The sequence below is a fragment of the Vidua chalybeata genome, chromosome 6 (genome assembly GCF_026979565.1).
Source record: "Vidua chalybeata isolate OUT-0048 chromosome 6, bVidCha1 merged haplotype, whole genome shotgun sequence".
Classification (NCBI taxonomy): Eukaryota; Metazoa; Chordata; class Aves; order Passeriformes; family Viduidae; genus Vidua; species Vidua chalybeata.
In genome coordinates, this window is record NC_071535.1 from 22,691,121 (window position 1) to 22,970,630 (window position 279,510).

At 44.9% G+C, this 279,510-nt stretch overlaps 6 protein-coding genes and 1 long non-coding RNA gene across 19 annotated transcripts; 2 read left to right on the top strand and 5 right to left on the bottom strand.

Annotated features, from left to right (window-relative positions):
• Positions 1 to 1,229: 1,229 nt before the first annotated feature.
• On the bottom strand, positions 1,230 to 132,079 carry TTLL5 (tubulin tyrosine ligase like 5). Of its 8 annotated transcripts, XR_008431700.1 has the most exons (36): positions 131,976 to 132,078; positions 131,344 to 131,473; positions 127,457 to 127,566; positions 125,590 to 125,672; positions 124,716 to 124,822; positions 124,008 to 124,138; positions 123,370 to 123,452; positions 120,972 to 121,041; positions 120,593 to 120,677; positions 109,346 to 109,447; positions 109,133 to 109,224; positions 106,992 to 107,099; positions 99,153 to 99,234; positions 98,221 to 98,282; positions 97,437 to 97,528; positions 94,563 to 94,604; positions 91,654 to 91,767; positions 91,191 to 91,282; positions 90,519 to 90,581; positions 89,582 to 89,620; positions 88,501 to 88,646; positions 87,243 to 87,528; positions 83,238 to 83,358; positions 81,507 to 81,653; positions 79,281 to 79,378; positions 76,311 to 76,444; positions 75,601 to 75,714; positions 74,807 to 75,214; positions 73,228 to 73,412; positions 58,516 to 58,670; positions 32,817 to 32,991; positions 25,393 to 25,613; positions 18,327 to 18,412; positions 9,427 to 9,515; positions 8,483 to 8,630; positions 1,230 to 1,319 (listed from the first exon to the last, which is right to left on the bottom strand). XR_008431700.1 is itself a non-coding variant. In XM_053946965.1 (35 exons), the coding sequence occupies exons 2-34, from the start codon at positions 131,421 to 131,423 to the stop codon at positions 9,433 to 9,435; spliced, it is 3,996 nt and encodes a 1,331-aa protein (XP_053802940.1). In that variant the 5' UTR covers positions 131,424 to 131,473; positions 131,976 to 132,078; the 3' UTR covers positions 8,082 to 8,630; positions 9,427 to 9,432. The 8 variants fall into 8 exon arrangements, 7 of the variants coding, with proteins under 7 accessions (XP_053802940.1, XP_053802942.1, XP_053802943.1 ...); XM_053946965.1 differs by lacking the exon at positions 1,230 to 1,319 and having other exon boundaries at positions 8,082 to 8,630; XM_053946967.1 differs by lacking the exons at positions 1,230 to 1,319; positions 9,427 to 9,515 and having other exon boundaries at positions 8,082 to 8,630.
• A 198-nt stretch (positions 132,080 to 132,277) lies between these two features.
• On the top strand, positions 132,278 to 134,787 carry ERG28 (ergosterol biosynthesis 28 homolog). Its single transcript, XM_053945933.1, has 4 exons — positions 132,278 to 132,496; positions 132,667 to 132,757; positions 133,982 to 134,100; positions 134,261 to 134,787. Exons 1-4 carry the CDS (start codon positions 132,364 to 132,366, stop codon positions 134,338 to 134,340), a joined length of 423 nt encoding a protein of 140 aa, XP_053801908.1. The 5' UTR covers positions 132,278 to 132,363; the 3' UTR covers positions 134,341 to 134,787.
• A 511-nt stretch (positions 134,788 to 135,298) lies between these two features.
• Positions 135,299 to 170,096, bottom strand: FLVCR2 (FLVCR heme transporter 2). 5 transcript variants are annotated; one of them, XR_008431521.1, is made up of 12 exons: positions 169,449 to 170,096; positions 158,936 to 159,077; positions 157,575 to 157,715; positions 152,519 to 152,586; positions 151,701 to 151,804; positions 144,920 to 145,030; positions 144,394 to 144,499; positions 143,818 to 143,929; positions 142,807 to 142,862; positions 141,105 to 141,204; positions 137,887 to 137,983; positions 135,299 to 136,851 (listed from the first exon to the last, which is right to left on the bottom strand). XR_008431521.1 is itself a non-coding variant. In XM_053945930.1 (11 exons), the coding sequence occupies exons 1-10, from the start codon at positions 169,959 to 169,961 to the stop codon at positions 141,115 to 141,117; spliced, it is 1,443 nt and encodes a 480-aa protein (XP_053801905.1). In that variant the 5' UTR covers positions 169,962 to 170,096; the 3' UTR covers positions 135,299 to 136,851; positions 141,105 to 141,114. The 5 variants fall into 5 exon arrangements, 2 of the variants coding, with proteins under 2 accessions (XP_053801905.1, XP_053801906.1); XR_008431523.1 differs by lacking the exon at positions 141,105 to 141,204; XM_053945930.1 differs by lacking the exon at positions 137,887 to 137,983.
• Positions 170,097 to 179,622: 9,526 nt separating this feature from the next.
• BATF (basic leucine zipper ATF-like transcription factor) lies at positions 179,623 to 197,522 on the bottom strand. 2 transcript variants are annotated; one of them, XM_053946533.1, is made up of 5 exons: positions 197,440 to 197,522; positions 189,640 to 189,814; positions 184,571 to 184,921; positions 182,659 to 182,763; positions 179,623 to 180,228 (listed from the first exon to the last, which is right to left on the bottom strand). In XM_053946533.1, exons 3-5 carry the CDS (start codon positions 184,634 to 184,636, stop codon positions 180,022 to 180,024), a joined length of 378 nt encoding a protein of 125 aa, XP_053802508.1. In that variant the 5' UTR covers positions 184,637 to 184,921; positions 189,640 to 189,814; positions 197,440 to 197,522; the 3' UTR covers positions 179,623 to 180,021. The 2 variants fall into 2 exon arrangements, with proteins under 2 accessions (XP_053802508.1, XP_053802507.1); XM_053946532.1 differs by lacking the exon at positions 197,440 to 197,522 and adding an exon at positions 190,810 to 192,064.
• Positions 197,523 to 199,558: 2,036 nt separating this feature from the next.
• JDP2 (Jun dimerization protein 2) lies at positions 199,559 to 217,632 on the bottom strand. Its single transcript, XM_053946529.1, has 4 exons — positions 217,470 to 217,632; positions 206,100 to 206,323; positions 201,455 to 201,559; positions 199,559 to 200,610 (listed from the first exon to the last, which is right to left on the bottom strand). Exons 2-4 carry the CDS (start codon positions 206,298 to 206,300, stop codon positions 200,425 to 200,427), a joined length of 492 nt encoding a protein of 163 aa, XP_053802504.1. The 5' UTR covers positions 206,301 to 206,323; positions 217,470 to 217,632; the 3' UTR covers positions 199,559 to 200,424.
• A 40,432-nt stretch (positions 217,633 to 258,064) lies between these two features.
• On the bottom strand, positions 258,065 to 260,751 carry FOS (Fos proto-oncogene, AP-1 transcription factor subunit). The gene is made up of 4 exons (XM_053945390.1): positions 260,463 to 260,751; positions 259,809 to 260,054; positions 259,587 to 259,694; positions 258,065 to 259,466 (listed from the first exon to the last, which is right to left on the bottom strand). Exons 1-4 carry the CDS (start codon positions 260,601 to 260,603, stop codon positions 258,849 to 258,851), a joined length of 1,113 nt encoding a protein of 370 aa, XP_053801365.1. The 5' UTR covers positions 260,604 to 260,751; the 3' UTR covers positions 258,065 to 258,848.
• Positions 260,752 to 268,256: 7,505 nt separating this feature from the next.
• On the top strand, positions 268,257 to 269,124 carry LOC128789553 (uncharacterized). The gene is made up of 2 exons (XR_008431444.1): positions 268,257 to 268,515; positions 268,940 to 269,124. It is a non-coding gene; the product is annotated as an uncharacterized LOC128789553 (long non-coding RNA).
• Positions 269,125 to 279,510: the final 10,386 nt, after the last annotated feature.

The window sequence follows — 279,510 nt, forward strand, 5'->3', positions numbered from 1 at the left end:
CCTTCTTGTCCTGTCACTACATGATGTTATAACGTGTCTCTTTTTGTCTTGTAGGCTTCCTTCAGCTACTGGAAGGCCCCAGTTAGGTCACTCCTAAGCCATCTCTTTTTCCAGGCTGAACAAACCCAATTCTCTCACTCTGTCTTCACAGGAGAAGTGCTCTATCCCTCTGATCATCTTGGTTTCCCTCCTCTGCGCTCACCCCAACAGTTTCCTGCTCTTCCTGTTGGGGACCCAGAGCTGCAGGTGGGCTCTCACCAGAGCAGAGCAGAGGGGCAAAATCCCCTCCCTGGCCCTGCTGCCCACACTGCTTTGGATGCAGCCCAGGACACATGAGTTCTCTGAGCTGTGAGTGCCCATGGCTGGGTCATGCTCAGCCTCTCATCCAACCAGCACCCCCAAGTCCTTCTCAGCAGGGCTGCTCTGATCTGTTCATCCCCAGCCTGTGCTGATACCAGGGTTGCCCTGACCCAGGTACAGCACCTTGCACTTGACCCTGTTAAACCTCATGAAGTTCCCATGGCCCCACTTCTTGAGTTTGTCCAGCTCCCCCTAGATGGCAACCCATCCTTCAGGTGTGACAGAAGAAAAGGAAGAAGATACCTCATTGCTGTCCACATGAGGCCAATTAAAAAAAATTAACGTGTAGGCATTAGGTGTGTTGCAGAAAGCGAAGCGGATTTCCTTTTATTGGTCTGCCAACACACAGCCATTTCTCACTAGCTGTTTAGATATTCACTCACCAGATTCAGGAATGAAGCATTATAATAATGTATCATGGCCAGTCCATATACATCACTTGATGAAAGAAACCAGCTGGGTCATATCAAATGATATTTCCTGACATTTTTCAGGAAGGATTTATTTTTTCTCCTAAGTTATTATCCTCTTCAGGAAGCAGACAAAACAAAGATTTGCTGTGCAGCCAGGGGCAAATCTTACAGGATTTGTGCAATGCATATAGTGTAATGACTGGGGAATGTCATGGTAACCATATTCTGGCCCTTTCTTGAAACAAAATTTTGGCCTTTTGAAGTGCTGAGATCGTCTTGCAGGTTGACTAGATGCTTGGGAGAAATACACTGTTTTTAAGGATTTGTAAGCAACTCCACTTGCAGAGGAAAACAGTAGCAGACAGTCTGACTCAGCTATAGTCTCTGAAAGACATCCAGCTTGCAACAAGCTGCCTTGCATGACACAATTTGATGTCTGCCCTCTCAGAGGAGACTTGGTACAAAAATCTCTAAGTATGCTTCAGGATCTGAAGATCTCATTTAGATACTACCATCCTAAGTGCTCTGTCATGCTAATCTGAAGAACTGGAAAAAAACAAACAGAAAAGAGAAACAAAATAAAAGAGATGGCAATAAAATCTCAGGAAAGCATAGTGTGGCAGCAGTTACATTGTGCTGACTACACATTTTAAATTGTTTTCGTTTTTGTCAACTTTACCTGCCTTCATTCAAAAGACCTGGGCTACAATTTGGCAGAGGGAGCCATCAATCTTTATTCCTAAATAATTTCAAAAGGAAGTTTTACTACACATATGGAGACAGGAGTTTTGTAGGTCTGTGTATAAGGAAAAGAAAAATCCAGGCTGATATCACAGACAAAGTGGATTCCACATAGAATTTCTGGAATTAGAAATAGTGGAGAAAATACTTTCAGGAAGGAAGACAAGACCAGATTGAATGAGGGCAACATGCATCATGCAACTGGAAGCATTAGTAATGTAAGTACTGGCACCAATGGGATGCCTAAAACTTCCCAGCAGATTCACAGCTCTCCATCTGCACCTTGAAGAATGTATTAAGACATCCTAGGTTTATTAAATATATTATATTAAATACATCTGACACAGCACAACTTTTTCAGAAGATCATATAAATAAGGCAATACCACATGAAAAACATGAGGTAAATCCTATACAATAATTACTGGAAACAGTGTGGAAAAAATCCCTTGCCATTTTTCTTCCCTAGACTCAGAAAAAAACAGTTTTATAGTAGAATGAGGAAGTGATGACAGTCAAGCATTTTGACTTGTCAGTACAGAAACTTTTCAAAGACTCTCTCCTGATTTTTGACATGATAATACTCAAGATGTAGGGATCAGCTCAATAACCCCGAAGTATTTTTGGGGGAGATTTTATGACTTTAGAACATAACGTAACTTGTCTCCCCTCTTTGTCAGAGAAGGAGACTACCATTACTATAATTATGGTGAAATAAGATTCTATAAAATATTCTTGCAGGGGCACCACATTGAATTAATGTTCTGGAGTTGTCTTCTGTTGCCCATCCCAGAACAGCAGGAGGCAAAATGTCAAATACAGTGTTGAAATTGCTTTTAGAGATAACAGCACCTCTTTCACCTGCCCCAAACAAATGATAAAAATTTTGTTAATAAAAGACATATCTTTAACAGCCCCTAAATCCGTAACAACTGCATCCAATTTGGTCTTTTTAAGGCAAATTTGATTTGTCTGATAGGTCAGATAAAGAAGCCAACTTCTTTTCAAAGAACAGAAGATTTCTCAAGCTCACTGTCTGTGCTGTAGGCGTGGACTTGCAGAGAAGAGGCCTTGTTAAGTATAATCTTTTCCCTTGGGAACCACTATGATTCACTGAATACCACTGGCAAAGGCTTCATACCAGGGTCTCCACAGTGATCAGTGATTCTTTCCTTTTAATTCAAAACAGCAGTGAAAACTCCCTTTTCAACGAGGGCCAATAAAATCCTTTTTTGGTAAGTTAATAGAGCAGACTCCTCAGGGCAGACTTGGTGTTACTTGTCACCTTCAGTTCAGTGGAGTTGTCCTCTTGCATTACAGCTGCAGAGGAAGACTCAGAATCCAACAATTTTGAGATCAGTCTGCATTCCCTAACTACTCATCTAAGTCAGCAGGGAAACTTCATTCTTTGGAAAAGGACAGCAGTGTTCTAAAGTGGGAAGGAACAAGTTACCAGGTTCCTTAAGACATGTTGTGGTTGTGCACATTCACCTTGAAGGTGCTCTGCACTCAAACTCTTTGGAAAACAAAGCTGGCAGGTGAAATGTGAAATGAATAAGATAACTTAAAAGCTTCAGTTAGCGGAAAGGTTTTTTTTCCATATTTACACATTTAACCATTTACAAGGATCATATTATGGATGACTTCCATGTAGCAATCTACTTTCCTCCAAAATCCCAATTTGTCTAGAGGTGGATCTTGGTGTCCCTTATGTGCTTTTAAAACTTTCATCATTCTGAAAGCCTCTGCAATATATAGTGCCCAGCCAGGTGAAAGCATATACAAGTTGCATGTGACAACTTGGCATATGTCAGCAACAGACACTTTTCTTGAGAAAACTCAAGGACCACAGGATGAATTCTGGTGGAACATGCCATTGACATGAAAGTAGCTTTGTCCTGGCTGTTCTAGTAGTTTGTAGTGCAATTCTCAAAAAAACCATACCAAGTCAGACTGCAAGACAACCTAGCCTAGCTCTTGTGGGACAGAGGTCAGCAGCACATGCCTGATGCAAGTTTAAAACTGGAACAGCCCATTGTGAGACTTCCCTGGAATAGGAATTTGAAAAGTCTTAAAAACTTCCTGGTTTTCAGTTTTAATATTTAATATGCCCTATCAGATTACTTTTTCATGGATTTATCTACTTGTCTTTTCAAACCACATACTCTTTTTTGTATTCACATCTTGTACCAAGAAATTCCATAGGTCAAATACATACTGAGGGAAAAAAGTTGCTATCTCCCCCGACATTTTTATTTTTTCCTTTGAAACTTGTATCCGTTAGTTTCATTTGATACTCCTACTTTTAGTGGGCATGACTGTGAACTATTACTCCTTTTTCAACTTCTCCCTTACATACCCCTTGCTCATCTCTTTTCCAATTAACCACTTTCTGCATGAAGAAAACGATGAATGTTAAGCTGTTGGTATAAGCAATCTCAGTTCTATAAAGTTAAATAAGGCTCTTCCGATGTCTGGTGTAAACAAGGATGTCTCAGCTCTAGAAACATGAGGTTCTAGAAGAAAAAAAAGCCCAGCCCCAGATTTAAGTAAAGCTCAGAAGCTTCTTTTGGAAGAAACCTATGACAGAACTATGAGAATAATGTGTTCAGAAAGGAAATAATTTGAAGAGCATCAATCAGCCACTTACTGGAACCAAAAAAATCCAACTATTTATACACCAGCAAATAACCCATTCAGATTCAAACAGTGAGCCCAGGATTATCAGCAAATATGGAACTGACTGAGGTAAAATGTCTTTGGCAGTTTTATCAAGTAAATCTTAAAAAATAAAATGGGAGACAGACTACTTTTGTTTCCAGGAAATAATCCAAAATTACAGGAAGTGTTGTATTAGTACAAGGTACAGGCCTTAGAGAATGCATGCTGAGAATCCAAGTCTGTTCTGTAAAGCCATCTGTACATCACTGAGCTCCTCAGGTAAAGAATGGTCTAGCACTGCCAGCCATTCAACTCCATGCATATGGAGAGTATCTGTTATGAGGAAAAGGCACAGCACTGACATTCCTACTGGTAAACAAAGCTCTTGATACCAAAACTTCCTTCCACAATGTGGATCCAGTATCAGAGATACATCTGTTGACCTTGCAGGCATCATAGTGAGGAGCATTTCCAAGAAATCATGATTGTCCAAAAATATACTTAGTCTTGAGAATAGAAATGTCAGTATATCTTGTTGGCATCCAAGACTAAGTGGTTTGTCTAGGGTCACAACATGATCTCCCCATTGATGGCACTCACATGCCTTGTGAGGCTGTTTTAAAGGTCAAGATAAAACACGTGAAAAGGAAACTTGATACTTCATGTACTGAGCACAAGTCAGCTCTTCTGGAAAGGAGAGGATTTAATATCCCTGCCCTTAATTTTTATGTCGTGGCATGCTCATCACCTAAAACACAGCACAAAATGCTGTATGAACTCTTCATTAGCTCAGCCTCCAGGACTCTGATGTGCACATTACTGCTTTCAAGCTTAACAAGCCTGATTCTCTGTCACTAGAACAGGCTCTGTAATTTACAAGTGATACAAACATCACAGAAGAGGGGGATCCTTTGATTACATTATTCACTGTCACCACTGAGATAGATGCTGAATGATTGTTGGGGCTTTCTATTAATAACTGTCTTGCAGTGAGGAAGGACACTTCTGACAGAACTATTGATGAATACAGAGAAAAAATAACCACACTCACCTCCCCCATAGTCTGTATCTAAAAAAAACCCTAAAGCTTACTTGCTTGCTTACTAGCTTATTTACTTTCACTTTGCTCTCACTCCTACTTTTTACTTTTACCCTTACTTTTACTTTTGCTTATTAGTTAATTTAATTAAGCAGTCCAATTTTTTTCCTAAACTGTTTTTTCTTTCCCTTTCCTAAATACCATTCGACCATCCAGACTAAGACCTGAAAAACACCCCAAAACACTGAAAACCTACATTTTGTGATCTGCAGCAACCATCCCCAGCACCGGAGACCAATAACTGCACAACCACTCCCAGAAGAGACTTTCTAAATTTGTCATCCCTTCAAAACAATAAAAGAGTTTTTGTCATCTAGTGTTGTTCATTTTTTTGAGCTAAGAAGTGCTTTACCTGTTCAATAAACAGGTTTTTTCCACTACTCTCTAAAAAAATTCTTCCCAAACCAAGTAGAAAAAGAGCCGTAAGAGTTTACTTTCTAAGGGCTCCTTCTAGAGGTTTTCTCCCCAGATTTACCCAAAACCAAAACAACATATAACTGTACTCCCCTTGTGCAACTATTATATATCCAAAATGGTTTATTTTTCTACTTCCCTCCTTTGTAGTAGAAAACACTTCCTGTAAACTGCCTTCTCTCCCAAGACAGGTGGGAAACAGTCCTATGCTTCCCCACTGAATCTCTTAACTGCAGCACTAAGAGGCTTATGGAAAGGGACAGACATGGAGGCAGCAGAGCTGCAAAGAGAAAATACACGTTACCTTTCAGTATACATTACCCACCATGCACAAAGACATATAGACTCCAGGCTGAAGAATACAGGGGGGTGGAAGAAATAAGAGCCTGGAATCGCAATTTGTTCCAGAATTTGTTCCTGATTCTCTATTGCACATGTTCCCAGTGTATCAGCATTTGTGTTCAGAGATGAGATCAGCAGATGCTCAAGACAAAAAAATACTGCTATGTCATTTGATGCTCTGGCTGAGCACATCCTGAGAATAAATAGGAATTCAAGGTCTAGGTGTTTGGCTTCAGGTAAAGGACCAGTCTTGACACTCCTGGTTTGGTTTTTCTTATTTGTCAGAGGCAGAAGAAAAATTTTCTCAGGCAAAAGGATGCAAGTCCTCACTGCTCCTGACAAAATTCATCCCTTCAAAATAAGGGTCTTAGACTGCACTGTGCATTTTCCTGAATATTTTAAACATCTCAGAAGCAGGATATTTAATATACTGCTACTAAGTCATCACAGTTACAGATGTGGGGGTTGGCTATATCTAACATGCAATGCAAAGAAGTTCAGGAAAAATGTCTGTAACCAAGTTCAAATCATTATCCCAAAATGAGCGGGTGTGAGACTGGCAAAGCTGACAAAACAATTCACCCGTGTTCATAATAAGCCAGTACTAATTGGTAATTTTCTTGACAAAGATGTAAGAATGTTGCTTCTGACAATGATTCCTATAAGACAATCACCTTTCCTAAGCTAACTAAATCTTTATCCTACAAACCTCTCTACAGTTTTCAGCAGTGGCTGTGATAACCTGAACAAACAAGCTAGAGAACCAAAGCAGAGATGAGAGGTCCAAAGGATATACATCCTACAGCTACTCAATCCTGTACACAACATCCAGTGGAATAAGGATAACTCAGATCCTTTGGGAGGAAGAAAGGAATGGAATTGTTATTTACTGAAGCTCAATCTTACAAGGAAATAGCCCCTCTGACCGAGCTGGAGGTGATAACCAATACCATGCATAGCAGAGTAGGCTGTGAGAAGACAGACCTAAGGTCTTGAAATCCACAGCTGCTAAGAATGTGCACAAGTCTGAAGTAACAACTTCTGCAACTAAACTTTCACTAATCATGAGCCAACAAAAACGTGAAGAAAGCGAACGTGATCGTGACTGTCTAATGGAAATGAAAGATAAGCTAAGGAAGAGAACAGCTGTATCAGAGAGCTGCACTTCAGACAAGTGAAGTATTCAGTGTGTCACACGTGTGAGTGTACCAGAAATAGAAAAAAGCATGTTCTGTCCTATGAATTCATGCCTGAAGTGAGTGATGGGGAAACTAATAAGTACAAACATAATTATTTAACCTTCTCACAATTTGTCTGGAGTGACAGAAAATATGTGGAATTCAAGAGTGAACATGAACATAATCATTTCAAGAGAAAACACCTTCCCTCTCTGATGCAGTTTCTTTTGTCAGTCCTTTGAGTTGATCACTATCTACTTGTCAACATATTTGAATGATCTCTTAACACTGACTATACAAACTACAAAAGACAGGGGAAAGTGGAGTAAGAAAAGAGATCAAACAGGATGTTGAATCCAATCTCTGAAGACTCTCATACAAGCAATAGAACATTTTTTACCTTTGAAAATTATCAATCACACCCCTTGCTGTTGGACAAGGCAGAAGTTGCAAAATACTGAGTTTTCCTTTAACTTGGCACCAACAAAGAGCCAGAGCTGAAGCTGCTTCCTGTTCATTTTAAGGATGGATGGATCTTCTCTCCAATACAATTTCCAGCTGCTGACATTGTTTTCTAACACAAGCAAACTAATTTTTCATAACACTAGGCAAATTTTAACTGGAGTGCTTCACCAAGATACTATTGCAACTGATAAGAGCCACCTGGGCCTTAGGGTTCAAGCCTGGGTCTGAAAACATCAGCCAATTAAAAAAGTTTACAAAGTCTAAACAAACAGAAATCAAAATACAAAATAAGCCACACAGAATACCAGTATCCTACAGTGAAACAAGGACACATTTAAAATCCTGTCCAGTATAACAACAGCAAATATTTTGGGCGTGTCAATTAATAACTGAAATTATAACCAAAGCAAACAAATGAAATTACTTTATTTAAACTGTTAATTTCTATGGCTCTGTGCCAAAATTCAAGATGGCAACCAACATAGACATCTCCAGTCACATGTTCTAATATTTTTCTCTGCTGATGGTTGCCATGTGATAAAAGCATGGAATCTTGGCTATTACCAGACTAGAACAGATTGAAATGGCTGAGCAAGTCAAACCTGGACTTTAGGAACAACAGCTGCAGGAAAGATCTCTCATCTTACAGAAAGATCTCACAGTTAGTGATCAGGAAGAAATGGAAGGAAGGGACAAACATTCAGCAGCAGAAGCTCTCAGAAGCATTCCTTCACCTCAGCTTGCAGGTGTATCACCACAATCTGCTTTCACAGATGTTTAGATATTCTTTTCAGTGGGTTGTTCTCTCACCAAGGCCTCCTCTTCTCTCATTTTGCCTGATATGGGAATGTGATGGTGTGAAGTCACTGCTGCTGCTTCTTCCTTTGTCCCATACTTGAAGCAACTCTTGGGATTCTTCACCTGGAGTTCTGTGTTAATCCTTCTCTGCGACCAGAAGCTGGGAAAAAAAAAACCAAAGTTTTTTTACTCAAAGATTTCGAGTAATCATGGAGGACTGTTTTGTGGGGAAAATTGATGCACTGCTGTGCAAATCTCAGCCATCACCAGAAACCTGGGTGTCCCTATCACACAACCTCTGCCACAACAGATGAGATCACAGACCAGTATAACAAAAGCTAACTTAGTAAGCTACTGTGTGAAAAAGTACTCTTGGTATTCTTTTCAAGCACCAGAATACCTTCTTCACTCTTGTTTCTGACTCATGTGACTCATCTCTTCACATACACCCTTCTTCTAAATCTTTCCCCCATATCCTATCTCTTTCTTTGGGTCTTTTACTCATTTGCTTGCACTGGAGTCAACTTCCCCAGTCCAACACATGCTGAGGGCCTTTCTGCAGGAGAGCTAGGGGTGTGAAAGGCTGATCTTTAAAAAGAAGAAAATTGGGAATATGGAATTTTGCTCCCCACACCCTCCCACCAACAATTATTATAAAGATACAGTTTTGACTTCTACATACTGCAGCATTTTACTATTTAGGAACATTATGGGAAAATGTCAATGTCATCTTCACTTCTTTTACTTAAACATCCTTAGACAGCCCTCTAAAAAGAAAAAATGAAAACACTTAGAAATGTACCAAGTTTATTTTGGACAGCTTGCATTATACAGCTAATCTAGTAGGTAAAGCTTGTCCTGTGTATTTGGCACATCAGCTTGCTCCTAAACATGAGCGACATTTGTTGAGAGATGTTTCTTAAAAATATCGCTATATTTAAAGAAAATACACTCACTCTCCTTTAAAGTCCAGCATAGAGCCAAACATCACAGAGCACAGAGGATCTGGAAAGATGTTTAGAAAGTGGAATTGCCAGCTGTGTCACTGCACAGAAAATTTGAAAACTGAATTAGGAACCAAACTGTCAACCATGTGCATTAAGACAGGATACCAGTCCAGAAACGTATCCCTTGGCAATATACTGAAATTAAGGAAACAAAGGCACATGAGAGAAGGCAGCCAACTTCAACCTCATTTTCCTGTTTTGAAGATGTTTGAGCCTTCCTATTCCTACAGAAATGCATAGCACAGTTTGTCTTTTCTCACAAACTGAGTTAAAATCACTTTCCTTGAGTTCTTGTCTGGTTACCTTGAGGACTCAGCACAGAAAGGGGCATTCCTATGTCTCCAAGTAAATATGTAAATTCCTATCAAGAGTGCAGCTCGTTGCCAATTCAGTAATTTCATAAAAATTAATGTATATAATGCTCTGCAGTTTTATAATTCTAAAGCTACTGGTGAACATTCCACCTCCTCACGGCTGAGTAGATGGAGGTTATGGTTGAGTAGCAGGAACAGAAAAAGAGCCCATTGCTGACAGAAGCCAACATTAAGGGCTGATTCTCTCCAGTGATAAAGAGTCATTGCAGTGAATCACTACATACAACAGCATGAGCCTCCTTTATTCTCTGCCTGCCATGAGGTGTCGAAGTATCTGCCCATATGTCTGTCCACATGTTTACACACTACTATGTCATCCATGACTGTACCTCAAAAACTCAGAACAGTCACAGTGAGAAGAAAAGGATTATCTCCCTTTTATGGATATGATTCTGAGTCACAAGAAAATCAAAGGAGTTGCATGAAGTCATTTAAGAGAGATCTGCACACTAAAATTCATTGCCATATAGACTTTCCCAGCACAGATGTACATAGCCTTGCTCACAAACCAGCACCTAATCTACTGTGCTTTCAAGCTGCAGGAATAAGACAGAGACAAGCACAAGGCTAAGTGACAGTACTGGGTCAGGAGCTCATGCTAATATTTTTTTACAGCTAGTTTGGACTGTTTTATCTTACCTGCAGAAAATTTGTGGGAGAACTGAGCAGCTTTATTGAAGTCTCCTGAATCTAGTGCTGAAAGCAGGAACTTACTTTCTCCCTGAAAAGCTAAGATTATCCTAGAATTTTTTTTTTTTTATCCCAGAGTGAATTTCTGATCTTAGAGTGATGCCCAGCATTCTCTTGATAATATATAGTATAACTAAGAAAGACAATAAATAAATGGAGTTTATTTGTATCTATGGGTGACTGACACTAGCAAGCCAGGACAGCTGACAACAGAAAGCCAGCCTTCCCTCCCCCATATTTTGGGCACAATTTCAACCTGACTTGTTGAACCAGGAAGGGAAGGGAAAGCAGCAGCTCCAAGTCATGAAAATTTTCTTGGGGGATGGGGAGGTGTGGATGTCTGAGTGTGTGTGAGGAGTGGGACGTGTATGTCATGAACAGTATATACAACTGTATTCCAGACAAGTCTTCCTGCATAAAAAAGCAGTGAGCAGACTCACTGACAAGTAAAGAAATACCAGTGGAAGTCAGCATGAGCCTTCCTGCTCCCCATGTTAAAGACACTTACCACACACTCATCCCAACTGCGAATGCCCTTCTGTACTTGACAGCCTTCTTTCTGATTTCTCTTATTCACCTCTCTACTCCCGGGTTCACTGTGGCTCCCTCTTGTCTGGCTCTTCCCCACATTTAATTTCATAACTTCAGATACATGTTTTAGCCTATTCACACACATTTTGGCTTCTATTTTTGGCCTCAATAAAACAATGCCAGATTAAAACAAAATCCAATTTGGATGGGCAAAATCATCCCCCCTGTAGGTAGCTTAATGCCAAAGGACCAGATGTGAGACAGAAGCAGCCAAAATATTATATAACCTCTCCTGGGTCTTTGCACACCTGATATTGAAGGCCATTTCCAACGCAGCAAGGAACCACAGGCAGTTTGCCATCACCTCACTACTGAGAACAAGCAATGCCCAAGCCTCCCATCAGGCAAAACCACCAACTGCCTGCAGTCATCACTCATCCTGCTTCCGAGTTTGTCAGATGCAAAGGCTCCTAAAAGTCAAGCTGAGTTCTAGCTCTTAGACAGGGAAGCTGACTCTAAAGACTGTTCTTTCCATTTTCTCCTGCTTTCTCAGGAAGAGTCCTGAGATGTGGAATGTCCTTTCAGTGGCATGAGATCAGCAGCAACAGGAAAAAAGCTCCTTCCTTTCACAAGAGAAAGGCAAAAAGTTGAGTAAAGATGTGAAAGGCAGGTTGCTCTCACAAAGTTAAGGAATAAATGTCATTTCTGATGATTAGAAGTGAACACTGATCCTCAGTTCTATCTTAGAGGCGATGGCTGAGTTGGATAATATCCTCTGAGAAGGGCTTGGAATGCTGCTTCTGGCAGCACTTTACACTCTGCTGAGACTTAATGAGACTTACATACACTTTTCTCAGAACTGGGTAAGCTCAGAGTCATGTCCTGTTGGTAACTTGTATCTATTTTAAAGGTACTGATTCGAAACATCAATATTTGCTCATTGTTAATCATAAGATAATGGTTCCTGCCCCTCCAAAGAGTACTAAGAAATGGGGTAAAAATAAACTTCTTTACTCTTCTCCTTTCCCTTCAGGCCCATTTGGTACTACAGGCTTGTGTGTCATTATCTGACCTTGGGCTGATTGATCAACTAAAGCAGGGAGTGAAATTATTTTTACCCCCTTCCTGTGTGCTCTCTTTATAAAACTGTGGAAGTCAGAAGGGTAAGAGAGAAATTATTCAGGATGTTTTTGTGATGCATAATAAAACAATGGCTTTAGGAAGATAACGATAAAAACAAATGTGCAACTAAATATCCTCCATTGTAACTGATTCTTTGCCCTCCCAAAAAGGGAGGCACAATAGTAGGATTCAACTTAAGCCCAGCTTTCCAAAGTATGATAAAAAGGACTAATTCTGTTTCTCAATGATCCTTTCTCTGCATGGAGACAGCATTACAGAGAGATACTGACAGAACTGCTGTTAACAAAGGCTATATGCAGGGTGAAGAAGAGTTTGGTGCAAAGTGCTGGCTATCACACAGGAGCTCCCTCTTCAGTGATCCACCCAGAGCTTCTCAGCCAGACAGGTGGTTCTGAAAGGATTTATGTGGAAGAGCTCATCATGACTCCATTCCCAGACTAGGATAAGTAATGAGGTGACATCAAAAGTTGCTCTTTTGTGTCATAAGATACCTTGTGCCTGGGTCTTCAAAACAATCTGAGGTAGAGGTTACTTGAGGTGCCCATTTGAAGGTCATCTTTTGAAGTGAAGACCATTTGTGCAGTCAGTCACAGCAACAACACAGAGAACCAGGAGGGTGGCAAATGAAGACTGGAATTAACAGGATTACTGAGAAGGAGGAAGCTCACCAGCAATGTGCTGTGTAGAAACCTGAGTGATTTCTATTCCCAGCTGCTCCTGATGAAGGATTTGGACAGTGTGGTGAGACCAGCTGAAATCATAGTCAAGGTTCCTCCTGGGAATGTGGTAACAACATAAAAATAAACACATTGGTGTTCAACAATCTACTGCTTTCCAAGGCTGCAGGGAACCTGGCAGAAGCTGAGGAAGCCTGGACAAGGCTGGGCAGCTGGGAATTCCACCCCACTGTAACAAATAGCTGGAAGACTGACACAGGCCATGCACAGTGGTAACAGTACATATTACATCCCATCCCCACCCTTTATGCTCCAAGAGAGTTGAGACATTCTCACCGATAAAAAAATCTCCAAATTCCATACTTTTTTTTGTTTGTTTGTTTAGATCTGGCAAAATATATGAAGTAATTGTATGTATCTTGTTTCTATGCCTGCTGTGTTTACTTGCCTTTTTTTTTCCTGGACCAGGACAATTTAGGAGCTTGTACATTTGCATACCTGCTAAAGGAATCTAAAGAGGCTGCATTTCAAGAATAATGTTCAAGCAGTGGGTAGGCAACAGGCAGTGAAAAGTTAGCACCTCCAATGGTAACTCTAATTTCAGGTCTCCAATAACAAGACATATAACAACATGACCTTGTTTTGAAGGTCCATATAATAATCCTGGATATAAAAAACTTTGGGAATACACAGTCTACTTCTAGATGTTCTGTAAAATGAAAAAAATCTGGAGCATGCTAGATGGTGAGAAGAGTGAGTACAAAAGGGCTCATTACTGCCACTAGTTTACAAGCAGGCTCCATTCATTGCTCCATACTGGACCACTCTGCTTACACACCCATTGTATATGGATGGCATTTGGACACTGCTCTCCACCTGAGCCCAAAGAAGGATATCACTAAAAAATTAAGAATAGCAGCCTGTCTTCTACATGGATTAGATCCAAACCATTTTATTAATCCCCATATTCTTCAAGCCTCTTTGCAGTTCAGGGTGCAGTTTTAAGCCCTTACAGATGATAACACACTTTATTCCAAAGAGTTGCATAGTTTCTGGACTTGGCATTCATGCAGATACGGGGGCAGGTGAATGTCTAAAATAAACAGACAACTGTTCATCACCCTGCAACTAAGCACAGCTACAGAACTGAGAATCATGGGAAATAAAATCAAGTCTATACCAACTAGCTCAAGAAGTTTCATCCTAGTTTCAGACTGAGTTTTGACACTCACTTTCTGCATCAAGTATTCTCCAGAGAACTAAAATACAAATAAATTCATTTGAGGCTCATGTTTTCAACCAGACTAGGTAGAGATCCAAGACTTCGCATGAATTAGCAGTCTTCACTGTCAAACAGGAAATGCCTATTATTAATTTTAACCTCCTCTAATTCTTATGCTTTTTTTTTTCCTCTCAGCAAACACAGTGGACAAGTTATGTGGATACTAGTAATATAAATATCAGCACATTAAAACTGCATTACTGTTAATCAGTCTGATTATGGAAATATGAAGGTCCTGTCAATTTTGGAACCATCAGTCTTGCACAGTTTTAATGATTCATGTTTGTAATTATATAGTTTATTAGTACATTATGCTGTTGTCATAGCAAAAAGAACTCCAGAGGTGTTCTGTCTCCTGAAGCTTTTAAAATAAAAATGTCACAAACTCTCAAGAAGCTGGCAGCAAATGAAGGATAAAAGCCTAAAGAATACAGGTGTCATTCATACAGCAACTCAACAGTTGTTGTTAACCTTTGGATATCACACCAAACCAAATAAAATCAACTTGAGCATCTACTTTACAGCTGCACTGAGGGTTTAACTATACTTTCAGATTGTTCCTATCTCCAGACTCTTGCAGACAAGAGTCCAATTCAGAAACAGAGAAGATGCTTGGGACTATGCTGTTATATTTTCATAAAGTGCTCTTCATCCTCTGGTCTCCCCAAAACTTCCTTTGTGTTAGCATTTTCAAAAATGAAAAATAATCAATAGAAATAATTTCTAATTTTGAGATCGACACATAACTACAAAAATTCCTTGGTATTTCTTGCCAGCTTGTTCAAAAGTTAAATTCTGGTGGAAAAAATGACTTTTTTTTTTTTCCTAGACCTTCCTTTGTGGAGAAAACAAATTCATACACTATTTATCTAATGCCACTAGAAAGGAAAGGAAAATAAACCAGCAAAACATGGTAAAATGTCTCCATACACCTTATATTCTTAAAATATATAGTAAAACAAAAATGACCAGCCTGACCATCATCTGAACTCAAGCACAGCCTCCATTTACCAAGCACAGCCTCCTAAAGACAACTTGAACCTCAACAACCAACCCCAATACTTAGCTGTTGCTCAGCAAGCTATACTCTGAAGAAAACTTTGAAAAGAGAACTGGTTCCTTAATCCAAAAGCACCCTATTTCAATAATGCTAACTGAATTGCTGAATTCCACAAAACAATCAGTGTCATGCTGAGGGACCCTCCAAGTAACACAGAATAAAAAAAGCAATGTGATAATGGCTCTATTTTCAGAAACCCACTATTGGCTGGGTGTTCAGTGAAAACTCAGGTCACAAGCAATTTACATGTTCCCTAGAGGTAGTAATTCTTAGTATTTATTAGAATAAATCCTGCTAAACTTCCACAAATTTTGCTAAGAATCTGTCTCTTCAGACACTACAAATAACCCCCATTTGCTATCTTTCAAATTTAGATCCCTGTCTGTATAGAGTCATGAGGCTCTCTGCCTTCTCTCATTACACCAGTGACAGACAGCTCCCACAACTTCTGCCTCTCTGTGAAATGAGGATGGGGCTACTTTCATGGTAGCAGTGGTTTGTTTCAGAATCCTGAGCTACGTTGCAGAAATGTTGACTTTTATTTTCCCTTTTATTTCAAAGGATCTGTTCATGAGAGCCTGAGCCCACTGCACAACAGTGTCTACAACTGCTACTTTACAGTTGCAGCACTAACCACTAGTGAACTGTCTTCTGGACAGTCTAGTTAAAAGTTCCCATACTGCCTGACTCTCACTTCCACTGAGCAACATGATGGCTTGAGGTAAAATCACTCGTGACACCTTTACGCTTCTTCATAAAGCCCCATAACTATTCTCAGATAGGCTGTTAGAGGAGAAGGTCTATTCAAGCTTCTCAGACATTTTTGAACATCTGTGTGTATGTGTTTATACACAGGTCCTGCCTGGTTCCTCTTTTATATCTGCAGCTTTTCACAGCCTTCTATCTTTAAATGCTTGCAGTTTATTCTGTGATTTGCTTTATGACTTGTGTGTCCAACCTTTCCAGTTGGTATCTAAGATACTAAATACATGTGAAACAGTAAACCCAAGTAAACTGCTGCTGAGGAGAAATCAGGGCCCTAGTGTAAGCAATCAATGGAGAGAGTGAAGAAGAAAAACAGCTGTTCCTGCAGCAAGGACTACTACTGTGAGAGTAGTAGTTTCAGAGTAGTTTCTGAGACACAAACTGGGCACAACAGCCTCTGACACATACCAGTAGCTTGGTGCAAAGCTGAAGAAAATATCATTCCCCAGTTTCCAAGAACAAATATTTGGCTCCAGTTAGTTTAATCACAGCAATATTTAGCACTGTTCTTGGAGCCATGTACCTCTTTTAGCAGCAAGGAAGCTTTGAGTGGCCCATCCACCATGGTTCTACTAGCCTACCCCTAGCCAAACCTGGGCTTTACCTAAGCCCTGATCCTCTTAGTTAAATAGCAGGGTAACCTTTTGTTTCAGCTTCAGAGAGGGTAGTTTAGCACAATGCAGCTAGACCAGCTCTACAGAAGGAAACACGAGCTGAAGTTCTCAATTCTCACTGGATTACAAGTATTCACAGAGGAGTGACTATCCTGAACTTCACAGCTGTTACCTAGCCTCTATTACTCCTTCAGTTCTGGCTGTTGCATACCATCATTAATATTATCATCCACCTTCATGCATGCACTGCATAGGAATTCACAGAAATGGGGAAGGATAGCAAAATGCAACCTACAGTTATCATGGACACACATAACAACAGTATCCAGAGGAGATGGAGAGATTCTCTTGGAAAGGTTAAAATTACAGGGTGGCAACTGTAACAGTACTCTTGAAAATGTGAAAAAGAAGGCAGAATCCAGCACACAGACACCTTCATGTAAGTCCACTCAACAAACCAGTTTTGTCAATATAGTGAGAACTTCATTTTTACATTTACTTTTAAATTTATCTGTAACCTTGCTTTATATACTGTACTAAAAACTTAAATTGCACTATACAGTAGACCAAAACTTTTGATTCAGCTATACATCTAATACAGGGTTGACATAATTTTATTTGTTTGGATAATCCCATTAAATGCCAGAGTACACCATCATGTTCCAGTGTACCATAGGGTGTTTTATATTGACTGTGGCCATTCACCCTATAAAATTTCTGGTAGGATAACTGGAGTTTTTGGCAGGTGGTAAAGTGTGGGAGGCAGTTTGGAACTGTATGTTAAGTGCATTAGCTGAATGTTTGTGCTAGAGGATCAGCAAAATAATCACTGACATAAATAAAGGAAATGTCATATTTTAAGTTTCAGAGATAAATATTCAAGAGATGAACCCCTCCACAAACTTTTCTTTCAGTCTCTGAAAACACAGAGATCACTACATTAGTGACACTTAAGTCATGTTTTCACAGTTCCATTGCAAAACGGAAGATCAGAAACATAATTTTTCAAAGCATTCTGGAAGATAATGTGTCCACATATTCCATTACAGCACTATCACAAATTACTGTGAGCCATGGGTAGTATGGGTTTACAAGACTATGCTCTACCTGCCAATAAGTCTGCATAAATGACTGGGTCCTCATTTTCTGAGAACTTATCAGCAGATAAGCCTGTTTGAAATAATTAGCCACTAGAGAAAGATGAAGATTTGATTCTGTAACTCCCAGTGATTTTCTATCAGATACTTTCACGTCTACTACTTGACTTCAATATGTAGCTGATTCACAAGTCTCAGCTATGTCTTTCTGCACTAAGAGCTTTTCTGCAAGACCGAAGAAAAATGTAAAGAATGTCCTGGCCCTTTATTACAGGCCAAGCTTAAACAAGAGAGCATCTTGAGCCAAAGTCTAAAGCAAAAAGGAACCACTTGAGCCAAGGTAGTTTTTTTCCCTCCCCAGCCATATTTTAAGGGGGTCTTCCAACTCTAGGAAACTCAGCCTATGCTCCCTTCTGTTTAGTCTTTTTAATCCCGGGGGTATAAATTCCCTGCACAGCTGAACCCAGACTGTTACCTAGGAAGCACTACATGTAGAAGAGGCAGCTGTGTTTCTTCTTGCTGATAAGTTTTTTCCCTGCCAGTTCTTGAAAAAAGATGAAAGCATCCCAGCATACCCACCACCCCCACTTTCACGGTCTTTGGCACTGTCACTCACCTGTGGAATACGTCCCTGGCTCACAGGGTGCAGCACTGTGAAGGCTGTTCTGGAATCCATTCAGTTGCTTTTCAGTGGAGGTCAACCTAAGAGGTAAAACCATAAAATTAGACAGAAGTAAGTGATATAGCGAGGAAGAATAAAAGTCTCAAATAAAAAAATAAGTTTACATAATCTCAGTGGGACTGTAACCATGAAGCTGTGCCTGAATGTGGTACGAAAAAGGCAGTGACAGCAAATGACTCCAAAAAGCAGAGCAAGACAAATGAACAGTCAAGCCACCAGGGAAACTTCAATGTGACTAAAACACTTAATTGTCTCATACGCCTTGGAAGCTGATTCTGGAGTATAAAGATGATATTAAATTGTACTGGACCACCAACATACATTGCAACTAGTAATGCTATGGTCATCTTAGTCCAATGATTTGAATTAAAGTGATTAAGCAACTGTTGCACAGAAATGCACATGCTGTCAAAACATACTACATTCAAAGTTAAGTCTTTGCATCTTGCCTCAGCAGAGAGAGCTCATTTAGCCAAGATTTCTCACTTATCTTGCAAACTGAGACACATGGGATGCATCTAATTTTCAGTAATCCAGTGCCATTGTCAAGCAGATACCTTATGCAAATCCTTCTGCATTGATCTCAGCACTTGAGTTACAGCAAAACTACACTGAAGACTACAAGCGCACTTTGACTCGGAAAGATCTATTACCAAACTGAGACCATGTTCTCCTATAGAAAAATTGGTTCTACTCACAAGAGAAGGGCAAGCATCTATTCTGTCCTTAAAAATCTATACAATTATCCTTTTACTCCTGGCTTGTCTCTCCTCCCTTATTCTTCCTTCTGGCCCAACTCATTTCCGATCACTACAGACTTTTTTGCGTGCACACTCATCTCTGCCTGAGTCATCCTTCACTCTTTCAGTTCTGCAGTGTTACAGTTGCTCTTCCCCTGAAGAGCATCATGATCTCCAATCCCCATGGGATGCCCTGGCAACTAATTGACTGTTATTCACTGTTTAAACACGTCTATGGTTTTATCTGAAACCTTTTGCTTCCAGATTTCAAGGTCAGCAAGGTGCCAGAAACCCCAGTGTTTCTGACAGCTAAAAGGTCTGTGAGGGACTCCTGCATTTTATTTCAGCTGGAATTCAGTGGAATGAATTGGAGTCCATACATGAAGGGAGAGGGATGCAGATATATTTGCATACCACAACCCCTTACTTCAGTCAGTCTTAACTGGGAATGCTATTGTCAAATGAGGTACCTGTTTCTGTGTTTATTGTCTCTTGGAGAGAATTTTGGATCTGTATCTATGCGGTTTTTTTTTTTTTGGCTGATACTGCATGGTCCTTCTGGAAGCTGAGAATCCAGATGGAGCTTTATGCTTCTTACATAGAGGTTCTATGCTCATAATTAGCTTGCCCACTTTTTTAACACAGCACAACTGACAGCCAAATTCAGCTCACCCTTCTGTAAGCAGAATGCAAGACTAGTAGTTGAAAAAGTAATCAAGAATGCCAGCAAGTACAACAACAATAAACAAGCAAAACAGGGAACAGTCACTCTTCTACCTTATTGTTCAGAGAATTTCTTTATCTCCACAGACTTGCCCTCCTTCTCTGCCTACCGACAACATTGGGTACCTTGATTCTTGCAGTTTCAACAGTCACCTCATTCTGAGAGCTCATTCTCAGCTCAGCTCCTGGCATCTCCCACCATGCTAAGACACTTCCTCATACTCTCTGTGCTGTCCTGATGAAAGCTTCAGTGCCAGAACATACTCACTGTTTAAACTGAGGTAATCCCTTTCCACTTTCTTCCTCCTTGGATTGGCTGAAACCCTACTGTTTTTTCTCAGTTTCCTACTGTCAATGTCTCTGTCGTTTTTGCTTCCACTTCTCCAGTGCTATGTTCCACTTTTCCAGTCCATTGTTATGTTCACCACTTCTTACTCAATACTAACAAAAACAGTCCCAACTGTCCCCTCCATTTAAATATCTGTCATTGCTCTTTTCTATCTCCTATATGGCTAACTCCTCCTCAAAACTGATACTGGCTTCCTTAGTTTAGGTACAACACTAGCATTCAGCTGCCCAGCCTTGGACTGCAAATTCTGTTCCACAGGTGAAAGATAAATACTTTTTTGATTGAATTTTGAACACCTTTGTGTTAACAACATATTTCTGGGATGCTACAGATGCATCTAAAGGTCCAGTGGAACCAGACAGATCTGACACTAACATATTCACATCACAAAAGCCCAGGTTTGACAAGAGGACGGCAAAAGACGTAAAGACCCAGAGGCAGGGAAGCTTGCTCCTCTTTGTTGTTCTTGGATGGGGTACCCCTGCATGTGTATCTGTGTGCATGATCTGAGGCTAGCCAAGGGCTACGAACTACGGGTCTAGTGAGCCCAGCTGTGTCAGGGTGTTAAATCAAGGCATGTCTCTCAGATGCACTGCTTTTACTGCCAAAAATGTCTAAGGGTCAGGCAGCCTGAATAACCCAGATATTCAGGAGCTGAAAAAACAAGCGTGCTGCAGTACAGCAGTAGCAAAACAGTCAAAGGGGTTCCAGTAACTGTTAGATGTGTGTTCTGCTGCCTGTCCTCCTATCAGTGGGCACTCAGTTTCTGTCTGTGATGTACCTGGCTCACTAAAGACACTTCACACATGGGCAAGACAGGATACAAAACAGAGCCAGAGTGTTTTGCAGGGCCTTGCTTTGTGATCATCATCTGCTTTTGGCACATTTGCTAGGCTTGGCCAGTGGATCCTAGAAAAGCTGGCTACTTCTGTGTCCAACTGCAGTCAGAACTCCTCCCCACTCTGGGACAGATTTCCCGAACCCTAGAGAAATGGATCCCCTCTACCCTATTTCTGTACTAGTTACAATAGAGAAGAACTTTGGCTCTTCTACTGCTGGCACCATGTAAAACAAAAGAGAACACAGTAGAAAGATTTTTCTTCTGTAGTGGTGGGACTTGAAAGAAATATTTCTTTTGAAAGGCTTACCAAATAGAGTTGTTATGACATTTACAGAGATGCTCAGTACAAGAAATTATGCCATGCTGATCAATATCCCTAACAGTTTGTAATGTTCCAGTCTACTACTGGTAAATTTGGTGATCTTATCTCTTACTGATAACATCCTGAACAATAGGCTCCTTTTCCCTACCTAGCATTTCCTCTTCTTATATACAGTGGTCTAACATTGACAGATCAATTTTTCTGAGATGTTTTCTTTGACTGATGGTTCTGTTCACAGGTTGCTCAAAGCCTTACTCTTTTTGACACTGTCACAGAGAGAAGGTTTCTGAGAAGTTACTATGTGAATGATAGCACAGAAATGTGTATTTATTACGACTTAGGCATTCCTAAAGGCAGAAAGATTTTTCATCTACCACCAGTTCACTCTTGTGAACAGTTGAGCTAATGTATTTTTCTACTTTGCATGCTGTCATCTGTAATGTGAAGACTCTATACACCAAATACTGCTTCCAGGGAACATCTGCTTCATTCCATTGCTTATAAATACTGTGTCTGTGATCTCTATCTCAAAATATCAGCAGGTCCCTTCATGGTTCACAGACCTGTCAATAGTAGTGGCAACACGAGCAGTGGGAAAGACCCAGTCTGATTCTGAGAAAGAAAAAAGTGCTTGTTGTGTTAGATGTTCAAAAACTATCTATTAGTGATACAAGCACATTTGATCAAAACTACAGAGCCCTGTGAGACCATTTTATGGCACTATATTTCAGCATAGAGCTGCATACTAAACCATTTCTCCCAGTTAGTCTTTTTCCACACCTTAATATGGGCCCCAGTTTTCCACTCTGTTAGTTTAAGCAAGGAGTCTGCTTTGGACATAATCCATTATAAAGTCAACCTACCACCTTTTACAAAAACAAGAGAAGCCAGGAACTGAAAAGACAAGACTGAATTGTCTGGCTGTTCCATTACTTTTTTCCTTTATGTTTCAACCAGGAAAGTGTCCAAGTTACTAGACAGTTTTTGAATTAGTCAGTAAGTAATGTTCATCTTTAGCATCTCATTCTGTTTGTAGTTGAGTTTTCTACTTGTTTCTTCCTTTTCTGGAAGCCACGTGTGCTGGCTGGAGAGAATTGATAACGCATGCAAGGAGGAGATAGGTCAAAGAGACAAAGCTGATTTTAGTTTTGTCATCACAGTCCTGTCTCTGGAGAAATTCTAGAAACAACTTGAAAGAGATGATCTTTATTAAGATGTGAAACAAAAGCCAGGCAGTGAAAGAGCAAACAGAAATAAGGTCTGGCTTACTGAAATATATGGGGGGAGAAAGAGACATGAGAGCTTTAACAACAGAATGGGATTCGTTTCAGTGAGTCTTGTGTAAATAATACATAGCCCTGAGATCCCCTTTGAGGAAAGATATCAGAAAAACTGCCAAGAAGTATTAGAGAGTGCGAGAAGGCAGCAAATCAAAATGTGACCTGACAGACAAAAGAAGCAGCCAAAAGATGTTATGGAGAGGGATATTTGCCATGTCATAACCTAACGACACGGTAGTCTCACTAGAAAAGTACTGTTTTGGATGCCACACTCCAAGCACTCTGACAAACTGAAGAAAAAACAGTAAATTCAAGACAATTAAGGACTTGGCAGGTAGAATTACTATCTGAGGTTAACAAAATTTTGCTTAGACTTGTTGAAGTTAAGTTACTCCAAGAAGTAAAAGAATATTCAAAAGATGGAAAGTACATGAGAAAGTGTTTAGGGTTCAGGAAGGAGAAACAGGGTACAACAGGCTGAAACAAAAGAAAAATTCAGAAAATAATTCAAAAGAAAAATTCAGAAAAAGCAGCACATCAGGAGAAACCAGGTGATTAAAAGGTTATCTAGATTCTTAAATAGATTTTTATAGCACACAATAGAGCTTCTACCACTGGACTTTTCTGAAAGCAGACTACACAATGTGTCCGAAAATACTCTGTACAAATTATCAGGGACTGTAGAAAACAGGCTGAAGCATGCAAGACATCTTTTTCTCCTCTAGTCCATGTTCCTTTTACACAGAGGCTTTTCTCCATTCACTCTCCTCTGTAGATGTGTATCTGGTCTTTTCCTGACAACAATGAATGGATTAAATTAGTCTGAGACATAGCAGTTTTTAAACGCTCAGCTCTCAGTGTGCTGGAAATACAGCTAGGCACTGTTGTTTTCCATGTAAGTGAAAAAATGTTACTGCAAGATCCCATGAATGGCAAGAATGGGTTTGGAGCCTTGTGCTGGAGACTGAAAGGCAACTTGGAAAATATTTCCGGAGCGGCTCCTTGCAGCCTTCAATACTTGGATTAGTTTTCTGAAATTCTGAAGGAATCTTTTGCTTTTTTTCCCCCTTCTGTGCATTTTTGGTGCTGAACTTTTTCCGGTTTTCCCACACTCCTGCCTGTCACAGAGCAGAAACCACAAAAATGCAGCAAAGTAAAGTCTGTCCAAGGAGCTGCAATTCCATCTCACAAGGATAAACATTTCCCTTGCCAAGAAGTGAGCACAGCACACCGGCATCTTCAAATACACATCCCCGCTGCCCAGCAGAGAAACCCACTGACACAGCCTGTCACCTGTACTAACAAGAGCCACCCAACAGGAAAGAAATCAGATAGCAAAGCCACCAGAGCATACCTGCCAGACCTGGTGCTCACATCTGCATTTGCTGAGCTGACAAAATTTACTAACATCTTGTTTTCTTTTTAAATAGTTTTGGGGGATTAACTCTGTGTGCTATCTCTTAAGATAGCAAGAGTACAGGGAGCAAATACACAAACTTCCCTAAAGCAGTTCTGTCCAAGTTCCTTAAATATACCTTGCAGTTCCAGATTTGATTCACACACAGTGACTACATCTTCATGAGGCGTCTTTCATGAGTAATCTAAAGCTAAAACTTCTCTCTTTAAGCAGGAAGTGAAAACAGAATCAGGAAATCTCACAGGAGCTTGCTCTGAAAGCTTTACAACTCTTCTGGCTGTAGAGTAAGTACAAGGAAGGAAGTTATGAAATCAGTTTTTCAGGATGAAACAAGTCTGAGGATATATGAGGAAAAACCTGATGAAGGATTTAGACTAAAGCAGTTCTGCCATTTAAGAGGAGATAAACAGAGAGTTGAGGAAGCTGAAAACCCAGAAGTCTTGCTCACATTTTCTCATAATGCACAAAAGAGAAAACATACCAAGAAATGGAAAGGAAGAAAACTTATAATCAGTAAGCAAAATTTCATGATGAATATTTTTGTTTGTTTCTAAAGACAGCATTTGTTTTTAAAGATAACTGTCAAATCCATCCACTTACCTTAGAATAGCAAGCATTATTTAACTAAAAGCTTACTAAAAGTTAAAAGAAGGATTTCTACATTAAATGAGAAAAGCTATCATTACATCAGGCACAATATAAGCATTTCACATGAAATAAACACTTGTGCTTGAAGGCCTAAATCCAACATGGTGTGTTAAATTTATGGGAAAACTTGGCTCAGGGCAGATTATCTTGTTAAAGGTATTGAATTGCTTTGTTGCTTTGTTTTGGCACCCTCTTCTAGATTCTAGCTCCCATTAAAGATTAGACAGAGAGAGTGACTTAAGTGCCTAAAAATCGATTGGTGCTCTCAAGTTATTTGAGACATCTGCATGGCTCTGACAGATACAACACAAGATCTACAGAAGACCTGTACTCATCTGGAAGAGCAGCTGGAAGTCAGATAGAATAGCCCTGGGCATCCAAAATGCCCCTAACACCCAGTATTTACGTTACTGAATCCCACTCTGGAATCAATTTGACAGTTCCTATATCCTTACCTTTGTATGCTGCTACAGTTACCTTCCATATCCTTATGAAACACAACTGCAACACAGTGCAATGCTTATTTCAGTATGTACACCTCAGGTTATTCTGAGATTTATCCTGGACAGCACAGCCAAAAAGATCTGTCAGAGTCAGATGTAGACAGTTTCTTCTCCAATATTCATTTTCAGGGGAACCAATGCCAACTCACAATTGTGGATGGAAGAGATAAAACTTACTTGGATATCCTCTGGGCTGCAGCCTTTCTGATCCCTGCCTGTCTGTGGTTTGTTGGAGGTTTTGGAATCAGCTGAGGAGCTGTACTCTGGGATGGCATCACTTTGTCCAAACTGGCTGTCTTCTGGCTAGTAGAAGTGGCATTTGATGTCTTGCGGGCATCAGAGCCAGCTGGCACAGATATATGACTGGTGCTGGATTGTGAGCAGTTGGCAGAAACAGCCTGGGTAAAAAAGAAAAACATCCCATAGTAATTGGTGATTACCTCTGTGAACATTGCTGAGAATGCCGATGGAGGTGGGTGATTTTTGCGAGGGATAGCATCTGCCTGGTGAAGGCAACCCCAGGGCTCCAGGGAAAGTCCCACACATAAAGAGTTAAGTTGTTAAGACAGTGAATTTTATGCCCCTGGAAACCAGGACTAGCTTCTAGGAAGGCAGACAACCTCACTATGCCACAGAATTCTACTATTCCAGATTAAAAAACAAGAGGCCAAATCCTCAATTTAATCTTGAAGCGGGCTTCCATCCACAAAGAAGTGAAGATTTCATTACATTGACTTTCTGCATTATCTTGATAAATTATTCTTTATGTGGGTGTTAGGATTGAGACACAGTTCTAGGAAAGAGAAAGGTTATGGGGAAGATGATACAATGCTACTATTAGGTCTAACTGTGCAGGTCACTGGAATAACAGAAAAACTCTAGGGTACCTTCTTCTGAAAAAGGAACTTTAACTCTACCACTGACAAAAAGGAAATCCCCAGTAATATCAGGGAACAGAAAATATTTCTATTCCTATAGCATGTGGGAGAGTAAGCATGTTGGAGATGTGACACAGGGAACAAAAGGATCTGCATGTTATGAGACACTGGAGAACTGAGCAATGGTCTGGCAAAGCAGGAACTGGAGAATATTTCCTCTATGGGAGCTCTGCAGACTGCTAAACTCTCTTCAGAAAGGAGCAACCTGCTGAGAGTTCTGCTTTGTCTTTCCTCGAAGTCAGTCAGATTCCCAGGATAGAGGCAATACCATAACCTTGTAATTTGGCATCTAGAGGTCAGAGATAAGGGGAAGAGCTGAGCCCTCCATGTGACCCTGGGAGCAGTGCCCTTCACTGAGTTTGTCCTCAATTTTTCCTTGGGTGGAAAATACACAAAGCCACAGCAAATGGGCTCCAGGCTCCAGAGAAAACCACAGTCTGAGAGCTGGCTGAGTCTCAGCACACAGACAGGAAAAGCCCCTCTCCCCCGCAATTCTCTGGCAAATGGCAGAGCAGTGGTGTGTGGGAAGGCGTTTCTGACAGGCAGGGCTCTAGGGAGAGAAGGAAATGCAGGAGCCAAAACAGGCCTGTTTCCTAACTAGAGCTCACTGACAGGACACCCTTGGGCTCCCAATCCTTCTTAACCTCTCCCTTCCCTGAAGTTCTACCTTGATTGCAGCTTCCAGATTCTCAATAAGGAAGCTAGTACAAGTGCAGAAGTCTGGAAAATAGCAGCCACACCCCACATCTCCCCAGAAAAACAAACTACAATGGAACTTGGAACTTAGTCTCTTGCATCTCAGAGCCTGACACATTGTAGGGCTGGGATGGAGACTCTCAAATCCCTGCACCCACTTCTTATTCAGCAGTGACATTTCACTGTGAAATTCTATTATCCATCTTTCCTGTAAGTTCTTTTGATATTATGCACTTTTCCTGGAAGTTCTTTTTCTTGTCACCAAAATCACTCAGATCCTGGAGTTCACAACACATACAGTCATAACCCTTTGCCTGTGTTAATATGCACGGGCAAGGAGATCCATGACTCCGAATAAACAGCAAGCATGGATGCTCTAACAAAGCCTGATCAGCAAAAACTGTGTTGAAACCTGCCTAAAGAAAGGTCATGGATGTTTTTCTTGGGGGTTACAGACTTCTGAAAATGCCTTTGTCTCCACATTGTGCTGAGATTCTGGCTGTCTTCCAGGCAAGAATGGGGAGACTGGAAGCTGACAAGGACCACGGCTTCAGCTACAAAGTATACTGCCCTGCTGTGAACTCCATGGGGATAGGACAGGAAACCAGGAGAAGCTTCTGTGCAAATAAAGAGGACAGCTGGGGAGAGCAGAGCCTGACCACACAAAGGAAGGGCTGGGAAGCTTTCAGCACATCCAAAACATAGGAGACAGACCTTACCACTCATGATTCTGAAAACTAAGAGTCTAGAGAGAGCAGAAGCCCAGACAAACCCTGACAGATGCAGTCCTGAAGCAGGCAGCACCCTACAACCATTGCTGCTTCAAGTCAAAAACTTTCAATTACAGTTCCCAGTCTGGCAGATTTAACTTGATGTTGAGGAGACATGTGCTACCCTAACAAGTCTCTAGGGCTACAAATCTGAAAAATACTAAAAAAGCTATAAGACATTTTAGCTAAAATTTCTGTAAATTATTAGTGAGTTAATTCTTGCGCACAATTTTCTGGGGAGGGGGAACAGCATTGACCCTGTCCTGCCCATTAAGAAAGCACTGACACAGAAAATATTTTTTCCTATATCTGAAGGATAGGAAGACTGAAGCAGTATCTTCTTGTTTCAACGTCTACAATACCATACACAAAGTATTCCTTGTACAAAAAAAAAAGAAAATTTTAAATTAGAAAATCTCAATGTGTACACCTTGTCAGTAAGGACAATGAACATCTAACAGTATTAGTCAGTAGCAGCTAAGTTTGGGCTGTTAGTGACTAAAAGCAGAGGTAGTGTAGTACTCTGAAGAAAAGCAGATCTAGTAATGATTTTCAAAAACAGAAAGAATGTTCCTGGCACTTACCATCCCTGTATCTAACACCCATCCCTAGCACAGTAATGGAACAAATGTTGCAAGCAAAAACATGTTCACTGTGTGACCAGAGGAGGTAATGAAGCTCATTTCCTGTGAATCTGTCTTACAGTATCTAATATAAAGCATACCTTAAATTATGCCTCCCTTCATGGGTCTGGGCACTCTTGTGTTGGATTTTGTGCTGTCTAATTACGAGTGGTCTCATACTGAAGCCATTGCCTAAATGGGAACAGTAGTTGAACCCCCTTCCCAGATACATGTCTCTTGATTTTAATGTAATTTGTATGGAACATAGCTGTGAGATTTTTATCCCACAGTCATTCACATTCAATTGGATCAGCAAATCTGAAAAAGATGAGAGACTCAGCAGCAGTGTATGAGAACTGACAGATGCACACTCACATGTATTGCATAGAGAGCCGTGCAGCTAGTTCCAAATCCCTGACACTGCAAACTGAGATGTTTATAAGCAATAAACAATAAAGAGATTTTAAGTTAAAAAAAAAAAAGAAAAAAACAAACCCAACAAAACACAACCCACCACTTTTAGAAAAGCAGTTATGTTTCAGATAACATTGCAAAAATACAGAGAATTAATAGCCTTGGAAGACCTTTTCAGTCATATAAATTTTTTAGTGGAAATTATTTTGAACACATACTAATGAATTCAGTTAAATCAGTTTGGATACAACGATTGGTTGAATTGAAAATTCAGAAAGTGGCGATAAAGAGCAGGGTCAAAATGCACTATTAACTACCACAGTGTTAAACTGCACTAAGAAGAGTATCTTGGGGTCTTAAAGAAGAGCAAACTCATGGCATGCCCAGATTGTCCTGAACCATGTCCTCTGGCAAATTCTTCAGAGCAAGAAAAAAATATACTTTTTTCAGTTGACTTGGTGTCTTCTGTTTTATTTCTTTTGGTACTGGTAGCTCTCTGGGGCAAGGATTGAGCTGTATCATTGTATTGGAAAGATAGTTAAATACATCTGGGCATTACCATAATTCTAATAATAGTGACAGGATCAGAAACATGGGGACAAAATTTCAGCTGGTATAAATCAACTCAGACTACTGCTTTCAGAATAGTTGCTCTGTTTTACTTACACTGAGACTTTGACTCATCAGTATCACAAGACTCAAATAGGAAAAATGGCAGTTAGCACATTTAGTGGGAAAACAATCTGAGGGAGAAAGCTGCAAAACAAGAATGAACAAGAAACGGAAGGAAAAGAGATACTGCAAATCTGACAGCAGTTCAATATATAATAGTTTAGAAAACAGTTTAATGACGTTCAAGGCTGCATTCAAAGATGCCCTCAGGCAGCAATAATATAGTTCTAGGAATATTATTCACAGTATTCAGCACTTCCAGTCAGATCTAAATAAAAGGTAAGGATGCCAGAAGATAATCACAAATATTAAAAGACAAAAATTAGCTGAACTTCATAAAAGGAAGAATATTTCAGAGGACATACAATTTTTAAATGACTGAGAGGAGAATTATTTAAGATTAATTTAGCCTAATCTTCTACAGCATAAAATCTGCTTAAACTGGTGAATGAAGCTGTGATCATGTAACTGCCCACACAACTCATTATCATGATTCATGTCTTATTTAACATGAGCCTTTTTGATGTAAGCAGGACTGACAGGGATCATTCCACCATACAATTGTACTTTACTTGTTTTAATTTAGCCTTTTTCCCATGTGAAATGTTTGGCATAAAATTTTAAACCCAGTAGATGCTAGGCCAAGCAGACAGAACATAGCCACACAAAGAAGGAACCTTCCTAACAGCTAATGGCATCTTTCCAGTACAGGAAACAATTAGAGAATAAACAATGATGGTATATTAACTGTCTTGCCAACCGCAGAAGTGATAATAACATCTAGGTCATAACATGTCACATGAAGTCTCCTTTAAAAATACTGCCATAAGCATGTTTTTCTTGCCTTTTGGTTTAATTTTGTAATTCTTGTTCCTTGATTTTACTGATATCAGTTTTAAGCTTCTTGCCTCTACTTTCGAACTCTTCCCCTTCATATTTTTGTTCACTTTTCTCAAGGTCTGTACTGTGTCTGTTCCTGGTCTGTATAACTCCACCTATTTGTTTGTTAGATTCTCATCCAGCCAGTCTGGAGTTTTTCTTTTTGTCCAAGCAATCAAGTACCTATTCTGCAGTCAAAGGTCTATTCCTACCGTGCTACACTGTGTGAACTAGCTTCTGCATACAATGAGTGAAAACTGTTTGTTATAATTCCTCTTCCTCCACCCACACAGTATTTGATATTCCACAGACTGTTAAATGCCTGGAGAAATCATCACCATTCTTACGTGTCTGGAAAGTGTTCAACCAAGAGTGGGTGCTGCAACAAAGCACACAACAAGCCTTCATGTTAACACACATGGTAAGACAGAGCCAGTGCATGGTAAATGGAGGGATTCTTATGACACGAATACTTGACTAAAAAAGCCCATGCTTTCCAGTGCATCCATCTCATCTCCAACATACTGAGCTGGTTAATGTACAGGAGAAGCATTTGCTGTGTTATTATTCATGATGCTTCTGTTACTTGATCACATATATATAGTCACACATGTAACTAGTCCCTTTGCCAGAGACAGAAGGAAAGACTGGCACCTAGTCATCTTGCATGGTCACACCACACTCAGGGTGCAGCTCAAGATATATTAATCAATAGATGCACATCAGCTACTGACAAATGGCTAGTCTGCCTTCTAACCATAACAAGAACTTGAACAATCAGATGAAACAGTCTCAGGGATATCCTGCATGCATTCCCCAAAGTAGAGAGATGATGATACTCTTTCAAGTGATAGACAGGCCTTCAGTCTTGGGGGATGTATTTCTTCTGCTGAGGGAAGACTGACACATTTGAATGTAGCAGACAAGACAACAAAGGGTGAAGTAGATCTCAATAAATGTGAAGGAAGAGGAACAAAACAGCAGGCAATGGGAGATAGGTAGCATAGGTAACACTGACAAGGAAATGTGGTAAAGCTATGCAGGCTTGGATAAGCTACATGAACTCTAGCTAAAAGGGGAAGGGTGAAGGTCAGCCTAAATGAGGATCAAACATGAAAGGGTGGTGCAGAAGTCGAAGCAGTGTGAGTGGGAAGATGTAGGTCAGAGAATGCATAAACAACAGAAAAGATAAGGCAGTTCTTATAAAGGCCAAGTTAAAGAACTAAAGTCTGAGAAGCTAACTAGCAGAAGGAAGAAGTCAGTGACAGAAAGCTAGAGAGGGTACAGGGGAAGGCAAGGGTAATGTCATGACTGGCAGGGTGGGCATCAGAGGATTGATGCAACTGTTATTGGAAGAGGAGAAATGGCTGGCTCCATACAATGTCTTGGACAAGAAGTGTCCAAGAGACAATAATTTTATTAAGATGACATTTTATTCATGACAGAAAGTCTGAAGGCCCCCATGTTCAGCAAGTACTTTTCTTCAATAACATCAAATTCAGTGCAGCCCAAGTCCTGCAGCATGGCAATAGCCTCAACACAGCAACTCCAAAATGCTTGGCTCAGAAGGAGAAGGGAGGGAGAGAAAGGAGGGGGGACATTGTGGGGGTGAGAGGAGGTTTAACAAAGAATCATTTTAACAGAAACTCCTGAGTAATGGCTCTGCCCCAGGCCAAGAATAACATCAGCTCAATGTCAGCAGTTAGAAGAGGGCTCAGCCAGGCCCCATGGCCAGCTCCAGCCTCCTCACAGGCACAAGTCAGTTTATGGCCCTTTCCTGAGCTTGTGAGCAGCTACATCTGCCCACCCAGAGCCCAGTGGACAGAGATGAAAGGAAGACCTCCTGCACGGAGTAAGAGTGAGAAGACTGTAGGTGAGAGAAGTTGAGGATGGAAACTACATGGCTAAGTAAGGGCCTCGAAAAAAGGACAGCGAGGGCAAAAAGCAGAAGGGCCTCTCCTTCACAATACTCCCAGAAAAGGATGAGGGCAATTTGCCTATAACCTATTCTCAAGGGCCCTGACTAATGACTCATCTGCTTCACAGGAGGGAGAGTGGGTGTCCAGACCTCCATGTGTTAGGTCTGTTCATGGGGTCCAGTCATGCCAGACTGCCAACAAACAGCTCTGTGCTAATGGAGACCAAGTTGTTTTGAATGAAGGTTTGATCACCCAAAGGCTTCCTTCCTTTTAGCAGGCAAGCATTTTGGACATCACTCAGAATACATCTCTCTCTCTAAAAACAAAGTAAGGTAACAGGTGTATCAATTAAGTCATTATAACCTTGAAAGCTTCTCCCAGCAGAAGAAAAATGCTGTTCCACACAGAGTGCTCCACCTCTGGCATCTAGGAGTCATCCAGAACATCAATAATACCAGCCCTTTTTCATATTTCCTCCAGCTCTTTAGATGTCAACATAATGGAAGAAGCTATTGGGAACCACAGTATCAAAATGCTATCAAAATCACTGCAGGTAATACTGGTTCTGTTGCAACCTACTTTAAGAGCTACTTCCTTGACAAAATCTATCCTTACTGTCTCTGGATTTGTTTTCACATCTAAGACTCAGTCAGCACTGCTACATCCAGGCAGGATTTTTTCTTAAGTTACCTGTTGCTGTGCTTGGTTTTGTTCCAACAGCTGTCTTGACTGAAGTTTCTGCTGCTGGAGTTGCTGCACAGCAAACTGAAGCTGATAGCTGGGATGTGCCAGAGGACCTCGTATCACCTTGTGGACACTGTTCTCCATCTCTCCTTCCAAGGCAAAATTATGATTCTCTGGACCCCTGAGGAAAGAAGAGCCATCATGTTTTCACTGCTCTGCCTATAAGGCACCGCTGCTTCAAAAAGATCTCTTGATATTTAGACATCTATAAATTTGTATTAAGAGGCTTTAGCAAGCACAACACCTGCTGGAGGTGTCATGTGCCAACTGCTTCCTGCTAAGCACTTTCTTGAATATAGGCTGGGACTGTATTACTAAACATTCTCTTAAAGAGAAAAAAGGATAGGAGACTAAAAACTCTAAACGGGAATATTTCTGTGGCTGATTAGCATTGAAGACAGGCAGAATAGCAGCAGGAAAAAAAGCTGATTCCCATCACTAATGAGATAATTATTTATTTAGATTGGTAGAGGCCTTAATACAGTCACACAAGGCTTACACTAAGTACATACCTGCTGCAGTGACAATGGAATAGAAACAGACATGCAGTGCAACATCCAGAGAGGATAAAGGACTGGTTGGGTGAGGTTGGAACTAGGATATATACTGACTCCATACAGTTACAGTCCAAAAGGTTTGGGGGAAGCGAGACAGGCTCATTTCTTTCCTCCTCAGAGAAATGCAAGCTTTTCTTAGAGGATAAAAGGCCTCTACAAAGACACAGGAGCTCTTAGAGCCCAGGCTTACATGGTAGGAGTTCAGCTGTGGCCTGCAACATGATAAGTACCAACAGCAGCTCACTAGCTTGCTTTGAAGTTTGTAAGCCTTGGCGAGAAGGCAGCACCAACACACTTCTACACAAGGCTGAGGGGCTTTGCAGAGAGCAGGTGGCAGACTGACAGGACCACAAGGTGTCCTGAAGAGGCTACAATGGCCCAGCAATTCACATATTCTGTGCTCACACGACAGATGTTGTATGACCCACCGAATCCTGACACTCTGGCTAATATAACCTTCAAGCCTCAATGCCTGAACTTCCCAAGTGTCTGTTGATCTCTAACATGTTTCTCTTAGCCACTGCTTCCAAATATTTCCTTTGGATTCCCAGGGCAGGCTTCCCTTTTATTTCCCATCTACATCATACATCATACGTAACTGGGACATAAAAGATAACTGGTGTCTTTCATGCCACGATTTGGAATGTAGGTCATGGTTTTGGCAAGGGAGTTAGCTGCAATCTCTTTGCTTCAGGAACCTATCACAACTTACAGCCTAGATTCTTTAAATATATCTCAGCTTGCCTTGAATGTGTTGCTCCTTCCCCAAAAAGCTTTGTCATTGCAAACCCTTAAAACATTCAGAAATAAGAGAATTCACTCAAGCACTCTTTAAGATATTCATTCAAGTTGTATTATTAATTCTAGAACCTAATATCTGTTCCAACTCCTCCCATATCTACCTCCATCTCAGAACCTGCAATCCATAAAATTTACCCTTGGATCCAAAAGAATGTTTATGAAGCTCAGGACTGAGTGATTACTTCTAAAATGTAACAGTGAAGACAAAATGGAGGAGACAAAAGTGATATAAAACAACAACTCCACTAGAACTGGACCTGTCAATAGCCAGATTTTGTGCCACAGAGATAATGTGCAATGACTGCAGTCTGCAGTACTGTGTGGGCCACTATCTAAATGGCAACATTTTAGTAACATTTCCCTGAATTCTCATTTCTTCTGTTTTGAGGTATCTAGCAAAGGATTAACTTACAGAATTGCAAACACTTAAGTCTGACTTTTTAAAAATGCACCAAGATTGCTGCCTTTCTCCAACCTTTGTCCATCCAATTCAATGAACTCTCAGATTCTCTCACTGGGTTTCTAACTTGCTTTAATTCACTTTTTCAGTTTCAGCCAATATACTGGACATAGCATTGCTCAGGCAAACTTGGCTTACGCTGCTCAGGAAAGCACTGTTGAAACTACATTATTCAACCTTTAGGAAGAACTAAATTTAAAAACACCAAACAAAACCACGTAACTCTGGCTAAGATTTTCTTGCAGCACAATCTTGTACAGAACTCGCTGCAGTTACAATACCTTCTCTCCATGTGACACAACAAAACAACACTTACTTTTTTTCTAGACATTATATTGACACCACTGTTGCTTGCCTAAGCAGATTTTATCCTCCTAGCCTGCAGAATCCTTCTGGATTGAGTATGCTTCTGTTGACTTCTATGACTGTTGACTTTCTTATTTACAGACAGAAATCAAAGTAAATGCATTATTCTGCATTTACGCATTATGTTGCAAAACACAACTTCAACCTTCTATAATATAAACATACAGTACTTGACAACAGCAAGCCAGTGTATTTGCTGTCTCGGGATCACTTTCATAAAGAGATATTTCATCTTCAGTTTTTTTAAGTCCCCACATAACAAGTTATCAAGTGCTGATATTACATCTAAGGCTATGTTTGCCCTGGTACAGAACAGGCTTAGGATCTGAGACTCAATACCCTGCTTCCAGAGACGTGCTCCAGCTCTCAGTCTATTTACCATTCTCACAGGAATGCATCATAGAACATCTCCTATCTCAGTCTCAGCCTGTTGGATGATTTATTAAAGCATGACAACACTTCTGCACCCTGAAGCAGAAATTAGTTCTGCCTAAGGAATTACAACTGGTTCAGCACCATAATGAAGGCTGCAAAACAGCTGTAGAGAACCTCACACCTTAACGGATATTAAAGAGTTCACTTGTTAGGAAGACTGTATAAATACCCCAAACTGAATTAAAAGCTTTCTCAAAACTTACACTGTTTTAGGCAAAGCCAAAAATAACCAGAAAAAACCTCCACACCCCTAATGGAAATGAGGATGGTAGAGTCAGTACACATTGACCTGCGTGCTTTCAATTCAGGATTATTGCTTGAACACTAATGATTGAATATTCATTTCTTCACATGTACAGATAACAGATTTAGGCACAGAGGCACACACATGCAAATGGGAAATAGAAATTCCTGCCTGTGCCACCAGAAAAGATTTGGTTTCATTCTGTCAGCCAGGCTGGTTGTGAGCAATCTTCTCACAGCTTGCTCAGAATTCTTTATGAGTTGCTTAGTTTAGAGACCTGGCCAGGATTCAGGCCTTCACTATGCACAGGAAATCTCAGCCTTTGGCATTATGGCCCATCCTTTGTAAGCAAGATTCTGTCCTTCCAGCGGCTCTTCAGGCTACTCAGTGTTTTTGGCAAGAAACCTACTTTCAACTGTAGTTTTCATAAAGGCTGGGCCAGAATTCTCTCTTCCAAATCACTGACAGCATAAAACCTCTCTGCTGCAGTTTTTGGTACCACAAAAGATACAGGTTTGCTTGTGAGACCATTTTCAACAAATCACCACACAATTATGATAGGGATCCAGTCCAGAAGGGCTAAAACACCATACATTCATCTCCAGGTTTTCTGGTTCCAAACTCCCTTTCTGCTCTAGCTCCCTTTTCCAATCTGTTAGCCCTTTTCTGATATAAGCAACCTTTATGCAATCAACTACTTACCCCCATACTAGAAACAAATGTCAGTGTACTAAAATACTAAATACTAATAAAATGTTAATGCATTTTTTCATTGATTACAGGAAAAAAAAATCTCAACGAAATCCAGTCTCCATACAGAAGGGATGCGAGTATCGGCTCTTACAAGAAAGGAGAGAGCTGGCTTCTGTTTCCATTTCAAAAGAATTTGAAGGGAATTCCAAGGACTGAAGTTGTAGACAAGACCAGACCCCAGAACACCAGTCACTGAGGATCTCGTAGTTGTAAAGAACTATAGGACAAACAGCAAGCCTGTACTAAAAGAATGACACATCAGGCTTGCATTTATATTTCAACTGAAGCCTTCTTCCCATGGCACAGCTGGGCACTTGCTTGATACCAATTCCTGTGTGGCAGGCAACAATACCAATTCATGAAGTACACTGGTGTTCTCCATATATCACTCACTAAACAGGCACTTTTGAAATGCTTAAAAAGTGTCTATATCCCATTGAAAGGCTCAAATTATTGTGCAAATGAAGTTTCAGCATTCATGAAGAATATTCCTGTTTAACCCTGCTTAGTTTGTAAGAACTGATAGGATCACGGCAGAAATCTGTATGTCTGGAGGTCTAGCAAACTGAGAAAAAAATTACCTTTCTACTGAACAAGGAAACAAGCTGACACCTAAATTACTTTGCATCCTTTCCTGTAAAGACTGGAGCTAAGGAGGAACAAGAACCATTGCTGGCAACAAGGGAACCCAGTGCATTTATAAATCAGTTTTCCCACCTTGCCATAGAATGGAAGACAACCTTGGGCAACAGTTTCCTTCCCACAGGGCATTCAGATGGTATGACAAGTCTAGGAAGTTTTCAGTACAAATCCTTGGTGAGCACTAGCTGCTAGAAAGTAGTTGGCATAGTAACTAATGATTTTGTCTAGTGTGGCAGCTCCCAGCATCCTGCTGACTTATGTTCAGGCACTCAGAAAAACACAGAACATTTTCTTTGGCACATTATGTGCTTCTTCCATCCCTAACAATAGGTCCTAGATTGGGGCTGGCTACAGAGCAATGATAAACAGAGTGGGATGAAGCCCAGGACGCTGGGGTTCTGGCTGGGATGCAGAAGTTTTGGGCCCCTCACTTGCCTCAAGGCCTTTCTTTGTCTTTCTTCCTCTTTCCTTCCCCTCAGCTTCAAAACCAATAAATTAAAAACTGAAAAACAGAGCAACAAGTCTTTGAGAATGGTTTGCTCCTGGCCTCTGCTGTTATCAGGAGTGTCTATGAAAGAGTGACTTTGGTGCAGTTCAGTCAGCAAGAGTCCACATTTTAGCAAGGACTGTAGCTCTGTTTGCTGGAATGTGCAAGCCTGTAAAAACCTCCTGCTTTGTAACAGAGCATGAGCTGTGTTACAAAGGTAAAGAAAAACAGTTTCACAAAACACCAGGGGCAAACAAAGCATTTTGAATATTTCTGTAAGAGCTAAGCCTGGGATTTTGGAGCTCTGAGGCTCTGGGAGCTGTCCAGAACTTGCCATGGTACAGGTACTTGGAGACAGGGAAGGGGCAGGAAGCAGCTGGCCTGTATAAAATGAGGATGCCATCACCTGACCTGCAATCTACTTTTGTACTCTTCAGGAGAAGCTAAGGAAAAGCTTCTGAAGTTAATGAGAGGCTCGTTAAGGCTGCATTGGCACAAGAAACTTGCAGAACTGCATTTTGGGTTCAAATCCAGTTCAAAGTGAAAAGTACAGTCTCCCATAGTCGATGTGGTGCAGAGATGCAGGAGAGTTTGTCACAGACCATCAATCGAACTTTATTATTGATGAGGCATCATGAAATAGTTTCAGCCTTAGTTCTTCAGCTCCCCCTTTTCCCAGTAGCTCAAGCTGCTTTTACTTACAGAAAGTATATTTGTGTCATGAGAAAACAGAAGATGTATAATATCCATGTGCAAAACCTTAGGACTGCATTGGTTTAGGCAAAAAACATGAAAGGTTTTGTGCATTTAACTACAATTTCCAAATCCATTCACAGGTTAATTGTAAGAGCTACCAGAGGCACAATTCAAGCATTCCAGAACATTTTAATATGCACAGTATCTAGCAAATTGCTATTCTCGCAATTCCCCCTTTCAGCTGAGAGAACTGATATTGTTTAAAGAATTTTACTCAGAAACAAATATGTGAGCAATGGCATCCAGCTTATCTCCTTGTGGTGCAGGACCTACACATTTCAGTGGCTGTAGGAGTCCATGTGTCACACTCAGCTGCACAACTCCACAAGCAGGCATACATTCAGCGTCAAGAATTTCCCCCAACATTCCCAATTAAATTGTCACTTTTTTATTACATGATATTCCTCTTATTTCAGGACTAAGCCTTCACTACTAGAACTATGCCTCCTTTGAGCTCAGCCAGCCTCGGTACACTTAGCTCTCTTCTTTTTCCTCAACTCAGTCCCTTCGGGCCTTGACTGCACGTTGCTTTTCTGTGAACTTTTTCCACGTTATTATTCCAGATGTGCATGCACAATAGCTATACATGGAAAGCCCACTGCTTTCTTGTTCCTTCACTTTTTTCGACAACTACTATCAAAGTCCACAGGCTTCCTTCTTTTCTGGTGTATGTTGCTGGATAATTTATTTCCTGCTCTCTAGCTTCTGAAAATTATTCTTGCTGTTCCTCACCATTGATAAACCTGGGTTTTGGAACATCAGTATTTTCTTATAAACAAGGCAATGGAGATCAGGAATTAAGTGCCTTTTACATCCTAGACCTCCATATACAGGAAAGATCATGAGTGTTAAGTGACTAACCTGCTAGGTTAAAAATGAAGTGCATCAAAACAGCTTTCTGATAGTCTAGGAGGAGAAGGGCAGAATGATATTATGGAACACTGGAAAACCTCTTCAGGAAAGGTCTAACCTATCTCAGCTACTCCTGGATTTAGCAGGCATTATCAATCAGAAGCCCTAAACATGCCAGTCTCAGCAAATGAAATCAAATCTTTACCCTTCAGTGAAGACAATTTTTGTTGGGCCCCTAGTAGCATCCTTGGCTTTGTGCCTGTTACAAAATACTGTCAGTCTCTCTGATCTGGGGAATACTTGGCAGGTAAACAACACATTTGTTTCTTCTTCTCTTTACACACGGCAGCTCTGGAATCTACTAGCAGAAAGCCTGAATCAAGAAAGCCTGAATCAGCTGACTGCAAAGTTCAGTGTCTTCATCCTATTGTGGCTCGTCAGGTCACTGGAAAGGTAACAAAGGTAACTGAGCATACCTCCTCCAAGTGATAACAAAATCACAAGCCTTTCTACCCTCAAATAGTGCAACCACAGGGTTGAGCTTTACTGAGTGGAAGGCCCTTCTGGCTTCTCCACACCTGCAAACACAGAGCCTGCAAAAATATTTGAATAACAAGGCATATAAACAGTAAGACTAAAACAGAAACCTGGTATCACTTTGCTGTCACAAGGAAGTTTTGGGGAGGACTACCTGCTTAACTCCAACATGCAATTGCCTGAACTGTGTTGTGTGGTCCCACACACCCTACTCCCAGTTTTAAGGTATTAATTAATTAAGGAATTTCAAACAGAGCAGGGAGGATCCAATTAATTTACTTCACTGTACTCTCTGGATCTGCTTTTATTAAGGTAAGTCATTCAGGCTAAAAACACGTGTTAAGTGCCATCTTAAATTTGATCACTTATCCTAATCCAGGAAGAGTTACTGGTATGAATATACACACTTCACAGAATCCAAAGTACCAGAAAATTAGATGCAGTATTGCACCACTTAGAGATGGAAAAGGTACTCCTCACTGAGGAGGTTCCACTGTAAAAGGCTAGCATTAATTAAGTGCACCAACTTGATGAAGATGCATTGTAATGACATTCTTCTACTATTTCTCTTTCACTGTAGACAAGTTTATTGAAAACCAAACTGAAAAAGACTTACAGGCTCTATTTATTTGTAGACAGCCTTTTTTAGTGCTTTACGCAAGCAGATTTTGCATTTTACGGGTGGAGAGCAGAAGTAGCACACAAGGATGAAAACAATAAATGTTTTCTCTCTAGAGAGGCAGGGGTTAAGTCAGGACCACTAAACTAGCCCTGCACCCCATAATGCCTTTGAAAAGCCACTCAGAGTTTACAGGGAAAGAGTGAGACTGTTGCTGCTGACCCAGCCAACATTTGGTTCCTATTACAGCGAATAAATCTCCCCCTCCCCTCCTTTTCTTTTCTTACCCCCTTTTTATATTAAAAGTCCATCAAACACATTTTTTTCCCTTTCATATTTTCCATTAAGCTTCCTCCTGCGTAAGCTTTCCTGGAGTGCGGTGCTCTTTGCTATATGTGCTGCAAGATCCCAATAAGTAAGAAAAGGGGGAATGAAGAAAGCAGCTCAGACTCCTCTTTAAATCCCAAGAGGCAAGTGAAAAGTTACAACTGGGCTAAACTGGTGAAATCTAGAGCACTTGAGAAGAATAAACAAACAAACAAACAGGCTGCTGAGTTTCACAGGGTTAGGATTCATGAGATAGGGGAGAGTATTCAAAGCCCTGCCCAGAGCTAAATGCCCCTGCCACCATCAGTATCCCAAAAGACACAGCACAGAATGGTGTTACACTAGAGGGCCTTAAAGATTACTTACGGTTGTGCTGTCCAGGTATCAATCCACTTGAGGCCCAAACAAATTTTTAGTGCCATATGACCAAGTAGTAGAGACATCTTATGCACTTTACTTTGGCTATTTTGTTGTCTAAATATTAAATATCTAGTATACTGAAACCTTTAAAGAGCACATCAAGCCTCTAGATTTCACAAAATTTGCACTGCAATTAATTAAAACAACTAACTTGGCTTGACATCCAGTACAACTACCACCTTGTTATGTGGTAGATGAAGACACTTATGAGTGTCTCTTAGAGATGATTTGATTAATCTGGCAGCTTAGACGGTCTGTCTATGGGGACAACGCAGTTGAAGTATACAGTTGCCTGACATCATGACTGTACACTTCAAGAATTATAGCCAGATAAGAAAACTTCACAAAAGAAGCAATACCTCTACATTTATAATCTCCACACCTAAAGGGAAGGCTAGAATCTGTTCTGCATTTCCTGAGCAACATCTACAAATTCATCTAATCAGGGATTGTGGAAAGTGTCACCTGAAAGCCAGCTGGCTACAGTTATCTTAATATAAATATTCCAAGTAAAAGAGGTAGAGAATCAGCACAGCACCAGTAAGATGCATCTGCTGTGCTACCATTCAGTAACACAACTGAAGCTGTATAATATCTAGCTGCTGAAATAAAGTAAAAGAAGACAAAAGATACAAAAGGAGAACTAAAGGTCACTTCTCTGGGTACTTGCTGTGAAGCTGGAGGCTTGTGGTTAACAGTCTCTTGTTCCTGAGTAATTCCCCAAGCACTGATACAAGGGCAAAGTAAAGGTCCTAAAGAGACTTCTACCCTTAAACAACTGAATTTTATCAACCTATGTCCAGTGTAATGAAGCTGAGTTAGCTTCCCAATAAAAAGATAGACTTTTACAGTCCCCTAAGCTTGACAATACCCACATGCTGGCCAAAGTGGTGCCTCTAGCATTCTTATCTGCCCAGCGGTAGAAACTCAATTCCATATGTATACATAGTTTCTGCTTTCCTTATCCCTCAAGGGGATTTCTCTAAGGTAACAAGGTATAACACAAAATAGACTGTATCTGAGAGTGATACCACCTCTTAAACTGTTTTTTTTTTCCTCCTCAGGCTCATTTTGCAGTTAATTTACGCTGGAGCTAAGGGAGAATTCTTTTACTTCCACCTCCTGTACAAAGATCAACTCACCTGCCCTGGCTCCCTGAACACTTAACAATGGCCTAGAGGAGGAAGTGACTATGCTGTGACAGCACACACTTCCTAAAGCCTGTAACAAAGTTATGTAAAATATACTCAGGGATGTTGGTGGAATATACTCAAATATGCAGAGAGAATCTAGCATGGGTTGTTATCCATTGAAGAAGATGGCCCAATGACTGTACATGCTGCATAGGTGAGAGCATCCTATCCCACACATTGCAGGAAATTAAAAAATATAAGAAAAAAAGGCTACTTATACAGAGACCACAGATGGATACCATCATGATATAGACATTCAGCCATCCTAAGAGCAGCATGGCACACTGACACCAAAGCAACACCAGAGGTGTGATGCTAGCTGTTTTACAGTTTTTACATCACTGCAAGCCTCATTGATGGCCACAAAGCTCTGTATTTGTGTTGTAAAAAGTAAGTGCTATTTTTCCCCTCACTCCACCCAATTTCCTTAGAGGTAATGGAAGATACTTTATAAAAGTGCTTATTATTTCAAATAGCACAAATTCCTAGCAATAATTTTCTCAGGCTAAAAGTGACAGAAGTTTTCCAAGTCTGTATTGTTCCTTCTAAGAATCCTCAAGAGACACCTCACTGAAACTACTTTTCAGAAAAGATTAAATATGTTGTGTTTTGTTGATAGCTAAAATGCAGCCTAAGAAAAAACTTCAGAACAGAATGGCAGGTTCCATTTTGATTTAGGTGTTATTGATTTTTAATATGGGAAGAGAAAAAAATTTAGAAATTCTATAACCAGCACTAGAACAAAGATGAAAAACCATTCCTTCCCAAAAATTTCTATACATCTGTTCCCCTTTATTGCCTGGGTGATGACATACCAGAATTGTATTATAAAGAACTTCAAGAAAAGACTAGAAATGCTTGTATTTATTTATACAGCCTTACCTGGAAAAACTAGTATTGCAGAGCAAGAATCTCCCCATTTTTTTTGGACTTTGTCCTCCAGAGATAAATACCACAGAAGTGTATTGCCTTGCCAAAAGAGACCATTCCACTTTACCACAATTTGGGCCTCTTTGTTTTAAACTACACAGAATTCAGTAGTTCTGAATTCCACTCCTACTATTTGAATCTAGATGACTCTTCACCTGAACACAGAGCTCAGCCTTCAGCATTTCCAGTAAATCAATATTTCAACATGGAAAATCAGAGAGGAGTTCACACTACCACAAAGAAGTTCAAAATAGAATAAATTGAGTTACAGCATCTTACTTCTGGCAGTGAAGAGTTAAGTGAGTAAAGGGGAAATTCCCAGTGAACTGCCTTCAGCAGATATAACAGAGTGTTGTCTGTTCCTGCTTTAACAGAGACTTTTAGCCACCACATTTCTGTCTCCCTCAATCCTCATTGGAAAGATGATCCAGTGCCTCTAGACAAAGCCAGGAATTCTGGTGCACCATACATGTAAATCTCTGCCTATTTTATGTGGTCATTACAGAACAAAAGATTAAAATTACTGCCATTGTTTTAGAAGCAGACAAAACAGAAGAGGTGAGGAAGAAGCAATTAGAAACCGAAGAAGGCTGAAGTTAAATAAATTTTGTACTCTAACAGGCCCAATTAAGTCCAAGGTACTTCACTGGCACAAGACACAAGGCACTATAACTCAAAGTGTAAAATACAACAAAGCAACAACTGTTGGTAATGCCCATATTCTTGGTTCATTTTATTTTCTTCTCTCCATTCTGGCAGTGTAAAGGAGAATACAATGCCTGAAGGCTGGGGCCACAAGTGCTGCACAGGGCTGAGGCACTATATCTAGCAGCTGCTAAAACAGAACATCAAAGTCTCAGCTCCTTTTGAAAACCCATCAGGCAAGAACCGCTCCTCCCCTTCAGCTTCTTTAGGAGCTGGTACATGTAACCACTTCAGCGTGTTTGGCAATTCTACAACCACTTCCAAAACAGGTGGGGCAATGGAAAAATCATGGGAGAGCCCCAAATCATTCAGTTATCTCCTTTTCCCCAGCAGGCAGCAACACGCTTGCTGACCAGAAAACAATTAAGCATTGAGAACAGGAAATCTGTAATTACATCTCTGAAACTACAGAAAAGGCTCAGGTTTTTCTGTAGTAAACTGGGTCAACAAAATCTTTCTCCAGGAAACTGATACATCTGATGACAGACAAAGTCTGTCATTAGAGGAAGATGAGTAAAAGGATGTTAAGATAATCATATTGTATAGGACCAAGAGATGAGACAGCACATTTTATAACATAGTTCCCAGACTTGTCCAGTATTCATTGAAAGATCCCTCTCTGTCAGATCCTGTCTGCAGAAGAATGTTCAAGTTGTACAAAACTTACTCGATCACCCAACTGTCTGAAGTATTGTTCATTAGATTTGTGTCCCTATCTACAACTGTAAGATAGGAGGTACAGACTGTAAGCACTAGTTTTGTTCACAACATTTAGGAAAAAAGCTTTTAAATTATCTCCATTTGACCAGGCACCTGTGTTGGTTTCTCCTCCAGCATGGACAGAAAAGTCTATGATGCAGTTGTGCCAGCTCTGCTGGTCATCCCAACTGCATACTATATTCATCTTTTCCACTTGGGGTTTGAAAATAGGCATCTAGGAATGATGCCGTTTCCTTAGAGATGCAATTTTGCTGGATTCATTAATGACAGATTTTGGGTAAGCCTTTCAATTGATAAGGTCTTTTTGGACTGTATATGGGGCTTGAGTATTTCTACTGACTCTGAAAACCAAAAGGCAAGAGTAGGTATCTTCAGATGAAGTGCAATAGCTTTCATTTGTGGAATTCGTGGTTAAACATGAAAAAAGTTATGCAATCCTATATTCCATTCCAACCCGATCCCTTTTTCTAGAGCCAAAATGAAATTGTTTCCTACAAGTACAGAGAAAATTGTATAATTAGTCAGAAGCTCCCAGACTCAGAAACACAGATGGGAACCATGGAATCTCCACCCCAGGAATTCCACCAAGTGATTGCATGTAATTCTGAGCATGAACACAAAGATGCAGATGCTAATCCCTTAAAAGGGCAGACTAAAATACCCCAGCCACTTGTGGAATAATGTCCTTTCAAGACTTCCCTCCTACCACAGATAAGACATCAAGCAAGGCAAGTAACAGTGTCCATCAAGAAATCTCCATTATATGCTGCTTCTTTATACGTGATGCCTTTTTTGATGTTTCAGCAAGTGTTCTAAATACAGCAGACTCCAAGGCCACAACTGGTACATTTTGGAGAAAATTTATCTGCAGTACAGGCAAGTAAGAGTCCAAACATGGCCTCCAGAAGGCTTGAGGTGAACATCGAAACATTTGCAAAGAGGTTAAAACCCTAATGTTGTGTACTGTGTTTAAGGCTCTAGAGACTAGTTGGAGTATAAGACTGTAAGCAAGCCCTCACATAAAGGTAACAGCGTTAGTAAAAACCTGAAAATAAATGACAAGAGTAGTCAGTACCTGGTTTTGGTACCAAACAATATACACCATGAACACCAGAGTGAGATTTTGACCAACAATACACTAACAACTACACCTTGTATAGCAAGAAGCATAACAACTCACAATTCATAGTGTTACATGATTCCAGGAGTTAAGGTAATTTCAGAGTGAAACATGCAAACAAAATACCCAGCACCACAGTTCTTTTCCTTTCACAGAAATGCTTCTCAGTAATGTCTACGCTCATATTCAGGATCTGCAATGCTTTAGAGAACACAGAATGTTAACCTTTTTTTTCTATTTAGAAAATATCAGTAGAAAAAAAACCTCTGTGCTACATGAACCATGGTCTGTCCCCTATACCTCAAAACCACCTAGAAAACGATGTATAAATTTTGTTGTCTTTATAGTAGAGGATACTTTCATATTTAAATCATTCACTTCATTATCAGCAGCAGGAAAGTGGGATTTCAGAAACAAATGAAAACACAACTCTGACCTTTGAAAAAAGTAAAATCAGTTATGCAAACAATGTCCTGAACAGAAAAGCAAAATATTTAAATGACTAAAGATGGATTGGATCCAAGTTTCTTTAAATATACCAGAATAATCCAATTATTAAAACTGGGTTTTCAAAATTATTTTACCAGTATCTATTATTTACTTATTACTTTTAAATGTATTATTTGTGCTTACTTACAGAAACTAAAATAAAAAATTAAGATATTGGTGAACTTTGATAAGAGAGAAGTTATTATTCCCATTGATTTTTTAGTAAAACTAATTCCACATTCAAACACAGCTCCTCCTTGAGGTTTCCAGCTTTGAAGATAGATAAGCAAATTGTCAATATGCAAAACCAAAGCCTGTGAAAGACAGCTGTTCCAAAAAATCTTAATTGGCAGCCTTTGTTGGAATTGTTCCTAAGGGATATATCTAAACTTCCTTGATTTTCTGGTAAGGAATTTTGAAAACAGAAGGCTAGGGGGATCACTGATAGTAGAAACCTAAATCTCACTTTCCTGGAGAATATCCTGGAGATATTATACACAGTTCCTTACTGGAAAGGGATGTGCTCATCAAAGCACTAAATCTTAAGAACAGCAAAGTCGATGAAGAATCACTTTTGGGGCGGAGTTTTTGTGCCTGCGCTTAAGTCTCTCACATACGCTGCTCGAGTTACTGATTTCTTCACAAAAGATGAGATTCTGCTCTCTTTATCATGTTGACTGCCTGAATCAGAAAGTCTTTAATTCTTGCTCAAATTATGATCCATCCAAAGATATTTACAGAGAAGCCAGAATCTTTAGCATCATGAGACTGTCAAAGAATCACATCCAAGTGTCTAGTGGAGCTGAGATCAGAAATTTATTGAACAGAACATTCTTTCTAACACGTTATTTCACACTGTTTCTAACAGCACAGCTTGAGAAGTTTTAGGAAACTGTAATGGGAAGCATAAGTCACTCCACTAAGGAGTACATTGTCTTTAATATGTAACGAAAATTTCTCATTTGAAATTCAGAATTTGACTGTGAAAAGTTTTTCTGAGCTACATACCAGTACGAAGAAGCAAAATTCTTAAACTTATTAAATTTCACATCTCTGCATCTTCAACTTATCAAAATGCTAAATGAAAATAAGCTGATACCTCTTTACCCACCAGCATCTTTATCCCAATATCAAAAAAGAAACAGATGGTCCAGAATTGAGATTTCCTCCTCCTTTTTATATAGTCTCCCAAACATGAAAATTTTCTCAGCTGAATTTTGAGAAAACTCAAATTTCCAGCACTGAAAATATTCATGGCCTGAATTGGCTACATTCTTCACAGAGAAGATTCTATTTTTTTTTTTCCAGTGGCAAGCAAATAAAGAAATCTTTATGCATGCAAAAGGTTTGGACCAAGAAAGTCACAGCCCTTTTGCTTTAAAGGATGAATCTTGCCCAGGCAAAGCATCGCTAACAGACAGCTGCCAACAGCATGTGCAGCACTGCCAGATCTTCTTTGACTAACTTCTCAGTTAAGTCCCATGTGCCAGAGAGCAGAAAGATAGAAAGGGAGTGGAAGACATGCACTGAGCCAGATGCAATCTGAAATTCAAGCAAAGAAGCCAAGCAACACAGAATCATAGAATGTCCTGAGTTGGAAGGGACCCATGAGGATCATTGACATCCAACTCCTGGCTGTGCATGGGACACCCCAAGAGTAACACCGTGTGCCTAAGAGTTTTGTTCAAACACTCTGGCAGGCTCCCCACTTCCCTAGGGAGCCTGTTCACATGTCCAACCATCCAACAGAGCTCTCTTACTTTTAAATTCCTTTTACTAAAGGTTGTTGTCTCAGTGCCAGTTTTAAATAGATTTGAATCAGCCAGGCTAGCCTGGCATCCCCCCACCTGGTTTGCTGTGAACAGTTCTTGGATAAGAAATATTCATAAAAATGCCATGTGCGCAATACGAGAGTGTCTGGAAACTGGTATCTTTTAGCACTACCTAGCTTTTTTTTTTGCTCACTCTCCTCTGCCTTTTCTTTTTTTAAGAATATATCTTTCAACTACTGTTACAGAATGAAATCCTAGAAATAACTGCTTGTAATAAAGGATTCTTGACATTTCCATCCTGACACTGCACAGTCCAGCCCTAACAGAGCACTTAAAAATTCTCGTAACTGGCACTGGTTCTGGACAATCCAGTAACAAGCATTTTTGAGCGAGCTTTCTTGCTCACTACCAACCAAAGTTCTCGTGCCCAGAGCATTTTGGTCAAACTACTCAATGGCTGATAGTATCCAGTGTAAAAAAGTACTAGTAACCAAAAATGTTACTTATTATTATAAGCCACAATACTCCCTACTCAAAAAGTTGGTGCTCCACAATGGAGTTCTGGTTGCTGCATCTTCTTCAGATTATAAAACATACCTACCCCTAAGACATACTGAACAGGATCACCAAGCAAAGCTGTCATCAGATACAAAGGGGAACTGAAATAATCCTGACTTTTTTACATTTCTCCCTCCCTCTTTTTCAAAAGACATTCTTGTTAAATACTGGATTCCTGCATGGTTCACAAACAGCTGCTGGCTTGATACCTGCAGCTCAGAGAAACACTAGAGAATAACAGATTGACATAGAGCCAACAGCATGCAATTCGCAAACTCTGGTGTCAGCCACAAAACTTTACCAGTCACAAAGCTAGGGGAAATTAGGTGAAAGCAGAACCTTCACAGGAAAGGTCAACTAACACTTTCAGGGACAGGAAAGGGGTTTCTTCATGCTTTTGCAGGGATTTCCCATTTATATCACAGTACAAAACACCAAAAAGAAGACTGTTCATCCTGAGGAAGCCAAGCTAAAGCATGACCTTGGTCTGGATGGAAAATATGAATGTGCATTGCTGGTGGAAAGTTCACTGTACAATGGAAGATAGCTCCAAAACAAAGCCTAGTAGGAAGGAAAACCCTTTGGCCCTTTTGCTACCTCCTGCTCTGGCATATGTACTTGGTCACTGAAACTCTTAACTCAACTGAGCTTGATTCCAGGCCCTTTGGCTGCTGACTTTGTAGGGTTGTCCAGGGACTGGCCCACAGGAGGGCTGCCTTCTGGGAGCCTTTCTACATGAAACTCAGATCACACCCTACTCCCAGCAATGGACTGGCCTACTGAGATAGCAATATAACCCTAATTCAATTTCTCTTCCTCAGCTGTACAACAACAATGTCTTCAACACAGCTGTTCAAGACCTTTGCTCTCACAAATAACCAAAGTTCCCTTGTCACACTACCCACTACACCTCCATCTACTTAAAGGGAAAAGGTACAGGGCAGACTTGGAAATCTCCAAAATATTCACAGTGAGTTCAACTTCAGGGCAGCCCCGGGCAGTGTGAGGCAAATGAAGTCACTAACCCTATCTTGTCTTTCATAAGCCTGGCTTAAAAAGGGGATTTCCATTTCTACAGAGCAGCATTCTGTATTTCTGCTAGGGAGGATACAGAACATGCAGCCCCACGATTTCAGAGTGCCTCACTGTAACACACAGGAATAGCACAGTTCAAAGATGGGCCCAATCAATTCCTCTGTTCTTAGGCCAGATGGACCTGCCCTAAAATCAATGCCAGAAAGGACATTCTTCTGGGAAACTTCCCAATGCCCTTCTCAGCTGCACAACTGTGAACCAATTCCAGCAGCTATGGCATGGTAGCACAGCTTTCATTTATACTTCACTACGTGCAAGGCAAATCAATGGATAAAATTTGAGATCCTTGTGTGAGGAAGAGTCACAGATGGATAAAAATATTGTTAAAAGAATTAGGAAAGGGGGAAAAACCAGACATTCGTGGGATTCCCTGACAGCTCTGTGCAGAAGGAAGGGCTGGGCTGGAAAAAACAGGGCCTCAGGTTCCTGCCAAGCTGTCTGAGGCCAGTCTTTTCCAAATAGCTCAAAGAAACAGCCAAGGCTCCCTTGTAACCCTTTCAGAACTACTTTAGAGAGGAAGGCTGCCGTAGCCAGAGCCACTCCTACAGAGCACCAGAATATAGGGTCCACTCATTCCTATAAGAATGTAAGGAGCAAAGTAGATCCCCCCCATGAGAACTACAGGTACATTAACCCTCTGAAAACCACTCTGGAAAACAACTATTTCAATAGTGAATGGGAGGTTTAAATAAATGTAGAGGAAAGGAAGATGTGCTGGTCACTTTGCAACATGAAATATCTAGAACTGATACAGTGTATTTCAAAGACCTCTGAAATCAGGGATAACTGGGGAAACATTTTGGGTCAAATAGTGCAATAGAACAAGATTTCAACTTGTTCCATATTGAATTAGGTGTTTACTAGAACAGAAAAGATCCACCAATTTCCATCACAGCCAACAAAATCCACTGGTGCAGGAAAAGAAGAGTTACCTAGCAAGGAATGGGGAATGAAAAAAAAAAATCCCTGAAAAAATGATTACTTATACCTGTTGCTCATTCAACATTTACTGCAATAATCAAAGAAAAACAACTGCATATTAATAAAAAACTCAGTGTTTAGCATGCTCAGAAACCAACAAGATAGTCCTATATCTAAGCTAAGATAGAAATTAAAGATATCAGTTTCATGTAAATAACACTAGTGCATTTTACCCCTTCTTGATGTACTGTTTTCATTTCTTGTCATCTCTGTAAAGATAGCCAGACAATTATTAGAGGGCCAGGGAGATCTCTATTTAAAATTTGAAAAGAATGGAACTTTAGTTTAGGAGAGACACACAAGAAGGGAGATGATAAAAAGATAAAGAATAAATAGGGCAGAAAATAAATCAAGCATTTCTGTTTGCCTTCATGTGATCCTGTTACAGGTACACAGACTTTTGGCAAAAATCAGGAAAAAAATTTAAAAAGGAACTTTTGCATAATATGCACCACCTGTGGAACTCATTGCTACAATTCAACGGGACTACATTTTTTGCAGAAGGTAAAATACATGATTAATGATAATATCCACACTAGACTATGGAGAACAAAGTATTACAAGAACTACATGCCAGCTGTTAGCAGTTAGAGGGCAAAAATTGAGGCTTTTATCCACTACAGCCTCAAGCAGCTGGTAAGCCCAGCTAGAGCCGCCCTTTGCAGAGACCGTAGCTGCTGCGTGCACAGGCGCTCCAGGGCTATGGCGTTTGCCTCATCGCTCTTCCTCTCAGAAAGGGAATTTCCCTGCTGCCCATCAGAACATTTTTTGTACTGATGACAGTGGAGATAGTTGCTCTGAAGCAGAGGATGGGAGAACTGAAGAGATTAGCAGCCCAGTCCAGGATAGCAAATCCTGTGTTTACATCTGGGTAAGGTCAATTTGTGGAAGCAGCTGAAAAGAGGAAACCCAAAATCATTACGTAGTATTGGTTTGGGAGAAGGTAGGAGACCCCTGTCACTCTCTTCCACCTATCAACATAGGCTGCTTGCTCTCCATAGTTTGCTGTAGGGAATAGTAGGAAAGATCCTCTTATATCCTCTGGAAGTCACGTAGTCAAAAAGAAGCTTGTTCCCCCTCAAATTTGAGAGTTATTTGCAGAAAATGTAACTGTGCAAGGCCAGCAGACAAAGGTAGTGCAGTGGCAGTGGTCCCTGCTCAGCCAGGGCCCATCCAGGGGAGGCAGCAGGCTGCAGCTCCAGCAACGCTTCCCAAGGGCAGCTGAGTAGAGAGGCCGCACTTGCACAACTTCACTGGTGCCCTGCTCTGCGGCCTCAGTTTTCACCTCCAGCTCAACAGCACTGGTTCCTACGGTCTCCCTGCATGCAGCACAAACCTCCTTTGCCTCTGGAAAGGGTCCTGTGATTAATCTCACTTATTACCTTGGAAAAGTAACAGCGCGGCGGCTGCCAGCCAAGTCCGACTCAACAGCGTCTGGGGAGCGAGGCTGCAGGGCCAGGCCTCAGACTGTCTGGGCAAGTCACGAGCTTTCCGCCTTTCCTCTCCTGCAGGCTCCAGACACACAGAGCCAAGGCCTAGCTGTGGGAAGCAGGGATCCTTAAGGACTCTGCCAATCCATAGTGCTGAGGTCCAGAGCAATTTCCAAGCAGGATGGAGAGCAATTGGCCCTGACAACATGTTTCCTTAGTGTGACCAATATATATATATATATATATAAAAAAATATACAAGGTGAGCCATGTATTTCTCAAGTTTAAGTCAGCCAGTTCACTTCCACACTTAACAAGTTATCACTGGTGACCCTGGGAGACATGCATGGAGAAAAACTAACTAAAGGTAAGAGGTTGTTAAGGCAGGAATTTCAGGCACAAATATGCACAGATGCACAGGGAGAAGAACATGCACAAAGTGGAAACAGGGTGACTTGTAAAAATGTACAGCTACCCAGGTAGTAGTTCTATTTTTTACTTGCCCTCCTCAAACCTCCTCTGAGCAGGAAGTAATAAACCCTAAATTCAGGGCTCTCAGAAATGCTGCCTCTCAAAGACCACAGGTAGAATCAGCACAACAGCGCTGCTGAGGCAATGCAGACAGAGATCACAGAAAAATCACTGAACACACCCTCAATTATTTCTCCACCTCAAATAAAGAAATGGAACTAATTCAGGCATTAAGGTAAAGAGAAAAGAGAAGAGAGTAAGCACGGTGGGGAACAAGGAACAGACACGTGGCTATGCTAGCAGAGGGCTGGACTCAGTGCTGTTGGGCTGCTGCTGCTCTGGCACTTCTGTAGTGCTTAGCCAGGGAGGTGTTAAGGTCATTGCAGTTTGCTCAGACTGAACTGAGGACCTCTGTAACCCTCAGTGCTTGCTCTGCTTCCTCCCTTCATCTCCTCCAGAGGCATCAGCATAGGAGAGCCTCCAAATCACCTTACACCTAGATGCTGTGCAAACAAATAGGCTCTGAACACTTGGCAAAAGCAGCACTGGAGAGCAGTCAGGTAGCCTCCACTTTTCAAGAAATTGCAGGGAGCTTGAAACAACTATTTGGAAGAGAATAAAGTTACCATCAACCCAGAACTACAAGGCAACACATATGTAACACAGAGAAGATATTTATTCTTATAAAAACTTGGCATTAGCTGCCAACATCCCAGGAAATTCTCTAGTCCTTACTTCTACCTGCAAGCCCATACATAGTTAACTCTCTCCCACAGCCCCAAATGCAAGACCCATGCTGCTTCTGCCATGCTAAGCCCACCCTAGTCTAGCTCAAGAGTCTTGCAAAAAAGCAAGACTGTCCCATCATAAGAATCACCCTGCACATCTTTTGTCTATTTCAGTCTCCCTCTTCTCATTGCTCTTCAGAGCCTGTCTAGTCAGGGTCCAAGCATGATTTTTTATTTCATATTCTACAGCTCCAAAATTTAAAATAAAAACTGAGGAAACAACAAAACCACTTTCACCTTCCCTTCATGTTAAACACAGCCAGCTACCCCTTTGACACAAAGGATTGAGACCAGTGAACAATAATTAGCTGGTGATTGCTGTCTGGGATCTTTCTGGCAAAACTCAGATTCAGTGAAACTACAGAAGCCAAATACACCAGCTCAGAGAAAACCCTCAAAAGAGACCTGGGATTCTTCCTTGTAAGTCCAAAGAAAAGATACTTGGTGTGATCAGAGCATCTGAAACCTAGAAGACATAGTACATGCACCCCTAGTAGTAAAAGAAATTAGCATGAAGCAGCAGTAGGCACTAGGTGGGGAATCAGAATATAAAGTAGCCACTACCCAGCCAAGGCTAAGGAAGGCCAGCAATTAAAAGGAAGGTCCTGATTTGGGAGACTGTCAGGGGATGCAGCACAGCAATCTTAGTTTGTCAAATGGGGTGTGCAAGTGAGCAGAATGTACAATCCTTTTGCTGTAGAATTTTTGGGATATAAATTAATACATATTTTCTATTAGAGCAGGCACAGGAAGCTCTTTAAGTAGTACTGGATTTCCTGCACCTACATTGTTGATTTGTACATGAGCAGTAAATATATGCAATGTGACCCAGAAGCATCTGAGATAATAAATGTCTAGACAGCACCTTCTGGTTTTCCACCCTATTCTATACTTCTAGGCAGGGAAAAATAAAAATGAAAATACCCAAAGCAGAGATTGTTTGGGAACCTGAACATACAGCAGGTATGTGCACACAGCCTGTGAGGTCCCGAGAGCTGTTGCTATTATTATCACTGAGAGTGATACCAGAGTAAATTAAACTTAAAACAGATCAGAAAATTTAAAAAGCATGTGTTTATATAAATTTAAACCAGATTAGGCAAGTCTACCAAGAAAACAGTTCTTGATGAACCTGAGCACCTTGGCAGAAATTATGAGCTAAGGAGTATTTCAAACATGTCAAGCAAGGAAAAGAGGAGAATCCCTTTTCTCAAACTGCAGTAGCCCTTCACAGGCTCTCTAATATAAATTCGACTGCCATTCTACCCTCTGACTGATGACAAGGAAGCTTGCCTGCCTGCCCTTAACCAAATTAGATAAGCCTGTCAGAAAATCCAAGGAAAAAATATGCTGAGCAGTTCAGAAGTGCAAGGTCAGTCTTCGGGTTTGAGATAAATGTTATGAATGAGCAGGAAGCTAATGAAACAGATCTGAGAAAACACTGACCATTTCACTGCTGAATTCTTGCCAATTTACTGCCCCTATGAGATGAACATGAGCAAGGATAGCTGCTGCTGAATACAAGGTGGCCACAGAAAACACAAATCTGTACCAGATAGAAAGAAATCTTTCTTGCTGGTTTTGGTCCAGGTCTTAAGAGATTTAGTGACTTGTGGAACCCAAGTAATTCTTAGAGACAAAATCCACTGTCTTTTTCAAAAAAAAAAACAAGTGGTACAGCAGCTGCAAATTCCAGTGCCAGAAACATCTACTAACCTCCATCTACTGTCCTTACAACTAGGGATTACTCAGCTATTTGCTAACAGGTACTTCAAAGCTACTTTATGTTTTGAACCAACACGTTTCATTCTGTTAAACACCTGATTTTTTACCTTTATTATGAAACCAAGAATGCTTTCAGAAAAATGCTTTTTCAAGAGCAGCTCTAGTATGGTCTTGGCTTCAGTTGACTCATAGTTTCACTGGATAATGAGGAATCACATTCATGGTTGTGGTCCTTGGATTACATTACTAAAATTGTGATAAAAATTATACATGGTAATCTTTAATAACTCTACTACAAAACATGTAATCATATGTAATGCCTTTACAGCACAACATGAAAGAGTGACAATCCTGCCCAGTGGACTGAGTGAGAAGCTGAGACAGACCTGAGATACAGCACTAAGACAGGACTAGGATTAAAGAAGGAAAGAACAGATTTGGCACAATTTCATTGATATACAGAGGGCAACAAAGGCAGGTCTGCAGCAAATGTGGCAGAAGTTGACAGTCACGTCACCATAGTCAGAAGTAAGGCCACATACATCATGGAACATTTCACCTCTTGTGCAGCCCTGCAGGCTTCTTTGTCTGAGGTGCAGCAACAGGCTAGGCCATCATTTGAGTGGAAACAGTGTCAATGCTTATAGAAAGTGTCAAAAAAACCCTCAAAATGCACAGAAGTGTAGATTTATAAAATAACATTTTAACATAGAACCATCCTCTTTCTCTGTATTGCAAACACAAGACCTCCTTTGCCTTTTGGCAAGAAGACCACTAGTTAAGCACCTTATCTCATGCAAAGGAATTGACAAAAGAAAGGATAACTTCTTTTGAGATACATTTAGATAAGTCACTACTGAGAGTGGGAGAGTGGGAATTAAAGGGGAAGATGATTTGATTAAAAGAATAGCCTGAATCCTACAGCTTTGTGAGCATCAAACCAAAATTTTCTAACCAACTTCAGCAGCACAGAGCCATACAAAAACTGAGGATTGCACTTCAGAGACCGATGCTTGAACTGGAGCTAAGTGCAAGCCAGATAAGAGAGCCATTCACAGAACAATTCCATCCTTGCTGAATTCTGCAACTGACAGATGAGAATCTCAATCTCAAAACAGGAAGCTTTTCTTCAGTCATCCAGCACTGAGCACGGGCTGACACCCATCAGATGACCCTCTATGAATTGTTTGCTCCAATGTAACAAATCAAGTACCAAAAAAGGCATTTACAATACAAGACAGCCAACCCCATATACCATGACCTTGATATTCCGTTTGGAATTCTCTCATTAAGCAGAAGCTCACAGACCAAGTAATCCAGCACTGCCTCAAGAATTTTTTGTTTTCATTTCCAGATTTACACAGAACTCTTAACTTCCAGTATTTAAGCCATTCAATAAAAGGAGCCATGAAGATAAAATAATAGGGAGTCTTAAGGCATCTTTCTGACTCTTGTTCTGAGGATAGAAAACAGAGCAACTGAAGTAATGAAAGACTAAATGACTGATAAAAGTTTGAAGATGGAATCTTCTGGCTGGAAAATTCTGAAGTATTATCAGATTGCTATACAAAATAAAACACAAACTTTAAAGGCGTTAAACTATGCACATAATGCCAGATGAGGCACCACCCTGGAAGTCATTCGGAGTGGAGTTCTGGGCATTAGTGGTGGGGTTTGCAGCTCTGTCTGTGAGCCCATGCAAAGGTGCAAACTGAGCTGAAAAAGGGAATGGACGCGCTAGGACAGCCTGCATGCTGCTGCTCTCCCAAGCCATGTAGGAGGGGAAGGCAATTTACACCTGTTGGATAGGTTCTTTATTTGGACTTGGTAATAGCTTGCCTGGATGGGGTCCAAGAGCAGAATCACCACCACTTCTCTCAATAACTTTAAACCCCTGAGGCAAACTTTGTGCTGGAACAGAAACAGGCCAGGAATTCATTTCTCGCATTCCTCTTCTTGAGGCAGGATGAAAAGTAGTGACTGATGAAATAAGAACAATTTTACTTGAGCTTTCCAAATCCCATTACAATCTTTCTATTGAAGGACCCATTTGGGAAAGGATCACCACTCAGATCACATGCCTTCTGCACTGTTTCTGCCTCTCTCACTTCCCTCCATCTTCCAGTAGCATTCAGGCACTAGTGATAAAAATCAGTATTTTCATGTACATAGTGCTTTCCAGAGCTAAATTCATGTCTTGGAGAAGCTCTGCTTTATTATCCTGTTTTAGAAGACAAAAAAGAACATTTAGGCAAAGGACTCAGTATTATTTACTGGAGTGACAAAGGAAGAATTCAAAACTCCAGCAGTCTTGGGCTGTATTCCAGCCTGGTTACTGCAGCAAGTGTGCCTTATTCCTAGCTTCCAAGATTCAGACTCCTGCAAGTAAATCTTGCTGCTCTTTGAATCACAGGAAGAATGGTTTTACTGTAGAATCAGTCCTGATTCCCAGGAGTGTATAAGCCATAAGTATAAATTCCAATGCCCAAAATTAATATAGAGTATAAAGAAGACATCTGGAAAAGAAACTCTGATAAACACTGCTCTATCTTTGAACAATCTACACTTGATATTCAAGGAAAAAGCATAAAGATGAGGACTTAGTGGAGATTTTTGCAGCATCAGGTCTAAGTTTGCATTCTGCATATAAGTCTCAATGCCAACAAACTTAAACTTACAGATGCAAGGATGGGAAATGATCAAGGAAAAACAGACATTTCCTTCTCAGCCACCATGTTCATCTATGCCCTTATTTTACCATGAACCTGACAGCTCTGGGAACACAGCTGTTTTCAAAGGGCTAGTTTCTAGACCAGAGAGAAAACCATTACTAAGCCCTTAAAATCACAGAATTGTTTATGCTGGAAAAGAGTCTCCTTTTAAGATCCTCAAACCCAGCTCTTTTAAGATCCTCAAACCTTAGCACTACCAAGTCCACCAGTGAAACATGTCCCTAAGTACCACATCTACACATGTATTAAAAACCCTCAGGTGACTCCACCACCTCCCTAGGTGGCCTGCTTTAATACTTGACAAACCTTTTGGTGAATAAATTTTTCCTAATATCTAAACTAAACTTCCCCTGATGGAACTTGAGGTCATTTCCTCATGTCCTAGAGTTTGTTATTTGGGAGAAGAGATCAACACACACCTTGCTACAACTTCCTTGGAAGGAGTTGTACAGAGCAATATTGTGCCCCCCCACTCCCCAAGACTCCTTTTCTCCAGGATAAACAACCTCAGCTCCCTTAACTGCTTCACATAACACTTGTGCTCCAGACCCTTTCACCAGCTCTGTTGCCCTTCTCTGGACACGCTCCTGCATTTGAGCAAGAAGCCAAACACAAATTACAAATGAGCAATGAGTGCATTGCATTCTTCTTCAAAAAGCTAGATCAGGAATTTTAACTTACCTGACTGCTGAAGAGACAGATCTTTTGTCATCTCTATGAGTGTCTGACTGAACAGGCCACAGTGACCCTCTTTTGCTGAGTGGTGACCAGTAGCTCTGTGGGGCAGCTGCATTCCCCTTGCTTATAGCTCCACTTGCCAAGTCCAGGTTTGTTAACTAAAGAGAAAAAAAAAAAAAAAAAAAAAAAGGGAAACAAAACAAAAACAAACCCAAACAAACTATCAGAGACAATTAAAAGCTAAGAGAAGAGAAAAAGGTATCACTAAGTAAATGGGATAGCGTATGCACTAAGAGAAGTGAAATTGCTAGAATATGAAAATATTTAAATACAAAAGCACTGTGCTAGTTGCATAAAGCAGTGAGTGATGACACCAACATCCACTGTGCCTGAGATGAATTCAGGGGCCAGCATGAAAATTACAACCCTTCTATTCACAGAAGAACAGAAGAGGAAAAGGACAAATATGGGGCAAAAATCCCAAAGTAAAAAAGTTCCTGCCATGTGAAAATAAACTCCACATGCATTGATCAAAAGCTTAAATTACACTGAGCAAAGACCAGAGTATCTCTCCAGTCGTGGTGAGCTGTGTCAGTAAGCCAACCATACACACCTACCCTGTCTCTACCCCTCTCTATACAAACATACAGGCACAGCCCAAAAGCAGAAGTACCTTGGATATAAAATTCAAACCAAAACTCAACCAAACATTAAAGAAACTGCTCACAGAACCACTTACAAATATTGTGTTCACACAAATAAATGCACAAAGATCATGTTAGGTGCACATTTGCAACATCAAGCTCTAAAACCTGTAAGATTTTAAGCATATAACATGTATTCCATTGTTTCTTTCTCTGAGCATTCCTCCTGTATTGCTTATACTCTTGAAAGATCAAACTCTGTATGCAGACACAATCTGTTGATGTATTGAAGAAATACATAATGCAGTGGATCTACTACAGCAGTATAACAGTTTACATTTTGGGGAAAAAAAAAAACCAACAAAACAATAGAAAAGTTGAAAAGCCAACTTGGCAAAGGCCTCCCAGTCAGGCTCTGACATACAACTACCTTAAATCATATGAGCACATGCTACTTTTTAGGAACCAGCAGAAACATCAGGGTCTGCACAATGCTTAGGATCATATGGTGAAGCTGACTTACCTGTGTTGGCCCTCCTCCCTTCTGTAGCAATTGGAAAGCATGTGTCCAATGAAACATAGGACACAGAAAGAGGAGTCTAACAACTAGCCCTGCACCTGCTCCAGATCTCAAATAGGATGTTTATTAAGACACAAAGTGTGACTTAAGCATAGCTTAACAATGCTCTTGAACAGAATCTGTGTGCAATTACTCAAACAAGTACATATTCATTGCAATTCACTACACTCATACTTAAAATGGACTTGTTCAGGACTACAGACAGCCCACTCACTGAACTCTGCACCATAAACATTGCCATTGACAACACAGTAGGTTGTCCCTCCTGTGTTTTAGTAGTACAAGGCACCTAAGCATTTTCTAAGTTCAGAACTCCTACTTCAAGTTCTGGACAGGATTAAATTCTAGTGGTTATACACTAGGCTTCTACCCACTTCTCCAAAAGCAGACACTATTATCTCATCCCTTCTCAGGTCTATCTTTTCCCATTCTTGTTCCTCATCTGTGTGTCATTATTCTCACACAGTCTCAGCTTCTGCATTTCAGGTGTCATTCTCCTTGTTTTCCTCAGTACAGTTTCATTCTTACAGACTTCCAGCACTAGCTTCCCCAGTACATCTGGACCCTGACCCACATTATTTCAGGTCTGGAACTTTCCAGAGGAGTAATTACTTGATCTGTCTTTCCACACTTCCATTCTTGGGTTCTCACATGTCCTATATACTCATAGCTCTGGTTTTATTCTCCTCCCCATTCCACTCCTTTTGCCAACCTCTTTGTTCATCTAGTCCTTGAATGTGGGCTACTCACTGGACCACACTTACCACATTACCAATCCATCTACTTCTGTTCTTCTGTCTGATTGGTTCTTGGTGTCCTCTCCTAAATTACATCCAGATACAAATTTCACAGCTTCCATATCCTAGCTGTTCTCCACACCTGGCAGAACTCCTAATTCTGCAGTCAACTCAGACAGGACCCCAACCCAACATGGACCAGGTTACTGAAAACACAGGAGAACAGAAGCTCAAGCCAAAGTACATTAGAGGTGCAAATAGAGAGAAATTCAGTTTAGCATCCTCAGTGTGGAGGGAACCTTCAGGAAGCTGAGACTGTCTAGCAGGTCTTGCTCAGTATATTACACCTAAAGCTTTTTAAACAGTTACTCTGCAATCAAGATTCAACAAAATACAGAATTCCAAATTGCTATTTCAAAGTAAGAGAGATGAAGAGATTTAAAAGAAAAGTTCTGTAGGTATTAAAATGCACAAATTATTTTTTTAATCCAGACTTGGTTTTGGCTGGAATACTTTGCCTTGCCTTAAGTGTTCTGAAAACTGAACAATAAGCACAGAAAACATTAATTCAAATGAATAAAGTTTCAGAACACTATAAGCAATTTAAGACAAGATTTTACAGTGGGACGGACATTATCAGGCAAGCTTAGCAATGGGTAGTGTTACCCACCTTATATAGACAACAGTATTAGGTGACATTTTGGTGCCTCTACCTCACCCTTAATGTTGCTGTGTTGTGTAGAATTTAATTAAAATTTAAAGCCTCTTCATTGCAGTAACAGAAAGCTTCAAATTAGATTTAGTTCTGATTGTGCCAGGCACTATACAAATACCTAACAATGCCAGTTGCTGGTCACAAAGAATTTATTGTCTGAAAAGAAGGAAGAATGGTAAATGATGCAAACACAGAAGGCAACGTGGTAAATAAAATAGGTTATATACAATTCTTAGCTTGTCAGCAACAGTGATCACCATTTTGCTAACACATCCAATGTGTGAAATGAAGATTACTTCATCCAATTTTCTCTCCTCATTATCTTGATGCCAAGAACCATTTAGTCTGACAAATTACTACCTCAATCCTACTCTATGACTGTGACATGCTTTCCTCTTTAATTATCATTGTATCAATGTATCATTGCTTATTTGAAAGCTGTCTTTTTAAGCAGGTGAGCAAATGGCTTAGCATGGGTAATAGCGACATTTCACGCATTCCAGATAGACAGGTGTTTAAACTACACCAGGATTAAAAACAGGCAAAGGATTCAGAAAGAGAGAGAGCACCAGCAAGAATATAAGGTTTAGCTGCAGCCAGGCCACCCAGACAGGTGTTACTGCTTGTTACTGCGCCATGCTTTGAGACATTTCAGCTGCTATAATTAACTGGCCAGGATGTTTGGGAGGATTACTGAGGCACCCCCAACACATCTGTGCTCAGCACTGGCTTCATTTTCTAGTCTTCCTGTGCATCGGATGGAACTGCATTCTTCCCTTTACAGAGGCAAACACTTAGCAGCAAATCAGATGGTACTTTGGTGTAAAAGGTAATGCAGAGCACCTGGACCAAAATATCCATATAGAAGAGCTTGTAGCTTCAGGAACAGTACTAATACAGCAAAACCAAACAAATAAAAAAAAAAATCTCTCCAAAACCAAGGAAGGCTAGTAGGGCTCAATAGAGAAGATGGTTATTGGTGTGGACCTTTAAGAATTAAATTAGTTTTCAAATTGAGTTGCAACAAGATGGGTTCGAACTCTCCTGCTGCTTGGTAAGGTTCCTGTTTTTCATTAGCAGTGATGGACTTGAGAATATTTTTCCTGACACTGACAGTATGACAGGAGACCTGTGTGGCCTGCACTGCACACTTCAAACATCCCAGTCTTCAAACATCTCTTGTCACATCTACACATTCATTGTGGACCTTGTAAAAGGCAAGACAATACACAGCTAATATCTCATGATAGAAGGATTCATAAAGTTCTGCTACAATTTTTAAACTGATTGGAACAGCAAAGATGTCAGAAGGTGAAAGGAACAGGTTGACTGAAGAACACCATGATATAGTAAATCCCCAAAAGATCTCAAGGAAGGAAAAGAGCCCACTTGATGTACCTTCCATTTATGATACAACATGAAAAAATGAGAGAGGGGAGAAGAACATGTGGGTTGTCACAGCCATATCAATAGATACCTGTGTTAGAAACAGTACTTATATGTACTACTACATTTACTTCAATACAATGCTAATAAGCCAAAAGACAAACTATTGCATAATGCTGAAATACGTTTCTACATTTATTTTTAAATGTTACAAGGCAAGTTTACAACTGCAATACGCTTGTCTTGCCAGCAGAGACACATAAGCTTAGAAGAACTCATTTCTATGGTCATGCCTTATTCAGAGAAATTTATTTCTGAAAAAACTTTAAGACTAAAAGCAAGGCCACAACACAATGATACCCCAAAGTGCTGAATATAGGAGTTGAGGGGGTTTTGTTAATCTGCTTTAAAAATTCAATATGAAATATGAACTCTCCAAGTACAGATAGGAATAAAAACTTCAGGATAGAATTTGCTTCCAATTAATAGCAGTCTACAGACAAAGATCCATTGTATAGTATTTCTACGAAATCACAAGCAAGATTCAGAAAAAGAGCTTAATATCTTTCACTTTTCTGATTTACATTATACTAGTCCTTCAGGAGTTTCCCATTATCATATTCAATGATATTTTTTTCTACAATAAAGTCAGTATTTTCTTTTTTATCTTCTCTAATGGTTGAAATAAGCTAAAGCCATCAATTATAGTAATAAGAAAAAGAAAATAATAATAATAATGGGTGTTGCAGATCAGCCTCCATGAATTCAGGAAAAGCCTCCTGAAAGCCTGAATGCTTCTCTAGCTAGTTTGTAGGAGTCAACCAGGGTGAACAGGGACACATCACCACTAGAAGTTGTTACTCTGCCCCTCTTGGCAGGCAGTAAAAAGCAAGTTAAATTTTCATTACCAACATCCTGAACAGCAGATCCAAAGTTTCACTGGTCAACATGTTACAACAAGAAATACACTATAAATTGCCTACTTGATCCTCTCCAGCTGGCAGTTTTAGCACTTTTCTGGCAGAAGCCAGTCATATCTTGTTGCCTAAAAAGTGGTGGAGCTTGGGGATCTACAAAGTCTAAAGATCACTTCTCTTACTTGGAGCCACACTGCATCCTCTGCAGTTCACACATCTCACATTTCCAATTAAATCTTTCTGACTGGTGAGGAGGAGAAGTGGTCCAGAGCTCAAGATATATTTCATATATCAAGCCCAAAAGATATGCTAAAAGAATGTAGTAACCACAGGCCTACTTTGTGTCTTCCAAAAAAACTTTCAAAATGATAAAATTTTCAAGTCAGAAACAGGAGGAGACAATTTTCAGCACAACATACCCTATCAACAAAGGCATACATGAATAAACTGTTTACTGAGAAACCTTGTTGTTTAAAGAAGGATTGGACAAGGATCATGATAAGATACATGTAAGATCACTACTCCTCTGCCATAGGATCAGACCAGAATCCTTAAATTTTGATGAGTCACTGTATCACGAGCTTAAAGAGGGAACCATTCCACTTAAAAACTGAAAATGTGCAAAACGTTTCATCATTTGTAGTGTGTTCTCCTTTGCCTTTCAATCTATTTTTACCATATGCTCTGTAAGCATATGTATCCATAAGTTTATCCAGTTTGACTCCTTCAAGACCCTTCAGTGAATCCCTAATTCTCCATTTTATTACTTATTGTTCATCCAGCAATGTCAACATTATCCAACAGCTTGCAAATGAAATGTGCTTTTTCTTTCATTGCTTGGCTTTCATAGTCACAAGTATTTTCACTTGCCCAGCCTTCCTCAAACACAGATACCCCCCTAAGGCTTTCAAGATCCATGAAATCTTTAACAGAAGGGAAGAGCTAAGAACTTGCCATGTGGAGGGCAAAAAAAAAAATATTGTACTCTTTCAGTTATTTTTCTTCCTTCAGCCTTCAGAGATGACTGACTAGATGCTACAACAATATAAATACTCACTGCTAACCTGTCCCCACCCTAGAGTGTGTTGCCTTTTCCTTGCTTTACCACAGAGCTCCCAGGTACATCTGGGATCCAGGACAGGCTACCATGACGTGGTCTAACACAGCTTGCAGGTCTGCCAGTACTACTGGAATAGTCCAGCTGCCTTGCCTTCCTTAATGCATCAAGATACTGGAAAATCCATCAGACTATCCCAGTATGGTGGGGGGAAATCACACAATTTTAACCTGCCTCTTAAGAGACAAAGGAAACCCCAAATCACAAATAAAACATACACGAACACACAAGTACTGTGTGAGCAGTGCAACAAATGTACCACTCCAAATTCTGTGAGGAAATCAGGTAATAGAAACAGATTTTTCTAAAACCATCTTTCTGTTACCCAGAGGCCATCTTGCTGACTGCACTCCATACTAAAGCAGCTTCATTTTATGTACAGATTTGAATTTGCAGTAACAACTGGCCAGGAGGGAAGAACTGGGGCTAACAGGCTGGGAAAGTGTGAAATCTGTGTGTGTACCAAGGCTGATCTGGCCAAAGGCCTGTGACATTCCTTCTTTGCTCTCTGAGCTTACCAGCTTACAGGATATACATATGCATACAGAGCACAAGTGTTCCAGTCTCCAGAAAACGTTCCAGACAAAGACCTGCCAAAGACATTCCTGGGAAACCTGACAAACTTGCAAATTCCTTTGTAGTGTCTCCAGCATATGCATCCATTTAACAATGAAAAAAGAAAATTCAAGTTAGTGCTGCTGCAGTGGATGGTTGAACTCCCCCTCTTCCTTCTCCTAAAAAAGTCAGGCTTTCATTTAGACACTCTGCCTCAAAACTTCCAGTGGGAGTGATTTTTACAAGGCACAGTCCTGCCAAAAGTTTGATGATCAGGGTGTAATCTTTCCCATAACATGAGACCTAGCCGCTCAGCCTGGCCTGTTTGGTGACTATCTGCAGATGTTGCTGCATCATAACAAAACCCTCTGCTTCTATTCCCTGTGGAGCCTCAGAGCAGAAGAAGTTCAACATAAGCACTGCAGAAAGTACAGTGATATTTTCACTTCCTACAACCTCTGCTGAGACCAACTGGTTACATTACTAGTGCTGCTACAAATCAGTAGTAATAAAAGTAATTCCAGCTCCTGTGTGAACAGCTTGAGTGAGAAGATGGGGCCCTGCAGCAGTGCAGAGGTGTGAGAGAGGAAAGAAAAATGTCCCTCAGAGGTGATTGCCTGCTTCTTGCTTCTCTCACTAATTACAGTAAGATGCCTTTTTTCTTTACACTTCCCATTCTCTCCATCAGTGGGAGTGTAAAAACCAAAGAAATGGTCACAATAAGGAAACTAAAACTAAGACTCAGATAAAGTGGGTTGAGTCAAACCAAGAGATCATCACTGAAAAAACCCCAAAATTCCTCAGTGGGGAAAACAGCCTCACCAAATTTGTGTAAATATTTGCTGCACCCTAAAAGAAATGCTCTTGCTGTGCTGTTCAGGTGTAGACAGTAAAGAGCTGATGCCCACTGGGACCTGTACTGGGACTGTAAAATGCTCCATTCAATTCTTCCTCACTCCCTCTCCCTGGCCCTAAGGTTTAGCAAATTCACCTGCTTCTTGCTCATTTCTACCTTCTGTCTAAATGAAAAACATAGAATAAGACAAATGCCCCATCCTTCACTGGATCTGTTTGCAGGAATCCTGGCTGCTGGATCTTGGGCACTGACTGGCTGCATAGCACAGGAGGAGGCAGCTCTCTATAGCCCTTGCCTGGGTGGTCTGATGTTATCCCTGTGATTAAACTCCCCGGCTGCATGAATTGGAGCTATTCCTGATGATAGCTGGGACCTGAAATCTCTTACTCTCCCACACACACACACACAGAGTCAGAGCTCCCACCAGGTTTCCCCTCCTTCTCTTGGTCAAGCTGGCCAACTCAACACATTCTTCAGCTCCCTAGCATTAATAACTATGAAGTGCTACAGCCTGCTAGATATCAACTCCAGCTCCCCCCCACCACCAGGCAGTGATAGGGACCTCACACAGATACAGCATTGCAGAAGAATTTTTACCTTATAGCATGCTTCAGAAAGAAGTAGCATGCTATTTACAAAGAAAAATATTCATATGCATCCAGGATCCAGCCACCTGGCTCTGGATGTACACACATGCTGTGTATTTTCATGTCCTCCCTGCAGAAAGTCTTGCAATGCAAACACATGGAAATATTTTATGCTAAACACACATGAAATAAAGACTTCAGATTAAAGCCTGGAATAAAAGGAAAAGTAGTCTGGATAAGCCTTCATCCATCTGTCCATCAAGAAACACCAATGGCTTACACTAGGTACAGGTAAAATATCCCTCTTAGTTCAGCTCTCCAGAAGTCACAAAGTACTAAGAGCTCTACATCATAAAATCAAGGCAAGAAAGGCAATAAAACTCCTCTCCAATGAAATGGGCTTGCTGAACTCTATCTTCAGGCCTCATTCCCCAACTCACCACCAACATACCTGCCTTGTGTCCCCAACAGTACTGTCACCATCTTAGGTTCACGCGAGGCAATGGGCAAACTGAACAAGAACATTTTGGGAAACTGAAAAACTGTTTTACCATGCACCATTAACCGCTACACTGCACATATTAACAAAGACATCATCACTTTGTAAAAATAATTAGCAAGCATCCAATTGATATAACTAGGGAAATCACCAATTTCACATACTGAGCTCCTCACATACTGTCTCAGAAACCCACTTATAATGAAAAGATTGACTACAGTAAAGCAATGTTAACAAATAAAATCTCAAACATGGAAGCAGCAGCACAGCACATGTTCTTCAGTAGAAAAGGTCAGTTCAGATCAATGGCCCAGCAAACTCACTATCCTGTCTGACATCTCAGAAGGTGAAAAAAAATTTGGTTTCCATGCATATAACAAACATCTTATTGATAAGGCAAATGATTTTTTTATTTCTGTATGGTAAAACCTAGGGATCTATCATTTGCAAAATGCTCATTATTCTCTCTGATTAAACTATGGCCTACTAATTTTTCAGAAGTTTCAGAAAGGAAATAAATTCTGTGACAGTAACTATTCACTTTTACTATCATTTTTTACTCCAATATCTTCTTGCTAAACTGAATATTCTCTACTTATTATGAGAAACATGAATAAAATAAACTTTATTTACCTTGTCTTTCATTGCTCTATGTGATTCCTTCACACTTGTCTCCTCCCTCAAAAAACTTCATTTTTGCCATCTCATTAAAACTGCATTTGCAGTCAATAACTTTAAACAGTTATTTCTCCTAAATTCACTTTAGAAATACAGGTTGTGCAATTGATGCTTACACTAAAACATATATATCCAATCCTGTTCCTTAAACACACTAATCAGTTTTCTTTGCTGACTTTTCTGTTTAACTCAAGACAGGTATATGCACTGAGATTTCAATGAAATATTCTTTTTCTTCCCTAAAGAAATAAAGTTTAGATTAATCATTCAAGAGGCTAAAATTATTGCTTATCATGTAGTCAGTTAATTGTAAACACTGAATTTCATCTGCCAGTGTCTAGCCCAATTAAGACAGCTCTTAAACTTCTACTAGTTTTACTCATAACAATCAAAAAAAGAATGCAATCATAGTGACAAATTCCCAGGAGGCAGGCACAAGTTTAAGTTTACAGCACACACCTAACTTCATTGTAACTGAACATGGGACTCTTGCAGCCCACATTACACTGAAGGTAACAAGAAATTACCTCATGTAGTAAACATGAGCTGCACAAACACGGATGAACACTAGAGAATAGTTAATTTACTGTAAATTCACACCCTTTATTACTTGGCAATAACTTGCTTTCAAATTCATTCTTTAAGTAATAAAATGCCTTAATAATGTCCTTATGAACCTCCTCCTTTCAAACCTTTAATTCTACACTGGATCATGTACATTCTGTATTATGCATCTTCAGTCATCCCCTTGCTATACAGCAAATTGACTAGTTATTTTTTGTTTGCTTTTTGCCTTTTTTTGACCTGTAGTAAAACTTCCTTTATCACCCTACAGACACAGCACTTGCTGAAAGCTAATCAAAAACCTTTTTAGAAGTTTGAATATGAGCAAGTTAAACTGAGAGTTATTTTTCTCAGTTCAAAAAACTCTAATAGATAGGACATAATAGATTACTCACTTTCTTATGGCCATTGGAGATCAGATACCTCCTTATTAGCCCACTCAGCCACTGCTTTACCTGGTTCATGCTGGACCCTGAAAGGCACATTTACCATAGAGATCTCTGCTGCTCACTCCCAGACACATTGGGTAGCTAACAAGATGCACACTTTCCTATTTTTGGATGCTGTAGAGTACTATAGTTAGATTGCAAATACTGCAAAAATCAGGCTATGTCTGAAGCAGTATGGATAGAGGTACCTAACTCCTACTATTGTCATAATCTCAAAATGAGCTTTATTATTAGGAAAAAAAAATAGAAATAGTAGAAACACACAACTTAATGAAAGGCAAAATGTTCCTACACACTTTGTGCAACTGTCTGTGAGGACTGAAAACTATCACAGAACAAAACTGCACATCAGTAAGGCTTTACCTTCCTCATCTCTCATATGCTAAGAATTGTATATTTTATGAGTATCAGTGTGAAGTTCCTATCTTTCAGAAGTGAATGGAAAGGACTGACAAGACAGAAAGCCAAGGTAAACACAAAAATCTTGTTTTCTTAAGAGAATAGATCTTAAACATCGTTTTCAAAGTTCACCAGATACTTAGATTTTTCCCTCTGGACATTAGTATTTTAGTAATAAATAATAAAGTAGTATCAATAACATCAATAAAATTATGTCAATAGAAAATAACGTAATAATAAACTAATTTAATACAGAGGCTAGAAAACAAGAGTGTAAAAGAGGAAACACAAAACAGGTGCTTTGCACATGGGTAGAAAACAGTGAAGAACAGCAGGAATTGGAGAGGGACAGAGATGGATTCCCAATCAGAATGACAGCACCATTCCAAGCACAGCTGCTGAGGCTACATTCCTGGGAACCCCAGAGACCCACACTACTATATGGATACCAGAAGCAATTCTCACAAAAACAGGAATGGAAAATAAGCATCCCAGCTGCTCTTGGAAGGAGGTATGTATTCAGAGAAACCCAGCCTACAAGACACAGCTTGGTACAACACAGGGAACCAATGCATTCAACTCTCACATAGAAGTTCTTGCCCTCAAGGGGAAAAAAACCAAAACACACAAACCAAAATCCCCCACAAAAATACAGTCCACAGCAACACCAGTATTTTCAAGTCACTCTTTCATACACCCCGTCGAAATCAATGGTCCTAATCTTATCATGAAACATAATTAAATCCATATATCAAGTCCTTTTCATACCAGCCAGGTACTTTCCAACAAGGTAGACTAACTCCAAGTTTCTGGAATGGCTTTAAACAATTGTACTATTTTTATTATTAGGCAAGTAATGTTCTAATCTTCATGCCAATTTATTTAAGAATGTTTTTTAAAAAATACTATCATATTTCAAGTGGTTTAAACACAGTGAAAAGGGGGAAAACAACAATTCAGAGTTTCCTGTCTAGAAATGTACAGGAAAGTAGTGCCCTGTTTAATTAAGTGACCCTGATATGAGCCCTTTCTCTACCCTCCTCTCAGTTTTCCATCCTTTAATTCTCCTTTCCTAAAGCCATCAGAGTTTCATAACCCAGTACCCTCAAACACTCCCATCTCAAGCCTTTCCCCCTTTCATCTCATACCAGTAGTCTTTGACTTTCCAGTTCTCTCCAGGTGTTTACTAAATCCTCTCCCACATATTTCTCTGTCTCATCTGTCTCTGCCTTCCCTCTTCCTGGTTCAGGCCAAATCCTGGTCTACCCATATCTAAAACCATGCCAACACTCCTAGGTAGCTTCAACAGTACCTGTTCTTCTGCAAATCACTTTCCAAACTACCAGCCTACTCTGCAATTGCTGCACTTCTATTTATTCAATGCCCCTGCTTCCAATCCACATCCATGCTTAGCAGTTCAAAGTCCAATATCCTGGTTTCAGGTCCCTCAACAACAAGCCATGCCTTCCTACTATTATGTTTTATTGTATGCTGATACACCTCTTACTGCCCTTGTTGTCATGGCAGCCCTGTCTTCTCACAAAACCCCTGGGCCCTTCTTGCAAGACAGGATTTAAAATCCAGGCTGGATCAAAAAATAATTGAAATGACTGTTTAATGACAGACAGAAGAGTAGAATGTGTCCACGTGAAAAAACAAAAAAAAAACATAAGCAGTTACTGCATGCTTTAGTTATGATACACTGGGATTTGCAGCTACAGCTGAACCTTCCAAAACATCACTGTTTCAAGAGTGCTTAAAAATAATGGTCTCAGCTTAGAAATTGCTATGTGCTATAAATTCAGCACTGAGAAAACAGATTGCCTTAAAAATTGTTCTCAACTAAATCCAAATTTTCATACTAAGCAAATTTCAGATTTCATCTCTCCAAAGGCATTATTTAAAAAACATGGCCAGAAAAATCACAGTAGAGAGCAGATGTCTAGAACTGAATGGACACAGGCTCAGGAAGGAAACTCATTGTCAGATAGAACTCCAGCTCTAAACTTCTCATTGACTTGTGAATTCCTTTCTACACAGATCTTTTTCATGATGACAGATGACGACAAAGACATAACCCAACACGTTTCTATATTTCACTGCTGAAACAAAGCCTGTGCAAACACTCCATAGTTGAATACAAAATATAGCAGAGTCAGAAAATCAGCAGTCTGCTAGGAGCTGAGTATCTTTTGTTTGCTTGTTGCAAAGCAAATTAGCACCATCATTCTCCTACTATCCAATTCGCACCTCTTCTTTGGGAAAGCATCTTGGAAGAAGCGAGAAGCAAAAGCAATGCAGACACATTCACTGCAGCCAATACGTTTCCATGCACTTCACAGCCACTTTCACTCCCGAGTATACCTACACTGACTGACTGCTAGGTAAACAGGTTTCAGCTGCCAGAGTATGCTCCTTTGCTACCCAACACAGCTGTGCTCAGGAAACTGCACTGCCCTTCCCATGCAGATCTTTCTGAATTCCCCTCTTAACTTCCCCTTTTATACTTCCTAATTTATCTAGGAGTAATTAGCCATGGTAAGAATACAGGAGTTTAAAAATTATTGAATAGCTACACAAATGGCTGCAAGAAGACACACTGGGCTCTCTAGACAGACCTAACAAACCACAACAGTTGAAGCAGAATGGGTAATGAATGATTTTAGGGAAAAAAAAGTCTATGATCTTATTTTTCAAAGTTCTTCTCTGGGAAGACTGAAATGAAATAGATGTATTTCCAAATTTTTCCCAAGTATTCATTTAGATAGTAACTTTTATCCAAGGAGGCAGTTTCCATCATATATTTAGCTTCCAACAAATCAGCATTTCCTGAATGAAAATGTTTCACTATCAAAGTTTTTAAACAGTTTTACTGACAACATTTCACTTAAAACCAGCTGCAAACCAGACTGATAGCTCTGAGTATTACTAGACAAGCAAACAAGAACAAATTGTCTAAATAGGATCTGGCCTTACATAAGACCAGGCCTCAGCATCACTAGTATGGCCAGTGCTCACATTCTCTCCCAAGTCCATCAACAAGAAGGGACTTTATTTTTTGACATAGCCTTTAAAAACTGAAGACCTATCTGCAAAGAAAAATCTATTCAGCTTCCCAAAGTTAAATATGTACCCACATTTTGAAATACATTGCCAATAGCATAATCAGTTATTCAAAATCCAAACATATAAAAATAAAATTGGAAGAAGCAAAGAGAAGCAAATACCAGCAGCTGTTGCAACTATTAAACATGCCTCATAAAACTCAGCAAAACATAACCACTAAAACAGTAATTCCAAAATACAAGAATCAAACTAAGACACAAATCATTTGTCTCCAGCAAGTAAAGAGAAAAAAAAAAAATTACTGTCCAAGGCAAAGTGCCTATGCTAGAAAATCTGCAGTTGGCAGCTTAATTAACTGAGAAGTGCTCAACTTGAACACCTTTGATGTGTTCAACTATATCATATTATAAAGCAAAAAAATTGTCAGTGTGTAGCCATTTAGGATATAATTCAACATGAAATATGAAACTAAGTGCAAGTCTATCAGAACTCAATCATGTAACACCATGTTTGACAAAAGGATTATCATTCCCCATGCTAGTAAAGTACTGCAATGGGCCTTTACAGTGTTATTGGAATACAGAGTTTACATCAGAACCCATTCTGCAGACTTTCATGCCAGCACTGTGGTGACACACTGGAGGAAGAAGGAAGCAAATTCCATGGGAATACAAATCTGAGAAGACTTTGGTTTATTGTCTAGTAAGACAAAGCATGGATTCCATTTTTTTAACATATTTTCTAATCCTCTCTGCCTTTTCACCTATAAAATGGCTTCAAGACATTCTTGTCATCTCATAGAAAATCAAAATTTTGGTGACTGTAAACACTTTGAAACAACAGGACAGAGATGAATTTTCATGCGATTTACTGGTTGCAGCATCTCTCAGCCCAGCCCAGTGCTCACACAGAAGCCTGTAACAATCTTGTCCCTTGCACAGGGACTCTACCTCAGTGCTTACATACCTGCTGTGTAACGAGACTGACGTGGCTTGCTGGGGAATACTGGCAGGCTGCTTGCTTTTCTGCCAACTGCTGCAGTTCTGCTGCTGCCACACTGGGCCCGTGGCGTTTGCCCTGGGAAGGATGTTCTGCATCTTTGTGCATCCTGGCTGAGCCCACACACTGCCCACTTGAACTGCGCTGGAGACCTACCAAACAAACATTTCAATGTGCTTCATGAGCCATGTCAGACCCTCAGCCTGCTCATCAGACACACTAAAGTGGATGAGACACCAAGAAGAATACTGAATACACTATTCTGCATAGGTATTGCCCAAATGAACAATTAGCAATTCCAAACCTGTATTCTCTTTATTATAATGTATCTAATGGCATCCAATTCCAGAGACATTGGCAGCTGTTACCCAAGTTAAATCTGTAAAGTTTTTCCTTAAAAACAAATGGATCTCTTTAAGTAAGCTACTCAGTTGGGAAGCAAGATGTATTTTAATGCTTGAGGGGTTCAACCCTAGCAAACGTGTGCTGACCCTGACATACAACCTAGAACAAATAAATACTATCAAAGTACAAAAAAAAATTAGTATTATCAGGATCACAGCTGTTAGCCTGTATGTGGTTCCCCAAAGTTTCCAAATAGATTACAGCCTAAATGCAAATTGCTACAGTTTCTCCTACACTTCAGGTTCTTTACACTCTAAAGCTGCATTGCTTAACTAAATTCTACCACAGCATGATAGATGAGAGGTCTCTAAATCTTGTTTTTGGGATACCCTTGGATATGGCAGTGCTGAAACACCCTAGAGAACGAGATATTGTAATGATTCATTCAGGATCCTTCTTTTCTGGAGGTCTTGACACATCTTTAAGTATTCAACACTTATGAGGTTTCATTACAAGTTTTCTATGCTTGATAGACAACCAGAGAACTGAGAACAGCACACAGACTGAGATAGGACTTCTGCTTATGAGAGCAGCATTAAACCCACTAAAGATAGATGAGATCAGTAACATAATAAAGAAAATATACAATACTTAATTTCACAGCTCTTTTTGAAAAAATTCAAAGGCTGAGTTCCTTATCACTACAACTATCAGAAAAGAGTTTTTTGTGAGGCAGGGGTCAGCCTCCTCTCCGCAATAGCAAACAACAGGACAAAAGAAAGTGGCCTCAAGTTGTACCAGGGAAGGTTTAGACTGAATATTAGGAAAAATTTCTCCACCAAAAGGGTTGTCAAGCACTGGAACAGGCTGCAAGGAAGTGGTTGAGTCACAGACCATGAAGATTTTAAAAGACATGTAAATGCAGCTCTTCAGGACCTGGTTAATCCTGGACATGGTAGTGTTAATTGTTGGGCTTGGTGACCTGAAAGGTCTTTTTCAACCCAAATGATTTTATGATTGCCTGTTCATTTGGTCAGTAAAAGGGCATCTACCTAACAAGGGCCGCATCCTGTACTCCTGCTTTCTGTAAGAAATTTAGCACCATCCAACAAGACTCAATTCTGGAAATGTAAAATTTCTACCTATTCCACAGTCTCTGTACTGAACTAGCAGAGGTTATTATGAATCCCAGAACACTCACCTACTTTTGCAGAGGGTATTCGGGACAATCTTTGGCTGTAGATCTGAACAGCTCTCTGGAAAGATGAGAATGGGCCAGTGGTGTAGTTACCAGCACGACGATGTAACCCTGCAAGGCTACAAGTGTCAGTGGACACCGGGTGTGTGGGGACAGAAGAGCTGTCAGGTGCTGTGCTCTGCAAGGAGTGTAGTGGGGGTGAGGACTGAATCAGTCTGGGACCAGCTGGAGGAGCCAGCAGTGAAGGTTGACCAGACACCTTTGGATTTTCAGAGGCTGCAGGCTGAGCTGGCATCCAAGAGCTGGTACTTCTCTGCACCACGGCACCAGGAACAGAGGAAGAAGCACCAGGAGGGCTGCACTGAGGTAATTTCACTTCAGCTTTTAAGGAGAAGGTGAGTCCTTCTGGAACTATACAAAGATAATGAAGATACTATATGAGGAAAAAAAAATCTGCTTTTCAGGTCCTTTGATAGTATCAACACACCAAATGCCTGCTTTCAGACCCACTGAAACCAAAATGACCTCATCTACCAGCAGAGACAAGAAGAGGCTCCTCTTTCTTTGAAAGAAATACCTTCTTTCAAAGCCTGCCTTATCTAGATCAAGCCCCCCAGGGAGGGGCAGCTAACTCTTTCCCACTGCCTACTCCCCAGTATCTTCTCTTTTGTTTAAAAGTAAAAATTGGGCATTTGGATCTCTGTTTGAACCCAAAGGTTCCAACCTTTGTTTAAAACAGTATTAAAAACAGTATATGCATCCAATTTTTTTATGATTATTTAAGTCAGTTCACTTACAGCTTGATTTAGCTTCTTTGGGTTTGCAGCCTTTCAGTGCTCCTTCTGCAGACAAATCTGCAACTGAACTTTTGGGGTGATCACCATTTATTTTTTTCACCATCTCAGGATGCTCTATAACAAAACCAAGGAGTTAGGAAGTAGAACATTGCATATCACTAGAACAAGGCTGCAGAATTTACCCTTGTTGTAATTGACTTTCTTGCTAGTACTTCCTGTAGACTACACAACTTCAGTGATGACAATTATGCTGTCACATACAGTAGCAATGGACTACTAGATACATATGGCTGGCACACTCTTCCTTCCGTGGAATGCCTAATTAGGCTCAAATGTACAGTCTCTGCCCTTCAATGGATACACTCACTGCAGGCAGCAAAATTTAAGACCTTGATTTCATTTCAATTCTTGCTGCCTTCAGTTGGCACGTTCTCATTTCAGTCATGAACTACCATATCTGACTCCTTATAAATACCAGTCTAAGTTCAATCCATTTCACTTCAGGTAAAGAAAGCAAGAGTGAAGTTACTCTAGTCTTCACATAAGACTGCAAGTCTCATGAGTTAAAAAAGAAAAAAAAAAAAACCAAAAATATAAACAACCTCAGAAAACCTCAGTAACACTGTGGAGAGGTTATTCTCTTTTCATAGACTTAAGTTAAACTAGATTTGTCTGGGCAGCATCATCTCAGAACTGCCTGCAAAACTTACCACCTTGCAGCTGTTTCTCTAACTGGTGACTGCTGTTGCTGTGTTTTGTGCTTGTGGATTTTGTTCCTAGGAAGACACTTGCCGATTTGTTTTTGTGTGTGTAAAATGTCAGTACTTCCTCCAGGTCACTTTCACTGCAATAAGGAGAGAAGAATGGATGTAGAGTGAGGACACTAAGCTTTTCTGCGTTCAAGTAACAATCAAAGACAATAAACAATAAGGAAACTGAAGAGTGGAGTGAAGGAAAAAAAGGTGACACTAGACAAGCTAACGATTTGCTCAGTTCTACAGGGTAAGAGCAGAAGGAAGGCAATATGCCCTGGTTAAACCTGAGATTCCCACAAAAATACCATCTTCTTATGCAGTAGAAAATTCAAGGAATTCAGGAGCCTTCCCACGATAAATAAAGAGCAAGTGAATACTTCAAACACATCTGGAGACATTAGCTCAATGTGACAGATTCCATTCACAGCTAAATTTGTGAATCGTTTGCAGGTGCTCTTTAGAATGAGCAGCTATTTTCTCATAAAAGAACTCAGCTCAGCCTCTGTTTTATAGTCACCATTAGTAGTTTCTGTTCAGCAGTAGGGGGGGAGAGGAGGAAAGAAGGCAAAAGCTTGTTAATTAACCAAAACTGCAGGACAACCAGAACAGTCAATATTTTTTGTGAAACTCACAAAACTTGCATATGTTTCTCATTTTCCTTACAAGAACGAAGTGGGACAGCCCCAGCATCCTAAACACCTTTTGGTCCCAAACCAGTATCAGTTACTTGGCCATTCTTATTAGAACTTGTGCAAGCTGTAGTTCTGTTTGTTTGGTATCTAACATGATTTCCTTTTGCTTTATAGTGTTGCCTTAGCATCAGCGAGTGGCTGTATGGCACGGCAAACACCAAAGCGAGTAGTATAGTACCAGCAACACCACAAGAAAATGTAACACAGGAATATAAATTAGCAGACCAGCAGTTAGAATCTTTCAAAATATCCTCTTAATATCACAATTGTAACTAGTATTAGCTAGTCTAGGCTTTGGTAAAAGCCATGTCTAAAGCTAATACACTGAAGCTTGCAGCATGCCCTGAAGATCCAAACTTCACTTCTTCCAGAATAGAAGCGAAGAGGAAATATAAGAATGAGAAGCTGTGTGTGGAAAGGTGCTTTAAGTTTTTAAATGAATTTACCAGTATGTACATGCTTTTACAATGCACTGAAGATGTTTAGAATCAATGGTCATAGCATATATACACCTAGGCACAATGACACCCAGGTGATATCAAAGTTAGTCAATGAGACCATCTCAATTAAGAAGCAACATTTATTACCCATTTTCTCCACTGTAGCATTCACTGTACTGCAGAATGAACACTCAAAATGGAAATCTATCCCTTTTGCTTGGCTCCAAATGACTTGCTCACTGATTTAAGCTTGAAGCACAGTGCCAAGTAGTGTCAGATATCAGAATTTTCAAACACACCTCATACTTCCAGAAGAAGCAGAAAGATCATCGCTAGAAATTGTCTGATCATCAGCAAACTATTCTATATCACTCAGTCAGACAATCCAGCAAAAATCTCCAGCCCCAGCCTAGACTGTGCATCAGGCCATGATGACATGGTAGCCTTTAACATGAAAACAGAAGAATTTGCAGTTCTGTTCCATGCAGCTATCTCTTAACATTTCCGGCCAAAAGGAAAATTACCTGCCTAGGACACAACAGACAATTCAGTGGCCAGAATGTTCAGAGAACCAAAAGCATACCATGAGCCCACATAATATGCATTTCTAGCAAGAGCAGTAGATCCTATGGTGTATGGTAGTCAGGCATCTTTATCTGAAGATTTTTCTGCAATCCTGTAAATCTGTTGCAGTAATGACTCCATCAATTATATTAGCAAAAGGTAAAATACTTGTTTTCATAAGAATGTATCAAGACAGACTGTGAAACCACCTGAACTTACTTAGGATGCCTCAGCTACCACCCACTTCTAATCATTCACTATTAGTGCTATCCAAACAGAAAAAGAAAGAACATTTTAATAAGTAGTCATGCAAAAGAAGAAGTGACCATCAATCTTCACAGAAAAAAGAAGATGGGCATTGAAAAGGCAGATAAACTCTCTCCAGATATTGACAGGGGTTCTTGCCTATATAGGCATGTCATATATTGACCAAATAATGGAGTCAAGAGGAATTGCTTTTTGTCCTCGAGAATCAGAGATTTTGAAAACGTAGTTGTGGTTCACTGAATAATTTCAGACCTCTCCATAGTCAGATAGTTATAATACCATTGTTTTTCATACAATGCTAGAGGCCCTAAGGAATACTTAACTATTTTCAAAATATCTTTCTTACCAGACTTTCTTAAGTTTAAAGCAGATAAAGCGCAGTGATAGAAAATGCTGCTTTTCCTTTGTTAAAGTAACTGCTTGCACTGAACTGCCTTAGCAGGCCAAATCAGAGGCCTAACTCCCTTCCTTGCTCATCTCAGAAAATCCAGACCTGGAAAATTCCTGAAGAGAGGCAGCAAGCATGAGATTTGTTTCTGAGGGCAGAAATTTGAGTCAGAGCTGTAACAACTGTTCAGCCACAGCAGCTCAAGATCATCTGAGCAGCAGTTCTAGTTTCATTCTCCTTCCGAAGTACTGCCTTATTTGGTCCAGCAGCACAGGAGAGGAAACCATTAACTCGGCAGCAGTTTGAAATTTACACAGGCCAGGGCAACCACTGCTTTCCTTTGGGAAGTTACTTAATGGTCAAAACATTTTCTTCTCTATGCACCAGATGCTGATGTTACAAGTGTTTGGTTGCTGGAAGAGAGACATGAGAAGACAAGCTCCCAGTCCCTCAGCAGGAACAGGTCCTACAGTTAATAAAGGTATGGAGAGGCTTTAGATCAATCAAATCATCTTTAGAGCAATGCATCAAGGCTGAGAGATCATTTATTAAGGGGAATAAAATCTATTCCTACCTTGCTCTGGCAATGAAGTTCTGAAAATCTTTAGGATTCACTCCCTCCTCCTCTTCCTCTTTCTTTTTGGGTTGTTTCTGAACCATCAGCTCTGTTTCCTGTTAAGAAGTACTATCAGTGAGTGTTTCTATGTTCCATGACATAGCTACAGCTCCCAGAACACAAAAACCAATTCCATAGGATCTAAGAAAAAAAAGAACATTACTATGTGCAACAACATGAATAAATATGGAAAGCCCCAGAGACAGCATCCTGAGCATACAATAAAGTCCATTCCTCCACCTGACAATTGATTTGCTGAGAAAAGGTCAAGTCTTCAAAAATGCACGCTGTACCTTCAACTACACCCTTTGCCAGAACATAAGGAACTATGGAAGGGAAAAAAAATTAAAATCATTCTTTACAGATACGAGGTCCCCTCTCCACTTTGTTGTTTCTGCCACAGAGCTCCTCCAAACAGCTTATATTTGCATTTGTCCAAGAAGTAGACAGATAGAAGGAGGGAAAAAATGTAAAATTAATCTTAAAGAAACTGAAGGATGTCTGTAGAAAAATCAACATCTTTTCTACTATGAACTAGTAGTTCTCTTGAGTTAATTTCTTCTGTCAAGCAGCAAATTGCTGAGGGCTTATACACATAACAAAACTCCATTGATTTAGCAAAGACTAAGAAAGTAAAACAGTGCAGCAGATGGCAAATGTGCTTATACACTGAAATATACTGGAATAAATGGTAAACCTTTGCGGGTGAAAATGGGAGCAACTTTTCAGATACAAAGGGTTTATTTTATACCAGTAGAACTGGTTGGCACTAGAGATTGGATTGATACAAACATATCTGTTCATTAGAAAAACCTTCAGACCTGTCTGAAATAACAGTACCAGCTTAAAAACTTTCTGACCACACTTGACCTCCACTTCATTTGTTTCTGCTGTTACCCTGAGCATTCCCAGGAAAAAAAAAGGTCAGATACATCTTTTGAAACATAATTCAAGACAGGGAAGTAAAAGCCAGTTTGGGACATCTTTACCCTTTACTACTTAAGTAAATGTTTGGATTATATGTGATCTGTTTTACTTAATTTAGTGGAGCTGTATTCTTCTGTGTCATTATAGATGATATACAATGGCAAGTAGGAGTTCCTGTTAAATCTGAAGTTACAAGTCAATGAAAGAAGTCTGTATGTTGGAATCAGAAATCAAAAAACCTCACACCCTTGACAGTTTCTGAAGGGCTTAAACACATACACCCTGAAACCTCAAGTGATATGTTCTCACTTGTTTTAACTGAGAAAATATGTTTATGCACTGATTTACTACCAGTTACACAGCTTAAATCTGTGAATTTACTCAAGACTTAGCAGAAAATCCTGATGTTTGAATACAATGAGTGGAAATTATATCCAAAGCAGCTGCATTCTTCACTCACCACAGAGCCACCCAAGTGTTTTGTGGTTCCTCCTAACAGAGTACTTCAGTGAGCATTAGGCATACAAGGCACTCCCTGGAACAGATTTGGTTCAATACCAACCTTGATTAGACAGATCAAATTACCAGATGTCAGTTCTGACAAGGCAACAGAAGTGAACATCCTCTCCTAACGAGTAGAAGTTTGGAGGCTTCTGCACAGCAGCCTCTGAAAGCTGAATTTCAATTACCCTTCTAACACTGAAGAAATGCTAGGAGGCAAAGGGGAAGCTGTCCTTGCAGGATGAAGATTAGGTTGAAACCACTATGCTAAGAACACCACCTACATCTAAAGATATGAAAATTATTTAAATTAGGACCCATAACTCCTTTACACTGTGTGTGCGGAGTACATTACTATAGAAATGTAGCTTTCCCTCAGTATACCAATAGTAAAATACTTATTTCATGCTGTTCTGTATAAAACAAAATATATTTAAAGAAGCCCCAGAAAAAAAAAGAAGTGGCTAGAGGCATTACAAAGCATAAAAATCAAAGACAAGGCAAAGAAAAAGCACACTGCCAGTTAAATTCCACTTCATTTCAGCACTTCTTTTTATGCACAAAATTACTGGCCTGCACATATTATGTAATAATATTGTTGTCTATCTGACAATTTCAACAAAGTGCCATTGTTGGATGCACAGCTGCAAGCAGATCATGTAAATAACAGAAGAGTGCCTTTGAAACAGCCTGCACAAAACACTTTGTAAGAAGAAAAGAGAAACCAAAAAAATAATTTTAAAAATAGTAAGTCACCTTGTTATAGCAGACGATGAACTCGCCCAGCTGGCGAGCCAGGACACGACGCCGATCAGTTAGTCCCACGTGATGGCTGGGGAGCAGCAGCCTCAAAGACGGACGGAGGTTGCTGGCAGCTCGCTTCAGAAAGCGGATGATGAGGTCCTGCAAGCAAGAGAGATGGAGTTAACAATGTGCTATCTGCAAGGTGTGGGGAGAAGAGAATAGAAATACTACAGCAGCTAAGGACTGGCAGGAACTAAACACATTGTCCTAAGAAAATGAGCTGAAACTGGCAGGCAAAAGCATTGTGCAGTATGCACTTTTAATACTGCCCTATAAATCCAGTGTGGGGGAGAAAAACAATGGTGTATCTTGCCTGAAGTGGGTCAGAATTTTGAACACTTAGGAAGTGTTTGTCACAAAAGCATGGCAGATAAAGGAAAAAAATAAGCAGTCAGTAAAATGCGGTGACACACCTATAAAGTCCAGTATGTAAGGAGAATGTTTCCAAAAACTCACCAGCAATATGTTAAAGGCAGCCTGTGGAAAAGTGCACTGACATAAAACTCTCAGCAGTACCACAGGAAAGGGGATCTTGGTCAGGTATCTCCACTACAGTGAGTAGCCCCATTTCATCATTTTTCATCTATATACTATTGCCACATCATCTCCACAGCAATAGATGTCTACATCTACAGCCATGTAATTCCAGTCACTCACCATGTCTGTTTGACCTCTGGAGGAGGAAACATATGGCAAGGCAGATCCTAAGGCAAGATGCATCCTGTGGGTGTTTTGAATCCCTCCTATCTCGCTTCTGGATTTATTTTTGCTTAGGAGCTCTGCTAACGCATAAATGACCAGCCTCACAGCCAAACTATTGGATTTCACAGCTCGCCTCTCACTGCCATTACTCCAGGCTGGTTTGATCTGTTATTTTAAACATTATTCTTTACAGTACAGCAGACAAAGTGACTCTCAAAAAGCCCATTTTAATTTCCACTTGGAAAGAGCAGAGGTAACATTTTCCACTGAGTTGAGTGATTATTCTTGACACACAATTTTATCTCTGAACTACACTGGCTCTTTCCCTGCAACACGCACTCAGTGAGAATATATGCAGAAAGCTCAAGAGCCTACTGTACAAAGCTCTTTTAGGAAGGTTTGTGAAAGGATCTGGGATTGCTGCACTTTTTAAAATGCATGCATATCAAACACAGGACTTCAAAATACTGCTTAGAAAAGTCCATCACTTTTACTTTCTCTTCTCAGTGGCTTTTGCCTTAATTTCCTCTTATCTAGAATGCAAGTAAGATTCAGAAACACAGATGTCTGGATATATTACAACAGTACATAATAGAAAAAGCTTAACTGGGTACCTGTTCTATTTGAGTAGATGAATGCTTTGCTTAATGCAGCACAAACCAGATTCTGACAAGTACTCTTAAAGAATCTTCTAGAGAAGAATTCAAGAGCAGGTAAGCTCAGAAATCAGTGAAGGAAAACTAACATGAGATCTGAGCAGCCTGAATGTCAGAGTCCAGTCATTAAGAGCTGTCAATCATTGCTCTGAGGTCAGTTAGCAGTCCTACCTCATTGGTATATTAAAATTCAGCACTGGCAGCTAGACAAAGATGAACAACCATCATCTCAGTTGGACTTCTGTACTTGCAAGGATGGGAACTGACTTCAAAACTGTCAAGGTAGATTCCAACTTGGCTTCTCAGCCAACACAAAGCTTCTTACCATTTGCTCATCCTCTTTGGCAGCCCAGGCAGGATTCTGGATCTGTTCGCCAGCCTCCTTCGCCAGTCGGAGCTGAACATGCCGTAGATAGGCAGAGAAAGCTGTACGAGCTTGTACTTTGCTGTGGACAAAAAGAATCAATCTGTTATCTTCAGAATAGGAATGGGAAGAGTTACAGCAATCAGGCACAGCTTATGAACCAGAAGTACAGTCAGCAAGGACCTCCTAAGTGCACTAATGCTGAACCTCAAAGAAAGGAGGACCCCTTCACCCCATCAGCATTTTCAAGCAGACCTTCAGTTCGCCAAGACAGGGTGGTAGGTATTGCAGGAGGTACAAAAGACAGACACTCCCTAAGATAAATTCTAAAAATGGAATGTTCTTCCTGCCTTTTACAGCCATGGTTACTCTCCTCTAAAAGCCAGTAACATGGATATCAGCAAAACTGTATTTTTAAAACAAATTCAAGGCTCTACTGGGCCTCTGTTTTCACAAACATTTTGAACACCACAACAACAGACCATAAAATAAACAAAGGGCTTGGTACTGGTGCCAGAGTTATAACAAAGGCCCTGTAATTCCCTTTGGAAATGAAAGAATTAAATCTGTGAAAGTGAGTCCTTTCCCTGCTCGCTCAGGGATACAAGCCAAATTTCATTGAGCAAGGCACCACTGAGGAATGAAGGAACATCAGCAAAATCTGCTGTGCAGCTGGCTGAACATGTTGGGAAGCTGTAAGCATGAACTGAGGAGAGGACTGGGAGGGACACATAGCTTCTCATTCTCTCACAATAGTAGCCACTTTAGTATATGCATCTGCTGTGAGAGAAACTGCTGAAAACTCTGCCTAATTCTGCTCATTGTCCTCTTGGTCTAAACCTTATCCTCAAACATTCTGCTATCCCAGCCTCTGCTCTTCCTCATAGTTTTCCCCACAGATGTTAGAAGCTTTTCATAAGGATATAGCAGCAGATTGGCTTTAGCGTCAGCAACAGATTTCCCTATCAGAGGAAGTGTCCTAGTATGTTCTGTAGAATTTTAAGTTTCATCTTAAACTAGAATTTTGAACCCATTATTTTTCTGAAATATTATTCCAGAGCTTACTGTTCTAACAAACAGGAACCTCCTCTTACTACCCAGCCCAGCTTCACTTATGAGCAGCTTATAATTGTTTTTTCTTTCTCTAACATTGTCCTGTATCCTAAATATAATCTCTGATTGGTCTCCCACCTTGAATGTCTTTGTTAACAGAGTTACATCCTTTCATAGTTTTCATTTTATTAGTGTGAACTATCCACATCTGCCAGTGTCTTCTAACAAAGCACCCACAATGGTGACATGATGAGACCAGCAGCTCACCTCCACCTGTGTTCCACTCACAAGTTGCTTTCCATGAATATGGGTGATACAATACTCTACATGAAGTCTCAGAAGTATGCCAAGTGATAAACCCTGGAACACATTTGGTGTTTTCATGCATGCATGAGCTAGGACTTCACAAATTTCCTCTGATCAACCAGCATGCAAGATATTTTTCCTTATAATTAATTTCTAGTTGATGAACACCCAGCTGACAGAACTTCTGGTGTAAATTATTAGTTCTTATAAGCATCCCGTTGCTCTTCATGCTACTGAATTTCATCCTAGTTATATTATTTATATCCTCAAGGTCATCCAGTTTCTCATATGTAGTGCACTACTTTTTCCTCATGGTAATAACTCCCAAATATTTTCCATCAGCAAATTTCATCAGCACATTTGTACATTTTGTGTCATTCTTGAATTGATTATATAATCAGCCTCAGACCAGCTCCTGAGGAACCTCACCATATTTTTGTACTTGCATTCTGCTTCTTATGAATATTCTCAGGTACTTATACATGGTCCTTATGACTCCAGGTACACGAGTCCCTGAAATGCTATTAAAAACTCCGTGCAGCAATTAACTCCTGGTTTACAGATTTGAAAATTTCAGGAACATTATGTTAGCGTTACATAAAAATCATACCATAGCAACACTTAGAGAGATCAATGCATCCATTTAGGTAAGAATTGTAACATCCTCTGTTAATAGCTATACTGCAGCAACTAAAACATGATGAAAATACCTGGTTACAATTTCGGTCTTCCAGGAACTTCAGTGAACTCCAGAATGCACAGCAGGCCTTGTAACACCTCTGAGCTCTGAATGCTACTAGTCACTACATCTACCTTTTCTTTCTACATGTGTGGAACGTTGGGAGGACTCTCTGAATCCATGCTGAGAACTGATACTCTCTACATCAGGCCACCATGCATCAGAAAAGGCTCTCACCTCAGCTTTCTAGAGCTGTCAGGTTTGCTGTAGGTACAACTCAAACATCTCATGACTACTTCAAGATTTGTGCTTGATAAGGAGCCCCCATTATCAACATCAGCACAATAATACAGGTCTTGGCCTGCACCTGATACTTCTATGACTAAACACTAAAGAAGGTTTTTGGTTAACTCTGCCTCTCCTTTGGTGTGGGGGATATTGAAACCTGAGGCCTTAAATGCAGGAAAAAGTAACTTCCTTTTCATTTTACTTCCTTGCAAATGGCACGGTTGGGGCAATGAGTTTCCTTTGACTATCATTTCCTTACCAGTAACACCCAGTGTGTGGAAGGCAGATATTTCCTCATCAGGCTGACTAAAGGAGAGAAGAGTCCTACCACTTAAAAAAACTGACTAGAATGGGCCAGCTTTTTCTTGGATGAAAATTTTATTACTTCAACTCCTCTGCCTGTTGAGCCCATAAGCAAAGCTTACATCAAAGACATATCAGGCCAAGCCCAGCACAATCTCAGAACAAGAGGTCATCACAAGCCTTTTACCATTCTGTGGGGAATCCCAACAGTGCTGGGTGCTGAGCAAGATTCTGCCAGGAACATCAGACAGAGCTTATGTTCTTGGCAGGAGTCAGTTCTATATATACGTGGATATAGGCACAGCATTGCTATGTTTATCCTCAAAAGAGGTTTCAGAATCTTCCCTGTCACAGCAGCAAATGTCCTTGCCACAATTAGACACCAGAACAATCCCCAAAGCCATTGAATAATCCATAGTTTCTCCCAAAAATTAAACTAAGAAAGCAACAACAATAAACATTTTCTGTACCTTTGGACATTTTTCACAGAAAACATAATGCTGCTTCTTGTCTAGAAGATGTAAAGTCTTCCTACACAGATATATACAATCATCCTTTGTTTTTGTACTTTCTGTCCATCTGCAATTAGACGGTTTTGCTACCCACATTCAAGGGTAGGATCATATTTCAAACTATCTGGTTAAGACCTTGGTGTTCTATAGAATCTTCTCCAGCACATTTTTTTTTTCCCAAGGAAGAGTCATGCATCAGAACATACTCTATTCCACACTGCCTACTCAATAACATGCAATGAGATATTTCACTAATTTCACACTCTCAAATTACTTCCTAATCTTGCTCTCAGAAGGCAATGACCTTGAGCAAAGATTACTACCAGAGGTAAATATTCTATCATCAAAGATAAAAGTGCAAAATGAGAAAACTAATTTTATGGAGAGACAGCACTGAGATATTCCTATCCAACCCTTCCTGGATAATTTAACACATATTTAGAACCACTTCATGGCAAACGCAAAGAATGAGAAGAAAAAATTTAGAATTCAGTAGCAGGCATCCCACATTAAGGCAAAGAGGCATTTTACAAGCCTGAGCTGACAAAGAACAGCTTAGATCATCAGATTAAAGGACTGCAGTGGAAACTATAGGGTCATGCTTTACACTGATCCAACAGGTCAGGCATTCAGGTAAACTGTCAGACTTTGCAACGGTCTCCCTTCTCTGCCAACAAGATGTCAAGGCAGCCCAAGGTTAGACAAAAATACAAGCCCCTTTTCTAGGGTCTTTCTATCCCTTCACATTCATAACGTGCATCCTCCATATTTTAACTCGTATTAGCTTCAAGTCAAAACTAGAGGCAATATGCAGAAAACTCTCACCTCAAGTTTCCTTGATTTTGAAGAATCTGAAGCAAGTTAAACGGAGGTTTTGAGTCTGGTTTTTGTGGAAACAGCTTTTCTCCATCTCCAGTTTTCTTGTTATGGTTTTTTGGTAACCTCTCCTTACAAGTGGTTTTTGCTGAGTCAGAGAGCTTTGGCTTGTTTTTCACCTTGGTGTCCGAAAGAGAGCAAAGACTTCTATCTACCTCTTCATCTTCATCCATCTCCTCTTCCTCCTCACCTTCCGTGTCTGACTTGAGAGAAAGCTTTGCTGGTTCTGATGTGCCTGTAGGAGAGGAGAAATCACTTATGCTGGTTAAGAAAGAAAGTGGAGAGGACTATTCTACTACTTATACCCTTTGGTTTACTCTAAACTCTTTTCTGCTAGAAGGACAGAATGCTGCCATTTCAGAACAACATCTTAAGTATGACTACTCTATATTATTCTGTCTTTCTGCTTGTGCATCAAACAGTTGAGAAGCCCATTTTCCCAATATTACAGAATACAGAAGAATATCAAGACTCTTGTTTTAACCTTACAAATGAAAAAAGAATGCCCATAAAAAATCAAAGGGGCAATGACATTTTCTTATATTTTTATCCTGATTCTTACATACATACTGACATATCTACATCCATATCTGATATATATACACACAAATTTTGTATGTTGTGTGTCAAATAAACAAAGCTACAAAATCTAAACTTCCATATGTGCCAATAAAGATAATATACCTTAACATAGCAGCAAAAATAATCTTATAATATCCAGTCTCTCCTATAGTAGTCAGTATCACATAGCTATTAGAAAGAGTTTAGATAAAAGTAGGAACAGTCACTTGTGGGGATCATTCACTTCTGTACCCCTTTAAGTTTTTCTACCACCAGCTTGGAAAAAGATTTCTCTTCCCAACAGCTGAAGCATCACAGCTGTCTAGGAGAACCAATCTGAAAGGTCCCATCTTTCTCTGAAAAGCTGAAGAATTACAGAGGCACACATACTGTTGAATTCTTTATCCAAAATGCAATAACAAGCTCGTCTTCAAGTAAGCACTGATTACCTTTAATCATATACATGGGGGTGTAAAAAGGTGGGACTGAAATTCAAGACACTAAAACAAGAAGCTCAGAATTAGAATGAAGTGAAAATTATTAACATTTGAAACTGAACAACCCCATCCACACACATTTCAAATGTAAAAGTCCTTTGCCTGCTTTTTTTTACCAGCTGCTCATTTAAAACTCTAGCCATGCATACCTGATGCTCTTGTGTGTGCCGCTCCAACCTTGCCATGATACCGCCGCCGCTTCCGTAACTCCAGTGAAACAAGCTTCCTCTCATAAAAGAGAGCATGAGAGCCCACAGCTTCCATCCTCACATCTGGCCTTCCATGGAGACCTGCTCTGGGAAGCACAGTACAGAGATATCCCTCACTCTCCCTTTGTCTTTCTCTCCCTGATAATACAAGAGACCTAGTAGATCAAGCTTTTTCAAGAAACATTCTTGCTGATACACAGAAGAAATATTTACCATCAGTCTAATTCTGCTCTACTTAAGCCTGTAAATGTTTGAAGAGAGTCTTGCATGTACTTCACAGAACATCACCTCTCAAAGCCACAAGACACACTCACCTAGTGTCAACGCTTTCATGACTGAGCAGCATCTGCTCATCATGCAACAGCTCAGGGGACAATTAAGAGAGGAAACTGCAGGAGTACAAAACAACAAAGGGGAATGGAAAGAGAGCACATTGACACGAATCCAGTTGTCTGAACCGTTTATGTAGACAGCTTGTTCTTCTCTGATCAGAGATCAGAATTTTAACATAATAAAAGTAGATAGAACTTTTGGCATTTTCTAAGTCAAGGGACAAGGAGCCCTGTCAGATTCCAGAAGGGAAACATATAAAAGTAACAATTTTCTGCCAGTGCACAAAGATCCAGGAAAGTGCTCCCTATGATATAAGTGGAATAAGCACAGAAAATGCTTATTGTTTCATTTATCTTTTTAGCACTAACAAAGTGAACATGTGAGTATATGAAGTCCAAAAACCTTGTGCATTACAAGATCTTTTGAGAGAGCTCAATGATGAGGCTTATCAATATGGTAGGAATACCAAAGTGAGAAGCGTATGAGGAGAAATTTTAAGGTCCAATGAAAACATGAGTTCTCCATATGTGGGCATATTCTTTTCTCACTGTATTTATGTTTCTAAAATTATTTTCATGGATTTTAGGTAGAAAAGGTGTTGACTCACAACTTGAAGATGAAGCCAAAGACATCTAAATTTAGAATAAATCCTACAGAGCACAAATTATTTAATTAAGAAGATATTTACCGGGATCTCCCAGTGACGAATTCTCTTTTCATCTTGCTCCTACAAAGAGAGAAAGGTCAAAAATTACTCTCCATACTGGATCAGCCTTCATTCAAAAGCCTCACTAGTCTTTCACATGTACAATGGAAAGACCATATTTACAGAATTACTTGTGAGTTCTAGCTTAAAGAAAAAAAAAGGGCTCCAAAAGAGGAGCCCTGATGCTTGCATTTGTCTGGCTTAAGCTGGAGAAGGCATCGTTTAGAACTACTCTTCAGACACATCCCTGAACGTACACAGAGAAAAAAGAACTGTACAGCACTGATGCAGGAAGAGTTTCTGTAAATATTGTCTCCTTTCTCAGTCACCTTGTCTTTACTAGGTAGTTACTTCATAATGATCTCAAATTTGCACAAGAAGAATTGTTGAGAAGGAAGAGCATTAAAGGCACAGTGAAAGACACTGCATACAACTCTCAGTGGAAGCTCAGCTAGTGGCATGAACTGTCCCAACCACAAGCAAGAAAAAGAATCATCAAATCATGATTGCACAGGTCGAGACACAGGGATACTAAAATGCTGGACAAGTCAATTTCAGGGCTTACTGTACATGAAGACAAGCTTTAATGTGATTTGAAATTTGAAAAAGGTAACCCAGGACCACCTATAATCCCTTCATAGAGAAACCTAAGAGCTTGAACTTTTTTTATGTCTGTAGTAATATTAGTACTCCAATGATTTCCATGCCTTTAGAGTATTATCCTTTTTGCCCCTGGTTTCAGAAGAGCAACACACAAATATATGGCCAACAGTCATTGGCACACTAGAGAAGAGATGCACAATTATCACCACTCCTATAAATCCCAGACTTGAGTTTATAACTGTGGATAACTGAGGAATAAATCCTTTTTGTACTGTTTGTGCCCTTTACCTCTCTCCCAAACAGAGAAGCTTTCTACCTGTCCTTAAACAGACGTGTAGCCAGCATGTAGTTCATTGATGTCTTGTGCTCTAGAAAAGATCTAGGAAAAGAAAAATAAACGGGATTATCAAGACAGAACTCAACTCCCTGAAAGGCAGCCCAATGCACAAATACAGCATAAATAAATGACCTCTAAAAAACATCCCAGAAGTAGATTCAGACAACACGCTGCACCACAACAGAAAAGACAAAAGGAGGAGAGCTATCATTTCTCAGCTGAAGCTCCTGGTGATGCAAGAGACGGAGGAAACATTACAGACCGGAAAAATAAACGTAGAAAACTGTAACACAGTATAACTTTCAGAATGAGTGACTCCTATATGGTGTTTATGGCCTAATGACAAGGGTACACAGTATGCAGCTTGAGGATGTAAAAGTAGATAGCAAAAATCAGAGAAAGACACTTTTAATCTAACAGAAAAGCAATACCAGAAATAATATCCAACAGCTTCCCATGGGGTGCAGTTATGCAAAGCAGCAGCTGATAAAAACAAGGGATCAGAAAAAGAATGTTCAACACTAAAATAAACTTTGCCAAAATTTTCAATATATCTTTTTAAATGCCAAGATAGCTGATCTACACATATCTAACACAGAATATCCCTCAACAGGGAGCATCAGTGCTATCCTATCAGATTTTTATTCTTACCCATAAAGGTCCCATGTTAATGGAGTAGGGAATATCCGGATGAAGCCTCCTCTCCGTTCGTTTTCCTCTCTCACTTGCCGAAGAACTTTGATCTGATTAAAAAGAAAAATAGAGAATAGCCAGCAAAATAGGTAACAATGAAAATTAAACCTTCCAAAAATCTCAGAATTTCAGAAAACAAGACTATTCAGTCCTGCAAATGGATGGGGTAGATAATGACATCCTTAACGAATTTTACCTTGCATTTAAATTCTGAAGGAGTCTATCACTGCTTCAAGCACATCTCTGCTTGGCATGATTGAGGGCAAGGGCAATATTAGCAGTAAAATTCAAATTCTGTTTCAAAAATTATACTACTTCTGTCGCATTTTTCATTTACATGCACTTGCTATTTGTTGAGCAAATAACCCCACATACTGCATGAAAGCCAAGGTAAATAAAAGCTACTGAATAGCTTCCTTACCTCCTCCATGGAGAGGCCTAGCACTGAGCTGCTGTGCCTCCCTGTTGCCTTCTCCCTGCCTAAGGGCATCGAGCTTTTAACTTCAGCATCGCTGGCAGACAGAGGACGGGTACGCTGTAGAGACAGTGTGAATCCAGACTTTTTCCCCCCCGAGTTTTCATATTAAAAAAAATTACATTCAAATTCCAGGACCCCATTCCCAGCAGGACCTACACTCCAGAGCACTACAGCCAGAATTCAATTCCACACCCCAGCTGTCAAAGGGTCCACAACCCAGATGTCACTAAGTGGGAGTACTCAGATTCTTAGATTTTAGCACAGGAGGTACAATTCAGGCATCACTGCCAGTATTTACACCCCTGGCCCCTTCTGGAAAAACAAGAGGCATACCAAAAGCAGCAAAGTCAGAATGTCATACAGGAAAATCCTCACCCAAGAGGCACTGGAGTCAGCATTCACAGGACCCAAATACATTTGGATTCACACATCAATGGTACCAAAACCACGATTCTTTGTTCTGTGTTGCTACACTAGTACAACAGAACTGTAACTCCCTGGTGAGATAAATGTTGCAGGGAAAAGTTCACCATCTGTTATTCTTTTGTCACTATACAGTATTGCTGAACATCAACTTGCTACTTCTCACACTTCACAGATACATCCTGCAGATGTACACAGATACATCATGCATATTTGCATAAACATGCAAATTTTTTTTTTAATATGCAATAATTTGCATACAGTGTCAATAAGCTTATTTTTAACCTGATGGGCAGTCCTGGCCAATTCTAACAAAAGGACAGGAATTCAAAATATCTTCAAATCATCAGGATTATAAAATTTTAAAATCCAAGCAAGACAGTAATCTTCGAACTTGCTCTCAAGTACATTTAAGATGGTCTTAGGCTCAGTTTAGATAAACTACCTCTGCAAAAACAGCACTAAAAGAGTCTACTGAGAAGATCTCAAGCATTTTTAAGTAAATTCCACGTTTCATTTAGCTCTATACTGAGCATAGAACGCACAGTGAGCCTTAATCTAGAAAGAAGAGAAAAACATGACAGAAACCTTAAGGTGGGTAAGTCCAGGGGAATATCCCAAACTGCTCAGATACAAAAAAATTCCATGGCAAGATCAGGATGCATCTTTATTTGTAAAGACTATGGGAATTGAATTCCATTCTCTCCGTTTCATTAGAAATGGCAAGCGGCTATTCAGAATCTGTAGATGAAGCAACAGCAAAAGCAACAGGCATTGCACTAGAATAGGTTATACTGCAGTGATTGGCACAGAAAAATCCAAAGATAAAACAGACATAGCAGGTACTAGCTGTAACATTTTGTTAAGCCTAACTAAAACTGATTCAAAAGAGAATCAGGATGAGAAGGCAGGAGACACAAACATCTGCAGAAGAAATAAAAATTCCAGTAATAAAACAGGTTGGTTTGATGCTGTAGATGGCACTAAGGACTTTTAGTCCTTCTTTCTAATCTTTCTTCCATTTCTAATCCACAGCTCAAAAATGTTGCTTAACAACTTTCTCTAAAATCTGATAGGTAACCTTCTCTTGAAAACCATTTCCTGTTTCCTGGCACTACCATAACAATCCATCATCATGTGAGAACTGCTGTTCCAAGAGAATATTACAGGGAATTCTTCAATCTATTAAATTATCTGCTTTACTAAGGAAACACTTCAATGAAATCATTGCCATTGTCTCAATACAACAGAGATGATTTCATTAAATACAAACAGTAAATGTATGTCTACGTATTGGCAGCTCTGACTCCTCCCTGAGAACAAAACTACATGGCTGTCAAAATTCTAGAAAAAGCTCTTTGCTGGACTTCCTGCACCATTTTTTCACTGTTCCACTATAGAATACCCTCTGGCTGTAGCACAGAAATGTCTCCAACTTCACAAAGATCTTGTTTCCTCTTTGACCCAGCTTATCTATAAAACCATATATAAATCCAACCACGTTGGTATACCTCCAAATTCTGCAAGTATCCTTGCTTCCCAAATCATGATTCTAATTTAATAAGCACTGACAGCAGTTGGCACAAAGATCCTTCCTATTCTCTACAAAACCTTGTAATTCAGCAATACTCCTTCCTCTGAGCCTCAGCTAAATGTACTCAGCATGACAAACAGCAGTGAATAGACTGAATTAGGTTCTCAAGATTATTCCATCTACCCCTCTCTTCCTGATGGGTAACCCCATTTAAAAAAAAAAAAAAAAAAAAGAATAACTCCCACTACATTTATGCAGGAAGCCCAGCAGCAAAATAATGCCCAAGATGTCCCCACATGGCCAGGTGCTTAGAATTGTGAACTAATATTAATTTGTCTATATGGCTTGCAAGAAGGGTGACCAAATATAACATTTAGAAATGTAGCATCAGTCTCACTTAGGCTAACAACAGTCCCATATTTTTCCATTCACTTTCAGAAATCCTTCTTTTCTCTGCATCTATTTTGACCCAGTTCACTCTCAAATTTTTGCAGTGTCCTTCAGAGGACTGTCTCACAGAAAATTATTACTTCTCTTTTAGGGCCACCTGAATTTTGTCTGCATAAATTCTCCTGTGCTTACCTTATCATTCAGACCTGTAGTGTTAAAAACTTAAGAGGTATTTGATCCAGCTGACCTTGACTCTCAGCAAGCTTCACCTACTTTTTTTTTTTAAGCTGCCATAAGTGATGTAAATATTTTTTCAACATTTGCTTTTGCCACATTGAAACACGCTAGTGCCATCTCTTCTCATGTTGACTTCCCTCTCACCCCCTGGCCCCTGCCCCAGGCTACTCTAACTGTAAAATATGTTTGGGAACTAATTATGCCAAAAGCACTGTAACATTTGAAACTGTAGCCCTTACACAGGTGATGGGAGCTGAAAGGTACTTACTGATCTGCTGTTTGCTCTTTGTGACTGTGCAGACACAGGACGCTGCAAGAGACACACAAAGAGAATAAACATCTTGTGTTCTCCAAGACACTGTGATCCCTGCCTGAGTTGTTGAGGACTGGCAAGTACCCTGAACAAAACAGTATAAGCAAAGGGTGGTGAGGCACTGGATCAAGTTGGTCAGAGATGTTGTGGATGCCCCAACCCTGGAACTGTTCAAAGACAGCTGGATGGGGCTTGGAACAATCTGGTCTAGTGGAAGGTGTCCCTGTCCATTGCAGTGGAATTGGAATTTGATAATCTTAAGGTACTTTCCAATCCAAACCATTTTATGATTCTATGATAACTGAAGTCCAGAGATAAACACTTATATCTTCCTCATATCCTGCACAAATGTATCTTGTCCCCATTCCAAACACAGCACTCATTCTAACCTAAGATGTGCTCAACTGTGCAGAATGCATCTGGACATATGTTTTTCAAAAGCACACTGAACTCAACTGTGATGAACAAAATTCATATTTTTTGTAAAATAAGAGTCACCCATATAAAAATATTTCATAGCTATGCATCAAGGAGAAACAGATGCTGTCAAGTAAAATTGTTCATAGAACAGAAGGGGGGAAAAAACTAAAAATCCCATAATTTTGCAAGTAATTTTATTTCAATATCTCAACAATATTCTAGTTTTGTGGAGAAAAAAAAAAGATACTACTTAGCATTCTACAACAGGTGTAGATACATCAGAATGTCAAGAAGTACCCTTGACACTTACCTGGTATCAGGCCTACAAGTAAAACCAGTTTATGGACAGGGACAGATTCAAAAGAAAACCATCAGAACTTAGATTTTTCTTGCCTTCAGTGGTATTCAGGCTGTCTTCCTCTTCTCCAACACCCAAGAGGAGCAAATACTGTAAGAAATGATTCTCTGGAGACCTATCTATCATTTTTAGCTGTACTACTGACAAGTTCCTCTCTACAGTTGTTCTACTCAAAACAGATCAAGGTCCCTCCATTGCTTATGATTAATTGAAAGAGCTCCAACCCAAATCAACAAGAAGTTACAAAGGAAGCAGCAAAATTATTCATTTCGCTAGAGGGAGAAACGCTCAAAGAGTCAAACCAAAGAAATTGCACAGGAAATTTGTAATCCAGTCTGGTGAAACTCAGTGAAGAGAATAACCATCTCAAGACAGTTATTCAAGAGAACTCTCAAGAGCACTGGTACCAACAGTTCTTTTCCAAGCAGTAACTTCTGCAATGATTAAAAACAGCCTATGTGAATGTTCAAAACTTAAGACATCAGGAAGGAGGTAGGAAAAAAAAAGAGATGACATGTACCCTTTGTAACAGAGAATTGGAACAGGTATCAAAAATCTGAGATAAAATGTATTCAGCAAAGAACAAGCTAAAACATTCTGGGACCATGGAAAGATCTAAACACCTATTTAGCTATGGGATTTCCACTTAGGTACTTAAGAAAAAAATGCTGTAAAACTTTATCACTGCATTACAAACCTGTTCCTGTTAAACATAGGTTAGGGGAACCACCCTAATCCATCTCATAACCAATGTACTGCCATACAAATCTTTGCAACTTTCAACTGGCCAGCCTAACATCTCATTGTGGGTATTTGTTAAGCAAAACAAAGTTGAAAGCCTCTTTAAAATTCAATGCTTTACAACAGCATAATTTTCTGAGACTGTCTTGTATAATTTTGTCAAATCATCAGGATCTGATCATATTACTCTAAGAAAGAAGGGCAATTTCTTTTGAATGGCTCGTAATTTATCTCATGTACCTTTTGTCTGCTACAAAGAGCACCTATACAGTCCGAGGGATCTGTATTTAAAGCACTATTATATTTATCTTAGAGGTTTCAGACTCAGACATGCATCCTAAAGATACTCAAATCTCATCAGTTATTCACCTCTCTTCACAGTGACTAAAGACTCTCGAGTTTTGCAAAAAACAAAATATTGCAATTTCTGTGAGTTTTCCCTATACCAAAATAGACAGTGTCTTGGAACACTGTCGCTGAACAAAATGACTTGTCATTTCCTAACTGAACTTGATCTACACAGCCATGTTGCATGTCCATCACAGCACCATCAGCTGCAGAGATGTCAGAGAACAATAGGCACCATCTGCCTATTTGCCTGAGGAGAAAGGAGTTGAAACTCCAAGTGACATAACAGATCTCCCTGCCTTTTGCCATTTCCACAGATATTTATGGAATCCATTTCACAGATAAAAAGAGATAGAGAACAACTGTCTTTCAACATTACCAGTGCTGAGAAAGCACTACCTCAACAGAAAAGGCAAGGGGAAGTCACAGCAAGATACATGAGGCCTCAGTCCAGTGATCCATGGGAAAGAAGGCGGAATTCCAAAAGAGAATGGGAAAGAAGCCTTAAACTTCAAATGCAAGAAGCTGTTCACCTAGGAGAAGGTCTTGAAGACATTCATAAAGCTCCAGGGTTCTGGAAGCTTGTTGTCCACAACAAAATCAAGCAGTTGAACAGCCCAGGGCTCAGGTGTATCCCCTAAGTCTCTAAGAACCACAGAATGGTTTGGATTGGAAAGAACTTAAAGGTTATCTAGAGCCAACTCCCCTGCCATAGGGAGGAAAGCTTCCACTAGACCAAGGTGCTCAAAGCCTCATCCAGCCTGGTCTTAAACACCTCCAGGGATAGAGTCCACAAACTCTTTGGGCAACATGTTTCAGTGCCTCACCACCCCCACAGCTAAAATTTCATCTTCCATAGTTATGCTAGAAATCCAGATAATCTCACTCACTGCCTCTCTCACCTGAGTCAGATTCAGTGAGAATTACTTCCTCCTCAGCCAGGGCTTGTAGAAGTCACTCACCTGCAGCTTCTGGTATGGATTTCTTCTGACAGATTCAGATGAATGATAAATGGTCCGGCTTGACCGCTGGCCTGGATCCTGGCATACAAAGCCTATGGGCACCAAGAGCCACATGAGAACTTTAAGACAAACAAACCCTGAAATATTAACCTAGCATTTCTGTTCACAATCTCAGTCTACACATGACCTTCTTGTCCCTGCCCAAGGACCAATAAGGATCCTTTTCTTTTTTATACCTTGCTTTGTTTAATCCTAAACTGCAATTGCATTACATTTTTTGAACAAAAACTTGCTTCAAGACCAAGTACTTGAATCAATAAATGGGTTACTGAATAGCAGCACGGAGACAGACTTGGTTTTTAAACAGCTGAGCAGCATACCTGATGACAACTCTACCTCTTTCACTATTAGGGCAAATTGCATCAAGCAACTAAATCGAGATGTAAGAGACACTCTGCTCTAGACAGTACTCCAATTCTAGTTACCCAACCAAAACCCACACATTCAATGTGAAAAATGCATAAATACCAACTCTGAAAGATAGAGAGACAGCAGTGTCTTCAAACACCAAATTAGGGACTCTTAAAACCACCTTAAGCATCACAAACAGACAATTATTCTCAAGATGAAATGTCCATATATCACTTCAGTGCTAAATACAGCTGCTCTCCTTAACTAGAGTTCACATCTATTATATTCATCTAGTAACACACATCTCATAAACCTATTACTTGTTTGAAATGAGGGACAGATTGAAGATTTTTTTTTTTTTTGTTTCACTCACCTACAAGAGTGAACATATCTGAGAGCATGCTAGCTTTGATCTTCAGGTCCAAAGGAGCATCACTGTCCCCACATGCAACAGAGGATAATAGGAATTATTTGTCTGGCATTAAATGAGAGGAATATATCAGTATTCAGTATATCTCCCAATATAGTTTCTTTGACTTCTTAAAACAGACAAAAACAAGAAGAAAATTAGGTGATTTTCACACACATAGGCAAAGATCAGAGAGCAATGGCTTAATCTGTTTATCATTTTTCCACAGCTTTTAATGTCCTAATGCAGACACATACAGTTTTGTTTAAACTCTCCTTAAGGCTGGAAACATTTTCTTTGAATGTATGTTACATTTCATAAACTACATAAAAGTTGCTGTCGTAGAATTCTTAAAAAACACACCTAACTATGCCTCTTCTACATAAAATCATAGCTGAGAGATGTACCAAAATAAATCCTCAATTTCCATTAGAGCATGAGGGTCAGCATAAGGGCCAGGTCAACACTCACTCTTTAGAATTTATCTGATTAGAGTACTAGACTGAACCCAAGAACTCCTCTACATACTCAAGTAAAGTGTAACTGATTGAACTCTGCTTGGACTCCAAAATCTTAAAGCTTCTATCAGCCAAGAAGATTGAAATCTAACACAATTATCTGACAGAGCTCCAAAATTTATCTATAACAAGTGTTAACAGTGACAACAAAAAAATAATTAAAAGGTAAATGGAATCCCAACTGGGCTCTTTTAAAACCTATTGCTGCAGTAAGTTTGTTTATCCAAAGGAAAAAAGCAAAGGTGTATCCTCTCTGCCAATCAGCTGTGGAACAAAATCTGCAGGCATCATGAAATCATACCCTCCTATGACCACCGTCCTTCAAGGACAACCGTCTCTAGCAAGTCCCTGCCTCATATTAAATTGGGAATCACTTACCAGGCCAATGATGGGGACAGGTTCACTTCCAGCAGCCAGGGTTTCAGAGTGTCATCAATAAGGACATCAAAACCATACAGCTCTGAAAACACAGCAGACACTAAGTTCACCTTACTGCACCGTTAAGCATTCACGTAAGGTGCAACATCAGTTTCTACCAAGTCATTTCTATCTAAATTATATATGTTAAATCCAGTAAACTCTCTAGGGATGAACAAATAACATTCCTCAAGTGGCAATTTTCACTTCCTCAGAATTAAATATATTCTGCCTGTGGGGGAAAGACTGGAACAAAATTATTAGGAAAGTATTATGCAGAAAAATTAAAAACTCTTTACTGCCCACGAGCTGTAGTTCACACAGAACTCTACTACTTCCTTTCACATAGAATTGACAGAAGCATAGCAGGTTCAATCTACTTCTTCCACTGAATCCTGGAAACAACAAAACTTCATTCCCCTTTCTACTTTTTAATCCCTTTATTTACTGTTCCAGTCAGCTAGAGAAAAATCTTGCTTCTTTCAAGCATCAGCTTCTTTTCAATTATTCCTGTATGTTTTCTGCAATATCCCCATGGGGTTACAGCAGACTTCTCCTCGGCAATTCCATCCACATGGACAACCTCTCATAACTTTTTAGCTTATTGATAGCTTGCCACTCTGCAGCAAACCACAACAAATATTTTTTCCTTAGTTTCTAAAACAGTCATAACATACTACATCTGCTACACGTGTTCTGCTCTACACAGGTCAGATTGAAGCCAGCTTCCCATTCCAAATCTGATTTTGCTATTTCACTCTCTATGCACGTTTTCTCTAGTTTGGAAAGAGTTGTAAGAAGGATGCTACACAAAGATGAGTGTAAATCAGAAGTTGGCATTAATGCAACTCCTTCTTCCAGCATTAAGAAATAGACTTCATAATCATCAGGGCAACTTAAGCTTTTTTTTTTTTTTTTAAACAACACAAAACAGGGTATTGGAAGAGAAGGAATTACATGGAATTAACCATCTCCCTAGTACCTTAAATAAAAGCAGGAGAACTTCTTTGCCATGTTTCTCTCCTTGAATTGTGGCCCTGGCCTTTTGTCGCCTGCCTGACGTTGATGCTGGCTCGGGGGAGCTGGACTGCTTGACAAGATCTTGCCATGCAGACAGCTGTGCAATAGCTCATGAAGTTTATAATGGGAAGTTAATGAGCTGGGGTCATGGGGGGAGGCTCGGAAGGGGGGAAATGGCAGAAAAGTGAGCGTTGCCTGCTCACTCTTCTAGAGTCTGTAGCCAGACATTGAATGGGAAACAAAACAGCAGAGAGTTAAAAGAGCTGGTTCACTCCAAAGAAATGAGGCTGAATCTACATTATGCTTTCTTGCTCCCCAGACAGGAATGGCTGCAGTAGAGGGAAAAGGAGAAGGTGGCGATTGTAAGTGTAAATATTAGCAAAGCATTTTGACCAGAAGAAACTTCTGATGACTTTAATACATTATTTCAAAATACAGTCTCAGGTTTGGTGAAGATCTATGACTATTAACAGCACAGAAAACTCAGCAGCTCATGCTCAAAGCAGAGAAGCAATGAGTGGGCCTGCAGCAGCTGCTGATCTGCAGCCTCCCAGCCCCAGTCAGAAAGAAATGCATTTTGTTTTGACTAGCTCCTGCTTCTTTTGCTGATGGCCATTCCCTTCCCTGGCCCCTCAGAGGCCCTTTTCTAGTGTTTTGGCTCCTCTGACTTTGTCCTCCTCTCCCACACAACTCTCTTACAAATTGCTGGCTCTTTAAAGCTCCATCTTTCCCACCTAGTTAGTCATTCTGTCCACTTTTCAAATACACATGGGAAACCTTTTGACCTCAGCTAGCTCTAACCATGCTGCTAGAGCTTCACATTCCCTTGTGTCTGCCTTACTTATTAGAACAGTAAGTTCTTCAGGGTATCCCTGTTGACTCAATTCCATTGTTAAACATGGATTCTAAAGCCACTTGCAATGACTTAGGGTCTCCTAGGAAGTGTCCAGTGTTGCTCCTTAATGCCCCAAGTTTCACCTATTCTGAGACATATCTACAAGCCCTAGACAGAGGTCTCTGCTACCTCAGGGCATCAGAAGCTACACAATATCCACGTTCTGGCAATTAAATCAAGCCTCACAGATTCCACGCAGGGCTTAGCACAAAGATCTGCTCAACAGTCAGAAGTTTACCCAGAAATATCCTGCTGGTCCTCTTACACATTTGGAAAAAGTACCCTTTCCACTGTGAAACTCCACTACCGCTTGATAAAATAAATACACAGGCAGGACAAAGATGTGGAGTCACATGACCATAGGATAATCAAAAGTATATCCTCTGCAATTACCAACTTCAGCAAGGCTGCCATTTTCCTCTGCAGAGAGAGTAAAGAGAATGACTGAAAGAGCAAAATATGCCTCACACTGTGGCAATGGTAGGTTCACCACAAGCCACCTAAATGCCACTACTGTTACTAAGGGAAGAAACTAAAATACCAGGTTTCCACAGTGCCTTCTCTTGCTACTAGAATCCACAACAGCATGTTTCAGTTTGCTAAAGACTGGAATTTTATATCAGGAGGTACCAACTGTTTCCAAGACTCAGCAGGAACAGCCTGCCTCTTCCTCCTCTAATGCCCATAGAGAAGTCACTACTGACTGAGCTTCCCACTCCCAAAAGAAGGCCTAGCTTTAGAGTGCAGTCTAACAGCAACAGTTCAGCCAGAGATTTTTTTGCCAATGACATTAGCTAAGACTAAGACAAAGACTAGAGAGGTAGTCTCAGGCTTTTTGGTTCTGGTGAACTCCATGTATTTCACATTTACCTTACAATCCTTTCCAAGACTGTACCAGTGCTCTCTTTTACAAAATAACCCCAAATAATTTGTTATTCTCTGTAAATAGAGAAACTAAGTCACAAGCAATAGCACAGTAGCATAAACAAGCTTTTCATGGTTTTGCATAGCATGAATGAGTTCTGTTCCTAAAGGGTCGCTGTAAATCTGGTCTTTCTTTGCAGCTTGTTCCCTGGAGAAAAAAAAAGCTTTACTGCAAAGTACATACTCTACAATTAAATGGAGACAACCTCAAGTTACGAAGGGACACAAACAGTGGGGGAAAAAAATTGCACAGCATGTAACCCTTTTTTGCAATAAAAATCCATCTCCTCGTTTTATGTAGGAGCCTATTTACTGACATTTCTACCGCAAGGAAATTTTGCCACTGACATTCAAGTCTTCCATTTTTCCTTCCTATTCTTTCTGTTCTTATATTAACATTTAATTCCCTTTTTAAGATAATTTTATTTTAACAGAGAAAGGTTTTATCTCTATGTTATTACAGAAAAGGACCCAACAAGAGGGGACAAGTAGCTTCAAGGCTAACATCAAAGAACAGGAGTCATGGTGCAAATTGGGCTGCCTTTATAATCCTAATCTTACTGAGTAAATAATTTATCACTCACAAGGTATAAACTTGTTCAATCCAGTGGGTGATACCAGAGTGAGCAAAGAGGTTAATATCCCAGTAACCACTGTAGGACATCACTTAACTTCCCTTCCAACACTGAGGAACATAAGAGTAGATATGTTGCTATTTAGTCCTCAACAAACTCAAGTGCCCAAATTAACAAAATATAATACTAGGTAGACCAAAATGGAAGCCATCTGACTCTACAGATGGAAGTGAAGGATAAAGAGAGTATGTTTCCCGACCTTATTAGCCCAAGTTCTTACACTCCAAGAACCTTAGCCTCAAGAAAGCCATGAGACAAGAATAACCTGGTGTTCCTCACTTTCATGTCATCTATCTGGTGAAGACCCTAATGCCACCACAGGAACCAGTGGCAGTAGAAGACAGAATGGGAAGTCAGGATTGATTCTGACTTTGGTAACACAAGTCCATTGATAAAAAAATTGACAGTGCTGGTCATTTCCTAAGTCTCCCAAAACCAGCCATAAAAGCTTTTTAGGTCTGCTCCAGCCTTCTGAGAAAGAAATCTGGCACTACCAAGCTGAGAACAACTTCCTAAAGAAACAAAGTTTCTGCAGCAACAGGAATTTTGAATCTTTCAACCAAGCTCTGGGTACTAAATCATCAATATCAGATGAGTACCATTTAGAGCCATGAAGGGACAAGTAAGAAAACCTGTGCAGGGATAGACCCCCTGTTCCTATAGAAGCTAAGACTAGAAGACCTATCCCTTGAACTCATTTACCCTTCACACTCAGCTGACAGTTTAGTCAAATTTGAAGATATATTTACATTTCAAAATCTACCTTGCCCATCATATCATCAAAACACTTGTCTTGAAGGGTACAGGCCTCCTGAACCTGCTTATAGCCAGAGGAGTCTATGGACAACCTTTTTCCAATTCCAATGACATCTTTACATACTGGCTTCAAAGCAAAGACTGATGTTAAGGCAATAAAAATAGAATGGATTAAGCTTTGTAAGAAGAAGGTAATGGCAGGGAATCCCTGTTCATCTTTTCTGTGACATGTCATGTAAGAAACTAGAAAAACATAGGAAATATGTATGGTATATGTATGGTTGACTTAAGTCACTAAGCATGGACTCACCTTAAGAATCTCAAGTTTTTAGTGCCCTGGAAAACTCATAATGGAGCAGGTCAGCACTGTCAAAACTACAAAAGGCTTCTCCTAAACAGGTTAACTGCCACTACTAAGAAAGCTTAATGTTCATGAAGAACAGCAACACAGGCAGTTGAGAAACTGGTGATTCAGCACAAATGAAGACTTTTTAAAGCATCTATGCTCCAGATCAGCACCACTCAAGAGATACAATAGTTTATTGTTTGCTTTTATCTCAATATAGATGTGATTAGAAGCAAAAGCCTGACCAATTCAGCCTTAAGACAGAGAAGCAGCTAAATAATAAACTCATTGCTTTGGTGGGATCAATATGCCCACTACCCTATCCTGGCCTGCCTTCTTGATTGAAGACAAGCTCAAGAGTGTCACAGCTGGGTTTACTAGAATGTAAATGAAACAAGAGGACTTCGATCTGTTGCTTCTTTAGGCTCACATTTCAGTGAGTGCATAAAATGGTGCTACACTGGCTGCTGGCAAAAATATGTGCTGCACCCAGCCACCTTCATTTCCTACCCTACTAAACCACCCCACAGGGAGATTTTTCATTGTGCCTGAAAGCAGATCTTACTGCCTTTTCTAGCCTACCCAGAAGTGCTTACTTCAGGAGGGAGAAAAATGCAGTCTGTAATCACCTTGGGCATATGCAGCCCTATTGTGCCTCCTGTTCCCACACTGAGATGTCACATCCTTCAAATAAGTGCAAAATCTATCTTTCTCTTTAAGAAGGCTCCAGAAGTAACCATCAACTCAGCTGGTGACCAGCTTCAGGACAGTGCAGTGATCTGGAGAGTTGCAGCATGCCCTCCTCTGGAATTACTGGTTAAAACAATTTCTACTAGGAGCTTAATTTTACATATGGAATTATTAGCTAATTACAAAGAACAAAACAGACGACTGGGATCACTTTGTTAATAACAGTGCATGAACAAGGCAAAATCATGTAGTATTTGCAGTGCTTCTGTAATGCACTTCAGAGAACAAAACTGAGCATCCCAAGTCCTTTGAAAACCGATCATTACTAGAATGCAGTAAATAGCTCACATTACATGGCCAAAATGAAACTCACTCTTTACACAAACTGTCACCAGCACTCTGTTTTGACATAAGAAAAAGGACCATCCTGATCTAGCACACTCTTTCTAGACATGCAGTGGTAGCAGGAATCAGCCTGTCTCACCAGTCTCAGAAAATGAAGAAGCCATGAATGAATTCTCTTTCTTTAAATCCAGGAAAAAAGTTCATTACCTATAAAAACACTCGTGAAAGAACTGGAGGACCACTGCAGTACTAAACTACTAGAGAAATAAAATAGGCAACCTCATCTGCACAAATAAGTACTCGTGATTTAGATTTTTAGGAAGAAAATGGCAATTGTACAGGACTTCTATTCCCTATAACAGCATTACAAGCACTAGAGCAGAATACAACTTAGTTATATTTTTTAGAAGTTTTGCAAACAAGACCCATCTCGGTATCTGAATTTCAGATAAAAGTTTCTGAAGTCTGAGATACTTTTCACATGATCAACCCTCCTCAGGACACACACTCAGTTTCATTGTTCACAACTCAGAATGAAAAAAAAAAAAAAGCTCATCTGAGACTCAACATGCTGCCTTGAAATCTTCATTTCCAGTTTTCTCCTTCATGCTAGCAACTATGAACTGAACCATTATGAACACTTCCAGCTAGAAAAACTGAATATTTACAAGGTTAAAAGTTGTACAACCAAGAAGTGTCAGAACAAGACACACAGATGACAAATGAACCATACAGCATAAGAGAAGTTCAAATCCTTGAGACAAGGACCATCACTTAATTGTGGGGGAAGGTGGCAGAGAGTACTGAGCTCTGGAAATGCCTAAGTCTCCCTAGGGAAGCAGTATGGCTCCTACTTAAGCTCTCTTTCCTGGGAAGCTCTTAATTTATGTTTACACTGAAATAAACGGAACAAAACAGTTTATTTGTGGGGGAGCTTCTGAGAGGGTGGTTAGTGCAGCCCTGGGGAGGCAGCAGGAAGTGGGATAACCTCAGAGCCAGGCCCAGCAGAAAGTACATGAGGAACATTAGTTTCCATATACACAGTTCTAGAGACACAACTGAGGAAGGAAAAGAGAGAAGCCAAAAAAAGAGGCAGCTAAAGTTGTTTTGACGTGTCTTTTTTTTCAACTAGCCAATAAAGTGCCATTTCACTGAGACTATTATCTAACTCATAAATCCCCACTTCAATTTTGAACAAAGGCATCAGAGTAAGTCAGGAGACACTATGGTGGGAGAGGCAGCTAGTTTTGGGAGGTAACTAAACAACCTATTCATCATGGCTCCTTGATTCCTGATTGTCTTATCCTCAAATATACAAGGATGCATTTATGCTGGAGTGTTGAAAGCTGCAGAACTGTCAATATCTAAGTGCATCTCAAGGACCACATGAAGTGATTTGACCTGTCACAGTTAGTATAAGTTCCAGTACCTAAACACAGGCTAGCCTAAGCCAAGCTTGGCCTTTGGTTTAAGCACTGAGACTTCATCTTCGTGCATGTATCCACATGAGTGAAGGACGGCTAGGAGCAGGAGGAGGCCTCTTTAGGGAAGGTTGGGAAGCAGCCACTGGAAAGTGGGAGAAGGCACACTGTGGTACCAGCCGCTGCTTTCTGGAGCTCGTCCCAGCATGTGCTGGCAGCGAGCTCCGCACTCCCGCTGCCAGCGCATCGCCGTGCGCGCAGCTCCTGCCAGAGCGCCCTTGGGCGCCCCCGCGCGGCGCTCTCGCACCAGCGCGGATCATCCGCCGCCCCGGCATTCCCGGCACTGCCACACACGGCTGCTCCCCATCCTCACACGCACGTAGGAGAATGCAGAACTACACTGCTAGGTGGCTCAAGAGAAAATAGCAAATGCTCTAAAAACGTGTTAAATCACCCACAGCCACTCTTTGCAAGGGCACTAGTAAATCACCAACTTTCCAGCACTTCCTCAAGTTCCCTTTGAAATCCTTTTTCATTATCCTGTTTTCATTTTCTTGCATGAGACTCTGATGGCACTGACACAGGGTGAACTGACATTCAATGCCCCCTGCCCTCACCGAGCCTTATGCTAAAGAAAAAAAAAACTAAACCAAAACAACATCCGGCTTCCTTGCACTAGGGAATGCACATTTCTCTCTAGCATGACAAAGCTGGAGGTTCCAAACAGTATTAAACAAGCAATCAACAAAGATGTCCCCAGTGTCTTACCAAAGCAGCAGCCACGATGTGAAAGAAAACTTTTACAAGCTGATGCAATGGACAGCTCAGCAGAAACTAGAGTCTTGATAATCAGGTCCTCCACGCTGGCCATCAGTGCTGCAAGGAGGAAAAAGGAAAAAAGTAAATTGTGAAGTAACACATAATATCCAGGAAGGCATAAGAATATGTAAATGGAGATACACCTTTGTGAATCAAAGCACATGAGACCCTATGGATGACAAAGCAATAATGCTTGGAAATCCATGCAAGCCAAGTAAATAGACATGCATAAGTATCCTAGTGCAAAAATACTCACAAATGGGAACGTGAGAATGATAAATGTGAGTATATGTCCAGCGCAGGTAAACAAATATATGGCAAACACACCAGCACGAGTCAGCTGGAGTCTGACCACTGCCTGAGTGGCAGTGTATTAGGAAGGATTAAACAAGAGTTAGACAAGAGTGGGTTAGTGAGATAAGCCCTCAAACTACAGAGAATAAGCCATAGCACCAACATAAAAATTTTTCTTGTAAACTTTTATGAGATAACTGCTCTGTGACACTGCACCTTCCTCTAAAGCAGCTGTTCCCATACCAAAGTTCATAAATCTTTTCAAAATTTTATGACTGGTGACAGCTCCCAGTCCTGCTGACCTATAGATAATCCATAGTAAGAAAGCACTCTCCAGCTCCTGCATGAGCCTGTGAACAGAGCTCAGGAACAGGAGTCTAAGCAGAGGACGCAAAAGGCAAGAAAAGATGTACATTAGACATAGACCTGGATTCTACACTGGACCCAGGATGAGTCATGCAATAGAAAGAACACCACACTGGTTTTGTTTTCAAGGACAAGCAATAGCGAAGTGAGAGAAGGGAGAAATGAACAAATACTGGAGTCATAGTCTCAGAAGTTAATAAAGATGAAAGGACAGCTTTCCCCACCCCTCAAAGGGAGCACAAGCAAATCCACACAGACATCTGGCAATCCCTGCTTCAAAGAGTATCTTCTAGAAACCACTTGACTAGAGAGTTTACTTTAGGTCTACAATTACTATTTCTCATGCTCAGATGATGGCATGCAAGGACCCGAACAATTACAGAAAGAGCATGCAAGCAAATTCAGATGTGAACTTCTGTACCAGAAAACAACTAAGTGGAACCAACACAGCATGGAAACATCCCAGCACACATAAACAACCCAGAGCACAAAAACCCTGCCAGCCCAGACAAGGCCAGCACTTTTCAGCCAGCATTCTGCCTCCCTATGGCCAGAACCAGATGCATCAGAGAAAGGTGCAAGTCTTGTAATGGATAGTTAAAGAAATCTGCTTGCATTGCTGAGTAGTTAGCTTAATTATTAAGAGTGCATATTTTATACTTGAAGTTGGGGTGAGGTGTAGAGATGTATTAATAATTATGCATTCACAGCTGGCTGAACACATGCAGTGCAAAGGATTGGACAGCCATGCACACACATGATGAAAAAAAGCCTACTTCCATCTGAAAGTCAGATTCAAACCCCTTTCTCCAACATTCAAGTTTTCCTTGGCAACATTTGCAATATGGGCCCATAGCTGCTATCAGCAATTTTACTGATGCCTCAGTATCACAGGTAAATTATCCCTTAAAGGATATACCCGGATTCTGCTCTGCAGATGCAGTTACTCCCAGCAGACCTGGCAAAGGTGTGGAAGAGGGAGCTATTTTATATGAAACACATACTAAATGAAAACACCCAGCAAAAACCTGAGCCATGGAAAGATGACACCACATCCAAGAGTCATTCAAACTGGCACAGTTGTCCAGAGGTTGGTCACTCATCAGACTGAACACGCCATGGGAGCAGTAGAGGGAGGGAAGCTTTTAGAAGGAATGGAATGACCTTAAGAAACGGGAAATGTAGGTAATATTAAGAAACACACCCTGAGAAAGTCTCAGAATACTAGTTGCAAAAAGGAAGGGGTTAGGCCTTATCTCTGGAGATAGGGAATAAATACACAGCTCTCATGAGTAAGGAACAGTGCTTCCCTCCACCCTGCTCTGGTGCTAAATGGGACTCGCTGGGGCTCTTCCTTGACTTCTTAGAATTCACACTAGTGAGATGATCAAGATCCAACAAAGAAATAACAGAATAGGATTTTTACTGACCTGCAGTGTCTCTCCCCTCTTGTTTTAAGTACCTCAGTATTGCACTCATGCTCCACTTGTTTCCATAATCCTCTACTTCAGGATCATCACAGCTAAAAATAAATGAAAGAAGGAGATTGGCACCACTAGCCTACCTCTGTGGATCAGCATTAGACCAACTCAGGTAAACTGACCCAACCTCTAAAGAACGGGTTGCATTTTCCAGCCAAGTACCTGACATAATCTCCACTCTTCTTGTTGACACTATAGTTGGTCAGATGCATGAACTGGTTTTTAATGTTCTTGGATGCCTGGTCATATCTCACTGTTGCAAATCTGTAAAGAAGAATAAAAATTCACAGTATTTCTTGAACAAGTGGCATTCTTGCTAGATACAGCAAGCGTGTCACTACAAATCACAGACTACCATACACACCACTCAACAGCACCACTCAGGGAGAGAATGCATGTAATGAGACTTCATCTAACACAAAATATACTTTATCCTCAAGGGATACATCAAGCAAAAATAATGTCATAGAATGTGAATATAATCCAATAGAATAGTTGCAGCTGGAAAGGACCTACAATAGCAATCGAGCCCAACTGCAATCATTTTCTTACACTGTATGTAATCCTGATTCAATACATATTTCAGGCCCCAGACTTTGGAGAAAAGTAAATTTTAAAAAATTGAGGGCAGAATCCAGAGTATCTGGTAAGTAAAATGACCAGTATGAGCAACTGATAATCACCATAGCACATAAAAGCAAGCATGTTCCAGTTCAAGAAACCCCAAACAACAACAAAAAACCAACAAAAGAAAAACACTTTCACTCTGACAATCCTCCTGTTGCACAAGAGCTTAAGATACCAATGTCTCAAAAGAGGTAAGGGCATTAAGAAAGGATAAGGGGAGAGTCAAACATGCTATACAAAGAAGCCCCAGCAAGAGAAAAGGTATGTACCAAGCACAGCAGGGTTAGCTGCTTAAAAAGGGGAGTAGATATGGGGGTAGCCTCAATGCAGGAAAAAGGAGACAGGATTTTGGAAAAATGGAAGAGTGAGAGAAAGCTGGATCAACTGGTTATGCAATGAAATAATGCTCAGAAAAGAGCATTACAAAACTCCAATTTTTTTCATTAATAGTCATCTCTCTCCATCCTTCCCCAATTATTTCCCATAGCTTAGAAGAAGCTGAACTATACAAAGACAGCTAACAAGTTACAAAAAAAAAAAAAAAAGAAAAACAACCAGAAAGCAAAAAAACCTCATAATCCTTCCTTTAGAAAGAACTGCCAAAAAAACAAATACCTTATTTCACAGTTAAAACGATGTCACTACTGCCCTCACTTGGTAGCAATTTTGAGAAATACCTGTTGCCATAAGAACTATACCAGCAAATCCATGAAAATGCTTAAACTTATCCTTAAATACACATGTGGAAGCAGGGGGGGAAAACAACCCCCCATGATATAACTAATTTTAAGTGGCAAGGTTAAAAGAGTGAAAAATATGTTTGCACTATATTTTTCTCAGCTTTAACTATGTACGAAATCAGAGCAGCGGGCAACAAAAGCATTTGGAAGTTTGGATCCCCTTTCCACATATTTCCACAGCTTAAAGTATTTGAATTTCTTTTCACTTTAACTGTAAGTTTCCTGGATTTAGCACTTCTGTTTTGAAAACAGTGACAAAAATCCTCTCATATATTTGGTTCTTATTTATGATTTCATCATCTCCATCTTAGCAATCATTTACTAGCAGCATACTAGAAGTATTTGTTGAAATATACTTTCAGCCAGATCCTGGAAGATACTGAGCACAATCAGAGAGCCATTTCAAGTCTCCCTTGGTACTTCCAAGCAGAGGGCAATTAGGTTCACCATGCTTTTCAGCTTATGCTTTTAATTTTTTATCCTCAAATAAAAGAATAGGAACCCCTGGCAGACAGTAACAACACTCTAAACAACAGTATTTTGGTACCTTCAAATGCTTGCATTAGCTTCTTTCTGCAGACACCATCCTTAATTATTAGGTGGTCTGAGCTCCATTCTCAGAATTTTACATTTCCATGGGGTCTGTCTATTCAGTTGATATTTCACTGTGTCCCCGAGTTCCCAGTACCTAAGCTTTCTCTTTGCTAGGATGCTATCATCTTGAAGGACATCATGGGCAACCTCAGCAATGCACCAAAAACCTCCAAAATTTCTAGTAACATATACTATCTAAAAAGCCCAAGCTTTAAACAACATAATCCAATGCTTAATACATTCACCCAGAGCTGGCTTGACCAGCCTCAAGCTAAGTGCAAGCCTGCAAATGGAAAATCCAAGCTATTTCTAGAGCTTCTATCAATAGCTTCTGGATAGCAGAGTAGTAACAGATCAAAAGCACAGGACAAGCAAATAGCCCACACACCTTACAGGTCTGTGTTTTGCACTCGCTCGAGATGGGAGAGCATTACTACTTCTGAAATACCAGTTGCAATTACCTTCAGTTCTCTACAGTTCTACAGCTTTTCAGAGTATACCTTACTGTATCTTTCTGCCCCTGTAGTAACTATGCTGCTCATCCACCACACTTGCTCTCTCCAGGAAGGGCAAGAGACTTGCAGGCTACAGAATGTCTTGCTTCAGCAGAAATTTACCATTATTTTAGAGAAACCAAGGTCATAGGCAAAGGCCTCACAGTAATAGTGAAAAATAGAAAAACAGTGCTTGTAAAATTTTCTTGGTGTTAACCTGAAATTAGAATAAACTCCTGAGGAATCTTATAGTCTTTTAGAAGATTACTTCGTTTAAGGGCAACGTTCTTTTCCAAATTCATTCTGGGCCACTACTAAGAATAGAATATATGTTACTTAAAAGATAAGGGCCAAGAACCTAAAAGCAATTCAAAAACTATATGCTAAGCAGGGACAGAAAATGAAGGGCAAGCCTCATGTTTTCCTAGTAACAGAACTTACCATAAGCATATGCTGCAATATTCTGCATGAACTGTTTTTCTAAACACTAAAGGCTTCATGCCCAGGTGTCTCATATTGCTATAATCCAGCCAAAGAGTGATGAAGGCACAAGTACGTGAGTCCAGATCACCATCTGCCAGGACAGGACTGCTTCTGAGCCAAAGCATTACTCGTGGATGCTGCTATGTGGGAGCCTGCAATCAGACAGGAATCCAAGAGTACTCTAAACCAGAGGCTGGAGTGTCCACACGTGGAGGCCCACCTTCAGCCAAAAAAGACTATTTTATCAAGGGAAACTCATCTAAACACTATCTTCTGCTTACTAATGCCATCTCTTCTTACTCTGCTTCAAGCAACTGTCATTTTCCCCCACTGTGATCTGCTTCTGTCTAAGTTCTGGACTACTCTATAGGCTTTGCAATGCAGAGACCCAACACACTTAACAGGCGTTGCTGATAAAAGTGTGAGTGGGCTGAGTGGTTCAACAACTAGATTCACACTGCTTTTAATTCTTACATAGAATTTTGCTGTAGGACTTGTCAAGTGGAAAAAAAAAGTGGAAAAAAAAAACTAGGAAAAGGTAAAATTTTCCACTACTAGTCAGACAGGAAGGTTTTCTGCCACTTCAGTGCATTCTTCTGTCCTCACTTCATCTAAACCAGCAGTAGTTCTTATTGTTAACAATGTGAAATATTATGCAGGTAGCCAAGGAATGAGTGTCTGCTCTGTATCCACCATCAGAAGAATATCAATTGTTTTGGCCTGAATACAAATTTGGTTTCTCTATAACACAAGTTCTAACCACCAGTTTTCAAAGTTGAATGACTGGACTTTCTTTCGCCTGCCAATGTACTTGGGAGAGGGTGCAGGAAAATAAGATGCAAGAGGAACAGTCCTCTCTGACAGCATTAACCTGGGTCATCCCTGACCAGTAGCAAGAATATAGGAAGCACCTTCCCATGTCCTGATGCTATGTATTGCTTGTATTCACTGTTGAAAATGAACTGCAAGTGATACTAAAGATACTCACTTTCATTAACTTGTATACCTGGCCTTACTGCAGTCCCATCCTCCCCCTTCTAACGATTCTTATCATTTTAATGTCTGAGGAAAGGGCTAAGTTAAGAAAATAAAGGACATATTCCAACATGGTTTAAAAGAGATTAGATTCCAAAAGCCTCTAAGCAGAAATATTACAGGAGAGTTTCTACCCCAAAACTACAGCAGGAAAGAGGAAAGGTTAAACTGAGCTTCACTGTGCATTGTTCAACTTCCACACGAACTGCTGCCTCCCAGGCAGAAGTAGCTGCAATCGTACTGGGAACAGCCCTGGCAGCCTCCCTCCCTTTCACTGCAGCTTCTCTTTCTCCAGCAGGACAGAGGGGATGGCCTTCATTTCTCAATTCAAAGCTTAGCATACAGAAGTGATATTCATACATTCCACTGTTCTGATACATCTGCCCATGTCTCAGGTGGTCACAGCCAAGTCACACAGGCATACTGCAGCCTGGATGAAGGCAACAAGCCAGTCTCTATACCAGCAACTATACACTGCTACACAGCTCACCTTCCCCAACAGCACATTTCCCTTCCCTCTGACTGTACTTCATCTTGGATCAAAGAGAAGGAAAGAACAATCAAAAGCAAGCAGATGGGTGGCAGTAGCAGCAGCAGGTAGCCTGGGCAGCACAAAAAGAAAATTAAGGGAAAAATCCTCACTAATTCCTTCAGACTCCAGAACTACTCTCAACCTCCAGACTAATAGTATAACATCTGAGACATCCCAGCTCTCTGCCTCCCTGTCATGCCTCAGGTTCACCTTTGGTATTCAGACACTGACGGATTCCAGCCTTCCTTCCCTTTCTTGTAAGGGTTCATTAAAAGCCTAATAATCACACTTAAGCTCTACCTCCAATAGGTCACCCTTCTCTACAAGTGCCACGCAAGCTTTTTCCCTGCTCACCTAGCAGTCTACAAAATGTGTCAGAGCTCACACTGAAAAGTCCCCAAATCCACGACACCAAACTTTGGCCCCTAACCCACATCCCTACACTGCCTTAACGTAAACAACTACCCTTTTATTGTCACAATTTTAGGCAGGATGTTACCCAAGGTATTGTACAACGCTCTTTGCCTTATCTCCAGCATTTCTTCAGGAAATGAATTAACCACAAGGTAAAGTTTGCAAGTAATTACAGAAACATGTAAACTGCATCATTAAATATTTACAGAAGATGTTACATGGTTTTGCATGAAACTTGACAGCTCTGGAATGCTTAACTGAGGCATCTAGTCGGAGCCTGGGAATACAAGAGAAGAGAAAAGACTCAAGTGGGAAGAAGGAAAGAATAGTTAATCCCTCTTCTCTCAAATGAGTTATACAAAAAAGCACACATTAGGATAGACTTTTCCATGACTGCACACAGAGTTCCTGCATAAATGTCCTGGAAATAATCAGTGTAGTGCTTTTACAAGCATGCTCCTCAAATTTTATGCTTGGAGTCACTTTCCCAGTCCCTCATTCCTCACCATGCATTAGACTTTAGCCTCCCTGTTAGCCTATTAGCTGCCACTTAGTTTAGGGAACATAGTTCTTTACAGGACAGAAAACAGAAGTCTAAAGACCATTACAATCCCCCTACCTCCAAAATTAATGTTTCACAGCATCCACTTGATATGTCAGTTAGCAATCAAGTATGAACAGGAGTTAAAGCTTGTAATGGAATTACTAAACATAAAAAGGAGTTTTGGTGACACCTCTATGATGGCAGTTTCTCTAATCAAAGCTGAATAAAATTATTCAAACAGTTATGTGTTAAAGAACAAGATCCAGGACCAGTTTCACCAGATGTCTGCAGAAACAGGGGTGAAAATAGACTTTTTTAAATCTTTTCACAACAAATTTGCATGTTTTCAATTTATGCATTGCCATTAATAGGATTTTGAACCTTCAGAGCACAGGAAAACACCATGAGGATCACAAAGTACTGGCACAGGCTTCCCAGGGAGGTTGCAGAGTCTCCCTCCTTGGAGATACTCAAAAGCCATCTGGACATGGTCCTGAGCAACCAGACCTAGATAGCCCCACTTGAGCAGGGGGTTGGACCAGATCCCTTCCAACCTCAGCTACTCTGTGATTTGGAGAACCTCTCATGTTCTGTTTCTCACATTCTCTAGTTTCTCATTGTTCAGACTGTCAGCAGCTTTAACAACCTCTTAGCAGCCAGTCTGTTAAGCACAACAGTAGGGTCATGTAGTTACACATCTCAGTGATTGAATAGTTATTCACCTCAGTGATCTGAATCTGATTATCTTAATTAAAAAGTAAGGAAGAACATAAAGCTGTCTGGCTTGACAGTCTATCCACTGGCCTGAAGCCCAGCAGGTACATCTAGTGAATAACACTGCTCCACAGCTTCTGCATGGGGCAATGTCTACTAAAGTGGCTGTAGCCCGACCCCAGGTGTCCATGCAGAAATAAATGAGCTGCAGTCCCTAAGCAGCAGAGGCTACTGGGCAGGGGTTACTGCAACAGGGATGGGGCTACTGCAGCTGGCTCAGCCAGCTCTGGCCTAAGCACAGCCTGTGAGCTAATGTGAATTCCTTGGCTCAAAGCAAATACCTGAATTCTTTGGAAACCACAGGAATCCAGCACAGAAATGGTGAATATCCCAGAGGAGCCAGTGTCAATTAGGAAGCCAGGCCACTGAAGGAAGGGTGTCACTAGGCTGAGTGGTGTGAGCTCAGGTGGCAGCATGGCAGCTAGTGGCAGGTGCTGCAAAGCCCAGCAGTCCAACCCCAGAGCAAACCCTTGTGTCCCACTGGAAAGTTCCCCCAAGCTGCTGCTCCTTGGGCCCTTTGCAAGAACATTTGGGTTTCAGATCACTTTTCCTTCTTTTTCACTAACCTATTTTTCAAATTCAGTGGTATTTCAAATTCAGTGGAACTTGTCTGAATGACAAGTTCCTGATGGTCTACAACCCTTCCAGCTATTCAAGCTCAAAATTAGGGCTGTCTAAATATGGTGTAGGAGAAAAAGCAGTCTATTGAGAAATCTCCCCAAAACAAGAAGCCATTTCACTATGAATTCCCCACACTATGTGTCAAGCCCTCATCACACCTGCAGGCACCAAGCAAGAGAGGTCCACCAGGCTCTCTTCTGTCACACAGAAGAAGGGGAAGTTAAACAGGAGAGATAACTAGCAAAACAGGGAAGGCTCATGAACAGCACAAGCTATTCCTGGTCTTATGTTCTCTTCAGCTGTACTTCAGGCACAAGTCAGGCTTGTTATTCCCCACTTACATGACTGCCCCTCCAAAAACCAGCATAATCCACCAATTCAGCAGTTGGCTCTAAGTGAAGCCTTGGGACTCCCACATAACTGGGCTTGGTTAGTCACCTTCAAAAGCATGTCAAAGTTTATAATGTACCTCTTATTCAAACTAAGATATAAAAGATATGCCAATAAATATATTACACTGCCTGTTTTGGAAATCTCAGATAAATAAAACTACCGAGATTTTTAATGTATGATCAGATAACAGAGTTATACCCTCAGGCAAATCTGAACCAAGCTTGCCATGACAATCTCATTTTCCAAACCTGTATCTTCAATGCAAAGGTCCCGGCTACAATTCTCCAGGCTGTGATCACAGACAACCAATCTACATTATAATTGTCTTTTCCAGTACAAAGTTACTAAATATCTGCCAATTTAACAGATGTATGGCAGCACATTACATTTACTTTTTTTAGTATGTACTAGAAAAGTGTTCAACACACATTTCAATCCAACAGGAGGATCTTAAGTCACCCAGTACTGCTTTATGTCTTATGCACAGCTTCAGTCTTGTTTCAAGCCTCAAGTGAGAGAGGAAAATCCCCACCCCACTCCACTCCCTCCAAACAGATCACTGAATATCTCCAAATTAACCTTCTAGCAGCATTCCTTCTAAAGATCCACCAGGCACAAAATATGCAGGAGTTTTGATAGAGTTTGAGGAAGGCATGACTAGAAAAGCTGTATTGTAATAAAAGATAAAACCACCACCATTCACTGATACCACTCTTAATAACTCTCCAGATGTCTGATAGTTGACTCTGTTCACTTGAGGCTCTGTCGCCTTCTACAGCTTATTCCAGAGGAGTGGGGTGGAAATAGCTAGAAAAGGAACCTACCCAACATGAGTGCTTCCTACATTCTACTCAGTAGTCTTTTAGAGGATAAACAGAAAAAAAAAAAACCTAAACAAACAAAACTCAAAACCAAAACAAAAACCACACAAACAAAAAAAAAAAAAACAAACAAGAAGCCCCCGACAAACACTTTGAAGTCATTATCTTCCTGAAAAACTGCATTAAAAAGAATAAAAAAGAGAGAGAACTTTAGTATGGGCAAACCAAATAGTTATTTAGTACTTGTAGCACAACAGCTGAAAGCTTTGTTACACACACCTGGGTACATACCCTTCCTATCTCCTTCGGATGAAACTTGGAAAGTGAAATAGAAGGTACAAAACTGTTGCATCCACAATCTCTTACTTCTCCTCAGCTCTGAAGCTTCAAATTCCACTCTAGATCATGTCATGACAAGTCTAACTGTGCCAGAAGAAACAAGGCCTAAGGAAATACCCAGTCAAACATCACAAGTGTTTGTTATACCAAGTCTGTTCCTTGTAAAGATCATTACATCTTATGGTTTCCTCATAGCACTCCTTTTCTGGTAGAGGCCACCAAGTTTACCAAAACAGTCAGGTTCCTCTTGGAATATGCAAAGCATAACACTAGAGAGGAACATGACCTTTCAGACAAAAAAAATGGAAACAAAAAATTAAAACACCAAGCTAGGTCATCCTTACTACACTTCAGAGACCATCTGCCTTCAGAAAGCAAATTCAAAACATGGAAGTCACCATAGTACACCACAACCACTAGCTGAGGTTCCAAAACCAGACTGTTTTGTTCTGCTGGCATTTTTCACCTTGGATTGCTTTTATACTACCTGTGATTCCAGGTCCTGACATTACCTCTCAGTTCTCTGCTAGAAATTGTTTCTACCCTTAAGCAGCATGTTTTTTTTTTTCCTTAAGCAAAGTATTAAAAGCAGCTTCTACTCCCCAAGGTTAAAACATTTCCCTCCCCCTGCAGAGCTAAACTTTTGTCCCACCTTTAAACCAAAGCATTACACTATGTGAAGCAATACAACGGTCTCTCCCAACACATAACTCACACAAAAATGAATGGCAAAACAGCTAAAAAGGAAGCCATAATCCAGTAACTCCAGGTTCTTTACCTCTCACCAACTGATTCTGCAAACGCAGGGTATGGGGAAAACACAAATTGCTACAACTGAAGACCACTAGTGCCATCTGGAGGCCACCCAGAACAGCCCACCTAAAGTTTTATCAGCCTCTGCTCACCTTGAGCCTTGTCCTCCAAAGAGAGCTTGCCAGCACTTGCAGCATGTACATACCAGCTGTACAGCCACAGTAGATGGGAAAAGCTTAAGGATAATTAAAGATACTGTCTGCAATTAACATACAGTTATCATGTGAGAGCATTCAACTACAAGTCTTTAGCCACAGCTGACACTTCAGCTGAAACTGCTCAGTGGGCTGCTGAAGTTTAGTAACAGAATCAGAGCTACTCACCATAGCTCAGCTATCTCTCTTGGAAGAGAGATAACAGCTCATTATTTTCATTTCCTCTACACCTCTTCCATAGCTGTACTGGTAGAGTGGACCATACCACAAAGCAGCATTAAGATACCTAGTGCCACGTTTAGTCTCCATATACTATCTAGCTCTCACAGAAAGCTGAAGGATGGGATGCAATTTGAAAGAAAGGAAAACTTTTATTAGTAATACTGTAGTGTCTTGTAGACATATGTTCCACTTGTCATGTGTCGAGACCATGGGCACCAGATTTGATTATAACTTAAACAAATGGACTCTAACACATGTAAAACTGCTCAGGATTTCAGAACATTTGAAAAGTTATTTGCAAGTATTGCTGATAGATGGGCATTGAGAAGATGGGCACGGAAGACTGAGAGTCCAGAATTGCTGAGACTGGCGTTTCTGAATGGATACCCAGATATGCACTTCCACATTCTTACCCTCAAGCAAAATATATTACTCTACTGGCAAGAATGCACACTTATCCTCAGAATAGAACACTTGTGTTTATACAGATGGATTTTCCCAGAAGTAAACTCCTTTGTCACAAGATCAGCAGAACCACTTTTAAGATATTAATGACGGTGCAAATCCTATTTTTGAAGACCTGCTATGTACTGCCCATTCTGAGAACATGCTGGAATTCTACACTATCTTGATTCCCTCTTCACTTTCCAAAAACACGCCATTATTAGCAGCTAACAATTTACCTGCCAGGTCCCAAGAGAAAAGTCTTGCACGTCTGGCATGTTTAAGGCTCCCTTCCTAAAGTGAAATAGTTGTTAAGCTTTCCACTTATGAAGATGAGCTTCCCCTTTCTACCTCCTTTTAGGGGAAAATGTTTTCACATTATCTTTGCAGGCAGAGGCACATCACAACACACCTGAAGGGTGTTCATCAGTTTAATGGATATTTCTTGTGGGGTCATTATTTATGTATTCTTTGGGATTCATTATCTTCTTGAGACAAGGATAATTTGGATTCAGTATCTACCCAAGCCAGAGCCATATCAGGCATGAACCCTAGAGATATTCTGAATACATTAGATGTGCTTGTAAGAAAGATACAATATTACTTAAAACTGTTCCTGAAGACAGTTGTGTGGTGCTCTTTTCTCAAACATCACTACAGTCAAAATTCTGATGTTGGGAATTCAGAGAGGTGATTTCTTCAAATCCATTAGTTACTACAGACAAATATTTTGCTAAACTTCTGGAACAAAGAAAAACAGGTATTTTTGGTAGATGAGTATTGATTCTAGGTGTCTTTCACATTTTACATGCAAAGGAAAATTGTTAACTTGCAGGGCAAAAACAGTGAACTAGCCTAAAACAACTTAGTAGATACTGCAGAAAATACAAATGCTGACCTAAAATTTAGAAGAGTTATTGAAATGAATGAGTCACTGAGCTCATTCATTAACAGGTCTCCAACTACTTTTTTTTACAATAAATTTGAGAAAGCTTGGATTCCCTCCCCCTCAGAGAACGGAGAAGAGGCACAAAGGTATCAACAATCCCATGTTTCAAGAAGAACTCAGCCTTGATAATGAACATGCCAGTGACAATCTGTTTGGACATTTAACCCTTGAGAGTTGAAAACTTGCTTTATTAATTATACATAGAAACAATAAAATCCTCACTCAAGATTCTATAATCTATATGAAGAAACCTGATGGGACACAGCATGATGAAGTATCATCTTCTTAAACTCTGCAGAATTCCCTAACTGGTACTTTCCTCATTTTACTATTGTTTCAGGAGTAGAGAGGCAAGCCAAGAAGTGTCTGGATCACCAAGTGCAGGTACACCAAAAAACAAAGACTTCTCCCATACCTGGCCAATCCTTCCTCGTAGAGATAGACAACGAGCGGATCATAGGATGTAACCAGAACATAGAGACGCACATCAAACTTGAAATCTGAAATACAGTTTGCAAGAGTCAGTGACTGTAAATATCTTTCAGACATCATAACTAGTTGAGGAATTTCAATCGACTCTGAGAGCAATAACCCATTATCTGCTGCTGACATAGGTGTCTGAACCTATCCCAGTTGTAAAACTTACAGATTTTAATGAAGTCTCTAGTTACATTTGTCTGATGCTAGACCAAGCTAGAGCACTCAATTATTCAACTAAACTCCTCTAAAGGCTGCAGAGATCCTCAGATGCAGGACTGGGGGAAGGGAGAAAAGCAATTCCTAAGCACACTCACCATCTATGAGCAAGGGATTGCTGATGTAACGAGACACCAAGACATTGTCTTCCACTACAATTTGGTTCGGCTGCAAAAGAACAGAGAATTTAAGAGTGAAAAAAACAGCAGATGTAAGGAATAAGAAGAAATTAGATCAAATCCACCATTTTTTCCTGCCTTTCCCTCCTAAAGGAGGTTGGTACAGCCACCCAATATACCAATAACTATGTCTGGGGAAGGAAGAAATAAAACCAAAATGAAAAAACGTAATTGTTACAGCACATGCCACTACTGAGACAGCCACCATACACAGAGTATCACCATACAATATCAGAAGGCTTCAACCCATAGAGTAACACCATACCACATCTGAAAACTTCAAACACCTGCCCTTCTTGTTCTTTAGCCCAACCTTTTACACCTCTCATGTTCATGCACTGCACCTGTGTGCCCTCTGTTCCCTTTGTGATTGGTCAGTGCCTGGGCACTCCATGGCTCACTGCTGTCAGTGCTGCTCACCTGCTTCTCACAGCTGTACCCACTGGGGATGAGGCTCAGCTGCAGCCCCATTCCCAATTACCACAAACTGTGTGCCTACACATAACTGTCACTCACAACACATTTAAAGTGATTAGATCCTCAAGGGAATTATTACATTGCCAAAAAACCTGCTCATTGAATTTTCCAGTAAAATACTCAGAGAAGCATACAGATTTAACAGCCACATGGCAATGATGCAAAATAGAGAGAAAAAACCCACACCTAAGAAGTGCCTGTTACTCTGTTTGCTTCTCAAGGGTTTAACCAAAGACATGGAAAAGAGGTTTAGAAGACCCAGGATGGAGTAGGTAACTACAGATGGTAAGGAAGTCACAAGTGAAGAAAATTACTTAACTTGTGATCTTTATAACTACATCCTGGGCTGGTATCCAACCTTTTTGACTACCTTCTACTGAATCTCAGTTCACAGCAGGAGCTCCTGTACCCAAAAGAAGCTACACTTGTAGGTAAGAACAGAAAGCTCAAGCTATGACAAATACACGTCACAAAGTTACGGGATCTGTTGAAAAAGCTTTTACTTTTTGCTGTATGGAAGGCTCTCTTGTAAACTCAGTTACAAGACAGTAACAGAGGCTCTCAGTTTCTTGCCTTCAGTTTGCAAAAGAGGCAAGAGAATCACAGGATTCTGCCTTTATCCAATTTTGCATCTGTTCAGCCACAACACCAGCATCATGAGCAGAAAACCTAAGCATAAAAAATGCTTATATAGAATGTGAGAGAACAAGCTCAACTTCCCTCAAATATCACACAGAAGTGACACACTATTCTGTACGGATCAGAGAAATGCAAAGGTTTGTTATTTGTTTGGAGGGGTTACTGTTGTTTTCAAAAACTTTTGTGATGAGATTCTGAAAGACACTCTTTTAACAGCATAACACTGAAGGAAACTGGCCTGTGGGCCAAACTAGCTGCAGTGTTTCTCAAACAGAAATACACAAAGAGGTATTGGTCCCAGAAGGGTATTTTCCCCAGGTCATGGCCAACTGCCATGTGAGCCTGAGCTCATTCCTCCCTTTCAAGCAAAGAAAAAACTGAGTGTAGCTCTGGAAATACTTACCTCATACACTTGGCAAATTGCTCCCTTATTTTATGGGAAATGATCCAAGAGAACAGATGAGGCAGCATGACCCCTTCAGTGCAAGGAAGGCTAAAGGAGTTTGAATGAGTGAAAACAAAATGACTCAACAGTCATTTTGCTGTTGAGTATATTTATTGGAATCCCCTCATGTGTTTGGCTCCAGTTCAGATGTATTTGTTACCTATGACACCTCACTCCCTGCAAAGCCCACAAAGAGCAAAAGGCACTACAACCTGCACATTGATTTCAAGGAACTATCCCCATTACACCTCAGGAAGGACACACTGGCCTTTAGATAACATAGCTTTAAGACTGATACACTTCCTACTCTATCAAGGTTCATTTAAACTGGTCTTTTCCATGGGGAAGTGTGAGACAAGGGGTCTGTTTGAGGAGCGTTTAGGTCACGTAGGGAAATAACTAAGGACAGTTCTGGAAATCTCCACAAGGTCAGCCTACTGTCAGCCACAAAGAGAGCATGAAGCAGCACAGCTTCCCAAACTGTCTCAGGGAGTATAAACTTGCTCCTAATAAGCTAAGACTTGAAGGTAGAGTGCAAGATGAGCACAGCATAAAAATAGACTGCTTTTGGTTACACAGCACAGGCCCAGGCAGGCCTTCCAAGCTGCTCAGGGCTGTTGAATTGCTCACCAATATATGGCTGAAATTGAGAGTAAGGCCAGTGTCCAGTTAGATGCCTCCATGCCTCTTGCCTGGAAGCCAACATAGTTTTGAAGACACTGTTACTGAAGAACAGTCCTTTTAGTGAACACTTACATTATTTATCAGGTAGACACCTCGACCTCTGGAAGAGGCCACAGGCTTCACTATCCATGGGCCTCTGTCCTTAGAATAGGTATCTGGTTAAAAGAAAACAGCACAAGTCTGCAACATTTTCCATTTTGCTTATTAACAGGGGAGCAAGAATCAAGAATGTTGCCTACAGTAAACACTTTAGAGAATTCCACAAAGTCTGTTTTTTTGATGTGTTATTCCACCCCTTTGGAATCATTGCAATTATTACAGCCCCTCCCTGAAGCCCCCCACAGTGCTCTGATAGATTCATTCTTCTGCCCTATGCCTCCTTTTGGCAATTCTCACTTCAGCATTCCCAGGCATTAGGCAGCGATATTGCGAAGCTGATTATCAACAACACTGTGCACATAAAAACTCCTCCATTTTGGATTCTTAACCCCACATCAGCTTTTTGAACTTACACAGGCATAAAGTAAACAGCAGAGTAGAAATTACATAAAGAAATCATGTGGACCTTTTCTGCTGTCTTCCCAGCTTCCTCTAGTTTTGTTACCTTAACCACTGGCATGATCAAAAGGCTAGGATATTAAAAATAATTCCCTTCCCCTCACATCCCATTATTTTGTTTTATGTCTGGGCATCATCAGCCATTCACTTACTGCAGAAGTCCTGGTACTCTGTCGGGAGGATAAAGGTCTGAGGTAAGATATGGAACGTCTTGAACCCATGGGTCAGCTGCATTCGGCAGACATTCTTGTACAGTCTGTCCTTTCGTGTCAGTTCATATGACCTGAAGTCCCAAAACAAGACACTGTATCTATTTCTTCCCCGACATTACAGCAACCCTTTGTCCTAGTTACAGAAGTATCTGTAGCCTCATTAGATGTCTAAACTCTAACCTGTCAGATGTCTAAACCCTAACTGCCTCACCAGCTTTACTGCCTCTACCTTATGGCTGTACTAATATTGTTTGTGGCATTTCTTCCAATTCCCAAGACAGACTGAAGCACAGCAATCTGTTGTAACGGTGGTTATAAACTAACTGACTATAACAGTGGTATATGAACTTTAGCTGGGGACATAGGACTATCCCTCTAACTAAAAAGATCACAGTCACATATAATTTATCATCAAATAAAGAAAATAAAATTTTAAATCCAATATTTGGGCTACAGACAACATTTTCATTGATCTACTATTCCCCAAAAAACCCAAAGACCATTAAGAATGAAGACAGCAAGTGGCACTGGCCCAGTCTGTTGGGATTTTATAGTACCATGTATGCTCTATTTTTCAAGGGGTATCTATGTTCAGATTTTTGCAAATCACCACAATGATGTTCAATAAACATGGTATCAAAGCCTTACCTAGGGAAATGGTTGACTTTCTGAACATCTGTAAGGGAACGCAGCAAGCAGGGCTTCAAGTGTGATCCTGTCCACATGAGATTATAATCACTGCTATTAGGGTGAACCTAAAATGCAATATAAAAAACACCACATACAAAACCACTGAACTAATGAAAAGCAACACCACTTTGTCCCTAGATCTACAAGGCCAAAGCAACTCTAGTCTAGGACAGTCTCCTCTACTATCTCTAATAAAAGGGCAACTCCAGCCAAACTGCTACTCTAAGGTATTCCCATGCTGGAAAATAACCATGTCAAATTTTTTAAACAAATTTGTGAGACTTATTTTCATAGATGGTTTAAACACAGTTTGTAAAGCACTTTAAATCTCTTCAGGAAACTTGTCAGATCAATTCCTTAAGTTGCTATTATTCTGAAAAAAATCAACTCTACACATCTCTCAAATTGTCATTAGCTGCATACAGGACATTCTTTAAAGAAAGACAGGTGCTAGAAGAGAAGTGTCAAATACTACATCAATACTTCTGAAAGCTTGTAAAGGCTGAGAAATTAAATCCTTCAGATCTTCCCAAGGGTGTGATGCTTTAAAAGCAAAAAGAAAAAACACATGACCAAACTTCAGCATTCATTTTCCCCTAATTTTGAAGGCTTAAGACTAATGGGTTCTCCTTTGAGGGAGCAAGATGACATATTTTCAGTCTGACTAGCAGAGTACATTAAAACAAAAAACCTCAAGGGAGGCCACTTCCACAGCAACTTCCTGGTTCTAACCCTGCAGAGTTAAAAAAAAAATCCACAGAAAAAATATCCAAAAACATTATCATCACCTCCCAACCCAGCACAAAATCAGACAGAACTTTGCTGCGCTCACCTCATGGAATCCATGGGCAGTCAGAATGCTCCGAACCAGCCGGCTGTCTGTCCGCACAATCTTATAGGACATGTGGAAGTGCTCTGTGAGGAGGCAAAGAGACACAGGATTACAGTCTGCACCTGGAAGAATAAACCAAAGTCATGCCACCAAGGAAAAGGACTCAGACAGTACAGCTGCACTTATTTCACAGAGTAGCAGCATATAACAGGCAAAGGGAGATAGGAAATGCCAATATCAGCATCACTCAACTGACTTACATCAATCCTTAGCTGTAATATAGTAGTATCACAGAACCCAATCATATAAAAATAAAGCACAGGACAACCTAAAAAATACCCACTTTTTTAAACATTCCATTATACAGATTGCTTTATAACACTCCAAACATGATTTCAGCTTTCTTCTCTATTCAATATTGGTATTTCTAGCTAAAAGTCATCATGTCTAATGCCTCTCATTGATATGGCTAGCTTATGTGATCACTTTTTAGATCCTGAAAATCCAAAATAAAGTACTGAATTTTTGTTTACATCTCATTCACCTGTACCAATCTTCCAACAAATAACTGCAAATACAGTAAGAAAAAGTGAATAGTACAAGAAAATAAAAACTCACTATGGAAGTAGAAAGTCATAAAAACAAAGGCAATAGGCAGCCCTGCAGGTATAAGATAAACCAAAAGCAAGTAGGAAGATTAGAGGTGAGTTGTAATATAAAAGGATGTGGCAATCCAAAAAAGAGTTCAAAGACAGTAGAGAAAGAAATTGCAATGCTAGAATACAGAACTGCCTAGAAAAGGCAGTTTACAAATGTATTCAAACTGAGAATAAAAGGGTGAAGATTAGATTAAACTTCAGGAGATACGTTCTATCAACAAAAGTAAATAAAAAAATCAAGAAGTAGCATAATCAGGAAGAAGACAAAGCTGGAGGAAATTTAACAAGTTGCTCTATTCAACAGTAAACTTGTTAAGCCGTGTGAGAAAAAGCAGAAGAGACCCAACGCTCCAGTAAAAATGTGAGTTACAATTACCATCAGCTTCTGGCACTATCCAAGTACATTTGTAACTCACATGAAAAGGATCAGGAGTTTCCACATATAAACCACCTTCTCCATCCCTTACCCCAATGAGCCAGAAGCATTTCTGCTTGGATAGAATATTAGAAACGAAAGCACCAATTACCTAAGAAAGGAAAAAGCAAGAGAAGAAAGAAGTGTCAGCACCTTCACAAAAGGAAGCTGAGTACATTTTAGCTTTTCTCCAACTCAGCAAATCCAGAACAAGCTCCCAGCTATACACACCCAGAAGTACTAACTTTTCAAATCCAAAGTGACTGTTTATAACAACCCAGCCTCTTTAGAGGCTCTCCCTTACTTGACACTAGACAGGTTTGGTCTCACAACTCAAGTGCTGCCAGGAACCATTTTGTTTATGGCCTTCTAGGGGTTGTGAGGCTGTAGACTCAGATTTGTTACTACAACTTATTATTGTTCAACTGTGGGGCTGACTGCTTTATTTCCCAGTGAAATTCTCTCAAAACTCACTGCAATGATTGATTTTAAGGTCTTAGCTATGGTGAATTTGTATTCTGGTTCTAAGTTCTAGCAAGGCCTCCAAGTTCAATTTGCAAGCAGTTACAACTCAAAACACATCAGGGCCCAGTGGAGGGACAGACACTATCACAAAGACATTATAAGCATTCACCAACGGATTAAGCACTTCTGAATGTCTCAGTGGTCAGAGACTAGAGAGGATTCTAATTTCCTACTATGTCCTCTTTCCACCACAAAGTGAAGGGACCATCAGGTAAGAGACTTTTACCTCATGCCTTCAAGCCAAAAGCTGGCACATAGTAGCACCCACCTCCAATTAGACGGAGGTAGCTGTCCTTAGCCAGAATGGCTTCAGCATGAAACACCAAGACAGGGACCCGCCTGCAGCCACCACCTGTCCACTTGATACATGGATGACCCCTGAAATGACAAGACAGTATAAGCAACTGCTGAGCCTCATACATGCAGCAGTTAGTTACAACAACGACACAGCAATTCTCCATACTTACCCACCTAGCCTGTGGACAGGACATAAGCAAACATGCTGGCGAAAATAGTGGAAGATTAGTGAGGAGGACTGTAAACGTGCCTAAATGACTTACAGCTTGAGTGTAGAAAAATACACGTGACATACTAACTGCTGTCTTTGTGTGTTTCACAAGTAGAACATCTGAAGTCAGATGGCACAGCACTGCAACAGATTTCAAGGCACTCTATCGAACATGCTTGAGACTCCTGCCCTATGGTGGGAAAGGTCAAAGCACAGTGGTAAAATACACCTGCAAGAATCCCTGAAAAATGAGCAGCAGCTTCAGTGATTCTCTAGCAAGGACCAAGCTCCACAGTGACTGCCTCTGCTTGTTGCTTCGGGGATCCCCCAGTGAGCAAGGTAACAAAAAGAAATTTACTCTTTGCATTTCAGACGCAGTTTTGTGGTTGTGCCTAAGCCCTGCTGTGCTGACTCAACACACACACATGCTAGGCATCTGTGATGGCTCCAAGTTGCACCCTGGCTAGATGCCAGGCACCCACCAAAGCTGCTCCATCATTCCCTTCCACAGCTGGACAGGTGAAAAAAAAATTTACCAAAAGACTTATGAGTTATGGGCAGGGAAGGATCACTCACCAAGTACAGTCACAGGCAAAAGAGACTCAACTTGTGGAAATTAATTGAACTTACTACCAAGCAAAATCAGAGCAGGATAACGAGAAGTAGATCAAATCTTAAAAACACCTTCCCCCCACCCCTTCCTCCTTCCCAGGCTTAACTTTATTCCTGAATCTCTACCTCCTTCCCCTCAGCAGTGCAGGGAAATGTGGAACGGGGTTACAGCCAGTTCAACACATGCTGTTTCTGCCATTTGTTCCTCCTCAGGGGGAGCCCATACCCTGCTCCAGCATGGGGTCCCTCCCACAGCAGACAGTCCATCAAAAACCTCTCCAATGTGAATCCTGTCCACAGGCTACAGTTCTTCATGAACTGCTCCAGCATGCATCCCTTTCCACAGGGTGCAGTACTTAAAGAAAGGGCTGCTCCAGCATGGGTCCCCCACAGGGTTACAAGTCCTGTCAGCCAATCTGCTCCAGAGTAGGATCCTCTTTCCATGGGTGTGGAGATCCCTCCCAGGACTCTGTTCCAGCACAGGCTTTCCATGGGATCCCAACCTTCTTTTGAGCATGCACCTGCTTCAGTGTGCAGCTCCTCCATGAGCTGTAGGTGGATCTCTGCACCCCCACAGACATTCATGGACTGCAGGGGCACAGCTACCACACCATGGTCTTCATCATAGACTGCAGGGAATCCCATCTCTGGCACCTGGAGCACCTCCTTGCCCTCTGACCTTGGTGGCTGCAGAGCTCTTCCTGTCACATATTCTCACTCCTCTCTTTTCTGAGCACTATTACCCCCATACAATAACGTTTCTTTCCCTTCACAGATATGTTATCACAGTAGTGTTTCTACCATTATTCCTGGGCTCCTCCATCTTGACCAGTGGTGGGTCCATATTGCAGCATTGTCTCTATCAGACATGGAGGAAGCTTCTAGCAACTTCTCACAGAACCCACCGCCATAGCCCTCCCACTACCAAAACCTGGCCACACAAATGCACGAGCTGTAGGGCAGGTTTTGTGTGGCCAGGTTTTGGTAGTGGGAGTGGCATCACAATTCACCTTGGTACTCAGCTATAAGGAGAATCTTCCAGATCACCCTCTTTTTGAGTTGGTCTTGCCAGTCCAAGTTATGTTTAATCCTGTTCAGTTCTGTATTTATTTTAATGGGTATAATTTAAGAGAGGCCTCATGAGCTTTCACAGATACAGTTCTCTGAATTTATAGCCTGAAAACAAGATCTATAATTCATGATAAACCGCAATTGCTGGTATCCACATAACCAGACCTTGCAATGCAGGTTCCAGCCTCCAATTTTAGAACTGCAAATCAGTGCAGTCAGCCTGGCTGTAATATTGGAGTCTGAAGTACACAAAAAAAGCAATCATGCAGAGTTTGAAGGACTACAACAGACTTGGCTCAACACAATGGATAAAGCTGTGTATTCTTCTCTTTTAATTCCTGTCAGATACAGTGGAATGCAAGACCAGAATTCAAGATGCCCCCCAGTGTAGCGTAAGTGTTCTGAGATGCAGTGATCAGTTCTGTACAAAACAAGAGTACACTGGAAAATATCATCTCCTCAGAGGAATTATAGACACACCAAAAAAAAATTAAGACCTGTTATATCAAATTCTAGGATCACACAAAGAAAAACTGTCAACCTCCCTAGGCAAATAAAACTCAGGCTGTTTATTACCACTGCACAAGGAAATTAAAAACATTAAATAGTTAACAGAAAACAGAGACTGAGGGGTTGGAAAGACACCTCTACACTAACAAGAAGAAATACAAAAACTGTCAGAGATATACAAAAGCATTTGTATATGAAAGATCATTGTCTGCCAAAGGTTTGGAGAAGCTAGACAAGACAAAACACCTCAAACACTTAGAAGAAAAGAACAGAGATAGAAGGGCAACTTTCTGATGCTAGGACAAGGGCTTTTAAGGGTAGCCTAGATCCTCTTAACAAAGCTACTACCATTATCACCCAGACAAATTAACTTCACAGCACTCCTACCTGCTTCCGCTACCTCTACAAAAATATTTTTTTAAAAATTCTACAACTGGGGTGTAATTAGCTATTCAGATTGGAAGGGACCCAAGAAGCTTTCAGAATTTATACTACAGGCCAGAGCCTTATATAAGGAGAAAATGAGCTGAGGCAACAAGACAAGAGTTTATACTAAGCCTGTCCTGAGGATTTGCAGCAAGGCTCAATCCTCCAGGTGACAGTCATTCATTCCTAGCATGACCCCCGGTCACTAGATGCAGACATACTGTTACAGTTACATTCCAGGTGAAGCTAGTTCTGGACCTTTCCATCCATGAGGATCTAGCAAACCCAAGCCAACCACTTGCTATGAAGCAACATTCCTCTAAATGTCTTAAGTCACTGTAGTTTGCAGCTGAGCACTCAGTCACAATGTGCATCCAAAAAAACCCTAACAGGACACAGTGAAGTAGGTCCAGGTGAAACAAAAGTGATTCTGCTGTGGGAAAGAATAAGCAATTCCTTCACAAGCAAAGCTAAAAGAAGTTACTAAACAAAGATGGAATAAGTATTATGATTTGTTACTAGTAAGAAATATGAAGTCTAGTAGTTGAGCTATCAAAAGACTTTTATAAATCAAAAGTTTTATAAAAAGGGCATAAAACATCATATATCAATCTACTGTACAGCAGATTTCTAATCTCTGCAGCAGTAAAAACTAAAAAAAAAAAAAAAACCAAGCAAAAAACACACAAACCTCTGCCCCCAGAAAACCACACATGCCAAAAAAAAAAAAAAAAAAAAAAAGGGACATATATCATCAAAACACTCCCATTTTAGGAACATGACAGAAAGAAATCCATGAAAATATGGACTTCAGAACAGCCAAGAAAAGCTGCACATCCACCCCTGATGAATGTGGTGATCTTTCAGGCTGCAGATGTAGATAGCCTGCTCATAGGCTTAAAGCTCAAACAAATCATCTTCCACTTCATAGGCAGAAGGGTAAGGAATGCATCTGTCTGTTCAATCTACTACAAATCCACCAGAAAGCACAAGGACATAGACACAGTTCAGAGGTATTTTCTACTTACTCCAATTTGTCTACATTATCTTCTTCCTCCTCTGAGGATGAGCCAGTTTCCTCCAGATCTTTAGCCATCCCAACTGGCATTTCCTTTGGGAGTTTTCATACAGCCCAGTCCTAGTTGCAAGAGCAGTTACCTGCAATAAGGATTAAAAGCAGGAATGAATAGCTGAGCAGGACAGCAAGAGGTAACTACCACTTCCTGCCGGTACATATTTCTTACAATACTATCAACAAGTCTGTTAAACATCTGTGATCTGTTAAACATCACCTCCGAGCCACGAGAGTGCAGAAATCAGCATCACCTTCCAGCAGATTATTCCGCACCTGCCCGTGGGAACCACTCGGGCACTTACCGGTAACGCGCGTCCCTGCCCCGCCCTGCCTCGCCTCGGGCCGCACACCCACGCCAGGCCGGCCCAGCCCCAACGGGAACCTCCCGCCAAGACCGCCCCGCCGCCCGGGGACAGCCGGACACCGTAACGCCTTCACCGGCGCAGGAGCGGCCCTCCGGCCCAGAGGAGCGGCTACGGCCCGGCCTATCCCGCGTCAGGCCAAGCACGGCGACCTCCGGCGGCCCCAGAAGAAGCAAGAGCGGCGGGGAGCACCTAAGGCAGCGGGCCCCCGTGCTAGCCGTACCTGCCCCGCACGGCTAGGCCGCGCCAGGCCGGGCGCACAAGGCAGCCCCGGCCCCTCCCGCCGCTTCCCCGTTACTACAACAACCGACGGGCGGCGGCCCCGCCCCGGCGCGCAGCCGCCCCGCCGCCTCACTGCGCAGGCGCACTCGACTCCGCCCCCGCCGGCGCTCTCACCGGCTCCCGCGAGGTGGGCGGGGACGAGGCGGGCACGCCTCCCGCGCGGCGAAGGATCCGATTGGCGGGAGGCAGTTTACGTAGCGTGGCGCGCGCATGGAGCGGCGCGCAGCGGCCAATCGGAGCGCTGGGCGGTGGCGTGGGCGGGAGCGCCGCCGGCAGCGGGCAGGGACTCGGCCTGGGCCCGGCGGGCGCGGTTCGAGCCGGCCGGGAGGATGAGCCGGTTCCTGAACGTGCTGCGTAGCTGGCTGGTGATGGTGTCGGTCATCGCCGCCGGGAATACCCTGCAGAGCTTCCGCGATCACGGCTTCCTCTCAGAGAAGCTGTACACCGCCAGCCCCGGCCTCGGTAAGGGCCGCGCCGGCCGCCCTGGCGCCTGGAGGTCGCTTTCCAGCCAAGGGCCTTGGACTGTCCTCGGGCTCCCACCTCTGGGGCCCGGCGTGCGCCTCCATGGCGAGACTAGGGGTGGCAGGCAGGGCCGTGCGTGGTCTCCATGTGCTCCCTCCTTCTTTACGCAGTGAATGGGCTCCAGGCTCGGACCTTCGGCGTCTGGACCCTGTTGTCATCAGTGATCCGCTGCCTCTGCGCAATCGACATCCGCAACAGGACGTATGTAAAGCAGCACCCGAGAAATCCATTGGTTTGCTTGCTAGACACAGCCTGAGCTTAGGGGGCGGCACAGAGGAGGTGGGAAATCAAAAGCTGTTCCTGAACTTTCTGTAGTGTCGACAGCATTCCCTTGAAGAAGCTCAAATCGCAGTGTGGGATTTGTGTGGTAGCTGCTGCCCGCTTCTTCCTCTGTGGGGACAGCCTGTTCTTAGCTCAGTCAGAAACTGGTACATCTGAGAACCTCTTACTGTCACCAATTTCTGAGCTCCAGCTTGGAAAGCATTTTCTGGATGCCTGTGTTGCTCTGTTAATTAGGCAGTTGCTAATGCTGCGGTGTGACTGATGCTCAATACTTCTTTTACTATGACAGCTCAGCTAAAGACTAGGACAGTTTTAGGTGCCCCATTGCAGTGGTTTTAACTGGTTGCTTTCTTCCCTACACTCTTACCTGGGGCCGACAGCAAGGCCTGGGGAGCAGCCTGATGCTGAGTGGGAGACACACCATTTCTCCATGTGCTAACAGAAGTGTTTCTGAGAGGGGTTTCCAAGCAAGCTGACTTGAGGTCTGTGCTAGACAAAGCCTTTATTGGAGGTTGCTAAAATGCTTTTGTCAGTACTTCCCTCAGCCCCGCAGCAGAAGTCGCTGTTCACCTGGCAGTATGTGCTTGGATTGCCTAGGCTTATCTGAGGTAGGGAGGTGCAGGGACTAAACAATATGTTTTTAGGGGGTGGTGGAAATGCCAGGTATCAAGAATCAGTTGTTTCTTTGAGGAATTTTATCTTGCATCTCTTGATCCTGCTCCCTTTTCAACAGCTGTGGCCCATAGAGGGTAGCAGAGCACAGGTGGGAAGACATTGGGTGATGCAGCCTGAAGTCAGACAAGTCCTGTCACCCCAATTCTTTGCTCATCCAGTTCTCACCTTCTTTTTGTGTGTGCACGTACTTCTCATTTCACTGGTGCCCTACTCATGCTCTCCCCTCTTCACCTTCCTTCAGGCCAGATAACGCCCGTGACTTTCAATGCACCATTGAACATGCTGCCCCATTTGCCTCTCAGCTGTTGCCCAGGGAGATTTTGCACCTCACGAGGCAAGGGACAAAGTCCCCTCTGTGCTGCCAGTGAGAGCAGATGGGGCAGCATGCAGGTTTGCTTTTTTTTCTACTCAGCCATATTCATGCCCACAGTATGATATGATAACCTTCTTTTTTCTGCTTTTCAACAGCCTCTATCACATCACACTCTTTACCTTCTTTTTGGCCCTTGCTCACTTCCTCTCTGAGGTCTTCATATACCACACTGCAGCCTTGACAATTGGAGTTATGGCACCCCTCATGGTAGCAAGTAAGTAGAGCTCTGCATCCTCCCCCTGCATACTCTCCTTGGAGCTGTGATAGCCCAGAAAAACTCCTCATGCAGCTGTGAGCTATGGGGATGGTGGGAGGGGATGCCTCATCTCTTGTCCAGCGTTTTCTACACAACTCATCCTGTATCTCCATCACAGGTTTCTCTATTATGGGGATGTTGATTGGACTGCAGTACCTGGAGGTAGAAGCGCTATCACAAAACAAGAAGAAAAACTGAAGTTGAGGGCTTTTTGTGGGTCAGTGTCATGTTCTACCTTCACTTCCAGACTTCCATGAAAGTTCAGCTGAACTTCTCCAGGACACCATTCCCGCTGGTGGGTCAGTGTCGGACTCTGTCAATCACTGCCATTACCAAGTTGTTTTTGTCTTGTCCAGGCAACATTTCAACTGACTGATGTCAAAGACCAAGTCCCAATGGAGTTTGTGTCAAAGCTTATGGGTGGCAGTTGGTGACTGACTCCCTGGGTAGCAGGCAAAGTCTCTGGCATGCCCAGAGCTCTAAGGACTTCTCTCCCAGTGTACTTGTGGGGACAAGGTGCAGAACTATCCAGGATGTGCTGAACACTTTGGACCAGAGAGAATGGGTGCTACCCCTGGCATTAGTGTGTAACTTGCATGTGTATGTTCCCCAGGGGCCATTTCTAATAAATCACAAAAAACTGCAGTGGGCTATGTTTGTCTTTCTGCTACACAGCAGTGGGTAGAAGATCGGAGCCAACAGCACCTTCCACTGTATGTTGCAGAATACATCATCTCTCTTTACAGCAAACCTACCTTTCCCTGACTCCTTGCCATAAAGTTCCAGGTCTGACTGCTCACATAACACACATGAAAAGGGTTGTTGAAGCTCTCTTTCTGCAGCATGCTGGTGACAGCAAACTCGAACTATGAATTTGTGAGCGAGGACTGAGCTTCCTGTGTAGCAAGTTATAACTACAGAAGATGGAGAAAACAGGAACAGGTTCCTTAGACCTAGAGAAAATAATGCCCAGAACAGTGGGCAGCACACAGAATGCAGAAAAAAAACAGCAGGAATGCCTAGCTGGGAAGGCAATTCACATGCAGAAGAAAGAGGAAACAAAGGGAGAGAAAGAACACAGCAGTAGCACTAGGCAGAAAGATGCTTTTTCCATTCTGCGGAACATTTCAGGCTATTAAATGAGCCACATGTAGACTGTTTTCAATCATTTAATATGAATATGTCTGGTTTCATTGTACACTTCAAATGTTTATATTTTACATTAAAATTTCTATTGAAAATCATTCTAAAACCCCATCCTCAATCCCAAACTATCAAAGACAGGACTTCAGTCACAGAATATGCTGAATTTGAAGGAATTTATCAGGATCACAGTCCAATTCCTGGCCCTGCACAGGACCCCTAAGAATCACACCACGTGCCTGAGAGTGTTGTCTAAGCACTTACTGAACTCAGGCTGTATCAAAATGTCATGTATCAAAAAATGTTAAAATTTCATCCAAAAAAATGTTTTGTCAAAAATAGTTTGTCAGAGAGGAATATTTTTAGCCATTTCAGCTCAGTACAGCTTTTGTCCCCTGACTCAAATAATACATAAGTAACAGCATGACTTAAGGTGTTTTAGGACACTTGATGTCTCCAGCAGGGCTGGGATGCTGGAAAGGATGGAGAAGTGATAAAAGGATCTACAGCTGTGTTTAGAAGATAAACAGCATACAGATGGGCAGTGTCTGGAAGACACAAATGCTGGTAAGTAGGCACCTTCTCCTGTTCTCTATTATGAAGTGAGAAGCTTCCACACGAGCAAAGCTGGATTCCCATCATACCGCTCTCTGTGGAAGAGCAACACACCCTTGGCTGGTTTGCTCAATATAACACTTCACAGAAGTTTGTATGCAATGTTGAAACATGCAAAAGGCACTTTATTGTTGAGGAAGACACAGTCCTCAGCTCAGGGAAATAGTGGTTCAACTCACTTTTGTTGCTAATGTAGTGATGAGCTAGATTTAGGCTGCAGAACTAGTCCTTGCCTTGAGCTAGAAGGAGGCATATTGGTATCTCTTTAATAATTATATCTTAATCAGATTCCTAATATGTAGGAACATCCGGGCATTCTGATGTGAATTCTGAGTAGAAGTTTATCCAGATTAAGAGTACTTCATCTGGGAAAGCCAAATAATAAAACAAGAGCTGGCAGCAGCTGGCAACTGCTTTGCACTTGCTGGTAATGTATTGAGACCTCTACTACTACCTGTGCAACACAGAGCATCAGGGGAACCAAGGCAGAGCAATCCCTTTTCCCTAGAGCCAGCTTTTCCAGGGCTGTTTACAGAATTAAGTGTGATCCAGCTTCTGCCTTTCACGTCACAGCCATCATGCTCAGGGTTAGCCTGGTACTGTGGCTTTTCCTCTCAGCATATATGCTTTTTCCAAGCATACATGGTGGGATTGGGGGAACACAGCATTTTCCCAACTTTTTCTCCCAAACACCAAAACAGCATGATGCAAGGATAAAACTGACAAAAGCAAACCCCCTCTTGTTTTGCTCTTTCACACTCTCCACAAGGAACCACAGGGTTCCTGTCCTGAGGCTGCTCCCCTCCCATGGCATGCATGTGACAGGAGGATGGTGCAGGTAGAAAAGATAGGAATGAGGGGGGCTGTATCTCCCAGTTTTGCCACCCCTTCATTTCACAGCCGTGACTCCTCAAGGACTACGGGATTAGTGTAGGCTTCTGGCAACACTTTCTGCAAATCAGAGAAAAACAATATGGTTAGGATCCTGGCTGGCCAGACCCAGGCTTCAGAGACATCAGCTGGCCAGAGCCTGAGTAGTTCATAGCTCCCTGCTACTACAGAAATCCCCAAAGAAGAATCACCATCCTCAGAGAGTGCTGCTGGTTCCCTCTTCCTTCTCTAGCAACTCTGACTGGCCAAGCAAGGAGCACTGGGGCAGCAAGGCAGTGCAACGTCCCACTGTTTAAGCTACTTGCTATAGTCCTCAGACCTTTACTAATTCACTGTGGGGCTGATACCACTGGAGGTATCAGACCCACAGCCAGCTCACCAACATTTGACTGTGACACAAGGTCAGCCTCAAAGCATGAAGTTGCAGGGCTAGTTCCCTGGGCAATGGAAGGTGCTGGGAACTCCTTCATGCCATGAGGCAGCACGGCATCTGTGCAAACACCAGAGAGAACTTGCTTTCTTTACATCCTCAGGAGGCTCAGCACAGCCACTAGTTCCCCTGTGTTCTTACTCCAGCATGTTTGAGGCCTCTTCAACTCCCAGACACATTGCTTATCTTGCTCATCTTCCAAGTCTTTTCATTCCCACTCCCACTGCCCACTAAAGTGCTGGCACCCTCTGTCCTGCTTCTTCCCTTTCCCCAGCTTGGATTTATGGCTGAGATAATTCCACAGAGCGGTGCCTTCTTTGAAGTTCACTATTCGTATCTTAAAGAGATGTAAGAAATAAGAGGCAAACATACAAAAGTTTTTTTTATCCATAAATCCTATAGAAGAACTAGCCTGATTTCTTGGAACCTTAAGATGGAGGGAGCTTTTCCCAGAGGAAAAGCAAGGAAACTGGAGACTGCTGCCCAATTACCACCCTATGCTCAGCTTCATGGAACAGCCAAACTGTTCTAATTCCAGTTCAGCTTTCCTAGGTGGAGTTTGACAAGCTCAGCTTCTGAGCCTTTCTGGGGTGTGTTAGCATTAAACTTGAGACTTTTTCTTCCCCTTCTGGATAGTATACTTCTCAAGTTCTAATTCTGCTTACAGTGAGACAGTCCAGCTGTCACCAATTCAGAAGACAGGACTCAGACTTGTAAAGGTGAATGTGGAGTCTCCTGCAGCCTGGGCTCTGAGTTTACTCACTGTAAGGCAAAACTGACATCTGAGGCAGAAATCAGAGGTGCACAGGAAAGAGGTTCACATCCCCAGTGCAGTTCAAGAGAAATCCAGGCAGCATGGAAGGAAGAGATATGAAACAGTCTCATTTTGAGTAGGCTCTTACACAATCTGTAGGTGAAAAGGTTTTACAGAAGTCAGCAGCAATATCCCAAAGCAGAGGAATGAGATAAGGAAAGCTTCAAAGACATGTCTGAAAGCAAAAGCCAGGAAGTGCAAAGAGGGAACTTGAACAAGCAGGAAGGGTAGGGGGTGCATGGAGTAGTGCCAGAGATAGGAATAAGGGGAAATCTGCATTTAGACTTCAGAAACTCCACCAGAATACACCACGGAAGCACTCAAGCAACTCAGAACAGGCTCCCCCAACCACCTCTGGGGTCTCAGCACCAGTCATATGCTGTGGAGCTATAGGAGCAGGGATTTAGATCAGACAGTCTGCAGGGCTCCACCACCTTGGGAAAGGAAAGCTGCTCTCACAGCTGTGAGTCACAGTACTGGAAAAGGGCATACAGATGGCCTGCCTATGGCTCTGGGACAGGAGAAGGCTGCTTACCACACAGTAAACAGAGAAATGGAATAGGGAAGTTTGGAAAGCAAAGAATGGTTTTTGTGCCTACTACACAAAATTCCAGCATTTTTTTATTGGCAGTATTTCACTAGAGGCTAAGCATGGTGCAGCTTCCACTAGAATCCAGTAAGCTACTGAGGGTGGACACCTGTCCTAAACAAACTATGGAAGATCAGCAAAGATGCTTTTTCTTAATGTAAAGAAACAATACAAAAAGGTTTGCATGGATGCTGCAAATCAAAAGCAGTACACAGCATATTCATGAGTATAATGTGTGTGGTCAATCAACTGACACTACTATGAAATCTTAAGGAACAACACTGAAATGGCTTCAGATGCATTTACAACAAAGGCAGCACACAGAGCCCCATTATCACGTAAAAGAGGTATTTGATCCACGTGTCCTGAGATACAGAAAGCTAACCCAGCTGGAGCTCTGGGAACTGAGGCAGACAAAAGTGAGGAGGATTGTTGGGACCACATTACAGCTTAATTAATAGAGGACAAGTGTACACAATGTCATTAGGCTAATTTAATCTACTAACTGCAACATTTGTTTAATTATAACCATAGCAGATGAGGGCACCAATAGAAGACAAAACTGCTACACGGCCAATGGTACAGTGCTTCAGTGGAAAAGTGAGATCTGCACAACTCCACAGCTCTGGAAGCTCACAACTGACTCTGAGTCTTCTCCTTGCAACAGCCACAGAATTGTTTAGGCTGGAGAAAACCCTTAAGATCACCGAGTCCAACCATCTGCCCAGCACTGCCAAGCCCACCACTAAACCGTGTCCCTAAAAACCACATCTACATGTCTTATAAATGCCTCCAGGGTTGTTGACTTTAACATTTCCCTAAACAGCCTGTTCCAATGCTTGACAACCTTTTCAGTGAAGAAATTTTCCTAACACCCAATGTAAATCTCCCATGGTGCAACTTGAGGTTGTTTCTTCTTGTCCTGTCACCTGTTACTTGGGAGAGGAGACTGACCCCCAGCTCACTATGACCTCCTTTCAGGTTTTTGTAGAGAGCAAAAAGGTTTCCCCTGAGCCTCCTTTTCTCCAGGCTAAGCAACCCCAGCTCCTTCAGGTGCTCCTCATAGGACTTGTGCTCCAGACTCTTCACCAGTTCTATTGTCCTTCTCTGGATATGCCCCAGCACCTCAATGTCCTTCTTGTAGTGAGGGGCCCAAAAATTGGACACAGGACTTGAGGTGCAGCCTCACCAAGTACAGGTGGACAAACCCTTCCCTAGTTCTGCTGACCACACTATTTCAGACATAAGCCAGGATGCCACTGGCCCTCTTGGCTACCTGGGCACACGCTGGCTCATGTTCAGTGGCTGCTGACCAGCACTCCTAGGTCTTTTTCCAATGGGCAACTTTCCAGCTGCTCTTCTCCAACCCTGTAGCACTGCCTGAGATTGTTGCGACCCAACTGCAGGACTCAGCACTCACCTTGTTGAATCTCATAAAATGATTTCAACCTGTGGATCCAGCCTATCCAGGTCCCTCTGCAGAGCCTTCCAACCTTCCAACAATACTCCTGCCCAACTTGGTGTTTGGTCTGCAAACTGACTAAGATCTCCTCATGCAGGTCATCAACAAAGGCATTAAAAAGGACTGTCCCCAATACTGAGCCTTGGGGCACAGCACTGGTGACCTGATGCCAGCTGGATATAACTCCATTTACCAACACTCTTCCCCTGCATTGGGACTCTTCCTCATACTTCCATCAAAGCATAGGAGCTTCATGGTCCCTGTAGAACATACCCTCATCTTAGCAGGGCTAAGGCTGGTTTTCCCAATCAACTTGCTCTGCCTGTTAGTCCTGTTGGCTGTGGCACTAAATGATACACACAGTCTATCACACCTTGAAAAGCAAAGGGTAGCATGGATAAATTAGTAGACCAGCCTGTCAGTATGAAGCAGAGGACAGTGAGTAGTAAAGCATACAACCCCAAGCAACAGCTGAGAAAATGCAAAGTACTACTGAGATTCACAGGTCAACAAGCACAGAGCTTTACAATTTTCAGGCATTCCTATACCACAAGGCACCAACCCAATGACTCTGTTCTTGCGACATGTTTTTAAATTTCCTTCTTGAAGTTGGCCATGCACCCTGGCTGTGATCAAAACCAATTCTTTAAAGGGTTCCTGGTATCACCTCTAGCCAAGAATCTGGACTGTAAAAATAATGACAGAGAAGTGGCTCCAAATGTCTGCACCTCCTCTCCCTAACAAATGACTGACAGTTCAGTTCTCCATCTGCTCCAGTACCAGGCTTTGCTTTGCTGCACCTAGCTGAATCCCTACATCTCTGTCTGACAAGAGTCTGGGGGGACCTCCACTCTGTTCTTGGAGGCTGTCTTGTCTTTCCTCTCAGCTGAATACCTGAGAAGACCAGAAAGATTCTTGATACTCTACAGCCATTGCAGTCACCCCATAAACGCCATTGGCATCATGCCTGTGCCACCCTGTGAGCATTCAGAGAAGTAGATTAGTGCAATTCTCCTACCTTGGTGTGTTTAAGCTAGTGAGCAGGAGTGACAAGTGATGGGGTTAGATTTACAAGCTACAGTCCCATAATCCATGATCTGATTGCTGCCTTGGAGTCTCTGTAATGACAGTCACAAGTCAGAAAATATGGAGGCAAGTAGGAAAAGAAATTAAAGCGGAGCAAAATAAGAAAGGAAAACAGGCAATGGAAGAAACCAGTAAAATCACCCAAGCATGTGTAAGGCAGCTGTGCCACATAGAAAAGCCCCAGTACCTGACTTTGTCAGAGCTCTCCACAAAGGCAGCACACAATGCCCAAGCCCAGCTGGCTGATCTCCTGGCCGAGGCATCCATCTTAATGCAGAATACCAGATTCAGCCTACCACCAGTCAGTTGAGCACCTGCAGTTGGTTGTTAAGTTTGAGAGTACTCAGGTGAGCTCAGCCACATGGAGGACACATTTGGGGGTGTGGTGGGGTGTGCAACATGACTTCCTCCAAGCATGTCTCCTCAGGGAGAAGGAGCTGCCAGTGAAATTTTTCACTGACTGAGACCTGTTATCTCACACACGTCCCTCTGGTTCTTACTACTGTCAGTTCTGGAAACTTTTAGGATTATAAAAATGCCATTGCACCACCTTTGCTCTGGTCACAATGCTCTTTTCCCATGCAGCAGTAAGCTCTTACAATAGTATTTAGACTGAAAAGGATTTATACTAAAAAGGGTTTAGGCAAAAATGTACAATTCATCTGATGAGAGAAATGTCTGACAAATGGAAAGGATCTACTACTAGAAGGCATCACCTTCACTGCCAAAGGACCTCAGGCCCTTTCCTGGGCCTTCCACATCCATGTTATAAATTCAGCTCACAGTGCCACCTGCATTGGAGAAGGGCAGCACTGTCTTCTGAAGAGAGCTGACTCAAGACAGCACAGAACTGAGATTTTCACACTTTGCTAGTCAGGGTTGCTGATGGTTGCCTGAACGTTGAGTGGATCTCTCTGCTAACATCCTAGAAGAGGAGCCCAGAGTAATATGGAAAATAGCCTCAAACAACCAGTCCCCTCCCATTCCCTGCAGGGAGAGCTTCTGACTTTATCCACTGCAATTAGCTCACCAGAGGCCTTCTCCCATGTGCAAACACCTGCATTTATTGCACAGTATGCCACAGGGATACTGTGATTGCACCCCAAGCTCTGGTGTGCAAGTATGAACGAGCAGCCTTGTCAGCAGCACTATGCAAAGTGTGAGCAGCCAGATTGCTCAAGCCCTCACTTAGGCTTTGTCACCTTATCTACCTCCAGTCACATACATTGAACCCCACTTGGCAGCTGAGGGCAAGGAGTAAGAGAAATAACCTGCCAGCCTAGGGGCCTAGAATAATAGTTACTCAGCTCTAAAAAAGAGAAAAGCACTGAAGGCCTCATTGTCAAGGGAGAGATGCGAGCACAGCACCGCCCTACATCTGGCCCTAGCTGGTACAAAGATGTGTGAAGCCCTGTAGAACCCCAGAGGACTAGAGCCTACAGATTCTGCATGACATTAACACTGAGCAAACAGAGGCCCCAGCAGCTGGCAGAGCTAAGATCACATCAAGTTTAAAAATGCCAACAAGGAGCTTCCCCACAAGCCACCCCCTTTCCTAGAAAAAAAAGAGAGGCTGGGTGTTGTCCTGAGCTAATAGCAGAGGCACAGAAGGGGTTGAAGGGGGGGTTACTCACTGTCTGTTCATTTTCCAAATTGGCCCGTTGTCTTCGGAGATCAGCCTTAATGAATGCTGGAACAGAGGGAGGAAGAGAGATGTGAAAGCAGTCAAGTCACCATGCAGGGCCCAAGTCAATTTCCCCAGGACTCAAATGAGCAGCAGAAGCCCCAGAAGAGACAGAAACACATTACAATAAGCAATAGAAACCACTCTCCTGGATGAGGCTGAGAACACTTCTAAAACAGGCAGGATAGAGATTCTTTATTGCAGCATGTAGAAGGTCCAACTTTGAGAACCCAGCCAGAGCCAGGGAAAAAAGCCTTGGCTCTTCCTTGTAAGCAGACCAGATGCTTAAAGAGGAACAGCATTGCTATGGGATTGCTGTGTGGGCTCTGCCCTTTCCTGCAGGCACTGTGAAGCACGGACAGACGACTCTTCAAATAATTAAGTTGAAAAGAGGGTACATGCAGAATCATTTCCAAAGGCATGTGCAAAAAAAGTCACAAGTTCCTGCTCTCTATTTATCCAAAAAGGTTTTACATATTCAAATGGTTTCCAGGACGGTTTCTACGATGCTTATTACATAAACATTAGCTCTCGCCTAGTATTATAATTAGCTGAATATCCATTATGGCTGCACAATTGTCCTCTTTAATTGGGTCGGCGGGCTTCTGGGGAGGAAGTAGGACGTCTTCCTCATGGTAAACTCTGCATCCGTGTCTAGTTGGTAGGGCTCCTTGACTTGCTGGTCACAGTCCAAACCTCCTCTCATTCTTAGAACCCAGTGGTATTTATGGCTCCTGCACTCTTACAATACTTCATATATCACCTGTCATTCCCAACCTTGTTTCAGTTTTCCCCACCTGGTATCAATTAGTTTCCTTGTTAAGCTCTAATCACAGCATATGATCTTTGCTAAGTACATTTCTAACTTAACCCCTTGACTCAACTGCACACAAAAGCCTTCAATTAATGTGCCAAGCCCAAGGCAAAGTCAGAGCAGAAGAACACTGAAAATTTTAATTACCTGTCATAACAGTCCCCAGGAACAGGACAGAACAAAGCAAGAGGTTTCCTGCCTTTGTCCCAAAGCGATCCATGACTTGCCCTTCGCTAATGGTGAAGGCAATACCAAAAATCTACAAACAAACAAAGGTAATGTCAAGCTGTACTGCTATTATAAAGCAAACTCTCCAATCTTTACCAAGTATCAGAGCATACAGGCCAATCAAACAGTTGGCCTAGTCAGGCTAAAGAGTGGTTATAAACACATCCAGAGGCACCTCCTTGCAGCTAATGGAATGACAGATGACCCTGAGGGGTGGAATCTCATCTCTCACTGGAGATGAACCAGGACTGTTAAGAGCTATGCTGGAAAAGGCAAGGATGACTGGCACCCTGAAGTATTTTCTTAAACAGAAACAGAATGAGTGCCACTACAGAAATGCCATGAGGAACAGCATTCAAAAAAGCCAGGTCCCAGGGTACTTAGATCTGCACTACATTACAGCAATAATGGACAAGAAAAAGACTCAAGGCTTGGAACTACAACTTAATCTCTTTGCCTAAAAAGAGGCAAGCAAAGGGAAAACAGCACACCTACCTGTGCTGAGACATTAAGGAGCCCTGATGATGTTCCTTCTGATTCTGGGTATGTCAACTCCACAGCAAACTCAAAACCCAGGGGAAGGTATCCTGTCATGAAAAACCTGTAATGAAGTACACAGAAAGGAACTCAGCAACTGCCAGAAGGAAGACTGAAGAGGTACAGTATAGAGCGTAACTCTAAGGGGCATCACCCCCAGCAGAGTCAAACAGCCATGCCAGCCCACATGCTTTTCACTCTTGTCCACTCATCATCTATGGGGCTGTGGGTACCACTTGCTTTCCAAAAGCTTCCACTTGATTACCTGGAACAATTAAGCTGAACAGGGTCACGATAATGTCCCTGACTCTAATGAAACACATACAAGTCAGAGATGGGAAGGGCGGATAATTTTGTCCTTAAACCATGCAGAAGCCATTCAGATGCTAAGGCACTCCCCAGTCCCTCCTACAGCAGGAGTTCTGCCTCCCTGCCCATCCCCTCCCATCACATGCCAAGGAAATCAGCCTGCACATTAACTTACCCCAGAAACCCAGCAGTCACAAAGACCACCCAGAGGTGGCCCAGGCTCAGAGTGAAGGTATAGACTATCATTCCCACCAGAGACATGATATAGACAACTAGAGTTGTTTGCCTGCAAGGAAAAGCAATCAGGGTTTTAATTAATTTAGTCCCCCTTTTGCCCACAGATATTAGTATAGCTTGTAGCACATGGGTAAAAAAAAGCATTTATAAGTTGCACAGTCTCTTGGCACTCATACCCAGACAGAGGAACTGGACTGACAGAGAGCATGAAAGGCACACAGAGCAGCACAGCAGAAGAAATATCCTACCACAGGTTGACAGATACCTGGTCATATATGTTACACAGCACTTGAGGGGGAGAACAAGAGCCAATTAAAGAGACCATTAATCTTTCTTGGGCATCCTCTGTACTACAGTGAGTTGAATATACTTACTCATAAGTATGAGCCAAGGAGATCAAACACTCTCAAGCAGGAACATAAAGGAAAGAGGTGTCAACACTGCTAGAGTCTTATGGGCCTATATTTTTCAGTGCTGTCCAAAACAGCTTTCATTGCTGCCCCTTTCTGTTGTTTAAACTACCTGCTGTATTTGGAGAGGTGACATGCAAGCCAGGTTGCCCTCACAGCCTCACCCTCAAGCCATGAGAACATTTAGCAGGTGCTAGTTCCACAGCCAGCAGCAGCTGAGCCACAAGCTCTTGTGTGGGTGCAGAGGAGACGGACACCCTGTGCTCAGGAAGAACGCCAGTCAGATCCTGGGAACAGCCAAACCTGCAGCCAGGCCGTGCAAGCACCATCAGTGACTCAGTACTGCGAGACACAGGAACAGCCCAGGCCAGCTTTTACCAGAACATTTAGCAGTTGTCATCCTTGACTACACACCAAGAAAACCCTTTCCACATTAAAAAAACAAGACTCTTTCTAGTACAAGAGGCAGCAGTAGGTCTTCCCAGTATATAGTTTTGAGGAGAAAAAGGAGGGAAAGGAGGAAAATGTTAATACTTTACCTGACTGAAATTCCACCAGGATTTTGAAAGCAGAAGAGTTACTAGAGTTGATAAAAACTTTTGATCATTGTATTTTAGGAAGAAGTTACATGTATTACCACAAGCTACTTGTGTACTTTCTCCCAAATTTAAGTCTTAATCCATTAAAAAATGTGTTTGATATCAGTTCCTAGAATTCCACTGAAGAAACCAAATCTCAAAGTATTTTCACTTTTCCTTTTTAATGCAAATAATCACTGTCAAAAATCCAACCCAAGTAGCCAATAAGTATTACAATGTGTAAGAAAATGTTTCCACTACACTGAATTACTACAGATAAATCCAGACTGTTCCAGCTAAGGTTCTGTCCTCCCTCATTGCTGCAATGACTGCAGTCAGTGGGGCTCGTGCCCATATGTCAATTTTTATCCAAATATAGGCCTGAGAAGCTAATTTCAGGCTTCAGCTATTGATCCATACTTAAAAGGTTCACCAGGCTCATTTAATATATTGAAAGGCTAAACAACATGCTGTGGCAAACATGTTGTGTATTCTGTTTTGTAATTTTGTTGTGTATCAAAGGAGTAGTTAAATCCCTTAACCTCCAATCCTGTATAATTTCTCAAGTATGTTCTTTCCAAAGTTTTCACTGAAGGAAAAATTCAGCTGTGAAGGCAGCACAAAGGGACTGCTTACTTCTGTTATAATCCATTGCAGAGAGCTGCTACTGGTTGGCACAGTGCCTGGAGGCTGCAGAAGGAGAAGAGCTGAAAGACTGAACAGAAAAAGAGCAGTCCCAGAGAGTGAAAGAGATACAAGTAAAAGCCTTTTTCTGCTCAATACGGGTTCCTCAGGTATGTCCCATGAGTCTTATGCCTCCCATGGCTTGACAAGCAGCCATGGAGAAAAGAGATAATTAGGAAAGGAACTCAAAGCTAGAATTACAGTTCTGTACTTGGGCTACATGAACCAATTTTGAACTGGGTGCTCCTTCCATAAACAGGAGTCTCCAAATTACAAAGCAGTTAGTGCTAAAATACTGTGCAGGCCTCCAAGAGGTGGCTGCAGCCCTTGGAAGTTTAGTCACTGCCAGCAGGGACACTCAGCCCATGGAGAGTTTTATAATTTTTTTCTCACCACAGACAGTTTGGGCTCAGTGCAGAGGTCTCAGGATAGTCACACAAAATCTCACTCAGTTTTCTAGGCTTATGGTTCAAGTATTCCAAGGGATTTGTATCTTATTTAGTGTCATGAGAGTTGCCAAGTGTTGCACTTCGCCCCTCATCTCCAGGCAAAGGTGAAGAATGAGATAATGACCAGATGTGGTCAAGGCTTTGTTTCACATTGATGCTATGTCATTAGTCAAGCTGCAAGAGAGGAGCTCAGCTCCCAGAACATGCTGTGCCCCACAGAGAGCTAGAGCAGGCAAACTCATAGCTGCAGGCAAACTCTTGAAGGTGTTCCTCACTGAAACTGCAGAACTATGTAGAGGACAAAATGGAGAAAACTGATCCTGCCATGGGTACCTCATCTAGCAAGTTTTCCTCACTGACCTCCCTGAATCATTAGGCTGCAGAAGGACAAAATTAATCAACAGACCTTTGTGAAAGAACAGGACCACAGACTTGAATGTTGTGGGAAATACAGACCAGGAAGTGCCCTGAAGCCATGAACTGCTCCCTGCTCACCACAGACCCTCACAGGATCTGAACAGACAGCAGTGAATGCAAATCTTGCTGCAGGAAACAGCCTTAAGCACACAAGCAGACTTCTCCTAAACCAGACTTCCGCCATACTCTGCTCCCCCGAGCATACCACTGATGACAAGAAAAGGAGATTTAGTGCTCAGCAGTCCAAGAAAGACACAAAATTTTGAAGAGATATTGGTAGACACTGGTGCATAGGGAAACAAAATCCCCTGGGGAAAGACACAGAAGCAGAGTGCTCTCAGGAAGTAGCCTTTGACACCCTGTTCACCAGAGAACAAGAATGCTCTGTGGCCTTAGGGGCACTGGGGCATGGAAAAATGCCCAGTTTTAACTTAATAAGCCTCTTACCATAGCCATAAATCTCATGGGAGTGAGAAAAGCACAAAGGAGGAGAAGCAGATTCACAGAGCACATCAGCACTGCATTCTGGTGTTTTTAGCAACCTACTCCCATGACAGCTCTAGAGGGACTGACAATTTTCATTGTCTGGAACAGGGAGCAGAGACTGTCTACGTAACAGGCTGATTAGTGCAGTGAGTACAGGCTGGAAGTTAGGCATCCTGCACATTATCTTAGAAAAACTGAGGCTAACCCAACCCTGTGCTCTGGGGTGTGGGAAGGAAGCATTGCTATGACAGCACCAGTGCCAAGTTTCCGTGGCAGAGCCAGAGGGAGATCTGTGAAGGACCTGACACGCTTGTCACTTAGATGAACCTAACCAGCCCTGACATTCATCTGCCCTCCCAGTCACATTCCCAAAACTTCTGAAGAAGCAAATTAAAGAGCCCACACAAGGGACTGTGAGAAAAAAGAGACCTTGGGGAAAAAAGCCAGTCAGGGTCAGCACCAGCAGGGAACAGGGTTGAAATGAAGAACACATCTCCTGCTGTTCAATCAGCTCCAGAAGAAGCCTCAGAGTAAGGAATGGGTATGGCCCAGCTCAGCCTTGTCTCACAAAGTCAATTGGATGAGGAAAGCAAAAGTGACAGGACAAGACTCAGAGGGGATTGCAGCTGCAAAAACACTAAAGTCAAGCAACATCTGAGGCAACAAATGAACAAGCTGGGAGCAGGAGGTGGGATGAGGGGCACAGGCACATACAACAGATTTAGCTGCTCACAGGGATGTTGTGTGCAGCTCCAGCATGCTCTGCTGTATGGATGGGGATGACAGATGGCCTCCACAGGCTTTGCCACGAGGACAGCACATTCCAGGCTGCACACAAGCCTGAACAAAGCCCTTGATCCTATGCTCCCCGAAGATCTCATTGCTGAAGACACAGAGGTGTCAGATGCTGGAGAAAGGGATGAATTTGAGAAGACTGCTTTGGTTTTCACCATGCCCTTATCCTTTGGCATTCAGTTTTATGCCACTTTCTTCCTCTATGAAGGTCAGAAGAAAGGACAGTCTTGGTAAATTATTTATATAAGACATTTGGCAGGACAGGGTGAAGACATATCCACTACACAAAGACTAACCTTGTGTAAAACAGGCTATGATAAGGAGGCCCAAATTGCAGGTCAGGCTAGGCTGAGACAGCACTCATCTTTCAGTGGAAGAGAGCCAAGTGCCCCATCCTCCACCATCTTTTCTCCCTCCCCCAAATTTTTGTACTTTGCATCTGTACAGATCTAAAACACCACTTGCCTAGTCAACGGAGAGAGAGATGAGTATTTCTAACATCTTGCCTTATAGAGATGCAGCAATGAAAGCTGAGAGTGCTGACTGCAACCAGCTTGACCTGAGGCCATCTGAATACTGCACTTTAAAGAAAAGCATAACCAAAGAGAAGTGCTGATTAATTCAGTCCCCAAACACCTCATTCTGAGCCAGACTACCCTACCTACACCAATGCACCCAGCAGTCTCCAGGTGTCAAAACCTCATCCATCCTCTGAGCCAGGGACTTGATGTCAAAACTTTAAGGGTCTTCTCTTGATCCTATGATTCAAAGAGATGGGCTGTTCTCAACAAGTCATACCACCAAAGACAACCCCAATTATTGCACTGCTTGCTCATCACCGCATAATCCATGTATTTATTTTAATGGACCAAATTTGCACCTGCTATTCCAAAAACAAGAACAGTGCAGGGACTGCTGCAGGGACTTACCTGCCAAATAAAAGCAAGAGTGCAAGGCCATTTGGTACCCGAGCATGACAGATGGGGAAAGCCTGACTTAGCACAGCCTCACCCTTTCAAGGAACTGCTGATGGTACAGTAAAGATCAAACATGCATGTAGAGCTCTGCAATTCCTTCTGTTACTAACCTTCCCCTGCTCCCCTCAATCACAGCTGGATCCCATTCATTTGCTTCCCTCTCTCTCCAAGCTGACTAAAAAAAGGACTTGATATCTTTCCTTCCTGATTTTCATGTGCTTATCATTTTATTCTTGACACTATCGCAGCAACAGAGGGAAGGGGGAGGGTACCCACCTAGAACATCTGGCATCTTGACAGTTTTTTTAAATAGACTTTTAAATGGGGCTAAATAAAGACTATGTAGCACTCAGAAAAAAAAAAAAAAAAAAAAAAAAAAAGTGCTAGTTTCACAGAAATCCATTTTGTAGGCTGTAATGGAGAACAAATTCTTAGCAGGGTTTTCCTCACCTAAGGCTAAAACTATCTCCCAGTAGTCCCTGGAGGTCCGTAGAATAAACTCCATGGATGACATAGTCCTATTTTTCTGGACTATTAGCCAGCTCTGCCTACCTATGTGATCCCTCCAAGGAAGGAGCGGACATGGAACAAATACAGGATTTCTGGATTTTTCTCTCTCTCCCATTCTACCAAATTTCAAGTCCCAGCTCCGCATGGTGAGTCACAAAGCTCTTCAAGCCTTCATGCTGCAACCTAACCTCACTTATGGAGAACCAGGAAGATCATCCAGTCTAGCAGCACCAGCTGAGGCTACCTTACCACTAGCCCTGGGCTGGAAAGAGACACAAGTCACATTGCATGGTTAGCAGTGCAGTTCTAACAGCTGTATTTCTATTTCCCAGGACTCCCATATGAGTCCTACTCAGTGCCACACAACCATCTAGACACAGCAACAAACAACCTGCCAAAACCAGAAGTTCTCACCTACTGTTCTTTCTTATTAGAGAAGCCAATTTTCTACTTCTGATCCCTGTACTTTACAGGGAGCTAGGACCAGAGGCCACTTCAGAAGTTGCAAGCTCACAGCTAGCCAGATTAATCTAAGCTGTCTACAATGGGAATGTGCATTTCTGGCCCAAGATATGAGGTAGGATAATGGCAGTAGGACTTCCCCCTTATGAAAAGCTGCTGCAAGGAATAAAACTCTAAAATTGCTTTCAAGTCATTACCAGCCCATCACCAGTAAAACCCCCCCTCACCCAACCTGCTCAGACAACAGGTTGTAGCACAGTTCTCAAAGCCAGGAGAGAAACCAAAAAGGTGGGTGGACCCCAGTATAAGACACAAGAGTCTCTCTGTATCACCTAGGATATCCTACAGAGGTGTTTCAGTGAAATCCAAATTTCTGAGAACTGGGAACTATAGGACAAGCAAGGACTCTTAACTGTCCCTTTGCAGATGGCAAGGTATGCTGGCCAGATCTGCCATCCCAGCTCGCTGGGCAACAAACAGAATCATCCACCCGTAACCCCAATAACCCTTTTGCCTGCCCTAAATACAGCAACACGCCATCAACACAATGCCTCTGGGCACTGGATTTAATGTGCCTTTCATTAAGCTGGACAAAAATTCACAGAGGCTGGTTTGTAAGGGCTGACAAATGGTCTGATACAGTCTTGATTCTGCTTGTGCCAAGAACTCTCTCATCCCTGATGAAGCAGTTACTGGGCCATCTCATCTGCTCTGTAAGCCTCCCTAGGGACCACCAACACCAGATTTTGTATGGGCCCAGTGCCAGCTAATGCACTGCTCCAAACTTCACTTTACACTAATTGGGTTTTGAAGAACCCTATTTTTTTCCCTACAAATCCTCCCAGTGATTCAGTCTCTAGAGTGCCAACTTGCAACTGTACAGGGTTCCTCCTTGCACAGTATGGAGGAAGAGCACAGTCACCAGGGCACAAGGGCAAACAAGGGACTTACTTGTATGTTTTGGTTTTGTCCAACCAGATGCCGGAGATCAGAGCCCCAACCATCCCCGACAGTATAATGGTGAGTCCAATCCTGCCAGCATTCACCTCCTCCCCCTGTGGTGAGACACATACACACTCACACAAGTGCAGGAGCTAACTCATATCCAATAAAAAAAAAAAAGTGCAGAAAACCCAGAGAGGAAGAGACACCAAAGTTAGTCTTCATATATGCTTTCTGCTGGTAACACACTAACCAGAACCAGCCTTTGCAGGAATACTTTTGGGCCCACTATGAGCCAGTGCTTTCTGGTCCATGAGAAAAAAGTGGTCTGGCAATTAAATCTGAGCCAGCCCTGACAAAAACATGTGCAACTGGCCAGCGTGAGCAGACATTCTCAGAGGAGTTAGCATAAACTCTATGAAGCTTGCTGTTAGGATTTGGGCCAGATTGACTAGGAAATATTGGGACTCAGTATAAGGCAGCACAGAAAGGAGCTCTGTGGCATGCAGCACTAGCAGTAAGCTGTACAATAGCTCAGGTACAGAGACACCCCACCCTTCTGCCACCAGAGCAGGAGCATAGGCAGCCTTCTGGGACAGATGTCCCAGCAGAAATCACAGTCAGAAACAAGGAGAGAAAATTGCTGGAGGATTTTCTCAGAAGTAAATGCTTTCATTTGAGGTGCAAAGGAGTCATCTTTTCTAGAGCTCACCAGCTTTTGAATGGGGTGGTGTAAAGGCAAAAAGAACAGCCAACTTGTGCTAGACCCAACTTGTGTTGGACAACAGCAAGCATCAGAGAGGGCCATGAGGGTTGGATGCACTTACTGGGTAGTGATGGATCACCATGCGGTTCAGCAGAGTGGACAAGGCGTAGAAACAACCTACATTCAGACCTGAGAAAAGGATAAAAATGCAGCACATTCAGAGCCTGCTACTCTCCTGCTGGGTTGTGAAATGGTAGAAATGCAGAGAGAGAAATCTTTGGGACCATAGTTCAGAACAAGGCTGCAGAGTCTCAGGAGAATGAGCCAGACTGGCTAGACATAGGTTAGTGAAAGAAATGCAGACCAACATCCAGGCCTCAGCATGCAGAAGGAAGAACCCTGCAGTTTCAGGATGGTTCTTACCTAAGCAGCTAGAGGAAGGACTGTGCAGAGTTCTGGTACTGAAAGGTCTTGCAACTCCTTCACAGAGTCTAAATCCTCTCTCACAGCCAGATTCATCTTTTAGCACTGCAATTTTCTCCTCTGCTCCCAGCCAAGTCAGAAAACTAGAAAAGCATCTGCCTCAGCATCATACCTTGAACAAGGACCTGAGATTCAATTAACAACAGTGTCATTGACCTTTATGTTTTCCTCCCAGAGAAGAGCCTGTCAGCATTCTTCCTGCTGACAGCCAGTAAATAACATTTTCTCCAAGCCAAGAAATACCAGAAGACAAGTAGGAGCAGAGCTGATTGGTGAAGCACAGACAGCACTACCCTCAGGCACCCGGGCTGTGTCTCTGCCTAGGAAAAGCCTTACATTTTAAAAGCTATCACTGAGGCCTGTAAAGAAAGCCATGAAAGTAATTGTGTTTCTGAAAAATTAACTGTTACAAGGATCAACCACCTGGTGAAGGTTTCTCAGTATCACCCAAGGTGAGAATGAAACTGTTGGGGTGATACTGGTCAAACCCTATTCAGACACTCTTCTTCATCTTACATGCAATTCTCGTTGGTTAAATGCCTTCTCAAAAGGGCAGAAAACCCAACAGCTTTGTTCAGCAGGCAAGAACATACACATGTGCCCTGGACCAGCAGTACTGCAACGGCTACACTCTCACCTTGGGTGATACTGAGAAACCTTCCCCAGGCTGATGAGGTCTGTAACAGTCAGTATAACTTTCTTCTCAGAAAGTCATTTACATTTGCAGTTGGTTTCTCTTCAAGGCTTCAGTGATTCTGATGGGTGGAGGGAAGGGGACAGATTTTACCACTGCAGCTCACACATCTATAGGCTCCAAAAGGAGTTATGGTTTTAAAAAGTCTGGCACAGATGCCTGAAATCCTGACAAAACAGATACATGTCAAGTTCCCCCTTCCTACTTTTCCTCTCTGAGCCTCAGCTAAAAGCAGAAACTAACAACAAAGGATACAGAAGTGCAGTCTATCAGGCAGAGCTTTGACAGAGGGAACAAAGTCCTGAGCTCTCCTACCCCTGAAGTCCCCTATCTCCCCTTAAGTACTCAGCAGTCCTGCACCTAGCCCAGTCTTCCACTGAACACTGGATACCTGTTGCAGTACACAGCACTATGAGGAGCCACAAGATTGGCAGCTGGAGGGTGCATCGCACTCCCTTCACACACCATCTCTGACAACATTACAATTTACTGTGAGGGTGGTGAGGCACTGGAACAGGTTGCCCAAAGGTGTAGATGGAAGTGTTTAAGGCCAGACTGGACTGGATTCTGAGTGAGCAGGTCTAGGGGAAGGTGTCCTTGCATATGGCATGGACATGTGCAACTAGATGATCTTTAAGAGCCTTTCTAATAATTCTATACCATTCTGTGATTAAGCAAAGCTCACCCCACAGCTGTATGGCACAGACAACAGATGAAAACTCTTATGCAAGAGTCCCAAATATTGCCTGTGACAATGTTTCCCATTTCAAAATCATGTGTCAGAAAATTACAGAAGTTGAGTGACATGTTCATTAGGCAGGAGAATCGACCCAATCATTACCAAGAGTTACTCAGGAAGACTGGAAACTCAGCAGGGCCAGCAGCCAAGGATGGGGAAGAACAACTGGAGATCTCACAGCAAGGAGGCGCCCTCCAGCCTTAAAAGCTGTCTCTTTGCAACACTTGGCTACGGCAAAACAGCTAAGACACCCTAAATCAGCTTCATCCTATCTCCACCTCTGGAGCACCCTGCCCGCTAGGTGACAGCACAAGCTGCAGTGTAAGGACACGGGATTATGGCAGATCAGCACAGTCCTTCTGCTTCTTCACTTCAAAGCTGGGCATAAACATTAACCATTCATTTGTGCACCTCTATTTCTCACCCAGCCAAGAGGACAGCAGCCTTGTGAAGACAGCCAGATGCAGCTCTGGTACCTAACACTGCCAGTAAACCAGCTTTACAGCAGCTCTGTGATCCTTGTGATTTCCAAGACAGGGAAGGGCCCCTGCTCCCAAGCTGGGCAGAAAGTAAGAGTTGGCAGCAAGACTTGGCACCAAAGTCAGGTAAAACATTCTAAGAATCAAGACAATGTGTCAAATTTGCAGATGTGAGGGCTGAGGAAAACTGTAGGCACTTCATATGTCACAGTTTCTCAGTGAAGCTTCTCTTGAGAATTACAGCTGTTTGAATGACCATAAAACAGGTAATGGTTGCTTCCAATGGGAAAGTGTGCGCGGGATTACAGAACTTGACTTATTTTAACATAAATTAAAAACCCTAATCCAAACCCAAACTCCAGGATGCAACAAAAGTGGCCATTTGCCCACGCAGATGAGGGAAACCAGAACTAGTAGCTGGGAGCAGGACATCTGAAGGTCCTGCACTACCTGATTCTTTAGCTAGTTACCATGGTTTGCTTGTAATGTAGAATAATGTTTTTGATATCCCAGTGTCTCCTCTGTTTTATAGAAGCTAAACAGGGAAGTTTATTGCCTACAGCTCCAAACAGAGCCCTTATTAAGCCTCAGACTAGAACCCAGGTCTCCCACAGGTAGCCAGCCTATTACCTACATGCCAGACTCTCTCTTGTTCACCCTTGTAATCCTCCCCAACAATGGTTCCTTATGCAGTTCTCACTGCCCTGCCTCCTCCTCACTGCCCCATCACCGTTCCAAATGCTGATTCTTTAAGACTGTCTCATGACTCCCATTCTATTACCCTTTCCCAGAATTTTCCACCCTTTTCCTGCCTACTGCCTCCCATTAGCAACATGCTCTCCAATGCAAAGCCCAACCCCATAGACTTGAAATTCCTTAATGCCCACTCCATGTTATGCCTCAGTTTTATGGAAGCAATGTCAGCAGCCTTGGGGAAAAGATTCTCTGAGGGCTTTCCTGAAAAACAGTTCACTGGCACCTGGCATAGCTGCAGTGACACCACTGTTTCCAGCACTGCAAGTCTTGCCACAAGAAAGGAATCACTGGCTGCTGGTAATACCAAAACCTTAGAGGTCTGCAGATGTGTTCTAACCTGTCATTGTGGAAGGATCCTCATTGTTTCTACAGCCAGGAGAGATGAACAAGCAGCAGGTTTGCCCCTCTCTCCCCTGACATATGCTATGCTAACACAAAAGCCACCAGGCTGCAGATATCTTTGTGTTAGGTAGGCAGGATGACTCAGTTGCACTCATGTGGCTGCAGATGTCTTAAATCTCGGCCAACGTAACTTTTGACTTGAGTAGGAAAAACAGTCACCATTTTAAACCCAGACAAGCTAAAAAAAAAAGTTTCACAGCATAGTTCCCTCTCTGAGTAACAGTCACCATCTCAAGTCAAGCTGGAGATTGGCATGAGGCTGACACAGAGAGGAACAGAAAAAATGCACAGACCAGCAGCAAGAGAAAATGAATTATGAGCCACTGAACAGATTTTCCACACTGTTTGTGACTGCCAGAAAAGAATTATCCTAGGATGGTCAGATTCTAAACATGCTCTTTGCTGAGAACCCTCCTCTCTTCTCTAGGACTTGTTTATACCTATTAGAGCAAATGATTTCCCCTTTCTTTTTCCTGAAGGGTAAGTGTGAACTGAGAAAATGATACAATCCAACTTTAGACACAGTCTGCCTGACAGATTTTTCTGTCTTCACTTTCTGAGAGGGTATTATGTACTATGGGGAAAAAAAAAAAAAAAAAAGCCAAACCCAACAGCTGCAATGCAAACCAGGAAAGTTTAAGAGCAATCTGAGAGGGGCATTTCTAGAAGTCTACTGCACTGAGAAGGAAGGGAGCAGAGATTCCAACAATTCCAAAGATCATTAGCATCCTCAGCAAGTACAAAGCCACCATCTGACTCTCTCCAACCTGCCTACTCATCCATAAGGTCTTTCAGATATAATTGCTGGCAGAACGTGCAGAACTTTCAGCAATATTTAACTGTCCCCCTGAGAAGCTTCCAGAGCAAGCTGGTAGGAAGATTTAGGACAAAACTACCCACAGACTAGCTGGCTACAGTATACCCTATTATGCAGCCAGGCACAGACCACAATGGCCTTTCTGCTAGTAAGAAAAAAACTTTTCCATATGCCAATTCAGCATCAGGGAATAGATTCAACACAACCCACTGCCCTCAAACAAACAGACTGAGAATGCTGAAGAGAAGCAAGCAGCAAATTCAACATGCAAGGACAGACGGCATAAGATATTGTCCAGTCCTTCCTTCCAATTGCTTCACAGGGACTGCCTAGAAAGCTGACAGAGTCTGCACATCTGCATACTCCATATGACCTCTACAGAGATGCCTGGCAGTCATATTCATATCCTTGCCTTTGGAAATGACTTAGTTCTATGACTTGCACTCAGACACTTCCATGTATTTCTTATGTAAGCACTTAGATAGGTTTGCTGCAATTAACTAAATGTCTAGAAAAAAAGAACAGATAAGAAAACCCCATGAATAGCAAACAGTCAAAGACTGGGAGAACAGTTGTAGGGGGATATCATCCTCTGTGTGCTTGCCTCCTTTTGTTCTTCCCTGCTGCATTCACCGGTAACCACTGCTGAAGAGTACTGGGCTATAAGGATTCCTGGTCTGTGGCAGCACAGGGGAGCTATTTTTATGTTTCCCTAAAACAACTCAAGCCAGTTACTGTCCCAACAGAGCACAGAGAGGAAGAAGAAGCTGTGATAACTGAACAAGAAGAATGGAGGCCAGACCTTACCATAAGTGACCATAAGCAGCAAAAAGTTGGCATTGCGGAGCAGGCGGAGGATTGATTGCATGTAGGAATACTCCACAGTCGGTCTTGACTGGATCAAGGCCTGAGCTCGGCTTGGAGGGTTCGGGGGCTTCTCTTTGAAGACTGAAACCAGACACAAAGTACACCTGTTTGTAATGGTGCAGTTGAGGGGCCTGAGCACACACTGTGCCATTTGAGGGATGGCAGAGGGGCTGCTAGTGTACAAAACACACCATTTTTCTTAAACTTTGATCTCCACGCATGAACTTATTCAGGAACAGGAAAGAATAGCTCTCTTCCAGCAGTAACTCCTGGGACATTCCCAAGGGAAACATCTTGCCTTCAATTAGCTTTTTGTGTAGGCAGTGTCCAGCAGTACCAAAAGAGTTTTCAGGACTATTATCAGCCTTTGTTTCCAGAAGGATGCCCATCCAGGTGTAAAAGTGTTATATGTGGATTTACAAATGACAAAGCGGAACTGGACAAGTCAGTTGACAAAGGTGGCCAGTGTCCTGCAGAGGCCAGTGCCCAGGGAACAATAACCTTTGCAAGGTTTTTGCCCAGGGAACAATAACCTTTCCCTGTGCCCAGGGAACAATAACCTTGGCCTTATTTCAAGCCAAGCCATCTGCTGCCCCTTACTATCATTAAAGTAGCATCCAGCAATCCCAGCCACAGGCGATACTGCTAGACAGGCATTTTTGTACCTTGTCTATTCCCTGTCCCACACTATTTGAAGTCTACATCTGATTCAGCCATCAGCAACATGAACAAACTGGCAAGAAGAGCCTATCAAAAAAATTGCATGGAATTCAGCAACTAAACTCAGCTCTCCAGTGAGCATGCCAATCTTTCATGCTAAAGATCTGGCTTTGACTTCATGTGTTAAGCAGGGGAATTGCACCTCTTGTGTCCTGCTACTGTCCTTCATGCTTTTTCCTCTCCACTCATAACTGGGAACAGCTTGCTCCTGTGATGCCACATAACTTGCCTCTTTCTACTCTTAAAGGGTAGCCAGGTCCCAGACATAACGCAAGGCCCAGCACTCTGCTTGCAGGGAAGATGACTATGAAAGATTTCTGTTGGTTTTTAAAGGACTTACTTATGCCTGGAATTTATTATACAAGCAATGGACAAAACTAACAATTTGGCAGGCTTGCTGATAACCTCCCTTCTACATGTGCTGTTCATCAAGGGTTTGAAGCAGCAAGATACAGTATTGCATGACCTTGTCAGCTGCATGGTAGGACACCTCCCCACATGGCCTGCCCAGCCCATCCCCTGTCACACATCAGCTGATCTCAGTCCCATCTGCTTTCATGTGCACACTCCCACCTCCTTACCTATGATGACCAGGATGAACAGGGCTGATGCCACACCTGCAGTCATGAAGAACATGATGCTGATGTGGTAGGCCAGCTTCTCCACATCCTCCACATTAGGGATCAGAACTGGAGGGACCAGAAAGCCTGCAGCAATGCCAAGCTGAGGAGAGAGAGGGGATAAACAGAGGCACGTCATGAAACCGCAACAGTGCCACTACCCTACAGCTCAGTACAGGCTCAACTGAGCCTAATCCAATTTCACAACCAAGATGAAAATCTTCTTTACCACCCAACATTTAGAAGTCAGATACCCATTTCAATTAGGCCATAAGAGAGGTTTCCCCACTGCAATTACAACTGTCAGGATATTCAAGGCAAGGTTTTGCAACACAATTGAGCAGAATGAACGCCTGGCTTCACCAAAGTGGAGGTCTTGCCTGCCCTGACCTCCCCCACAAATATATGTTCCTGTTCACACACACATCCTATTCATTACCTTGCCTCTGCTCTAGAGCTGGCCTGATCACCTGGTAATCCAATTTTGCTCATTAAAAACAGCAGAAAACAAGACCATCAAAACCAACCACAGTATTTGCTGGGTTAATGAGTTGAACCAACTTATTTTTCAACCACGTAAGCACAGGGGCCAAGGCACCTAACTACTCTACATAACTGAGATATTAATCTGGTTCAGCCAACTTTGATACAGTTTCAAATGAGCAGCCTCCCAAGACAAGGCTCACCCTATGACCACCAGGAGAACCTAGAAGAGCATCAAGGTTGAAAGCAAAGGAAGTGTTGATGGGACATATCCCAGATGTCAAGGTTGTTTTAGTAATAGAGCTTGGCAGCTGGCCCTGGATAAACTGCTCTGAAGCGTACAGAAAGCAAGGACTAAGACAGACAAGTTCTGTGCAGCCCATAAACCTCATGGAAGCACATCAGCACAGAGCAGAAGACCCAAGAGCCCTGTAACCCAGGCATGAGCTTGGACAACTTTTCCAGGCTGTCTTCTAGCAAAAACTCCTTGTGCTTTCTGCATGCTTTCTCTGACATATCTCTGTGTTTCTGGGATACTGATAGACTCGTTCTGGAAGACTGACTTACTGGCCAAGACAAAGATCTCAGAACAAATATATTTCAGTTGCCATATCTTGTAGTTAGGCTAAAAATCAGCTTGTGCCTCTCAGACCCAGAAAACTCTCCACCAAATCCTTATTCCTCCATCCATCTGGTGTATTTCTCAGACAGGAAGAATGCTTAAAATTCAGAGAGCTATCTGCTGCCCTCAGACACCACATTTAGCTTAGAAACAAGTGACTTGCAACCATGTCTGGCCAAACTTCTCCTGTGTCAAACAGTACCCTCCACTGGGACCTGGAATATCCTGGATCAGGATCAGCAACAGATAACACTAAATTAATTCTCTCAGACATTGCAGGGAGCTAGTGAGAAGAGCCACTGAGAGACTTCAGATGTGCCCCACCAGTTCAAGGCACTGTCAACAATAAGAACATTTGAGGTTTGGTTACATAGATTGAAGACAAAGCCAAGCTGTGCCATCCCAGATAGCAAGGACTGAAAGAGTTTAGGAGGAAACTTAAAAGATAATTAGGAGGATAAACCTTCCTAACACCCACATGGCACAGACAGACTCTGACACAGGACTAAACTTGCCAGAGCTCAGTTTTGCTCAGATATGGCCTATGCCCAGCCTGTCAATCACAGTGAGTCAGGCTGAGTCTCCTCCTCTGCACTGCCCACTGACTACAGTGAGCACAACTATGCTCTATGGTTTAGAGGCTTCAGGCTCTAATCTCCATCAAATTTCATGCCTCCCCTCCCCTACACAAACCTGCAGCTGCACAGAAAAGGTAATGGCATCAAACACAGAAGCTCACAGAGATGGCTGGTAGAGGGCAGAAGCCTGCTTGTCTCTGCAGCACATTTATTTTGCCCTCTTTGTGGCCAAGCACAGGCCAGTGCCTCTGGTGTGCCTGGTCAGCCCAGGACACACAGCCAGCCTGGCCTTCACTCCTATCTCCAGAGCATTTCTAAAGATTTAACCTTTGAGGAAGAGACTCTCAATATTGCTCCTTTCCATTTGAGGGAAGAGTCCTATTGAGTCTCACAGATCAGGTTTTCCACGTGCCCCTCACCCTTTCTCAAGTATGGCTGACACCTTACTGGAAACTGACCTTTTGTCTTACCACTGTTTCATTCTTGGAAGAACTAAGCTGGATTCCTATGCTAGGTACTTCTTGGCTTCCTTCTCGCTGCAATCACATGCTAGCCACATGAGTTGCTGAACAGCAGCAAACCAACAGGAGAGGAGAGACCCATTATTTATTCTGACCTCTGATACAAGTTTCTCCAGGACCACAGTTGAGATTCAATCTTTCCCAGTCTCCCTTCAGCTGCTCCGTCCTGAAAAAGGATCTATCTGATATACCTAGCAGAGAAGGTATTGAGAGTCTGTGTGGCAAATTGTTTACAAATCTTTTTCTGGGAGGTCCTACAGTCATCACTTACCCAATGGGTCACAGACTCCTCCAGCTTTCTTCAACTACTTGTTGGCCTTTTCAGAAGAATTTTCCTGAACAACTTTTCTAACTATAAACAGATGTTTTGTGCTTTCTCTTCTCCTCCCCCAAAAAGAAGCAACTTTTATCCATTAGGAGTTCATTATACCTTTGATAAGAACCAGGTAGCAGAATGGACAAAAATCATAGCAATAGGAGCTACATTTTATATTTCAGAGCAATTCACACTATTAATTCTGTGAAGATAAGGCCCTTTGACTTGACTAAAACTGAAGATTTCCTGAACAACACTCAAGAGACCTGGGATTATTCATACCATTTTTAGCAAAGAAGACAAGCTCTCAACAACATGATGACTATTACATTGCATATACTTTACCTTTCACAAGGAGATTTTTAGCCTGGTTCTCAGCAGGTAAGTGTGCACATTACCATCAGCCCACAGAAACAGTGTAACCAATTAACCAGAAAATTTAGCAGATGCCTTAGAAAGGGAAAAATAACCTCTCTCTTCTCCACACCTTACACATCAGGGAAAATACAGCAATGTAAAATAAGGTTAGTTCTGCAAAAGTCCGTGCTACCCTCCTCACAGACACCATCAGTCATAAGGGATATTAATGGCCCCTCTTACTTAATTTGCATCTCCAACCTCTATACAGGCAGATAGGTCTGTAATACCTATATAGATAAGCTTGTTCCCAAAATTTGGTACATCACACAGGATCCTTTCACCCAAAACACCCAGCACTGTCCTAATCTCTGAGGATCTCTCCAGGAGATCAGGCTGCTGGCACTTTATTTTAAAAAGGCTTTCAGGTAAATTTTAAACATACTACCAGGAAAGTCAACAACTACAACAGAGAGCACTGTTCAGATGACTTACTCTTTAGAGACTAGTAAAGGATAGAAGGAATGTATTTCCTACCTGAATTTTGTGAAGGACCAGTCACAACAACAACATCATATTCAATATTAAAGTGTGCACAAGAATAGGCAACAAAACCAAGAGCAAGTATCTAAGAAGGTGGTAAAAATGTACCCAAAGTCTTGAAATAGAAAATGACATGTCTAAGGTTAGCTGCTAAGAGTCTCCTGAAGGAAGATAACCAGTGGTGTATCAGCATAAAAATTGTAAGTGAATGATCGATGGAGGAGTGCAGGAGTGGACCTCCACCTCAAAGAAAACTACAACTCAGCAACAGGAACACAGAAGCCCTGTAAAATTCCTAAGTAGGTATAAATGTTGACAGAGGGGACCACCAAATACAGAAGGTCAATTAAAATGTTAAAAGACAGAGATGCTGCAAAGGCAAAAATACACAACAGTTAGAAATTTTGACAATGCCCTTGCAAGCTAAATAAGCATCATGACAGGGATGATGCAGAGACTGCAATTTTGGATTCCATAAATACTCTTTTCTGAGGAAAACTTGTAAGAGGCAGCACAATTTGTGATTTCAACCCAGAACAGCACAGTGTGACTATGATCAGTATTACAGAATGGTTCTGTACTGGACTGAAATTCAGATGTTTGCAAGTGGCACTAGGATTGTACAAAGACACTGAGTCAGAGGTTCACTGTAAGCCTAGAAGATATTAGCAAAATATTTTTTAAAAAAGGAACCACAATTAAGTAAAAAAAAAAAAAAAAAAAAAAAAAAAAAAAAAAAAAAAAAGGGAAAAAACCACCAACAAGAACATAAACCACACAGCTCTAAAACTGGACATTATTCCTTCAAGCAAAGAAAAATTACTGCAAGCTGGACCAAAAGGATCAAAAGATGATCACTGTGGAAGGAGAACATTCAAGAAAGAGGTCTTGGACCATCATTCATGACATAATGTGTTATGAGTGAAAGATATTACTCAATTTTTTAAAACAAATGTCTTCTATGAGGCATCAGGACCAGCTGGTATTCATCTACATGTTCAAAAGAACAAGTCAACAGAAAATCCACACTACTTGCACACAAACATACCAAATGGTCTGTTACCAAATATTCCAATTGGGAATGGAGGAAGAGAAAAGTGATGATAATTTTTAGGAGGCTCAGCATAAGCAGAAGTCCCAGGAAATCTTGAGACCAGCCGCCAGCCGGTTTGGCCAAGTGGACAGAAAATGTAGCAATCAAAAGATCTATGCTTTGATAAACACCAATACAACAGGCTTTTCAGAAACCATGATTTCCATGTGGTCTTAGCAAGTTCCCAAGCCAAGACTTTGGAGAGTGAGGAGGATACACTCCATATTCCTTCTGGATTCAGCCAGTGAAACTCTTTTGAGGAGATGCTTGTTCCAGAGCTCTGGACAACACAGCATCATCTTATACTCTTGTCTGCATATCAAAGCTCTGTCCTAGGCCCTCCCTCCTTTTCTAACTACAGGTGCCCCTCGAACTGTAACCATGACATTTCACCAGAGCAGCTGAACCTTCTGACCCTATAGTTCATATATCACAACCTGCAGAGAGCAGACAGCTACCCCCTTCTCACACCCTGTGCCTCACAACTGCACACTGGCTTCCCAATACTTTGCTATCAGCACAGGTCCCAGCCATATAAAAGGCTACAGAAGAATTGAAAACGCCCAACTGAAATGCTGTTTAAGCAGAAGTTGCCAGCTCCTACACAGTAAACTTTTGTAAAAATTGGTGTCCAGAATATGCTTCTTCCATACCACTGACTGCAAAATTAGAAGAGCCTATTGAAATCCAGATAGACAGGAAGCCAATTTTTGCAGAGTTTACATAACTTTCTTGCAGTGTTTTAAGAAAAAATAAGGAAGTACACAAGTTATGGAAGGAAAAATTGTAATCAAGCCTTGTAATAAGACAGAGCTTAAGCTCAATTTACTTTCCCACTACTGTGGGAGACACTTTGCTTCTCCAAACCACACTTGCACAACCAAAGCTCATCTGCAAACAAAGCAAACTCCCTTCCATGTCACATTTCTGCTTCTTTGGCATCATCTCATAATGCTTAATATGGTGCAATGCTGTACAGTGAAGACTATTCCCCTGTGCGAGTCATTCAGGGCCTGCCAGCCTTAAATGCACCTTCCCCCAGTCTGCTGGGAAAGAAATGCAACACAGCAAAACAACAGCAGTAGACAGGAGAGAGAACAAAACAGAGGGGTTTCAGCTCTGACAGCTACCTCAGCTGCTACTGGAATCCTCAGTGGGAATATGCTTTGGTCAAGGACCTACCCCAGGCACCCAATACAGACAATCCTGGATATCCTGTAAGGTAAGTGCTGAGGGTGCTTGCTGGCCCTCCCATCAGAAGCACTGCAGACATTTATTTAAACTCCCATGCAGAACTTAACCCAAAAGCCAGCTTCTGTGAGAGAGAAAGGGGAGCTGCCTTTGGTGTATGTCTGGGAAGGGAGCACCAGATGAAATGGGTAGAAAAAGTTCATTTCAGGCTCTCATGTCCATTTATAGAAACGGAGGCATTCCTGCAAAAGCCACACTGCTATTTGTTCAGCACACCCTCCCACACTGAGCCACGTCCAGGATCTTGGAGAGTTAGCCATATAGCACTCCCTGAGATCCAAGTGCTCTGATCCACCCTGCCCTTTTTTTGTCAGGGAGAGAAAGGAGACAGGGCTGGAGAATGTCACCCATTAACTACTATCACTACAAGCAACTACGCCAACATTAGCTACTGCCACTAAAATCTTCTCTATTCTAATAGCTAAAACTCAGAGATACAGGGCCAAGCTAGAAGGCTGTGAGACAGATCACCACCTGTCCATATTTCTAACAGGGAATTGTTTGAAGGGATAGGAATCCTCCAGCAGAGACAGAGGAGCCAAAGAAGGTCTAAAAGTCCACTCAAAGACTGGAAGACAGGGACTCCACAGGACATGATATATTTCCACAATGCTTCTTAGACTTTAAGATGCTGCCTTCCCTGAAGGACAAAAGGTACAGAACAGAGTTACCAGTGAGGCATCAAACAATGGCACATGCTCAGCACAAACAGCACTGTCGGATCACCAGCTCAAAAGCAATGGCTATTCAGATGTTGCAGACCCGATTACATGGCAAAACCCACCTCAGCCACTACCCCAGGCAGACTCTTTCCCCCAGTTCAAAACAGATGAAAGGACCCACCAGGAGTGAGAGAGAGAACATTACCCTGAATTTCATTCACAGCTTATCGCCAGGTTTGTCCATTTCAAAAGCCATCACCTAATCACTTCAAGACTGGCACTCCCAACAGGCTGCAGATACCACCTAAAACCTCTGCCTCAGGCTGTTTCTGTTATGGAAGCCCTAAATCTCTGAAGTAATGTGGCAGCTACATCAGAACAGGGACAGATCCTAAGATCAGTAAGGTGCTGCATGATTTTTTCCCTAAAGCAGAGCTTAATATGAGGCTGAAGTTTTCTTTCCTCCCAAATCACATCACTTTTTTTCAAGCTCTGCTTAAAAGAAAGAAAAAAAGGCAAAATTACTTCAAAAAGATCATTTAACAGGCCCATATCCTTACTCCCAAGCCCATCAGTGGCTTGTTTCTTTGTCAAAACAGCAAGAAACAGGAACAAGTTCTCTCTCAATCAACAAAAACCCCAATACTAGTGGCAAAGCAATACAAATCAAATCCACAAATGTTCTTTGTGTGCAACAGTTATACACTTCACTGCATGCTGCCCATGCCCTTTGCCCATCAAGTGACAACTAGTCAGAGTGAGATATGCATAAAACACAGCATATGCACAGCAGTTCAGCATGCACCATGGCAGCTGAAGGAGAGCTGGTACCTGGCCATCAAACTCCAGCTTATAAATTTCAAAATGCCATGAAAATTTACCTTGCTACCTAAACATCCCCACCACCATGTTAGTTCTGTCATGCCAAAGGTCCATGTGTTTCCTCATCCCCACATTACAGAAAAGCAAGTGTGCTCAATGAAGGGGCAAGACCTGCTGCTCCAGCAACACACACTCCTGCAAATGCCAGTATCCCAGGAGAGTGTTTCTTCCCACAGCGGTCCTGTCACCAGGGAGCGTGATGGCCAGTCTGCCATCAGTGCAGAAGGTTAGAAGCCTGTCAGGTCCGAACCACAGTCCCAAAGAGGGATGCAGCTGATGAATCAATACAAGAAAATGGTAACAGCATGGCCTTACCCAGACTGCTCTCTCCTATCTACCTCATGTGTGGGACTTCACATAGATATCCAGCACCAAGATGCTCTACAGGGAACACAGCTGATGTACACACTGTAGTAGGCACACTACTACTGACAGCTGTATTTCATAAGCATGTCAAATTTCTGCCAATATTAAAATACATCTGAAGAACATTTGTGAACTCTCCATAACACTTCTGCTTCTGTCCCCCAGATCTTCAGCATGAGGAAGAGTCCCCATATAGATTTTTCCTAGTCTTTCAAGCAATTAGAAGCCAGTAGTATTTCAATAACACTAATATATTAATGCCAAAGCATCCAACAGGCAAACTTTATCCTATACCTCCCCATACATAAGCTTCCATGACAAAGAAAAAGAATGGAAAAACACCTATGTATCTTCCTGTTAAAATGTGGTAAAAGTAAAATGTCACAAAAACCAGCAGTGGGTAAACAAGAGAATGTGATCACATCCACAGGTGTTCACACTCTTCTAGAAGCTCTCCAGCACTGATTCAAGAGTCCTCAATCTAACCTGGTTTTGCACTTCAGATACCACAGCCAACATTTGGCCAGAAACAAGTGAGGTGATTGTAATAACTTTCTAGGGATTGTCTGGGGTTTTTTAAGGGCATTTAACACCTAGTCTGATTGATTCAATCATTTACTCTTCAGGGCTAACTTTGAACTTGAAGGATACCATCAATCAGCAAGCAGAGGCGGTGTCCTGAGCAAACACGGCCGTGGCAGACCGAGATGATCCAGCAGGCAGGGCTTTCCTCAGGATGGCACTGCTGAAGGGCAGCCTGGGACCAAGAGAGCAAGAGCAGAAAGAGGGCAGGTATAGCAAATAAAGAAGCAGTGATACTTCCCTGCTTCTTCATGTAGTTGCTTGCAATTCTTAATCAAGAGGGACAACAGTGCATGGTATTCAAAAACAATAATTAAACTAAGTGACATGGCAAGGAAAGGAAAACCATACAGTTGTAGAAAAATTAGCATAGGGAATAATTTACCAAACTGCAATTACAAAACCACTGTACTATACCCTTTGCTAACACTCCCTAATACAGTCTTTAACTACAGTCAGGAAAAATGTATGCCTCTATTTCTTCCCCCTGCCCAACCTCACCAGTAAACAAAATAGCTAGTTTTTATTCACTGGGATTATGCCTGACTACAGGAATAAATAGCTCTTTCCTATGGAGTATGCTCTGTCTTTCATCACTACCATTTCTGACTTCTCTGATTCTCTAAAAGGAAAGACTGGGCTTACAAAGCAAAGTCTATGTACTGAACTGAGGTCTCATTGTCATGTCAGTGCAACCACCAGAGCAGCTTGGCGCACCAAAAGGGTAGCTAAAATTTGCTTTTCACAACCATTACACTAAACCACTCCTTTTAGGATGCTGATGACTCCACACACCCATATAGCACAGGCAGACAGCCTCATTGTTTGGATTTCTAATGCACATTGTTGAGTAACTCACCTGAATACTTTTTTAAAAGTCTGACAGCAAAATGCTCAGTTACTTATTTGCTCATGCCAGGTTAGATGCCTTCCACTCTAAAGATTAATTTAAAAACACATGAAAACCAGCCCACTAGAAGGGATGATAAGAGCAAAAAGGAAAGCTTAGGTGCACTCAAGTAAAGATGTAAAGCGGTCCCCTTAATTCCCTGGTGCTGTTCTGCAAACTTCTGTTCCTCACATACCTTCTCCAAGCATTCACCTCTTTTTACCTCAGCAGTATCTAAATAAATACAGAAACACAGGAAGAAGGAGTCTGCATTAGAAACTACCTGAATTGAAAACCATTCACATCAGAATGGCAGTCACTCAGAGGCTGAACGGTCCAGGGTGGAGCAAGAGTCACATGCAGGGGAGTACACTGCATCTCAGAGCAAGGGGCACAGGCCCAGCAGCCAATGCCACATTCCACTTTCCTTTTCTTTGCTGCAGAGTCAGGCTCACTTCACTTATGCCTCATTGCATCAGTACTGGCTTATTCACTTCATTCAACTGAATGAGTACGTGTCCCGGTGCAAGGGTCAAGAAGGTATTTCCCTGATCCTCCCAAAGCTGTGTGAAATACTATCTTCTCTGGCTACAAGAAAACACACTCACAGCTTGAGCAAGTGTGGGTCACTGGCCTCAGGCACCTGTATTGATAAAAGAGTGCTCAGGGAGCTGACCTCACACTGGCCCGATGGAACTTTTCTTTTTCTCAAAGCAACTGCTTGTGGAAACACTGTACCTACTTTTAAGAGGTATGAAAGTGCTAAAGTCCTTCTCCTCCAGAGCCCAATGACAATGTTTTCAGCAGACAGCTAATCTCCTTTGTCCCATCTAGCTGTCAGCAGGAAGAGGATATTACAGCGTCAAGTCCAGATGCAACTGCAGATTTGAAAGACACTCTGCCTGAAGCAGTTTCTCAGCACTGTGTCTTCCCCCCCCAGGCCATTCATAATTCTACTGAATCACAGCCCTGGACTTGGAGACTCACACACAGAGGAAGTGGAGGGCACTGGGAAGAGCCTCAGCCAAAGACCTCTCAAAGCCAGAATCATACGCAACCCCCCCGCTGCCCCGAACTTTGTAGATGGAGGTTGCACTTGCCTCTGCCACCATCAGCCCTCAGGCTAACACCAGTGGCATCCTTCCAAAGACCAGATGCATTTTCCAGAGGGAATTTCATGTAAGTTCGTGTTATCCCTGCGGCTGCCCTTCAGGCCATGTACATCTCTTACCCCTCCCTGGTTTGCTCCCTTAGCACCTCCAGTCTCCGGCCAGGCAGGTGACAGCCCGCCCCACAAGCACAGCTAGCCGGGGTGCAGCTGCCCATTACCTGGTTCCCAAAGACCGCAATGGAGCAGGCAGTGGAGACCTCGTGGGAGCCAAACCAGACCGAGGCGATGCGTGAGGGCATGCCCAGGATGAAGACCTGGGCCAGGCCACAGATGACCTGTCCCAGGACAGTGACGGGGAAGAGGTGCGGCTTCAGGCTGCCCAGCTTCACCCAGGCACCCATAGCATTGAGGGCCGAGGCAGCCAGGGCGATGAAGCGCAGGCCCCTCTTGTCCAGCAGCCAGGCGACAGGGAAGAGCAGGGGGATGTAGATGAGCATGTAGCTCATGGAAAGCCAGTCGATGGCGAAGGCGCTCACGTCGTAGAAGCGCACGAAGACGTTGTTGATGCTGCCGTACTGGATCCACTGGAAGGCGTTGCACAGGGAGTAGCTGCTGAAGAGCAGCAGCACGGCCCAGCGAAGCCGGGACAGCTGTACCACGGCGGCGGCATCACCGACCCCTCCCGCTGCAGTCGACAGACTCGGCGCCTCGGCGGGCTCCAGCAACACCATGTCGGCACCGTGGGCCGCACTCGGCTCGGCTCGGCTCGGCCCGGCCCGGCCCGGCTCGGCTCCCCGCCGGCACCACCTGCCCAAACACCCCGGCCAGCCGCCCTCGCCGAGCTCCCTGGCGGCCCCGCGCGGGGAGGTGCCCCCGGCTGGGGCCTGCCCGCCCTCCGCCCCGCCCCGCCGCGGGGCCAGGCGGGGCTCGGGCCGCCCTGGGGGGCACGGTACGGCCTCGCACCGCCGGGGCACTCGCGGGACAGCAGTCCTGCCCTGGGTCCTGGTTTTCACTGGTGCGCTGCCCGCCCCGCAGCAGAGGGACCGCGACCTCCTCCTCACGGCCGCGCCCCCCACCGCTGCCCGGCCCCGCCGAGAGGCCCCCCCGGCGTTACGAGGGCCGGGGGCAGGAGAGGCTTCGGCCGCCAGTGATGAACGGGACGTGCGCTGAGCAGAATTGTGACCTGGGGGAGGCTGTGAACGAGTGGGCAATGCCCGGCGCCGCCAGAGATGCCAGGGTGGAGTCCTGGAGGAGGAACGGGTTTGGGTTTCGTTTGGGTTGGCGTCTGATGGTTTTTCTCACAACATGGCACACTAGAGAGTGACAATATCCAGTGAAATCAAAATTAAAACATCCCAGCGTCACTGAAGTAAAAGAGCCAAAAGTGGCGTTTGTTTCCATTCTCACGGGGAATTCGCAGTTAATGAGTCAGCGCTTGTTTTCCTATTACTTGAGCAACTCGCCACCGGGAGATGCCTGTCTGGAGATCATTTATGATCTACAGTTCATTTAATTAGCATCATATTACCTAAATTGCATAAACATTCCTCAGCACAAGGACACAAGTTCACTGGTGTTCAGCTTTCTTCCAGTATTTAACACGCAGGTCAAATTCGTTTGGAAAAATGGGAGCAGTGTCTTTAGGATGTTGTATTCCTGAAACAAAGGAATACAGAGTATGAAAAAGTGAAGTTTCTCTGGCTTGTATTTACTTGATAGCTGCATCATAACGAAGCCTTTTTACATACTTAGAGGAGCACTGTCAGAGGTCACTGCTGCTGTCCTCTGAGTTACCTACCTACTGTCAGGAGCAAAGACATACAAACAGCTTTCATGCCTTTATGTTCTTATTTACCATGAAAGAAAACAAACAAACAAAACCCCAAAACGAAAAAGCTTTGCACAAATTATTCCAAGGAGCACAAATGTCACTTTAAGTAGTTATTGCTGTGTGTCCTCACAGAGCTTGTTTCTTGTCACCTGCAGAGGCCAGAAGCAGAGCTGGAGACAAGCGGAGCCAGTGCAGTCTTCCCTATGTACTCTGCTTAAAGTAAGGGCTACTCTGCAGCCCACAGCTTTGCCAATGAACCTCCAGCCTCAACGGGGATGCTTCTCACAGTAGTACAACATAGGCATAATGTAGCCGTTTTACATAATAAATAAGAGGCAAATTCAGAAGCAAAAGCCAAAAAAGAGGTTTTCAGTCCCATTTATTATTAAATTAGGCAACCAAAGTTAACTCGAAGCTCTGCACTTAGATAACAGAACGAACAGAGGAATTTGGTGTAACAAATTTGTAATCAAAATGTTGTTAGGAATGCAATGAGTGATAGCGGTGCAGGTGGGACAGAGGTGAAATGGAGCAGGAATAGGACTATTATGGTTCAACAACTGCTTAGTCTGAGAATTCTAACAATAAAATAGTGAGATAGTACAGAAGATTAACTTCTAGGCTGATTAGATTTGAAAATATCTTTATAAAATTCTCCACAATATTATACAGAAATCAAAGTTACACAGAGGTAATCACTATCATTGATCAAAGAGCAGTTGAAAAACAAAGTCAAGAAAAGAAATGCACAGGCAACTCTTATTATCCCTTTAGCACTGTAAGGAATAAAATTTGCAGACGGTTAAGACATTATTGAGTTAGTCAAGCCTAACTTAAATATGTCATCTACATGTTGTATTAAGGTTGAAATTACTTTAGGACTATAGCTTTAGCTGTCTGTGACTGAAAGTATTATCACAGTCCATGGCATCTTTAATTTGTAAACTCAGATAAATGCAGGATAATGGAATTAGGTAGTGTATGGCAGACTGTTGTCATAAGGTCTCTGGACAGCAAAGAGGAAGGTATCAGTGACTGAATGTGGTTTTTAGAAAAAGAACAAGCAGAAAAAGTATCAAGAAAACAAATTAGGAATTGAGAAGATACTGTCACACACCAGGAAGACACAGAGAACAGTTAAATTTCGTAATACATTACTTAAAAAAGAACACACACACAATAGACAAATGTTCAGATATATGGGACATGACTGAGACACACGTTGGGTTCTTTGCCTCCTGCCAGTTCTACTCCAAACTGGGATCAAAAACAGTCTGTCATCTTGAGTTTTGTTTTTATCCCACCTTCAGCTTCTAAATTTCTTTCAAAAATCCTGGGGTTTACTCAGCATCAATCTAAGATCTGTAGGAAGTCAAAGCCTGCCAAGCAAGGAGCCATTTGCTCCTATGTCTTAGTCCTGTAAGAAAAGTCAAATGGTAAGTCAAGAATGACTAAAACACAGACTCTGCTGAAAATACCAGCTGAAATCAGATGCATGAAAGCAGTGCCCAGCCACTGGTGACTGCAGCTTGTCAAGTGAACATGAGCCAAGGTAGAGAAGCAGCACTGGCTCCTCAAAGCCAAGTCAGACAAGGGTTTTTCATACCTATAGGCCCACACTTCCTTGAACTCCTGTCCTTGGATTTCAGGGCTGTTTTGTTGCTAACTCTGTGAACTACTCAATCACCCCTTTATATAATTTGCCAATTTCTAATTATAAAATACTAAAATAAAACCCCTGTGCTTTGCATTTCCTCCTCTATTGCTGCATCTGTTTCTACTCACATGCCTCTTTCCCTTCTTGAAGCAACAGAGCAGCTGCTTTTGGATTTCCCTCATCACAGCATATTTATATAAAAATTTCTTAGCCATGAAAAATTATTTATATTTCAGGACAACCCCTTGAAGTGGATTTTAAAGCTAGAGGGAAATCTCCTTTACATGGAGATTAACAGAAGTGCTAAAAAGCTTATAGGATCCTAGAGCCAAAACTATCTGTGAAGATTGGAATGCACTAAATCAGAGGAAGAAGCAGGACCCAAATTAAGTGTTAAGAGTACAGGCCATCAGGTAGAAACTAACTTCTGTAATCTTCTTCCCTACTGATCTCAAGAAATCCAACACTGACAATTTTGGAATACATGCTGCTTTTATGACCAATTAATACACACAGTTCCTTTATGTTATGTAAAGCCTTGCAACAATTTTGCTCTTCTCAAAGTCTACCCAATAAATATAAATGCTAGGGATGGTGACAGCAGTGATAATCCAGATGGCAACAGGCCTCAATGACAAGCAAGGCAATATGAATGGGTGAGGAAAATTGGCTTGGAGGGTGTACAAAAGGTATTGTAGAAAATTATTCTGGAAAGTATAATTCCTTGGTGTCTTTTCTCTCCACACTGGTTCAGACATCCAAGGAGTAGGTGAACAAAAGAAGAAAACTGCTAAGGAAAAGCAAGTACTCAAGGATCTACTGGATCTTACATCCATGCAGTTCTTTAGGTTCTCTTTAAATGGGAAGTATCTAACCTCAAAGGATCACAGGATGTCCCTTGCTTTCAAACTGTCAGCCTTGTTATTTGTGCCTTTAAATTTCATCATTGCACTTACTAATCCTAGCTAGCTTACTTCTTAGGTGGCTCTATCACATTTTGAATGATAGCATTTAGGTCTAGAAGAACTATCAGTAGATATCCCACACAGCTTTTCACAACAGACATTGCAGGAAAGATTGCAAGATCTTTGTTAGTGGAGGGAGAAGGTTTCATTTTGGGTTCAGCACCTAAACTGCTTTAGTGAAGTTCTTTGGAGGTTAGGCAGTTGACAAGATTCGAATAGCTGGCAGAGCCACTCATTTCAGGGTCACACCTGGATGCAGTGCTGAGCTGGAGACATGCAGTGAAGCATGGGCTGGCAGGGCTGTGGCTCTGGACAAAACCAGTGGTATTCCCCGATGGATCAGGGAACCCTGCAAGCCCTCTGCTGGCACCCAGAGCTTTCTGCATCCCAAGAGCTTATACAGGCAATGGATTCGTTTATTACTGTAGTATGGATACACAATTATTTTGATACCCTAAACCCCTAAGAATCTTTCCTGTTACATTTTCAGTGTGAAGATCTGGATACATGATCAGTGATGGACAACTCCATTCATAACAGTGCAGCAGGCAACCTCTGCAGCACTCCGAATTTTGCAAAAATTATCTTCCTCTACACAAAACACCATGGCTTAGTTGCACAGTCTAAAATCTCATCTAAAGAATACTGCAGTCCTCAGAACAACCAAAGTTGTGCAGGGGCTAACTTTGAGCACCAAACCTGTACTGTCCAAAGCTTTATGCCTTTCAAAGGTACAACTCAGGGAAGGGAAATAATGTTTTTGCTCCCCTTCAGCATATTTCATGTGTAGCTCTCACTCTCTGGGAGCTTTGGTGAGGATGCATCATCTGTGTCTATTTTACAGGGCCACAAAGAGTTATGGTGATTTGTGTGGCCCTGCCAGGGGCAGGATTTTTTTCCAGTTTGATACCTTCCAGCCTGGGCTGCAAGGACTTGCCCAAGAGCAGCTTGGATTTATCACTTTGTAAATCCAATCTCCCTGTTCAAAGCCTGGCTTTAACAGAGCAAAGGCTTTAATTCAACCCTGTCCAGGAGGGGCACATCTGAAATCCAGTTCAGATGTGATGTTTGTGTGGGTGAATCATGTAAGTCTGAACTGTGAAGAATAGATGGGAGGGCATGGCTGAAGTGCTAATATTCACAGCTGCCTCCTTGCAGCAAGAAGAAGATGTAGAAGGAGTGCACAGGATGGAAGAGCACTTGGGCACAAGATACCTCAAAGGTGCCAGTTTCTGGTTAGTGCACACCCCTCCAGACACAGGGTGCTTATGCTACCTCTGCATGGCCTTCTGCAAACATACCAACTTACTCTGCCCCATCCTCTGATCAGGCCGGATGAGAACTGGCTCTAATCTAAAAACTGTGTAGCTGTGGTTAGCCTGCTGTGTTGCTTGAGTATCTAAGCCCAGCTCTCAACCTTTGCTTATGAAAAGCTGTGGAGATATAGACAGCTATGAGGAAAGCTGTGCATGAGCTCTGTTATTGGAGCAAACACACCTCACTCCTCTGCTGTGCACCAGGCATGCACATGAGATATGAAGATCTCTTTGTTCAGCTCAGAATAAAAGAAGTGAAAAAAGATCGAGTTAGTCTCAAAACTCAGCCATAGTCTAGATTTTCACACCCAGTCCAGATCGGGGTCACAGATTAACCCCAAATACCAAAGCTTGAAGTGTATAAGCCCTTCATACTCAGCATCCTCCAGCCTCCATCTCAGTGGGTCATACCAGTTCATGGCAATGACATGAGAAAAAGATTTTAATCTTCTACTGCTTGCAGCTGACATTAATTAATAACGAAAGAGTGCTGGAAATGTGCATAGCTTCACTGCTGAACTCAGGCATGTCCCTCTTCTTCCTCCCACTCACACTGCAGCAATAAAACCAAACCACTGCTGTTGTGAAGGCAGAAAAGTTGATTTGTCTTAGCAAAAAGCACAGAACTTGTACAAGAGTTGGGGGGAAGGCGTGTTGTCGCTGTGTGGATTTTTCTAAGACAGGAGAACTCTCAGGAGCTGATGTCTGCTGAAAAAAATTATAGTCTGATGTTCTAACCCTAACACACTGATTGTAGCCCTGCCCTGGCAAGCAATGAATATATGCTCCCTAACATTTAGTTGGGTAGGGTTTTTGAGTAACCTTGAAAAACTTCATGGATACATGTAACTGCCTCACTGCTCCAATCTCCTTCAGATCAACAATCAATAAGGTGGCAAAAACACAGCAGAACACAGAGAAAGTGAGCACAGGGCTATTCACTCAGAGAAACTCTTGTCATTTCATGCCATGCTTTGGTTTTTCTCTTCTTGACAGCTTGTGATTTATAAAAATACTTTTCCTCTCAGCAGTGATTCCTGATCTTCTTTGATGTCTGTGTGCTGAAGTATTAGCATCCAGGCAGCGTTTTTGTATGACTAGTGCTGCTTTGTACACTATGACCATTGCAGGAAGCAGAGAGGTCTCTCTTCTGTGGGCTGCTGCTTTGGTTCAGCATGCAGGAGGTTGTCCTCTTGCTGATGCAGAGCGGCAGCTCTAACAGAAGTGAATTCTGAGATGGGATTTGTGAAACAAGTGCATAAATACTTCGGAGCCACAGCGAAATGGGCAACAGAGCTGCTTAGTCTGTCCCTTGCCAAAGCGGCTCTGGCAAGAGGAGCGCAGGTGCGGGCTGGGAGCGCTCAGCCTTCGCCCAGCAGAGGCCAGCACACGCGCAGTGTTCGGCAGGCTGTGCTTGCAGGGCGGAGCTGGCTCCCCTGTCCGGCCTTCCCTGGCTGGAAAAGTCTCTCAGCCTCCTGTGAGCCCTCCCTTATGTACTGCTTTGAGAGAGGTTTTCAGTGAGGAGCTCTGTAGCACAGCAGAAAGGCGCTGACATTCTACTGGGGCAGGGACAGGCTTCCACAGGCCCGGACATCACCCGGTTTATCCAGTTGTGTGCCCAGAAGCATTCCCTTCCCTTAGAGCAGCCAGCAACTCAGTGCTCCTGAAGGCTGGGCATGGCCAGATAACACACACAACACTTGAGAAATGCCAGATGCCAAGGAAATGAAAATTACAGGAATTGCGTTGCTGGGAGGAGCAGACAATCGAAAGCAATCGGCAGTGATTGCCCTGGCCACCTCCCTGCACCTTGCTCCTCGTTTAGACTCATTTGCAGTTCATTTGCGGACAGCAGTGAGGGCCACACCAGAGGACAGGCAGGTCGCTACTCAGAAATGAAAAGTAGATGTGTGAGGAGCCTTGAGGAGAGGCCGGGAGCCTGGGAAAAAGAAGCAAGAGACAGCACCAGTACAGAAGTGAAGGAATCGCCTCACACAGCTGAAGCAGGCAGTTTGTGCAGCTCTGGAAATATCCTTAGGAAAAGATATTTTTCCCTACACTTCCTTTTAAAAGGGCAGAAAGGATATGTTGTCCCTTGCTGCTTGGCTGATAAGGATATTCTCCCAGGAGAGCCATTCTTTATAACTCAGAGAGACTGCCTTCCCCAACCCCTCCTCCTACACCTCACAATTACAGAAGAAAGCAGAGGTCAAAACCGGCTTGAACCATGCAGATCATGTTCTGTGATCAGGTTTTTGCGGGCAAGACTGGGACAAAGCCAGGTCAGATTGGAAGATGTGTCTCCTAGGACCAGCAAACACCAGAATGACTTGGTTTGCCCAGAATGGCTGAACACAAAGCAGGTAGGAGGCCTTTAGGCTCACAGTCAGCCTCGCAGAGGGAGGACACATTGACGGATGATGCCAAGAATATTGTTTAGGTTTTGGAGAGGATGTTGTTGCAAACCCATCTCCCAGTCTCACCACTGGCTGCTTGTTTTCGTTCTGAGTTGCAGTAATGTCTGAGATGTTACCAGTGACTGGGTCTAGCAATTCTGCAGGCATTACACAGAACCCCACCCAGCCTGAAGGATCTAGACTTCAGCAGCTTTGCAGCAGAAATATTGGCTCCATATCTGTGTGGGCATAGGTCACATATACATCACAGTAGGACCTTCTCCATCTAGCAGCTAAAACAAAGCTTAGCATTTTATAGCCAGGAGAAAATACAAAGGTCGCAGCAAGGATGGAGATCTCTCACTGTGTGCAACACTGCAAGCTTTGGTGGGACTCTGTTGCATCCTCCAGTGAAGAGCATGAGCCTGCAGTGCCATCCACAGCAAATCCCAGTCAAGGTAGCAGTAGCTTTTTTCTCTGACTGTAAACCAGGTAGCATGGGAACACCAGAACCCTAAGGAACAGCAAAAATGAAAAATCTGGGAGAAAATCCACCAGAAGCTCAAGGAGCAGCAGTAGAGCCTGCAAAGACAAGCTCATCTAAGAACTGGAGTCAGTTGTCTCTCTCAGGCTTTAAGAGACAAATTCCAGAGAAAAGCACCTTGGGAAGAGCCTATGTAGCCTGACTGGCTCAAAGCATAGCCTGTGCAAGGAATCAGCAGCTCTGTTTGTTGAAGTAATGGTTAGAGTGAAGCCTATTGGAGATCCAGCAGAGAGGGGTGGTGTAAGACACAATGAAGTTGTTCCTGTAGATGTATTCTGCATGTCATATATGCAGAAACCCAGCTCCCTGGCTGGAATAACCATCATCACTCCCTATGTCCTTCCCTAAATGTGCTCATCCTTCATTCCAGAGCTACACAGACAGAGAGGGCCAGTGCGATCACCCATTGCCTCAGCACTGCCTTTGTAGGGTGGTGGCACCCAGGCCAATGTGCTGACTGACACCAGGCATCTCTGACCACAGTACTCCCCATGCTGGCACAGAAACTGGAGGCAGGAGGCTCACCAACCTCTGAGCAGATCATGGCAGGAGAAATCACAGTGCTACCTGCACCTATCATGAGGACACCTTGCTAAGACAAGACAGTATTTGGTTATCATCTTGCTAGTGCAAACCAGAGAGAGAAAATGTGCACAGCACGGCACATTATAGACTTTACCCAGTCACTCTTGAGGGCTATCTATGATGATGGGCCAAAACCTATCTGGAAATAGCCTGCTTCTCTGTGCCTGCAGGAAGGATATCTACAAATTTGGTCTGTTTCCCTCATTTAAAAGCCTATGTCAGCAGCACTGCTTGTGGTACTTTATGCTGAAAAGATTGCAGCTGATGCTCCTTGAAGATGGCAGCAGTCCTGAGCCACTGTTGGCAACAGAACCACTGGCAGGTGGGCTTCAGCCTTGTGTACAGAGTGGGGCTGATAAGTGGGCTGCTGCCTGCTGTGGGGTAAGGTGCAGAGACCGCCTGTATGGACTGGCTTGTGTTTCCAATAAATCAGAGTCAGAAGTACTAATCTGCTCTGTGACCTTCCAGGTTTCATCTGTTTCAATGCATGAGATAGTGCAGCAGCCTTTTGTGGAGCTGTGACTGATGGGCAAGGGGAAAGAATGTAGGCTGCAGCTACATGCCTTAGCAGGGTACCTTGGAGCAAGAGTCCTGCTAGGTCCTGCTTCTCCTGTGCACTCCAGGAAAACACCCTCCATGCCATGATGCTCCTTCCCAGCTGTGCTGCTGGCCAAACTGAAGGCTCCACCAGCACACCAAGACCCGGGAGCTGACACAACATGGCAGTGCACCTCCACTCATGCAAGGGAGCATGTGGAGGCACAGCCACCACATGGCATGTCACACTCTTTAGCCAGGTAGAGCCCTGCAGCAAAGAGGGACCCATCCTCCCCTGGGACCTCATCACCCCACAAACCACTGCTCCTCAGTCTGCCCAGCCTACAGCATAGGCCCTCCTTCTAAAAGTGGGGCTTTGGTTGCTGGCCCTGGATTAGACTCCTGTGCATGCAGGGCTGTTTTCTGGGCTCCAAGTTCTCCCATCCTGCTGCCTGTGTCTTCACTGTATCATGCCAGGCCTTAGGAGTGACTCAAATCCTATTTTGGAAACAAAGAGTTAAGCATTTTCAATCTTTATTTTACAAAAATAAACCAGTTTTGCCCTGACACTCTGTGGTCCCCAATCTTCCCCTCCACCCCTGCTCCCTTTCCTCTTCCTGGAGGTCTGGCTGTTGCATGCCATGGCCAGCTGCTCTTATGGAGGCTGCCAGTACTGCACACTCCTGTGAGTCTCCCCAGACAAGGACCAGAGAAGGGGGTTGGTGCCCTTTTGTGTCTGCCTCTTCCTCCCAGAATCCAAGCTGGAAACTGTCCAAAGATGCCTCATGGTGGCTCTGCCATTTCTGCATTGGGAGCAAGTCTTAGGCAAATCACTCAGAATACATACTTTAAGAAGGAATGTCCGTCTGTCCAGTTCTTTCCCTTGGATGGGAAAGCAAGCCCCACAAAGTTACTTCTTGTTGTCAGTGGAGCTGGCAGGCTGCTCTCCTGCTGGCTGGCTCAGTGCTGGAAGCGTGGGGAGCTAATGTGGGGTTGGTGAAACGAGTGTGTGGCATAAAGCACTTCTGGAGGCGGTGGAGGGGATGTCAGGATGGAGCAGAGCGGTTCATGGGAGCTCAGCATCGAGGTGAAGTGCTTCATTTCCTCTGTCAGCTGCTTGATCTCCCGGCGCAGGGCAGCATTCTGTCTCTCCAAGTCTTCACTCTCCTGAGGAGACAAAACCACAGGGGCTTCCTCAGCATGGGACCCACAGGGATGAGCTAGGGACATGAAGGCTGTGGTCCTTCACCTCTCTACCCCACAGAATTTCCAGAACTACATATTTCTGGTAAATTCATCACAGAGCCACGCCTGGGCAAACCCTCCTCCCCCAGCTGGCCAGGCCGGGTGTGGGTGCGATGCCGGCAGCCCCAGCCACGCTCCCCAGCCCCGGCTTACGAGAACTGACTGTGGCTTGCTCCCGCCCAGGCTTTCTCGCTCCCTCTCATGCACACACACATCTCCGGGCGCTTCCCGGGCAGCCCAGCCCCCGGGGGAGAGCACGTTGAATAACCGCCGTCTTTAACCAGAAAACCACCTGCCACAGGAAACCTGTCATGGCCCTGGAAAGAAGAGACTCACTGCTTCCTGCTAGCAGCCGAGGAAAGCAGCGGCTCGATGGGGAGGAAGGGGAGACGCTTGAGTCAGAAGAAAAGAGAAACTAAGGCCTCAGAAAAACTGAATTAATACTGGTATGAATGAGAATAACAACAAAGGGGTTAATAATGATGCTCAGCCTTGTCTCAACAATACTGAGAGCATGAAAGCCTTTGATACCTCTGCTTCTGCTGAAGTGCAGCCAGCTCCAGGCTGAAGCATTGCAGGCATCAACTGACCATGGAGCCAGCAGCCTGGGCAGGACCAGAGGATTGGAAACTCAGCTGAGAGTGCTAAAGCAAGACCCAGCACTTGGAGGCTCTGGAAAGCTGCACCACCACCTTGGCAAAGCAAAACTTTTGCTTGCCCCTCCACTGCCATGCTGATTCCAGAGGGTGCCCAGTCTGTGCACAGGTTGAAATGCACCCAGCAATTACAGCTGCTGTCACAGCAGAAGCTCACATAGCAAACAGCATCTCTCAGGCATGACCAAATGGTTTGGAAATCATTACTGTTGTTGAGCTCAGGAACTGATGGGAATCACCCAGGGGCCAGGAGTTCCAGCTTTCTTATGACTCATTCCCCTCAAAACACAAGCTAGAAAACCCTGGGGCAGACGGAGCTGGTGGCTCCTTTCATACCACCATAGCTCAAAAGGAGCCATGCTTTTCTGTGAAGAACCACATCAGAGAAACAAAGTCCCTAATGCAGCATCAACCAAAGGCAAAGAGTGCTCAGGGAATGAACCCAGAAGCATCAGGGGGTCACTGTCCACTGGAATTGAAAAAATAACTAGCAGAAATTTACCATCCATCATCAACTTGCCTCCCTGCATTTTTTCATCTACCTGTCGGGATTCAAACTGGACTTAGCCCCACTGCCCCATCCCAATGGGAAGGCAAGGACTGTATGCTATCAATGCTAGCTGAGCAGTAGTAATCTCATAAGCAAGTGATTTGTTATCTGCTCTAACAAAAGCAGCCCAATCCTCCTTGGTGCACAGCTAGGCAGAATTTTCCTGGGGGAAGCTCAGAGCCCATACCTACCTCTAGGATTACTGTAGAGAGAGCACTGACCCCAAGGAAAGGGCAGTTTCTCACCTCTCTCAGATACAGCTGCCCAGAGCCATTGCTGCTGGCTGATGTCATGCAATCAGCCTAAAGCCATGTCAGCTCTAGAAGGTTCATCAGCTACTGAGAAAGGAGTGAAGTCTCTGCCCTAAACTTAGCACCAACCATGGACTAAGGGCACTATGTAAGGAGGAAGGTTCAGAACTAGATTCTCAAGAATTATTTCTAATAATGGGAATATGGAGACTGCTAAATCAAAGGATGTTTTTTCGAACATGAGCTCAACTACCACTTTTCAAAAGACAGCCAAGCCCAGCACAGGGATAAAGATGGTTTCTGCCCCTGCAAGCTGCATGTTCTTCATCCTTCCCACCAGTGGCCCAAAATACATGGGACACACTTACCAATGTGCAAAATGCAGAGCATCCCAGCCCTTATACTCCAACACTGACTACATACACCTTCCCAAACACACACAGCCAGAAGTGATCATCCCTCCTGAAAGGCAGATATCTAATTCTTCACACTGGGAAGAGCTGTTGGGGGTGCCCACAGTGGCACAGAAAAATATCTTTGTATGCTGTTGCACCTCTGTATAAGTGGTAGCATGAATCTCAAACCTGGGGAGAGCCAAGCCAGGTGTGACTATGCTTTCAAAGAGCTCAGTCAGAAGAGGCTGGGAAAGGAAATCACTAATGCAAGACTGAGAGATAAAGATGGATTCAAAACTAGCTGCAAAACTAAACGCTTCAGTGGCAGTCATCCTGGGCTGTGTGCTCTCACTGCAAGTGCTGAGTCCTACATCCTGCCCTGGCCTCACTTCTCCTGTTCTGCCTCCACTGAGCATCTCTGCTCTGAGTCCCAGGGGGAAAGCACAGTTGTCTCCTATGAGTCCTCAGCACCAGGGATGAGAAAGGGTGGGAGTGCTCACCAAGTGCAGTGTGTCTGCTTTCTGGGTCTGCCTCAGGCGGCTCTTCTGGGCAGCAATGCGATTCTTCTCCCTCCTTTGGACTTTCCTCATGTCATCAGAAGAGTCCTAGGGAAACAAGGCATGGAAATGACTGGGTAATTCTCTTCCTCACCCTTCTCCTGCAGGGCAGTAGTTGGGAAAGGGACACAGCAGATAACATTGCTGAAGCACAGGACACACCCTCAACGCCAGTATAAAGCTGTAGCCCAGGGAATGTGTGATGCCTTTAGTACCCCTGTTGCCAGGAGGGGCACATCTGACATCCTTGGGGATCCCAGCACAGCTGGAAAATGACCACTCTCTCTTCACCAACACACTGGCCTGGGATATAGTTTGATGGACCAGAGTAAGGACCTCCCTCTGGAAAAAAAGATAATTTGAATTCTTCTACAGAAAACCATTTCCTTTCCCGTCTCTCTGCAGGGCAATGGCACTGCAGACATTCCAACTCCTTGGATATACCATTTTTCCAGATATTCAGCACCTGTTTTTCTCTTTTCACCCCTGTAGGTCCCTCCCTTCTCCATCACCCTTCTGTCTCAGGCTTTATTTGTTGCAAACCCTCACAACACAATATGACCCCTGCTTTGTTTAACTAGACAGACTCAGAGCTTTTGTTTTTAACACAGATCTTATCTGCTCCACCTCTCTTATCTCTGTCCTTGCTCTTTTCTGGAATCCCTTAGCAATGCCTGCAGTGCTGACTGCAACACTCCCAAGCTCCTTAGACAGGGGAGAACAGAGGTCTCCAGGCTTCAGGTCATGAGCTTCATGCACCAGCCATTCTGTGCCGAGATCTGGTCCTTCTGCTGCCTTCTGACAGTTGAAACTGTCACACAGACTTTCATCTTCTATTTTCATTTTGCACTGCCCCTCTTGTGGACTCCTTAACATTCACATCACCACTTCTCCACAAGACTACAAAACTCAGCCACAAAAGTTATCTTCCCAGCCCATTTATCTGTCCACATCCTCTCCCCCCTCCCCCAAACCCAAGATATTTTTCTGTGAACTTAACCGTTTTATCCTTGCCTTCAATACCCTGAAAATGTCTCAGATATAGCGGCTCCCATATCCTGCATCAAGTCCAGTCCCTATCCTTTGGAAAACCTAGTGCTTTATCTCTACCAGGATGCAAGCCAGGATGCATTCCCATCCTTGTTTGGAAGCCAAAAACCGTCTACCCTGATGAACCTCAAGATTTCTAAGCAAAGTCTCAGGCACTTGCTCTTGTTGCCAGCCCTAGAGAAATGGCAAATGACAGATAAAATAAAGTTTAGCCAGAAAAGGCAGTGAGAATACCTCAGACTCGTGTCTGTATCTGCCAGGAAAAGACCTACCATTAAGGTATGCCATGCAACAAAACAAAATCCCTCTGTGAAGCATCACTGACATGAAAAACTGCTGAGGCTGAACAGTAAAGAAAGCAGATCCAAAGCAGCAGGGCTTTTCTGGGTCCCGAGTGCTGTCCACAGAAGCAGGAAGCAGGCAGGTTGCCCCTGAGCCGCTGTGGTCCACGGCCAGGAGGTGCCTGCTCAGACTCCTCACCAGAGCACCAAATCACAGCAAAACTTCCTGCCTGCCTGGCATGTATCACAGGGTCCACCATGCCTGGGGGTCCTGGGCCCCCAGCTGCCCCTGGTATAGCCTCAGGGAAACAGGTCATCCCTCTCTGCCCATACCCAGCTTAGTGGCTGGAGCTTCTGCCAGGGCCCTTGGCTGAGCCCAGCATCTCTCTCCCCAAAGCCATTCTTAGAAAGCTCTGCCATATTGCACTGTGAAAGCACAGACAGTGGATGCCACCCTACTTCCTGCCCACCCGTGGCCCACCCTGAAATAGCTGGGGAGAGCTGGGGAAGGGCCCCTGCTTTACCTGCTTGCTGGGAGGGGGAGACTGGCTGAAGCTGCTGGAATCACTGCTGTCAGAGCTGTGGGGCATAGCTGCTGCTTCTGGCTCCCAGGGTCTCTTCAGCTTCCTTTGTGCTCTTGGTGTGCCTGCTTTCTGTCTTGCTTCTCTGCCTCTCCTCTGCCCTCCTCTGTCACCTCTGATGTGGCCCTTGGCTTCCTACTCTTACCCGTCCCAGAAGCTCTCTGTCCTCCTGCCCAGCAGTCCAACACTTTCGCTGCCTCTCCTCTCAGAGCCTCTGCACCTTCCCTTTAGGTCTCAGCCTCCTGTGGTTTCTCAGAACCTCAGGATGTAAGCTGAAAGTCACGTGGCCGGAAACTTTAAGGCAAAGAAGTAAAGTTACAGAAGAAAAAAAAATTAAAAACCAATTAAAAAAAAGAAGAAGAAAAAAAAGCACATCTGGGAAAAATGAGCTTCAAAATAGCCTGAAAAACCCCCGAAAAACACCTTCAGGCACTTGAAAAACAACGCGATGGGTTTTCTCTGAGACAAACAGCAGAGATGGAAAGGAAGAAAAGCCCCAGCTCTGGCTGTGAAACTTGGACCCTCAAAGGAGGGCTGTGCGGAGGAGGTGACACTGGGAGCCCCAGAAATTCCAGGGGTACTGTCCCATGCTAACCCCATGCAGGCAGGAGGTCAGTTCAGCCCCAGGCGACCTCAGTCACCCCAGCACAGCTGAGGAAATTCCCAAGCAGCCACACATCTCCCCACAACCCACCCACCCCCTCCTGCCACCCCCGACACGACTGACGTGGGTCCCGGGGAGGGGACAGGTACCCTCAGCAGCTGCCACATAAACACTGCTTGTGCAGGTGGTTCACGTGGGCACGATGTAGCACCAGTCCCATTTAAGAAGAAAGGCTCAGGATCATAGAACATTTGGACTGGGCTGGGTAGGACTAGTATTTTCTATAAAGCAAAGCTACTTAGCACTTTAAAACATTCATTAGTATGTCACCACTGGCCATAAGGGAATAGCAGCCCTGGCAAATGCTGTAAATATAAGAATTTATGGATCAGCCCATGCAGACAGCAGCAAGGAGAAGCTGCTTTGGATCCCCTTCTTTGTCTCCCAGTCTGTGCTCTCTGGGACTACTTCTATCCTTAGTACGAACCTCAGAAGACTAAAGATGTGCAGTCAGTCCCTAGGACAGCAGCGCTTCAGGGGTACCCTCAGAGTACCCCATGCTAGTGGCTCTGGAGGTGACAGTGCAGGAGTAGGAAGTGCCAAAGTAGGGACCATTTGCTTTCTGATCTGCTCATGTCACCAGATCCAGCAGGGTGAGCCAGGGCCACATGCCAACAGGCTCTCATCCACAGACAGAAGCACATGACTTTGGAGCTGCTAAGTTCTTGCATGTGCAATAAGGAGCAGATCTTGAAACACGCATGAACCCATCCATAGTAATCCACTCCTGTGGAAAACAGCAATTCCCAGTTCCCAACTTACTGGTTTATGTTGTCTGTGGGTCTTTTGGTTGAGTTTCTCCTGCCTCAGGCAGGAACAGCTAGCAAGTCTCAGCAGCAGGACATAAGTAAGGGCACTTGAGATGTAGTCATCATTTGGGAAAGAGTATTGGAAATAATTTCTGTATTGCAGCACAGAAAACACACTTGGAGAGAAGCATGTGCTTGGAAAACAGTGCAGACTTGCATGGGCACTGGTAGCATTTCTTCCCATCCTTGTCACTCATGGAGCCAACACAGGAGCAAACATGGCCAAAATCAGAAACTGTGTGGGGCTGGCTGCAGGCTGCACGGCTCAGGGAAATCTCCTGACTTAGCTCCAGTAGTGAAACTACTCCATTTGTCCCATTTCCCTTTTTAGAAACAGCCTGTGGCACTGGTGTTCTACTCTTAGCCCTTTTATCTGAACATTTCACAGCATTGAGTGTATTTTTCCTCCTGGTGTGCTGTATGGAAATGCTAGGATCCACCACACTTTTTAACATGGCTCCAAAGGTTTGCTTGGCATGACCCACACTGAGGGGCCCACTTTCCTGGAATCGCAGCCCCCTTGTAGCACACAGGGCTCTTTGGTGCATCTGGCTTCAGAAATGGAGTAGCCAAAGGGATCAGTGAGGTAAGAGGTGTTGAGTTCAGGCCTCCCAAGGCACTGGCTAGCAGAACAACCCTTGAAGGATCCATTAGCTCGCTGTATCACTACACTTCCTCTGAACTCTGCAACCCTGTGCAGCACTTCCTTTCCAGGAAGCACACTGCTGGATTCCCACTCTCCCGAGGAAACCACACTCCTCTGCTGGGGAGCAGGTCTCAGAGACTGCCTGGCCTGTCCTGCTCTGCAGGCTGCTGGATGGAGGGAGCTCCTTCCTCAGAGAAAAATATCTTTGTTCCATTCCATTATTTGACAAATTATCTGAACTCCTTCCTTTTGTAGCTAGCAGGGCCAGCGTCTGGGAGGCAGTTGGGAAGGTGGTAGGGCTGTTGGCAGAAGGTAGTGAGGGAAGCTGAGTGTCCTGGCAGGAGCTAGGACAGTCAGTGCAAAACTGTCCAGAATGTGGCCATGGCAAAGGCTGTTCTTTGATCCACAGGAGGAAGGTTTTGAGTGCACCTTGATTTGCCTAGAGCTGGGCTCTTATGAACAGCTGATGAAGATACCTCAGGAGAGAGCAACAGCATGGGAGAGGGTTTGGACACTTGGTCTTTCTGAGCAGGAATAAGAGAGCATCCCTTTCCTTGCCTTGTCCCAACATACCCTTTTCTCTTGAACTGGCCATGATGAATTCCTGCCACTTATGAACAAATAAGCACCTGTAAGTGAGACAAGTGTCTCCTGGTGGGAAGATGGGCAGAGCCTTCACAATGCTTCTCTGGGCTGGGCTGGACTGGACCCATGTTGTCTCCTCACAGACAGTGAGAGCCCTCTGCCATTTTTCTGGTCAGAGATGTGATCCCCCTACCCAGAGCAGCAGAAACCAACAGTATGGCTCCACCAGCATTTGCTCACAGCTTTGTGGGAACTGACCTGGGCACCTGCTGCAGGCAAAACATGGGGAGCTGATTTCCTGCTGCCCCTGCCCAGGCTCCCCCTTCTATGAGGGGGAGCTTCAGGAGTCAGTCTCCTAATCTCTTTGCTTGACCTAGGTGACTAAATCTACACTGTGAATAACATTCCCTCACTTTCTCCCTGGGATCATTTAGTTTTCTTTGATCTTAATCACAGGCGCCATGAAATCACTGTCAGTGGCACCAGAAAAACTCACCAGTGTTAGGCTACTGCCATACCAGCAGCTTGATGGAGAAAGGATGGTTCCAGAGATTTTTAGGGGAAGGACAGGACCAACCTTGTACTTGTCCCTTGTAAATTACAGCAGGCAATGCTGAAGGGAGTCTTGTTCTCCCAGGACAGAGTGGCTGCAGGAACTCGGAAGCCTGGGCTCAGTGTGATCTCAACTGCAGAGAAATGGTTTGAAAGCAGCAAGATGCAGTTCAGCAAGAACAAAATGCAAATGTCAAGCGAACCAAGCTGTAGGTAGAAGAACTGGGGAACAACTGATGGGGCAGAATAGCAGATTAGCAGGCAAAAATCCAGGGGTTGCAGAGCACTGAAAACTGAAGCTTTGCCAGCAGCAAAGGGGTCAGGTATTGACTTGGAGTTCTGGGGCAAGGCAGAGGAGACGACTGCCTTGTGCTGCCCATGCAGGACCCTTTCAGAGTCCTAGGCCAAGAAGTGGAGTAGTCTGGAAGAAAATAATACAAAGGATAAACACACAGAAATATTGCCCTAAGAGAAAGGAGTGAAGTTGTGCCCATTTAGCCTAGAAAAGAGAAGTCTTGGGGGTGGGAAGTGGGTGGTGAGGAAGGAACAGTCTTTCATATGTTGTAATAGAAAGGGTGGCCAGCTGGTTTCTGTACAGCCAAAGCAGGGTAAGAAGCAACAGGCTCCAACTGCAGCAGGAAAGGAGGAGGTCTGATATTCAAAGCAAGATGAGGTTAGGAAGACCATGGGATGGGCAATTCAGGAAAGTTAATCAAGCCCCTTTATATGAAGTGGCTGGGAAGAAACCTCTCTCAAAAGAAATCCAAGCTGAATCCTGCCTCTGTGGGATAGATTATGTTATGAGTTATGTTCCCAGGGTTTAAGTAAGGAAAAAGAAAAAAAAAAGAAAAAAAAAAGAAAAAAAAAAAAGTGATACAAGGATGGGTTCCTCAGAACTAAGAGAGCACATGTGGTATTTTTCAACCAGCTTTGCTTCAAATCCTCTTTCCCTATGTCCCACCTGTGCAACCAGCTTCCTCAGCACAGGTGGGTGCTGGAGTTTCCTTGTAAATCTGCTGCTCCAGAGCTCTTGCCTGCAGCAGGCTTATGACAGCAACATTCAGACCAGCATCTCAGCCCATCCACCTCACTCATATCGTTTGCACAGCTATTCAGTGCACAGTGCTATTTAAAAATCCAGCCTAGAGCAGTTACCAGCTTCAGCCTCCTGTAAACCACCGAGGTTGTTTCTGCTTCACATGTAGCATTTTATGCAAATAATTTCTTACAATATTTGGACAATTGCAATGACTTGTTTATAATTCCTCACATGAGTTTGAAGACTTTTGCAGAAATCAGTGCTGAGAATGGCCATGTTGAACAAAGTCCCTGCTCTCTACCAGATGCTTCTGCCATGTCCCACTCTGCCAGCACCTGTTGTCCTATCTGCAACGTGTGCAGCTTCCCCAGTCTCAGTCACCAGGGCTATTTCATCTTTACTGAGCTGAGTCTGAGAGTGAGGTTGTGCCAGGAGAGCTGAAGCATAGTCCCACCAAATTCATCCCACTTGGCAGAGAGCAAACACCAACACTTTCAGTCCCTACTGGGTGCAACCAGCCAAAGTACAAGAAACAGGTACTTTACACCCAGAATGCCTGATAAATGACAAGGGCTGTAAGTCAAGCACTCAAAATTATGGAAATCCCATACTTAAATCCCTAAAGCACACTTCATTTATGCCCTCATGCTGTGTAACATGCTGTGCTCTGTAGCTGCATGATCCACTAGAGTTTATTCCCTGGGATGGCCACGTTACCTTAATCTTGTCCTGCAGTCAGCGTGCTCCAACATCCTGCTTTTCCTTTTCTTCACGGACTCTCTCTAATGCTTGGCACTTCAGCACTGAGTGAGTGCTTCAGGGTTACTAATGAAGCTGTTTTCTCAGGCACCTTTTCAGATCCAGAGCTGATGATGAGGGGATGGAGTTATACCTATTTAACAGGTGCAAAATAAGAGACAAAGGAGATTTAGGTCATAAGTACTCATTCATTTTGGATACACATTTTGAACCAACTAGTATCTAAATTTTTTTATGGTTTTGGCACTATACAACACTTAGTTTAGTCAAACACCATATCCTGATGTCTGTGGCTGTATCTGCAAATCTTTAGCACTTCTGTAAAGCAGCTTGGGAAATGAGGAAGACGTGGCTGCTCCTGTGAAAGCTCTTGCTTATGTGGCTCACCAACTCACAGAGTAACTTCAAGGCAGGGGTAGACACAGACCGAGCTCTCCAGGGAGGCATCAGCTGTCTGCCCAGGAGAACCACCTTTCTTTCTGCAGTCTCTTGCTTCACCAACTTGATAGGACTTTCCCAGGCCTGCTAAAAAAGGAGGCAGCCTAGCTGTCCAGCTTATTGCTCCCTCCAGCCAAGGTCCAGCCTGGGTGCTGAAGAGGTGGCAATCCAAGGCAAAATGCAGGAAGTGATCATATGCACAAGACAGCTGAAGCTAGGCTGCCCAGGCAAACCCATTTCTGGCAATTTCTAGGTCTTTGGTACTTGGCTTTGCCTTTTTTGTGTGGGATTTTTTGACTGTCATTAGTAATGCATTTCTTTTTGTCCATATTTTAAAAGAAGGAAACTGTAGAAAGAAAATGCCAAATGTGCTAGCTTTCCAGATATGGACACCAAGCTCCAGGTAGATGGGTCCATCTGACCCCACTGGAGAGGAAGAGCAAGCTTGGCCAGAGCTGAAGTGTTGACAAGAGGTTGGCAAGGTCAGACCTCCTGCACAAAGGGGAGTTTCAGTCTCAAGACACCCATTATTTTAGAGTTCACCCCAGGCTATTTTGACTGGATGAACCACATTCTCCTTCTCCTGTCCTTTACAGATCAACTGGTTGTGTATTTAGTTGAGCAACCTCTAATCTGTTCCTGGCAAGGACTTAGCAGCTCATAAGCAAGTACTCTTACATGTACACTTACAAGAGTCTCCAGGTCAGCAGATCTCAAACCCTGGTAGAGTACCATCCATTCAAGGCCAAACTTCCTCTCACTGCTGTCTTCATAGGCCTTGTCTACCTTCTGGGATCAGTCAAAAATGAACCAGATCACCCAGCTGCGCTTGGGACACTGAAAAGGTTCAGCTACCAGACGCCCCCCAGTCAACCAGGGTTTCTTTGCTTCCGCTGAGCAAAGAAACTGGGCTGAGCCCACCAGCTGAACTATCCAAGCGCATGGACGTGCTGTGTGGAGGGTGCAGATGTTGTCTGACGGTTTGACTCATCTCGGTGGCAGTCTCGTTCGGTGATGATGGGGAAGGCCCAAAGAGGAAGGGCAGTGACCCGTTTAACCAGAAGGGCTGATCCACCCAGGGGTAGACTTACTGGTGATGGCAAGGGGCCATGGGCCCAGCTTCCTTTGTGCTTCCCAGTGTGTGCACTTCCAGGAGCAGGAGCAGGAGATGCACATGTAGCTGTTCAGCCCAGCCACAGTGGCAACAGGACTCAACCTTGGGACTCTGCTACTGCTGCAGTGAATCCAACTGCAGCAACCAAGTAGCAAATATTGTACTCCCAGGGATGAACAATGCCTGATGGAGGATTTGATGTTTACAGGGCTTTGGTTGAAGCCATGATCCATGGCATGGGGGTGAATAGTGTTTCTTAAATTAATATATGACTCTTGAGTGTATGACATTGCTGCTTCATGACTCCATTCAGAGGAAAATGTCCTTCAACACCACCCATCACCACAAAAGATGTTCAAAACTCCCAAGGATTGAGTACAGCTTATTTAGGGCATGTTCTTGCAGACAGACTCTGAGACACCTACCTCAGCAGGAGATGGCTGTGAACAATATTCATGCTAGTACTGTACTTTCAGCCCAATGGGATCTGCTTCACTTTTGGATTACGGAGGGGGTGTACACTGGGTTTCCCTTCTCTCTACCCCATTTGGTACGAACAAGAGCTTCCCAAATCCTTCAGCTAAAGCAGCATTCTTGGAGGAGGTGTTCAGCACAAGCAGCAGAGCTGACAGGCTCACATGCAGTGAGCTTGTGCCCAGGCATGTGTGGTGCGTGCATAAGCAGTGCTGGAGCCCAACACGTCAGAGGCAGCGTGGGGGAGGACAGGCAGCATGGGGCAGAGGGGCTGTGCAGGAGGGGACAGAGGAGCTGTGCAGAAGGTACACTTGGTGCCTGTGCAAGTAGCGCTGAATGGCAGAACCACACCAGCAGAGTTACCAAAATACACAAAGGGGTATCAGCCCCATTGGCCAGAGAGTTCATTGTGATGTGCTGTCACACCCTGGCACACACAGCTCTCGCCTGCTGCCAGCTCTCTGGGAGACAACCCAGAGTCCCAGAGCAGGTTGCTGAGGCAGGCAGCAGCAGGGCTGAGCCCCTGACCCAAACCTGGTCCATTCCCCAGAGCCCCCAGCCAAGGTTCCTCAATGCCTTTTTGAGAGAAACACAAGGAAGAAGGCCCATGGTCAAACACCGAGGGAAGACTTGCTTAGTGCTGGTATTTCAGAGGGCTTGTAACGTCCCACAAGTTTCCCCAGAGGGCTCAGAGCAATAGATGGAGGGAGGGAGAGGGAGCAGTTTCAGATGATCACCAATCCTGTGCTTTCCACCCTTGCATTTTGGAACCCTGGCAAGAGAGGTGCTCTGTAATCAGCCTCCCAGGACATGGCTACCTTCCCTACAGCTTTGTATGTGGCTGCCAACACCAGTGCCCAGACACTGGTGATCTGCAGCCTCCCATGGCACCTCATCCTTCATGGTGCTTCGGAGGTGGGACGAGGGAGCTGTGCTACACCCTAAGCCATGCCAGCAGTGATAGTGCAAGGCCTTGATTTGAAGACTTGGTCCTCCTGGTGTCATGAATAATGCCAAAATTGGTTTCAAAGAAGGGACAGGAAAATAAAAACTCCTCGCCACCATTCTTGACCTGAACCCCAAAGTAGATGTCCAAGAATCATGCCATCTTTTATCTTATTTAAGCCAACATTTTTTACTTCACTTTTGGGTATCTATGTTTTTCATATCAATACCTGATCCTTTGTGAGCCATCTGAAACTGTTGGCCAGCAGGGCATCTTGTCCACCTGCAGAAACCAGTTTGCTGGCTCTGTGAGAAGTATGTCAGTTTATCAGTGTGAAATGAGTTGTCTTTCCATTTCTTTGAACATCTTGTGAGGGGGTGAGCAGAGGAACAGACTTATCTCTAAGCCAGGAATTGCTCTGCACATCTCTATCATGCAGCATTTCACTAGTTTCCACTCCAAACTAGTGGGGTGGGACTTTTAGTCCCTGCATAGGGAAATTTTCCTCCAGCCCTAATTTAGGTCAGCACCCATCTTTGGATGTCTACTGATTTCACAGCAGGAAAGACAGAAGCAAACACAGGAGCCCAGGGAAGCTTCCCCCCATCTACCATGGCATTACAGTTATAAAGGATGGATGTACTGTTCTTCATCCCATTCCTCATGCAGCCTTCCTCCTTTCTCCTCTGCTGCACAGTGAAAGGGACCCACCAGGTAGCTCTATCTTGAATTTGGAGCACAGCCTTGAACCCTTTGACACTCGCATCTAAACTACCCAGGTGCCAACTGGCACTTGGGCACACTCCAGAGCATGGCTGGGAGAAATGCAGAGCTGCTGCTACCCCAGCATGTGAACTCAGCTGCCAGGCAGCGTGGGACCTTACAGCCACAGCAGATGGTTGCTGTCAGATGAAGAAATGTGCTGCTCCAAAGCCCTGCCTGAATGAGGCTCCATGTCTCGCAGGGTACACTGACTGCTTGCATTGCTCCTAAAACTTGTGCACGCGATCCAGCAACCTGCAGGTTTTCGACAGACAGCGGAACAGGTGCCTACATCCACTTTGCAGACACGGAGAACACCTTGCACCTGCAGCTGAGGGGGTTTGTTTGGACCAATGAGTCTGGCTTTGCCAGCCTGTTACATGGGCTGCATGGGGTGCCATCATGCTGCCTGGTCATACGGCAGTGCCAGCATGCACCAGAACGTGACTACCTTAGCCACTCATCCATTACCTGCTGTCTGGAGCTAGAGAGTGAATCAGGTCACTGCCTCCAGGGAAGGTCTGCACAGAAGAAAAGGGATGTCTCACTTGGCAAACACCTGCAAAATGCAGCAGTGCCTCTGTTTGGCACCCACAGAGTTTGCCTCTGTCACAGAAGTCAGTAGCCCACGTACTGAGAGGCACTTGCCAATACACACACATTAACTCTAGTGCAAACCCCCTCTTGCTGCTTGTCTGGTCACCAAGCGTTCAGCACCACCTTGAGATGAGCTGTCAGTAGCCATTTTATCCTCAGCCAGAAGCTACATGTTAGCCTGCTAGTGGCTCCATTTGATTTGGGAGCCCACAGGCCTGCAGCACAGCCTTGCTGCCCAGTTCTTTCTGACAACCCCATGACATTTCGGCACAAGCAGGTATCTAGCAAATCCAGCCAGCCCAGATGATGCTGCTGGAATTGGGGCCATGGCAAAGCAGAGGCAGGAACTGCAGTGTCAGGAGTCAGGACTTCCCCTGACGGTGTCACAGATGACAACTCAGCAAGTTCATTCTGCAGAAACTAGATAACATCAGTACAAGGTAGTGGTTACTGGCAAACGATCCTGTTCCTGAAGCTTCATCTGAGACATGACAGGCTGCAGTGAAACCCCTTTGTCAAGCAGACCCAAACTCTGCTTTTGCTGAAACCCACATGGGCTTCTGGAAGTAGCTTCATGCTGGTATTTCCTAGGAGCTCCAGGTCACAATGCTGGGAGCCAGGACTGGAGAAGTCCATCACTTTGCTAACACAGGGCCTTTTTGTCTAGCAGAGTCCCTTGAACTAGACAGGGATGCAGAGCTGTCAGTCTTACCCACAAGTGACCCACCTCCTGCCTTGAGCAGCAAAAGCTTTTCCTTCTCCTCATGGCCTAACCTTTCTCCAATCCCCATGGCACTCCACTTGAACTCTGCGCAAGCACAGCAGGACACAGGACTGGAGAGAAAAAAGTCTTTCCTTCCTTCCTTCTTGGAAGTGGCTGAAGTTCAATAAACCTCTTGGCAGATGTTCTTAATCAGCATTAAGGCCATCCTAGTACAACTGGGCTGACTGCCTGCCCCCTGAGTAGGCTTTGCTCACAAAGAAATTTTCAGCCCAGGCAGTCATACCACTGCCTGCTCTACCAAATATGTCCCTGGGCTGAAGTCTACTTGAGTTGGTTACTCCACTTAAAAAAACCAAACCAAAGAAAACCTACTTTTTACAGCAAGGCATCTGGAGGAGGGTTTTTCACCACCAAATGAGCCCATCACCTTAGCTAATTGGGAATAACTTCTTGCTGACCCTGACAGACAAAAACAAAGGCTCAGCATCATTAAGCTATCTCATCCCACAGCCACACGCTGCATCTTCAGCCTAAACTCAGCCCCAGGTGATGCACGGGCTGCAATGCCTGGCCTTTGTGAGCTGATCTGTGACTCCCTGCCAGCCTCAACATCAGTTCCTTCACCACCTTCTCCCCAAGTGTGTGGTGAGGAGCTGAAATATCTGTGCTGGGCAGGACACCCAGCTGCATGCAGGCAGAACCACTGAGGCTGTCACGGGTGCTGAGGCTTGGGGAAGCATGACAGGCACTGGCTGTGCCTGGAATTACAACTGTGGAGATGCAGTGGAGGAGTCAGCCTGAGCTGATAGGTGCTCCCAAGGCTTCTGCTCCTGGGGATTCAGATGCAGAGAAAAGGCAAACTCCAGCCATTATGTCATGAGTGCCAGCCCTTCCTGGTGGCTCTGACCAGCAAGACCTCCTGGCTGCAGGGAAGGATCTTTTCCTCATATGGGAAGTGTTGCTGACAGAGCTGCTGACAGCAAGCTCCCTGCCCATGGGGCTGGCTACACCTCTGACAGCAGCTGCCCTGCCTGCCTCCATCAGCCACCTGGGAGACCACCCCACGAGCTGCATGGTGTGGGGAGACTCATGCACCTAACCAGGGACAAGTGACCCACCCAGTTCTGCCCACAGAGCAGTTTCCTGAGCCCAGCAGGAGCATGATGCCTTCTCACAAGCACGGGATGCACATGGACTCATTCTCTTTGATTATGTCTCCCCCACTCCCCCGCCAATTTCAATTTCCAGCAACCAGTGATCACAAATAAGCAAAAGGTGTGCAAAGCCACGGGGAGCCAGGTGATGCTTCCAGGCTCAGGGAAGCAGCAGCTGTTTTTTCTCATTTTTCTGTGAGCATCCTTGCAGCACAGTTCTCCCTGGCTCCTGTCCTGTGCCCAGCCATGGGCCATGATGGTGCCAGTAATGCTCAGCAGAGTCTGGCACCCATGGTAATCAAAGCAGTTTCCATGACTCTTGGTAAATATCAAGGCTGGGGATTTCTGGGGCTTGTTTTCCAGCAAGTTGAGTAGAAGAACCAATAAGGACAAAGACAAATGAATACCTGTTGCCCTTGGCTCAAAATGAAACAAGAGAGACAGGTCACTGGCAAAGCTTAGTTAATACCACTTACCACAGAGTTAGGGAGTCGCCCTCAGCTGCTGACAAGAAGGGCAGAGGACGCAATTTTTCATAGACAATGTGAGAACAATACTATGAAAACTGCAAAGTAATGACCCCCAAGCATCCTCTGCTGCAAGCCAAGGGAGGGAGGGGCTGGATGCACTGTCCCCAGGACTGCACACATACCTTGCCTACAAGGGAATGGGGGCACTGGGTTGGGAGAGGATGAGGAGGAAAGGAAGAGGGCCACAATGAAGCTTTGGGAGCATGATGGCCTGCTCAGCCTCTTTGGGATGACCTGATTGCAGGAGAGAGGGGAGAGGAGCTGGCAAGACACTTCTGGGGAAACAGAGTTCTCACTGCCTGACACTTGTTAGAGGTCCAGCAAGAAGAAGAGAATCAGGCATGCAGTGTAGGACACTCACACCAAACTACTGTAGCTGGACTCCCAGCCTGTTTATCCCCCACTGCCCCAGGCCTGGTGATTTTGGGCAAAGTGGTACCTACCTTTCCTTAGGAGTGAAGAGAAAAGGATGGCTTTGCAGAGGGAACTGGGGTAACATGTGAAGGGCACCAGAGAGCTGTTACAAGCATCTAAACAATGGAAAAGTAATGCAGCTCACCTGCCTGGGATCAGGAAAAGTATGGTATCATCACTCTGAGGAGAGCTCTGGCCTGAACTACTAGTGAGTGTGAGAAGGAGCACAAGAGTTATGACCTGAATGTGGATCTCATAAAACAGAAGATGGGTGTGTCCTGGAGGAGGCTTGCTGGCACCCTGGAAATTCCCGTTGGTGGTCCTGGTTATTAAGCTACCTCAGGTACCTCAGAAGCAGAGCGGCCTGCAGGTGAAATGGCCAGGAAGCACCAGTGTTGCCAAGTGGGCTCACATGTTTAACAAGAACCATCTGATGGAACCATGGGATGGGGCACTCATCACTTCCCTGGACAACCTGTTCCAGTGCCTCACTCCCATAATTTTAAAATGCTCTTAATATACAATCCAAAACCTCTTTCAGTTTAAAACTGTTGCTCCTTGTCCTATCACCACAAGCCCTGGTTAAATGTCCCCCTCCAGCTTACCCAGAGACCTTTAGGTACTGGAAAGGTGCTCTGAGGTCCCCCCAGAGCCTCCTGTTCTCCCGGCTGAACAGCGCCAGTTCTCGCTGCCTTCTCTCACAGCACAGGTGCTCCAGCCCCCTGCCTGTTGCTGTGGGCCCGCTCTGAGAGCTGCCCGCCGGCCCGGAGGATGGTCAGTGCTCGGGGCGCTCTCCCAGGCCGCGGGGCTGAGCGGCCGCTCCGGGCCCCGCACCGGGCCGTGACCGGGCGGGACCGGTGCCGGCACCGTCCGGCCCCGCCGCTCCCGCGGCCGCGCGGCGCCTCCTGCCGGCGGCCCCGGCTCCGCAGCTCTGCCCGTCCCCGGGGAGCGGCGGGGCCGGGGCGGCAGCGGGCGGTGTGAGGAGCGAGGCCACGAGAGCGGCACGGGGGGCTCAGGGAGAGGGAGCCGATGCCCGCGCACTGCCGCATCCCGCCCGCCGACGGGCTCCTGCGCGCCTGTCTCGTGTGCGGGTCTGGGGGGGCACGGGAGAGCCTCAGGCTGGAGCGGCCAGCGAGCGAGACTAGAGCTGTGTGCCAGCAGCGATTGCCGTCCTCAGGGCTCCTGCGCCCAGGGCCAGCAACTGCGGCTCTACAACCAGCTACAGCTATCCACAGGAGGCCTCCATGTGTGCGTGTGTGTGCACCCACCAGAACGAGGGATGCAGCCCGACGGCTGGCTGGACCGAGGACGTGGGGCTGTCGCCAGCCCCACAACTACCAAGCTACCGGCTCCAGCGTCACCGGCACCAAGCCCTGTCCCAGAAGTACGAGATCCTTCAGCTCTGCGCCAGTAGTGCTCCACAGTGCACCTGACACAGGATGCGGTGGTGTGGGATGGCCAGGAGATGGATTCCTTGCCTTTGAGAAGTGTCAGTTGAATTTTCCAAGTAAATCCACATGACCAGTCCGTGCATGAAGCGGATCTAAGTGCAAGGACACTGCCACAGGTAGAACCATTGCATTTTAGATTTGGGGGCGTGTTCTGGCCCCAAATCTAAAACGGCAACACAGGCTGTGCCTGGCATGTGCCCTCTGCTCCTGCCCATGCCCACGAGATGTCACTGTAATGCACAAGCCTGTCCAGTGGACCATCTGTTCCATAGCAAAATTTTTAATTCTGAGAAGGTGGAAGCTGGGTTTTGAGAGGACAGATGCTACCAGAATCAAGAATATCAAATAGCCTGTCTCCTACAGGAACCAGGAGGGTTTGCAGTATACAGAGATGGAATCTTTTCCATTCAGCAGTCACAGGCTGTGGCATAAAGGGGAAGAGGCCCAAACCCTCTGCTTTAACTTTAGTCTGTTACAGCCCAACCAAGTCACCTGAAAAAGAAATGCTCTAAACTTTGAGTGCCAAATGCCTTGGTACTAACTGAAATACAGCAGAAGGTTGTTTGGGTGACAGAATCAGGGAGTGGACTGGGTTAGGAAGGACCTTAAAGATAATCTCATTCCAACCCCTGGACCTTGCTAGGATTCAGCTCCTGCCCAAGCCTTGGCTGGAATAGCTGAGCATTTAACTGATGTAGATACATCACTCTTCTGCTACTACCTTTGCTAGCTTCTTCTAGCATGCTGGGTTTCAAAGGGCACCTTTTATTTATCTTCCAAACCTCTTCTGTTCTCATAGAAGAAATCTTTACTGCAATGTGGCTATTCGCCAGAGAAAGGTCACCACTTGCACCCACAGTACTGCCAGTACTGCTGGAAGCCATGTAGCAGGTGAGACAAGGACATTATGACAGATCCTCTGTCTCTTTCTCATCCCTGAAATGAATTCAAACTGCTGTATTTGGGACTGAAACACAATGAACCAGTTAAGGATGATATGGTCTCCCTCCACCTTTCCAAGTGGCAAGCCATGCCTACCTATCCTCTTTGGTGCAGCACTGAGCTACTTCTTGCTTGACAATAGTCAGAACTGCCTCCAAGGTTCCCAGCTCTCTAGGGTGAATTCTCCTGGCCCACAGCTGCTAACACAATCATCAAAATCAGCTCTGGGATGTGCTCCACTGTGCCACTGAGGCAGGAACACACCTGGCCTGTTCAGCCCTGGCAGATGCTGCCACAGTGCTAACCCAAACAGAGCTACAGGAGGACAGCGTACGCAAAGGTAACATTTACTGAGAGATACAGAACTGAGTATTATGAAGGACATACATGGATGGACAGGGTAGCGACACCACTGCAGAGGGCAGCTTGGACCCCCTTCCCAGCATGCCAGGAAAGGAGCTGGATGCTACCAGACAAGTAACACAATGGAGATAACTGTGGCATATGTGTTTGTAACAAACAGACCATTATAACATACATTTCTATGGGATCACATCTAGTGATTATATAAATCCATATAGAGATCACTGTATAAAAACTTTGTAAAAAATACTTTAAAAAAGTGTAAAAATGTGCATTCAAAAGCACGGCCGACACGGACAGCTGGGCTGTAAACATTATACTGAGTGTGCTTGTGGGGGGCGCCTGCGCCACCGAGCCCCGAGAGGCCTGCCCACCAGATGGGGCTGCATCAAGTGTTTGTGGTTCTTGGGTTTGGGTTTCCCTCCGGAGCATGCGCCAGGAGCAGTGGCAGCCTCTGGGCAGGGTGCTGGTGGGCACTGCCCAGCTGCCACTCCTCAGCCTGCAGCCCCTGCCACCCACAGGCTCCGTGCTCCTTGCAGGATATGCTGTGGCTTTGTGGGTCCCAGGGCTGAGAGCAGGCTGAAGGGCTGTGACGTATCACGGGGCGGTTGCCCTCACTGGTACCACCAGCCCTGCTCCCAGGTTCAGCCTCAGAATACATGGCTGGCAGGTTCCTGATCTTCTCTGTTCCCATGTTTGGTCCATAGTTCCCAAGGAAGCCCACTGGGTCCTGGCTGCACCAGGCCTGGGTGCACAGTTCTTCATACAGTACATACATTAGAGACCCTGGAAGACCCTGTGCCACTGTCTCCTCCTCCTGGCCCTGTGCCACCTTCACTTCTTCTCTAGCTGCTCCAGCAATGGGTTGGCTTCGCTCTCAGGCGTCTTGATGCTGTCTGTCCGCACGATGCAGGTGGGACGGTGCCGGTTCAGCATCAGGATGAGCTGCTGCCTCTCCTGTTTCAGCTCTTCTATCTGGGCCTTCAGCTCAGCATTCATGAGCTCTAGACGCTCAGACTCCTAGCAGGACAGGAACACAACTGCATGTGACTTCATCTAGCAGGACAAGATACAAGAAACAATTTGGCCAACATGCCACCACTGCCCAGTGCTGTCCCTCAGCCCCTGCAGCAGGGGAGCAGGCTGAAGACCTGCCAAGGCATCACATCCCTCCAGGCAGTTCATCCCCGGCCCTGCTGCCTTGTGCTTGGCACTTAGTGCCATCACACAGAAATACACAGCCACCACCTGGGGCAGGTCTCTGCCACACCCCAGCAAAACCTGTGCCTGGCTGCTTTCCGTGGTCGGGTAAGGTGTTTGGGAACAAACCCATGTTTAAGTTTTCACCCAGCCCATCTGTAAGCATCTGCCCTTGTGAAATGACTCCTTGCCATGTTATGTCATCTGCCCATGTCTCACCACTGTTTGCAGAAAAACAGCAAGGTGCTGTGACAGTTTTTCTGCCCTGGGGTTAGAGGTGGAGTGGGTATCTGGCCTCTGAGTGGGAAAAACTTTAGGACTTTGGTCAAGGGGCCAGCACACTGCCAGCCCCTGTCATGTGCCACACTCATATGGGTGTTCCTGCTCCAGCACTGAGGCAGAGACATTATCATTCCTCTCTCACCGCAAGCCCAGATCCAGCCTCCAGCCCTCTCCAGCCCTGGTACCATGGGTAAGCTCTGCCTGGGCATGTACATGGCCACCACCTTCACAGCCTCACAAAAAACAGGGACTGTATTTTCCCAGATAAAGGCACTGGAGCAAGGGGTGGCAGAGGGGCAGTTCAAGAGGCAATGTTGCCTGCAGATGGAGCATTGTTCTAGGGAGGTCTCTGCTGTGCCCTGGGACAGACTGGGGCACCCACCCGCTGCAGGAACTCCGTCCTCTCCTTCTTCTTGTTACGACATCGTGCTGCTGCTACTTTGTTTTTCTCCCGGCGCCTTTTCCTCCTCTCTTCTTCCTCATCCAGCTACAATAAGACAGAGAAACCCAGATCAGAGCCAGCAGGTGTGTGTTGAGGCAGGAGGTAGGAGTAAGCATGTAGCAGCCCCACCCATGGCAGGGCAACCTGGCAGCCACCTGGTCATGGGCCACCAGCAACATGACTTAATCCTCGCTGGAACCAGGTATGCTGCTGCTACAGTGTCTACCTCCACTTTGTGGGAACACAGAGAGGGAGACCTGTACCCACAGCTGAGGACATGGCTGGTAGGGGACAGACAACCCTTTACAGGGCTGCTTCCTCCCTGAGAGAGGGAAGAGACAGAGAATAGAGACCCCTCCCAGAAACAGGGGTGGTTTGTTACACAGACATCTACAGACTCAGCTCTGAGAGCACAGACACTGAAAGCATTGCACACACAAGAGGAAAAAAAACATGGAAGATACCCCAGCTGGGCCTGCCCCATTCCAGTATCTGGGACTGTCTGCTGCAGCTTCAGCACTGTCTGAGTCACAGGGCCACCACAGTAAGGTGGGGACAGGTCCTGCATCCCCTGTAAGGAGGCAGGACACAGCAGTACCTGCACTGTTTGCCATGACTCAGTTCTCTGTGCTCTTTGACTCAAACCACACAGGCCAAGCCAATAGGCCCTATGGGTTAGAAAACTATAATCAAAGTATTTATGGATATATGCTGCAAAACCTGTGTAAATGGCCCATGGCGTGCCTACATCCAAGAACCCAAACTAGCTCCTTCAAGAAAAATATGAGTGCTGTAAAGCCCTGTGAAATCAGGTTATACTTTGCAGCATAGATAGAGAAGAAAAGGTCCCCAGTGCCTTCATCCACATTTGGCCCAGGTCTCTGAAATTTGAAGTGTTAGACTGAATTGCCTCATTCCTATTGACTGATACCCAGTGGCCACAAGATCACCCTACATGCACACACCAGCAGTGCCTGGTGGTAATGAAGGCTGCAGGTGCCATCATCCACAGTAGACTGTGCACACTGATAACAGTCACCAACTCCAAAACCCACTAATTAAAACATCCCAGTGTGATGAACAAGGACTGGATGAAACATGGACTCAGCAAAGGCAGGGTGAGGGGGTAGCTTAAGTAAGCTGCACATCCAATACACAGCACATAGCACGCTGTAGAAGGCAATGTCTGAGCTTTATAGCACTAACAGTTTTGCATCTTTTCTACCTTACTTTGCAAGCATTACACCACAGTTGCTATTTCAGCTGGGGCTAAAATATTAAGCAAAGCCAGCACAAGCTAGGCACAGACTTCTGTAATGCCAGGCTGACACCATTCTTTTGACAAGGCAGTGTCATGGGGCACCAATGCACCACACTTGGGAGAACTAGGATGGGAACTGCACTGATACCCCCAAGTCTAGTCAGAAACAGACAGCTCACAATGCACCCACATAACTTAGATGTGACAGGTTAGCAGAAGTAATATGGAAGGCACTAACTCTACATTCTGTGCCAGGTCTTACAAAATTCCCTGACAGAAATTAAGAGGAGGTGGACATCAGGGTAGATGCAATTCCCCTGTGCATATTTACCAACTACTCATCTACCCCTGAGACAACTTCTTGGTCTTTTAGTTCCAGGATTACTAGGAGGATGAATAGAGGTCACATGCTCACAGTTCCAAAGCTCAAAAAACACCCCCAAACTTGGCTTCAAAAGTACACCTTGGGGCGTAACAGCAACTGGAAGAGCAACCAGCAACTGCACCAGCCCTGGGACCTGCCTGACATTTCCATGCCCTGTTGGTCCATTCAACTAGAATTACAGAATAAATGACCTGTCTCTGACCCTGCCTCCACCCCACAGAGGGCCCAGCAAAGGTCTGTGTCTTTTAGATGGAGTACAGATGCCCAAGGAAGGTGGCTCAACACACACAGAAGAAGCTTGAATCCTCGGTTCTGCTTTTCGACTACAGCTCCTGTAGCTTCACAGAAAAAAAGAAAGGTTTGAATGAGATCTTAAAGATCACCTAGGTCCAACCCCCCTGCCACAGGCAGGGACACCTTCCAGTAGAGCAGTTGCTGAAAGCCCCGTCCAGCCTGGTCTTGAACACTTCCAGGTATGAGGAATCCACAAATTTTCAGGGCAGAGAAGTTCTCTTCTTCAAGACAGCAGGTTTTCCCCATCTGCTTCTGCTTGATTTCAGTTCAAAAAGGTGACATGGCCCTGGTGCTGAGGGTTACGACATTATTCAGAGGCACATTGAGGGACAGTGATGATGTACCACCCAAAAGCACGTCCCAGCAGTTGATCTTCTAACCCTGTGGGTAGAAGTCCCTGTGGGAATGCATCCTGAACTGCTTCAGTCAGCAGCCTCAGAGACTGAGGTGATCATCTGCCTGAAGGGCAGGGCTCAGTCCCAAAGGGACCACCCCAAGTAGGATTCAGTGGTGGAGGAGCCCAGCAGCATCTGTCTATCCCTCTCCAAGAGGAGAGCAGCTTTCCCAGTGGGGCTGTCCATCACCCTGCAGAGAAGCTGGCACCCGACACCCACTGGGTGGGTTTTGTGCGTCCTCCCAGGCACAAACACCCCCAATGCCAGGAGATGCTGGTGCCCTCAGCAGAGCAGAGAGAGCTGCCTTGCCCAGGCTCATGGCAAGCAGCCTGTCCTCCCAGGCACTACAGAGTGGCACGCCAGCACCCAGCATTCCTGGGCTCCAGCACCCTGCAAGAGGAAAGCAGCTGCAGGCTGCATTGCAAAACTGTGCGTGGGCAGCTTCTTGGCTACTCATGGGATAAGCAGCTACTGCTTCAGCTCCCTCAGGCTTTTGCTGCAAAGTCTTGCCAAGGGCAGCTCCATTTGCTGTCTTCAACTCCTCAGCTTCATAGGCCATGCAGGGGAGGAACCAGCTGCATGGAAGGTAGATGTGCAAGGGCTGTCAGTGGGTTCTCTCTTATCTTTCCTCTACATGGTGCTTCAACAGCTGGCTCAGAGGACACTCAGCAATTCCAGTACCTGCTGTGGGGCAGAACTGCCCTGTCCCTGTTACACAAATGCCAGTGACATCACATACCCATGCCCACAAAAAACAAAAGCAGCAGTTGCAGGGCCAGCTCAGAGGTGCCCAAAATGCCTCAGGAAAGGAGCTGGGCCTGGAAAGACAGCATAGCCACAGAGTCACTCTCTTTCTTCCTCAACCCATGAAGCAAGGCAGGCACTGCAGACCATTTGCTGCATTAATACCCAGGCCAAGAGCTTGGAAGAGAATTTGGCTTCAGCTGCAAATCCATGACTTCTTTGCCCATAGAGGAACGAAAGCCATTAGCATCCCCCAGGGCCTTACAATGGCCTCCCACAGTATCCTTGCCTCAGCTCTTCCCACTGCAGAGCTGTCCAGTCCTTCCCAGGCCACCTCCAGGCTGCACAAGCTGACCAGACACTCTCTTGGGCACAGAGCTCCTGCGCAGGGTTATCAGATGAACTACATCATACCAGTTCTACCCACAGAAGTCCACCTCAAACAGCTGGGGGGAAAGAACAGGGATGGTCTGCACAGGTGGACCTGGCTGCTGCTGAGCTTCTGCCAAAAATTGGGCTAAATTAAGTGTCATCACCATTTGGAGAGCAGGTTGCCCCCTGGAACTCCTATTTTACTTCCTTCAGCTCACAGCTCATCACAGGCAGCTTTTCACATCATCCAGCACCTCCTTGCTCACACTGCCAGAGAACACACATCACCCCATCCTCATATGGCATCATCTGATGTAACCTCACACAGCAAATGCTCTGTTCAGAAGGCTGTTTATTGGACCTTCTAACAGCAGCCAGCACCTTCACCAACAAGGGACCTCTGAAATGGTGGGTTCCCAGCTCCATCTGCACGCAGTAGGAGGTGCAAACACTCACCACCAGTTCAGCCAGAGTCAAAGACTGGACAATGAACACATGGACATAAGGAAAACACTGTCCAAGCATCTCCCTAGTCCCTTCAGCCTGGTTCTGACATGGCAGCCTGTGGTACCAAGCAGAAACTACCCACCTTCCCCATCCCAGGAAACTCGAGGTGAAGCCAGGGCCCACCCCAAGCAATGAAGCAAGGGCAGCTCCCAGCCAGCAGCACCTGTGGCACAGTCTGAGTCACTGCTCCACACGCTTGTCCACACACCCCATTCCCGCTGGAGAGGCAACACCAATGCCAGAAGCACCAAGGGCTTGTTGACATGGGTGACGGGTGGTGTGACTTCTACTCTGGGTGCATGCCCCAACCTAGGGACATGTTGGTTGCACCAGACCCCAGGCCACTGCAGGGTTTGAGTTCAGATGGCTGCCAATTGCTGCACTGCACCAGTCAGGTCTGGGACGCTGAGACTACCACTGCCAGCCAGGGACAGGAAATCAGGCAGGGAGGAGAGGCAGCTAGTGGAGCAGCTGCCAACATGCATGCACATCACCAAACAGGGAGCTTATAAAACACGCTGCTGGCCACCCTGCTATAACAGCCAAGCACAGGCGGGAGGGAAAGCCAGGCAAATGCAGACAACAGCCCTGCAGGGCCACCTGCAGCCAGCAGCCTCCAATACTCACCTCACTTTTGACAGGCTGGGGTCTCTTCCCAAGCTTCACCTCCAGGAACTGGAGCGGTGAGATCATGGCCCCGATGTTGCGGATGTCAGCGCACTTCAGCTCCTCGGCGGTCAGGGCTGTGCCAGGCAGTCCTGTCAAGGGGCCGAGCCCAGGCAACGCACCAGCCGTCAGCGACGGGTCGGGGATCTGCCCTGGCATCATAGCAGGGGAAACAGCGTCGTAGGCTGGGAGGGGACAGAGACATCCCATTACAACCCAGTTACAGGGCCTCATGACACAGCACAGGACAAACTCATGCTACAGTCCCATCATCTACAGGGGTATGAATCAAGGAAGGCAGACATTCTCCTCCAGGAAGGGCAAAGGCAGAAAATAAGTAGAATCTGTATTACAGAAACCAAAATATATGAACCCTGCCAGGAAGAATAGGCTACTGGGGTGTAGATCAGGAAGGGAAGAGACCTGAGAGGCAAAGCACCAGAAGAACAGGAACTGGTTGAAATGACAGTGATGTGATCCCATGGACACCTTTCTCTGGAGTACAGCGAATCAAGGTTTGCTTTTAGCTGAATTTCGATTAATTAATGTGTGGATTATTCGTACAAGAAGAAAATTGCACAAATAGGACCATAATATGCCCTAGGCTGGATTCCTTCTGGGCAGGCTCAGCCACTGGTCAGGCCTGGAACACAGCACACAAAGAGCACAGATAAAACTGCATGGAAGAAAACCCGCCACTGTACAAACATCTCTCAGCACAGACATGAGAAAACAAAGGCTGGAGGGGAAAGGAAATGGGGCAAGGTTCAAAAGACCTCTTCTATCATGAAAGAAAAAAAGTGAGTATAGGATAAGGGCAAACTTCAGCAAGTCACTTATAGGGAGGTGAAAGGGAGTTATCAATAAATATGAAGAACAAGCAGCAAAGATATAATAAAATTAAATCTAAAATGGGAAGTCCATAGTGATGGAGCTGTTACATCAGTCCAAAAGCCATTGGAGCAGATGGTTGTTGGCTGCAATGCAGGTACATCCCTGCTGTGTAACTGGCCTGGGACACTCACAAGTTACCTACTTACAACATTCAGAGTCAACTTCTGTCCACACAGCAGCCGTTTGTCCCTCTTCTTCAACTCAACCACATGTCCCAGCGCATGTGCACTGCTCTCCTTGCTCTGCCCATCCAGAGAAGTCCCAGCACACTGTAGGAGCCTCCAGGCATCCACCCCATTCTGCCCTTGTGCAGAAGCCCCCAAGACAGCAGGGGTAAGGACCAGCAGTGTCAAGAGAGAAACAGACTAAAGGAGTGGACCCAAAATCTCAGTGTGCAGCTTTCTGCAACCACAAGAGACAATCAGAAGGCAGGATTCAACAAAGAGCTGGGGAAACTCATGGAGGCTCTAGCAGCACCAAATGTCAGAGACAGGAGGAGAATTAAATGAGGGATAACATGCACTTGCCCTGCTCTTTCCAAAGCATCCATTCTCATCTGCTGAGAAACCAGGTAACAGGCAATACAGACTTTTGGCCCAGGCAGTACAGTATGTACACACACATACACATGGCCAAGCTGGCTGCCACAGCTGCTCAGCACTTGTCATCCTGGGGAGACAAATCTATGTCAGTACCAGGCTGAAGACTTGAGTAAAGCTACATGTGAGACAGAACTGCTGGATCACTGAATCACAGAACAGTTGAGGCTGGGAGGGATCTCTGGAGATTGCCTGGTCCAACTGCCCTGCTCAGGTGGAGTCAGTGGGAGCAGGCTGAACAGGGTTAATCATGACAAACTGAGAAGTTAAGGATTTCTTGGCACTGGCACATCTCTTTACCCATGAGATTATTTAATATATTTGTTAATGTGAAGGAACCAGAGATAAGCAGCAGAAGGAAAGGAAAAACAAGCATAGAGGCTAGTCAAGGGCAGAGAGGCTAATGCAAGCTCTACAGCATCCAGCACGGGTGCTGTGCAAGGTGTGGCAGACAGAATGATTTGCAGCAGAGAGAGTCTACAAGCTGCAGTGAGCTGTGAGCTGTCATACAGTCTAATCTGCCAATGAAGAGGTCCAGGTGTCAGCATGAGATGTCCCCTGGCAGGGTTTGCTCAGCTGTGACCAAGAAGACTTGGGAAAGAGCAGGGAAAGCAGATGCAGCAAGACAGAAACCATAAAGAGGTGGCAACCAGGAATCAAGCCCTCTGCTCCAGTCATCCTTTAGGAGACCAGAAAGGGAAGAGCAAGCCAGTGCTCAGCACTGCTGGGAGCACTGCTGTGGGGAGAGGAAGCTGGGCAGAGAGGAGGTGATCTGCATAAGGTCATTAAAGCCTGAAGAGAAGACAGGGAAGACAGACAAGTAACTTCCCAAGAGAAGAGATACTACCTGATGAAATGGACTCCTGCCCATTTGGTGACAGAAAAGAAAGAGAAAATACTTGGTAACAATGCTTGACCTCAGAAAAGACTACAGGTCAGCTCCTTGAGACTGCAAGGACTTAAACTGATGCAAAGTATTAATTCCTCCACAGAGATCTCTAAACTAGAAAAATGTAATTCCACATCTGCAGTGGAATCTTGTACTGACATCTTGTACCGAGATCTGCACCAACAGCTTGAAAGGTGCCCAGAGATGCCCAATGCAGCTGGGCTCTGATGCTGCATGCTACCTCCCTCCCCTTTCCTCTCAGGCCTACACATGGCTAAGATGCTTCACCCCTCCAGAAATAAGTACCATCACACCCTTAGGCTGCATTGCAGACAGGAAAACACAAGTTATTTAGGAAGTGTGGTTAAATCCCCACCACCTTTCTCAGAGATCATCCCTCTCCAGCAGGATGGCACCGGGTCAATGAGGTGGCATGACAAAGGGGAGGTGAATCTAGAGGTTCCTCCCAGGACCCCCTGCCACAAGACAGAGCTGTATGGAGTTAAATCCAGCCTACCATTTTGGGATAGCTGTATACACTGCAGAGCTGGCCATTTCCCTGGTGCTGCCACCAAGGTGACATGCTGTGGCACTGGGGAACACACCTGCCAACAGTAGCACAGCCCTCACCAGCAATTCCACAGATGTTCATCCCCAACCTGAACAGCTTACAAAATTTAAAAAATAAAATAGAAAAATAATCAGTAGCAAAAGTATATGAGCATCCACTTGAAGTCTCTCACAGACTGATTTGGGCCCTGACCCAGCCTTTCACAGGCTTCAGGATGAGAATTGACTTGAACCCAGCACTGGATGCCAAAATCCATTCTGGACTTGGAGGACCAGAATGGTCTGGTTCTTGGTTTTAATTTATTCATAGAATCATAGAATATGCTGAGTTGGAGAGACCATCAGGATCATCGAGTCCAGCTCCTGACACTGCATAGGATAGCCCAAGAGTCACACCATGTGCCTTAGACTGTTGTCCAGACACTTACTGAACTCTGTCAGGCTTGGTTCTGTGACCACTTCCTTGGGGAGCCTGTTCCAGTGCCCGACCAGCATCTGGATGAAAAACCTTTTTCTGATATCCAACCTAAACCTCCCCTGCCTAAGCTTCATGCCATTTCCTCAAGTCCTGTCACTGGTCACAAGAGTACCTGCCCCTCCTCTTCCCCTCACAAGGAAGTTGTAACTGCCCTGAGATCTTCCCTCAGTGTCTTCTTCTCCAGGCTGAACAGACCAAGTGACCTCAGCCACACCTCATGCGGTTTCCCCTCCCGGCCCTCCTTTGGATGCCCTCTAATGGCTTCATCTCTGTTCTCTATTGTGGTGCCCAAAACTGCTCACAGTATTCAAGGTGAGGCTGCATGTGAGGAGCAGAGCAGGACAATCCCCTCCCTTGACTGGCTGGCAATGCTGTGCTTAATTGTCTTTCATCATGACATGCAGGTGACAGCACCCAGGCTAGACAGTCCAGGTCCTCAGGCAGACTGAATATAGGGTCACTACAATTTATGAAATAAAGAGCAAGGAGAAATCCATTCTTCAGACTGGGGGACAACCTGACCACTCAGCACCCTCCCCCATGCACTCCTGAGCCTGGGACAGGTCCCTGGGGACAAGTAGCTAAAGATTTGAGAAAACACTGTGTTTTCTCCAGCACATCTTCTCCTTCTGCATCTTTGATCTGGTAGCTTAATATGCCTTGAAATAGCCTCTGTACCAGTGTAACACACAACACAGGTCAGAGTGAAGGGGCTGGCCCAGTATCCAATATGCTCTAAAAATTTATCCTGGATCCGGGACTACAGTGCCAAAGCCCACATCACACCTGCATCAGTGTAAACTAAATTTTAAGCTCATCAAACCAAAGTGCCAGAAGCCTCCTGGATAACCATAAACTTGCATATTAAGATGAGCTGAGAACCAGGTAGAAAGGGGGAAAATATCTTCTACAAGTGAGAGCTTGCTCAGGGGTCAGAAAGCTCAGAAGCACATTGAGAACTACCAAGAGTCAAGCTGAGTTAGGCCTTGGAGAGGAACATAACCATTCCCAGCAGGGCTATAACCATGGAAATGAAAAAGAATGAGGAGGTGCCATCCCTCTCTGCAGAGCAGGTGTGCAGTAACAGATCATCTCCCCAGTTCTTGAGGGCCCTCAGCCCCAGGCACTGTCACTCCTGCTGATTGGAAGGACTCAAATCTGAACAAACTCCAAGCTTGTTCCACTCCTTTGCTTCTTCCTAATATAAGCACAACTTTATTTTCATCCTAAGTTCCAGATACTCCAATTCTTTTCTGGTGATTGCCATAGGTAAATTGTACTTGGACCATGTAAAAAAGCCAGAGTATGGAATTCTATTTAATGCTTCGGTCTTCCTCCCAAAGCCGTTCTCCTGGCAGACTTGGACATGCCTACCTATAGCTCCAGCATATCAGTACCACATTCACATGGTAGGGCAGAACTTTAAAGTTCAGGATCTGAGTTTGATCTTTAGGTTGCAGCTCTTCAACAGCCACCTCTTGCTGGATGGGGTGAATACAGCTGGTGCCTTGCCAATTCTTAATTAGTTTCTGGATATTCTCTTGCAGCATTTGCTATTTCTAAGGCACATGAACCAACCCACCTCTGTATTCATTCACTTTCTAACACAGTGCTTTAGTTGGGATTCTTATATATATATATATATATATATATTCTTTTCAGAACTGATTAATAACATAGCCTTTTCCCCTCAATGCCAGGTGGTCTTTCAACATCTCCTTACACCAGCTTGGAAATGTCGTGTCTTCGGTAAAACCTAGCTTTCTGGTGTCCTACATTTGAACCACACAATTCCTCTGTATGCATTGTATCAGCTATGCTTTTTCACATAATGAAGCCAATAGCAACACATCAAGGGGAAAGAGAATGTGCAATCTTGCATATGACCATTGGATCAGCATGACACCAGCTTCTTGAGTTTACATTCACCAGAACTCTGCCTTCTGCACCAACACTATTCATCATTTTGTGCCATGACATCAAGATGCTTCAGAGTGAATTAGGAGACAGAGAAAGCTTTCTTACAACTTCAGTTCAACGATGAGTACCTTATACCATTCATTGCTCTGTTCAGCAACCATCTTTGCAGCAAAAGTCTGGTCAACACATGATTTCACAGGTCAAAATTCAGATTTTATTTCCTTAGCTTTGCCTCTACACTCCCTTATTCTGGTTAAAATGCTTGTAACACAAGACTTGACCTCTTGCCGAAATGTCTGTAAACCCTCCTGATAATTGCAGCAACTTTTGCATCCTTGCTTTGGCACTGTTCTTCCTGTGGCTTCAATCAACTCAGTTATTTTATCAGCAGTCTCATACTCAAAAAGCTGACAGCAGTACAGCTTTCTTTGCTCACCTTGGTTTTACTGCATCTTTCCCACCAGTTTCAAGTGTTCGTGTTCCCTAATGCATTCAAGTGCTTTGTTCCCCAGTTATGTCCTTATGGTCAGCAGTCTGTGGCACTGGTTGATTTAATATTTCTTGAAGGCAGCACCCATTACTCTTAGTTTTTCTCCTACTGCCAGAGTCTGTTATCTTCTGGAAACCACAGCCTAGAGGGAAGAAGCTTTACCAAGTTCTTTCTGTCCCATACAGTTGCTCAGCTTCTTCAGTGACATTGCCCCCACATACCCTTCTATTCTGTCTTTTGCAGTTCTAATCTTCATGTTCTTGGGCCTTTTTTTTTTTTTTTTTTTTTTAATGGGTTAGGTTTTTTCTCTTCCTATATTGATTTGGTTGCTGCTTTTTCAGGGGACTCTTTGTTTGGGTTTGTGTTTGGATTTTTTTAAGAAGTTGATGCTTGCACAGCAGTTACAGCATAAATCTAACATGCGTAGGCATAATTCATATAACCCAGGGGGCTTGTACTTCACTTGCTAGCCTGTATTCACACCCCTCCTGCCACCTCTTCACTGCTATTCTTACCCACAGACTAAAACTGGCACAGGAATGCCGACCTGTGTTGAAATCATGCATTCAATTCCCTGCACATAGACTGCCCCAGTTTATATGCACCATCCTATGCACCCAGAGGCGCTGCTTGTTTCTTTATAAACCAAATGCAGTTCTACTGTTGCACCACGAGCATCATCCTGCAGAGACGACCATGACATCCCAAAGCAGACTCTGACAGTCACATTTCAATTTAACTTGCCATTACTGCCTTATCTTTGGTGTCAGCTTCCTTGGTGAGAGTGAAGGCTATGTGCAGCCTTATTTTCAATTTTGCTGTCTATAATACAATCACAGTTTCTTACAACATAAGCTATTTCACATGTGCTGACATTTATAACGGTTGATCCAAGTACCCTTCTGATGCTCAGAGAGCCAGTCTAGCATCTAATATTGCCAGCCAGCAGACTGTGACACTCTGTACCTACTAGCATGTTTCTCTTTTGCCCATGTTAAGCACTGCACTAAGGCATAGTCTGTCCTACAGCCCTTCTCCATGCTGCCTGCAGAATAAAGGCCATGCTTGCCTGGTATTCTCTAATCCAGGCTCAGCCTGGGTGCCTGCCATTACTTGTCAGCTGTCACGCATCAGAGCACTGCTGAAGTCTGTAAGCCACCATACAAGCAGTCTTTGAACTCTTCATCAGTGTGTTAGCACCTAGCACAGTGTTGCCATTGGTATGTACTGTCTTGAAGCACCCAAGACGCAGTAACTGGCCTTTCATCTGCTCCTGGCCAACAGGGAATAATAATTCTGATTTGGTGATCAGAAGCAGCGCTACCAGGTTCTAGTTCCTTAGATTCTACTCTGCTTTATTGCCATTTTTAAACTTTTTTTTAGCTCCTGGCTATCAAGCTACCTCAGTCTGTATGTCATACGTTGAATCTATCTAGTTCTTTCTGTGAGCAGAAGGATGATTTATATGAAAGCCCTTTCCTGACATACCCAACTTCTCATGAACCAAGAATGTAGCTTCCTAAACAAAGACAGGGCACTTGGCTATCACTCTTTCTCTGAAGCTCTGAGCCACTTGCTTTTTTCCATCTGGACTCTTCTGAGAGGACTGTAGAGTGCTGATGGTCTGAAGCCTACAGACCTTCTTCCTCTTCAAGGTTCAGGCCCCAGTGGGAACAGATGGAGGCAGAAAGACACTACCCCATATTCCCAGTGCCACAAGTACCTTGCTGTGCAATTAGAGCTTTCTTCTGCTATCTAAAATGTATGGTCTGTATGTATCTAAAATCTATGATACTCTCCCATTGTCACACAATTCTATCTGCTCTAGATGTATTTAATTTTGAGTAGCACCTTATAGTCATATCTTCTGTCTAGCTGCTTCTGCTTTGCACTGTTAAAAGCAGAAACTTTCAGGGCTAGTGCCAAGCACCATAGTGATCAAAATTATTTGCCAAACATCAGAACGCAGCAGCAGACAAGCCCTTTGGGGGTAACCAGTCTTTTCAGATCCCCATGCAGTAGCTCTAGTAAACATGGACTTTAACAACAGCCAGGGTGTATTCATTCATTCAGTTGCTGAACCTGCTAATGCCAAGGAACCCACCACCTATAGAATACTGAAAAGCTGCAGTGACACCACCTAGGACAAAAACGTGCACCAAAACAGGTGCTCTTACTGAGCACCTAGCATTACTTACTGTTTTATGGCATCACAGAAATCTCCCCTTGTTTAAAGGCCAGTTAAAGGCATGGTGACAGCATGGCCTATCAAGTGCACTGAGGTGGAGCACGCCACCTCAGAATGCAGACACTGTAGTACTTCACTACTCACTGTAGTGCCTCCCCAGCCCATTTCCATCCCAGGAGGGAGAGACAGCTCCTACAACCAGGTTCTAGGATTGCAGGTCCAAAGATGCATCTGTGCCCTTCCCACAGACACTCTGAGCTGCCATTCTTGCTGTTCCTTTCCTCCCATAGGCAACCCCATTTGGTGGGAGAAGAGTTGCAGGGTTTGTGAACACCCATACATGTAACCTCCCACCCCCAGATCAGAGTGAGTGGGGGGCCACAATGCTGAACAGAAGAAGGAGCTAGGAAGAACTGTTCCTCAGGAGGTGGAATTCTAAACCTACTTCATGAGTGGGAACATTCTGGCTCAGTCCTGCACATCTAGCTGGCAGGAGGAACATCAGAGTCATTGACAGACAGAGGGCTATAAGAAACTTTCTAAAAACAGGAATGCAAAGAGCCCTGCTGCCCTCCTTCCTCTTCTCCATCAGGGAAGCTCAGAGCTTCCTACACGGTGCATACAGGGCAGCCCAGAGCAGACAGCATCTCTTTGACAGAAATGCCATTTTTGCAGCCCCTTGTCCAACTGAGTCTCACCATTAGGCCTCCACACCTGCCTGTCTAATGCTTTGACTTCTTGCCCCTTTTGTGAGGAGGGGGGATACTGGTTCTCCAGTCCTCAGCTTTAATCTCCCTTTGCCATCAGCAAAGCAGTCAGCTCACAGCCCTTCCTCCCTGAGCATTTTCCTCCATACCTTCACAGGGCAGCTCTAGTTTAGCTGCTCCCACCACTGCAATGCAGCGATTGACTTCCAAGCAGCCTGTGACAGCAGGGTTTTGTACAGCACCTACCATAGCAAGGCTCCCCTACTGCGATAGTTAATTGCAATAACTGCAAAAAAAAAAAATGCCATTAATTATCATAGTATTATTAAGATGGCAATTAATTAATTGAGGTTGCACCACCCACTGGACGGCAGTACAGAGAAGGAAGGTAAAAGCTATCCTATTCATACCTGAAGAGCTCAAAGGGACTTGAGAAGGAAGGAATATGGCCTGAGAAAAACCTCAATGTCTGAGCTGCAACCTAACAACTAACTTGTTGAAATTATCCAGGACCTTCCATAACCACATGTGGTCAGGGCTAGAATCTTCTTCAAGAAGACAATCCTGCTCCAGCACAAAGTTCTGCCCTCAGGGATCAAGAATGGCCTCAGAGATGACAGCCCCCACACCCCCTACAAACTCCTCAAAATTATGTCTTAAATACCAGGGTCATCCACAAAGACCTCTAATCCATATAAAGACCAGCTCTGGCTAGTTTGCAACAGCGCTGCTCAGCTCAGAGGCCTGTATGTGCCTTCAGCTCTCCGTCTGCATGTTAAAATAGCCTGCAATGTTTGGACTGATACTCTGGACAGTCCAAGCAACTGAGAAATGCAGCCAAAGACAGATGGCATCAGGTTTGCAGTGCCCCCTCCTTGCTGCACTGGCACTGCAGGACACACACACACACACACTGGCAAGCAGTCCCATGCCTCACCATGGCTCTGCCTCCCTTGCTCTTGGGGCCAGGCCCACTACGAACAGCCACTGCAGTGAAAAGAGCCTCTTAGAGCTTCACATTCAAGTCATTGCATGCTGCCAAGTACCTGGCCCGGGCAATGCAGCTGAAGTAGCAAACACTAGCACAGGGAATGAGACCACAGAACAGATGCTCAGTGCTCCTTGAGCAGTTGGACACATTGCTCAGATGGACAGGGCAGGAGGAGGCAAGAGGTCTGAGGGAGTATTTACTCTTCCTTGGCAAGGAATGTAGCTCAGAGACCTTTGCGTCCTGTAAGGAGGGAAATGGAAATACTCAACTGTGAAGATGCAGGGAAAGCATCCATAGGCGTCTCAATGAGGAAGCAGAGGCAATAGCCTGCACACTAATTCAGCAGATTTTCTTAATTCCCCAGACACCAGGGGCAACCAATTGCTGGATGACCCAGTAATGGTGTGGATGGCAGCTCCTGCACCCATACACTCATCCCCTAGATTGGCAGGTTTTTGCATTTTTAAATCACAGGGACTCATACTAAGAATCCGAACTCCAAAGACTAGCATTCAGAGATGCCCTCACACAAGCTGTTAGCAACAAATTCCCAGGGCAGACTGTCAAGAGCCTCCAGACACAGATTTTTATGCAAGTTTTCCCAAAACTACCTAAAAAATCCTGGTCTGAGCTGCAGAAGCATTTGCTGCTGCTGAGCTCTTGGAGTCCAAGCACACACACACGCACACACACTCACAGTTTGGCAGTGGTTGTATTCCAGGGCTGGTAATGCAAGCCATGGAGCAGGCTGCCAAGACAAGCAAGAGAACGAGCCAGGCCCTGTTTCATTGGCCACCATACGCTGCATATGGCCCTGGAACCAGCCAGCACAGTGTTCTCACCCTCCTTGAAGGCATAGGAGACCCTGTGTTTTCAAATACACCTCCACAGGGCCTTCATTAAAGGAAAATGGAAACATAATGTGGCTCTTGCTCCCCTGGTATTTCTCCCTTTCCCCCAATTTGCTCTCAAACCTATTTCCCTTCCATGGAAAAAAGAAAAGTGCCTCCTGGAGCAGAGCGTGCAAAAGAATGTAACTTCCATTCAACTCCATGCCTGACTGCTAAAGCGGACTTGGGACCGCGCGGCGGGGGCACCTCCAGGGCCCCTTTCCTTCCCCGGGCCTCCCGGGCTGGAGACACGACTGGCGACAACCAGCCCGCCCGGCCCGGGCCGGCAGCCGCAGGGAGTCCGCGCCCCTCACCTGCGCGCCCAGCCGGCAGGTGAAGCGGAGGCAGCGGGCGCCCAAAAAGCGGGGGGAGGCCGCCCCCGCCGCCCCGCAGCTCCTCAGTGCAGCAGCAGCCCAGTGCCAGGCACCCCCACCCCCGCGCGTCGCCGGCTGCGGGGGCAGCAGCCCTGCTCTGAGCCGCCCACGAGGCTGTGCCCGCCCCCGCGGAGGGTCTCCCGGCATCCCAGCGGTGCGCCCGACCGCCCGGACAGCAGCACCCTGCCCGCTGCCGCGGCAGACGGGATGCTCTTCCGGGCGCCCCCCACTCCAGCCCCCGTCGCCGCTGTCCGCCACCCCCGCGGAGCCCCGCGCCGCCGCCCGCCCCCTGCCGCAGTCCCGGCCCGCTCAGCCCGTCCGCCGCCCGCGCCCATACCCACCGTGCAGGGCGACCGGGCTGCCGGGGTGCCCGCGGGGCCCGGCCGTAGGGGCCGGGCGCGGGCTGCAGGCTCAGCCCCGCCGCCTCCGCCGCTGCCCCGACCCCCGGGCCCCGCCGGGTGCCGATGTCGGTGCCGGCCGCCGCCGGGGCGCCTTGGCCCGCCACCGCCCGCCGCCCCGGTGCGCGCCTCCCGCAGGCTGTGGCAGGCGGCGGGGTGGGTTGCATCAGCCCCGGTTATATAGCGGCCCCTGGGCTGCGGGGAGGGGTCGGGAATGCGGAACCGGCCGGGCTGCCAGCGCCACACGTCAGGGAGGGCGGGGGAGCGGGGCCGCGGGGCGGGGAGCGCCGCGCAGGGGTGGGACCAACCGGGGCACCCCGACATCCCGTACCTCGGCATCCGGCACCCCACAGCCAGGCACCCCACACCTCACGGCCCGGCATCTCCGCATCCTGCACCCCGGGACTCCGCATCGGCACCCCTCGGCAACCCTCTGCTCTCGCAGCCGGCATCCCCGGCACGCTCCGGCACCTCTTGACCCCTCCGCACCACGGCGCCCCGGGACCTCGCACCCCGAGCGGGTGCGCGGTCTTCCCCACGCTCCTATTTGCGCCCCTCCGCACACTCTCTGCTTTCCTCCACGTCGCTCTCGTCCCCCGGCGCTCGCCCGGACACCGTCCTGGGCAGCCGCAGCGACGCGGCCCGGTGCTGCCACAGCCGTGCCCGAGCTAGCCCGATTTGTGCGGAGCCTCCGCTCCTCAGCCCTGAGCCTGGGAAGAAGGAGGCAAAGGACCAGAGAGAGTATTCAGTACTCCCCAGCATCAAGCACACCTCACCCGAGGTAGCAAAGGCACAGGGGCAGGGAGGGCTGCAGGGTCACTCCACTGTCCCGTGGGAGGCAAAAACCTTCTCATCTCATCCCTCTTCCAGCCTGGCCTGCTCATGCCCCACACAATGCGGTCTCCCTCATACAAGGGCCAAGGGCTGTCAGCCCCAGCTCCACCACTCCCTTGACTGGCCTGGAGAGTAACCAAGAGGAAGCAGAGGAGTTCAAGGCACCTCTTCCCAGCTGTTTTGTTTTCTTATCATCAATGGGACATCAGGGAGGGATGTTGCCTGAAGCACAAGTATATATAAATATAAATATAAATATAAATATAAATATAAATATAAATATAAATATAAATATAAATATAAATATAAATATAAATATAAATATAAATATAAATATAAATATAAATATAAATATGTATGGTGCCCAGTGTTCTACCACCTTGATGTCAGATGGGGATCATGGAGCAGGTGATAGACTGGGGCCTTCCTGATAACTGATTTGTGTTTTTCTTTCCTCTTTCTCTCTAACATTGGCCTCTTCCCAGCTGCATTAGCCAAACTCTTCCAGGAAAGCAAAGCTTTGCACAAGTGGAGGATCATGCTGGACCTGCCATAGGTACTGGATGCTTCAGGGCTGCTGGTCCTAAAGCATTTCAGGACAGAAAGGCTCCTTTTCCTTCAGAAAGACAACATTCTAAGAATAGTTAGCAAAACCACCAGGCTGAGCAGCACTACCCAGCTAAGTGACAGTGCCACCTCTCTGACCCACCTAACACCACAGAGAGGCACCATCCACTCTACCTCGTTTTCCTTCCCCTGACTTGTCAGTCATTGTTTCTTTTCAGCATTTACCAATTTAATTTCTTTTCACAACTGAGGATTCACACTATTCATCATCTACAAGGTTTTGCCATCAGTACTTTCAGCCTTGTCCTCTTCATCTGTACCTCAGCAAGAGAAAGAGAATTGAGTTGGAAAGATCTGGGACTGAGCAAGAACATGGGATCAGAAATGCTGTGTTCAATATAGGATATAACCTGCCCAAGCTGTCCTACAGAAATAGGTAACATATTGGCTTGGCAGGATGCTGCACATGTATCTTCATTACTAATCTTCTCATGCTGTTGTTCTTTTGTTTGTTTGTTTGTTTTGTTTTCAGAGAGGCAGAATACTTTTTGTACACTTTTGCATACAACCCCAATATTTCCTTAATCTTGGCACCTCATCTTGGGGGGAAAGGAGAAATGTCAGCCAAGATATATTTTTTCCTTATGCATTCCTTCCTGCATCAGATAGGACAGACTTTTCTATTGCCTTAAGCTGCAGGTATCCCAATGGGGTTGACAAACAACATCTCTCTCTAGCAAATCAGACAAGTTGCCTTCAGGGCACGGCAGCTTCCTCACAACTGCTGCATGCTGAGGGAAAGGAAGAGGACAAACCAGAGGGATTTCAGAAGAGGCTGATGACCTGGTTGAGCAAGGTCCAGTCCAGCACATAATTCCTCCTGCAGCCTTTCCCTACCCTGGAGAAGGTAGGAAAGTGCCATTTCCCCTTCTTTGCAGGGGGTTGGAAGAAAGAGAGCTCTCCCTGCTCTGTCTTCCACCATTTTTGCCTTTTTCATTTCCCTTTCACTGGTGGGCAGAGCTGGGAGATCTCATTGCAGCACAGACATCTATTGCCCCAGCCTCGAGTATTGGCCCTTTCTCTCCCAGACAGCCTCCACAGGATGGGAGCAGGGATCCAATATCCACCAGTCTGTAAAAGACCAGCACTTGCAGCATGTTTGCAGTGCACTGATTTCAAGGCTGTACTGAAGAAGGATAGGAAATGGGAAGGACGGTCCATCAGCCTAGAATTTCTTTCCTTCCCTGCTTCCCCACTGCAGGTCCTGGAGGCAGCTGAGCCTCCATTATTATAATAATGCAAGTTAGTCCTAACTGGGACTTACTTAACTATTGAAGAGCTCATTCCAGGGGAGCAATCCTTGCCTGGGACAGTGCTTACGCACATGTTTAAAGGGACAAACTTGCATCATTCTTCCTTGACTTGGGAACTCTTGTCTCACAGGGGAATTTTCCTTGCTCTTGCAGCCGCCTGTGCTTGAACTGTTCTTTTGCCAAGATGGGTTTTGCCTCATGTAAACACCAAATATGTTTACTTTTCAGATAGTTTCATTTTGGCTAGAAAAGACGTAACAATTAATTGAGAATTTGTGGCTTCAGTGGGTAAAAGTGAAAAAAAGTCACCTACAACAGGCTGTTTGCAGAATTATGCAGATAAACACGTCTGGCCCTACCAGGGCTGGTCAGTCTTGCCACTGGGGTGGAAATATGTGCTGACAAAGACAATTAATCAAATGTGAATGGCAGCATTTGCAATGGAGACAGGAGCTGTTGAGAAAAAAAAGCAAAAGTTCCACTGCACAGAACATAAAAAGCTGTCAGTACCTTGCTGCTTGGCAGATGGCTTTCTCTTCAGATGAAAGGGATGATTTGCATATTTTTGTCCAAAATAAAGTGTGTGGAAGGTGAAGGCTCATGGATGCGGAAACACAACCCCTGCAACACAACATGGGGGCAGAAAGTTATCAGGAACAGAGAGAGCTCTAGAGCAAAAGAGAGCGGCACCAGCACAGAAGTTTGACTGCAAAGGAGTTGCTCTCAGTCCTCAGGAAAAGTCTTTGCTTTTCACCTGCCAGCATGCATCCCTCTGCCTTCTCTACACAGATGAACTGTGCTGCTCATCGGCTGGATAGGCTTAGGCCAGGACACCCAAAACAGCTCCACAACCACCCTTGTTCTTTCAGCCGTCTTCTGGATTGTCCGGTGGCCCTCTCACAGCAGGAGTGGACACTGCCCTGGGGCAGGCCCGTGTCTTCTGAAGGTGAGCAGGGGAGGCAGAATCAGTACTGGTCCCTCTTGCCAGGTTTCTCTCTGAAACCTGTTACAGCCCTGTCTGAACACAGCGACCAGAGACACAGCATGGGCAAGGCTCCTGAGAGTCCTTGACATTTAATGTGCCCTGTCCAAATGCACTGAGAGCATATTCAAGACCCCAGCAATGACAGTCATTTGCTTGCCCTCTGCACCCTCCTGATGCCACCGTTAGTAGTGATGAACTCACAGTAACCTCCCTGAGATATTCTTGGCCAAGAAAGCAAATGATACACTAGACCTAAACATCTCTGTTGCATGACCAAGCACAGCTCTATGTGCTTGAAATTAATCAATATTCTAAGTCTACTCAGGACGTCAGCCATTCCAGTTCACCTTTCTGCAATCTCTTCAGGGCTGACTAGCACAATAACATGCACATGGGATATGCCTGGCAGACACAAAGCCATATTGATGTCCGACATGTAAAATTCTCTCTGGCATTACCTCTCAGTGCAGGCTGACAGGATTAATGATCCCCTCCCACCCACTGAGGCTGAGAGAGCTGTGCTGTGGCTCTGCCTAACTGGGATTCCTCAGACCTGCTGCTTACTTGCACAATTGCCATCCAACGTTTGCTATATGAAACAGTGCATTTCATCTGTTACCCATCCACTTTTATCAGCCAAATCCTCATGAATCTGCTTCCCTTTTCCCTGATCTTTGTCTTCAGTATTAGTATGCAATCCTGATGGCCAATTCTGAAAACCATTCACTGAAGGATGTGACCTAGGACTTGTACATTGAAACTCCTGTAAGCCACAGTACAATACCTATCTGCAGCAAGAAAGAGCTTTGCCCTGCAGGAGAGAATGGTGGTGATACAAGACAAGACATACCTGCCATTTGGCCTCCTCTGGCTACATGTCACACCACCCCCTTGGCCACAACTCAGTTCTGATTTAACTGTTTCCTTCATGAATCCCTAACTCATTTCTAGTCTTATTTTAAAAAATACCTGACTTCCAGTCATTTTTAGAATTGGGCTGAGAAAAGAAAAATCACACAAGCAGTAGGAGTGAGAGGATGGTAAATTGCCCCTAAGTCACTGAGGGAAAGCAGCTGTGTCTGGGCTGGTGGCAGTGCTAAGGTCTGAGTGGTCACTACCACAGTTGTCACACAGTGCCACACAGGCTGATGGGCTGCTTGATCCCCACATTGCTTGTTCATAAAAATAGGACTGATTAGATTAGATTAAATTAGATTATATACCAGGGCTGGAAAATGCTGTGCAAGAGCTTGTCTCTGACAGTCCTTGATCCTTAAGTTAAATAATCTTTATGTTGGACAGTTGTGGAATAACCTCTTCAAAAAGGAATTTCTTTCTTATCTTTGTCAGTTAGACATTGGCCTAAACTTTGAAATATATATGTCTCCTTAAAAAGTTACAGTTCTATCTAATTCATATCCCTTCCCCGTTTATCTTCTCTGTAAACTGACATTGTGTTCCTTGCAGTCCCTGCTCATGTGGAAGAAATTTCAACTTTTTAGTAACTTTCTTTATCTGCCTTATTTCCCTTATTTTCCCCAGCATGGGTGATGAGAAGCATACAGAGTATTCCAGTTGGAGGTCTATCCCAGACTCACTATTGCCTGAATTAGTTTCCTTTCTACTATAAAGCCACCATGGCTCCCAAAGGCAGACTGCTCTGAGCCTTCAGAGCTCACAGTTTCTGCTCTGCAGTATTTCAGCAGTGCCAGCACAAATCACCTTGTGGCCACTTGGCCTTGTCAAGAAGCTCTTGTGAAAGACAGTGTTCATAGCTTTTGGAAAACCCATGTCCTCCTGTTATTTCCTACAGCAGGAAACACTCCATAACTTCTAGTAGCTCCAGGAGTATGATTTTCCTTAGCAGAGAAAGTGAACTGTAAATTTCTCACTGCAGTGTAGCCAATCAGGTACATGGGGGCCTGCAGACCTGTAATGAGCATCCAGCAATTTGCCTGGGATGGAAATAAGACCTAAGTCTGCAATTCCTTAGCTCTGTCTGCCCTACCCCATTGCTGCACACAGCTGTTATTCTCTAGCACTCCGCTCCTCAGGTGCTTGTGCCCAGTCCTGAGGGCACAATGTTGTTTTTTAAGACACCAGCCTTGCTCTTAGAAGTCCTCACTGCCTGAAGGTGCCTTCTCTCTAGCAACTGAGAAGACTATTAGGGAGATTTGTCTCTTTTTCTTTTAGGTGTAGGAATTACTTAACTTCTCTGCAGTGTCTTAAGCTTCCCTAGCTATTCTACTTTCTTCTGTGTTCCCAAAACATGTCAGTCCTCTCACAGGCTTCCTACTTCCAACAGGCTGAATGAAGATCCTATAATTTTTACTGGGTCTTTGTGCTTAGCATTTTCTCCCTACCTGCCAGAATCACATCTAACATATGCAGCCTGTGCACCTCCTGGCTGCTTTAGACTTAAATGTTCATTTTCTGAAGGATCTCTCATGCCTTGTGTCCTAGAGGGGTTTAGTGCAGGGAGAAGTGGGGGCTCCTTGCCTTCCTCTGCATATCTTTGTCTATGGCAATAGTATTATTAATAAAAGAACCAATGAAAAAGATCTCCTGATATATATCCAAAACTCTTTCTCTCCTCAGTGCCCCCTATCCTCCTTCCCCATTTCATTTCTCCACCACCTCTTCTTTACCCTGCTCCCCTGAACACTTTGCTTTCTCACTTTTCTGGCATTCTTCATTCCCCCCCCCCCCCCCCCGCCTTGTACTCCCTCCTTCTTTCACTGCCTCTCTTCTTCCCTCCCTCTCCTTGGCTCAGTACTCAAAATCCCTGCCCATAGCGACGAAAGGAAAAACAACAACACAACACTCCAGCCTGAGGAGGCCAGAGCACGGGATTCCTTCCGAGAAAACTCAGAAACCAGGGAAAGGAGGGAAAGCAAACAGTGAGACCAGGAAGAAATCTGAAGAAAGCATGGATATTTCAAGGGGGAGGGATGAGCTGGTATCTCAGGGAAACTTGGTGGGGTTTGAGACAAACACAGAGACACAATCACAGGTCCAATCCAAACACAGAAGATCAAGTTCTACTTTCTGGGAGAAGGAGCTGGGTCAGGAAGCCCAGTTCACACAGAGAGAGCCCCAGTATACAGCTATGCAAAGGACAGAGATAACTGTACAGATGGGAGAAAACAGAAATTGCTCTAGGGACTTGCTCTAGGGAGTGGATGGGCCAATGCCCTGGGGACAAGCAGGAGAATTCCCTGCAGTGGAGGTAGAAGGGCTGACTTCCCCAGGGATATTGGGCAATTCTTCCTACCAAAGGCAGACTGTGGGCCTGGGGCTGAAGGGTTAATACCCCACAGGAGGGCTCTGGGGAATCCACTGTAAATAGGTGTGGTTTTCTCTGAAACTCCAAGAGGCATTTTCTTTCTGTACCAGTCTGGACAGGTGAGAAATCGGAAGAAGTTGGAGCCTGTGCTTCCCACTAACACAAAGCAGGGCTGTTAGTACAGGTCTCACTGTTTGTTTGCACACTCCAGCCTGGCTGCTTAACTCTGTAGTACCCAGTGCCAGGAATCTCTGGCAGTCAGCACGGTGGTCCCCCGGGTACAAGCACCTGCCTGTTAATGGAAAGCCACAGATTAATGGAGCAGCACAAGAAGCCTTAGTCAGTTACTCATTGCAGAAAGGATAAGTTCAGTGATAAGCAAAAGAGCCAGATATGGCATGTGCAGGAAAGGAACAGAAGCAACTCTCTTCCTTCTCCTCCTCCAGTATCTCACAGGCCTGCACCCGTACTCCAGTGATGCACTTGGCGCTCCTGCCTGGCCTCATCACTCACAACTGCCCGCCCCAGGGCCCAGCCTGGCCCTCCCCAAGCCACATCGCTACACTGAACTAGAGCAATTTTGTTTCTTTCCACAACCCAACCTCCTTTCTTGACCTGGCTCTGCAGCCTGCCTGCTGCTAGGCAAGAACCAGTTTTCAATCTCCTCTGCTCCATTTTCCATTTTTAATGCAGAATATTTGAACCTGGAGGATAAGTTTCCCTTCTTCAAATGAATTTTAAGCATAGCTGTCTCTCAGAAAGGTAGAACTAGAAGAGACACCAAATCACTAAATCCAGCCATAAGGACTAACTTATATAATTCCCTTCATAAACTAACCAGGCTCAATCTTGAAACCCATTGGAATTTTGCTCTCCCTGTTCTCACTAGAAAGCTGCCCAAAGATCTTACTACTTGGAAAGGAAAAAATATTCTGTTAATCTCCAACCTAAATTTGCTCAGGCAAGGAAAGACAGCACTCATGCAGCAAAGTGCTGGGTAGGACATAAGCCTCCGAACAGAATTCAAACAAATCAGAATCACAAAGATTCTGAGGTTCACAAAGAATAGCACTGAGGAATGAAAGCAGAACTGTTTGCAAAGCAATTAATCTTGGGCTTGGAAGTGCTGATTCTCCCAGCATTTCAGATCCTGAAGGCTCCTCAGCCCTGTAGAGTCCCCACATCGCTTCCATTCTCCAAGTGCATATTAGGGCCATGACACCACTGCATCTCTGGACAACCAGCTCTTTTGAAAGGTGCTTCCAAGCAAAGGCATTTGAATGAAGATCTAGCTTCCATGCGGTTCCCTGAGTCCTACCTAGCACAGCTGCTGCCAAACTGCAGCTTCAGCCGAGGAGAACTGCAGGAAAGGAGAATGTGGGTGTCTACAGAGAGAAGAAATCTCTCTGTCCAAAGTTCAACATATAAAACAGTAAACTGAGGTTGCAGAGGGTCAAATGTTTAAGGATAGATACTACAAAGCCCTGGGAAACAGAAACTGCAGGTATTGAACTTTCCTTCTGCCCCCTGATCCTAGACACCACTGAAGTAAGCGAGAAGGTTGGGTTTTTTTACATTTTGGTCAAATTCCATTTGTAGGAAGCCAAAATAGTGATGCTAGACACAAAGGCATGTCATATCCCAGCAGAAACATGGCTCCCCAGCTTACATGGGTAGATGCAGCCGGGCCACAGATACTTGCACTGAATCATAGATTCCTGTCATCCAACTGTGGATGAGGATAATGGGAAACACAACAGAAGAGATGGGGTAGCCATCTGCTCCTCTCGCTTGATTGTGCTGTGAAACTGTAGGCTCTGTTTGGGATAAACCAGCGCTTATTTCCAAGGCAACAAATTGCAGTATCATAAACAAGAGAGGACCAGGAGATGCCTGCAGGTTGAAAGCTCAGAGAAAGAACATCCTTCATGAAGGCATAGGTGGACTGATGAGGCAGGACTCCGAGCTCTTGCCCAGGGTGCTGTTTTTGCCAGTGTGACCATTTGAAACCTCTTCCCTGCTCCTCCCAAGTACAAGGCACCCTGACCACGTAGCACAGCTGGATGTTGTCACAGCTGCAGAGGGGCTAGGTTGCCTTCCGGCTTTGTGGGTATATTTATCTACAACCTGACTGAAAGAACAGCCATAAAAACCAGAGATGCAGAGTGTCCTTCTGGTGCCCTGGGTCTAGAGCTACAGGTCACAGCAGAAGTGTTGCTGGGACAAAACCCATGCATTCTGCGGCACCTCCATGTGACAAGTGCTCAGACCCAAGCAGGGGATCATAAAGCTGGCTCTGATGGTCTGATACAAAGAAGACAGAGCTGGACAACTATAGCCTAAGGCCTAAAGAGGCACAAGATAAACATAAGCAAAACCCATTAGATTGCCATGATTTGTAGAATTGTCCCCTCTCCCACGTGGTGATTCTTCTGGAGCATAGCTCCCTTACTTACATAGAAAACTAAGTGCACGTGAACCTGGAGGAGACCAAGATGGAGAAAAGCTGGAGAAATAAAACTGCAGCAGAAAGATAAGCCTTCTTTGAGGAAGGAATGAGGGTGAGCAGGAGGAACAGGAGTGACAGACATAAGGGACACTGATTTAGGTAAGCCATTGAATGCTAAGAGATAAAGCCCCACAGAAGAGCACACATAGCTCAGAAGAAAAGACATCAAAAGGAAGAGAGTGGAGCTATTTACTGATGATGAAGTATGTCCTCTGTGGGGCAGATGGACCAACTAAGCACACTTAAGTTCAAATCATGGGTCTAAATGTGGGGTGCAATGAAGAGAGGGGATGCTAGTGGGTAAAGACAGAGAAGCCAATTCAAGAGGAAACAGGAGTGAGATTGACAATAGCTGATGGCAGAAGCTGTCATCACAGCATATATGAGCTGCAGGACTCCTGAGAGCTTAGATATCTGTTTAAAATGCAAGCTTGGAATCTGAAAGACCTGAGTAAATCTGTCTCTGTACATTCAGCTGCAGAATCGGGGTGCCTTAAATTCCAAAGAGCTTGAGGACTGGTGTGCATCTCTCCCACTGTATCACTGCTGCAGTTCCCAAGATGCTCAGCCTGTGTCCTCCCAGCAGTCCTGGGACTCCCAGTCCTCATGTACAGCACAGGCACTCTCATGGTGGGGCCAGGTGAATTCTGCTCCTACATGGCAGAAAGCAAAGCACAGTGCTAAGGAAGGCACTCTGTGCAGAGGGCAGGAAGAGCTGGAACAGCGGGTTGGGGAAGCTACCCTGGGAGGGTGCTGAAGACCTATTAGGTGAGAAGAGGTTCATGCACATGCATGGACACAAGAAGAATCCCAGGAAGCATCAGAATGAAATGGAGAAGGCTAAGGGCCAGAGCTGACCTGCTGAGGCTACAAAAGCAAACAAAAACCCCTGGAAACTGGAGAATGAGAGAGGGAAATGCAGGGGTTGCAACTGCCCACAGAGAAGGGAAGACAGCTGGCCAGGGAGGAGGTGCACTTGCTGACAGAGAGAAGGTGCACTTGCCCACACTCAACTTTATTGAAGGCTCCTCCAAAAAAAATCATTAGTAGCAGAGTCTCAGAGTAAGAATAGTTAGTGAGTTACAGGAGAGATCCCAAGGCAGAATCAGCATGCTGCAAGGAAAAGATCCCATTGTGAGAGCTGTCCGTGGGGCAAACTACAACTTCTTGGTAAGTCTGAGAGTGGATCAAGGGGCAGAGAGAGAAGAAGAATGGCATCCCTCGAGATTCTTCAGTGATCTGCGTGCTCTGGAATTAATGGGCTGCCAGTAGGGACTGTGTGAGCCAGCACTGTTGTACAAACTGGACTGGACTTTCCAGGAACCAAGGAAAACCACAAACTGCCTTTGTGACGTGGACAAAACGTGGAGCATAGAAATGGTTTGGCTCATTCCAACTGAGAGCCGTCAATCAGTTCCCCCAAAGGCTGGGGCAGATATAACCCATGTAAGACTAGATTCTCCACTGCCACCAGTACCTAGGAATAGTGAAACTAATTTTAGCCCATGGCAGCAAGAAGGATTCACTGGCCCCTTATGGGTTTTTCCCCTGAGCAACACACTACATCCATTTAAGAATGGGAAATGTTTCTGTCCTTTCTTTCCCTGCTCAATTCTTCCAGACAAACATCTTCCTCTGTGCACTCTATGACTCCCTAGGGCTTCCTATTAACAGACACTGTGAAAAAGGAAGTCTTCCTGTTGTACACAGTCGGCCCTGTGTCACTGCTGGTTGGATTCATGTGTCACCAGTAGCCCTGAGGAAATCCAGCCTGGGATGTGGCTAGCTGCTACACGGTTATATAACATGACACACAGAGACAATATACAGCTTGCCCTCAGGCATGTTAGGGATTAAGTTCACCAAGAAAGTGTTTCTGCTGTCTAAACCAAATTTGCTCTTTTTCATCTCTCTCTTGGCTTTTTGATTTTTTTTGGGGGGGGGTGGTTTGTTTGTTGGTTTTTGGTTTTGGTTTGGTTTTTTTTGTTGTTTTGTGGGTGGGTTTTTTTTTTTTTGGCTGAGGAGTTGGTAAAAAGAAAAAAAAAAAAAAAAAAAAAAAAAGAGCTGCTATTTGTTTTGCCCCTGCAGGAGCCATGAAGGGAGCTCTGCAGAGTGGACAGTACAGTCACTGTGGCATCACAGCAGTGAGGGAGCTGAACCGGGAGCTGTGAGGTGAAGGTCTCTGTTTAACAGCTTTCCGTTTGTTTACCAAAAAAATATTGTTCCATCATAAAAACTCCCAAAATAGTTCACGTCTTGACAGACTGGCTGGCAGCTACCCAGCTCTGCAGGATCCTGCTAAATGAAAGGAAATAAAAAGAGCTAATCTGGTACCCACGTCCCAGTGCTTGCAGCTTGGGAATTTGCAGAGTTTCAGGGCTCAGCTGTCCCAGTAGGTGCAGGGTAGGGTAGAGACTCCTCTGGTCAAGAGGTTGGATTTACTGATGGCACCAGCTTTTCCATGGGTGCTGGGCAGGCTGATTAGGAAGACAGCACTCACCTTTCAATGAATGATCAACTTCTGCTTTATTTTTATACCAAAAGTTTTTTCCCCTCCACCCAGCTCTGTAAAGCTTTACCTTCACAAGACAGCCACGCTAAAGCTTTCAATTCCTAAGACTTGTCAGTGGCTTCTTTGGGGATTTTTTTTTTTTTTCATACAGTCTTTGTTCTGGACCGGTGTAACTCCTGACCAGTTAATATATCACTTGTTGCTAAGAAGATCTTGGTATACAACCTACAGTTGCTGCAGATTGTGGTGATCTTATTAGATATAAATGGAAAGCATCAAACAGCACATGACAGCCAAGTCAAAGACAGTCATCGTCTGTAGGAAGAGCGAAAGGCCACTGTGAAGTCCTGCAGCCTGCTACAGTGACCAAAGGACTGTGCACACTGTGACTCACAGTGCAGAAAAGCAACAAACCCAGATTAGGTCATGCAGAATTAGAAGCCTCTGTGGAAAGAACCTATCCTCACCAAATTGCAGATGTCTCCCCAGCTGCAGAGTTAACTTCTCCATGGCCTTCATGGCGCCCAGGGCAAGTCTGTTTTAGGAAGGAAATGAGGGAAATTTGCACTCCAAATCATTCCCAATATTGGCCTCATTGGATTCTCCATTCATTCCTTAGACATTTTAGTATCCAGCCTTTAAATCAGGCCAGGCTGTAGAGGCAGACTTGGAGGAGGGTGGAAGGATGACCATTCCCCAAGTGCTTGCCCTCATGAGTGGTGTACAAAGCCAGGCTGGCTGTGCTGGCTGTGGTGGCTCCTCTTCTTGTGGCAAGATCAGTTTGGCCTCCCACTGTGCAACATTCCTGAGCACTGCCACACCAGTTCAGGAGCCAGACATGGGAGACCTTTCACTACAGGTGAGCTCAGGGCTTGCTTGGTTTAGATACCACTATCACAAAAAAGAGCTGGACCTGGTGGGACAATCGGTCAGCTCTCAGCCACAAACCAGACAAAAGTGACAGGTGACATTGCTAATGGATTTCACACAGCTTTGAGGCTCCTTTCATAATGCACATGGTGTGCATGCTGCCAGCTGGGGTTGTCTTTACCCATTTGTCACACCTGAAAGAAAAGCTGGCCACCAATTTTTGCACTGGAGGTACACTGCCGTTGCAGGCTGGCTCTGTCTCATGACTGGCTACTCCTCTTGATTCATTTCTACAAACTGAACTGGCTCTGGGTAAGCCACACGGCTTCTTATGATGGAAAACTGACCAGAGAGCATTGGAAATTACTTCCATCATTTCAGTCTCAAGGACCCAGGGAGCTGAACCCTTCATAGCACAAAAAAAGAAGAGAGCCTTTAGCTGAGGAAGGGCCATAGAAGAAGAAGAGGTATGGTTTGCACATCAGGGCAAGTTGGAAGCATCCTTAGAAGAAATGGTTTGTAGCCATCACATAAGATCCTGGGGAAGCAGGGAGCCTGCATCAGGTGGATCTCCACAGATCCAGGTGGATCTCCAAGCAAGCATGCTGTGTTTCTCCTGCCCAGGCTGGCCACCACATCGAAGCCAGCACCGACTCTTCACCCTTTCCCCTCTGCATTCAGCTCCCCCAAGCTCCACATGGCAGTTCAACAATTACCTGGTAGGAACACACTGCGGGGCTGTTCATGGATGAAGGTGGCAGGACTAGGGGGAGTGGAAGTGTCTCTGAAATTACACAGCCTGTTTTGGGGGAACTGTGGACAACAGCCTGCTGATCTGGCCGTTGAGGTGCCTGATTCTTAGAGTTTATTTTCCCTTTGTGCTTTCTTTCCTGTGGACTGTGAGAGGACTCCAACAAACGTGCTTCAGGGTAAAAAATGTCTTCAACCACTAGCCCATTTTCTTGTCTTCTTTTCCCCATGTTTGCCCATGCCTCACATTTGCAGTCAGGTGCCTCTGGTCTGATAATTTTGTGCTGCAGGGCTGGAAACTCCTCTCCTTCAGCCCTCACACAGCTTGTTATGGACAGAGACTGACCCCATGGAGAGCATCCAGCCACTCTGAAACCAGACCCTGTAAAACAAGTGCCACAGCTGTGCTCCCAGCCCCTGAGTCACCCATTTCCTCTTCCACTCGTGGGGCAGGTGATGCACCAGGAGTGGCACAGCTCTCTCAGCACCTTCTCAGTCATAATTTTCCTATTATTTTATGATTATTGTTTAGGGCATAATCATCAACAGACCAAGTGTAAGGGCACAGGTGAAGGTAAGGGCACAGGTGAAGGTAAGGGCAGAGATGAAGGGCATTCCCCTTTCACATCCTAACACTCCAGGGCTGGCTCTATAAACCATGCTAAACAAAACCAAGGCTTTAAGTTTGGAGAGAAAATAAAATTCTGCCATCTTGCTCCTGGGTTACCAAAGCAAATCAAGGCCTCATCAGTCACCAAAACCAAAAGCCCCCAAACACTGTCCTTAGCCCCATCTTTTTGATTGATGTATTAATAGGAGACTGTTGCTAGTCTGTTTCCAAGAAAGCTGCAGAGAAACCTGGGGGCTTGGCTCTGTAGTCTGAGTGTCTGGGGCTCACCTAGGTCCACAGACCAAGTTGTTCTCATCTGCAACTCTGCCTGCTCTCTAGGCAGGGCTCCCTTTGCCAGGGTGTCTAGGATCTTGGCCACATCTCAGAAGAGACGATTCTCACATATACCTGGATGTGATTGTCCTTTAAACCCCATTCCAGCCCTTGGCTCATCTCATAGAACAGCCCCCAAGCAAAAATTTGCCTTTCTGCATTCTTTGCTGGGAGATCCTTCCACTACAAACAGCATATGAATTAATCAAGCTGGTGGGGGCAGGTATCTGGGATCCCACTGCCAGCAAATAAAGCACAAACTGATCCCTGCTGTACCAGACTTCTCCTTCAAATGAAAAACCTCAGAGAAAGGGCCAGGAATTGAACTTATATCTGCTCTGAAGTATTAAGTGAACAAAAACGTAAATACAGGCTTTGTGGCTCAAGGAAGTCAACAGAACTCCCAGGTCCACCCTTGTCAGCATCAGACACCTGCCAAGTCCCATCCAGCTCATCCCTGCCTTGTGCATTTGCTTGCTATCAGAGAAATCTAGTTCAAGACTCATTTTACATTATTTGTTATCATTACATAGCAAGTAATCAGATTCGTTATTATTGCTGTTTCCATCTTGCCAGATATGGGACTCCCACCCCCTCCCTGTGGAGACAGTTCACTTCTAGGAAGTACTTTCCTGATGCTAAGTCTAAATTTTCCCCTTTTGCTAACGCAATCCCCATCTCCTCGCAGATGTTTGCAGACAGCAATGCTTCCCCCACCTATGTCATGTTTTGGCTAAACTGGTTAGCATTGTGTTCAATCTATCTCCCCTGTCTGTCAACACCTTCAACTTCCCCCAGTTCAGATCACAATATTTGGTAAACTGTTCAAGAGAGATCCTTCCTCCCCTCCTCAAGAGGAAAATCACTCTGGCATCTTTCTCACAACTGTAACATAACAGAGACCCCCACCTGACTTGCTCCCCACTGCTGTCCTTTGGGCTGCACTCCAAAAATTAGTGAAATATATTAGAAAATCAATTCCATCTCTTATCTTTCTGTTTCCATGAGCGTAGGACCTTGCTTGCTACAAGTTGCTGCTCACAAGCATAAACAAATTATCACAGTCCTTTTTCAGCCAGTTGGCAGGCACGTCCATACTGGAATCTATGAGACCAGGACATGAAGTTTTGTGAAAGCCACAGTTGTTATCTGCTTTGCCCCTTTCTCAAATTGCCCAGAACTTTGTCTCTCTTGCATGCAGGAGGGCGGGAGCTCCACACTGATCTCATCCATCACAGATGGCAGAAGGAAGACCAGCCCATGCACTAGGGAAGGGGGGAAACAAGTCTCTATGCATTGGCAATGAGCAGCTGGATACAAGAGAAAGCTCCCCCAGCAAGGCAGATTAACAGGCCTTATTTTCACTTGTTCTCAGTACAACACACCAGCTCAGTCAGTCTATAAGTCTGATTGGATTAAGTTCTTCTTCACATTTTGGTTGAGAAAAATCACAGAGATAATTGCCTAGTTCATGCAGTCACTGCCTGACATCATTCCTCATGCTCTTAGTGCCATGTGGAGTACTGCTCACTTAATTCACATTAACTGGCTTCAGCTTTGGACATTTACTTGCCACTCTCCCAAGGATCTTGTGACAGTGGGTGGATCATGATAAAAAAAAAACAGAGCTGAGAGCAACTAAGCAATCTCTGTATGGTATCACTCCCCACTTCCAGGACAGAGATGCTTTCTTAAGCAGCAGGCTACAGCCAAAATGAATAAGGAATGTCTTATAGTCAAGCAGGTCTCCATTGCAGGATTTGGAAGGGGCTCTGATGAGGGCTGGTGGTCATGTTGGGTTGGTGTGGGGTATGGAGAACTGCAGAGACAGAGGAGCCACAAAGGAGAAGTAGCATGGAAGAGTTCCTGCAGAACTAAATCTCTTTTTTTGCATATTCTGTGGAAGCACTAAAAGCGCCATTGCTTGTTTATCTTTCCTGGAAGTGGATTAAGCAAAACTGAAGGATGGTATGCAGAGTTCAGTGTCCTCACAGAGAGCTCGTGCAAAAGAGCTACTGGTCTCATACTCTTTGCCCTCAACACTCACTGCTACATGTGGTAGGGAGATTGCAACAGCAAACAGAAGAAAAAAAAAAAAGGGAAAGAACCATCCTTTTTGATGCCTGGTGGTGAGAGAAAGCCATTTCCAAACAGAGCAATGGGCATAGGAAGAGAGAGTATTAATTCTTCTCCATTAAAGATCTGGAAAAGCCTTGTGAACATTTCCTTTCCTGCATTATTAACAGTTCTGCAGGGTGATATCATTGGGGCCTTTTCCAAACTCAGAGCGTCTCAGACATTACAACACCAGGTTTTGGCTGCTGACACATATGGCCAGCTACACCCACCCCAGCCCCCTCCCTGCAACACCCCCAAAGGGAGCAGTGAACCCCCACTGCCAGACTCACCAGACCTCTGTTCAGCATCTTAGCAGTCACAAGCCTCCAAGACCTCATCCCTGGACACTGTACCTATACCTATGTCCTCAAAAGTTGCTCAGCTAAAAATAGACTGCAATTGCTCCAAAAAGCCTAACATTCTGAGTTCCACTGTTTTTAAGACCAAGAAAGCAAGTAGCTCATGATGCCAGGCACCAGGATGCTGACAGGTAGGTTTGGAAGTAGGAAGAGGAAGGAAGAGAGCAGGTGCCTCTGAAGGATATCTCCAACCAGGCCAAGGTCAATGCAAAGGTCTGTTTCCCTAGTGCTGAAGAGCAAGGCCTGGGCAAATTAACAGCTCAAAAGTTGAAAACCTGCTTTTGTCAAAGCTACTTGCAAGCTGAAGGAAGGAGAGCAGCTCTTTCTAGTCCCCACAGTTATGTGCTCACATTCTGCACTCCAGAACCTCTGTTGCACATATCTTGATAGTTGCAACTCTCCTCTAGGCATGGTGGGGCTCATGTCCAAACTAGCTCTGCACCAGCATAAAGAGGAAATGTCTCCCCTGACATTAATGAAATTAGCTCAGAGTGTCAAATTAGGCCAAGTGAGAGCAGAATTTGGGTATGGTGGAGATTTGCAGCCACACAGCAGCCTACCAGCAGAACAGGCAAAAACAGTGTGTCAGCGAAGAGGTTTTAGTTTCAATTTGTCCAAGAATCACAAAAAAGCAGCAGTCATTTAAAAAAATGCCTGAGCTAGGTTCCTCAAAATAGTGGAAGTTTCGTTTAGTGCTTACCCCAAGCAGTGTGTTAGCAACGCACTTAGGGCGCCTTCTGTAGAGAGAAAAAGTGCCAAAGGCAGAAGAAAAATAAACAAACCAAATGCCTGGGCTGTTCCACTGGCCAGCAAAGATGTCAGATTTGCTGCTAATAATGCTGTTAATGATGGTTTGACCTGCTTCCCTGCCTGCAGTCACACCCAGGACGGTGTGAGGAGCCCCAGAGTTGCAGACAGCATGTGCTTGAAGTGTCCCCCAGTGGGTTTGCACGACAGCCTGGCAGCTCTGCTCTACAGATGTGCTCTGTCAGTATAAAACATCCCAAGGCTGTCAGCCTGCTCCCAGCAGCCTCATCTACTCCCCCTTATGCTTAAGGATCACAGAATTGCAAGCCTTTCTTCTGTTTACTGTAAGGACATGTTGCCTAGATCCTTTTTGGATGGAAACTCTCTGCTACATTGCTCTCTAGCAACCTTAGTCAAGGTTCCCCAGAGTTTTTTCCAGCCCACCAGACAGTTTAGTTGCTCCAAAACAAGAGTGGGTTAGTTCAAATCCAGTATTTGATCCAATGGCTCAGCTACATTCCTGCTAGGATATTGCCCTCAGTATCACCACTCTGCCTATTTAGCAAGCAGTCCACGGATGAGAAAGACAAGTGAATGCCAGAAGTTACTGGGTTCACCAAAGCAAACTAACTGCCCGAACTGGCAGCCTTTCACCAGGAAGAGATCTGCTCCTAAAGCTCTGCTCTTCCATCACTCTGGCAGCTTTCTGCTGCTATTGTTTCCCCACTCTCTCTCTTCAGAGATTTATTTTAGTACTGACAGGGACACTGCAAGGACCTTTCTTTCCTTTCTCCATTCTAAGGCACTTCCTTTTCTCTCTCTCCCACCCTCTGTGTAGACAAGAGGGCCCATTTCCCTGCAGTGATTAATTCCTTTTGGCCCTTACAACTCAGAAGAGATTTCCTTTTACTGCTGTTTTTATCCCTCCTTGATTCAAAATGCACCTTGCATCATACAAAATAGATTCAAGCACTTCCCATTGGGAATATGGGTTAAAACCCAGCCTGAGTCCTCACAGCAGACAGTCAGAGAAGAACATAGTGGGTAGGGGTAAAAAAAAGTACATGGATGCTAGTGTACAGTGCTGGCAAAAGCATCACTTCCCTACTTTAAAAGGGATGTTGACCACTGGGGAATGGAGGAGGAAGAGAGACTGCAATGGCTGAGAGCTGAACTATTTGCCCCACGGTAAGCTCAGCCTGTTTAGCATCTTGAACGCTTAGAAGAAAGTGTCTTTATTCCACTGTAATCCCAGGGAGTAAACATGGAGTACTCAAAAAGTCTTCAATCTCCTCAAGAAAGGAAGAATGGGAACCACAGCCAGATGCCATTGCCAGGCAACCTCTGATTAGAATTAAAACACTGTTTTGTAGAGTGTGGCTGATCAATCCGTGCACATGGTAGATTCCCTGTCTCCATTGGATTCTGCACTGAGGCTGCTTAACCTCCCAAAAGCACTGCTGGAAAACCCGTATTATTGGGTGTGGGACAGAGGTAACTACTTGAAATGAAGGGGCCAGTCTTACACAAGAGGTGAGGCTGGATGATTGCCTGTCAAACCTGGGGAGCTTGTGAACTGCCAGAGCTCTCGTTTTGCCTGTGGCATTTCTGTAAACCTGCCACTGGTGCTGGTTCAGTGCTGGCATGTGTCCTGGAAGCACACCTTCTCCAAGCTGTTCATTGTTCCAAGTCTGCCAGAGACTGAATTTGCTCCCCTGCCTCTGGCAAGAAAGTTTCAGCTTTCCTTGTATAACCTTGCAGAAGCAGGGAGCACGGCAACCAGAGGGGGCTGGCTACACCCTTGAACAACAGACAAGAGGCCATGCGCTCCAGATCCAGAGAGGAGGGTGGACAGTCAAGGTGACCCCAGAGTCACAGAGCACACAGCCAACTCAGCAAATCAGCTCAGATGACACGCACTGCAGTGTGGCACAGATGAAGGAGGAGCTCCCAAGGAATGCAGATAATCTCAAGGATCCAGTGGCAACAGTTGTACAGCAGATCACCTTGCAAAACTGAGCTGCAGCCCTCCCAGAGTAATGTAGTAAGGTGCTCCATAAGGCAAAAACTATGGTTCCTGCTTGGGTATGAGGCTGTTTATCCCTGCACACCCCCCCGCCAAAAAAAAAAAAAAAAGAGCCAAAAAACCAACCAACCAACCACCCAAAAACAAACAGACATAAGGCTGTGGGTCCATGAAGTATCTGCATAAGCAGGACCCAAAAGAAACTTCAGCCACTAGTCTTCGTTGACCCATAAACCTGATGCAAGGGAAGAGCATATATAGACCAGGCAGTGAAGACTTCCCACAAAAAGAAGCCATGCCACCTTGAAAACTTGCCAAGAGCTGATGGGTTGCACTTAAATCCCTGCAAAGTCCCTCAGGATGCAGGCACTGCTTTCAAGTTTCAAGCCTGATTAAAGAAGAGCTTAGAAAATGCAGCCAACCAAGAGTCATATTCTCAAGTGCATGAAGCTGCAGAGAGGTGTATCTAAATCTTCACTCATGAGCACAGACTGTCAAGAATTCTTTCCACTATTAAGAAGCACAAGCCAGTCAAGATAAGGACCTTGGAACAGAAGAATACAGCAGGTGAGCCAGTTTCCACACTGGTGTCCCCTGCCTTTGAGCACCTCTCCCACATGACATTGATCTGGGCTTCCTCTTCGCAGCTCTCCCATCCCCGGTTCTGGCTAGTTCTGATGCCTGTGTGTGCTGGCTCTGGTACTAACACACACACCCTGCATATACAGGGTGCCTGTACATCCCTGCACACAGTTGCCAGACCAGGGTCCAAACCAGCTGCATTCTCCATGTCTTTTCCATGGCATGGCACTGAACCAGGCCTGATTCTTCTGTCCACCTGTAGAACCTCACAAAACCTGTAGAAATGTAACAATCTTGGGAATTTCTGCTCTTATCTCAAATTTGGTTGAAACTGTTCCACATGTTCAAAAGTTGCCAGAAGTGCCCCATGGTAAACAGCATGAATTACATAAACTTTGTCACCTTAGGAAACCATCCAAAACCAGCCAAGAGCCTCATACACTACATCCACAGCCCTACAGGTATCTTGCTGCAACAGGACAGGCCAAGAAGGTGCCTTTTGTGCATGAAGCAGAGGCAGCTGGTGCTTTGCTGCCTTTCCAGCTCACTTGCACATTGTAATGTGGACAAGAAATAAACTGCTCATTAAGCAGCAACCCCAGGTTTGTCTGGTTTTGCTAATGGTGGGTGTCGATCCTCACTGAGAAGATTCACAAGTTGACACTATTTTCTGTTCTCCCCTTCTGTCTCCAGCCAGAGCTCTGATATCCCTGGCTCAAAGCCAGGGTGCAGGGTGAGTGTCTCTCACTTGTTTATAGCAGGGCTGGGGGATGTTTAAATGAAGGCGGTGATGGGAATCTTGGGAACTTCACAGCACACATAACTGCAGCTACAATCCTTCCTGCAGCTGACAAGTTCCACTCAGACCAGAGTATAGAAATTCCTTTATCTAAAGATAAATCCATTGACCAGCTCCTTCTGGAAATGAAGGCATTCTCGGGGATCGTACTAGTTCCAAATCAAATTTAAAAACCATAATCACTCATGGCCTGATCTTTAAAAGGCAGGAGTCCAAATAAAAAAACTATGCGTGCAGCTGCATGCTTAGTAGACACATGCAGCTATCATGATTGCCTGCAAAAAGAAACATTTTGACAGGAGAGAGAGTGAGTCCGGCCAGACCTATGTGAGAGGCGAGAGCAGGTCCATGCTGAACTGTGCAGCTTCAGCGCTGATGGTGTCAGAGCACAAATCCAGCTTTGAAATAAAAAATTCTCCAGTCATTAGTTTAGTAAGGAAGCCCTACAGATTATTACTAAAGCAAAAAGAATTTGTTTAGATCCATGCTGTGTTTCGCTGTGAATGTTTATTTTCTTTCAGCACTTCATTCAGCTTGGACAATGACAGCAGCTAATTAATTTCATATTTGTCCATACTTTCAAGCCTTTCTCTTTTAGAAGATTTCATTACTGCAATACCAAGATTGTAAGCAAAATGAGCAAAGGCAGGTTTCATTTTTTTAGAAAAAGTCTAAAAGTCTTCACTTGATCACTTATTTTTTTTATCATCAAGTGTTTCCAATAACTTTGCTATTAGCTAATGACTATACTAGAGGGTCAAAACAGACCTGATCATGTTTAATTAAAAAAAAAAAAAACAACCAAACAAACCACCCAAAAAACAAAAAAAACCACCAAAAAAAAAATAAACAACCAAACCAAACAACCCAAAAAACCCACCACAACCAAAAGAAGAATCAACTCTGATAATAATGATACATTATTATTTTTTAATGCCTTACAACTTGAATGCCAGTGGTATACTTGATGCTTGGCACCAAATGCCAAGAGCCAGCAACATCACACCTATCTACGTTTGCAGTTCAAGAAAATGAACACATTCAGGGGGTCTGCAGGATTGTCTGTTGATGACCCTTTCCAAAAAAACCATTTGGACACCTTACAAGAGAGTCTCAAACACAGGAGTCTGGGAAACCCCTAGTCAAACAATGCACTGGAGTCCCTGAAGCTCATTTTTGCAAGGGCAGCTCTGTCTGAGAGTGCAGCTAAGCACTGGTTCAGTGCTGAACTGCTTATTTTCTGGGAATGCAGCATAAAGGATAGGATCCATCACTGGCCACAAGCACACCTCACAGGACTATTTAAGAAGAGAAAGAACCTGAAAGACAGAAGGAGCTGGGCAGCAGCACACTCTAAGTGCTGCATGTTTCCCACACTGACATCACCTGCACCACTGGCAGGAGCAGGGGCACAGCAGCCTGAGTGCTGAACATTTCCTCATTTAAAGTCTCAGTTCACCTTACCAGGGACCTGGAATCGCTGGGGAACCCCTGGAGCAGAGCTGGGTTCCTGCCAGCACATAGCACCCTCAAAGTGCCAATGTGTAATCAAGTAATTCCACAGGACAATTCTCAGCTACTCCTCCCTGGACCCACAGTAATAACTCCCCGTAAAAGCCAGTGTCCCACCTCCCTTCCCTCCCACAGTTACCCTCTATCAATTTTATTTTCTTCTTTCTGCTTCCTTCCCATATTCTGCCCCAGCTTTCATATCTCCTATTCAGTAATTTCTACTGGTGGACAGTCTTGTTACCTACCAACACTAACCTTTTGAAAAGTAAAAGCTCCATACAGCTATATCACAAGCAACCAGAGATCTTACATTGCATCCATGCAAAACTTAGGGAGCAGCAACTGCTGCTCTCATTACACACATCACAAGAGCTGATCCACAAACTGGAAACAGCTGCTTATCTGCATATCAGCAGGCTTGGGGCTGCACTGCACTGACCTGTGCCACAGCTCTGGCCAAATCACTCAGCTCAACAGATTATCCACAACAGCCACACAGCTGGCAAGCCTTACCAAGTGATGGCACAGCACCAGGGTGACAGGCTGCATGGGAGATGAAGCCAGGTAAATATGTAACAGCTGACACTGGGGATAACTTGGAAAGAAAGTCTACCTCAGCACCACAGTGATGAGAAGCTGCTGAAGCTCTAGAAAAAAAGGTCCTTCTGACTTGCCTAAAACCCCCTAAATCTTCCTTCTCTGCTGAAGCCTAAAATAAAGAAGAACAGGAAAGTGGGTTCCTTATAGCAGAAAGCAAGAGACAAAATTCCCCTCAGAAGAAGTGCAGTATTTTCCACACTGGTGACTGTCTTATCATGGAAAGACATCTGAGACACTTCATTAGTCACTGCCTGCAGTTTGCCTCCTTAAACATGTCCCCAAAGCAGTAGAGACCAAAAATAAAATTAGAAAAGAGGAATCTCTATCTCCTCAAAAATGTGGAATTAACTGGTGTGGCAGTTTAGATACCATGCAAAGCATTTTCTTTGTATATTTTACAAGATTTTCATCTGCAAATAGCTCCTTTAGAACACAAGCCAGGTCCAGAACTGCATTACTAAAAAGGCCCAGAAGTCATTATCTTTAAACAGGTGTCTTCACTAGTCCAAATCCTGAAAATAATTTAAAGCTGCCAGCTCTCACTGAAGCTTCTCTGACAAGTTTGGAGTTGTGTTGGTAAAGAAGCACACATGCTGAAAGCTGTGTGCTGGATGTGAGTACTCAAGGTCCTACCAACTATGCCCCTAAAGGGGACTGCAAGTCTTCACTGGCAGGGTCAACAGAGACCACTGGCAGGAGCCAGAAGAATGGAGAAAGGAGGGATGGAAGAAGGTACTGCAGTGCCTAAAATATTTCTTTGCAAATCTGACTTGTATTTAATTAAAATGTTAAGAACCAATAAGATACAGGATAGGTATTGCCTCTTCAAATCTCTCCTATACCTTAGTCTGCACATGCAACATCAACCCCTACAAGAGATAAACAAAAATGCCAAGTGACGCATGGAAAAAGGCTCAGTATCTTTTCTGAGCTCTGACAAAGGGCCAAATCACTATGTGAGAGTCTTCCCACATGGCATTCTGGCATGTGGTTCTTATCACTGGCATTCTGTGGTTCTTAGCTGTCACACTTCAAAATCAAGGAATAAAATTGGACCTGCCCTTCCAGCTCTGGCAAAAACTGCATGTGAGAATCAGAATTGTTCAGGCTGGAAAAGGCCCTTAAGATCATTGAGTCAAACTATAAACCCAAGACTGCCAAGTCCATCACTAAACACGTCTCTAAAAACTGCATCTACATGTCTTATAAATGCCTCCAGGGTTGGTGACTTTAACATTTCCCTAAACAGCCTGTTCCAATGCTTGACAACCTTTTCGGTGAAGAAATTTTCCTAACACCCAATGTAAATCTCCCATGGTGCAACTTGAGGTTGTTTCTTCTTGTCCTGTCACCTGTTACTTGGGAGAGGAGACTGACCCCCAGCTCACTATTACCTCCTTTCAGGTTGTTGTAGAGAGCAAAAAGGTCTCCCCTGAGCCTCCTTTTCTCAAGGCTAAGCAACCCCAGCTCCTTCAGGTGCTCCTCATAGGACTTGTGCTCCAGACTCTTCACCAGTTCTATTGTCCTTCTCTAGATACATTCGAGCACCTCAATGTCTTTCCTGTTGTGAGGGGTCCAAATTTGACACAGGATTCGAGGTGTGGCGTTACCAGTACCAAGTACAGGGAGACAATCCCTGCCTTGGTCCTGCTGGCCACACTATTTCTGACATAAGCCAAGATGCCACTGGCCTTCTTGATCACCTGGGCACATGCTGGTTCATGTTCAGCTGCTGTTGACCAGCACACCCAGGCCTTTTTCTGTGAGACAGCTTTCCAGCCATCCTGCCTGTGGCCTATAGCATTGCCTGGGGTAGTTGTGACCCAAATGCAGGACCTGGCACTTGACCTTGTCGAACCTCGTGCCATTGGCCTCAGCCCATCAATCCAGGCTGTTCAGATCCCCCTTGCAGCGCATTCCTAACCTCCAGCAAATCAACACTCCCCCCAACCTGGCGACATCTGCAAACAGAGGGGAGAGGTCTCCAAGCCAGTCAGGCCTATCAGAGCAGCCACATCGTTTGGCAAGGGAAAAGCAAGGTTCATTCACCTGTCCTGGCAATGAGCCACGGCCAGTTCTTGCTCGGACATCCCTCCCTGTGACTGACGGAAGGAGAACGCGAGCCAAGCCAGGCTGCAGAGCACGCCGGCGGGAGGTGAGAGGCAGCTGCCCGCCCCCTGCTTCCCCGGCTTGCGGGAGTGCAGCGGCCGGGGCGGCTGTCTCTGTCCGTGCCGGCGCCCGCAGGCCGTGCCCCGGCCGTGCCCAGCAGCTGCAGCTCCCGGGCCGCCCGCAGCAGCCGGGCCAGCCGGGCCGGTGCCCCCGAGCCGCCGCCAGGCCGGGCCGCCGCCTGCGCCCTCTGCCGGCCACGCTCGCAGGCAGCACCGGCTGCCCCCGCCGCCCTCGCCACCTCGTCCCGGGACGGCGCCGCGGCACTTGCACGCTGGAACGGGATGGGGCCGCCTCGTTTCAGGCGCCCCGAGTGTACCCACGCCCTGGACACGGCACAGCAGTGGCCTGTTAACGCCACCGCCTCCAGCCAAGCCTCCCGGCCTCCTCTCGCTTCTCCCTGGGCCAGGAGCACTCTGCCGGCAGACAAATTCCTTCTGCCTGGACTCCCCTTTCAGAAGAGCAGCAGCCCCAGCTGTATCAGAGCAAAGAGCTTTGTTCTCTCAGCCGCTGCAGGTTCCTGGCTTTTGTCATCACATCTTCATTGTGGGTACTCATCAAGCCCCAAACCAGTGTGATTTGCTAAACCTCAAGGCCTGGAGTTCACTTGAAGAGCAAACATTCTTCCATCGGACCAAGTGTGTTCACTCGTATGATAGCCTCCACCAGAACAAAGACTAAACCTCTGCTTAGGTACCTACAGTGCCTTCAGTGCTCTGCAGCCTCAAAACAGGATCCAAGGAGCTTCCAGAAAGGAAAGAGGGCAACAAACATTGCAAAGAGGGCAAGAGAAACAGTGCTGAATCATTTTCGAGATAAACTGACACCCATTAATTGTTCAGCTACAAATTTCTGGGGTGGTGGGAACTTGTACAGGTGCACGGCACTCCCCACAGCTGGCAAGTCATGGTCTCTGCAGGACAGCAAGCTGTGAGACACATTATCAGCCTCAACACAAAAAGATTTGCTGTTTTCCTCACCACCCTTCTCCCAGAGGGCAGCCTGTAATTCCCAGATGCAGCTAACAGCAGTCAGTTAGCTGGAAATTACTAGCTGCGGTTTCAGGCTGTGATAGATGGCACTCACTGGTAACCCTTCCCTCCCTCTCTCCATTAATAATCCTCCTCCCTCCAGTTACCAGAAAATACAGCAGTGTTGCCTTCTGCCTGCCCCTCTCTCCTCCCTCCAGGCTACTCCTTTGGAGAATTGGCTCCACAGCTGGATTGTAAAATAATCCAGCTGTTCCTATGACAACATGCTGGCAGTGGGCAGAGATGACGCCAGCACACAGTGTTGGCCCATTCACTACCAACACCCAGCTCTGTTTTGGTTTGGGAAGCATTTGTTTTTCTATGCGGGCAGCTCTGCCAAGTACATTTCTGAAGGCTGGAGGGGCAGGAGGAGCCACAATCCCAGAGATGCCATGAAAGTTGCTGGCTCTGTGATTTACCCTTGTTTTGATTTGGCTTTTTTTTTTTTTTTTTTGCCCCAGCTCCATCTGATGTGAGGATAAAAACCCCTCCAGCAATCTTGCAGCTGCACACAATCTTTGCAAGACTTGATCCAGAGCCTGATTTAAAAAGCACAGTGCAAGACTTTGCGTGTCAGGCTTGCACAGGAAAAAAAAAGGAAAGCCTTGGGTAGAATCAATAAGGGCCACACAGTCTTGATTTTAATTTCTTGCCTGTCAGCAGAAGGTTTGCAGGGTAGAGGGAAGTAAAGGAAAAGCTTGCTCCGTTTAAAGCATTAGCTAAACACCTGGCTGGACTCACCTAACCTCTCCAGCTCTGACAGGAGCTAGCTCATGTACAGAGGGATTTTGGCAGAGGCCATTAGCAGGAGCAGAAGGACCTTCCTGTCAGGCTCAGGAAACAGAGGAGGCTCCTTAGGTACTGCAGCTATTAAACCTGTTCAGCAAAGACAGCTCCCTCAGAGTAGCTGGGGTAATTCTACATACACAGCTTGGCAACTCCAATGACAGGGTTCCCAAAGGGAAGACCAGGAATATGCCTGACATTCCTCAGGAGAGGAAGACAATTTCTCAAGGACTATTACCCTCACAAGGAAACTCAGCATAACAAAATTCCCCTGCTCCCAGCATCAACAAAACAAGAGGCAGCATTTGTTACTGCCTGTACTTTTCACTATGCCTCAATTTTTATTCTGAAGGACTTGAGAACAGAGCAGAGTGCACGACAAGTGAGACTCTGTAGCTGAGTAAGTGCTCAGGTAATTGCTCACCACTACAAGTGTAACAGTGGCAATTTCCATTGCATGGCTGCAAGCACTGCAATGGTTGTCTGGCTGCAAAGACTGCAATGGTTGTCTTACTGCAATGACCAGAGCTCACACTGCTTTGCCATCAACATGCAGAATATCAGCAGGTAGGTGTGAAGAAAGATGGCCCTCAGCAAGAAAATAAAATCATTAAAGTGATTATGTTGTTTTTGAAGGGGGACCTCCATGGGCCTCTCTGGAGACAGGACACAAACGACCAATCAACACAGACAAGTGCAACAAAGGGATTGTTACTCAAACTACTCAGCGTTAGTTCTCTGATGTGGCATGGTGAGCAGCTGGACATAGCAGACTGTTAGGTACAAGGGAAGTCGAGAGATCAGATTAGCTTAAACCTATACATGTTTCCTAGATGAGAGCAAGAAAAGAAAAACAATTAGAAGCATGACTGTTTCTAGAACTGCCTTAGAAATTGCAGACCCAACAGCCTCCTGTGAACCCTTCAGCCTCAGTGCCACCTGAACATCCAGCACAGTAATTATAGCAAGACACCCCTCCCTGTCAACTGTTCAGTATTGGGCTCTCTCACTGGCCCAAAACAGGCTTAACCTCTAAACTCTCTTAAGTTCTTCCTGCAGCACACAGCTCAAAGAGTCAAAAAACAGTAAAATAAACAAAAGTAGGGCTCTTCCCCTGACTAGCACAGCCTGTGCTGTCCAAGCCCCTTGTGTGGTGTGCTTTTGTCTTCAGCACTTCCCACAAGTGCCAGATCCCAGCCCCACAGCCCCTGCCAGATCCCACTTTACAGTCTCTCTGACTTTTTAGTATTTCCTCGGGCAAAATCTAATAAGAAGTTGCCAGGCTCCTGGTCTCTATGGTGTTTACAGGAACAGACCACTCTATCCAAAGCTTCATTTGATAAACTAGACTCAATATCAGCACATGTACATATTTAAGAGTATTAAGAACAAGATTTCATCAAAAGGTATTTCAATTATCAGACTGCACAGCAGATACACAGCAAGGCAAAGGATTCTGAGAGCAAGTCTGGCCATGTATCAACAACCTGTCCATCCCATGAAAAGTCTACCTGCCTACTAGCTCCTGCCTGAGGTCCCTTGAGAGGCTTGGCAGTCGTGGGAAAGCAGATTGGTGAGAGGAAGGAGGGCAGCCTGAGAGCAGTGTCAGTGCAGGTAGAAGATGGATCAGGTGAGTGACTAGGAAAGGGGTTTTCTGGAGAGGACTGGAGGGTCCAGGCAAAGCAGACTGCTGCACTGGAGATGGAGCATGAGCTCTTTGGTTCTGCTTGAGCCAACAACTGACTTTAGTTAAGCTTGCAATGCCACCTACCCCAACAACTGAGCTTAGAGACAAATTAGTGAGGCACATATTTGCCTCATGAATAATGAGGTGGGTTGGAAGCTGTCTGGATCACCACACTCAAAGTCAGTCAGCGGTACAAAGCCCAAGCAACAACCAGTGGACTCTAGTGGCATCTCTTAAGGGTCAGTACTCTGTGATGCCCTTAGTAACATCCTGAATGGTGTGACAAAGCTTACAAACAGCAAATTAGTGCACAACACCAAATCGGGGGTAGTGTCTGGCATGCTTAGAGAGCAGTGCTACCACTTGGAGGAATCCAAATAGGCTGGAGGAATGGCTGATAACAATTTCATGAAAAAAAAATAATCAAATGCAAATCCCTCACCTGGGAAAGAATAAGTCCATAAAATAGTACTGGGTGCCACCTGGCTGAGGAGCTGTTGCACTGAAAAAGTGTTTGGCATTTGCAAAAAGTTTGGGAAAGCAGTGAGGAAATACTAACTCTTCAATACATGGCCCCAAGATAAGACTGATCAAACACTAGATCAAGTCACCCAGAAATGTTGCAGAAACCCCATTCCCAGGGTTATCCGAAATCCAACGGGACAATACGGTGAGCAACACACTCTCGTTGGACCTGCTTTCAGCCGGTGGTGGGAGTTAGGACCTCTGGGGTCAGAGCACCCTGATTCGATACTCCTCAACTGCGACTAATCGCCTCTGCTTTTCTCCCCCAGTGCTCAGCTTCCCGGAGACCAGCAGGGAGCAGTGAAAGGCGAGGAATGAAGACTTACCCACCAGACCAGCAGCATTCCTGCAAGGCTGCAGACACATGCCGGGACCGCCCAGCGCCGAAGTTCTGAATGCCCAGCCCAGGGAAGCGGGAAAGGGCCCCGGCCAGCCACCGGCCAAGAAAGGCCATTGTGGGATGCGCCCCCCGGGCACGGGGCAGGGCCGGGAGCGCCGGCGGGGAGCGGGAAGCCGCCGCGGGGACGCGAGAGCCGAGCAGACGACGGGGAGGGCGGGTGGCGACTCTCTCGGGGACCTGGTCAAGGGATGCAGAGTCCGGGGGCGTTTCCTACAGCCGGGGGGTCGGGCGGAGTGGGCTGCCCAGCTGGCTGCACCCACGGGTGCCAGCCCACGAGCCTGATCCCCAGAACTCCGGTGATCTTCCCGATACCGCTGCTGTCAGCGCTGGACGTTGCTTGTTGCTTCAAACGTCTGGGGCTGCAAGGTTCGTATTGCCCAACTGTCCTTTGATCTTGAGATATAAACACATGCTTAGCAACAACCGAAATTTAAATTCTTACAAAACCACATGACTCCAGGCACTGGAATGATGAAATCCCAAGAAGCATCAAGACTCTTCCACCGACAACGGACGGACCTGCCAAAACCCAGGAGACACTGGCCATTTTACTGGTCAGCTTTGCTACAGGTCAGGATAATGCTCACATCCACTGTGCAAATGAGCACCAAGGCCACAAAGACATTTATTTGCATGTTGCTGTCAGTTCCAGTATAAATTATGGCATGTTGATTTAAACTATGGAACTTTACCCACAAATGACACCTATGGATAATCAGACACAGGACAAAAAGAAACCCAGCAAACTGATGTCTTGGGACCCCAAAAATCTGGGTTTACGGGTGGCTGAGCTTAGAAGTTCTGCCTCTGGTTTAACTTTGGGGTGAATGACTATGACTGGGGTGGTTGCTGGCATTCCCATCTAAGTCTCTCCACCCTGCTCTCCTGTCCTAGGCTAACACACCTGTTCCAGGGGAGGCGGAAGAAGAATGGGAACATCAGTCCTTGTCACTGGGCATCAGGGAGCTCTGCACAAGTCCCTTTCCTCAGTCACTTGGTTAGCTAATAGCTCTGAGCATGGGCAAGGGTACAGCACAGGCTGTCACACAGGAGAGCTAGCAACGCACTGTAGACAGCAAAGACAGTATTTTAAATTGCTAGTTAGATCTGTCAGAGCATGACATCCAGATCTTAGAGATGCTCATACATATACATAGAGACATTTCACACATCTGGAGTAGTTCCTTGCCACAAACCCTGTGTGTTACCACTCATCTGCTTTCACACACAGCACCAGGGCATTACTCGGCTCTCTGTGATACAACTGATCTAGCCATTCATACACTCAGTGCATCAACAAAAGTTGGAAGGGGTCTCTGAAGGCCACCCTTCCCATCCCTGCTCAAAGCAGGGTCAGCTAGAATGGGTGGCTCAGGGCCTCAGCCAGTCCAGTTTTGATTACTTCCAAACTGGAAGCCTCTCCACGCAACACGCTCCAGTGTTTGACCACTTTCATGGTAAAATATAAGGATTTTAGTGCATGCTCTGAAGACTGAACTCTCCAAACTGAACTTAGGCAAATCCCTTCGGTCCTGGATATGCTGTTCCACAGGAGTTTATACAGTTCAGTTTATACAGTCAGCTACAGCACTTGACTGGTTCTGCAGTAACTTTGGTCAGGGATTCAGAGCAGCCTAACTCACACGTAAATACATTCATTGTGCCAGTGTAACTTCCTGAACCATTTAATTGAGAGGGCAGGCAAGTAACTGTGTACAAGCCAGGAATAAAGCAGAATGACATGCATGAAGATCCCCTGAAACTGTAGCTTCTCTGCAATAATGTAATATTGGCCTTTGTAAGGGATACAGTTGTCCAAAATTCGGGGAATGAGTTCCGTAAGGGCTAAGGACCCTTCAGTACTTGTCCATTCAGACTGCCAGCTATGCTGCTTACACGTGTAGCACAAACACACTGCAACACAAAATCCACTGAGGTGAGGAGAGGGGAACAAACCATACATTTGTGTATTAGTCACTTCTGAGGTTAATGGGAAAGTGTTCAGATGCTGCTTTGAATGGTTCATGGTAAGCTGCAAACTAGAACAGAACACTTCAATCATTAGCGCCCATAAGGAGCTCCAAGATCCTCAGGTGGAAATCATTATATAATAAATACTTCATTCTCTTAAACACAGATGATTATTTCAGTGCATAATGTATCTTAAAAGGAAATACAAACCTTTGCTTAGAAGTCAGAGCCGGTCCTTACCACATTCTGTGCCTGCTCACCTGCAGGGCACAAGCTATCATGCAATATCCAGTAATTAAGCTATATTTATTATAAGATTGGAAGCTGTGAAGTCATTCCCTGTGCTACTACACGTGCCTTAAATTAGCTATGATAATCATTCTCACATGCACCCAACCAATGTTTAGGCCTTCAGCCACAGTTACACTCTTATGATACAATAGCAAGTGACAAAGTGGCACAGAGTGGAAAAATATTGCCAACTTTGGTCATAAAGTGGTTTGGAAAAGAGAGATTTTGCTCACTTAGACTGCATGCACACTGCATACACCCCATTCCATATATCCAGCAAATGGAATAGGTTGTCACTTTTACTGCAAACACAAGAGTGTCACCATTCCAGAACCATCTCATTGGTTCTAGAACCATCCTTACCTACTCTATAACGAACAAGCAAATAAATTGCATTTATTTTTGGCATGAAAATACTTGCACAGTGTGGGTATTGTCAGCTCAGTCAGAGAGAAAGAGAAAGGTTTTCTAACCAGGCAAGAGCCTGGGAAGCAGTTGAGAAAGAATGTAAATAATTCTCTAATCTACCTTGTTATTCACATTGTTTATAGATATGTTCTGCCACTGTGCATCATTCACTGCACACCAATGGTGTGACATGTTTTTACTCTAAGACCAATGAAATTAGTCTTCTCGATGTTCTCGATATATAGAGCGGTACATTTGAAATAAAGGAGAGTTCATTTTCTTACCCTTCTGGTCTGAAGTTCTCTGTTCCTGTCCTGCTCAACAGCGTCAGCACAGTAAAATCTTTCTCAAATTATACGTTCTAAAAGATATTAATAAAAAAACCCGTCAATTCTGAAGTGCTAAAGCTTTCTTGGCAAATCTTCACTTATGTTAATGACATATAACTATATGACAGGTTTATGAAGAAGCCATGTTAATACTATTCTGGTGTAATGAGCAAGAATCTTGCATTCCTGTAGTGCCTTTCTGCAATAAGGAGTAAAACAACAACAAAAAGAATTTCATTAGGTCTTGACTAAATGTGTCAGGACTAAGATCCAGTGAAGCATTTGCCCTTGGAACCTAAAGATATGTAGAATATGGATAAAACTTTTCTCAAATAAATGTTCCTAATCAGGATCATCCCATCTGAGGGATGAGGCATAGGTAGCTAATGTGACTATTATTTTGTGGTTCTTAGAAACATCCCATCAGCTTGCCATGCCCCTTGACTTAGCTCCCAGACAGAAACAAAGATCTTGAAAACATGCATCCAGGTAGAATAATATGTTTCCGTGTGTGTTATGTCACCATGTTTCCCACCAATTACAACTATGTATCTGCCATTCAGTGAAAAACATCAGTTCGTGTTTCCCTTAAAGCCTACCCCATATTTAGGATGATTTGGAGATAATTTATCAAACACTGCAGTCATCAGGATTCTGTTTGGAGCACTGAATGTGTTACACAACCCTTGCAACAAGGTAAATCCTCTAACCTGCCAGAGCTTGTTTATAGCGTGACACAGGCAGCATCTACAATGACCAGTGAAGCTGGGCCAGGAGCTGTTCTTTGGTGGAAGGGCTGGGCAGACACACACCACATCCACACCACACAGCACCTGGCTGGTGGTCACCTCTGAACTACATGTGGTCTTAAATAAGTATTATTTCAGGAGTGTTATTTCAAACAGGCAGATTTTAATAAAAGAGAGCTTGTGCCATAGCCCAGAGGGATAATTTACAACCTGAAGCTAAAGGACTTGTCATATGCCACAGCACAGAGGTGTGTTTGACAGTATGAAACCTGCTGGGATGCTGCTGGATCACCCAGAAGAGTGGAGGGGATCCAGTCTCACAGTCTTGCTCACTGCTCATTGGACACATGCTACCCTCTGAGCTACACCCAGTCATCATCTTGGAGATTGTTGGTTGACACATGCCAAGACTGTTTCAGAAACCAGAATCATTACTGTGTGGCAGAGCACAGTGGAAAAGCAGGAGTCAAATGCCCGAGCTTGATTCCTACCCTCTTTGATTCAGCAGCATAGGCATTGCCAAGGGACCCAAGCTTGTGGCACCTGGAAATTGCGGACAAATAGCAGCAAAAAACCACAGCCATGTGGAGGGGAGGGGGGGAGGGGAGGGAGAGGGAAGAGAATGAAGAGGATGGGAGGATCTGAGAGGCCCATGGATAGTTAAAGCTTTGAAGAGATGAATTCTTTGAAAGTCTTGGAGTGAAATCCTTATCTGTGCCGAAACCCCATTCTTGGCTTTGTACTCAGTTCTTATGTAATGACAGCAAATTACTTTGTTTTATCTTCCCTGGTGTCCTCGAGGTTAGTGACACATCACCATCAGGTTACGTTACTGTTTTAATTCAACTGCCATACCACATGCCTAAATGCTGTAACAGAGCTTGTTCTTCTCCCGTGTGCTACTGGCAACTGTTATTTTTCCTACAATTAGAATTCAAATGCTTCATAGCAGGAATTTCATCACTCTCATGCTGAAGCACCCAATATACTTCAAAGCAGTGTCAAAATAATGTTTTATTTAAAAACCCAATACCCTCACAATATCTGAATTCCATGTACCTTTCAGATGATATGCTTTAATACTAACTCTGCTACTGTATTTTATGGCCTTCGCAGTACCATTACCTATTCAGGGGAAATATTTAATTTTGCAAACAAAACCAGATAAATACTATATTATGAGTTGGTTTCTTTTCTCTTCTTCCCAAGCATGAGAAGATTCAAGATGGGCTATTTAAAAAGCACTCAATCCTTACCAAGTGGAAGATGCAATGCAATCAGAATTAAAATTACTCCTTTAATGTTGCAGCTGGTTGTTCTTAGCCAACAGACCAAGTTACAAAACATTTGTATAAAAACAGAGCTCAAATCTAATCAGTGAAGAAGAGCTGAAAATCTGTTGTTGTGCAGACTAAAGATGCCAAGGGGGTGGCAGGGGACGGGACACCACTCCACAGAACAATAGCTCCTTAATTGGAAATAATAAAGATACATTGTCTACATGCTAGTTACAGCCTTCTTTTGTTTTCCCATGATATCCTGTTGATATAATATCCAGGTCCCTTGTGAGCATCCGCTGTTTCCAAATGAGAAGAATGGGTGTTGTTGGTTTCACTTCAGCACCTCACTGGGTCACCAGCCTACCTCTGCCTGGAAAGGCTACCGGATGCAGCTCCAAAGAACAGCCTTATCAGCAAAAGATCTGAACAGATAAGGTGCACGGACATATGAGATCACATCTTCTGGTAATTTAAACAAATTCAAACACCATTATAATATGGAAGCACAGGAAAAAGTGAAAGTTCAGCTAAATCCCTACAAACCCACCTAGAAATAGTCATATTTGATAAAATCAAGCACAGCTTTTGCTCCTCTCTGTTAACAACCACAGTCTTCTGACACTACCTCGTAGCAACCACTTGAAGAAAGTAGTAAGGTCAGTGGTTAGTGTGTAGTGCTACTTCACCACAGTACTCTCTAAGGCCCCAAAAATTTCAAAATCAGGGCTTGCACAGCCAAAGAGTATATTTGTGTATTTAATTTTAATAGTCCTCACTAGCTTTTATTTGTGTTCATTTTCTGGAGTTTACATAAAAAAACAAACAAACAAACAAAAAAAAACAAAAACAACTTGTAGTATCCACAAAATCAGGCAAAAACATTAAAAAGGTTTTCTACAAGTACCCACAACATGGAATGAGCAACCTTGTCAAATCTGGTTTTATTCCACATTTCCCTAAGTTTTGCTTGTTGTACATCATTCTGACACTGAAAGAAACCTCCCCTAACTTGTGTCTGTGAAGCTGAAGAGTTCTAGTTAACTTATCTGCTTCTGACCTAGAAGCTGTCTCACACATCCTAACATTTATCTACTTGTCTGAACCTCTTATGATGCTCTCTGTCCTTCTAAAGAGCAGAACTGTACACAACATTCAAAGCACTGGCACACCATGGATTTATCCCGTGCCATAATGACAGTCTCTGCTTTTATTCTCTTGCTCTTATTCCTTATCTCCTCACACTCGATTTGCTCATTTACCAAGCCTTGAACTGAGGTTTTCACAGAATTATTATTATGCCAAGATCTTGTTCCCAAGTGATAAATCAGCTAGGCTGTTTCTGTATGATTGAAATGGGTTGTTTATCTCCCATTTAAAATGCTTAACGTGCATGTACATCAAATTGTACCACCCACTCACTTTGTATTGTGACATTTTTACTACCTTTGCTCTCAGTCCACAGGCTCCAATTCAGATCCTTGTGGAACTTTGCATGTTGACTCAATTCACCAAGAAATAATTTTGTTCCATCTTACAGAGACCTGTCTTTAATGCAGTGTCATCTATCCACATGAAAACTTCTCTTATTCTACAGTTCCTTCAGAAGGTTTTGTTCATAGATTTTGATGAATACTTTTTTAGATACCCAAGTAGGAAATACCAGCTGAATGTCTCTTGTCCACATGCTTTGCTGACTCCTCACAGGACTCCAAACAATGTGTGAGGCCAGGAGTTCTCATTAGAAAGCTCTGTCCTCTCTCATGGTACCCCCCATTGTCTCCCTGCACCCACTAGTTCACCTCTTTAAAGTTTTCACTAACTTGGCTGGTACAGAGAACAGGCTCATTGCTCAGCAGCTCTACAGAACTTTTCAGGCTGTTGTTTTTTGGTTTTTTTTTTTTTTTTCTTTTAATTGGCATATTAACTATCTTCCCTGTCTCTGTTATCAAAGCCCTTCTAAATGCAATGTTACACACAAACCATTAGTAAGCAGCTCAGCTGTTTAAGTCTTGACTACTCTTAGAACTCTTGGATTAATATAATGCAGTCCAATTGTTCAACACTTTTTATTTTAGCTCTTTGTTTCACTACCTTTTCTACAGACCTTCAGCTTGAAGCATATCTTCTGATAAATCTTTCACAAAATCAAGTACAAGTACAGGATTATTCTAAGGTTCCTCTACAATGAGCACAGAGCAAAATATTAATTTTTTTTTTTCTCCAGAACCTTATCTCCTCTGAATAATCAATTTTTATTTTGACTGTCCAGTGGCTCTGATAACTCTTTTGGCAAGCTTCCTGTTCTATTTTGACAGAAAGCAGTAGTCAGATTTTAGTAACAAAATAGTAACAAAAAGTAACAAAAAGACAAGCGGCAGGAGAACTAGCAGAGTGAGTGTTCAAGGATGTAGGTGCCTGGTCTCCCGGAACACGACAGCCACGTTCATATGGCAGCTCTTGTGCTGCAACAAAAAAAAAGTAATTATTTTCTTCCACCTACTGGAGATAAAAGCCAGTTGTCAATTATGGGGGGGGGGGGGGGCGGGGGACTGGGGTGGTTTGTTTCGTTTTGTTTTCCCACCATCACGGATCAATTCTTGATGACTACGGAGATTTCCAGGTGGAGGGGTGATGCCACGGAAGCCTAGTGGGGGACAGCGAGAGCTACAAACCGTCACGTGTGAGCTCGCCTGGGACTCAACACCCAGCGGCTTGAAATCCCCGTTCCTTCTCCTGACGCCTCACCCCGCAAAGGCAACGAGAGCGCCGGAGGAGGCGGAACGGAGACCAGGCTGCCTTGTCAGCTCCACCCGCGAGGAGCCAGGTGGGGCACGGCAGGGAGCGGTGTCCCCGGCCGGGGGGCACGGCCCGGCCCGTCCCGGTGCCCGTCCCGGTGCCCGTCCCGCCTTCCGGACCCTTCCCGCCGCCCCGCGCCGCCCGGGAAGCGCGGCGCCGCCGCCTTGCCATATATGGGCACGGCCGGAAGCGCGCGCGTCACGGCGCTGGCTCGCGGCGTCCCCGCGGGGAGCGGGACGTCACGTCACGTCCCCGGCGCGCCCGCGCGCGGCGCCCCGGCAACCAAACAGTAAACACGGGCGCGCGCAGGCGCGGCGCGGCGCGGCGGGGCGGGGCGCGCGGCGGGGCCCGGGCCGCGCGCTGCCCGCCGTGAGAGCCCCGCGGGGCCGCGCGCTGACGGCCGGTAGCGGCCCGGGGCGCGGGCGCCGCAGGCGGCGCGCGGGGCGGTGTGCACCGGAGCGCGGCGGGACTGCGGCTGCTGTCAGCACCGGAGCGGCCCTAGATCCGCAACACCCTCCTGGAGCCGGGCAGGAGGTACCGCTGGGCTGGGCAGCCCTGCTGTGTTCTACCATAAACGCGTTTAAGGATCTTCACGTTGTTTTACAGCTCTACTTTCTGTAATTCCTAACAACAATTCCACTGTGCTTTGCGTTGTGTTGCAGTTGCATTTCTAGGAATTAATTACACTACTGCCCTCAGAGGGATCAGGAGCACGGGAGGAGTCAGAAATAACACGAGCGTTCCCTACGTGTCTTATCTCGTTCCATTGTTGTGTTTCACAAAGCTTTGTGCTGGTATCTGTGTGATGGATCAGATACAGCTTGTAATTGAAGCACATGCTTAGAACACATTGCAGGCAGAGATTCCTGCATTATTCCTCAGTTGAAGATAGTGGCAAGATCCCCCCTGTTTTAACTGAAACTTCCCTACATAATTCTCAAATGCTAGGGAGCAGATAAATCACATTCATAACACAGCATAAAATTTATGTGGCACATCCTGAATTCCGGGTTGTTTGTGGCTGAAGGCAAGGAGTAAGACTGGAGCCTGGGGTTAGACATAAAGTGTCTCATGTAGTGCCACCCCTGAATCTGACATCTTTGCGTAACAAATGCAAAAGCTGACACTTAGACCTGGCACTTGTTATCACTTCTGTTAAAAAGAGAAGCCTTGGTTAGGCTGCAGGACTGCTGTCTCAATGAATTTAGCTCTAGATTTTGCTCTAGCCTGTCTGGTGATCATGAGAGATGATAGGACCAGGATCACTCCACCTACTTTGAGGGAACCATGTGGTATTTTTGGACTTTGTGGACCCCTGTTTCCTTTCTGCCTCTGCTGAATATCTGGTGATTTCAGCAGCATGCATGGGCTCCCAGTGACCTGAATTTTTCAGCTCTGAACTTGATGGTCTCTCAGCAAGACAGCACATTTTCATTCCAGGTTTGCTGACTTCACAGGGTTACCTGTCACATAAGTCTGACTCTCTTGTAGCATCACCTACCACCTACATGACTGCTTCATGGTTCAGTGCTACTGTGCATTAGCTGCACCTGGGTGTTGCCCGTGTAAACTCAAGTGGCGATGTGAAAGTAACCGCTGCTTAGTAGCAAGTGGGATTAGTCTTCATCACTTGTCAGCTCTGCCTACAGGTTAATGTTGAAAGATGGGAAACGGCACTTGTAATATTTGCTTTTACACAGGGCAGGCCTTGTTGAGCAAGTCATGGAGCTGCAATACTCACTACTGAGATGAGATGGATCTTGTGCGTGTTCTGATTAGGGAAGGGGTGGAAAAAAGCAGAGCCTGCTGCAGTGACCGGGAAACGTGGACTTACAGAAACCTGACCCTGAATGTCAGCCTACAGAGATTCCTTAAGACCATGGTGTCAAGATGGCCTTCAGCTGGACACACATGCCAGCACAGGTGACATCTTTGCTTTCACCTTGAGAAAGGAGTTCTCAAATTGGAGTGACAGGGGTGGAGGCTGTCAGGGAGGCCTTGCCACTCTCAGGAGACCCTTCATGTGTAGCCAGCAGGGAGGGAGCAGACCACTGCTTGCAAGCAGGGGTAACCTGGCCCAGCTGCTGTCCGGCCAGCAGAGCACATTTCCCTGCACAAGCAGCAGGGGTTACAGAGAGTAGCAGCCTTTCTCAACTGGCTTAGCAGGAGGGACCACATTTTCAGAGACCCCAAGGAGGCAGCACATTCCTAGAACGTGTGTGCCATTTGCTACAACTCATTTCATTCAAGGGCTGGGCTGGCTTTAATAGAAACTGAAGAGCCAGTGGTTTGCCTTATACCACTCAGCCCAAAGTGGGGCGTGCACAAGCCTTTCTCATCCCCTTACATCCAAAGAAGATAGGCCATAGTTACTCCCAGAGGAACCAGACCACATCCAGGGACAAGGAAGTTGAGCTGTTAGGCACATGGAAATGATCATGTGGGCCCCAGCCTAGAGGTGCCCTTTCACCACCTTTCCAGCAAGACCTCCAGCTAGCTGGTGAAAGGGCACAGCAGGTGACACACAGACACAGAAGGGGACCAGACCCAGACAGATTAGCTGGGAAGGGCCTTAGGGAGTGACCCTGCTGCCTACCGGAATGGGTGTAACCACAGCCAGCCCTGACTAGCACCAGGACAAGGACAGGGCTGGCCTAAATGGTATTCCCACCCTGATGCACCCTAAGTCTCAGGCAGATTGCAGGTGTCTGCAGTTTATAAAGCCCAGACAAAATTAGAGGCTAGGGAACCCCTTTGAGGTCACAGGGAAGCAAGTGCAAAAGGTAAGACAAGGACAGCTCCAGCAGTCAACTTAAATGCTTTTATTGACAATGTCTCTGAACAATAATAAGCAAACAATGCTTAAGTTTCATCCAAATTCACTTTCCACATGTCAAAAAAGACTTCAAGGTAGAAAAAAATAAAATAAAAATATAAATATCTGAGAATCCGTCTTAATAAATAAATTAAAAACACAATAAAAACGTTTTCATGGAAAACTTATGTCAGAACATTCAGACCACCTCAACAATGCATGATCAGTAAAGTTACAATGAACATCAATGTAGAACTACAGTACATGGATATAGCTATTTATCTACCTACTAGAAAATAAAATAGAGTCTCTTTCCCCCCACGTAAGATGGGTCATTGCTAAGTCATCAGAACACGATATTGCCAGGAACACAGTAGTTATTGTTAATCAGCTGCACTAGATACGAGTTGGAGATACCCAGCACCAGGTTAAATTCCAATCATTTAAAACCAAGAGATTAATTAGTTAATGCTAGTGATACTAAGGAGGGGAGGGAGTCACCTACCCAGCCATGTGGGACATGCTACAGACTACCAGCTCTCATGGATGGGCCACTGGGGACAAGACAAACTCCATGCGATTTGCTACATCTCTGGAAGAGGTAAGAGACCTCGGTGCATGACGCTCTGCCAGGCCCCGGGGCACCAGGCCAGACAGGGGGTGGCGGTGGCAGGGCCCTCCCCAGGCCTGGGGAGCCCCATGGGGCACAGCTGCAAGTCCGTGGGGGTGCATGGGCAGGGGAGGGGGCCCAGCAGGTCAGTCAGTGCTGGAGCCCTTCACAAAGCCAGGAGGGTGGGGGAGCTGAGGGAGTCAGACGAGGGCTCATTGCTGCTGCTGCCCTTCCGGTGCGCGGCAGCGCAGCTGGGGAAGGCCTCTGCCTCGGGGTAGGTGAAGACGAAGGTGGAGGTGTAGGTGCTGGGACACGGGGTGCAGGTCACCACAGGGGTGCAGAGGGGCTCCAGCTCACCGCTGGTCCCGGCAGTCAGCGACTCCCAGTCCGACGGGTAGAAGGAGGAGGCCCCAGGCAGGTCCATGTCGGGCACAGAGCGGGAGGCCTCCCGCGGCCCCGTGGAGAAGAGCAGCTCGTCGAAGGGCTCAGCCTTGAGCTCCAGCCCGCTGCTGCTGGTCTCCTTGGGCGGCACGGCCGGCGGCGCTTCAGGCATCAGCGGCAGAGCAAAGGCAGCCTCCTCGGTCATGGGGGGGCTGGGGGTGCCCAGGTCCAGCGCGGTTGCAGCGCTGGCGGCTGCCAGCTCCTCGGAGAAGCACAATTCCTCGGGCATCTTGCAGGCGGGCCGGTGGGCCGCCAGGATAAACTCCAGCTTCTCCTTCTCCTTCAGCAGGTTAGCAATCTCCGCCTGCAGCGCGGACTTCTCCTCCTCCAGCTGGTCGGTCTCCTGCCGAGAGAGCAGGCTGTCAGCCAGGGCCGGCATCACTCCCAGCTGGCGTCCCCTTCCTCCCGTCATCCCCGCCCCCGGTACTCCCTCTTCCCCAGCCACCTCCCGGGCAGCACTTACCGCCTGCAGCGTGTCGGTGAGCTCCCGTCGCCGGTTGCGGCACTTGGCCGCTGCCATCTTGTTCCGTTCCCGGCGGATCCTTCTCTTTTCCTCCTCCTCCGGGGACAGCTGCGAGCAGAGAGAGACCGCTCAGTCCCGCTGCCAGCCTGCTGCCTCCCGGCCAGGGCAACCCGCCGGCGGCGCGTTCCCCCGGTCCCCCCAACAACGCCAATCCGTACTCACCTGTTCGACTTTGCCCCGGCGGCCGATGCTCTGTCCGCGGCCGCCCGGCGCCTTCAGCACTGCGGGGCGGGAGTAGGTGGTGGGGGCGGCCGCCGAGACGCCGTAGGGGTGCCCGCGGCTCTGGGAAGGGGCCACTGAAGAGATGAGAGTGGGCTGCACCAGCCACTGCAGGTCGGGGCTGGTGGAGATGGCCGTCACCGTAGGCACGAAGCTGGCGCTGGAGGCGGCCAGGTCGGTGCAGAAGTCCTGTAGGTCAGAAGAAGGGGGGGGGCTGCCGTCAGCGGAGCGCCCGGGCCGCTCCCCGCCGTCCCCGGGGCCGCGGCGCCGCGCTGCCAGCGCCGGCTCCACACGAGAGCGGCCTGTTATAAATATCTCTGACGTCCGCGCTGACGCAGACGCTGCTCCGGAGTCTCCTCAATGAACTCGCGTTTTATCAATGAAGCCGCTTTACACACCCGCCGCAGAGCGCGGCCCGGGCTACGGCACCCCCCGACCGCCCCGCCTCGGCACCGGGGCCGCTCCCCATGCCAGTCCCCGGCCTGACCTCCTCCGCGGACACGGCTAGCCCCGCACCACCCGCTCCCGTCCCGTCCCCTCCTGAGCGCTCCTGCCCTGCCCCGGCCAAGAGCGCAGCCGGCACGCTCAGCAACTCACCTGCGGGTTGACAGGCGAGCCCATGCTCGAGAATGAGTCCGCCGGGGAGGGGTAATAGGTGAGGCTGTCCCCGGCCGGGGAAGCGCTGCTGCAGCGGGAGGACGGCGCCTCGTACTCTCCGGCGAAGCCCTGATACATCATGTCGGCTCGGTACGCGCAAGCCGAAGGTGAGAGGTGATGCGACGGTGGCAAAGTGTCCTTGGGGATGAAGCGAGGAGGGGTCGGCTGCGTGCGTCCCTGTGCCTGGTCCGCGCCGCGCGTCTCTCCGCTCCACCGCCGGGGCTGCCTGAGCTGCTGGAGTACCGCGCCGTGCCTCCCTTTTATACCCTCCCGCCGACGTCACAAGGGACGTGCCACCCGCGCCTATGGGGGGGGTCGCCCGCCCCGTGCCCGCCCCGCGCCTCCCCGGGGCCGCCCCGCGCGCCGTCTGCCGCCGCCCCCCCCGGAAGAGACCCACGGCATGGGGCGGGGGGCGGCCGCAGGGGCAGGGGGGCCCCAGGGCAGAGCAGGAGGGAGCGGCCGTGGAGCTACCCCCCCGCGCGGAGTGGTACGGCCGGGCTCGGGAACCCACTGACGCAGATATCCTTATATGGGATACATCCTGTGCGAGGGGGCGTGACTGACGGGAAGCGCTCCAGGCTGCAGCCAAGTGCGGCGGGCGGGCGGCGCGCGGGACAGGACGGGACGGGACGGTTCGGGACGCGACGGCCCCTCCCCCATCGCCTGGCGAGACCCTGCGAGGGCTCTGGGGCAGTGACACTGCCCTGAGGGCTGCCCTCCCGCAGCAGGTGACCCCCTCCCCGGGGGCGCCGTCCCGCCGCAAGTGAACCCCTCCCTTCAGCGGGGCCCCGCGCAGCCTTGCAGCCTTGGAGCCAGGTGCTCCAAGGAAGGCGGCGAAGAAGGGGCCCGGCGGGCCAGGGGGGCGCTTTGCGCTGCAGGTCAAGCCCCATCGTCAGCACTAAGCGGGGTCTGCCCGTAGCTGGGCACAGGTATTCAGTGGGCCCCATGCACGGAAAGCTCAACTTACACCCGTCCCTCCAGCGAGGAGCGCGTTATGCTCATGTGTCACTATTGACTTCTCTATTATGTATGTTTGTAATTGTCGAGAGTGAGGGTAATGGCACAGGGTAATGGCGGTGGGAAGCCCTGCCAGGGAAGCCTGAGGGGCCGCAGCCCTCCGGGAAGGTTGGGAGAGCTTGGTTGGGAGCAGTGCTCGGGGGGGCGGGGGGGGGCTGGGATAGCCGCCAAGAGCATGGGCAAGAAGCCATCGGGAAACCACCGACGAGGAGAGAGAGGGGCGAGGCTCGTCCTTTCCTCCAGTTTGGGTTTTGTTTTGATCCTTGTTGCAGCGAAGCCCGGAGACACCCACCCACGACGGGGATGTCAGGCAGCCCTGGCTCAGGTCAGGCTAAGGTGGGAGCCAGACCGCAGACTCGCCTTGCACGGGCGCCAAGAGATCGCGGCTATAGATAGTAACAGGGAAGCTGCAGCAGGGAGCGTGTTTACAGCAACAAACAGAGCCTGCAGCGCAGTCTCCAGGCAGGAGCGTCACCCAGCCAGGCTGGGATCCTGCTGGCAGCCTCTCCCTCTGTTTGAGCTCATGGGCTAAATGCAGCACTTGATGCTGCTGCTGTTGCTGTTGCTGCGCGAGCAACCTCCGTTCTTAGAGATCTGGGCCACGGGGGCGGGAGAACTGGGCCAGCTGCTATTTCTGAACTGCCCGTCAGAGCAGAGGGGACAGCCAAGGACTGCCGCAGCTCACGGCCCATACCGCTCCCTGGGAAAGGAGCTGCGGGGGCCCGTGCTGCTCTCATCAGCTCAGTGCTGGCCCGCGGGCTAGTCCATCCCGGGGCAGGCATCTGTCACCCCAGGTTCCTGTGCTGCCACGAGTTCTTTTCCCTGGCCAGCATTCCCCTCATGCCAGCTACTGAAAGACTGGGGCAAGCATGGTCTCTTTGGCAGCCCGAGGCTGCAGGTGAGGAGGCCCTCAGCACTGCCCAGAGGAGGGATGTGCCAGCAAATTAGCAAAGCCACGATTCTGCCATCCCTGCCAGCAGTGAGCAACAGGCCAAACCTCTGCAGCCACATCCCCAGCAGGGCCTAGGTCAACACATCAGTGCCCAGCATGGGCAAGAGCCTCTGACACAGTTTCCAGTCTCAGACATTTGCCAGGCACATTTCAGAAAAACCCTGTTTAGCCCTCCTCTCTAGAAACTGTCCCAGGGTTCCTCTACCCAAACTACTTTCCCCAAAAGAAGTGTCTGGAAATCAGGGGGGGAATCCACTTTACCAAAGGCCACAATATTTTTGTGGTGCAATGCAAACCATCTGTTGCCATCTCCACTGGTGACCAAGCATGATCTGTTTGTACCAAATGGAAAGTGCACAGATGCCGCACATTTCTAACACGTGGAGGCAACGAAACAGAGAAAGCGAAAACACATGACGTGGGTTTGTTGTTTGCTCCAAACACAGGGTGCACACGTTTTACCACAGTATGTGTGAGAACAAAAAAAGGAAGCAAGCAGTACCGCAGGGACAAAACAGAGTCAGAGCATGAACCCTCCTGCCTGAGTGAGAGGGTTGCCCTCACCAGCATGCCAGGTTGATGGAGATTCCTCATCTCCCCTGCCAGCTGGGAACGAGAAGAGGCATTAGACCCTCATAAATTAGTCTGATCTGTGGAATGGACCATGAGTTCAGTGACTACAACATTATTAAACCTGTACAACCAGGGCCAGCAGGGTTTTGACAGGCTCTGGTGGTGCTTGGCCAGCCTTCATCTGCAGGGACACACCCCCTCTAGGGACTATTCCCTTGCTTCAGACAAGCCCACTGCATCTCTGGGTCCTGTGCTGGTGTGGAGGAGGTGGCTGCTGACTGTCACCAGCAGAGAGATGGCTCTTCCCAGATGCCTGGCCAGACAGAAGAGGCCATTCCCACTGCACTTCTTGGACATCACAATGGGGCCGGCAGGGCAGAAGGACAGCATCCATCCAATGAGGATCTTGTCCTGCATGCCAACAGAACCCCTCCACCTTCCTGGCCTCCACTTTTTCTCCTATCAAGCAGGGAGATGGGAAAGCTTGCAGCTCTGAGGCTTAGAACAGAACAGTGAGCCCCTAAGCCTCAGAGTGCAGCACTGGAACTTGGCCCTACTTTCACACCCCTCCTTCATCTGAGCTTGCAACTCAGGCTGGCCTTGGAAAACCACAGCAGAAAAGCACCTGAGGCACGTGGGCCAGTGCAACTGCACAGCCAAAACCCACTTCAGGGGCAAGAGATGGCTGTGCCTATATTTGGCCATGCACCAGGGGAAAGTTCATGCCAGCAACATGGCCCTTTGGTAGTCACATGACCGTCTCAACCCACTCTCTGTCAGCAGCGCTGACTGTAGCATGGTTCCATATTCCTTCTCTAGACACACAACGTGATGGACATCTGCTTCCAGCTAACCAGGGACTATTGGGGTCATTGGGAAGGAGACCAGACAGCCAGAGTTCAGCAGCAGAACTGGCATGCATGGGGCACTGCTGTGACACCAAGAAATAGCACCCCTGCACTGAGAAGTCATCACTGCCTGGCGAAGCATTCTGCCCATACTATCAGAGGATCCGCACAATAACCTGAGCACCTGTTGCAGTACAGATTTTATGGGCAGGATCCAGGGGCATTTGTGAAATTCTCCCCGAACACACCTGCATATCCACTGCTCCTGGTGTCCCACAATGCATTCACTCCCAGCACAAGGGATCCCATCCCTCCCCTTGTCCCCAGAGAAGCTTTTAAAGCCAGGCAGAGGCTGCAGGGCTTAGAAGAAAACAGGATGGAAAAGCAGAAAAGGGGGTTGAAAAACCAGTGGTGAGAGCCTGCCCCCTCTGTTGATGTGGCTGGGAAGCAAAGGGTGGAGGAAGGGCTCATAGTATGTTATCCCAGTGTCCTGAACTCCCCCCAAGACACACTGCAGCTATCACCCTCCCACCTAGCCTGGGAGCCTCCAGGAGGGCAGGGTTCCCACCTCTGCTGGTCTTAAAGGTACACTGCATACCCAAAGCAAAGTATAAATAGTAATTAATGATCACAGCAGCTGGGTGTGTGACAGGGACATCCTAAAGAATAAACACCACGAGCAGAGACATCCCGGCACCTCGTGGTCGCACAGCCGCGTGCCATGGGCCACCAATTACTGCTGATGTTGCTGTTGTGCCATCCCACTTATTCTCACCACTCTTTGCCTGCACCATGCTGGATACTAACTCACCAGGCACAGCTGGACCTTGCTGCACACACTGAGGAACCCGTGCACGGCTCACAGCCAGCAGGTGTGGAAGAGCTTCGGCCACTGAAGCACTTTCTCTGCACCCTCTTGCCCCAAGGGCAGGCTGGCAGCCATCACCCCGCGAGCCAGGGTTCATAACCCTGAGCAATTTGAGCACAAAGTTCTCCAGATAAAACTCCAAAACTCTTGCTGCTGCCTCCACCAATGTGCCGTGTGTGCTATGGCAGTGCGACAAAGCCGGAACACCATGGCCAAGCTGGCCTCTTAGCTCCCTGCCAGCTCCAGCACCATAGGCCCATCCCAGGGCATTGTGCACGCTCACAGTTATAGTCCCAGGGCACTGACCAGCTGGGAGGAGAGGAGAGGAAAACGTGCTCGGTGAAAGGCAGCATGTTCAAACTCAGTGACAGACAGGATGATGCAGGACTTTTCTGATTATCAGACAAGATCCAAAGAAGGCAAGCATAGCTGTGATTTATTTCCTTGATGGAACCCCACGAGATGCCTGCAATAAAAACCCACACAATCAAGAGAAAGCTTGGGCTTCCTGTTGTATCCAAGAGCTTTCTGGAGGTGGGAGCTGGATGGTCACATTGCACAAGCTACCTCTTTCCTGTGTGGCTGGGCAGCAATACTGATGCTTGTGCTGGGGGCTGGGTAAAGGGACTGGGGCTGGGTACAGGGGTCCTGCTCCTCTATTGGTGTAGTGGCTCTTGAGTAAAATGGGTCAACGGTAGCAAAGGAGGAAGTGCTGAGAAGAAGGAGGAAAATGCAACTGTGCTTAGCTAAGGAGATTTTGGTACAGATGGAGAACAAAGCAGCTGAAGGGACAGGATGTTGAAGATTGTTTAGTACAGGACAGAAAGAAACCTTCTAATTGTTGTGACTGGGGAGTGCTCTGGGGAAAGAAAGGCTCAAGGCAACTTGGGACAGACAAAGGATCGCAAAGGATAGTCTGGGAGGAAGAAAGACACTCTGAGCCTTTATCACTGCCTGGAGAAACAGCCCTGCTTCATTGGAGATAGTCCCCAGGTAACCTTTCTCCTGCGCCATTCAGTGTCAGACACCAGCATGCCAGGCGGGCTGGCTGCCCTGGAGGACAGTCATGAAGTAAGGTCTCCCTTTTTGAGTCCTCCACTCTTGTAGTGATGGGGCTGTCACAGGGATTCACAGAGAATCAGCTTGCCCTGGCCCACTGGCAAGTCACATTCAGTTGCTGCTGCTGAAAGGAAATGGCAAGACTTGAAAGCAAGGTGTTTGCACCCTTCTCCAACTGAGCCGTGCCTCTGGCTGGACAGCCAGGCTACACTCAAGGCAAAGCCAAAGAGAGCAGTCAGCTCAGTGCAAAGGTGCTGCCACTGCAGGAATAGAGACCCCAGGAATGGAGAAAGAGAATAAGTAATAAGACATGGCTACACGGTGAGTTGGCCTTCTCTGCCCTAGGAACAAACATTGGGAATACCCCAGGAAGCTGAGGTTCCTTAGATGGTATTTAAGAAATGTAACAAATACAAAATTCAGTATTATTAAATCGTCTGGGGTTAACAGTGCCATGAATATGTAAACATGTAAACAGTGCGGAGCACTGCCAGCCCAGCCCCAAGGCTTTGATCATCCCCATGCATCCAGATCTGCCAAACAATTTGGTTTGGCAGGGGGTAGCTGCTGGAAGAGGAAACATCTTTTATGCTAACTCCTTCCTAAGTATCTGCAGAACCAGAGTTAAGCATATGCCTGTGCAGAGACACCTGGGAGTAGGACATTTACAGATCATCTGTGTGCCCTGTTCCACCTCTGCACAGTGAGCAGGGTCTGGAGGAGAGTCCCTCGTGCTCACTGCTAGCAGCTCACAGCTCATCCCAAGTCGAGAAAAGCTCTTGCCATCATCCAGGCCCATACCAGCCTCTGAAGAGACTGTCCATTTTCTTCCCTATCAAGGTCATATGTTAAACATGTAGACAATAAACACGTCAGAGAGTCTAGGCCTGGAAACTCAAGGACCTTTCACAGAAGAGGTACAGCAGTCCAATTTGGGACTGTTTGACTTGGTGATTGCACACGGAGGACATGTCCTCTGTACTTTCCTCCCAGGAGTCCGGCTGCCAGGGGCACAACCGCCAAGCCAGTGGGGTCAGGTTAACTTGCTTTGTCACTGTTTGCTTTAGGATCTCAATAGAGCTCAGCAGGCTGCAAAACTGGCACCTCTCACCCACATGAGACACTACGTGACGGTGCTGGCCTCCCTGGGCACCGAGTGCCAGCGAGGATGTGGGCAGGCACCAGCCTGGAGAGAAAGGCGCCCTGTGCTTCAGCAGAGCCCCAGTAAGGTAGCCTGGAGGAGTCCCCATTCCCAGTTCCTCTGAACAGGGCTTCCCTCCTGCCTTCTCCAGGCAAACCCAGCATCTCCCATGGAGCTGGAGACAGCCTGGAGAGAATGGCCTGGTGCTGGAGAGGAACTGGAATATGGAGCTGTGAGTTTGGGCTCATGGAGCTGAAATGGGGCACCACGCACTTGGCCCCACCCAGCACGCATCACCGTCTCAGGGTCCCACTGCCACGGGAGTTTTGGGGTGCTTGCTGATGTCAACATCCCAGCCAGGCTTCCAGATCTCCCCACCCTGACAGCCTGCAGGTTCAGAGTGGCAGTAGTGTGTGTGGGATCATATGAGCAAGTATGTATGGCAGTGGACACACTCAACGTGTTTGCACCTTACCCCCAGACAAGTACAGAATCCAGAAAAAACAGCAGAATATTGCAAAAAGCTGTGGTGTCAACCTGGCAAACCCAGAGAGACACAGATCACTGCGATGTGCTGGGGTCTGGACTGGCCAGCGGGTGGTGAGCATTTGTATTGTGCATCATTTGTTTGGTTTTATCTCCTTTCCCTTTTACTATCATTACTATCACTATTATTTGCCATTAGTATTGCATTTAACTTTGTTTTCAATTATTATACTGTTCTTATTTCAACCTACAAGTTTTACCTCCTCCCCACTTCACCAGGATGGCAGGGAGACAGGGGAGTTGAGCGAGAGGCCGTGCTGCTTGATGTCCATCCGGGCTCGAGCCCCGGCAGTCCCTTCCGTCGCCGCTGGGCCCCTCAGGCCCGGGGCCGCGTCAGGCACAGCCCCGGCCCGGCCCCGCGCGCCGCTCCCGGCGCGGCGCGGGGAGGGGGCGGTGGCGGCGCGCGCGGGCCCCGCCCCGCGGCCCCCCGGCCAATCGCGGCGCTGTTGCCGGGGCCGGGCCCGCCGCCTGACGTTGCCCGGGAGACGGCGGGACGTTGACAACACAGAAACCCGTGACGTCGGTGCGTGGTTCCCGTGGAAACGGGATGGCGACGTCAGCGCCTCCCCCTCCCACCCCCCCCTGCCGGGGCGCGCGTCAGCCGCGCGGGAGGGGCGGGGCCCCGTCGCCACGGCGGCGGGCGGGGCGCGGTCGCCACGGCAGCGGGAGCGGCTGTTGTTTGTTTGGGAGGCGGCAGCCGAGGGCGGGCGGGGCCTGCGGCGGCCCCGACCCCCCCCGCCGGCGTCCTGCCCACGCGGCTGCCGGCGGGGCGCCTTGGCCTGGCCGGGCCCGGGCAGCCCCGCGGCCCAGGATGCCCCGCGGGCAGAAGGCAGCGGTGTGGGTTGTGGGTTCGCAGAGCTCCCTCCGGCCGACAGCCCCCCGGGCGGCTTGTGGCTGCTGGGCGCCCCTCCTCCGTGCGCCGGGAGGGCGCGGGCTCGTAACCTGAGCAGGGAGATGGGCCCAGGGTTAAAAATAATGTCGCTGAGAAGGTGGGTTTATTTTTAACTGGGAACAGCGGTGCAGCCCTCTGCACTGAGGAGCCTGGCCGGCAGTGCAAACAGCCCATCTGCAGGAAGAGTCCGGAGCTGGGAGGGATGGATGGATGGATGGATGGATGGATGGATGGATGGATGGATGGATGGATGGATGGATGGATGGATGGGCCACAGAGGCCACTATGCAGGCACTGCTCTGAGAGAAGTGCACATGAGCTCTTGCCCTGCTGCAGGTACTGGCTGAGCACCCCCAGCACATGTGATCAGGTCTGCTGTGCCCATCATCCAGCTTGCTGAGTGGAGTGTGGATGTAAAGTGAATGTCCAGCAAACCTGAGAAATCTAGCCTTGAAACAAGTGGAAAGAAACTAAGAAGTGAACCACAGATGTTGCAGTATTTTCTGGTCCATCTCTTGCAGAGTGGCCTGATCCCTCAGCATCCTTTGCCAGCAGCATCCTCTGAAAAGCCTACTCTGCCAAAATTGCCCAGCAGACCAGCCAGTGCCATCCATGCTCCTGTCACCAGCAGCGGGGGTGCTCAGCAGAGGCCAGACAGACCAAATGCTTTCCCTGCATTCCGGGGCAGCAGAGGCTGTTCCAAAGAGCCCTGTTCCTGGTGCATTGTTTCCTCCCCGGCAGCCGGCCTTTGGGTGTTCCTTTGGGCGTCTTTCTCTCTGACATCTATTTCCTCACAATGTGTGGCGGCCAGAGCCTTTCTAGGTGAAACACCCGACAAAGAGAGCGGCTGACGGAGGGACCCACCCACCGGCATCCCCGGTTTCCCCGTGCCAGGGCCGGCTGGGTGGCTCCTTGAAATCCCGAAAGCTGTCTTTGCACTGAGGGTTGCGCAGGAGCTGCTGGCAGATGGGAGAGGAGGGAACCTCGGGGCCGCCCCGGCCTCGGCCGCTGAGCCGGGTGCCTGCGGGGTGGGAACTCCCAGCGACTGTTCCCGCCGCCGCCATCTGCTGAGGCCAGCAAACTGGAAACCAGCTGCTTGCCCAACCCTCGCCAGCAGCCAGGCTGTTGTCATTGCTCTTGGCTTTACATCAGCTCTGTTTAGTTTGGCAGGCTGAGAGCAGCAGGTTCAATCCGGGCGATTTTACGAGGGCTGGTTCCTGTCCCACACCCCTCGGTGGGGAACACTGCGTACGTTGAGGATACCCTCGCCCTGCAGCCCCAGGGCAGGAAAGGGTGCGGCTGAAATTAGTGTTTGCTTCTCAAGGGCAAGCCTGAAGTGCCGGTGTTTGGGAAGTTAATCAGCGGGCCTGGGAAGGTAATCAGCGGGCGTGAGAAAAGGCTTTCCCCACGGTCACGGCAGCATTCCGCATTCCGGGGTACCCCATCACCTGCTCCCGGAGACCGCTGGCCGTGTGGGAAAGTGTGGGTAGGTGGTCAAAGGCAGGGATCACACCTGGGGTTTGGGGCCGCAATGCAGAGCATGTCCAAAGTCATCCGCCAGGGCTGGAGGGATGTCCCACCAGGACATGTACCCTCCCACAGCCTTTGCCCCGGGCAGTGCCTGCTACTGACACCTGCACAGAGGGGATGCTTCTGATGCATCCAGGCAGCTGGTGCCTATGGTATCAGGGCTTCTCCTCCAAGTTTCATGTTGGCATGAGAAAGGGAAAATGTCACTAATTACTCCAATTATTCTTGCTGCTCCTCTTGTCCCAAAACATGCTGTCACACTCCATCCTATCCCAGGGCACAGGCAACAGTGCTGCTAGCACAGGCTCTCACAGCTCCTGGGCTGCAGGGAGTCACAGAGACCAATTAGCCCAGTGTCCTCCTCATTTGCTCATGCCTCGTCTCAATCAACTGGCTATTTTCAGTGCCCTATCCTGCCAGCCAGGGCTGCTATTGAGTTGCCACCCTGTCTACTATGGGACCTCTCCTGCATGAAGGGAGGGAGCTGTGGGGCAGAGGACAGGGAGGGACCAGCAGAGCAGAGGACAGAGTTCAACATCCATAAGTGTGTCTGCCCAACCCTGCCCCTGCTGCTCCATCCCAAATCTGTTCTGTCCTGTGTCACACATCATTTCTTTGCATTAGACATAGGAGCATGTAGATATGTAGCAAGCCAGTTCAGAAAGCTGACCTGGATGGAAACAGAACACTTTATTTCAGCAGGTTGAAGGTCAGCTCGGGCTGCTTGCTGCTCAGGGGCAAGATCAGCTCAGGGGCATACTTGCCATGGGCTGAACTGTCAGGGTACCCTCACCACTGGGGGACCCCATTCCTACTCCTTGCCAGGTCCAGTTCTCAGCTGTGGGGTGGGAAGCTGCCCTCTTGTGCTAGCCCAAGAGAAAACTTTTTGCTATCTTTTGTCAATTTGTCCTCTGCCATTTTATCATGGTGAACTGATTGAGAGCAGAGTCAGGAGTCAGCCAATGCATGGAGAAGGCTCCCATGGTCCCATGCCAGGAGGAGTGGGAAAAGTCAGCCTACGGCAGCTTGGCGTGCATTGCTGCAGAGCTGCAATTTGGGTGGATGGGCACTCGCCTGTGCTGGCATGACACAGGGTGTGGTGCTGGCAGCTACCCCACTCCCTCTATATCAGCTGATTCAAATCTGGGAGGCACAGCCAGCACCTTCCGAGCCAAGCCGGGGTGCACGGTGCTGCTCAGGAGCCTTGCAATGAGCTGTGCTGGACGAACACTAACCCCACAAAGACAAAAGACGATGGCTTCTCTGCCAGAAGAGCTCCTGGATCTGGTTTGCCAGGCAGTTGTGTATAGGATTGCATTGGCACAACAGGGAGGATCTGAATGACTTCTGTGGAGTTGGTATTGTTTACACTACTTCAAACAGCGTCAGTACCAAAAAAGTGTAAGCCTGGCCACAGAGGCAACTTCAATCTAACAGGGCTCCAGTTACCAGCAGAGTCTCTGAGTTCAAGCCTGGGACACATCTTTACTGAATTGCTCTACTAGGAAAGGAGAGCTGGAGCTGAGATCCTGCAGGAGGACTTGTCCTTTCACACAATATTTGAATATATTTGCACTTCTCTGCAGAAATGAGAGGAGGCTAGTTGGCTGCTCTCCCATTTCAGTATCTTCCAAGTCTATAATATTTTCGCTCCCTGAAGTATTTTAGTTTCTTCGTGCATTTATTGTTTGCTCTGGTGCCAGTTCTGGCAGGTTGAATGACCTCTGCCCCCAGGCCGCATTCCACATCAGTATTGGAGGGGGTTACTGCATTACTGTGCAATAGCATTACTCCTCTCATGTGTCCGCACCCCATGTGTAGGGGCTTACAGAGCTGCTGCACTCTCCACACAAATACTCTCCCTCCCCACACACTCTCATAATCTTTGGGATACTCCCCCGTATCCTACACTCCTCCTCTCGGCTCTGATTATCCTCTCCCTCCCTAGCAAGAAGGAGCACTCTGGAGTGAGCTACTCACTGCGATCGTGACTGTTGTGAAACAGTTTATCTTCCTACGGGAGCGGCAGCCCTTGCCTGTCAGCCTGTGCCTGGCGCTCACAACGCCTCCAGCACTCACAACCCCGCTTCCTTCTCCCTGACGTGCACATATGCACGCTCCTGCACGCACACCCGGCCCTCCTCCGGCATGCCTTTTGCGCCCGCCGCTTTCCCCGGGGATCGTGCCAGCAAAGGGGATGCGGTGGTGTGCTGAGGGGGCTGCGGCTCCTGGCGCCAGTGAGGGATGCATGAGGAAGACAGATATGGGTCCTGTTGGGAACATCCAAGGGTGTAGTTCTCCCACCCCAGCCAGTTGCAGATTGGGTGGACGGGTGGTGGTTGCACATGGACCACAGCCCCCTTGTCCTGCGGGTTATCCCTCACCCGGCAGTGCCTCCTCGGGAGCAGCCAGACAGAAGGTATGGGCATTCAGGCAGGCACATGCCCGGAGGGGGAGGGAGTCGGATGCCGTGGCCACCGCAGAGACTCGGCGGTGTTCCCAGGAGGTGTCTCTTTAGGAAGTGGGTGCGTCCTGCCGGTGCCACGGCGGGAGGCCCAGCGGGAACTGCGTGGGAGCAAGGAGAGCCACGGAGCAGGCTGGGTCCTAGCCTGACCCCTGGTCATTAGGGAGAAGGCGGCTTTGGCATGAGTCAGCAGGAGAGCTGAGCACAGGGTAAGCAGCGCCCAGAGACTGGAGAAGCAGGGAGGTGCCAATCAACATTGTGACACGTCCTAATTACTTTAGCTTGTGCTATTAAATTTGCTTGCTTGTACAAGATACAAAAGCAAGAGACATTCCCCAAAACTCCCTCCAGGCAGTGGGCTCTAGCACTTTACCCAGATGTTGGCAGACTCTTCCTATGCCAGACAGAGAAAGAAGTCCTGGTCATGCTGCCTCTTGCCAAAAATTCCCAAGCCGGCAAGCCCAAAGCTTGCTGCCCTGCCTTGCTAGCCTGGGACCAAGCACCGGAGCATCGCTGACGAATACACCACCCGTGAGGGCCAGGCGTGGAGGAGCCACAGCCCACATGGGCAAGAAGCCCTGCGTAATGCCTCTGCTCCCTGTGGTTGGGAAATGGCCATTGCGCGGAGGCTGGGCGCTGCGGTCAGCTAGCACGGGACAGGATCCCCAGCGGCTGCTTACCACGTAGTGCCTAATGTGCGGGAGGGCAGTCCAGGGAGCGGCCCCTGGGGTGTCACAGCGGCTCGGCCAGTGTCAGACAGAGGTACCGCAGAGTACCAGGAACCACAGGTAGCTAGGGCAAAAGCTCCCCACATCTCCTGCATCCGATGGCAGCAAGCTGCCCAGCACCCAGTGCCAGTGCTTGCCTGGCCCTGCCAGGCACCTCTGTGCCCCCGTGGGCCTCCTGCATACCGGCACAGGTTCCACCGGGAGAGCAGCCTCCTCCTGCTGTGGCTGCTGCTGCTGCCACCTAATGGAGCCGCTCCTCTTGCCCGGGTGAGATGAGAGCGGCAGTGCTCTGCGGCGGCCGGTCAAAGCTTGCCCACCCCGGGCAGCCCGCTGCCCGCTTGTGCCCGCGCCCGCTGTGCTGCTGGGGCAGCACGTATGATGTGCTGGCGCTGGAACGGGTGAAACTCCTGGGTGTATGTCACGCCGCACGGCAAGGAGGGGAGCCAGGCTCTTCCTACAGATGGTCGCCCCTGCATCTCGTTGACACGCTCTCCGTCTCTGTACGCACGCACGGCGCACACACACGGCACACCTGGCCCACGCAGCCGCGTGGAGGTCTCGGCTGCCGGCAGCGAGCGTCCGAGCCTCTGGTTTGTAGCGGCTGAAAGCAAAGCAGCTCCCAAGCGACGCGGGTCATGGCAAGATGCTTTATATAACCCACCGCCACAGAGAAAACCAAAATAGCTGCCTCCCTGCTGCTTAGTTCGTCTCTTCCATCAAACACAGATAAAATTAGAGCAGGCCGTGACGTGCACCTACGTCTGCGCAGGGACTCCAGGGAGACGGAGGGAGCCGGCTCAGGGCTCTGCCATTAGTGGCACAGCCTGCCAGAGCTTTCAAGTAAGATCTGTCAGCGAGGCTGGTGTGTGGCCGCAGGGGATAGATGTGTGGAAGAGGAGGCGGCAGGGGGGAGCACGGCTGCCGACGGCTCACAGGGACGGCTCCATGCCTCATCGCTGCCTTTTGGGAATGCAGGCTGAGCGCTCACACGCAAGCTGGGCTTCGGCGCTGTGCTGACCCTCGCTTTTCCAGCATGGGCACCACCGTGGGCGGAGCAGGGCTTCTCTCAAGGCTCTGGATTCACCGTGTCTGAGGCCAAACTCCTGAGCAGAGGAGTACTGAAATAGGAATACTTCTGCCAGAGCTTTCTAGCCAACTTGCTTCTGTAGGCTGGAACATGGAGCTAGCTGCTGCTGTCCCCTGGGAGGTGACCTGCAGAGCTGGCCAGCTCCCCTTGTCTGCTGACTTTGCAACCTGTTGAGCCATAGGCTATGTTGTACAGAACGGAGGTGAAAAGCTGACTCTGAAAACAGTGTGTGGAGACTCAGACGCTTTTAAGAAAGAAGAAAGAACAGGAAAATAAAGCCAGGAGAAAAGCCTAGAAAGAAGCTGGAAAACAGTCACTCACATTCCTGTATAGACACATAGATTAGGTCTGAGACTTTCCCTGCTGACATGAAAAATCTCAATTGCTCAAAGCTCCCGATTATTAGGTAAAATTAATAGTGTCATTGTCCAAAGCACACACAGATGAAAGTGTCTAACTTCTCTTTTGGATGTATTTGCTTTGATAGTTTTTGCCTGGTTTACTAGTCTGAACAGAGGAGAGGAGCCAGGAATGTGGTAATCGGTTATTCTGTGACATTGCTCTTCTCTGTGACTTTGGACACAACTTTACCTGATGTCTGTGTGTCTGTATGGGGGCTTTGGTGTCCCATCCTGAATTCTGGGACTAATATTCTCCATCCTCATTCAGCTGACATGTAAGACTTGTGAAGGAGAGCAAGTTAATATAATGTCATACACTAAAGTGACTGTGTTTTTCCTTATTTATGGAAAAACAACCAAAAAAAAAAAAAAAAGGACAAAAACTGGTTTTCCTACTCTGAGAGGCATGTGCCTGCTTGTGAAGGTAATATATGCTGCGTCCTCTGGACCTTTGCCACCTTCTCCCTTCACCTCTGTCAGTTGACAGTGCTGAATACATCTCCTTTTGGAGAGGTGGCTCAGATCCCAGACAGATCCTAGAGACAGGAATCACTGATATATATATTTAGCATCATGGCAAGAGGTGAGTGGGGCAGCCACAGGAGCAGTTCCTCATGCTGGGCTCAAAAAAAACCCAAACTCCAAACCACTCAGAACAAATGAAGTCTGTTCATCTTCCCCATGAGTTCCTGGAGGTGAAAGCTCAACAGGAATGAAGTGGCTGCATAAGAGGAGGAATATCTGTGTCACATGGTGAAGTCCCTCCTCATTCAGTCCTGCCCTCAGCCTGGCAAGGCCAGCTGGAAGTTGCTTTGGTATCCCTGGGGACATTGTTTGCTGAGTATCCATTGATGACTGTTATCTCATTGGTTTCTGAGGAACTGCCTTGCTGCAATCCAAATGTCAACCATACGGTGCAGAACACCTCGTGTGTCCCCTGTGTCTTCTGTTATCTTTTTCTCCTATGGCCCATGACAATGCAATGGGATATGGAGTGCCTGGAGTGGCACAGACTGGTGTTATGTATTCAGTGAGGCAGTTCAGAAAGTGTGTTTGGGAATCAAAGGGCTGTACAGCAAAATCCAGCTTCCCTGGGTTGGTTCCAAGGTCTGTGTGACTCCTCCAGCTACAAACTCCTCAATGCACAACTCAGTGCAGCCTCATGCCCCTGCGATGCTAATCTCGGGTCCTGCCCAGTGCTGCCCATGACAATCACCCCACGTGCAGGCAGAGCTCCTGGTGCTTCCTCCCCTAGGCAGGGGGCATTCATCTTCTGGCTGCCCAGGTCGCCAGGTTCTTTGATTCCACTGAAATTGTGTATTTGTAGCAGAAAGCCTCAGAGAGAGCAGAGTAGACAGAAGTAGAAAGGGCCAGTAAGAATGGGATGGGCCAGGAGGAGCCACAAAACCTGTCCTTTCCCCACAAGCCACAAGTCAGCCCTGCTCAGGCCAGGCTGGCTGTTGCTGAAGAGCTATGAGACACCAAAGGTAAATGAGGCAGCCAGGGACCAGCTCCTGGGAAAGTGGAGAGAGGGTTACACATCTCCATGGCCCAGAATATTGTAAGCCTTTTGTGCTTCCACTGCACTCACACCTTGCCTGTGCCTTCTCTTACAAATCAGCTCTTGAGGATTGGAAGATGTAGCACATGCACATGAAATATCAGGGTATATTTGTTGCAGGAAAAGGCAGGAGAGCATTGTGATATGGTCTGGGATTTCCCTGAGGCTGTTGGAGGACTGGTTTTACTAGCGGGTCCTCTGCTGGGATGAGATGAATGGGAAGCAGGATTAATTTGCAATCCCTTTTACGTCAACACTTGACAGAAGACTTAATGACTGGGATTTCCCTCTGATTATCCTGGGGGAAATGGAGATCACTCTACCAGAGAGCTCTCGCCCAGTGTTAGGCAAAGAGCCATTCTCAGGCTGTTTGAGTCTCTTTAGATGTCAGGAATAAAAATTGTTTCCTGTGAGCAGCAGCAATGAGTGTCCTGGCACAACTGTGGTCTGAAAAGGATACTTATAACAGGAGCATCTTTTTCCTCAAACCCTCAGCATATTCCTCTTTCATAACTCTTCTGTAGCTCAAAATAACCTGTCCTGGCATCTGGTGTTACTTGCATAAAGAGGAAGCTGAAGCCCTCAATGAGGTCAAAGGGAAGAGCACCCTGTCTAGACCAACATCCCTGGGGATTTCAGCCCCTGCCTCCTGGAAACCCCCCTGGTCCAGAATTGCCCTGGTGAGTCAGAGCCACTTGCACAAGCCAGCACTGAGACAAACTCCAGAGCTATCCCACCACTCTGACACCTCTGGGGAAGGCTTCTGCTGGGCAAAGGAAATTTCCACTTTGCTCTTACCAGTTGATCCTCATCAGTCTTCATAGCCATGCTGCAGGATGGATGAGAACCTGTGAATACACATCCTATCCATCTTCACTGTGTATTTTTCCATTCCCTTCAGCTCGAATGCACTCCTTGTGCAGCTCTCCAAAAGGCCTGCCAACTGATACTCTCCCTATCAGACATTGCAATGGCCAGCCAGGTCTTTGGTGCTCGCTGAGACAGGCACACTGGCAAGGCTCCCATGGCCCCACCGGCCTTGGGTACAATGCTTAGGAGTGACTTAGTGGCTCGTTGCCTATGGCCAGCAGTGAGCAAAGCAGTATCTCCAAAGTACCTCTTCCCTGGGTTTTGGGGTGCCTCCTGCACCCCCACCCAGCCCAGCAGCTCCCTTTGCCTTTGCAGAAGGAACTCCTCAATGCAGAAGTTGCCCATCTGCACCAAGTGGCCACGGAGGCTGTGGTTTGGGTGAGCCATCCTGCCCCCAGAAATCTCGCTGTAGAGGAGTTATTAATATTCCTATTGCCCACGTGCCATGCTGACTAGCTTCCAGAGATAAGTGCTCTGCTCATGTGCCTGTGGAGAGAGGGGACTTCCCAGGCCTAATTCAATGCTTCCCATTCCTGCTTTCCTACAGACCAATCTCTGTCGAGGCTATGAATATGTCCTGCTGAATCAGTGTTCATCCAGCCAACTTCCCTTTTTCACAAGGGGAAATATTTATAATCTAACAGTCAAGCCACCACGCAGTGCAGCTGGTGGAAGACATCCAACACACATCCCATCTAACTGCTGCCTTTGCTGCCAAGCCTCCTCCCAAGAACTGGTGACTTGAGCAGCATTCAGCTGCGCTGTTGTTGATATACAAGAGCTAATATTCATTCTGCCGTTTGCTAGATGCTGGCCATTCTGATGAGTTCCAGGAAGGAATGTTCTTCATGTTAATCTTCAAATAATCAGCAAGGTTGTTCTGAGTTGAAAAAAAAATGTCAGTCTGGAAGAATTCATTAAGCGTTCTCTTCAGTGGGGAACCTGGCTTGATACTCTCCATTAAATCTAGCATGAAGATATCTTTGAAATAGATAGTGTTGCTGTGCGTAGATATCCTCTTTTTATTCTTACCAGGTGATATGAGGATAATATAATTCAGAAATCATGACTCCATTGCTACAGCTGAAGTTAGTTTTGTGTTTCAAATTAGAAATTCGAGCTCTCTATTGTCTTGGTATTTCCTCCCCAGTGTTCTTGCACTTATTTTCAATGTATAAGGAAAGATCTAAGAACAGACAGATAATATTGCTAAATATCTGAAAAGTTAAAAAATAATTAAAATTAGGCCTCGAAGAAATGCAGCCTCTAGTAACAAAACATTTCAACATTTAATCATCACTGTCATAGAATAATAAAAATACTTCAGGCTTTCTGCACAATAAAAGCTTCTTGCTGTCACGTGCAAAGCCTACACGAGAGTGTTTGCTTTTTTAATTCCTGAGTATTTTTCACATTACTTTTGACATGTGAAAGTCTCTCTGGATGGTTACATTAAGAATTCAGTTCAGAATTTTTCTTTTAAAAATACCACTAAATTCACAGCTTGTCTTAACTGGGAATCATTTGGAAGAGTTGCCCTTAGACACACTGATACTCAAGCCTTTCCTGGTACACTGGGTAAGGACAGCTCATGCAGAGCGTCAATACACAAGGTAACTACTGATTAGACCTTGATCTCAGCATAAATTCAGTTTGAAGAAACCTGGAGTGAGATTTATCTAACCAGATTTAGATGTATGGTTCAGGATGAGGAGACTTCTCTAGAATAACTTATTTCTCCCCATCGCTTGGAAAGGGAATGCAGCCCCCATGGCCCATGAGATGCAGAGATATGCATTTAATCAGATGGATCTCAGCTACAGTCTTTTAAGAAAAAGTAACTCTAAAGTTATGCCCCAAACATCAAATGTACTCTCTTGTGTGTTGTTTTGAGCCTGCATTGTGATTCACAATTGAAAGAAAAATAATGCTATGACTTAACACTGGAGAATTTGCCTATTGAGACAAGACAATACCCCAAGCTTCTATTTTTTTAGAGTTGTGGCTTAGGTAACAAAACCTCTTTTGTAGTGATTCTTGAAAGCCTGTGCTAACAGTAATTTGTTACCCTCCCTGAGCAGAGGCATGTTTATCATAAAGGTCAGAGGAGGACAGGTCTGGGGCTTGAGAGGAGGTAACAAGCCAGCTGCTTCTTGCAGAGGTTGGGGGTATCTAGGTGAACTCTGTATTGGTGTTTGCTGGAAAAGTTAATCTCAACACTGTTGCTGGTGAGCAGGAAAGGCCAGCTGGCCTCTGCTGGACATAGTTCATGCTACTGGGGCAGTGGGAGAAGCAGGGCTTTGCCTGGAGCCATCCATTGGGAATGGAAAGGGATATGGGCTTCCCTTGAACTCCAGGAGGGCAGTAGGTGAAAGTTGCTGGGAAGTGAAGTGGGAGGTTTCCTCAAAAAGATGGGAGGGCTATCAGGCTACTACTTAAAAGCTGAAAACC

What these genes read in the sequence shown, in the direction of transcription:
- TTLL5 (XM_053946965.1), bottom strand. Translation starts at nt 131,423, where the DNA reads ATGCCAGTTGGGATGGCTAAAGATCTGGAGGAAACTGGCTCATCCTCA. An exon ending in GGCACACACAAGAGCATCAG is followed by an intron (nt 87,529 to 88,500) that starts GTATGCATGGCT and finishes CCTCTCCTACAG; the next exon opens with GCACATCAGAACCAGCAAAG. An exon ending in GCCAGGGACGTATTCCACAG is followed by an intron (nt 9,516 to 18,326) that starts GTGAGTGACAGT and finishes TTTTCTGTGCAG; the next exon opens with TGACACAGCTGGCAATTCCA.
- ERG28 (XM_053945933.1), top strand. Translation starts at nt 132,364, where the DNA reads ATGAGCCGGTTCCTGAACGTGCTGCGTAGCTGGCTGGTGATGGTGTCG. An exon ending in ATCGACATCCGCAACAGGAC is followed by an intron (nt 132,758 to 133,981) that starts GTATGTAAAGCA and finishes GCTTTTCAACAG; the next exon opens with CCTCTATCACATCACACTCT. An exon ending in GGCACCCCTCATGGTAGCAA is followed by an intron (nt 134,101 to 134,260) that starts GTAAGTAGAGCT and finishes TCTCCATCACAG; the next exon opens with GTTTCTCTATTATGGGGATG.
- FLVCR2 (XM_053945930.1), bottom strand. Translation starts at nt 169,961, where the DNA reads ATGGTGTTGCTGGAGCCCGCCGAGGCGCCGAGTCTGTCGACTGCAGCG. An exon ending in GTTCATCCTGGTCATCATAG is followed by an intron (nt 157,716 to 158,935) that starts GTAAGGAGGTGG and finishes GTCTGGTTTCAG; the next exon opens with TCTTCAAAGAGAAGCCCCCG. An exon ending in TGGTGATCCATCACTACCCA is followed by an intron (nt 151,805 to 152,518) that starts GTAAGTGCATCC and finishes GTCTCACCACAG; the next exon opens with GGGGAGGAGGTGAATGCTGG.
- BATF (XM_053946533.1), bottom strand. Translation starts at nt 184,636, where the DNA reads ATGCCCCACAGCTCTGACAGCAGTGATTCCAGCAGCTTCAGCCAGTCT. An exon ending in CTCCCCCTCCCAGCAAGCAG is followed by an intron (nt 182,764 to 184,570) that starts GTAAAGCAGGGG and finishes TTGTTTCCCTAG; the next exon opens with GACTCTTCTGATGACATGAG. An exon ending in AAGCAGACACACTGCACTTG is followed by an intron (nt 180,229 to 182,658) that starts GTGAGCACTCCC and finishes TTGTCTCCTCAG; the next exon opens with GAGAGTGAAGACTTGGAGAG.
- JDP2 (XM_053946529.1), bottom strand. Translation starts at nt 206,300, where the DNA reads ATGATGCCAGGGCAGATCCCCGACCCGTCGCTGACGGCTGGTGCGTTG. An exon ending in CCCAGCCTGTCAAAAGTGAG is followed by an intron (nt 201,560 to 206,099) that starts GTGAGTATTGGA and finishes GTCTTATTGTAG; the next exon opens with CTGGATGAGGAAGAAGAGAG. An exon ending in GGACGGAGTTCCTGCAGCGG is followed by an intron (nt 200,611 to 201,454) that starts GTGGGTGCCCCA and finishes CTGTCCTGCTAG; the next exon opens with GAGTCTGAGCGTCTAGAGCT.
- FOS (XM_053945390.1), bottom strand. Translation starts at nt 260,603, where the DNA reads ATGATGTATCAGGGCTTCGCCGGAGAGTACGAGGCGCCGTCCTCCCGC. An exon ending in GCCGGGGCAAAGTCGAACAG is followed by an intron (nt 259,695 to 259,808) that starts GTGAGTACGGAT and finishes CTCTGCTCGCAG; the next exon opens with CTGTCCCCGGAGGAGGAGGA. An exon ending in TCACCGACACGCTGCAGGCG is followed by an intron (nt 259,467 to 259,586) that starts GTAAGTGCTGCC and finishes CTCTCTCGGCAG; the next exon opens with GAGACCGACCAGCTGGAGGA.